At 48.4% G+C, this 270,281-nt stretch overlaps 17 protein-coding genes across 27 annotated transcripts; 8 read left to right on the top strand and 9 right to left on the bottom strand.

Annotated features, from left to right (window-relative positions):
- Positions 1 to 7,176: 7,176 nt before the first annotated feature.
- On the bottom strand, positions 7,177 to 22,073 carry parn (poly(A)-specific ribonuclease (deadenylation nuclease)). Its single transcript, XM_066689136.1, has 26 exons — positions 21,972 to 22,073; positions 21,793 to 21,870; positions 21,554 to 21,633; positions 21,263 to 21,330; positions 21,095 to 21,176; positions 20,946 to 21,006; positions 20,463 to 20,628; positions 20,253 to 20,318; positions 20,090 to 20,128; positions 19,778 to 19,820; positions 19,612 to 19,692; positions 19,294 to 19,350; positions 18,982 to 19,059; positions 18,654 to 18,697; positions 18,270 to 18,312; positions 17,831 to 17,906; positions 17,570 to 17,680; positions 17,241 to 17,310; positions 16,042 to 16,097; positions 15,678 to 15,764; positions 15,519 to 15,593; positions 9,685 to 9,859; positions 9,402 to 9,559; positions 9,038 to 9,146; positions 8,567 to 8,721; positions 7,177 to 8,060 (listed from the first exon to the last, which is right to left on the bottom strand). Exons 1-26 carry the CDS (start codon positions 21,988 to 21,990, stop codon positions 8,008 to 8,010), a joined length of 2,130 nt encoding a protein of 709 aa, XP_066545233.1. The 5' UTR covers positions 21,991 to 22,073; the 3' UTR covers positions 7,177 to 8,007.
- Positions 22,074 to 22,837: 764 nt separating this feature from the next.
- LOC136712755 (bifunctional apoptosis regulator) lies at positions 22,838 to 28,897 on the top strand. Of its 2 annotated transcripts, none has more exons than XM_066689504.1 (8): positions 22,838 to 22,988; positions 24,089 to 24,428; positions 24,822 to 25,023; positions 25,230 to 25,399; positions 25,526 to 25,670; positions 26,431 to 26,607; positions 27,345 to 27,544; positions 27,701 to 28,897. In XM_066689504.1, exons 2-8 carry the CDS (start codon positions 24,157 to 24,159, stop codon positions 27,891 to 27,893), a joined length of 1,359 nt encoding a protein of 452 aa, XP_066545601.1. In that variant the 5' UTR covers positions 22,838 to 22,988; positions 24,089 to 24,156; the 3' UTR covers positions 27,894 to 28,897. The 2 variants fall into 2 exon arrangements, with proteins under 2 accessions (XP_066545601.1, XP_066545600.1); XM_066689503.1 differs by having other exon boundaries at positions 27,230 to 27,544.
- A 278-nt stretch (positions 28,898 to 29,175) lies between these two features.
- pla2g10 (phospholipase A2 group X) lies at positions 29,176 to 32,678 on the bottom strand. The gene is made up of 4 exons (XM_066689854.1): positions 32,478 to 32,678; positions 31,060 to 31,231; positions 30,078 to 30,184; positions 29,176 to 29,456 (listed from the first exon to the last, which is right to left on the bottom strand). Exons 1-4 carry the CDS (start codon positions 32,524 to 32,526, stop codon positions 29,308 to 29,310), a joined length of 477 nt encoding a protein of 158 aa, XP_066545951.1. The 5' UTR covers positions 32,527 to 32,678; the 3' UTR covers positions 29,176 to 29,307.
- A 6,529-nt stretch (positions 32,679 to 39,207) lies between these two features.
- LOC136713288 (alpha-N-acetylgalactosaminidase) lies at positions 39,208 to 45,396 on the bottom strand. 3 transcript variants are annotated; one of them, XM_066690377.1, is made up of 8 exons: positions 45,283 to 45,396; positions 44,351 to 44,515; positions 43,663 to 43,837; positions 43,109 to 43,286; positions 42,705 to 42,799; positions 42,205 to 42,366; positions 39,977 to 40,174; positions 39,208 to 39,663 (listed from the first exon to the last, which is right to left on the bottom strand). In XM_066690377.1, the coding sequence occupies exons 2-8, from the start codon at positions 44,503 to 44,505 to the stop codon at positions 39,379 to 39,381; spliced, it is 1,248 nt and encodes a 415-aa protein (XP_066546474.1). In that variant the 5' UTR covers positions 44,506 to 44,515; positions 45,283 to 45,396; the 3' UTR covers positions 39,208 to 39,378. The 3 variants fall into 3 exon arrangements, with proteins under 3 accessions (XP_066546474.1, XP_066546475.1, XP_066546473.1); XM_066690378.1 differs by lacking the exon at positions 45,283 to 45,396 and adding an exon at positions 45,168 to 45,243; XM_066690376.1 differs by lacking the exon at positions 45,283 to 45,396 and adding an exon at positions 44,824 to 45,084.
- Positions 45,397 to 45,404: 8 nt separating this feature from the next.
- On the top strand, positions 45,405 to 56,948 carry zc3h7a (zinc finger CCCH-type containing 7A). 4 transcript variants are annotated; one of them, XM_066690372.1, is made up of 23 exons: positions 45,405 to 45,552; positions 47,217 to 47,322; positions 48,457 to 48,496; positions 48,702 to 48,899; positions 48,997 to 49,155; positions 49,300 to 49,380; positions 49,475 to 49,528; positions 49,688 to 49,727; positions 49,917 to 50,212; positions 50,306 to 50,537; positions 50,794 to 50,831; positions 50,926 to 51,079; positions 52,544 to 52,705; positions 52,928 to 53,133; positions 53,298 to 53,398; positions 53,529 to 53,710; positions 53,865 to 53,941; positions 54,130 to 54,266; positions 54,445 to 54,550; positions 54,872 to 54,980; positions 55,220 to 55,353; positions 55,744 to 55,907; positions 56,073 to 56,948. In XM_066690372.1, the coding sequence occupies exons 1-23, from the start codon at positions 45,525 to 45,527 to the stop codon at positions 56,260 to 56,262; spliced, it is 2,994 nt and encodes a 997-aa protein (XP_066546469.1). In that variant the 5' UTR covers positions 45,405 to 45,524; the 3' UTR covers positions 56,263 to 56,948. The 4 variants fall into 4 exon arrangements, with proteins under 4 accessions (XP_066546469.1, XP_066546470.1, XP_066546472.1 ...); XM_066690373.1 differs by lacking the exon at positions 45,405 to 45,552 and adding an exon at positions 45,983 to 46,088; XM_066690375.1 differs by lacking the exon at positions 45,405 to 45,552 and adding an exon at positions 46,118 to 46,343.
- Positions 56,949 to 57,878: 930 nt separating this feature from the next.
- Positions 57,879 to 68,582, top strand: txndc11 (thioredoxin domain containing 11). The gene is made up of 12 exons (XM_066690397.1): positions 57,879 to 58,449; positions 59,674 to 59,890; positions 60,431 to 60,528; positions 60,827 to 60,956; positions 61,898 to 61,991; positions 62,579 to 62,691; positions 62,785 to 62,985; positions 63,180 to 63,855; positions 64,121 to 64,263; positions 65,405 to 65,517; positions 65,747 to 65,827; positions 67,863 to 68,582. The coding sequence occupies exons 1-12, from the start codon at positions 58,325 to 58,327 to the stop codon at positions 68,320 to 68,322; spliced, it is 2,451 nt and encodes an 816-aa protein (XP_066546494.1). The 5' UTR covers positions 57,879 to 58,324; the 3' UTR covers positions 68,323 to 68,582.
- A 533-nt stretch (positions 68,583 to 69,115) lies between these two features.
- On the bottom strand, positions 69,116 to 73,546 carry snn (stannin). The gene is made up of 2 exons (XM_066690398.1): positions 73,266 to 73,546; positions 69,116 to 70,860 (listed from the first exon to the last, which is right to left on the bottom strand). The coding sequence occupies exon 2, from the start codon at positions 70,725 to 70,727 to the stop codon at positions 70,464 to 70,466; it is 264 nt and encodes an 87-aa protein (XP_066546495.1). The 5' UTR covers positions 70,728 to 70,860; positions 73,266 to 73,546; the 3' UTR covers positions 69,116 to 70,463.
- A 9,295-nt stretch (positions 73,547 to 82,841) lies between these two features.
- On the top strand, positions 82,842 to 89,893 carry litaf (lipopolysaccharide-induced TNF factor). Of its 2 annotated transcripts, XM_066689410.1 has the most exons (5): positions 82,842 to 83,018; positions 84,230 to 84,370; positions 85,699 to 85,900; positions 87,526 to 87,682; positions 88,057 to 89,893. In XM_066689410.1, the coding sequence occupies exons 3-5, from the start codon at positions 85,708 to 85,710 to the stop codon at positions 88,163 to 88,165; spliced, it is 459 nt and encodes a 152-aa protein (XP_066545507.1). In that variant the 5' UTR covers positions 82,842 to 83,018; positions 84,230 to 84,370; positions 85,699 to 85,707; the 3' UTR covers positions 88,166 to 89,893. The 2 variants fall into 2 exon arrangements, with proteins under 2 accessions (XP_066545507.1, XP_066545508.1); XM_066689411.1 differs by lacking the exon at positions 84,230 to 84,370.
- Positions 89,894 to 96,251: 6,358 nt separating this feature from the next.
- grifin (galectin-related inter-fiber protein) lies at positions 96,252 to 101,884 on the top strand. The gene is made up of 4 exons (XM_066689748.1): positions 96,252 to 96,302; positions 99,552 to 99,631; positions 101,044 to 101,206; positions 101,469 to 101,884. Exons 1-4 carry the CDS (start codon positions 96,291 to 96,293, stop codon positions 101,631 to 101,633), a joined length of 420 nt encoding a protein of 139 aa, XP_066545845.1. The 5' UTR covers positions 96,252 to 96,290; the 3' UTR covers positions 101,634 to 101,884.
- A 9,447-nt stretch (positions 101,885 to 111,331) lies between these two features.
- LOC136712698 (QRFP-like peptide receptor) lies at positions 111,332 to 113,688 on the top strand. Its single transcript, XM_066689421.1, has one exon. The coding sequence runs from the start codon at positions 111,463 to 111,465 to the stop codon at positions 112,777 to 112,779; it is 1,317 nt and encodes a 438-aa protein (XP_066545518.1). The 5' UTR covers positions 111,332 to 111,462; the 3' UTR covers positions 112,780 to 113,688.
- A 14,780-nt stretch (positions 113,689 to 128,468) lies between these two features.
- LOC136712634 (carbohydrate sulfotransferase 12) lies at positions 128,469 to 133,622 on the bottom strand. 2 transcript variants are annotated; one of them, XM_066689312.1, is made up of 3 exons: positions 133,524 to 133,622; positions 132,490 to 132,682; positions 128,469 to 131,872 (listed from the first exon to the last, which is right to left on the bottom strand). In XM_066689312.1, the coding sequence occupies exon 3, from the start codon at positions 131,762 to 131,764 to the stop codon at positions 130,478 to 130,480; it is 1,287 nt and encodes a 428-aa protein (XP_066545409.1). In that variant the 5' UTR covers positions 131,765 to 131,872; positions 132,490 to 132,682; positions 133,524 to 133,622; the 3' UTR covers positions 128,469 to 130,477. The 2 variants fall into 2 exon arrangements, with proteins under 2 accessions (XP_066545409.1, XP_066545410.1); XM_066689313.1 differs by lacking the exon at positions 132,490 to 132,682 and having other exon boundaries at positions 133,524 to 133,607.
- A 1,088-nt stretch (positions 133,623 to 134,710) lies between these two features.
- LOC136712998 (kinesin-like protein KIF19) lies at positions 134,711 to 147,604 on the bottom strand. The gene is made up of 20 exons (XM_066689885.1): positions 146,879 to 147,604; positions 145,412 to 145,492; positions 143,899 to 144,009; positions 143,722 to 143,809; positions 143,505 to 143,641; positions 143,118 to 143,243; positions 142,713 to 142,907; positions 141,789 to 141,941; positions 139,902 to 140,024; positions 139,608 to 139,767; positions 139,257 to 139,431; positions 138,876 to 139,071; positions 138,504 to 138,774; positions 138,212 to 138,333; positions 137,836 to 137,996; positions 137,450 to 137,531; positions 136,796 to 137,161; positions 136,441 to 136,606; positions 136,009 to 136,116; positions 134,711 to 135,835 (listed from the first exon to the last, which is right to left on the bottom strand). Exons 1-20 carry the CDS (start codon positions 146,918 to 146,920, stop codon positions 135,693 to 135,695), a joined length of 3,006 nt encoding a protein of 1,001 aa, XP_066545982.1. The 5' UTR covers positions 146,921 to 147,604; the 3' UTR covers positions 134,711 to 135,692.
- A 2,157-nt stretch (positions 147,605 to 149,761) lies between these two features.
- Positions 149,762 to 158,807, bottom strand: eif3ba (eukaryotic translation initiation factor 3, subunit Ba). The gene is made up of 19 exons (XM_066690342.1): positions 158,589 to 158,807; positions 157,430 to 157,622; positions 156,817 to 156,936; positions 156,378 to 156,435; positions 155,749 to 155,877; positions 155,478 to 155,635; positions 155,222 to 155,353; positions 154,908 to 154,974; positions 154,695 to 154,741; positions 154,359 to 154,569; positions 153,737 to 153,809; positions 151,637 to 151,759; positions 151,471 to 151,549; positions 151,158 to 151,296; positions 150,715 to 150,840; positions 150,488 to 150,565; positions 150,255 to 150,363; positions 150,013 to 150,127; positions 149,762 to 149,796 (listed from the first exon to the last, which is right to left on the bottom strand). The coding sequence occupies exons 1-18, from the start codon at positions 158,689 to 158,691 to the stop codon at positions 150,024 to 150,026; spliced, it is 2,049 nt and encodes a 682-aa protein (XP_066546439.1). The 5' UTR covers positions 158,692 to 158,807; the 3' UTR covers positions 149,762 to 149,796; positions 150,013 to 150,023.
- Positions 158,808 to 159,076: 269 nt separating this feature from the next.
- brat1 (BRCA1-associated ATM activator 1) lies at positions 159,077 to 164,835 on the top strand. 3 transcript variants are annotated; one of them, XM_066690341.1, is made up of 14 exons: positions 159,077 to 159,227; positions 159,753 to 159,890; positions 160,102 to 160,256; positions 160,383 to 160,530; positions 161,364 to 161,736; positions 161,822 to 161,941; positions 162,094 to 162,179; positions 162,279 to 162,400; positions 162,713 to 162,899; positions 163,019 to 163,092; positions 163,204 to 163,288; positions 163,621 to 163,719; positions 163,805 to 163,956; positions 164,105 to 164,835. In XM_066690341.1, exons 2-14 carry the CDS (start codon positions 159,764 to 159,766, stop codon positions 164,771 to 164,773), a joined length of 2,397 nt encoding a protein of 798 aa, XP_066546438.1. In that variant the 5' UTR covers positions 159,077 to 159,227; positions 159,753 to 159,763; the 3' UTR covers positions 164,774 to 164,835. The 3 variants fall into 3 exon arrangements, with proteins under 3 accessions (XP_066546438.1, XP_066546437.1, XP_066546436.1); XM_066690340.1 differs by lacking the exon at positions 159,077 to 159,227 and adding an exon at positions 159,265 to 159,352 and having other exon boundaries at positions 162,716 to 162,899; XM_066690339.1 differs by lacking the exon at positions 159,077 to 159,227 and adding an exon at positions 159,265 to 159,352.
- A 2,633-nt stretch (positions 164,836 to 167,468) lies between these two features.
- On the top strand, positions 167,469 to 176,292 carry LOC136712515 (archaemetzincin-1). The gene is made up of 6 exons (XM_066689148.1): positions 167,469 to 167,793; positions 169,119 to 169,295; positions 170,120 to 170,248; positions 170,476 to 170,621; positions 171,641 to 171,817; positions 174,731 to 176,292. Exons 1-6 carry the CDS (start codon positions 167,490 to 167,492, stop codon positions 175,325 to 175,327), a joined length of 1,530 nt encoding a protein of 509 aa, XP_066545245.1. The 5' UTR covers positions 167,469 to 167,489; the 3' UTR covers positions 175,328 to 176,292.
- Positions 176,293 to 180,143: 3,851 nt separating this feature from the next.
- On the bottom strand, positions 180,144 to 220,332 carry LOC136713119 (guanine nucleotide-binding protein subunit alpha-12). Its single transcript, XM_066690086.1, has 4 exons — positions 219,496 to 220,332; positions 207,566 to 207,781; positions 183,206 to 183,256; positions 180,144 to 181,452 (listed from the first exon to the last, which is right to left on the bottom strand). The coding sequence occupies exons 1-4, from the start codon at positions 219,811 to 219,813 to the stop codon at positions 180,883 to 180,885; spliced, it is 1,155 nt and encodes a 384-aa protein (XP_066546183.1). The 5' UTR covers positions 219,814 to 220,332; the 3' UTR covers positions 180,144 to 180,882.
- An 8,628-nt stretch (positions 220,333 to 228,960) lies between these two features.
- Positions 228,961 to 264,981, bottom strand: card11 (caspase recruitment domain family, member 11). The gene is made up of 24 exons (XM_066689493.1): positions 264,783 to 264,981; positions 246,638 to 246,857; positions 244,561 to 244,698; positions 244,133 to 244,458; positions 243,452 to 243,631; positions 241,848 to 241,997; positions 241,615 to 241,740; positions 240,818 to 241,015; positions 240,351 to 240,524; positions 239,079 to 239,130; positions 238,787 to 238,911; positions 238,418 to 238,527; positions 238,045 to 238,091; positions 237,764 to 237,896; positions 236,668 to 236,869; positions 236,324 to 236,450; positions 235,995 to 236,235; positions 235,812 to 235,896; positions 235,074 to 235,169; positions 234,698 to 234,815; positions 233,904 to 234,089; positions 233,511 to 233,635; positions 233,152 to 233,267; positions 228,961 to 231,166 (listed from the first exon to the last, which is right to left on the bottom strand). The coding sequence occupies exons 2-24, from the start codon at positions 246,837 to 246,839 to the stop codon at positions 230,962 to 230,964; spliced, it is 3,462 nt and encodes a 1,153-aa protein (XP_066545590.1). The 5' UTR covers positions 246,840 to 246,857; positions 264,783 to 264,981; the 3' UTR covers positions 228,961 to 230,961.
- Positions 264,982 to 270,281: the final 5,300 nt, after the last annotated feature.

Here is a 270,281-nt window from a genome sequence, read left to right as displayed (position 1 = left end):
TAATGTGAGGCACATGACAGGCCCAGAGTCTGCGCTGGCCGCCTGCCTGCTAGTTTGCTTCCCTACTTTCTAAACAACTGTTTAATTTGAGTGTGAAAACGAGATAAAGCATTTCTTGTTCACCCTGAAACACACAGGCTGCCACACTGCTACCAGACGCCACAGACACTGCCTCCTGCCTTCAGCTCTTCTCCAGATCATTAAAAATATATTGTTTTCATTTCCCAGACGTACTTAATACTTGTGTTGTTTTGCTCCTTCATGAGAACTGCTTTGTTCTGTAACGCCTCTTGAAATTGTGACATTGTTGTGAAGATGTACCGCCCACTGCTAGATCACACCGCTGATCTGATCTCAAAGGAAATAAACTGTGTCTTTTCACTCTGCTGCTCTGGCTGTGATGGTGTTTCTCTGCGTGTTTTTTTGCTAAAGGGCGATTCCATTAAGAGGTGAACGTCCCGGCTACAGTGACAAAGCGCCGCCTCGCTGCTCTGATGAATCACATGTCAGGATCCACTGCTTAATTAGTCACGGGGTCTGTGTCCACTCCCCCGGTCACAGAGGGCTGGACTGTCAGCCTGTCATGTGTCCCAGGCGTGAGGGATCAGTACAGACACTGTCATTTCAGCTCTGCTCTGTCAGGAACACGCCAGGAGCATGTCAGTGTCAGCAGAGTCCTCTCACTCAGACTGTCGGCTGCATCTTCACACTTTCCTCCGACAGTCGCAGGTGTCCAGGGAAACTCTGCCTGCAGCTTAATGAGCCGCCCCCCCAGCCTGCTGTCTCTCTCGCAGCGAATTCTCTGCCACCCTTCTCCCTTCGGTGCTTAATTGAGCCGCTGTGCCCCGAGCCCAGTGTTTGCCAGCTGCAGAGAGAGCAGGGACTGATCACAGCTCACCGCCTCGCTCCTTCAGAGCAGCGTTGAGCACTGACATGACCCCCCCATACAGTGGCTCTCCAAAGTATTCAGCCTCTTGGACTTGTCCACATGCCATTGTGTTACAACATGAAATCAGAATGGATTTGATCAGGAGTTTTTGCCACTGATCAACACAGAAAATGTTGAATGTTGAAAGTGAAAAATATAATCTGCAAATTGTTCTAAATTATGTTCAAATACAAGACAGGAAATAATTGAATGCATAATCATCCCTTTGCTCTGACACACCTGATGGAGCTGCGGTGAAACCAGTTGTCTTTAGAGTCACGTAATTAGTTCAGTGGAGTCCACCTCTGTGCAATTAAGGTGTGTCACATGATTTCAGGTTCAGTATACCCGTCTCTGGGAGGTCCCACAGCTGGTTACTACAGTTTCTAACAGAAACTACATTGTTGTGTATTTTACAGATACAAATCAAAGAAAAGAGACAAAAATTACCAAAGACCGAACTGCTTTATTCGGACTTCGACAAGGCATCAGCAGGGCGTAGTGTATGCGTTTTGCCAACATATCTTTTAAAATAAAATGTATTTTATTTGAACACTTTATACACTCCAGCTCCTCCCCTGTACCTCTCAAATACATTTGAGACCCTTTTTTGTTTCTCAACTGTTTACAAATTCGGACAGGATGATTTCTTGCTACAGTGCTCACAGGAGCACAGCATCACTGCAGCGTTGTGCCTGCCCTGTTTCAACCACAGCACATTGAAATCAGGGGTCTCCAAATCACCAAACACATCAATGTTTAACTCCTCCAAAACATTTTCCCCATTTCCATTTCCTTTACCTGTCTCAGTCTCATATTTTGCATCAAGCTTTTTCCATTCATTTCTACCATGTAAGTGACAAGACCCAGAACTTTCTTCAATTTTAACATTTATCCATTTTACACCTTCTCCTCCCCTGTAATTTCTTACACGCACGGGCTGGTCTAATGAAAAGGTGCGCTGGGATTGTTTCTCACCCTGTTTGGAATCCATCACTTGAGCAAAAGTAGGTTTCAGCAGCGACAGTCGAGTACGAATCGGTCTCTTCAGAAACAGCTCTGCTGGTGTTTGCTGTGTAGTGCTATGTGTGGAGTGTTCCTTTAACTGAACAAGAAACTAGCAATACAATGCTGTACATGTTTACAACCCAATTGTTTCTTTTGTCCAGAGCTCGTTTGAAATTCTGAACTACCCTCTCTGCTAACCTATTTGAAGCGGGGTGGTATGCAGCTGACCTGATATGTTTAACTGCATTTGATTTCAGGAACTCGTGGAGCTCTGTTGAGGTAAACTGAGGTCCATTGTCGGTTGCAATCTCCTCAGGCAGACCATATGCAGCAGATAAATCACTGAACACTTCAGTAGTCTTAGCTGTACTAGTAGTTGGCATGTCCACCACTTCTGGCCATCTAGAATAAGCATCAATCAGCAAGAGAAACATTTGCTTGTCTTTTTCGGCAAAATCTAAATGTACACTCTGCCAGGGAACTGATGCCCATTTCCATGTATGCACGGGTGCCTGTGCAGGCGTGCTGTGTTGACTTTGGCAGACCTCACACTGACTGACCTCGGTTTCAATGTTTTCATCAAGTTTGGGCCACCAATAGTGACTTCTGTTCAGGGATTTCATTTTCACTATCCCCCAGTGACTTTCATGTAGCGCTACTAATAATCTAGCGGTACCATAGACGAGTTGTCATCGGTTTCTGCGTCTTCTTTTCTACCACATCGGCCTTGCACATTTTTCTCGGTAACTTCAAACGACTGCCCCATTTCAAAAGCTAGAGGCAGTGTCAAGTCTTTGGTGTGAGGTTCAACAGGCGGTCTCTCAACTCTGCACTTTTTAGCCCACAGACGAAACAGTCTCTTAAGGCTTCATCCAGAAACTGACCAAACTGGCAATTCCCTGACAACTTCTTAAGCTTTCCATGTATTCACTTATGGTTGCACCTTCTAGTTGGCACCTTGCATGGAACTTGCATCTCTTGGTGATGAAGTTTATTTTCGGCTCATAATATCCCCTCAGCGGCTCCAGTATTTCTTTGAAAGTCTTTTCACTTATTTTGGCCGGTGAAAAACAAATCCATTAGAACTCCCTGAGTTTTCTGCCCCAACTATTGTGAGAAACACTGACATTTTTTATTGTCTTCTTTCAGGTCATTTGCTTAAAAAAACTGCTGTAACCCATCCTCATAAGCTTCAAATGTTTCTTCACTTTCCTCGAAGTGAAAATCATCGGATTTACTGAGTTTTTTTTATAAACTTTCGATTCTTTTGTTAAGTCTCTTTATCTTTTAAAGTGATCCCATCTTCGTTGCCAAATTGAATACCCAATAGCAGACTGCATTTCACTAACGCATCTTTTAAAATAAAATGTATTTTTTAATAAAATGTATTTTATTTTAACCCTTTATACACTACATACATCCTGAAGACGAAGGAACATTCAAATCAAATCTGGAATAAGGTTCTTCAAAAGCACCAATCAGGGGCAGGATATAACAACATTTCTAAGGCATTGAATATCCCCCCGAGCACATAAACTAAGAAATTGAGAGAATATGGCACAACTGTGAATCTGCCTAGATCAGGCCGTCCTCAGAAACTGAGTATCCATGCGGGAAGGGCACCAGTCAGGGAGGCCACCAAGAGGTCTCTGGCAACTCTAAAGGAGTTACAGTCTTCCACGGCTGAGCTGGGAGACACTGTGCTACTGCAATAATAGCCCGAGTGCTTCACAAAAGTGGCCTTTATGGGAGAGTGGCAAAACTCACATCAAATCTAGGCTAGAGTTTGCCAGAAGGCATAGGGGAGACTCTGAGAGCAAGTGGAGGAAGATTCTCTGGTCTGATGAGACCAAAACAAAGCTTTTTGGCCTCAATGCTAAGCGCTATGTTTGGTGCAAGCCTAATACCGCACATGATCCTGAGAACACCATCCCTACCCTGAAGCATCGTGGTGGCAACATCATGCTATGGGGATGCTTCTCTGTGTCAGGGCCTGGAAACCTTGTAAAGATAGAGGGCAAAATGGATGCAAAGTACAGAGAAATCCTGGAAGAAAACCTGCTGAAGTCTGCAAGAGACCTGGGACTTGGGAGAAGATCCATCTCCCAGCAGGGCAATGACCCCAAACATACAGACAAAGCCACACTGGAGTGCCTTAAAAACAAGAAGGTCAACGTCCTGGCGTGGCATAGCCAAAGCCCGGAACTCAAGCCAATTGAGAATATGTAGAAATAGTTGAAAATTGCTGTTCACCAAAGTTCCCCATCCAACTTGATGGAGCTTGAGTAAATTTGCAAAGAAGAATGGGCAAAAATTGTGTCCAGATGTGCAAAGCTGGTAGAGACTTTTCCCCACAGAGACTCATGGCTATAATTGCTGCCAAAGGTGCCTCTACTAAATATTGACTTAAGGGGTGATCACTTATGCATTACATTATTTTCTGTTTTGTATTTGTAATTGATTTAGAACAATTTGCAAGGTATATTTTTCACTTTAACATTATGGACATTTTCTGTGTTGATCAGTAGCAAAAACTCCTGATAAAATCCATTCTGATTTTATGTTGAGACACAATGACATGTAGACAAGTCCAAGAGGGTGAATACTTTAGAGAGCCACTGTACGTGTGCTCAACACAGCTGCATGTCCCAGCTGTTCCCCTGGCCCACCGTCGAGTTCCTTCATTGTCTTCTGTGCTCGGATGTGAATGGATTCAAAATAATCACAATGAACGACCATTTAAACACATTAGGGAGGAATAATAAGAGTTTAAATCACAGTCCTATAGAAGGGCATCGTTATTTATTCCGGTTTCTTTCAGAAATCTGATCGCACTGTGAATTGTGAACTGTGTCATTGGGAAACCTCTGGTGTCGAAGCAGCCGGTCAGCAATGAGAGAGTGGGCTCTGTGTCGTTATGGGGAAAGTTTACAAACTTGACTGATTTGTGCTGAAAAATGAATAATGCAGAAGATATTTGTGCATCTAATCTTCCTCTGGAATTTTCAGATTAACTCAATAACTAAATACATTTTACTTCATTGTTAATAAGTAAAATAAAAAACTCTCTTTCTAATCCAGGCAATGTGAACAGACTGAGAAAAAGCATCCAAAGAGACAACACTCTTCAGCTGCTCCACAACACACAATTAAGTGTATTATCGCCTATTTTAAATCCTTTTTCTGTTTTGGTCTGGAGCTGCGGAGCTCTGTTGAGAACATTGGCTCTGAACCTGTTTTCTATAAACACAATGAGCAGTTCACTGCCGCCGCTCATGTGGGGGTCGCTTCGCACAACGCACAACCTGGGGCTGCCGGTGTCGCCTGCAGCACGAGCGCAGGCAGGAATCTCACACACACACACTTCCAGCTGCATCTCGGGCCATTGTTCCCGGCCTTGTGTGAACACCATGGTCCAAATGGCCGCGAATAGAAAGAATAAACACACACATAAATCCCCGATCATTTATACAACCAGTCAAAGAAAACAGGAGGAAGAAAACGCAAGAGCAGAGCCTGAGTTACACTGTGGGGGAGAACAGAAATGAATTAGAATGGAAAACATTGAAATAAACATAATAAATTCTACAAGATGTCTGTCCTGCTGTTGGCACCCAGTCTATTCCAGCAGCAGTGCGTTTGTATGTTGGGGTGTCTTTGTGGCAGGGGATGAAATGGATGTAGCGCAGCTGGATAAGTTGTTTGCATGTTCCCCATCTCCCTCTGGGCACTGGGAGCTCTGGGAGCACAGGGCAGGGATGCGCTCAAATGGAGACGCTGCCGTGTGTGCGAGTCTGAGAAGACACCGCCGTTATTTGATTAATCGGTGACAGCCCTCTGGGGAAGAGATCAGCAGGACGGCGTGGCCACGAGGCCCCTCTTTATCTCACCCCCAGAAAATAGAGACGGAAAGACGGGCCACGGTCCACTAGCCAGGGAGAGAGGGGTGGGATTGTGAGATTGGCAACAGTTGGGGGTCATGTGTTAAAGGCAGTGCGAGAGAGATTTGACATTAATCCGAAACCGTAAAGACAGGAGCAGAACATTGTAAACAATGTAGGGTTTGATGAAGGGCGAGTAACTCGATTAAGAGGATCGGGGTTCTCACAGGAAACAAGTCAGCCAGACCCTGTATTAAAGCCCCCCCCCTCCAAGCCCCTTTCGATAAGGACCTGTATGAATAAATACCCAGGCGAAGGCCGGCTGCTCCATGTCTCTGTGCCGGGCAACCCAGGTGGCACAGGGCTGCCCTTTTACCCGGGGAGCTGCAGCCCAGCAGGGAGACTCATTCTCTGGCGGTTTCACACCAATTATAGGGAGAAATCACCCTCCCATATTAGAGCTCGGTTCCTTCCTCCACCAGGATAGCTGCCAGTACCCCTCTGCAGCAGCCCAGCTCCCACCAGACAGTGTCTGAAGCACCGGCCAAAACACGTGCAACATATTAGTTGATCAGCACTGGGCCACAGCTCCCCCACTCTACAGAAGCCAGACCCAGCGAAGGAAGTGGCACTCGTATGGATCTCTGCAGCACACGACCCCCTCCGTTCAGGAGAGGGAGACAGTTGGCCAAACAGGTTTGAATTAAAAATATGATTTTAATGTTTATACCGAGTATTGGCCTGTCCGGGGGAAAGCAAACGCTCCGTCTAATGGCTTTGCAATGTAACCACCAAACTAATCCCGGTTATCGAGAGCCCTCCTAATGGCAGCAGCAGTGCCGATCATGTGTGACCTATGACTAAGCACATGCTTCGCTCTCACTGGCACTGCAGCCATGTGCAGGCGACCCGCATCTTCCCTCCATTGCCTGGACACAGCCGCCAGAGGTGGACACGGTCACTGCAGAGGACCCATTCAGGGGTCAGTTAAGAAAGTTTAACTGAAGTGTTGCCCCTCTGCACTGCAGCCAGGACAGAGACTGTGGTCAGCATCCCCGCCTCATCTCACCAGACAGAGGGATGACTGGAGGTCTCTGCAGGCACTGGCCCAGTTTACACCATCACAATGGCAGATTTCCAAAATGGGAAGGTATGAGATTCCAGGGTTGGAGCATCATGATCAGAAAGGTTAAAGTCCACCCAACAAAAGTCAGTCAAAGGCTTTATAAACTGTCCCATTAACAAAAGCCACACTGATGGAGAGATCTCTATACGGGTTCGAATCACAAACCCCTCCAGAAGCATAAACTAAAGAAATGAAGACCTTGAAGCCCGCGGACAGACGACGCTCTCACTGTGTACTAAGAAACATTATTTTATTCTTCCTCATGTAAGGATTGTTTTTTCTCATTTTCATCAGGATACAAAATGTTTAGTTGATAAGTTTAAACAATCTGCAAAACATCAAGTTGACAGTTGCTGTGATCTGCAGAGTAACAAGCACAAACTGGACCGATGTTAAATAAGACTAGTGCACACGAACCACAAAAATATTCCAACATTCACACAATTCAACGATCATTAACTCCAGGGACGCTCACCACACCTCGTTTTCAGAAATCGGATTTTTCCTCCTCTATTAAAAAAAAAAACAGGAAAGACTGCCTTGGAATCTACATGTACATTTAAAACAAAATCTAAAATCTTGCACTGTTTAATGGTAAATCAAGGAAAAATAATAATAAAAAAAAAAAAAAAAAAAAACAGCAGACGCTTGTGTTCAGCTCCTAGAAATGGACACCTTCTTACTCGGGTTAAAGCAAGTTCTCTGGAGAAACAATCAGAACGAGACCAAACTGTGGGCGGAAGACAATTAAAACTATTTTGCTAATAAACCAAAGTTACACCATATAAAACAGACATGTATAAAACAGTACTGAACATTGGTGAGAAGATCAGCCCTCATGCAGGAGGCAGGAACCCACACAGGTCCGACTGCACAGAACCACAGGAGTCCAGAGGATCAGACCGACAGGAACAGACACTTTGAATTCAGTCTCTGTCAACAGAGGGAGCGAGAGAGTGATGTCATTCACCCCCCCGCACCGGGACGTCCCCGTATGGCTTTAAAACTATGAGGTCGGCCAGCTGGCGCGGTGAGACCCGTGACCGCAGGTGACCTCCGGCCCGTCACCACACCTGTGGCACTTCGAACAGCTCGGAGGAGCCGGCGGGGTCGGCACCTGGAAGAGGCGGAGACAGGACTGCGTTAGGATTCGTAAACGGAATTGCAAATACTTCAAGATGCATTGCTGCCCCCCGAAGGGTTTCCACCGCAGGGGCAGGGGGCGGCTCAACTCATTCAAGGCCGTCACATGAACCCCACACTGTCCCCCCAGCGGCTCCCTGCTGCACAACAAAACCAGACTCAGCCCCAGCCCTGAAGCTCTCGCCCGAGGGATCTGGGGCTTAACGTAGAAAGCTTTAATGATTGACAGTTCCTGGCCACAGACCCATTCTGGAGAAGTGATGTCAGCGTTACTCTTCACCTATTGGGAGCTGCTCTTATTGATCTGAGGGGGGCGTCAGTAAATACTGGCTGTGATCCTTCCTGAACGCCAGGCACAGGCTGCAGTGGGATAACACCAGCACTGCAGCTGCCTCCTCACAGCGGTGACAAAGCTCACCTACTCTGGGGGACCCAGAGGCGCTGTGGGACCTGAAGGGCTGCTCGAGCAGCCGGACTCACCCTCCGTCTTCCTCTTCTTGTTCTTCCTGCCCTTCTTGCCTGGGGTGGCGCTGTGCCTCCAGGCGTCCGTGCCGGCGGGGATCTCCCCCTCCTCGGGCTCGTCGGGCAGCTGCTCCTCCTGGATGGGGCTCATGCTCCTCTTGTCCGAGGCCAGCCTGCAGAGGCAGCACACGCACGGTTTGAATTTATCTGTGCACCAGCACCAGGTCTGTGACGGGCAGCGGGGGGGCATTCAGCGGTCAAGGCTCCTGGCAACCAATTCACATATTTCCTCTTGGAGAAATGCAAGCTGCTGCTCTTGCTCCCCCGGCCCAGACCCGACTTGCCTTTCAGCTCCACAACAACTTGCTGCGGTGTTCAGGTCCCCCTTCTCGGGGTCTGGCTCGTACGGAGACCGTACCCGTGTCTAAACAGGGGAGGAGCCTCGGCCCGCAGATCTAACGGCCCTGCCACCCGGAGCTCCATACTTACTTGCTGTTGAACCCGAGGCCGGGCAGGTTGGTCGAGGTGGAGTACTGCGCCTTCAGCCACCCGTCGCCCGGTCGGCTCTCCACCACGTCGGCGTACGTCTGCACAGGAGCTGCAGCCAGGGGTCACAGAAACCACAGTGAACCAAAGGACGCCAGACCAGCCCTCGGCAGCATGTCTGCCCGAGACTCAGTACTGGTGTTGGGAGGGAACATTTGCTTTAAACAGGCAAACCGTTACAGTTAAAATCTACCATTTAAAAAAAAAGATGTATTAGCTATTTGTGTATTTAAACCGGGTGCAAAGGGTTACAAATCTCCCCTCTGAAGCCCAGTGAGAGCCACACCCTCCCCCAACCAGCTCTGACCATCAGTCTTAGCCTTCTTGCTCTTCTTGCTCTTGCCCGGCACGGCACGGCTCCAGGAGGCGCTGTAGGTGTCGTCGGCGTGGATCTCGCCCTCCTCCATCTCCTCCGAGCCCTGCTCCTCCTGGATGGGGCTGATGCTCCGCTTCCCCGGCAGCATTCTGACAGACAGACAGACGGGCCTCAGCACCGCAGCGAGGAACCCCGGGTTGGCCCGAGTCTTACGGCACACAAAGCTAAGCAATGGTACAAACTCCCATTTTTGAGGCGGACCGGGGGGGCTTACACATTGTTGTTGTTCTGGTTGTAGCCGTAGGCGGGCACGGCGCTGTACTGCGTGCCCTTCACCCAGCCGTCCTCCGCCCAGCGCCTCCTCTGCGGCCGCTCATCCCGCCGGCTCTCCACATACTCTGCATACGTCTGGATCCGGTAGCTCTCAGCATAGCGGCTTGTGTTCACCGCTGGGGGTGGGGGGGGAGGAGAGGGAGGTCAGGACCCGATACCTGGCCAGAGGGGCTCGCCAGTTCACTAAATCAGTACCCAGTTCAGACTTCAACAGGACTAAACTAGTTTCACCAAGAGAGGGGGCAGGGAGTTTTAAATGCACTGAAGTGCCAACACAGGACGGACTCTTCCTCAGGGCAAGTGGGCTCCTCACAGAACAAATCAATCAATTACAGATCACCTTTCATACAGCTGCAAACCCCCCACCCACCCCAAGGACGGCCGGCTCCACTGACTAGTCAGCACAACACAGCGGCTGTCAGCATGGTCCCCCACACCCAATACAGCCCACACCGGGGTGGGTGCACTGAGGGAACGAGAGAGAGAGAGAGAGAGAGAAAGGGAAGAGTAAGAGGGAGAAAGCACTGCAGCTGCAGCGCAACACGGTAGAGATTTAGTGCAAATTAAAACAAATAAAAGGCCAGTCAGTCAATGCCAGATATCACGGTAGCCGCTTTAAAACTGTTCAAGTCCTGCAAAATCAGCACGTTTCCCCCCCATAAAGCCTCCCGCCTCGACCCAGAACTAGGAGCGCCATGTGGATTAACATCTGCTTCCCATTAGGGCGGGGTCTCCAACTCCCCATTTTGACCAAGTGACTTTTCTTTCAGATAATTCAACGTTTCTGAATCCAGGGGGCTGGGAGAAACTCGCAGAGCCTCAGTCTCCCCGCAGCGAGACAAGACCCGGCCCACCTGGTCACTGCAGCCCTGAGCCACCCCTGGGCTTGTGACACTACAACTGTGGAGGAGCCATGTGTTACTGTGCTGCACTGTACTGGCAGAGGGGTGGGGGTGTGTAATAACAGCCCCAGGCTTGAGCACATAAAAGCAGCTCCAGACATCCATCACAGAGGATCTGACTGAAGAAACTGCTGAGGAAGTGAAGGCAGGGAAGACAGACGGGATTTATAGTAGTGAAAATAAAGTTAAACGGCCCCAACTTGCCGGATTGAACTCCGAACAAAGAGATTGAAAGCTGCCCCGCATTGTTGACGGGCAGGTAGTGGCACGTGGGCGCCACTGACTCAGAGCCGACTTTCACCCATCATCCATTTGGCTACTGTGCAAAACACGCAGCAGACCTCCGAGCGGGTGGAGACGGCAGCGTCAGGGCGTGCCGCCGCACATTCCCTACACCCACCAACAGAAACGCACACTGCAGAAACAGCCTGATGTCAGAACTATTCAACAGTTCAGTCGGATGGTCATGGTGTCCTGCCAGGCAGAGACAAGGGCTTAATATTGAGTTTTAGACCACGGTAGGGCCAGCAAATATAAGGGTCGCCAACAAATGCTACAAAACTATTTCTAATTCGCCAGTAAAGCACAAGGTTCAGTTTGCATATCAAAAGGTTTTAAAGCTTCATAAAATCTGAAGGGGGCAATAGAACAAATGTCTGGAAGCCCTCCTATTGTCCTATAAATTATCTACATCTGTAAGGTCTTCCTGCATTTAAACGCCAGCAAGAGTCCCAGCAACCTAACCAGCACCAGAGCCGCCCAGGTGCGAGGGGCTCCGAGCCACAGTAACACAAAACAGGCCTGCACTGCCAGGGCCCTTTGATTTCAAACATGAATCACATTAAACGGCACCCCACCCCTCTCCCGCCGGGAAGAGGGGGAGAGGAGGGCAAGTCGGGACACGGCGCTCGGCAGCATCACTCCCAGGGTTTGACTACACGCCTCGTTCTGCAAGTCATGGCATTTCCACAGCACTTTATTTTACTCAGTCGGCTCCGAATCTCAACGTGGAAGATTAATAAGCCACAACCGGTCGGAACAGCTGCACTGTTGCCTGAAAACACTTAAGATTGGACGCTGTGGGCAACAGAAGAGTTCATTACAACACAAAAGGGAAGGGGGGGGTATTTGCAGGCTTTTGTGCGGCAGCTGCAAGGTGAACGGGTCGCCACATCCTCCAGGCAGAGGGGGAGGGACAGCGCGGAGCTGCCATCATGTCAGAGCACAGTAATTGCCTCCCTGCCTCTGATGTGGTCTGGCCCAGGCTGTGGCACGTCAGCGCTGCCGAGCACCGCTCTGTGACTCAGCGATTCAGAGCCAGGGAGACTGCAGGGGGGCAGATACCCCATATCACACCTGCCCAGCCACACATACAGTCACACACACACCTCATGCCTGAAGGACAACTAAATTTCCTCTGTAAAACTTGGTGTAAAATCAATACAAAAACAAAGTTTAGCGAGGGTAGATTATAATTAAGGAGTGTGGGCTGTTTTTAGAACATTGTTTGGAGTAATTAAGTTAAAATTTGCATTTAAATTAAAAAGTGACCAAGTCAGGTGTTCATCAGTACAGTGATTTTAGATCAGGTGAGTTTCACTTCACAGAGTGTCGCTGGTGGGGATGGGCTTCAGCCTGGAGGCACTTAGCTACGCAGGTAAATGCGCTTTATGTGATCCGGCGATTACGTATGCTGCTCCCACAGCCAAACCTAAAGCTCGGGAGCGTTCACTGGCTGCGAGAAGAAAGTGCATCTCAAACCTTGCGGGGGGGGTATAATTACAGAGTGATGAAGAGGTTCAAGACTTGAGCGCACGACCACATTGAAGGCAGCAGAGAAAAGCCCAGCAGACTCCCCCGCTCTCATCGGGACCATGGGCAGGCTGGCGCTGCACGGCACTGTGGAGCGGGTGGGATGAGACCCACACCAGCCTTTAGGATTCCAGAACATCGACTCCCGACTGAGCTGCGCCACCGGCCCCCCACCCAGCCCCGGTGGCCTGCTGAAAATACAAACGCATCTTGGCAACAGGAAGGACTAAGCGCCTGCTGGCACACGGCCAGGGCGAAAGCACAGCGGCCCAGCTGGGGTGCCGAGATAAGCTTCATTGGTAGCATCTTGCTTTTGGTTTCAGTTTAGAGTAAGTTTTTATTTTTAAACTTAACTATATTCATGCAATCCTCAAAACCTTGAATACATTCAGGGGCCGATGCAGCTCAGTTATGGGAAAGACAGGGAGGTCTGCAGGGACACCGGGCAGGGGTCCGCTGCCTCCCAGAAGCATAGGGTTAAATCGGGCTTGCTGGAGAAGAGTTTTAGGGACGTAAAGCTTTTATAGAACACATTTCATCTATAGTTTTTTTTAGACCACAGGATGACGGGACTAAAACTATATAAAAATCAAATTACATGCACACCAACTACTTTTCAAGCTTGAAACAACCAAATCCTAAATCAGGGATTAAAGTTAAATGACACCATATCACATTTGAAATGTGCTGGGAATGTAGGCCGATCTGCGCCAAACTCACGATGAAAGAGCAGCCACTACAGCCTCCCTGGGGACCCACTGAATGGGTCAAACGGTAAACCTCATTGCTTCAGATCTCATGATCAGTCACATCTGAAGGCCTCCACAGAAGGGAGGGGAATCTCATGCGGCCATCGCCAGCATTACTGCTGATCTTGCAGAAAATGTCCATACAAATGGACAATAAAGACTGGTTTAAAACATCTCAGAGGTGTTCCATTTAAGCATGTCACGCTAAATGCGGGTCCTGCTTGAACTACATCAGGTCTGTAGGCAGATGTAGGAGGCATTTATATTGAAACAGTACAAGTCTCCCACTAGGAGAGCTGTTCAGTGACAATTACAGGGACTCAGACAAAAATCAAGATTATCCATTTTCTAAATGTATATAGCACCTTTTATGTGTAACAGCCCCCTATTTTCCTACTTGCCCTCCAGCTGCAACAGAGTTAAAAGCCCTTGTAAAAACGAATTGAGAGAAAGCCGAGTCATGGTCACACAAGCGAGGGGTTTTCAGGAAGTAAACAAGCGCACATTAATGTGTCCACCCCCACCCCCCGCCTTGTGACAGATACAGCATGACTTCCATAACTGCGTCGCTCATTACCCAGCGATTGCCGGACAACAATTGGGCATGTGTTCCAGCAGCATGCTCCAGACCTACCACCCACTCCCCAGGGGTTAGGACAGACCTCAATGCACTTCAGGTCAGTTCTCCAGAGCGTCTTTAACCCCCACACTGCCATGTACCCAGCCTCATAGGACACAGCAGTTCACTACTCACTGGTGCACACACAATTAACCCGCCTAGACACTGACTTATTTGTATTAATTTTGGATTGAATGGAGACTGAGTTGGGGAAAGGGAGGGACCATAAAAGTAAAAACCCTCATCCAAGAGTATCCAGACCAAGCAAAACCCTGCAGAGACCCAGCCAGTGCCAGCTGGCTGAGGGGATGGCTGCACCCAGGAATGGCTCTGCATGTAACGGGTCTCCAAGGCCTGAGAGTCTGGCACCACCTGCTGGCCACACCGGCACCCAAAACAGAGCACAACACAGACAGTGCAGCTCTGCCACTCACAGGGGCAGAGTTCATCCAGGCAGCAACACTTCTAGAAACAACTTTTACAGGCCTCGAACCTCAGTGCCGCACTGTCAAGATGCCCCAGGGTCACATTCCTACCACCGAACCCCCCTGGAGCGCCTGCCAGGTCGCAGCAGATGACCAGAGCGCTATTCCCTCCCAGCGACCTCACTGCTGAGGCATGCAAGACACTGGAGGGAGAGTCAGCTCCCAGGCCCCACCCCCAGCCCACGAGCACCGAGACCCCAGAAAGGCCAGTAAAACATCCAGGCAGCGGGGAGGGGAGAGTGACTCACTTTATAAGCATTCCCTTAGAAGAACACAAGTTTAAGTAAATTCAAAAATCGGTACACAGCCAAACAGAGAAACAAAAGGCTCTTCATTCCAGACATGCCTGGAGACACTAATGCAGAAATGAGCAGCGATGAAGCTGCGATACCAAGCGATTCTCAGACACTGACTCATGAAGCGGGTTGAGCACAGAAATGCGAAGGAGATCCCCCACTGATTTATAGCACCCCAATGTGCCCACCTGCCCCTCGCCACACCGGGAGCTGATCATTCCAGATTCCACTTTACCACCGGGGGGGCAGAAACCACAATATTAATAGAGGGGGAAAAAAAAATTAATACAACGTTAATAAACTTCACACCACAAACCCTGACCGCTAGACGAACCGTTTGAAACATTTAAACCACCAAGATACTGGCATCTTTTCATCGAGTTTCTTCCAGATGTGATTGGCTGAATGATGGTCACATGTCACGAGGGCAACATCGCAGGATCCCAGTCTGAACAGTGAGCGTCACGTGGCAGACCAGGGCTCGGCCTCAAAGCAGTGCAGCACCTCCTCCCCCGACGGGCCCTGCCCCACCTCTACCCAGAGACTTGCCTGCCCCCATCAGCACCTTCACCACAGGGACCCGATTCTCATCACTTACTCGGGGTTTACCGAGCTCATCAAATGTGATCAGCATTAGCCATTAGTCAACACTGGCTTTGACACGCACACACTGAGCAGGTGCTTTACTTTTGTTTTCGAACTTGAACTTGAAATAAGTTTCAATAAGAAATTTTCAGACTCTGGATTGTTTGTGTTGGAAGTTTTTAAGCAGCGCTGATCCGAGAGGGTCGACAGTAGTGAACAAACTATTCTGAAACCATCTCCAAAAGGTGGCGGTCTTAAAGATGTCAGGGTGCGTTTGACTAGAGCACCCATGAGGGAGAACGAAAATGCGGTAAGTGGCCAACTCACCGATCTGAACCTGGTCCGTCTGGCTCAGCGACACAAATGCCGACGTGTCATCTATCCAGGACACCTGAATGTTACCTGCAAGAGCAGAGCGGTGCGGTCAGGCACAGGAAGAGCCGTTTCCATGTCTCACAGGTCACCACAGCCAGGACAATCACTCACCAAAGGCACTGAAGAGCTGGTACAGGTCACTGGTCTTCCACTCTTTGGGAAAGGTGACGTAGAGGACGTGATCCCTCTTGGGCTGCACTACAGCGGGAAAAACAAAACCCTCAGGTGGGGCAGCAGGGGGGCAATAAAGCAACAGCAGGGCAAAGTGCCACCTGCTAGGATTGTTTAGCAGAACACAACCTGGATACACAACAGCAGGACACTAGTCCAGACTCTCCTACGACCCAGTTAACTGCAGCTAGTCCGAGCTGCGCTGTAGTGTTGAGGCCTGTAGCCTGGCTCCTATAGAGGGCCAATCTGTGTTGCCCCCGTCCACAGACCCTCACACTGTGGAGCAGGGAAGAGGGATACTCACAGTCCGGACCGCTGATGTTCAGGTATGGGATGTCTATGACCCTCATCAGGAAGAGTCTGGAAATAGAAATGACCTGTAAGCCAATTTCTTCCCTCCCCCTCTCTCTGTTCCCTGGAGTAAGCGCTCCACTCAATAGTCAGAAAGTCACTTAACCTGATCAAATACCAGCTCCCTATTGGCTCACTGAAGCTGTAGACCTGTGGTCTCCAACCTTGGTCCTGGAGAGCCCACATCCAGCAGGGTTTGGAGGTCACCCTTCTATTGCCAATTTATAAACACCTGGAAGTATTTCATTCTGATCAGTGAAGCTTTGGTTTGGTAAATTCAGTAATTTAGAAACCATTGGAGCAATTATCTGAATACCTTCAGCCTCTCGGAGCAAGAGCTCCGTTGGTTGATTTGCTTAATTGATTAATAACTTCCATGTGTTCCCAGTATTTAGAAATTGGTGATTTAGGGTGACCTACATTATTAACTGGATTGGGGCTCTCCAGGACTAGGGTTGGAGACCCCTGAGGTAGACTATGTGGATGTTAAAATGATTGATCAGAGGCCATTTCTGAATGTGACGACACTGACACTTCAATGGAGACTAAGGTCAGGGTTTACAGAGGTATACTGGTCTGACCCTGGACCGTTTGCCCATTTCACCCACCATAAACCAAACCAGGCTGAACGTACATTTAAGCGTGCGAAGATCTCTAGCTCTAAGGCGGCCCTCGGGAGTTGTAGGTTCCCAGTAGAAAGCACTCTTTTCTGACCTACTTCCTATTATTGGATCTCCGGCCCACGAGCAGCAGACAGGAGTAACCAGACTCTCGCACACATGTTTAAAACATTTTACGACAGATCTGCACTGGAATTCGTTTAGACTGTACAGAGAGCTCTTCGGTTACGGCGGGTTCACCGGGTGGTGAAACCCCAGAGCAGCAGAGCACACTTCCAGGAACAGGAGTTTTGTTTTTACTTCTCCAAGCGCTCTTGTACACCTCTATTTTCAGGGTCTGGTGCCGCTTAACATGGAAACATACCTAGCCTTATGTGGCTACACAGGACAGATTTGCATATAAACAATACAACAGCATTTTACTTTTGAAACATTAGTGCGAATATCAGCTTTTTCCAAACCGAAAAAAGGTAAAAGACTTGCAAATACAACAACTCAACTGTCACCGACTCGATGGTGGCAGACTACCTACTTGTTGAAGAAGGGCTCGATGAGCTTCGATCTGGGAGAGATGTGCGGTTTTGGCGGGGTGAGGAATGTGCCTAAAACCACCAGGAGTCAAAGGCAAGTGTCAGTACAGCAGACATCTCATCAGGGGGACATGTTTTAGGCAAATACGCGAGCCTAGAAGGGCTATAGTATCAATCAGTCCATTGAAACTAGGATTTGAAGTCACATGACCAAACATCTCATTCATGAAGACAAAATCAGTTCTATTGATGTGAGCACAAGTCATGGATTAAAATGGGGCTGGACAGGGCTTAAAGGGGTGCTCGGGTTGGACAAGGCAGGGGGACGTACCCAGGAAGTTGGCCATAGAGATGAAGCAGAGGCCGGTGATGTAGGCGTCGTAGCCGGCCTCGTGGAGCTGCTCTGAGGCCGTGTCGTAGCTGGGGAATCCCTCTGCACTCTCTGGAACGAGAAGCACCACCGACGGGTCGGTTTAAACTAGCGGTGCAACACAAACCCGGGTAGCGGATTGACGGAGGAAAAGGAGTCGCACAGCACCAAATCAGCATGCAGCTCAAGGTGCGGTTCAAGTGTCAGACGGGTTGTGCTTACCGACTTTGGGGGTTTTGAACGGAGTTTCTTTCAGCTGCTTCTCCAGTTCTGCCAGAGACGTGTTGTGGATAAGTTCCTGAAATTCACAAATAAAAGTTTGACAAAAACCACATTAGTTTCCAAGTTGACATTTCCAATGAGAAATTTACTGACAAAAGCCCACATTTCTTACAAGGTCACAGCAACTCCATTCAGCAGGTTTCAAATTATGATTACAGGTAAATAATTCAATTACACTTGTTTTTCTAATTTAAAAGAGTCCACTATAATAGAACTCCACGATCGGCTGCAAAAGGGAAATTAATGTAAAGCAGGAACTCCTCTTTGAATGTAGATGCTGCCACCTAGCGGCAAAGAAACTCCATACAGACAAGCCAGTGTGAAGAGCTTTTCTTCACACATTTAGGAAATTATCTGATGGTTAGACAGTTAAAATTACCTTAAACGGGTGAGTGGATGCCATGAGCTTAGTGTCCAGAAGCCTAAGAGACAAAACGGTATGAATCCGAGGTGGATTAAACCACATGCAGAACAGCAGGGGAGAGAGGATGGACAGAATTTGGCTACAGAGCAGTGGTCACTGAAGGCCACAGGATTTATACTGGACTTTAACCCCAGACTGACTGCTAAGGAACTGGGAGAAGGGCTTCTACTACAGAAACCATACAAGCCAGCAGCCAAGTTAAAGATGTGCATTTTATAAGCACTCACTTTTACTTCCCCCCCCAAAAAAAAAAAAAAAAAAAAAAAACTTACATTGAGAAAAACAGAACAAAACCTTAAAACCAGTCAGCGTCTGTGGGGACGGGGGTGCAGGACTTACCTGGGGAAGACGCACAGTGCGACCTCTTTGAAGTCATTCAGCTCCTGCAATGGACAGGAAGGCCATTAATACAGAGCAACACAACAGCACAGACACTGCTGCAATGGGTCAAACCGACAGTTCACTTCAATAACAGGGCCTTCCTCAGACCTCTGCACTCGGGACTGAAGAACAGGTGTGCATGTAGCAGTAAGCAATTTAGCAGTTAAGTAAACCTTTCTGCCACCAGTAATACCCCCCCAAAAAATCCTGAACTCTTGCACCCAAATGGTCAGGCCACTAATCCACTTTACCACACACACACACACACACACACACACACACACACCTCGGGCAGCGGGCAGTAGAACTGGTGGATGGTGTGCATGACGTCCAGCAGCATGTTGTGGCCGACCACGAGCTTCCCCTGGGGAGAGAGCAGGGCAACAGTTAGATGCATGTACAGAGAATCCACAAAGGGAGACTGAGGATGTGTGGCTCGGGGACATTTCATTTTGAAGCTCCCTTTAGACAGACGTTTCTCACTGGGCTGGGTTTAGCAGAAGCCTTCCTTTGCCCACCATGTGCATTGGCCTAATACACACCTGTGCCCCCCCCCTCCACCCCACCCCGAGTAAGTCATCCAATGATAAATACTTGCCGACTTTGAGATGGCGTGAATGACCCGGGAGAACCCAACTGCATCATTCAGCTCTTCCTGAAAAAGGAGGAATAAGATCAGAGCAAGACCCAGAGTGGAAGATCACGGACCAGCCATGATGGATCTCGACAGCAGGAGCGGCCTGCACCCCCCCTCCCTCTCTGCAGCCCAGAGCACCACACTGCTCCAGCAGAGGGCAGACCTGGGCCCTTCATACTGGGTTTGTAAAAAAAAAACAAGCCTTAGGACAATTAAAACATGTTTTGAACAGCCAAGGGTCATTCAATAGAAGACCTGGATTTGGGGGGGGGGGGGTACCTGCTCCTTTTCTTGCTTTTGTTGTTCCTTCTTTTTTCTTTCATCATCATCCAGCTTGCTGATTAGAATGTATCTTTCCTTCTGGAACAGAAATGACAGGCAGTGGGTTCTCAGTGAGGGTGATGTCACAGTAACATACCGAGGGGTAACAGGGCCACAAACCCACCTTCTCCGTTTCCAAGGTCTCCACATGAATTCCCTTCCGATACCTGGGGAGGAAACAAAGGCCATCATGACTATCCGTTCAGAATGATGTCAGCTTCCCAAAAATAAGATACTCGGGAGGAAGACGCCAACCGCCCACCACAGAGACGGGCTTTAAAACCCACAGGGTGCCACCAGAAGAACAGAGCATGCCCTAGAACACTACGCTTAAAGCATGCGGCCACTAGCCCGTGCATCTGTACCCACGATCGAGGGTAGACTGGGGAACCAACCAGAAGATCGCAGTACAACTAAAAATGCTGCAAGTCCTTACTTCCAATTCAGGGTTTGATAGATGAGCTTCCTCTGAAACCTGTGAACACAGAAGATCTATGAGGACATTTGAATCACAGATCCAGAGAAAGGCTGCGATGAAGGGACACGGTGGCCACGTGTCCAGGGCCACGGTGGCCACGTGTCCAGGGCCACCCACTCACCCCAGACACGGCTCCAGCTCCACGCTGCTCTTCTCCGCGCTGTTCAGCAGCCCCTCCACTCTCTCCCTGAAACACAGACCGACCAGTCAGCGCAGGGTGGGAGGGCGGCAGACCACACCTCATCCACCATGAGGAACACACGCATGTACAGTGTCTCTACAGCAGAGAGACAGGTCAGACCACCCCGGCCCGGGGGGCTCCCTGACTCACACGACTCGGTTGATGAAGTCCTTGTGCTCGTCTGGCACATTGACCGGGTCCTTGCCGGCGCTGGGGGAGACGAAAGAGGGTGTGCCGGAGCCGGGGGCCTGCGAGCGTCGCTCCTCGTACTGCTCCCTCAGCTGGGCCTCCTCCGCCTGGTTGAGGTATGGGATCCCTGCAGCGCGACATGGCACAGGGGCGGTCAGTAGAGCCCACGCAGTCCCTCGGCACAACACCGCCCTGCCCACAACTCGCCAGTCACAAGCACCGTGCCCAGTCACGGCCACGTTTACGGTCAAAAGCCACTTCCTATGGCTCAGAAACAACCTGGGTACGAGTGTGCGACTGCGGAGTCAGGCCGCGTGAGTTTGGTCTTGGACTGCTCTCCAACCCCACCCCGAACTTAATGTTAAAAAAGCTAAAATACCGCTGCAGACATCAATTGGATTAAATACAATGCTTTAATCAAATGTTAAGCAGAGATTAACTTACCATTACGAAACACTTTGTTGAAATCAAATCCCTGATTTGCCAGAAAATCAATACTGGAACTCTGAAATGCATTTAAACAGGATTGAGATTCAAGTTCACAGTAAACTCGAGTGCAAAGAGAAAAAAAGGTGCCAACGAAAATATCTTACTTGACACACAAACTTAATATCCGGAGAGTTTCTGTTGAATGGCTTTGGAAAGACATAAAAGTTAAAAGACTTCATGATGTACCTGTGAAAACAAGAGCACAGGCACTCGTGAATGAGGCAGAGTCTGTGTAGCTACACCACTGGCTGGGTTAGAGGAATTAAACTCACCTGGACTCCGAGGGGTCATATTTAAACGTACAGAGACCGAACTGGAAGAGCAGGAAGTCCATGGAGTGCTGAGGGGAGAGAGGGAGCAGCGGAGGTGTAACCGGGCACAGAGCAATGCACAGGCTGGGGTCTTTGGATAATTTAGTCTTAAGTACTACAGGAAATTCTACAATATCATGGAAAAGCCAGAACTACACGTTGCCCTAGATTGGTGGGATTAATTACATTTAAATTAAGATGCAAATTCCAGTCTTATTAATCTGTTGATGAGGGGACGACATGGTTGCTCACCTTCTTCAATTTGAAGTATCTTTCCTCGGGGGTGTCCAGGCCATTGGTCAGCGCACTGACGGAGGGGCCGTCGCTGATTCCTTACACACACAGAGAGACAATTGCATTTGCACACAAGGCAACACGGGTACAGATGCCTATGCATGCCGCCAGCAATAATAAAACCAAGCGTACACAAATACAGCCCATATTCATACGTGCCGTTATTTTAAACGACTGGAGTTAAACAGAGACGTTACCCGAGAACTCCCCGTCGATGGCGAGGAAATCCGCCTCTTCTATGGCGCTGTATATGGTGTTCAAACTCTCTTTAAAATCTGCAAACGGGGAGACGAGAGAAGCCCGGTGAGGCAGGTGCAATGCTGTGAAACCTCCCCTGCCCGGGACCCGGCTCAGAGAGGGGCGGCGAGACACTTACTTTTCCTGGTGACTTCCATCTCTGCACAAACACAAACAGCCTGCGTGCAGCGGCGTCTCCTGCAGCCTTTAACCTCCGCCGCCGAGCACTTCCGGGCTGCAGCCTGACGCACGTGGGGTGCGGGGTCGCTCGAGGGGGGCGTGCGTGACCGCATCTCCCCCAGCCCGGTTACACCAAGCGACAGCAATATAGCAATGCAACAGCAATGCAAAAGCAATATAGCAATGCAACAGCAATGCGACAGCAATATAGCAATGCAACAGCAATGCAAAAGCAATATAGCAATGCAACAGCTGCTGCAATGTGAAGTATCTGAACATCCTCCGCACGTCACCACATTCGCGCAATTATTAATGATCGACTGTCATATTTCTATGGCGGTTTGCAGGTTCATATCAGTAATAACTCGTAGGTTATACTAAGCGGTGGCCGTGTTTATGTTGGGAGTAGTGAGAGTGTGTGATGGTGTAGCCCAGACTCTGTGTTGCGGTTATTGTGGTAGTATGTCTCTCTGTGGCAGCCAGTGCACCACACCACTGGTCGTTGTGTGTGTGTGTGTGTTTGCTTTGCCATTACTACAGCACTACTACTCCCGCAGAAGAAGCCTACTCCGACTGTGCTGCACTAAGTGGTACAGTAAGGGTTAATATTGCGCTCTGGAAGAATGCAGCCGTAGCTCCGCCTTCGTGCCAGTACAGACCAACCAACCATCGAAGCCGGCGATGATGGATGTTTTAAATAGCCAATAGCTGTAAGAGGTGGTAGCGATGCTGGCCAATGGTTGCGATGTATATGTTATCAACAACCAATGGGTGGCGAAGGGGGCGGGGCGTTCTAAAGCTCGCATGTTATGCGGAAGTGGAGCGGAAGTGACAGGTCTTCCTGCGAACAAAGTTGACGTTGAGTTCCGGCTGTACGCGCTTGGCGATGTAAATAATATATTTCTACACAGGACCGCTTTCATACCGTCTAGCAATGATGTAACCCGCAACTCAGTGACGAACCACTTTTGAAAAGGTAGGCGGATTAAAGCGTTTGTTTTGTTCCACTGAGAGCCCGGCCCCGCGGGACAGCTGGACGGGCTGTGCCGTTTCGAAGGCAGGGATTCAGAAGGACGCGATTATTTGAATAATACAGATCATTAACGTATGCTTATTATGAATAATAAAATAATATCAGAAATATCAATCTCGGATAGGTGTTTGCATTGATACTTCTTCTACAGGAAGTTGCTGCAGTGACATCCTTCAACAGCAGCCCTGATGTGTGTGCGTTGTGTGACCATTGCTGAGTGTCGCGTTAATAAAGTGTGTGTCTGTGTCTGTGTCTGTCTGTCTGTCTGTCTGTGTCTGTGTCTGTGATATATTGGAAACAGTGAGGCTTTGCTGTGTTGCGCGCCTCGTCTCACGGACAGAAGTACAGAATAGAAGCGAAAGGGCTTTGACCCGCGGCACTGATTATTACGCAAAGCTCCGGCTGTACGGTTTGCTGACACTTGACAGTCCCTGTTCGTGCAGAAAGTGAGCACAGATGCACACACAGCTGGGTCAGGGTGCAGGCTGTGTCGGGGTCTCTGGAGGAGGGTCTCTCTGCCACCGCTGTGGATCGATACACGGCCGTTCACAGTGACCTGGGGGGGGGGGTGCCTTTATCATGATCTGAGCATTGCGACATTTATCCTTGATGCCTGTGCTCATGTTACTATATCTACTCCTCCTCATCATCAGCCAATATCCCACTGCTGGATGAAGGCCTTCCCAAGATGTTTCAACTTTGTGTTACTGATGTTCTGACATCATCTTTATTAAACTTAGATGAAGAAGTAATTGAATAGTTGACCTGCATTCCTAGTACCCTGTGAGTGTTTCCCTGGGTTATAATTGTTAATGGCAGTAGGAGTAGGAGTGGTCCTGTGGTGTGTTCGGTAGAAGTGTGTTGAATAAGGGCAAGAAGAATGAAAACCAGAACCGGGCCTGGTGTAGAAATGCTGCTGTGATATGTGTGGACATGGGCCTGGCCACAGCAAGTGCTTACATCACTCACTCTCCACGCAGCGCTGCTCCTTCCACATCAGAGCCCTGCTTTGCTCATTTGTTGAATTATTGTATTTTTTACAGCCTGCTTAAATGTCCAAAACATGCCGCCCATCTGTGAGTGAAGAACCTGGCCTCCAGGAGGAGCCCTAATGACCCACATGCCCCTGACAGGAGATGGCGATCCTGGAGCCTTTTCCATTGATCCAGACCCCCCCGCCAGGGCGGCCGGCAGCCTGGTCTCCGAGAATGAGTTCTCCTGCCACTGCTGCTACGACGTCCTGGTGGACCCCACCACTCTGAACTGCGGGCACAGCTTCTGCCGGCACTGTCTGGCGCAGTGGTGGGAATCCTCACGCAAGAACGAGTGCCCGGAGTGCCGAGACAAGTGGGAGGGCTTTCCCAAAGTCAACATCCTGCTGAGGTGGGGAACAAGCCCATTGTGTTCACGACATACAAACGATTTAAAGATCAATATGCGAGTGTAATTCCCTGGCTGCTGGGCATCATCCCTAGCTGTGTGTGCTTTTTAAACCGGACAGCTGCCTGTCTTCCTCACTATACCTTTCTTGGGTCACTCTGGGTTGTTTTTTTTTTGTTTTTTTTTTATGCTGGTGCTGCTAAGGAGGGCCAGTGTAGCTCCTCCCTGTGCCTGGGCATGTTGCGTTTGCAGGAATCAGGTGGTAGGGAGATAAAACGGGGATCAAAGTAATTTACAGGCTTCTGGGCTTCAGACTCAAGATATTAAGAGATGTTTTTGCAGACATTTGGCTGAACAGCCATGGGTGTAAACGCTCTCTTTGATCCCTTTGTGTAGGGACGCTGTGCTGAAGTTCTTCCCTGGGGACGTGCGTCGGAGGCGGGAGGAGATCCAGCTGAATCCCAAGATCACTCGCAGCCTCCAGGCCTTCAGGAAGTATGGGGAGGAGCAGGCCTCCAGGGGGGCCCGGCTGAGCGGCCCGCGGGTGCAAGGGGGCGGCTTCTTCTCTGGGGTCCTGACCGCTTTGACCTGCGTGGCGGTGAGCGCCTCCGTCACGACCATGAGAGCCTGGGCGCCAGCTGGGCCACAGAGCTCCTCTTGAGCATGAGTGAGAGCGACCTCGGGCAGCCCTAGGGTTGGCCTGGAGAGCTGCAGTGTCTTCGGCTTTTTGCTTCATCCAGACACTGACAAACGAGCATAAAGGACTCTCTCTCTCTCTCTCTCTCCCTCTCCATTCGTACTCAGGTGATGCTGCTGGTGTACCACTGGAGTAGCCGGGAAGCAGAGCAGGACCTCCTGGTGCACAAGCCTGTGACTAAGTGGACCGCGGAGGAGGTCACCCTGTGGCTGGAGCAGCTCGGCCCCTGGGCTTCTCTCTATAAGGACCGGTTTCTGCAGGAGCACGTCAATGGAAGGTAACGCAAGGCGGTGTGGATCGGAGATGTCCTGTGTTCTGCATGTTGGCCGTGTACGTGACTGTGCTGTTGTGGGTTCGTCAGTGTGTGTCTGTGTATACTTATCTGTTTATTTTAACTCTGCAGACTGCTGATGATGCTGGGAGATGAGGAGTTTTCTCACCAGCCTTACAGCATGGAGAACCACTCCCACCGGAAGGCTGTTCTAGCAGAGCTGGAGCGCGTCAAAGCGCTGGGGGTCAAACCCCCCCAGAACCTCTGGGAGTACAAGGTGAGTAGCTGCCATCCCACGCTCCTGTGTCGGCGCATGTGTCCGTTTCTCACCTGTGTGTGCAGCACGAGCCGCTGGCTGGGTGTCAGTCCACATTCTTTCAGTCTTGACTCTGTGCCAGGTGCTGACCGCGTTTGTAGAATATTGTCTTGCGTTCTTTAAGTCGTGTTGTTGTTTATTTTCTTGGCCGTTTGTCCTGATGAAGAGGCTGCGCTGGTGCCCTCAAACAGACTGGATCTATACAGTATCTTGCTGTATCAGTATCAGTATCAGTATCAGTAACACTGATCTTTTAACGAGACGTGAGGCGTGTCCCACACAACCGAAGGAGTAGGGGACTAACACTAATAGGCAATTGTATGATTGTGTAGCTCGTAGTTGCAGAGGTTTTTCTGTTTGTAGTGACTTGAGTTGGGGGGGACATAACATTTCCGTCTGCAGTGGTGACAGCAGAGAGGACTGTGTGCGCATTTGTGTCCAATATCCAAATGTTTCCTGCTGTCTCTATTACGGGCTGTGTTTTGAATTCAGATCAGCTCCCTGATGCCCCATGTCACGTGACGCTGAGGTTCTCTGCCTTTCTTGGGTAACAGCCCACAGCATGACTGGTACCCGAAGAGCCTAGAACTGAAAGTCGCCCTCGAATGTGACTTTCCTCACACTGTCGCTCGGAGAGCACGATGGATGTCATTTAATCTCTGTGCAAAGCCCCGCCCCTTCACAGTGTCTCTCTCTCTCTCTCTCTCTCTCTCTCTCTCAGGCAGTGAATGCCGGCAAGTCTCTGTTCCTGCTGTATGCTATGAAGAGCTCCCCCCGCCTCACCCTGCTCTACCTGTACCTGTTCGACTACGCCAACACATTCCTGCCCTTCATGCACACCTGCTGCCTCGGGGGGAAGGCCGACCCGGAGGAGGAGGACGTGCTGACCAAATCCCTGGTAAGGCTGCTGCCGCTCTCCCCTGCGGACGGGGGCTGCAGTAGATCCCCCCCACCCCCCATCCGCGATACCTGGGGACTGGAGTGTTATGTCCAGACCACTGTTTGTCACTCACTGGGGGAGGCCACAGGAAGTGGGCGGGTGAATCTTTTGGGCTGAGCCTTGCTGTTGTGCAGTTGTGTATCGTGGGAATGCAGTGAAACCCCCTTATTGAATTTTATTGACCATGAAAGTGCAGTCCCCGGGGGCTCGGTCTGGCTGGCGTGCCGACCAGATGGCTGGCAGACGAACCACAGACTCCATGAGCCCAGAAACCTCCGCTCCGCCCGGCGAGCCTGGAATACCACTCGAGTGTAAACAACTGGTTTAAATAAGTGCGTTTTTCCTCACTGTGGGGCACAGCTGACAGCCCCACTCGACACGGGAACAGCCCGCCCCTCGCCTGTGTGTGAAGAGATGACGGGGCGTTAATAAGGGTGTAAATCTATACGTAGGGAGGTCATTACAGGCGAGAGTCAGGCTTTGAGCCGGGTTGTCCGTCCTGGTCCAGCCGCTCAAACCCCGATGCTCTGGGGACAAGGGGAGCAGCTTAATCGGTTCAGACGATAATTAATTGAATTAGGTTTGTAAATGCTCAGGTGGAATCCAGGAGGGTGGGGGGACGGGACCCCAGGCCCAGGCAAAGCCCCCCAGTAGAGGCCTGGCTCTCACGCTGTCCACCCCCCCCCTCTCGGCAGCTGGAGGAGCCCAGCTGGAGGCAGTGGACCGAGTTCCTGGTGAAGTTCTGCCTGTTGCCCTACCAGCTGATCGCCGAGTTCGCCTGGGACTGGCTGGCGGTGCACTACTGGACATCCCGCTTCGTCATCGTCAACGCCATGCTGCTGTCGCTGCTGGAGGGCTTCGCGCTGTGGCGGCTGTGGGTCCGCTCCGAGCTCAGGTGGGCCAATTGCATGTGTGCGTGTGCGTGTGTTAGTGAGTGTGCGTGTGGGAGTGAGGTTGTGAGTGTATCTGTGTGAGAGTGTGAGTGTCCTGCCCCACAGTGCCGTGTGCGCCCCCAGGTGCCCTGCTTGCTCACGCGGTGCTCTCCCTGCAGGACTCTTCCTCAGCGCATGTGGAGCCACTTCTGGAAGGTGTCGATGCAGGGCGTGGCCGTGGCGATCGTCTGGCCCGTGATCCCCCAGTTCGTCTGCAACTGCCTGTTCTACTGGGCCCTGTACTTCAACCCCATCATCAACATCGACCTGGTGGTGCAGCAGGTGCTGCGGCTGGACACCCGCATGCCCTAGCGCCGGCCGCTCCGCTGGGGGTCTCTCTGCGCCCCTCTCCTCTGCCGTTGCGGGTTGTGTGAGAGAGGCGACGCCGAGCAGGGGGCCGGAGGTCACGGGGCGAGGGAGCTTGTTTGAGATTTCGGTCTGTGCCACATTAGCGAACCAATATGCGTTAAAACACTGAGGAAGGACTCTGGGATGACCTGCCGGCTGTAGAATACGCCGGGCTTCGGCTGTAGGCCGGGCTTCGGACCCTTTCTGGTCCCGATGGGGGGCCAATCGGAAGCCCGACTGTGGAAATCCGCTGAAATTGGAAACTTCCCAACGTAGGATTCGTGTAGATCATTTGTTTTGAGTGCTGAGCCATGCGATTCAGTCTGAGGAACGGGCTCTGGGTGGGGTTTGTCTGTTTTGTAAAGCTCAGTGTTGGCTTCGCTCCGGTCGCTCCCCCCCTGCGAGCCTGATCTGCTCTCGCACGCTGTCGGACGAATATTCAGACACGCTGCTCAGTGCCAGCGTTATGGTTCCCCGTACAGTAACAACAAGCCTTCCTGCGTCTGTCTGTCTGTCTGTAGCAATAACAATAATAAAGCAACTGCAGCTGAACACACAAGTTACTCACTAAAACTTCCTGAGGCCCTGTTCGTTCGTTTGTCTGTCTTTAAAAGGTATAGCATTTAAGATCCAATCTGCTTTCAGATGCTTAACTTTGAAGTCTTGCTACAGTGTTTCCTGATCAGACGTTCAGTATCAAGGGCTATCATTTCTAATTATAAGAATAAATGTTTTTTTTTTTTTTTTTTTTTATGGCCTGCGATTTGTTTCAATTAAATCTCTAAGGGAAAGTGCTATTGTTATCTAATAATCTCTGAGAAGAATAACAACAGGTCTTTTTTCTGTTTAAGTTTGATTCTATTTGCACTTCAGTACTGATGGGACTGTGATGTATTCATGCACATGTGTACTTTTGATTTTCCAGATGGATGTTGAGGAGAAGAGAATAAATACTTGATTTTTTTAAATGTGTGTGATTGAAACTGGTGATTTGAGTGTCTGTATTAATCTCATCCTCCAGGTTTATACAGAGATCGGTGCAAATAGACAAACAATGTCAACAAAGTGTGTGACTCCTTGCCGTCACTATACGTGCTGTCTGTTTCGCACAAAGAAACCCTACATTTTTAATCTCTTGAACTGTATAACACATCAGACGAACTTTCTTTATTTTAAATTAAAATCTTAATTTATTATGTGAATACTACAAGTCAGAAAGGCTGCAACATTAAAGAGAAAAACTGTGAACTTTAGAATGCATACCTTTTATTATATAAAATAAAGTCCAAAGCTCTATCCATATTCCTAACCAGCTGAATGAACTGGATTCATCCAGATCTATAACGACTCCCCGACCCAATCAGTTGGGTTATGGCCGTCAGTAATAGTTACAGGTGGGGTGATCGTATCCACACAGGAAGTCGGGCCAGACTGCGTACTTCGGGATGTAGGGAGATCTACGCAGACACTTGGCGGCCTCTCGGTCACACTTGCAGAGCATCTTCTCACACTTGTCCTTCACGGACTCTGAAACAAAGCACAGCACAGAGTAAATCACACAGCGAGGGCTGGAGCGGAGCGGGGTGTGCACCACACACCGGGAGCCAACGCCCACGCGGCCTAATGAGGGGTTAGGTTCAGGAGCGATGGAAACATTTGGGCTGGAAGTGGCCGGGCAGTGCAACCCTGCCATCCGGTGGAGCCTCTTCCGCTCCCCAAGATAGTCCTGCCGTCTCACCGCAGCGCTCAGCCCAAAATAGGCCTCTTGTGTATCACGACTGTACCGGGGGTGTAACCGTGCACTACAGAGCCACAGGGCGCGATTATCTCTGCGCGATGAGATGATTTGTAGGCCGAGCGGGAGTGTGGTTCAGGAAACATTTAGTCTGGGTCTGTTTTGAAAGGGTGCGCGAGTTCAGACCACCTCACTGGCTCGAAGGCGAGGAATGTGCCGAGATGAATCGGTTTTAACAACTGCACTCTCATTCTGACACAGAACAGTGTGTATGTGTGTGTGCTGACTTATTTACTTCCATCACTTTTGAGGCGTGTGTCGTTTGCCTCGCGGTGTGGTACGGCGCTCTGCTCCAGGACGGCAGTGTCTCAGGGGTGCAGTGTGAGGGGGTGTCTGTCAGTGACAGTACGTACCGCAGTCGGCCTCCTTGTCCTCGCAGGTCCACTGGTACTTGTCCGTCTTGCTCTTGCAGCCCGAGAGCTCGGCTTTCTCGTAGCAGCAGTCGTGTTTGTGGCAGCACCTACACGGAGACAGGAGAGAGAGATGTCTGGCCTGCTGTGGAAAGAAAACAACACTTCTTCCTATGTTTTTGCACATGGTCGGTACGCCAAGCCATCTAGAGGTCTGGTTTTTAAAAACTGAGCATTTGACACTATTTTTAGGACAAATATATAGAATAGAAACTGCTTTAAGTCAAGTACAGAAATAAGAGCTTTGGAAAGTATTTTTAATACTAAGATTTAAGACTGATAGAACAAACTTTTACACTTAAACCAATACTAGCTAATTAGTTTGCCCAAACAAACCACAAATTGTTATTCTGCATTATAGCTGGAGCTGCAGATGTTCAGTGAAAGCTGGGCGGAGATCGGTTTTGGAGAGAGAATACACTTCCCCGTCGATAAAGGAGACTTGGTTCATATCGAGCTAATTGTGTTTACCGAGTACTAACAAGACGTGCATTCAATTACAGCTCAGTAACACACATTTACACTAAAGGGGTTATTACAGGGGGGCACGGGGTGGGGGAGGGGGCAGATAAACACCTAGGTGTACATTTCAGAAAAGCAGAGAACTATCATCTGAGCTCTAACAGCAGCAACAGGGTCTTTCACAATTGCAGCAAGAGTGCTCATTAAATCGGTCAAGCCGGGATAATCGCAGCGTTAGATTACACATAAAACCAGGCCGAGGCAGAAAAACCTCGCAATCAGCGTCTCCGCACTGCAATCACTCGGGCACCGAGGATTAACGCCCCCAAGGAACAACAGTCATTACTGCCACGGCTGTGAGGGGTCTGAGCCGGGCATGTGGCCACAGAGTGGACAGCTTTCCAGCATCACCGGGGCCCCTCGGACACAGACAACACTCAGTAGGGTCTCCCCTCAGGCCTACCAGTCCGCCTTGTCCCTCGGCCAGCCCTGCCCGCCCAGGCCGCAGTAGCAGCCGTACATGATGTAGGCCATGGCGGAGCGGCCGGTGCTGCATTTGATGACGCCGGCCAGTTCCAGCAGGCCCCTCCGCTGGATCCGGTGCGAGCTCTGCGGGGACAGCACCGCCCTGCGGACTAAACAAGCAGCCACTGCATTTAAACCCGAAGGATGCTATACCTGCTGCAAATGCAGGACAGAAAGGCACGAAAACAAACCTCATGTACTTTCAACATACATTCACTCATCCTATTCACACTTAGAGATGAGGGTCAGAACCATTCAGTGAACTGGGCTCGAGCGCAGCCCGGCTCTGGAGAAAGGCTAATAATAGGTTTTCATAAATATCAAAAATATCAAAACGCTTAGTCAGCTAACTCAGCTGTATGGGTTAGTTCAGGGGTCCTGGAGGAGCCCCTACCCTGCTGGTTTTTGTTCCAACCCAGCTCTCAATTACTTAATTGATCCTTAATTGAACTAATCATTTCCTAAATCAGAGCCTTTTAATTATTTTAAACAGTAGGGGGTTGACGTTAAGTATAGAATTGTGTAAATAACTTATTAAAGAGCCAACTTTTATTACACAAATCTAAGTAGATTTCAATTATAGCTTCAATTAAGTAATCGAGAGCTCGGTTGGAAGAAAACCAGCAGGGTGGGGGCACTAACTAACGCACACAGCTGGCCAATCTCCTCCAAAGCACAGCCTTACAGCTGCAAGTGCAGTTATTAAATACATCATAAAGCCACATTGCTGTGTCTTTCCTGTACTTTTCACATGTCGACCCATATGATGACCAAGAGCATCCGCACTGCAAACACTTCAATTGCACTGGCCGTCGGACGCGCTACTGTACAGTTAGAGATGTATGGCTATAACTGCATTTCGCACAATTTTGATAAAATAACGATAAAGTTGCCTTTAAAAGTTCGTTCAATAAATCAAAGCGTTTTGTATCAGAAACCAAATATATTTGAAATTGATGTTGATATTTGACTCTTGTCTTGCATTTGCATTTGAAATAAACGTTATGATTTTAAATGTGCGTATTTGGTCTCATGGCAGCTATTCTGGTTCAGCTGTTATTGGGTCACAGACGCTTAATAAAAGCAGTGATGACGGTCGCCTGTGTAATGTGTCGTGTAGCCACAACATGTCATAATTGTCTTGTTAATTAACAAACACCAGCTCCCCGCTTGCCTATGAGTAAAGTCAGGCGTTTGACTCTCCTAAGTGGAAATGCTTGGTTTGCGGGTGGATTTCAGGAGCTCCGCTGTGTAACTTCACATCCCTGCCAACAGCATTGCAAACCCCACCGAGCTCACAATCTGGAAAGGAAAAGAAATCAAGTTTCCTGCGGACACCGGACACCGGGCACCTACCGGAGAGCAGCAGCGGCGGCAGCAGCAGCAGGAGGCGCAGAGGGAGCATCCCGGGGCCAGGCTGTGCGCTGCGGCTGACGGACGCCTCTGCTAAGAGGGTTTAAACTCCGGCTGTTAAAGCCTCCGGCATCACTTCCTCCAGTGACATCAGCGGGGCGAGGGCAGCTCCTCCTGCCCCTCCTGCAAACAGCAGCCCTCATCGCGCCCACCTGGGCAGCACCACACACTGTACTGAAGTGTCTGTACCTCAGTGCCAGGAGTGTAAGGAACAAGATGTCAGACCTAGAAGACACAGTGCTGGCGGGTGACTATGATGTTGTAGGAGTGACAGAAACATGGCTTACACAAAATGATTGCGATGAATACAAGTTGAAAGGATACACACCGTTTAGGAGGGACAGGCAAAATAGAAGAGGGGGTGGGGTAGTATTATATGAGGATTAGTGGTAGGAGTGTGTTACAGACCACCCAATTCAGACAGATGCTGCATTGTACAGTGTAATCAGGACTGCATGTACAGTGAGGGAAAAAAGTATTTGATCCCCTGCTGATTTTGTACGTTTGCCCACTGACAAAGAAATGATCAGTCTATAATTTTAATGGTAGGTGTATTTTAACAGTGAGAGACAGAATAACAACAACAAAATCCAGAAAAACGCATTTCAAAAAAGTTATACATTGATTTGCATGTTAATGAGGGAAATAAGTACTTGCCTTGGCTGTGTGTTTTGGGTCATTGTCATGCTGGAATACCCATCCACGACCCATTTTCAATGCCCTGGCTGAGGGAAGGAGGTTCTCACCCAAGATTTGACGGTACATGGCCCCGTCCATCGTCCCTTTGATGCGGTGCAGTTGTCCTGTCCCCTTAGCAGAAAAACACCCCCAAAGCATAATGTTTCCACCTCCATGTTTGACGGTGGGGATGGTGTTCTTGGGGTCATTCCTCCTCCTCCAAACACGGCGAGTTGAGTTGATGCCAAAGAGCTCGATTTTGGTCTCATCTGACCACAACACTTTCACCCAGTTCTCCTCTGAATCATTCAGATGTTCATTGGCAAACTTCAGACGGGCCTGTACATGTGCTTTCTTGAGCAGGGGGACCTTGCGGGCACTGCAGGATTTCAGTCCTTCACGGCATAGTGTGTTACCAATTGTTTTCTTGGTGACTATGGTCCCAGCTGCCTTGAGATCATTAACAAGATCCTCCCGTGTAGTTCTGGGCTGATTCCTCACCGTTCTCATGATCATTGAAACTCCACGAGGTGAGATCTTGCATGGAGCCCCAGACCGAGGGAGACTGACAGTTATTTTGTGTTTCTTCCATTTGCGAATAATCGCACCAACTGTTGTCACCTTCTCACCAAGCTGCTTGGCGATGGTCTTGTAGCCCATTCCAGCCCTGTGTAGGTCTACAATCTTGTCCCTGACATCCTTGGACAGCTCTTTGGTCTTGGCCATGGTGGAGAGTTTGGAATCTGATTGATTGATTGCTTCTGTGGACAGGTGTCTTTTATACAGGTAACGAGCTGAGATTAGGAGCACTCCCTTTAAGAGAGTCTCAGCTCGTTACCTGTATAAAAGACACCTGGGAGCCAGAAATGCATTTTTTCTGGATTTTTTTGTTGTTATTCTGTCTCTCACTGTTAAAATACACCTACCATTAAAATTATAGACTGATCATTTCTTTGTCAGTGGGCAAACGTACAAAATCAGCAGGGAATCAAATACTTTTTCCCCTCACTGTAGCAAGGATGTGGCTGTTATAATGGGGGATTTCAATTTCCCAAACATACACTGGGAAAGCCCGGTTGGGACTACAGAGGCAGAAATAGAAATGGTTGAGATGGTAAATGACTGCTTTCTAACTCAATTTGTCAGGGAACCAACCAGGGAGAGCGCATGCATTGACTTGATATTTTCAAATGACCAAGATAGATAGATAGATAGTCAGAGGGACACTAGTTAGAGAACCAATGGCAAATTGTGATCACAATATGGTTAGCTTTGAGGCATTCTTTCAAAAAACAAGGTCCAAGTCTAAAACAATGGTCTACAATTTCAGAAAAGCAAACCTTATAGGTATGAGGCGGCACTTAGAAGAGGTAGACTGGAGCACATTGGATACAGTCAGTTGAAAATGGATGGGTATATTTTAAGAATATACTACTTGAGACTCAGGAGAAATTTGTACCAAAACTTAGCAAATTGAGGACCAACAAACATTGGCCAAACTGGTTTAATAGAGGTATGCAAAAAAATATCAAGAGAAAAAAAATGTTGTATAGCACATACAAAATGGATGGAGACGAAACAAAATACAAAGAATATGTTGAGCTGCAAAGAGATCTTAAGAAAGGGATCAGGAAAGCAAAGAGGGAAATAGAAAGAAACAGCTCTTGGAGCTAAAACCAATGCAAAGAGCTTTTTTCAATATTACAACAGCAAGAGGTCAATAAAGGAGGAGGTGAAACAGATAAAGGGCAACAATGGAAGTATCTTGGAAAACAAACAAGATGTGGCAAATGTTCTAAATGAGTATTTCACAGAGGTTTTTACAAAAGAAAAGACAGATGACATGCCACAGGTTAACAATCAGTCCAGTCAAACCCTAAGAGAGATCAGGATAAATGAGGAGGAGATACTAAAGAGACTAGCAGAGTTAAAAACAAACAAATCACCTGGGCCAGATGGGATATTTCCAACAGTACTTAAAGAAATGAGGGAAATTATTTATAGGCCGCTAACTTGATTATTCCAAATGATAGTTAGAACAGGGGATGTGCCAACTGACTGGAAGACAGCAAATGTCATACCAATCCACAAGAAAGGGGACAAAACTGAGCCAGGAAATTACAGACCAATCAGTCTCACCTGCATCACCTGTAAAATGTGGGAAAAAATGATTAGATAGAAAATAGAGGAGCATCTCAATGAAAACCATATTCTTGGAGATAGTCAACATGGGTTTAGACGAGGCAGATTATGTTTTACTAATTTATTAGAGTTCTTTGAACACACAACTGCAGCTGTAGATCATGTGAAAGCATATGATATGATATACTTAGATTTTCAAAAAGCTTTTGATAAGATTCCACACCAAAGACTGATCCTCTTATTGGAAGCTGTAGGCATTCAGGGTAATGTAAGTAGATGGATTATGAACTGGTTGATGTATAGGAAGCAGAGGGTGTCGATTAGAGGAGTCACTTCTAACTGGAGTGAGGTTGTTAGTGGAGTTCCACAGGGATCAGTACTAGGGCCTTTGCTTTTTCTAATCTATATTAATGATCTGGACTCTGGGATAGTTAGCAAGCTTGTCAAATTTGCAGATGATACTAAAATAGGTGGCTCAGCAGATACAATCTCGGCAGCACAGGCTATTCAGAGGGACTTAGATAATATTCAGGTGTGGGCCGACACCTGGCAGATTAAATTCAATGTGGACAAGTGCAAGGTATTACATGCAGGTAACAAAAATGTCCACTATAATGACACTATGGGAGGTACAGATCTAGATGAAGTAACGCATGACAAAGACCTAGGAGGCTATGTGGACTCTCTGGGCTCCACACTTCAAGAAGGATGTGGCTGCTCTAGATGCAGGAGACTACGTGTGGACTTGATTCAAAATCATGAAAGGCATCAACCCGAGCACAATGGGTCGAATGGCCTCCTCTCCTTTGCAAACTTTCTTATTTTCTTATGTTCTTATGCACTACTACTGTTAACACTGGCTGGGTCAATACAAAAATCTCCAATTAGCTAATTTCGACAGTTTTCTCTAATTGATGAACCTACATCCACCACGTCTTGGATTTATTAAAGCCAGATCAACACCACACCACCATATGTCCCGCTGTGGTTGGTCCGAGTTCACAGACCGGCTGCCATTCTGTCTTGAGATTAAATCCAAACCTTCGTAACTTCCCCACAGCTGCTGCTGGACCTCAGTGACTGGCAGGTGCCACGCTGGTGTTTACTGGCAGGTGCCATATGCTGGTGTGTTCACACACTTGTGCGTGAATTTGGACCCGACTGTGGGAACGCAGTGCTGGTGAGGGCAGAGGGAATCATTGCCAGTCTGTACTGTAATTATGCAACACGGGGTTTAAAGCCACATGCACTAATTGGCTTTCTCTGTGAGCATAAAGGTTTGAAATCCCTTCTGACACTAAACCGTGAACTGGCAGCAGCGTGCCGATGCGCCAAGGGACAGTTTATCTTGCTTACTGCACGGGTTTGCCCTGCAAGGCGCTCCAAAAAAACAGGATAGTGTTGTAGAGCAAGGGTGTGTCTCAGTACATAGAGTTTAATATATACAACCAAACACACACACACACGTCTGCCTTATCCACTTTACAATCTGCTACAGCCCCGGGATACTGCCTACTCCCGCTATCAACACACGGTCAACTGTACCTAATAGTACTAATATAGGAGCTTTGTGGTGCAGACGACCCGGAGCAGCTAGGAGTAAATCACAGGGACATTTTATGTATTTACAGTGAGGGGAAAAAGTATTTGATCCCCTGCTGATTTTGTAGCAGGGGATCAAGCAGCTTGGTGAGAAGGTGACAACAGTTGGTGCGATTATTCGCAAATGGAAGAAACACAAAATAACTGTCAGTCTCCCTCGCTCTGGGGCTCCATGCAAGATCTCATGAGGAATCAGCCCAGGCAGCTGGGACCATAGTCACCAAGAAAACAATTGGTAACACACTACGCCGTGAAGGACTGAAATCCTGCAGCACCCGCAAGGTCCCCCTGCTCAAGAAAGCACATGTACAGGCCCGTCTGAAGTTTGCCAGTGAACATCTGACTGATTCAGAGGAGAACTGGGTGAAAGTGTTGTGGTCAGATGAAACCAAAATCGAGCTCTTTGGCATCAACTCAACTCGCCGTGTTTGGAGGAGGAGGAATGACCCCAAGAACACCATCCCCACCGTCAAACATGGAGGTGGAAACATTATGCTTTGGGGGTGTTTTTCTGCTAAGGGGACAGGACAACTGCACCGCATCAAAGGGACGATGGACGGGGCCATGTACCGTCAAATCTTGGGTGAGAACCTCCTTCCCTCAACCAGGGCATTGAAAATGGGTCGTGGATGGGTATTCCAGCATGACAATGACCCAAAACACACAGCCAAGGCAACAAAGGAGTGGCTCAAGAAGAAGCACATTAAGGTCCTGGAGTGGCCTAGCCAGTCTCCAGACCTTAATCCCATAGAAAATCTGTGGAGGGAGCTGAAGATTCGAGTTGCCAAACGTCAGCCTCGAAACCTTAATGACTTGGAGAGGATCTGCAAAGAGGAGAGGGACAAAATCCCTCCCGAGATGTGTGCAAACCTGGTGGCCAACTACAAGAAACGTCTGACCTCTGTGATTGCCAACAAGGGTTTTGCCACTAAGTCGAAGGGGTCAAATACTTATTTCCCTCATTAACATGCAAATCAATTTATAACTTTTTTGAAATGCGTTTTCCTGGATTTTGTTGTTGTTATTCTGTCTCTCACTGTTAAAATACACCTACCATTAAAATTATAGACTGATCATTTCTTTGTCAGTGGGCAAACGTTCAAAACCAGCAGGGGATCAAATACTTTTTTCCCTCACTGTAGCTGCAAGGGATCAGTTATATTTTTCAATGATGATGCTACCATGAAAACTGTGCTACAAACGATTGTGAATGTTTCAGGAGTGCAGCATAGGCTACAGGCTTACACCACCGCGACTCCCTTACCTTACCTCTTCTCTTCTTTGTCTGCCTTTCTCTCATTCATGTCTCTCTTCATTGGCTACTGCCTCTCCATGCTCCTTTCTCTGCCTCCAATCTTGTTCTGACTAGCAAAAGAGGGAGAACGACTTTGAGTAGTGCATTTTCAAGTATAGTGCCCACACACTTGTTCAATAGCAGACTTATTGGGAACAATTCTCACGAAACACAAAACAGCCCCCATTCCACACTTAGACTTGACGAGATGATGTGAGCTACAACAAACACGAGTGGTGGATGGGTTGACAACCAGCTCTTTAATGGCGTTGCAGCACAACGTTGTTAATGACAATAAGACACACGTTGCGTGCATTTAACAAGTTACACCATATCGTGGCATTATAATGTAATGTTGTACAAGACTGAAACACTTTTCTATTTTTCTTTTTCTTGCACAGCCGACAAAAAACTTAACATAGGCTGAAAGTAGCAAACTAACGTTAACTGTGAGGGCTGCTACTCGGGTCAAATAGTTAGCCAGAACATTACGTCAATTGGTAAACAATTTAGCCTAGGCTGCTAAAACAAACACCAAAAGTTAACATGAACTGTTAACAATTGTAGCAATTTATGCTCAAAATTGATGGAAAGGTGGCAACCCTGGCAAACTGGACCCGTTTGAAATCCCTTCTGACATTAAACCGTGAACTGGCAGCAGCGTGCCGATGCGCCAAGGGACAGTTTATCTTGCTTACTGCACGGGTTTGCCCTGCAAGGCGCTCCAAAAAAACAGGATAGTGTTGTAGAGCAAGGGTGTGTCTCAGTACATAGAGTTTAATATATACAACCAAACACACACACACACGTCTGCCTTATCCACTTTACAATATGCTACAGCCCTGGGATACTGCCTACTCCCGCTATCAACACACGGTCAACTGTACCTAATAGTACTAATATAGGAGTTTTTTGGTGCAGACGACCCGGAGCAGCTAGGAGTAAATCACAGGGACATTTTATGTATTTATGAAGTCATTTATTTATTTAAACATTATATAAAACTTGTGTAAGGCCACCTGAAATATAATCTTTACAAATGTCAGCCAATGGCACTGAATGCAATAACAAATGAGTTTCTGTGGTTTCTTGCGGTGTTGTTGTGGTGCCATCCTGCGGTGCTGCCGGTCACAGCCAGGCGGGGTTGCCAGGCGGGCACAGCGGCTCCAGATGCAGCAGCACCGCCCCACTGGGGTTCACGCGCAGGTAGATGACCCCACTGAGCGTGAAGACGCCGATGGGGCGGGACTCGAAGACGTCAAACACCTTGTATCCCAGGTGACACTCCACGATGTACAGCTTGGCCAGGTTGATGGCGATGGGCAGAGGCATGGGGTCCTGGGCACCGTGCACCACCGCCACCGCGTACCTCCCGGCGGAGAGAGGCCTCTTCCACACCTCGAAGTGATCGTCCTGGAACAAGAAACACAGCAGGAAGAATAAGAAGGTTTGCCACGTTCCGCTCTTTCACCGAGACGGGTTCGGGGATCTGTGGTGCCGCGGCTGCGTGACGGAGCATCGATGTGTGAGGGGAGTGTGGTGCCGGCTCGGCCGAGTCAGACAGTCTTTTTAAGAGCTCTTGTCTCGGATGTACCTTGGTGGTGTGACAGGAATGAATCGCAGGGCATCATGGGAAATGCAGGAGAAGCGAGACTCCAGCAGCAGCTCACACCCCGTTGCGTTCAGCACCGATAAGTACAGGATAGCCTGTCCTACTGGCCCATACCTTATAGACCCGGGCACCCTGTACGCCCAGGGGGTCCTGGTTAATCGCGATGGCCAGCTGGTTCTGCAGGATCTCCTTGGCCCGGTCCGAGATGCTCCTCAGGTCGTTGGACATGAAGAGGGGCGCTGCCATTACGACCCACACGGCCATCTGGGTCTTGGACTGCTCGTAGCTCAGCCCAAAGTCACCGACCACGAGCTGCGGCCCGGCGTGCGGGGGAGAGAGGGGATTGCAGCGTTACTGAAGCCCGGGTGAGTTCAAAAACAGCATGTCAAGAACTAGGCAGCGAGCTTTATAGAGAGGAAAACAAAACAGTCAGGTGAGAAGAGAGGCTCTTGGTTGCGAACCGTTGGAAACAGAAGTGCTGGACTTTTGCCCATTATTTAAATAGCTCCGTGATCTGTGCCAGTACCAGGCTGGGTTATTTGGCGTTTTCTCTTTAACTGCACTAGGTGGAGAGCTGTGTTTCCCACTCCTCTGTGCTGTGCACCAGCTGCCTCTTAACTTCCCAGCCCCGCCAAACCCCTTACGTCCCTCCACAATGGGGCCTTTGAGAAGTATCCGTTTCCTTCCGCAGCCCTGGAGAGACTCGCATCGGCTACCTGAGAAAGCTGCTCTCTACACAACCACACGCCCTAACTGGAAAACCATGGCTAGCTTTCTAAAAAGGACATGTAAATCATACGACCTTATTTTGGCAAATATATACTGAAATGCATATACCTTCCTAACTGAGAAATGTATGCTTGTGGTAAAGGACTGAAGGAGACAGCTTTGAAGTTCTGACAGGCCTGTGCTCACCAAAGTACGACAGATAACACGTCCATGCTGGAGCCCCCCCACAGACACACGGGCTGCCATGCCCGTCCCCACAGACACCAGCACCACATTGCATCTGAAAATTTATTTTGTGAAACTCAGACATTCAAGACACTTTATATATTCCATAGACCAGGGCAACACACCCAAATACAAACTACATGCTGCTAACAGAAGTGTTCAAATCCTAATTGATCCTGCACTGACATGGGCATCAGACCAGCCCCCTGGCATTCCAAGAAGACTCAAAGGTAACATCACAGAGAAAGAGCACCTGGCTGGTTTGGCACCAATTGATAGAACTACAACTTGACAATATAGAGACTTAGAAACTCTAGGTAACATTTGAACCATTTTCACATTCCTCAAAGCCATCACACCCCCAACACACATTCTGTAGGAATCAAGGGAGAGGAATGGCAAAGACTGCTTCGATTAGAATTTCATTTTTATTACCCCAAACCTGACCAATCAGAAGTGTGGAACGAAAGAGATTAGAATCTCTTTGTCTAAATGTATAAAAACAGAAAGCTAAAACTAGCAATTCAGAGTGGCACGACTGGGAGTGGAGTGGAGTGGAGTGGAGTGGTTCGGTTCAATTTGGAGTGGAACAACCTGGGAGAAGAAAACAAGGAGATGAAATCCAGGAAGACTGAACGGAACCGGAACCAGAACCAGAACTTCTCCACCAAAAACCTGAAAGCGTTGCATCCGTCCTCAAGTGGACGCAGTCTGCCAGCCCTCCCCGCTATCGAGCGTCTGCATAACTGAACCTCAGTAAACACACAGGTAGTATATTAGTGTACTAGTCAATAATTAGGTAAATCACAATTACATAAAACCTAGTTGTGTGTGGGATCTGAACTGTAGGAACGGGCAGCGTAATCATAATACTGGTTTGTTATTTTATCTGTTTTGTGCCTCGAGTCAAAACTCAAGTATTGGATAGATCTCCTCTCACTCTTACTTTTAATATTATCCACCCTGCTTGTCTGTGTCCTATCTTTGCTAATACATGTTGTCCATTTACATTTTTAATAAACCTATATCCGTATAGAACGAAACAGCCTCAAGGTCAATTCATGCAGATCAACCTCAACGCTAATCTGAGCTCGTATTAGTGAAGTATTGCGGTAACTTGCGCATCAACCCGGTCTTGTTTTCAGAGAACTTAACCGCTGTGGGTTGTATGTGTGGGGGTCACTAGATAACAGGACTTTATTCTGCAATTATTATTTCTTCTGATATCGATACCAGATAAACAAGCCACAAGACAGTTTAAAGTCCTAAGCCAATTGAAAGTACTTACTAATAAAACAATAACTAATGATAAATTAAAACTATTTGTCCATCGCAACATTTTGGCTGTATCTTATCAGATCAGCATCCTTTCATTTCATGAAAGGTACCATGTCGGGGTCGTTCCAGCGGCCCGGCCCGGCGGCTGGCTGCAGGACGTCCTGGTGATTCCCGAACCACTCGATAATGCTGTACACGGAGCCCCACGAGTCCTGGATATCGCCGTAGTTCCTCCACAGGTTGCAGATCTGTCCCAGCAGGGCGTAGTCCACCTGGGCAGCACGGACAGAGCAAAGAGTCATCGACAGAGTCCGCTCCAGCCTCGGACAACATGGATGTTGACAAGGCCCGACAGCACGACAACACACAAGGCGTGTTTTACACCACAGCTACAGCCTCTCGGTCTCAAATGCACCGGATCTGTAAAGCGCTCACACTTCCCTTTCTGCCAACACCCATTCTGGGAACTCCCCGTCTCCCTTCTTATCAAGATATCGCACTCCAATATGAAAGGAGTCGTTCCCGGGTGCCCCTGTACCGCATGTCCGCCTCTCTCTATTACAGCCCAGCTCTTTGGGTTTCACTCGCCAAAGGAGGACAGGTGTCTCACCTTTGGGGGGAGTCCTCCCTCGTAGGCCGGCCAGCTGCAGGAGAACATGATGGGCCGGCCGGTGGCATTTAAGGCCGCGCTCATCTTGGGGTAGCCTGCCATCCCCCCCATCCCCCCCGAGGCACCAGAGACATACAGGAGACAACATCAGTCAGGCAGGACAAAGACAGCTCCCATGTCAACGTAGCTCACACACAGAGGATTCATTAACACACAGACTGATGAAAACTGCAACCTAGGAGCTCGGGATACAGACACTCGAGCGGAAAGACTTTGCTGTGCGTAAAGACAAGCCTTTTGCAGTCGTTGGAGTTTGCACTGTGGGGTTTGTGGGGGGGATCTTACTCCACAAACTAAATACAGCTCCAGTCAACGCCTCGCAGTCCTGACGGCAGCTGCTATACCTTGTGCTTTAACAGAGGAGTTCGAGTAGCAGCCGTCCAGCTTCAGCATGTCCACCCCCCACTCTGCGAAGGTCTGTGCGTCCAGAGCGACTGTGTCCAGAGTGGTGCCCGGATACCCCCCGCAGGTCAGGGTCCCCATGTCTCCGTAGATCCCCAGCTTCAGGCCCTTCGCATGGACCTAAAGGGACCAAAGGAGACGACGAGGTGTGCGAGAGAGAGTTCAATCACCAGAACTAAGTAACTATGTAAGCTGTTACAGGTGCTGCCAGGCATGTCCCGCAATTCAGACACTTTCTGGTTTCCCGGTCCTGGTTCTGTTTTTTTATAGAAGCCTGCCCGTGTGCAGCCGTGCCTCTGCTTAACCTGCTGGCACCAGAAAGACACAGGCGGTGTGGTGCAGATGCACTCATGAATACACAAGGCAGGATTCCTAATGTCTCCTGGATCGGAGAGCCCCGGCTACAGGAAACTCCTCAGCTCTGTGCCACGCAAGACCTCCTCCTCTGCCCCGAGGACACCGGTCTGTGCCAGAGGACCCGTGCCATCTTACTCACGTAATCCGCCAGGGCCTTGATCCCGCTGGGGAAGCGCTGGGGGTCGGCCGCCAGCCGGCCCTGGGCGTCCCTCTTCTTGGCGGACCAGCAGTCGTCGATGTTGACGTACTGGTAGCCCAGCTCCCTCCAGCCGTCCGCTGCCAGCCGGTCGGCCATGGTCTTGAACAGCCGCTCGCTGGGGACAAGAGGCGTGAAGCAGGCACTTCATCTGCCAGCGCTCACAAGACACAGAGGTGGGAGCCACAGTGGGGCCTCTACTGGAAGAGCAGGCCTTCAAGACTTTATATTTATTTATTTTTAATTGTAGCATAACTAAATAATTGGAGCAGAGCAGTTTGGGTCAGGGGAAACCTAAAGAAATCCCAATCCTCATGAAAGCGCTCTCAAGCAGGTGAGAGCTGTGCAACAACTGTCCGAGTTAACTACTGCGAGTGAACAAGTAGGAAGTGAAATTAAAAAGCTGTACACACAATACCGAATTCAATGGCAGGCTCTTCTGCGTTTGCTTCCTTGCAATCACGGGACTGCCTGTTTCCATCCCTTCTGGCTTTAACTGTATTTGCTTAATTGCTTAACAGTTATTTCCCCCCCCACCCATGTTTTTAGCACTTCCGATTAAAACCAACGACCCTTTTAGAGCAGGGGGGTCTCTACCAGGCTGCAGCAGGCTGGTGCTCACACCTCCTACCTGATGCAGTTGTCCGGGTCGGTGTCGCAGTCGATGTCGCACCGGTACCGCTCCCAGGCCAGCCAGCCCATGGGCGGTGTGCGGGCCAGCCCGTTGTCCAGACAGAGACAGGGGCCAAGTAGGGCCAGTAGGGCCAGCAGACAAGCGCTCCTCATGATGAACTGCCTGCCAGATTACAAACCTCACCCAGTCAATAACTAACTAAATAAATAATCGATCAATCAGTAAAGCATAGACTTAGACCAGTCTGCCCGTTGTTCTGGAGTTTTAATATATTAATTTAACACATTCAATGGAGGTAGCTATGCAAGCCCTGAGAATAGCTGAGATCACCGACTGCAGCTGGCATGCACTCTGTTTCTACAAAACCCGAAACACGGGTTGTCCTTCACTTCCGCAATGTAGTAATTAACCGCAGCATTGCTGAGCAGCTGACAAATGTTTCATGTGAACCGACTGCGTTTCAGTCTGACCTGTTATCACAGCTCGAGTTCCTGTACCGCAGATGTCCGCAGTTCTGCGCAATCCCAGCGACCCCATTGGTGGAGCTGCGCAGAGCTGCGCTACACCAACGTGTACACTTTGAGCACCACGATGCACAATAACAGCTGATCCAAGCGGGCAATCGCTTAATGCGCCACCAACACCAGGGTCGTGGGTTCAGTCCCAGGTGGGGGCACTGCTGTTGTACCCTTGAGCAAGGTACTTTACCTACATTGCTCCGGTAAATACACAGCTGAATAAATGGGTAAATGTACAAAAACAATGTGATAACTTTAACTTTACAATTGTCAGTCACCCTGGCGTAATACCACACCTGTGCTGTAATGAATGCAGCAGTTACAGATGTTGCTTCTTTTCTTCTACAACAGTAAATAATACAATTAGTGACCTCGAGAGTTTCTTATAAATCAGATTAATCTGTCTCTTACCCTCTGCTAATTGCTAATATTAGATATCGACAACAGACAATTGTTCGGCTCAGGGCAGTGCGCAGACGCACCGAAGCAGCCCCGGTCCCAGCCCGGTCCCAGCCCGGTCCCACCCCCTGCGCTCGGGGAGGGAGCAACCAGGAAGCGCTAGGACGTGCAGCCCTGCGGGGACACTGTGGACTGTGGACACTGGACAGCCAACAGGACAAACTAAGCGGCAACAACAACGGAAACTCTCAGCAATGGCCAGTGAGTCTGACCTCGCACAAGGTAGGGGCTGCGTGTGTTTATTGTAGTGTCGCTACTGCGCAGTCGGCCGGTGTCTGTATACCCGGATCACTGCGGGCTGTTCAAACCCGGACCCTCGAACCGTGAAAAACAGGGAAGCCCATTCTGACGGGTCCTATATGTCCGACAGGATGATCTGCTTAATACTTCCAGTCGGGGCAGCTCATTTCAACCGGTAGCCCATTGTTTTCAGATACCCATAGATAGCCCATCCTGATAGGGAAGCGCAGTGTCAGAACACCGGTCCAGTCCTCTCCCCACGGCCTGTGCGTCTGGACAGAGGGACAGGACACACCTGGGTGATCGATTAATTAACACCCAGCCCGGCGCTGACTGATGGGGGTCCAACGCCGTGGTGGTGGTGCTCGGCAGGGGGCGCTGCTCGCTTTGGTGCCGAGCCGGAGTCGCTGTGGCAGCATTTCATCCCACCAAAAAAGCCTGGGGATCATATTGGCCGTCTATACTAAGCAGGAAAACGCGTCTCTAACAAAGAGGTTTTATCTCCGTCCCGGCACACGGTAAGTGTCCGCGCTCATCACTGCGGCCCTTGATCAGCTGATCGGGGCCCCGGGGAGCCGCTGCGTTCTGGAACGCAGTCTAATCGTCCCGAGACGAAACCGCGGCTTCGAGCGGCTGCGCATCTCGTCCGACTGCCACCCCTGCGCTGCAAAACGCAGTCCGCCGTGAGGGCCGTCCGGCTCGGGTTCCTGCCGCGCTGGAGGAAGCGGGTTTGGTTTCATCGCCCTAGATTCACCACAAGGACGGCCTGCAGTGTATGGCAATACATAGTTGTATTTACTGCATTTCATTATACATAATTGATGGGCTACACTGTGCTACTATGATGGATCTGGGTGTATTTATCTGTTGGCTGCAGTGCGCTGTGTGAGTTTGTGTTGATCTGCTCGGATCCTTCGCCAAAGCATGCGAAAACCAGGGTCGCCTTCTTGTTGCGCAGATCTGCACAATCCCAGTGATCCCATTGGCGGACCCTCGCAGATCTGCGAGCATCTGCGCTACGATGTCAGTGTGCGCTTGCGTTGTGACTCGCATGGTGACCATGCTGATTGATTCCGGGTCAAAGGGCATGTTTAGGAAAGCAGCGTCCCTCGCGCTGTGATGACGAGCAAGAAAACAGTCGGCGCGAGCTCCGTGTGCCATGACGTCAGAGGGACGGTTTGTTTAAAACGTGTCTGAAGCTCCTCTGTGAAGAATGAGTGTCTGCAAACTGCGCATCGTTTCACCACTGTAAGGGTCCTGGTTATACTATTGCACGCCATTGTTCTGAATCAGAATATGCTTATTAATATTGGACTGATCAGTAAACGCATTACTGTGACCGCCATCACCGTAAATCAGAAGCTGAAACCAGCTGTCTGTTCCAGGTCAACCTGCTGCTTCTTTCACGTCTGGCGCGTCTCTGCTCTGGGTCCCGGGTTTCACTCCACATGTCAACTCTGTCTTTCCTAACAAGCAAAGTGACTCATCAATAAAAATGTAACGTACAGAAATAGGAAAGCTGACAAATGTGGCTCCTGTAAAACCACTCTGTTCACGGTCTGAGTGTGGACCCCCCACAGTTTCCGTGTTGCGTGCGGCAGCTTGACGAGGCTCGGTGAAATTGTGCGATGTCTTCTGCTCTGCAGGTGTTGACAACATCGAGGACCTAGATTCTCCTGGCAAGATGTCCAGCGATTCTGTAGACCGGAGTGCCCGGTGGCAGGACATCCTGAGAGGCCTGCAGTTCATACAGTGAGTGTGCGTGTGCGGTGGTGTTTTCTTGTCAGGGGTTGTCATCCATAGATGCCCTTATCTGAAATAAGCAACTTGAACTCCCTTGAGAGGAGACTCAACCCAGTGGCCTTCACCGGCTGGGGCTGCTGCTTTTGGAGTCATGGGGGGGGGGGTCCCAGAGGGGAACATGAGACCCCCAGTCCCGTCCCACTCTGTCCACCGCTCTGCCCCTCCAGCTGACATTCCTGGGCAGGACGCCGGCATGTCAGAGTCTCCGTGGGAAACGCTGCTGGTGTCACTAATGAAGTGAATGGCGGCCCCGGGGGGCGGGGGAGGGTATCCGTGTGGATTCCTAATTGCCTGCGCGGCTCACGTGTGACTGGAGAACACGTCTGCAGGCACTCGACTGTGCGCGTCAGCTGGGAATTAGCTTTTTTTTTTTTTTTTTTCCTTCATTGTAAAGGTTTGTGTGGGGGAGAGGGAGAAAAACTACAGCTCGTGATGATTTCCCCATCAAGAATGTTCAGAGACACAGGATACATTTAGAAAACCCAAGTACACATTTATTCCAACAGGCTCAGTATGGGTTCTCCATGGAATTGCATTTCAAAAACCAAACACACAAACCAAACAAAAAGAAAGTCCAGCACGGCACGGCTGAGGGTTGTGACCTGAGCTCAGAGTTAAGTTCCCTTACTTGCTCTGATCCCCTCCTTCACTGTCTCTGCCCTCAGACAAACACCCCCATTGTTCTCCTCACTCTGGGTATATACCTTAGGCCCCTCCCTCAACAGGTGCACTAACTCCCCTCCATTCTGTAACCTCCCCCACTTAGTGCGCACCCTCTCACCCTCACACACTCACTCCTAACAGCAGGAAACAACCATCAAACTGCAGTAACCACCACAATAACAATAATATAGTCAATAATGCACAAAAGTCCAGTGACCAGGCCTAGGGAAGGCCTAGTGACGATTTCTGTCCCAGTGTGTCACCGGTACCCCTGCGTCGCCCCCAGTGAGTGTGTAGCCCTGCGGTGCTGAATTAGTTCTATTGAATCGGCACTGGTGGTTTGGCAACACAAGTTCTGACTGCGGTGCAACGCCTTTCCGCTCCAGCTCTGAATGTAACCTCTGTGCTCTCGTTTCGCAGGTCTACATTGCCCTACCCTGGATCTCAGGAGGAGTATGAGGTAAACAGACTCGTATTTGACTTCTGTACCAGATGAGTGCGTGAGTGCTACACTGTGACACTGGCACGCCCTTGTGTTTTCACTGACGTCTGGCTCCGTGTGCTCACATCTAGACACAGGAGAACTGTTCTCATTTTAACACCCAGTGCTTTGTACTCGCTCATATTTATCCGAACTGAAACGGTGCTGTGGTTTGAATCGGAAGGTGTTCATCCAAGCCCTGGTGAAGAACCTGTTCGGCGAGGGCAACGACGTGTACAAGGAGGGCGACTGGGCCCGGGCGCTGGAGATGTACACCGAGGCGCTGAGCATCGCCGAGTACGCCGACTCGGAGGAGATCAGCGTGTCCAGCGAGACCATCGAGAAGCTGTACGCCAACCGCGCCGCCGCCTACTTGAACATGGTGAGCACCGGCTTGTGAGACGGTCCCGGTCTGGGGTGTAAAGTGTGGTAACGTATGATTAGTCTGTCATCCAAACTCATAATAATCCCAATTCCAGGGCCTGCACGACCAGGTGCTCCGGGACTGTGAGAAAGCGCTGCAGTGCAATGAGAATAACTACCGGGCTCTGTACCGCAAGTCCAGGTCCCTGAAGGAGCTGGGGAGACACCGGGAGGCCTACGACGCCGTGGCCAAGTGCTCCTTCGCGGTGCCGCAGGTAGGCCTTCATTTGGGGGGTTACCCTAGACCCTCATGTGTGATCTACGGCTGGAATAACTTCACAGTTCGCATGTAAACTGTATTCATGTGAAAAAATAAATAATAATTCATTGCAATGGCGACTTTTCTGTCGGTTCCTCAGGACGAGAGCGTCATAAAGCTGACCCAGGAGCTGGCAAAGATGCTGGGATTAAAAATTCGGAAAGCCTACGTCCGAGCCAAGGTGAACGCTGTGGACCACGTTGTCCCATGTTTGGGTTCTTGTGGAGCGTTAGCTCGGCGTATCTGTGCACTTATGGCATCTCTTGTTTCGGCAGCCTGCTTTGAACCCGTTGCCTGGGGCCACAACTCCAGGGGCCTCGAATGAGAAGGTAAGGTTTCTATACAAGCCTGCCTATTCTGCCTGCTCTGGGGGGAGTTTCTGTGGGACTCCTCCATCTTGTTTATGTCCGGACTCCGCTGTCGTGTCTGTGGACGGTTTTGTGTGAATTTGAAACGTCAGTCAGATCTCTCCTCTGTTTTGTTCTCAGTTTTCTAAGGGCCCTGTTTCAGTGGAGGACATTGAATCAGGTAAGGCCTTCTGAGCATCTTCATCTTTCAGTTTATTAGAGAATAGATGAATAAGTGCATAAAAACAAATTGTGGGCCTGTGTTTTGAGAAGCGTTTTGAGCCCTGCTCTGTGAGAACGATGATGCCCTTGTCCAGAGTCCGGGTTTGATGGGAGACGTGTTAAACCCGTCCCCCTCTCCCCTGTGCAGAGCTGTCCGTGGGCGCTCAGGAGAGGGGCTCCTCCTCGGTCCCGGTGTCCGCCGTGGCGCCCTGCTCCTCGGTGAGCGAGACGGCGGAGAGCAAGGCCGCCCCCGTGCTGGCGGTGTCCTCGGTGTCGCCCATTGAGTGTCGGGACACGGGCGGCCTGGCCCCCGCCGCGCTGGTGAACGGGACCAGCGAGTCGTACCCGGTGCCCGAGTCCCAGCTGGACTATGACGGTGACATCATCGGCGATGATCTGGACGAGCTGCTGGACAGAGCCGCCCCTCCGGTGGAGCCCCCGATGGTGAGTGCCGTGGAGAAGAGACTGAACCTCCCCGGCAGTGTCTGGGTCTCTGTGCGCCGACGTTAAGCTTGGTTCTGTGTGCCTTCGTTTCAGGCCATTCCCACCATGAAGGGGCCCATTCCTTTGACGACCGGCGTGGCCGCCAGCCTCTCCCGGCCCAGCCCCCTGCTCGTGCCGGCCATGCCTGTGTCCGGTCAGTTCGTGCCCTCTGTGACCCTGTCCTCGGTGTATCACATCGCCATGAACACGGGGATGTCCACGCTGGAGAAGTTCCCCAACCGAATGGACTCGCTGGACACCCTGTCGATCTCCGAGACCCAGACAGGTAAGATGACCCGGTCGGTCTCCGTGTCTCTGAAGCCTCCGGAGCCGTGTGTCGGGCCGGTGCTGTTTTGTGGGAGTGTTCCGGCGGCGGACGAGAGCTTGGCCGATTCAGGGGGTCTTGTGGAGCTGCAACGAATGTGTGCCGCGTGTAGACCATCTCCTGAGCCGTGAGCCGAGCAGCTGCGACTCGGGAGGGTTAATGAAGTGCTTTTTTCTCTGCTCAGACTTCTAATCCAGATGTTCATCTCTTCTCACAGCTGGAAATCCCCCATATGCTCAGCATTCGTATATACCTGTAAGTTCTGATTCTTTTTTTAATAGACCGTTAATTTACATTTTAATTTGAGGGCCTGAGTTTTGTTTTTAATTCTGCGTTATGTTTTTTCCAGCTCAGTGGCAAAGACAATCTGTTGGCTTCTCAGAGTGGAATGGGTGTCATAGATCATGATGGGGGGTTTCCTAGTGGACCGGACCCGGGTAAAAACCCTCTGGCCGACACCCATGAGTTCAGACAGGCCTGTAACCTGTGCTACGTGAAATCAGGTATGACCTGTGTGTGTGTGTGTGTGTGTGTGTGCGTGCAAAACCATAGATCAGGAGTCAGTCCCGAAGTGAGAATCTGTTTGAGACCAAACGTGTGAATATTGAATAACCAGTAAACCATCACACCTGCATAAACTGATGCTGTACAAGTCATTGTGTGTGTGTGTGTACAAACCAGATGGTCTACATCTAAACAGAAGGGGCGCTAATGCATTGGGAGAGCGTATGCTAGGGACCAGGGGGGTAGGGAGCTCTGACAATGGGAGATGTTCCATTAAGGAAAGAAAATTAAGGTAAACTGCTAGTAGGAAAGTCCTGAAATGTCTGTACCTCAATGCCAGGAGTATAAGGAACAAGATGTTAGACCTAGAAGCCACAGCGCTGGTGTGTGACTATGATGTTGTAGGAGTGATGGAAACATGGCTTTCAGAAAATGATGTGCATGAATACAAGTTGAAAGGATACACACAGTTTAATAGGGACAGGCACAATCAAAGAGGGGGTGGGGTAGCATTATATGTCAGAAATGTAGTTACATAGTTAGCAAACTTGTCAAATTTGCAGATGATACTAAAATAGGTGGCTCAGCAGATACAATCTTGGCAGCACAGGCTATTCAGAGGGACTTTAGATAATATTCAGTTGTGGGCCGACACCTGGCAGATGAAATTCAATGTAGACAAGTGCAAGGTAAAACATGCAGGTAACAAAAATGTCCACTATAATGACACTATGGGAGGAACAGAACTAGATGAAGTAACGCATGAGAAAGACCTAGGAGTCTATGTGGACTCCTCACTTTCTCCATCCAAACAATGTGGGGAAGCAATAAAAACGGCAAACACAATGCTAGGGTATATTGTCAAAAGTGTAGAGTTGAGAACAAGGGCAGTGATGTTCAGACTGTACAATGCACTAGTTAGAGCTCATCTGGATACTGTGGACAGTTCTGGGCTCCACACTTCAAGAAAGATATCGCTGCTCTAGAGGCAGTTCAGAGGAGAGCAACCAGACTTATTCCAGGTCTGAAGGGAAAGTCCTACGGAGAGACTGAGGGATCTGAACCTCTTCACCCTGGAACAGAGGAGACTACGTGGGGACTTGATCCAAGTCTTCAAAATCATGAAAGGCATCGACCACATCAAACCAGAGGAGCTTTTCCAGATCAGCAGGGACACACGCACCCGGGGACACAATTGGAAATTGGGCTTTAAGGCATTCAAGACAGAAAACAGGAGACACTTCTTCACACAGAGAGGCGTCACAATCTGAACAAATTACCCAGCAATGTGGCTGAAGAGTCAATTTGGGAACATTCAAAAACAGACTGGATAGGATCCTTGATCACTTAGTTATTAATGGACACCAAACGAGCACGATGGGGCGAATGGGCTCCTCTCGACTGGACACTGTCTTATGTTCTTATGTAGCTGGTAGTTTTAGCTGTTGATCTTGCCTCTGTAGGTTTCCAGGTGCTGGATTATGTCTTCCATGCTGATCTGGATCATAAGTGTAAGAAGGATGTTCTGCTGGCGAGAATAAAGCACACTGTTGACCAGACATGGAAGAGGGTCCGGCCGCGGCCCACCAAGAACCAGTACGTGGGACCCTACTACGTCTGTAAAGGTGAGGGAGAGACCGGGCAGGAGATTTTTACATACATCCAGACATGTTCCCATCCTTTCCCTGGGCAAGGCCTCGTTTAAACACCTCAGACCTCGAAACACCCAAGATCAGCGTGTTTTTCATCATAATTTATTCATCACTATTGCATTGCTGTGCACAGTAGGACTGCTCTCCCTCCCTGGCGGTGACCCTGGTCTTGTTTCCTTGTGTTTGGCGTGTTAGATGTTGCCGTGGGAGAAGAGTGCCGCTACCCAGGCCACTGCACGTTCGCCTACTGCCAGGAGGAGATCGACGTCTGGACGCTGGAGCGCAAAGGCGCTATAAGCCGGGAGATGCTGTTCGACCCGCTGTGGGGAAACGGGAAGATGAACCTGACCGTCCCCAAACTGCTGCAGGAGCACGACGGCATATTCATGTTCCTCTGCGAGGTGAGAAGCAGGAATGTCAGTTGCCTGGTCTGATGGCGGTTTTCTTTGTTTAGAAGTGTTCTTGGCAGTCACAAGACCTTTGTGGGCCACGCGGTGACCCTGTGTGATACGGTGTGCGGGCTTCAGCGGTCCTGACTCTGACACCGTGCGCTTCTCTTTTTCAGGTGTGTTTTGACCATAAACCAAGAATTATCAGCAAAAGAAATAAGGACAACCCAGCGCTGTGCTCCCACCCCGTTACGAAGCACGACTTCGAGAAGGACAAGTAAGCATAAGGCGTCATTAGATTCTTAACCAGCGATTAGTTAGTTCTAACTAATCCAGACTATAAAGGCCTGCTACGTCCAGCTCTGATCTCTAACCCGATCCCCCCCCCCGCGGCGCTGTGCTTGCAGGTGCCTGGTGCACATCCTGAGGGGCACCTCTGTCAAGTACACCAAGGTGCGCCCGGTGCACCCGCAGTGCCAGCTGGACCTGTGCCGCCACGAGGTGCGCTACGGCTGCGTGCGCGAGGACGAGTGCTTCTTTGCCCACAGCCTGATCGAGCTCAAGGTGTGGATGATGCAGAACGAAACCGGTGAGCGTCCCCATCGGTCCCCGTCCCCGTCTGCCTCCCCATCGCAGGGTTTGGTCTTCCGCTCTGGAGGGGGCTGTCCACTCGTCTGTGTGTCTGTCTAGCGTGTGAAGGGAGACTCGCAGTAAAAGCAGCTCCTGTGTCTGGTCTTTCGAAGGTATTTCCCATGAGGCCATAACTCAAGAGTCCAAGAAGTACTGGTCCAAGTTTGAAACCAACGTGCCGGGAGTCCAGGTAAGCATTAATGCATCGATTTTTGAATTTGAATTTGAATCTGTTAAAAGGAAAAGAGAAAAAGGAGAAAGTGTTCTATTTTTCACCTAATATGTGGAAATCGGTGTGAAGTGAGCGGATGACGCTGTCCCAGCCGGCGGGATGGAGGAATGAGTTCAGCACTAACCCGTCCTGTTTACCGCGCACAGCAGACCGCCAGCGTCGCCCGGAGGTTTGGACCCCCAAACCTGAAGATGCAGTTTGTGTGCGGACAGTGCTGGAGGAACGGGCAGGTCAGCGAGCCGGACAAGAACCGGAAGTACTGCACCGCCAAGGCCATGCATCCGTACGTACACCCCCCCGCACTCGACGCCGCCGAAAACACGCCGTCAGCGCTGGCTCTTCTCTCTTAATGAGTTACCGTCTTGTGATTGGTCTTGTGAATTGTCAACAGCGGTTTAAGGAGAGGCCGTGTGGTTGAGTTTTATGCTCTACTGATGCTCTTCGGCCTCTTCTGTCCCCAGGTGGTCGAAGGAGAAGCGCGTTGTCCTGGTGTCGTCCAGCGAGCGCAAGAAGTGGATCACCATCCGCCCCCTCCCCACCAAGAAGCCCATCCCCTCTCAGTTTGATGTAGGTTCACTGCCAATGGCTCTAACCAGGCTCTCGTTGCCGGCCACGATCGTTGCCGGTCCGTTTCTGTGAGAAGCGGGTTGAACCACCGACTGCAGGCGGGGGTGCAGTCTGTGAGACTGGGTCTGGTTTAAAAACTGACTCAGTCGAGGGTGTGCTGTCTGATAAAAGCTGGATTTGCATAACGGTCTGTGTCTTTCAGCAACTCTGCATTTTAAACTCTGCATGTTGGGTTATTTAAGTTTTTAAAGACCCTGAACCTGATTTGGAACATCTGCTGTAGTTACAGGACTGCCTTTCTGAAATGTTTTCTGTCTCCAGCTTTGCATCCATATTTCTTCGGGCAAGAAGTGCCAGTACATCGGGATCTGCTCCTTCGCTCACAGCCCAGAGGAGAGAGACATGTGGACGTTCATGAAGGACAACAACAGTGAGTGGACTGGCTGAGGCAGAGAGGCGCACCTGCTTCTTTTTTATTACCCTTTCTGCTCCTGATTTCTCTCTTATACTTTTAAACGAGCAGAGTCTCCATGTTATTATTGTGACGCTTCCTGTATAACTGCAGCTGAGCGCCGAGCTGCACTTCAGTTAATCAGTGTCAGGGATTGAGCTGTTCAGCAATGCGGTCCGGCACCGTGCAGAGTCCGACTCTTGTGTTTGGGTCCGCAGTCCATGACATGGAGCAGCTGTATGAGCGCTGGCTGAAGGCCCAGAAGCCGGACTGGAGCGAGGAGGCGGCCAGCAGCACCACCAGGGAGAACGGCAAGCAGATCCACATGCCCACCGACTACGCCGAGGAGGTGGTGAGTACTGCCATTCAGATCCGAGTGCCCTCGGGCGGGACCGGCCTCCATCCACTACACGAGTATCTGACCTTAACGTGCAGCTCAGACTTGCACTGGACAGAAGTGCACTGAAGTCTTTTTAAAAGTTATTTTTAATACTTTGCTCAAAAAAAGATTGAGAACCGAACCAAAAGAGAATTTAAAACAGGATCGTTAAAATGTGGTCTTGGTTTGCATGTCACCCTTTTGTGAAGTGCCAAGAAGAGTGACGGGGCCGGCATGGGTGGGAGGCGCGGGAGGCACTGATGGCAGTGGAGGGCGAGTGTCCGTGAAGACCAGAGCCCGGGGGGTGTCGGATGTTGCTCGGTGTGTGTTTGTATAAATTGTCCCTCGCTGTGCCGCACGCAGGCAGGGAACCACTGCTGGCTCTGTGGGAAGAACTGTAACAGCGACAAGCAGTGGCAGCAGCACATCACCTCCGAGAAGCACAAGGACAAGGTGTTCAACTCGGAGGATGACCAGAACTGCTGGCAGTACCGCTTCCCCACGGGCTGCTTCCGCGTGTGTGAGAGGTGCGTGTAGTGGGTCTGTGTTTGTTTGCATGTAGGCTGTGGCAGGGAACATGTGAAGAAAACATGGCTCTAAAGCGACCGCTGAAGAAACCTGTGTCCTGTGTCCTGTGTTCTGTGTCCTGTGTCCTGTGTCCTCCTTTAACGGGTGCCTTCTCTCTCCCACAGGTTTGTGAAGGGCACCTGCACTGAGGGGGAGAGCTGTAAACTGGCCCACGGGGAAGTGGAGCTGAAGGAGTGGCGGGACCGCAGAGAGTTCCTACTGATGAAGCTGGCCAAGGCCAAGAAGGACAGTCTGATCGCACCAAATGATAACGACTTTGGAAAATATAGTTTTTTGCTTAAAGACATTAACTAATTGTTCACGATGGGCTGATGCTGAGTGTGTAACACGGAGTGAAAAGGCAAACTAACCGCGGGAGCAGGGGGGGCGGCGGACGCGCAGGATTGTGAGACAAGGACCGCAGGGGAGGTTGTATTGAGCGGGTTGTTTTGTTTTGCTTTGTCTTTTTCTGCATCTTTACTGATCGTAATCGGAGCACAATCCTGGCGTCCCACTGGTGCCGACTCTGACTGAAGCTGACGTGCATTGAGTGATCAGGGCTTTGTTGACGTTGTCTCTGATTAAAACCGACAGACGACGCCTTTACGTAGAATAACGGCTCTCTGGGGCATCAATGGCTGACTCCACAGAAAAGGAAGTCAGGAAGGGGTTACATAAAGCAAACTGAAGAAGATGGGGCCTCAGTGAGGGGCTCCATAACGGCCAACTTAATATGAGCTTTTACTTAAGTTTTTTTTTTTTTTTTTCATTTAAATGGTTTCTAAAGGAAATCCAACCTTGATCGGTTCTCGTGTTGATTTGATTCGTGATGTTTGCTCCTGTACGGACTGGAGAAAAATGGAATTTGAAAAATCTGTTTGAGTTTATTTAGCCTGCGATATTTAAGTGTCTGATTATTTCTTCCATAATAAGTATGTAATGTGTGTTGGTACCAGGAGAATGGACCAACAATGCCAAAATAAAATCTACATATATATGAACGCATGAGATGTGTGTGTCATTTCCATTAACATCAGTTAAATTCATACAAGCTCATCGCCCCGATAAAAGTATAATTTCAAGATAAAACTGGTTTAATTGTCACATCTGAACATATTGAGCATTGTTACATTTATTATAAACAGCCCTGGATCTAAACTAAAATGCTGGGAAAGCATTAATAATAAAAGCATAATGCAAGTATCTGTGAATTTATTTACATATCATTCCATACAAAAGAAATAGCCCCAATAATACGTAATCTGTTTTACACCATAACCCTTTAATAATGTGCAATTATATCTAGACCCTGTGCAATTGAAACAGACAGACGGGCATCTCCTTATTTCAGTAAGTACATCACCAGACTCTGGTGGGTTGTGGGGTCTTTGGATAATGAATATATTCGGTGTATTACAGTATACAGGATCAATTTGATACGCTTTCCTGGGGCAACATTGTAATAGTTGGTAAATAATTACTTCCAACTGAAGATAACCTAATTTCAGCTAAAAAGTACATTAATGTCCATTCAATGGATTTTCAGATACTTTAAATTCCAGTCACATCAATGTTCCACCTAAAGAAGGTAATAAATTACATTGGCTGGTGTTTGTTTTGGGATTAGAAGTATTTTTCTAAATTTATAAGTTTTCTAAAAACTTATAAAATGGTGTTTGTTTATTTAGCATAATTTATAGTGTTATTTTTCTAATTTTTTTCTGTATTACGTTGTATATGTGTCATTTGATGTTTCATATTTGAAGTGCAGTGATATTATCACTCAATATGGCCGCGCTGTGTGTTTTGCTGGTTTAATGTCTATGGCTGTTCATCGGATTAGTTCATTGTCGCTCCCAGGATGCTTTGCAAAAAGAGCCCAGCCAATGAGCGGCTGCGGAGTCCCGTCCAATGACACAAGGTCAAGTACACTGAGGGACTGTCGCAAAAGAGCGCGCTGCGCGGCCCGCGTCTGTCCTGCAAGCTGCCCGTTCAACGCGCTCCTCTCCGGGCTCTGTTTGCTTGTGACGCTGCCGCCGTCCCGGCCCGCCGAGTGAAGCGGAAAGAGCCTTTAAACCGCAAGAGACGCGCTTCCGGCCCGCTTCCCCCGGCTCGGAGCTGGATGAACTGCCGCCGCGCTGGCTGTGTCGGGCGGGAACCGCGTCCGGCTGCGCTGCGTTGAGCGGGTGGGAGAAACTTCGAGACGGTGCCTGGCGGGCGGCCGGGCGGAAGCGCAGGGGTACGTGGCGGAGCGGGGTTGCTGATCCGCGCCGAGTGAAGTCGCCGGCCGCACCGAGGCCCATCCCGCCCCCTGGGGCCGGTACCTGAGAGCTGTGCACACCGAGTCTATAAATGGGAGGCACGGGGTAGACTCGGCATGGTGCGGCGGCTGCGAGTCTCTCTCCGGCTGGTGGTGAAACAGATGGCCCGGAGACCCGACCTGCTGTGCGGAGCCATCGTGCTGGGCTGCAGCCTCCTGCTCGCACTGCGGTTCACCTGCAGGTAACGAGACCGAGAGGTGTGTGTGTGTGTGTGTGTCTCTGTCTCTGTGTGTGTGTGTGTGTGTGTGTGTGTCTGTGTGTGTCTCTGTCTCTGTGTGTGTGTGTGTGTGTGTGTGTGTCTGTGTGTGTCTCTGTCTCTGTGTGTGTGTGTGTGTGTGTGTGTGTGTCTGTTTGTGTCTCTGTCTGTGTGTGTGTGTGTGTCTCTGTGTGTGTCTCTGTCTCTGTGTGTGTGTGTGTGTGTCTGTTTATGTCTCTGTCTCTGTCTCTGTGTGTTAGTCGTGTTGTCACTAGCTTGTTTTGGGGTTATTGGTGTCTGCTGTGTGTGTGTGCTAGCGATATGTGCTACAGGTCTGTGTTTTGAACCAGAATTGGCATGACTGAAGTTGTCTTCACAGTTTTCTGGATGTAAAACGAGCGTAACAGTGTTGTGCAGTTTCGTTCAGTGTGTTGAATGGCTTGCATCATGTTTGAAACCGTGCAGTGTGAGACTTTGACAGGTGTCTGACGTGTCCTTAACAGTCGTGTTGACTTCTCCACCCCCCCCCCCCCCCCCCCGATTCTTATAACGTGCATCTTCTGCGAGTTTTTGACCATCTATCCAAAGTGCAGGCAAAGCGATTTGGATCAATTTTAATTCTGAAGTGCGCAAATGCGACACTTGACATGCTTATTAGAGGTTCTTATTAAACTGCTTGGATCTAACTGAAGGTCTTGTTTTACTGAAGATGGCAGTAGCTGCAGCACATGGCTTTATTCAGCCTCTGGTGAATGTGTGGCACCTCTTCTTGCCACCCATCCTGATGGCATCGCTAGAGTAGTGACTGAGGACCTGGGCTGTGATGCAGTAGCTTAGTCCCATAAGATGCCACCCTTGGTAAATAAAGCGTGTGAACATGCCAGCACTGCGCTGTTGAAGCCAAGGGAACCTTTTCTATTTAACAGTCACAGCTATAGCCTAGTTTGTGTGTGTGTTATTTGCACCTAGTTTTTTTTAATTTCATCCCAGCAGACGCCACTTTGAAAACACCCTGCTAGTGCATCCCTAAAGCTCCCAGTCCCGGCACTGGGATCAAGCTGACCAGCCCAGAACATCAGCCTAGCCAGTCTAATGCACGTCCCTCAGCCCCATGTAGCTTAAACCCCTTCTGGGTGCCGTTACACTGGGTGACAGTCAGTTAGTCAGCCTAGCAGTGTTATAAAAGCATCTTTCCCATCTTCTCTGCAGTCGAGCGAAGAATGTGGTGGCCCCTGCCCGGCCCCCAGTGCGCTTCTTCTCAGCAAACTCCCCGGTGGTAGACCTGTTCCTGGGGCAGCTGGACCAGGTGGAGCGCCTGCGCGGCGCGGCAGACGTCTCTCTGGTCTTCTACTACGCCCCGTGGTGTGGCCGGTCCATCGCTGTGAGGCCGGAGATCGAGCAGGTGGCCGGGAGGCTGTCCGGGGAGGTACGGTCACCGGCCCGGCGGTTGTTCGTTACATTGTGGTTTCTGGTGTTTACACTGCGATACCCCAGGCAGGAGGCCTGTGGATGTTGCCAAGACAAACTCTGTACCCTTACAGTTTGACATTGTGTGAAACAAGCACTGCTAAATGATATTACAGTCGTGCTGTGATGGGGGGTTAAATGTTCTTGTAGGTTTACGAGTTGATTTCATTATAAAGATGAAGATAACAGCTCAGATAAAATACATTTCAAAACCGTCTGCAATCTTATTTCTTTGCAGATGCCCTTATCCAGGGTGGAGTGTCAGACCATGTACTACTTTTCCACATGTTGCATTTATCTAGATTTGCAGTTTTAACTCGGTGATCTATAGCATTATATATATATTTTGTAATGAAAAGGCAGTTTGTCTCTTGGCTCTGGATCACTCACAGAAGCACCTGCTTATTTAATCTGCTGATCTCCGTCGTGAAGCAGCTTCCTATGCGCTCGCGCTCTGCGCTCGGATCCTGACGGCCGTCGCTCTGTCTCCGCTGTGCAGGTGCAGTTTGTGGCGATCAACTGCTGGTGGAACCAGGGAAAGTGCAGGAAGCAGAACAACCTCTATCAGTACCCGGTCATACACCTGTACTACAGGAGGTGAGAGCGGCCGCAGCGTCACTGTCCCTCTCCTCTCCGCTGTCTGCATGCCGTGTAACAGACGCTCCGCTGGCTTCTTTAGCTGTGAAATGCGATGAAACCCTGATGTCTAGTCTTGCTGTTCCTGAGATCAAAGAACCTGCTTACAATAAGCTTCACTGCAGTGTGGCTGATATTGCAGCTGATTGTTCTCCTGCCCAGTGAGATGTCCATGTGGCCAGGAGATGGCGCTGTGGCTCCACCGGCAACCCACACTGAAGAACCGGCGCCGTAACTGTCTGTGCTGCTGCCTCCGCAGGTTCGGCCCCATCGAGTACAAGGGCCCCCTGACCGCCGCCTACGTGGAGCACTTCGTCCGCAGAGTCATCGCCCCGCTGGTGTACCTGCCCTCTCAGGCCCGGCTGCAGGAGTTCCTGTCCCACTACGAGGTACTGCCGCTGCGCTGATCTCCCACTCCAGCACTGACCGGGCTGCCTGTGGGTCGTGTGTGTGTGGAGCCAGAGAGATCAGGGCATGTGAAAATGAAGGGTTTTTTTGCATGGGGAAACTAGGGGTAAAACGCATTGCATTGTTCCAGTTTGTGAATCTATGTAGGGGGAATCAGGCAGTTAACGAGCTTGGAGACGAGCTGGAGTTGTGCCCTGTGGCAGGGGAAGTGGCAGAGCTGGTTTCTGCAGCGGGGGAGGGTGATGTGCTTAGTAGCTGCTGTCACCGTCACGCTGGCTGCTCGTGTCACCGCGGTGTGGAATGCGGCGCTGCGATCCGCTTCAGACTGGATGGGCTGGTCCTCGATTGGCGTGGCAGCCCGGCTGCTCCTGCGTGTCCCAGCAGCCTCTCCTCTCCCCCCCGGCCGCCCTGCTCTGAGCTCTAGCCTCCCCCCCAGCATTTAGGATTAGGAAGCCGGGAATTTGAAATAATAGGAAATGGCTTCTCATTAGGTTCTGTTTTAAAATTTGCGCATACGGGGATGTGTAACTCTGACGACTTTTCCGAAGTTGTGCAATGCTGGCACGGTTTTAAAGGAAGTATTTGAAACTGATGCTTTCCGTGGTGACGAATTAACCAGGATGCCTTCACTCTGGGGCGACCGGCCATCGAGGCTGGTTTTGAAACGGCAGGAAACAACACACCCAGGGCTGTGAAGCCCAGCGCTCAGCACCCCCCCACTCCAGCCCCTGTGATGCAGGAGTCCCGCTCTGTCTGCCCCAGGCAGCGGGGTGGGGGCCCATTCACGACACGCTGTAGAAGGCCACGCAGGCCTCGGTTCTGCCAGGACCCGCTCCCTCACAGTCGCAGAAATCTCCACACGGGTTTTCCCTCCAGGCAGTGCTGGTCAGGCTGCTGATCTCCCTCCTTCTCTCTCTCCCAGCCGGCAGTCGTGGGGTTCTTTGAGTTCAACGCCTCCCCGCAGCCGCCCGGATACATGGAGTTCCTCAGCTCGGCTCTGCAGGCGCTGAAGAGGGGTGAGCTGGGCGCGGGGGGGGTAGAAGGAGTGCTGCGAACATGGTTAAAGCAGCACTCGCGCATCGTCGACGAGTACCAGTGCAGCCCATCACTGCCCTGCTATATACACACACACACTCTCCCTCTGAACCAGCGTACAGTAAGGATACGTATCGCTATGTATTTTTGTTTTCCCCTCCCTCTTTATATGTCCTGCTCACTGAATCGGCAGTGGTCCTCAAACCGTCCTTGAACAAACCCCCAATGAATGGACGGGTTTTTTTATTTATTTATCCTGGGGTTGGTTATTCTAGGTCAGTCACAGTCCGCCCTCCGCTGGGGTTGGGCTATGCGCTTCTGAAATGAAATGGTCATGGTACCTGTGGGTTTCACTCTCACTCACTTTTGTGTTTGAGACGGAGGGGAGTTTCTGTAATATAACCTGCTCTCTGGGTGTCCTCAGCCAGATTAAGTTCAGTGTTTCCCACATTATACTGCAGGAGCCCCCCAGGCTCAAGAGCCAGCCCCCTTGCACATGCTCAGTTTGTTTTTATTTAATTTTTCTGTGAAAGTGTGAATAAAACGAACCCTGCCCCTCTGTCTGCAGACATCCAGGGGGCGCTGCGATTCGGGGTGGTCACCAGTAAGTGGGTGGCCGCATCCATTCCCCTGCGGACGCACGGAGCCGTGTACCTGCACCGCCGGCTCAACGCCTCTCTGGTGAGTCACCCGGACCAGTGCCGCTCACACGGCTCAGGGCCATTCGGTCCGAGAGTCCGAGCGCGGCGGTGCTGACCCGTGTCCGTTCCGCAGGTGTTCCCCCGCGAGCGGCTGAACTTCACGGCGGACGGCGTGTGCCGCTGGGCGCTGGAGCACCGCGAGGTCCTGCTGCGCTGGCTGCGGCCGCACGGGGGCAAGAGCCGGCTGCTGGACAGGGAGCTGGGGAAGGGTGCCGCGCTGCTAGTCTTCGTGCCCTTCGACCCCCTGGCCGAGCATCAGCCGCTGGTGGAACAGGCAAGTGAGAGGGCCGGGGAACACGCCTTTATTTGTGTTCCTGATCAAGTTTTTTTTATTTTTTTATTATAATGCACACATCTCTCTATTTTATATATGGGTTGCAGAAATGTAGTTAGTAAATTATCCCACACAGTTTGTGTCCTAAAGCCCTGTGAAGCTCCGGTGTCACTTGTCTGTCCGCTGTCTCTCAGGTAGCGGAGATCGCCATCCAGTACCACAGTTGCCCCGAGGGCCCGGACTGGCAGTCTCCGCAGGGCAGGAGGAGCCCCCCTGCCGAGGACCCCGGCCCCCTGTGCTGCAACACGGTGGTGCTGCCCCGCTGGCACTCCATCTCGCGCAGCCACAACGTGTGTGAGCTGTGCCTGAACCGCTCGGCCGCCCCGCCCTGCAGCTTCCTGGAGATGGAGGCGGCGCTGGACTCCTTCTACCTGCGGGAGCGGCTCGCCGTGCGGCTGCTGTCCCGGAACACGGCCTGCAGCAACATCCTGCGCTCCTACAGCCCCTCCGGCTACTACAGCGCCTGCTGCAAGATCCTGAGCCACGGCCGGGCCCAGACCAGTGGCCCCCCGTCTCGCTCGTACCCTCCAACGCCGTTCCAACCCCCCCCTCGGGACGCTCTGCCTCACTTCGAGGACGGTGGACCCCCTGTGGCTGACCCACTGCAGGCCACCAACGTCACCGGGCTCAGGTGCCGTACGAACAAGACGCTGGGCTTCTACCTGCTGGACTCCCACCTGCACTGGAGCCTCGCCGAGCGGCTGGGGGCGCCCCGCAATGGCACCGCGGCGGCGTTCGCCACCATCGTGGATCTGCGGGACGAGGTCCACTACATCCTGGACCAGAGCCCGCTGATAAAAGCCACACTAGGTATGTTTGTGACAGGTCTGGGTTGTGATCCTTCTCGTAGATTAGTGGTTAACTCTGAGAGGGGTGTCTCTGTGTGCATGCGTGTGTGTGTGTCTCTGTATGTGTGTATGTTTCAGCCCTAAATCTGTGTTTGTGCGCTGTACACACGAGGCAGGGTGCTGCTACTGACGGGTCTAAAAGAGGAGGACCGGACCGGGCCGCTCAACAGCCCACCAGCGTGAGGGGGGGGGGCAGTGTGCTGAAGCCCGTCTGCTCTGTATTTCAGAAGACTTCATAAGAAACTACAGTGTCCCCTACAGCCCGCTGACCCGGCACCTGAGGGGCAGTGCAGTACCGCCCCCCGCCGGCTCGGCCCTCACCGAGGTCACCACGCTCAGCTTCCAGCGCCTCGTCATGGACCAGGACAAGGTGATTCACCCCCCCCCCCATCCCCTCGTGTTTGTGATGCAGGCGAGAGGGGCTCCGCCTGCTCCTCAGGATGTGGTTTCGAGACGAGGAGCAGGAAGCGCTTTCCAGTGACGTGCCCGGTGTGCAATGGCCGATTGATTAAGAGCGGCCTGTTCCCTGGCCAGGGTCACTGCAGGGCGACCTGTAACTTTCATCAGCTGGGGGGTTGTGCAACACGCGTGTGTGTGCGCTCTGTGTCTCGGGGGGGTGATTGTGTGTTGATTCTGCTCGGTTCCTGTGAAGGCTGCAATGCTGCTGTTGGACAAAAAACAAAAAACCCAAAACAACATCAGGAGCTCTTCCTGGTTGTTGACACTGTCCACACAGTTTGATGTCAAATACATCCTATGAATACGTGATAAGTGATCAAAAATTGCGTGAGCTCTGTGCTGTGTGGGTAGCGTGCGGGGGTCTATGTGGGAGCGGGGAGCTGGGGTCAGCGGGTTCGAGGCGCTCCCTGATGGCGGTTTCTCTCTCCTCACCACCTTCACAAGTGCCGACTCACTGTTGCTTCCGTTTCTGGTTGTTTTTTCTGTTTGTGTTGTCCAGAGCTTCAGTGCAACGGGTCCCGTCAGCTGAAGGGTCTGTGGTTTATGGACGTGCTGAATTATTACACTTTATGGGGATACTGAGGGCAGATGCACAAACGCGTCAGTCCTCAAGGAGTGCAGACGGTGTTGACATGTTCACAGTCCTGCACTGATGAGGCACAGGATAGGAAACACAGGCCTGCTTCCCCAGCAGAGCCTCCCACTCGGCCTGAGCTCGTCACTGGGAGGAAGCTGGTGCTGAAGCCAGATAGCAGATCAGCGCCTCTAGCAGGGTGGCAGTGGAGCCCAGCCCCGCCGCAGCACACGGCCCTGCTGGCCCCCCCCACGAGCTGAGAGATGTGCTCTGATCTGTTGTGTGTACATGTCAGCGCTCGTTTGTTTTTCTTTCCCTCGTGATGTGGCTCCTCTGATCCATCGCCACTGAACCCGTTATTTTGTGTAAACATCATAAATGAGTACACGCTGGGCAGCAAAGAGGGGGGCAGCAGTTGTGCCGAGGCCACGGCCCCTCTGCCGGACGGCGGTCTGACACGCTTCTTCTCCCCCTGCAGGACGTCCTGCTGCTCTATTACACGCAGTGGTGTGGCTTCTGCTCCGCGCTCAACCACGTGCTCCTCCAGCTGGCCCGGCTCCTGCAGGGACACCACGGCTTCTCCCTCTGCAGGTAAGAGCCCCCCGCACACGCCACGCTGCTGCTGCTGCCGTCGGCACAGCGCCTGGACTCCCCAGGGACCCAGGGGGGTAGACGGCAACTGGAAAGCGCTGGCCAGATAGTGTCCACTTGTGTTTTGTAGTGCAGGGGCCTCTGATAACAGATCATTTTTGAAATCTGGAACGATCACATAGACTGGGCTGTTCTGTAAACCCACTGGTTCTGTTCTGCTCCGTTTCAGGATCAACGCTGCCAGGAATGACCTTCCATGGGAGTTCATGGTGGACCGTGTTCCTGCCCTGCTGCTCTTCCCCAGGAACAGGTGAGCGACGCATCTGCCCGCCGGCCCCGTTTCTCTCGGTGTCATTTGGGCTTCATTTGGCATCTCGGCCTGAGTGGGTTTGACAGGAACAGCGCAGTAACGAGAAACGACCTTTAGTTTGACCTCATGTTGAGGAACGTGGCTTAGTCTTCAGCAGCAGTGGTTGGTTGGTTGGTGTTGACGAGACGGACGGCGCTGTGGACGTGTGTGTGAGGTGTGTGGAGCGTTTATGAACTATTGGTTATTATGAACAGGGTGGAGCAGCACAGGCCAATGTGACCGAGCTTTCTGTGCTGGAGCTGGTCCAGTGAGCTCGCCAGGTTCACACCCCCACTTCAAGGCGGTGTAGTGGGGTGTGGTGTGGTACAGTATCGTGTGGTGTAGAGTAGTGGCTTTGTTGCTCCCCCACTCGGGCTCCAACAAACGCCAGATACCTTTATACCCGGCACTGCTGAACGCCCCGATCGAGCCGAGCTGCCGAGCTCAGTGAAGCCAGACTGGACTTCCCCTGGAAACTTTCACTTCAGTCTTAAGCAGATCTTCCCTTCAGCTGGGCAACGCGGCTCTTCTGTTTAAATTTAATAAAGATGAAAAGCATCCTGCTACCAAATCAAACCTCTGCTGGGTTTGGTCTGTGTTTTTGTTCTGCTTTTACTCTGCCTTTTGTCTCAAGCTGGGCTGACAAGGCTGTTATCTAACCCCCGTAATGATCTGCTCTTCACACGCTGATGTTCTGGGTCTCCAGTGAGATCGCAGCCGCCCGCTGGAGCGAAAGAGGTCAGTGCAGTGAGGATGCTGTCGTGAAGAGCGCAATCGCTATAATTACCACGGCCACGTGTCAGGACAAGGGAAAAACCTGGGTTGTCTGGGATCGGAGTTTTATTTTATAATCATTAGCTGGTTTGTTTTGTCGATGGCCTCCCTTGGGCTCTGGGACCCGGCTCTCCTTAGAGTCCATGTGTGTGTTTGGAAATCTGAACGGTTTCCCGCTGTGGGTGCAGGTTCATCGCTGCTGTTTGCCCAGTCCCCCTCGTCTCACGGCTGTAAGAGTATTGATTGTGAAAACCGCAACAATGGCGTTCCTGGATACCGGGGGCTCTCGGCCGAGCCCTGGCTGAGGAGGGAGGAGCTCGGACTCTCGGGCTTCTGGTGCGAGTCTCGTTTTTCTCTGCTAGGACTTCTGCCAGCCCTGTAATCAGAGTGCGGTTGGGATAACATACCGAGATGTTGCATGTCCATCATCGTCGATATGCGATAAGAACGTCTCAGCATGTTGCATGTTCTGATATGAATAGCCTGCAACAACGTGTAGTCATCAAGCCCATATTTGATATGCCTATTTGTATCTTTTAATGATATTTTATATTTATTTATTTTGTGGGGTGTGGAAATCTGTTTTTTCATTAATATAAAGCTGTGCCTAGTAATGTGGGATGGACGGCCTGTGAATGGTCCTCATCAGTCGTCTAGTCAGAGCATTGAAAGGATATTTCAGGAACAAGAAGTAGCTGCCATGCGTGACAACGACACCCCCCTTCCATGGAAACTTGCCAGATTTAGCCTGCTTTGACTAAGAACAACAAGGTCGCTTCCCCTTTCGAGTTGTGTAAGCCTTCTCAGGGCGTCTGGATGAGTTTGTGCCGAGATCGTGGTTAACGACAGCTTGGTGCTTCAGTTCGTGTGTTGAGAGCAGCCTGAGGTCCCTTCTGCACCGTGTTTGCCTGCAGACGCTTCACGCAACCTGTGTCCCGTGTCAGAGCGAGGGCCGTGTGATCTCTGCCCCTCAAAGCTCGGGCTGCCTTTCAGATACAAACAGGAAACAGGAAATTGCAGTGTTCTCCTTTCACTTTCAAAAGCCTACAAGAACTCAGGCCAAATTCTCTGCGTTTATATTATTTTTAAACTCCAATGAGTTATGAGTGAGTGTGTGGGAGAGACCCTCTGCACCCTGGTCCCAGTGTATGGCCACCCTGAGGTCACTGCTCCCACAGGGGTTTTTGAGTTCTGTGCTCAGAGTGCGTCGTCTCCCCCGCAGGAAAGCGTGGAGCGTGAAGTTCCCGGAAGACGCCCCCGTCACCCTGCCCAGCCTGCTGCGCTTCCTGCTGCACAACACGGGCCCGGCCGAGGGGGAGAGGGTGACCCGCGCGGCGCTACTGCAGGAGGAGATGGGCCGTCTGCGGGCGGAGCTCCAGATGCTAGAGCACACCCGGGAGCAGCTCTCCCAGCACGCCCTACACAACGAGCCGCAATGGCAGGGCCAGCGCCTGGAGCAGCTCTCCCAGCTCAAGCAGGAGCAGCTCGAGGCCCTTGCCCAGGCTTCCCAGGGGCCCCAGAACACCCTGCAGAGGGATAGGGGCCCGGCCCAGGCCGTGGAGACCGAACCCCCATGGGATGGAGAGTCACCGACATGCAGGGAACAGGCCTCACCCCCGGAGCACGCATCCCCAGAGGACTTGCACAGCAGTCCGGAGCGGGACGGGGGTGCGGGGTCGTGACACAGACTGAGTTACAGAGTGTTGAAGGTGGTTGTATATTAGGGAAGTATTTATGATTGTTTTGTGTTCCCCCCCTGTGATCGTCGCCCTTAATGAGTGTTTTGTCAAAAATACAAGAATCTATTTTTACATGAATCCTCAGCCATCACTTCAGTATCTTATGGACTTGACTATTCAGGTATGAAGAAAAGGAAAAATGCTGCATTTGTTTACACTTTGAATATTGCACAGATTTGTACTAATTAAACAGTTTAATTTAACTGCGGCTGTGTGTCTGATGGAGGGGGGTGTTGTGCGAGATGCAGGACTGCCTTCACACCGACTCATTCTCAGACCCAGCACTGCTCCAGCGCAGGGAGACCGAGAGGGGCCTTGCCCTTGGACTGAAACCAGCCATCGGTGTCTTACTTTCCACCTGACCCTCCTCGTCCTTGTGAAGTTGAGCGTTTACCATGTCAGTCTAAGGATGGAGAGCGGCGGGGGGGCGACCGCAGTGGCTGCTGGGTTTAGTTCCAGCATAATTAAACTTCTTTCCAGACTCAGGAATGTGCTGTGGGTTTTGTGTCTTGAGTCATCTTCACGTTGTAAGGGATCAGCTATAAACATTTAGTTTTAAATGAGCTCACCGGAGTAAATGACTTAATAAAGTAATGTTGATTTAGATCAAAGCAAGACCTCAACAATAATAGCTGGTAAGAATGCTGATTAAGTGTTCGAGGAGTAACTTACTTTAGAATTGAAAAGGAATAGGTTTTTAATTTGAGAGATGTAGGCTAATAAACAACTAGAAGAATCATAATTAGAAAACTTTATTAGCTTATATTGCATACAGAAAAAAACAACCCAGTGCAGAGACTAAACTGCGCTGTTGCAATCCAGTGCTACATTTCACAGACAGAAGTGGGGAACTCTGGTGCTACACAATTATCAACCGTAATAATGAACATGACAACAGCCGGTGCTTTTAGACATGCCGACCTGGGGGTGACTCGTGCCCCTACAACCCACCAACCCAGCGTCTGCGCACTGCCGTCACACCACTGCACCGCGGCGCAAATGCGACCTGCTCATGACACGGCACTGAATGCATGAACAGCGGCGGCAAACGCAACGACAACAGGACTGCTTTAGACTTCTGCATTCTGGTCCCACTTCATTTAATTTCTTCCACCTCTAGCTTAAAAATATATTCCTGTTCGTGACTGGAATCCAGTGGCAAAATGTAATATTTTGATCAAATTGATTTTAAATGCATGCCAATGGGAAAGTGACAGTTTACACACAATGCAAAAGAGGTGAAGAAAGTTAAAGTGAATAAGGGTGTGAACGTGCTCTGCTTCACTCCCCGCTGGTGAGACGACAGTATAAAAACATCACATTGGGTTCTGTTAATACATTTCCACATTCTTACGTTAACGACCGACAAAACCGCTCAGCCGCCTGTAGAGGAAACCCCGCGGCCCTCCGGACACTTCTGTGGAGCGGCTGCAAGACCCGCCCCTGGTGTCCATCATGGGCCGAGGGGTGCTAGCGGCTTCCTGGCAGTCTCGCCTCTCCACGCCACGCAACTCAACAACCAAACACTACAAAATAGCAGCTAGTAATGTCGCATGAAAAAGAAAAACGTGATTTTTTTGTTCGTTTTGTTCAAATACTTGTCACAAATATTTCTTTAAGACCCAAATGAGTCCGGGATGATGTAGTTCAAGGGGGGATGAGGGATTGCTGAGCCAGTGCAAAACGGCACCGACGGGTCTGTTCTGCAGGGCCGGTTGGTGCCCGTGGTCCGGCTGGGGCTCTACCGCCTTCACGCTGCATTGGGATGGGGGGATGGCGTTGACCTTAGTCTCTCACTGGGTCCAGTCTGTGTTCAGTCCAGTGGTGAGAGGACAGACAGGAGGAGTAGCTGTCGCTGTTTAAGGTCAGGCTCAGGTGAATGTGTTGTCTGCACCCCGTGCTCACTCGCAGTGCGTGCGTGTGTTACATGCTCCCACCTGCTTCCACAAACAGTGTCACCCTTTGTCCGGGGGGGAAAGCAAAATCCTGGAGGTAAGCAGCTTATTGATATTGTTCACAGTACAGATGTTCACATTTGTTTGACAGGTATTGAGAGTGTTGCGTTGGGGGGGGGGGCACGGGAGTTAACTGTGGCTCTCGGGGCCGTTGGGCGTCAGCTTGGTCTTGCGCTCGACACGTGGCCCCTTGGCCGAGTACTGCACCAGCAGGAAGGGCTCCTTGGTCTCGCCCTCCCCCACGATGCTCTCCTCATCCTCGGACTGGCCGATGCGCTGCAGACGCAGGTAGCACCAGCAGCCGAGGATAAGGGCGCCCAGCGCGGCGATGGCGATGAGGATCACGATGACCGTCACCACCCCTGTGGTGGGGCTGTGGTCCATGATGGACATGCTGGCGGCGCTGGTGGGCTGCGCTCTCTCAGGACCCAGTGGACTCTCGTCTCGTCGGCGTCGGTCGTTCGCACTTCCTCAGGAAGAACTCCAGGGGGCCATAAACACCAGGTCAGAGCTGCGGCAGTGGACCCTGAGGGACGGAAGAACAAAGGCCGACGGGTCAGGTTGGGTTCTACACAATAGGGGTGGGTTCTGGAGCAGCTTTCTGACTCGCAAGGAGAGCCGAGATCCTGTAACCCATCGGCACTGAGACCCTAATAACTATAACCTGCAGTCAGTCTCTAATGTGCATTTAATATTAAAGTAACACAAATATTCAGTCTTCAGATGATTTCTGCTTTCTAAATATGTATGTATCTATAATCACCCACACAACCGTAACTCTGGGCTTACAACATCACAAATCAGTCCAGTGAATTCCGGGTCAGTATATTGCAGCAGCTCAATGATTGACCTAAATAGAAATCTGAAGCTCACATCAGTCACATCGAAACCACGAACAGAAATGTCTCGTTGCTGTGAGATACAGAGCAGTGTCACACACTAGGTTTGCAGCAGCAGAGCACCTCTCAGGGCTAGGGATACAAACAGTGCCTCTCTCAGGGCTGGGGGCACACAGAGTGCCGCTCGGGGGGTAACAGCTGCAGTCAGCGGGCTGCTGGCCCTCCTGTGCTTGACAACAAAGTATAAAATGAGAGAAAAACCTTTTGCCAGTTTTCATTCTGTGCACAACACACAGTATAAACCGCCAGTTCCTGTTGATCGTGGCGGCGCTGTGCGTGTCCTCGTTGTGTCAGGGTTCATTGTGAAAGCATTGCACGCGAGGGGGTGATTGGCAACCATCCAGAAAGCTAACGTGCAAAACGAAGCCAAAAACCCCAGACGGTACAGCACAGCACATATAAATGTTAGCGGTTACTGTGCCAAGGGGTTATGGTGCTTAAAAGGGATCGCTCGTCGAGCTGCTCCACATCTAAATGAATAAAGATTCGTGTTGTGTTTGAGGCCCCGTGAACTCGCTGACACAAGCAGCCGTGTGTGATGAATGGCTGAAGCCGATGCTGTCCATTGTGCAGGGAGGACAGGTCTCTGGTGGGTTGTTTGCACCCCACGGTGTTCTCCCTGATCCGCAGGTTATGTAACACTGTGATGCAGAGACAGATTCCCTGCTCAAGTCAATACTGATTATTGATCAAATAAAGCATTGAGCACATCTGTACTACACTAAGAGCCAGCTGCTTAACCCGTGTTTGTTTGTTTTGTGGTTGACATTTTACACCTTAAAGACATCATAGGACTGTTATCTGTCTCTCACCACTGAGACTCGTTCTAATCAAATACCTCAGTGTAGAAAGGAAGGGATGCAGAACCATGCAGAACGGCAATATCGTGATTATTATTCACTGCTGTCTCGTTATTAGGCACAATTAGATTCTTCTATGTCGGTGACCTCGGAGTAAATTCATTGCTGGCGTTTCGCAGGCCTAACAAGTTCCTGTAAACTTTACACTGCAGCTGTCGTGCGTCACATGCGTTAGGGTTTCATTGTTTTTCTCCCAATATTAATTTCATTTATGTATGTTTTACAACGCTCTTAGAACGAATGCGTTCAATTTAACACTCTGTTTGTTCAAGGACAACAGTACTTTGTGTTAACAAATTGCAACACAATACTGCGTATTTTTAAAACACAAACTTGTGTTAAAAAAACACATTATTGTGTTGTGGTTTGGTGAATTTTAACACAAAGTACTGTGGTCCTTGAACAAACAGTGTTAAATTGAACGCATTCGTTCTAAGAGTGTACTAACCTCCGGGCTCATATTTACCTGATTGTCGGATATTAAAAGCACTGTTACATTTCCATAACAATACCACCAGGTGAGTTACATTGTTTTTTTGCAATACAATGATTTTCTGGACGATAAGTCCTGACCCGGACATGCCCCCACACACACTGAGCTCCCCGGTGCTTGTGGCTCTGCTGGGCAATAAAGCTGCCCCACGGCCGGCCGAGTCCCTGTGAACCTCGCTGTCCGTGGCCACCAGGTGCTCTGGACACTCGGACCCGGGACAAGATCAGCCAGGAGCCCCAGCTGATCCGGGGGTGTCCCCTTCGCAAAGGCAGCTGGAGTTGCCTGCACACAAGCCTCTCACTGAAACCAGACTCTTATTAATTGACTAGCCATGCGCATGGACCCATATTATACCCCTCAAGTTTCGTGAACATATTTAGCCCTAGAACAAGAGATGGATCTGAGATAGGAGTTGTGTACATTTGCACACGAACACGCTGGAGAAAGAGCACCGCCGCTCTCTTATTTATATCCGGGCTGCATTTGCGTTATCATGGTTTGTCAAACTCAAGCCGCCCAGCACTGCGAGGCTCACAGGGTTGCAGTGGAATCGCACAGCCGAGTCCCTGAGCGCCTCTAAAACCCGCAGCCCACAGCGCCAACTGCGCCAACTGCGCCAACTGCGCCCAGCCGCCGCCCCGTAACAACAGAAAGCAAACCCCGTCACAGAGGCACTTACATAAGCGCGGCTCGCAACAAAGACGCGCCGCATCGGCTACAGGCGCTGCGGCTCCCAGCTCACCGTGCTCCGCTCTAACACGTCCGCGTCTGCGCTCTGCGGAGCCCGAGAGCCATGAAGTCCGTTAGGGTTTCAGTCCGACTCCACGCTCGGCCAGAACATCACGAGTGGCTTCTGTGCTTTTGTGTGATTTTCTCTGCCTGCCTCTCTCTCTTTCTCTCTCTCGCTCTCCCTCCCTCCCTCCGTCCGTCCGTCTGCACAGGGCGGTCCATCGCACAGCGCCGGATGTGACATCAGTGATGGAGAGACAGGCCAGCGCCAATGGCAGCCGCCGAGCCGCCCCGGCATCGAGCCCCGCTGGTGCGCACAGGGAGGTCCGGGAAGGAGCCGAGGCGGGAGGAAGCATCGCCCGTCATCCAGATATGGCTGCTCTGTTCAGAGCTGATAACGGCTGAGGACCACAGACCTGCTGGGCGGCTCCATCTCTCAGCACCAGCAGCTCACAGCTCTGTGTGTGGGGGGGCGGGGGCTGTACCGTCACATTTAAAAGATATAGCAAGGACCAAGTAGCATCTTACTAAAAACTGAAGATGTACTATTCTTTAAGCGGGTGGGTCAGAGTTCTGACGTCCTGTTCTCATCTCCTCTGTTTTCTGGTGAGGTGGAGGTCTGGTGTCTATTGTCTTCAATGAGGAGGATGATGGTGAGGAGGAGGAGGAGGAGGAGGAGCAGTATTCACACAGAGAAACACAAAACGCAGACACACACTCCCTGATAAACGATGGCCTTGGGTTTGTGTGTAGAAACACGATTGGGGTTATAGTTGTGATCTTCCAGTAGTACAGTACAGCCCATTATAATAGACTACAGTACAGACACAACAGAGTGCAATACAGTGCGTTGTGTCACAGTACAGAGTTTGGTTGAAGCTGATAGGCTTCTCTAGGCTTCTAGTACAGTCCTATGATGGCTTCTCACACTTCTGTGTGTAAATGATGATGTATAGCAAGCATTTCACCTGCAAGGACTAACTGCACTCGTATGGTTTGTCCCCTGCAACACTTTTTCAGTCCAGATGACATTTTTTGTTTGCGTGCAACACTTCCATCCCATATGGCATTTCTTTGGTCTCGTATGACATATTGTCCTGTATGACAATTTTCGGTCACATATGACATCTTCTCTCTGTCTTTCCTTAGTGGGCTCGTATTTACTCATTCAAGGGGTCGTCCAGTAGTCGCGTCTGTGGTGTGTGCATGTGTGTGCCACCCTGCGCTGCACTGCCACAGAATGGTGAAGACATTGACATTGAATGCCCCCTACTGGCTAAAGAATAAACTCCTGCTTCAGCCCTTGAGCCCAGAGTAATTTCACTGGAAAATAATATATTGCAGTAATAATGTATTGCATCTCTCCACACTGCAGTCTTAAATCTTCCATTGGTTTGTATTATTGTTGCTTTTGACTGTGGTGTTTCTTCTGTGGTAGTTACTGTCACTATGGCAGATTTACAGAGAAATGGGAAGCACCTGCAGTGGACAGTTCCCCTGTTGGGCTTCTGTTTCCTCCCGCTTCAGCATCGGAGTGCAATGGAAAGTGTTCAGGAATGTAAGTTAAACTTTTTTATTTGTTAGTTCATCTCTGATAGTCTGTGGTGCTGTCCTCTGCTACTGTCCTTGATGGGATTAACTGTCGCTCACAATGCCAGCCCCTCACTGCCTTCACTGCCTGTGACACCGCGGCGCGTCGAACAGATGGCCAGGTGTCTGTCGCCAAGCCACGCTCTGACACACTGGGCCGGGTCACACTGTGCGAGCTCTGAACCAAACACTGTCTTTCTTTCCTTCGCTGAAGACAGGGATGTGTAAAGCAGGCTGGACGTGTGCCCCTGTGTCGTGGGTCTGAGGGGCACTGGATTCACACTGGCTGAGGAGCGGTGGTTTCAGCAAGGAGGCTGCAGGCCGCGTGCAACACTCGTGTCCTGGGGAGGAACAGACTGCCACTGCCAGGGCTCCACGCAGCACTGCCCCCCTCTCTCTCTCTCTCTCTCTCTCTCTCTCTCTCTCTCGACAGATGGCTCTAGTCAGCATGGCTGTGAACAGGGGGGAGGGAGTCTGGACTCGACATTTCTCTTCAGCGTGCCGTCTGTGGAGACCCCCCCTCCCATCCGTGTTTCTGTCTGCTGTGTGATGGTCTGCAGATACAATCCAAGTGAAGCTCTGTCCTGATATTCTTTCCTCCTGTTTGATTCCCCCATTTGCTTCTATATGAGATGCAGACGGAACTAAAGAATATTAGAAGCTCTTGTCAGAGTTTTGCTTTTTTTAAATAAACACAGTTAAGTGTATTTGGCTCCAGTATGAGTGAATGATTCCCCTGTGGCTCAGGCTGCTGGCGTTCCCACGCTGCGCTTGCTCGGTGTTCGTTCTGACAGAGACTCGCAGGCAGAGCTCGAGCACTTCAGAGAAACCCATTTGTCACAGCCAGCTCATGTCCACGGTTTCACAGGGGAAAGAGATCCTTCAGGCTTTTAAAGGAGATTTATTAGAGGCTAAGAGGAGTGTTGCTCTGTCACACCCAAGACACAAAGACAGTTCCCGCTTCAGAGTGAGAGTCGTTTCACTCCTGGAGTTGGAAAAGCTTGGAACGGAGAACGGACAATGTGGAAACCAAAAATAGAACCACAAACCACGCCCATTGTCTCAGTCATGAGATACCAGTGTGATCCTGAAATCCCTCTCTCCTTTCGCTCATGTCCTCGGGTGATGAGGAGTCGTGGGCGTTTATTCAGCTCCAGGAGACACACTAATGGCAGTGAAAGGTACACTTGTTCACCAGAGCTAAGGACAGACAGACAGATGTCCCCCCGGTCCCTGTCCCCCCTCCTCCTCACCTGACTTCACCACAGGAGGGATGCTATTTGTTGTAATTGTAAGGTGATGGGAGAACAGAAAAAGAAGAACACAGCATTTTCTGCAGCTCTGGCTTTACTTAGTCAGCATTTAAAATATGTGTGAGAGAGAGAGAGAGAACCAACTCTCAGAGTAACCACTAATCTTTGTGATGAATCAGACTTAAATATATAAATCTCAGAGAGACGCATCCTGAATTCATAGACATTGGCCCCGGCTCAGTTGCGCTGTGGGCTGTTCCTGCTAGACAATGACAGTACAGGAGCCAATGCTCTGCTCTCTCAGCACCACCGAAGCTCGTGCCAAGGCCTATCGGGAGCAGCAAGCAAAGAAGGGTTCACCGAATTGGAAAAACTGGACTTTAGTTTAGTGCCACCAAAGGCCGAGTCCTGTCCTTTGTCTGTGAGGAGAGAGGGCAATAATAAAGACTGAGTTTGAGTGAGGCTGGTGGGTGGCAGACCTCCGCTGATTACAGTCTCTCCTCCCAGCCACCGTCCCCACAGGAGCAGCTGTTGCCCGGGAACTGAACGGAGTTGAGCTGCAGGGAAACCTCTGCAAACAGTGGAGGGTTGGCTCTGTGTACTCAGGCGCTTCCGTCTCATTATGAAGCGACTCAGTGTGAGACTTGATGCACAGCTGGCCTCGGATCTCTGGGGCTTTTACATACACTGTAATCTGTGACAGGGTGGCGTTTGTTCCTTGCTGATCAGCCCGAGACCCTTGATAACGATAACGAGAGTTCGCATTGATCACGGCACACAAAGTCGCAGGCGTGTTCCTGTCCTCGGTGTGAGAGTGTTTTTCTCTCCTGCTCTGCGTTGCCGGCGTCACAAACCCAGAGGGAGGCAGAGAGTCCCCGGCCGACACAGCGCACAACCAAGGGGAGCCAGCAGCGGTCCACACACAGGTCAGTGGTGCCACCGTCTGAACTTTATTCCAGAGCATCTCTCAATCAGTACATCTGTCGTACACTGAAATGTGCTTTTCAGAGCTTGAACTGACTTTGGTAAAATGAACACCTCTGCCACAGCAGCAGCGATGCTACATAACAACCCCAGACCCCAGAGAGGCACATCAGCATTTATATAAACTGCGGCTAAAAATAAAACAATGCACAATGAATGAACAATGCCAAGCTCAGTCAGGCGGGGTCTTGTTTCCATGAGGACTGTGGGCAGTATCAGGAGGAGAGCCAGACTGTGACTGTAGGGAGAGGAGAGCAGCTACAGTCCGCGCCCGGTCAGCGTGCGAGATACGAGGTGACGAGCGTCCTCACCTTCGGAAAGCCAGGTGTTCGCTGAACCAACTGAGTGAGGCTGTCAGGCAGTCTGGGATCCCAGCAGTGACCCCTGGCGTCCAAACTGCACTGCAAGACTTTGAGATTCTTCAGTGTAAAGCATTAAAAATTTCCAACTTACCAATTATCGTATATTAGTGGATCTATTTCCTGCTTTTCTTTGAAGCAAACTCACTGATTGATAAGGGTGAAGTCCCTCTGATGCACCAGGTCATATTCCATAGACATCAGAGTCAAGTGGTTCAGCCGCAGTTCACCCATTGAGGTCCCGAGTTTATGTTTGATCGGCTCAGTTTGGAAAAAGACTTTTGCCATTTGCGTCTGTGACAGGTAAAGTCAAATATATTCTGAAAGCAACAACCACATTAGGGAAAACAGTATGGCGTTCCTTATCCTTAAGTAAAATAAACATATTCCGTGGTGACTGGGCAGTGCAAAAACTGAAGGAGTTAATCAGGAAAACAGTGTATTAGACTAATATTTCACGGTTTCACAGTAAATAAACTCCGCTTATTTAACGTTGGAACTTCCGTCTTACCAGAAACGGTGCATTATGGGAGTCACAAAGAGTTCCAGTGTTGCTTTTCTCCTTATCTATATAATGGAAAACCTGCCTCATTTCAATATTCAAAGCTTTCTTTTAAAAAAACAAATGCATTTTTTAACACAATTCACCTGGATTGGATTAGAGACACCCCTTCTTAACACATACGAGTTATTATTTCAACCAGTAGTGTGTTCACCTGCCTGGCAAGAGGCTGTCTCTAGTAGCGGCTTCATGAAAATTCATGAGCACATCAAGCCTGAGGCCTGGTTTGATGGCGATAGACGGGTAACAGATCGGCATCAACTCAAAACATAAGTGACAGCGTGTGGGTTATTATTCCATCCATTTTTGAAACCGCTTATCCCGGTGAGGGTTGCAGGGAAGCCGAGCCGATCCCAGCAGGCATAGGGTGCAAGACAGGAATACACCCAGGACGGGACACCAGGCCATCGCTGAGCAACACACAAACCTACAGGGAAATTTAGCGTAGCCAATGAACCTAACCTGCATGTCTTTGGACAGTGGGAGGAAACCGGAGTGCCCAGAGGAAACCCACGCGGACACAGGGAGAAACTCCACACAGACAGGCCCCGTGAGCCAGGACTCGAACCCAGGACCCCTATGAGAGCTATGAGGCAGCAGTGCTAACCAAAGCACCACTGGAACCCATTGTACATTGCGGTTCAAAGAAGGAAGAAAAGGGGGAGTTGACTATCTTGTTTAAATAGAGGATATTTGATTATAATTAACTTTTGTACTTCCCTCGCTGAGGCCCCCTGGTGGCGAGAGGCCCTGGGCTGCAGCCCGTGTAGCCTATGCGGTTCACACGGCCCGGACTCGAAGGGTGATTCATGGGAATTATGGAAAGCTTAACAGTGGTTTTCTAACTTGTGTTCAAATGTCTACATGTAAAAATAATATCCCTCTTTCATATGTAGTTGTAAATGGAAAATTAACTCTTTTCTCTTCTGACCATTGTTTATAATAGTAATGATGATTATAATGATGATAATAAAATGCAATATTAATAAGCATGCGGATTCAAAGCAGGGATGGGTTGTGATCCAGTTGAGCGTTAAGTTTCATCAGGGCCCGTGCTGGGACTATATGGGTATAATATAAGCTGCTCCTATAACCAGCAGAGGGAGACAAAAGCCAAGCCTCCACCCAGGAGAGCCGGGAACACAAGAAAGGCCCATTTAGGGCCAATTTAGTGTTCAATGCGCCAGTTCAGGAATGTGTGACAGAGCAGAGTAAACGTCACAGCAGTGCAGTTCAGCGTCAGTGCGCTTAGAAATATCATCTGACTTCCTTCTGTATGGAAAACAATACATAACGAACTTGGCGAGAAGATTAAGATTGTAGATATTTAGAGCTTTCAGAGAGTATCATGCAGTTTTGACAGGAGCACGGGGCCGGGTCAGGGTTGAGGACAGTCTTGTCTACAGCCCGGGGAACCATGGCCACCTGTCCGTAGCAGAGATCACAGGGTGACGAGCCCCACGGCTGCCCCACAGGCCCGGCTCCTGTCCGCTCTCTCGCCTCCTGCTTGGTGACAGACCAAACCAAACCAGCCCTCTAAGCAGACATGGCCGGTCCTGCATATCGCTCAGGCGTGGCAATGCATCTGATGAACTCATCTCTTAAGCCCCAGATCTGTGCACCATGTGGTCAGAGTAGAACATCCACTGGTCCACATTGGGGACTAATTGGTTTCCTTGTGTCATCACAGTTTACTAGATTAATTACACACAGGTTCTAATCACTGCAATACACGCAATTTAAGAAATACACAGTAAGGGATTTGCATGTTGAACCTTTTTATTATTGTAATTAAACTTCTAGTAAGGTTGTGTTCTAACTGGGTTGACACAGTAGTGTGTAGCTGCCACCACCTTTGCTATACCGGGATGGTCCGGATAAATAACCCTAGAAGCCAGAGATAGTTATGATAGAGAAAAAGAGAAACACCAGGAAAGAACAAAATCTCTTTACTAACAGGGTATAAACGGGGTGAACAATGTGCAATGTGGGGCAATAGAACATTCACAATATGAAAAAGCAATCTCAATAAGCCAATATCCATTAAATAACCATTCCTCGTTTAACCAAATGTTATAATCTCCTTTCAGCATTCAACCTTCCATATATAAACCAAGTAAACCATACAATAAATAAGCACACCAAGTAAATAAAAGCATTTCTAATAAAAAGCAATACACACACTTCAATATAATCCTACACACATCTGTAACAAACCAAATCAGTTAAATGGAATAAAGGTAATGAAGTAATGAAGGTATTCACATGATTAAAGTGTCAAGTAACTCATTACCCCAATATTACACAAATATTAAATAATGTAACAGCAGTAAGTTTCTTTAACCTTATTATTACAGAAGGTCAAAATTTAGTAAAAAAAAAAAATATATATAAAGACTAGGATACTCTTACTCAAGACTCATCTTTTCCGACAGTACTTATAATATTAGTCTTTTTAGCCTCTTGCATTTTGATTGTTTTCCTCCTTGCTCCCTTTCCCGTAGCCCCTGACTGTGACCCGACATCTTGACAGCAATTAGCTTTCACCGTCCAGGATGTAGGATTTCGCTTACTGTACTTGTGTAAATTGTAAATTGTATTTTGTATTACTATGTTTTATGTAATTTGAATTTGTAATGATTGATGCCTTGTACTGAACTGTATTTACACTTTGTTTTGCACTTATGTTGTAAGTCGCCCTGGATAAGGGCGTCTGCCAAGATAATAATAATAATAATAATAATAATAATAATAATAATAATAATAATAATAATAATAATAATATGCACATTTCTCTCACATAACACAGCGCAGAGTTCAGATCAGTACAGGCAGCGCCGCACTCTCTACACACACAACACAATCCCCCCGCAAATCTCCGGTCTCTTCTTAGTGCTGCTTTATCATATCTGCTGACAATAACAGATGTCCTGCTATTGGTCACAAAGCTCAGTCTAACTCAAGTTAACGAGGGCCAATTCATTAGTGACTGAGCAGACTTATCACATTATGATTGTATTTTTCAGTGTAGACAGAGATCTTTGTTTTTCCAGGACTTTCCAGCCTTTTCTTTTCAGAAAGATGCAGGTTCCTCCAGTCACCCCAAACCCAGGAAAGGGTGATGGAACAGTGACCAATGCTCACAAACACATCTCATAAACTGGGAATCCCAAGGCAGTCCCTGTTTCCCTTGTACCTCGTGTGTCTGCAGGTGAGCAGCGTGTGAGTAGTGTGTGAGCTGCGTGGGAGCAGTATGTGAGTAGTGTGTGAGCAGCGTGCTTGTGTTCACTGGGAATGACACGCAATTCCTCGCTCTGGAGAGAAACCAGATCCTCAGAGAGCTGGAAGATCGGTGTCTTACAAAGCCTCTGGTTAAAAACTGAAGGAACACATGAGTGTCCAGCTCCCAGCCCTGCTAATCCCGTTCCCCGTCCTCAGGCCAGGGCTGTCCACTCAGCCGCCACTCATTGCGTCGTTGCTGCCCCTCTGCCCTCCCCTGGTCTGAGCTATGGGAGGAACAGAACTAGATGAAGTAACGCATGAGAAAGACCTAGGAGTCTATGTGGACTCCTCACTTTCTCCATCCAAACAGTGTGGGGAAGCAATAAAAAAGGCAAACACAATGCTAGGGTATATTGTCAAAAGTGTAGAACTGAGAACAAGGGCAGTGATGTTCAGACTGTACAATGCACTAGTTAGAGCTCATCTGGATACTGTGGACAGTTCTGGGCTCCACACTTCAAGAAAGATATCGCTGCTCTAGAGGCAGTTCAGAGGAGAGCAACCAGACTTATTCCAGGTCTGAAGGGAATGTCCTACTGAGAGACTGAGGACCTGAACCTTTTCACCCTGGAACAGAGGAGACCACGTGGGGACTTGATCCAAGTCTTCAACATCATGAAAGGCATTGAGCACATCAAACCAGAGGAGCTTTTCCAGATCAGCAGGGACACACGCACCCGGGACACAAATGGAAATTGGGCTTCAAGGCATTCAAGACAGAAAACAGGAGACACTTCTTCACACAGAGAGTCACAATCTGAACAAACTCCCCAGCGATGTGGCTGAAGAGACAATGTGGGAACATTCAAAAACAGACTGGATAGGATCCTTGATCACTTAGTTATTAATGGACACCAAACAAGCACGATGGGGCGAATGGGCTCCTCTCGATTGGACAGGTTTTAGGGTATTAAGCAGAAATAGCCCTGATGACTGGCAATCCAGGCAGGGATGAAAATGATCTCTTCATGGCTTTTTCTCTGTCAGATTCTCCTCTGAAAGCTCGCAGTGTTTTCTGTACCAACATGGTGTCACCAGTCTCTGTCTTCAGTCCTCCGATGATGTCATGCAAGACGCTGAAGCTCTTCAGAACACTGGGCTCTTTTTTGTATCATTCAAATCTGGCCTATTTTCCCTTTTCGTTTCCTTTCTTTCTTGACTTTTTTCAGTTTTTTTCTAAGCAGTAGAAGTTCCTGCTGTTGACACTCTGACCCGGGCAGCTGGTGCTTTTCAGAGAGAGAGAGAGAAAAGGCTGATGTGAGACATTAGATATACAAGCCTTAGATCACTTTTACTCCACAACCCTGTTTATTAAAACATATAAAACATACATATTCGTATATCTGTCTTCATAGTACCCGCAGTGAGCTGTACTGTGTTTTCATACAATCGATTATATTACAAGCCATGCCGTGATTGCTGTGCAGTATGTGTCAGCTCGGGCGCTCGGGGGAGTGCGCTGCCAACAGCGCCGAGCTCGTTCATGAAGACTGCGCTGCGGAGACAAACCTCCGGGCGCACCGGGCGGGGCGGTTTTGCGGGGCGGACGGGCTGCTCCGGCTCTGATCGGACTTCTCGTCACAGTCAGAGAGGAAGTGAGGAGGGACTGGGCTGGTTCTGCTTTTCGCATTTCCGCGCTTCTCTGCCGCCGAGAGAGTCGTCCCGCTGAGCAGGTAGCGCCGTGTGTAGCTCTGTCTGTCTGTCTGTCTGTCTGTCTCTGTCGTGTCTCTACTCGACACTTTGTTTCGCAGTGCAGGAGCAGCCGGCCGCGTCCTTCTCTCGGGGGAAGGAAGTGTGTCCTGTCGTCCCACTGCCGTCCCGACACACTGCTCACCCGACACACTGCTCACCCGACACACTGCCGTCCCGACACACTGCTCACCCGACACACTGTAGCGTGGATCTGTCGGAATAACACCACTACTACTACTATTACTACTACTACCACTACTACTACTATTACTACTACTACTATTACTACTACTACCACTACTACTACTATTACTACTACTACTATTACTACTACTACCACTACTACTACTATTACTACTACTACTATTACTACTACTACCACTACTAATACTAGTACCACTACTACTAGTTCTTATTCTTATACGGAATTTGCTGTTCTGTGTTTGGACAAGTTTATTTTCGCAGTTTATACTGTTTTTATAAGAACATACTTTTCAACACGCCAAGTGCTGCCGAGCAGGACGCGTGTTTTCGGTCAGGTGATCACATACTCAGGCTGCTGAGTTTGCAAGACGATGCAAGTTTACAGCCATTAAAATGGAGTTAAAGGAAAAGTCAATTAAATCCATATTTGAATTAAGATCTGCGTTGGCGCTGGTCCCCGCGATGGTAACGAACTGACAGATGTGTTGCTAACAGCGCAGAGTCCTGCTGTCCAGCGCATCCCAGGGGTGCTCTACACACAAGAGGCCTCTAAAGCCGCTGGCAGTAGATGCATGTGTGTCTGTTCTTTTGGGCCCAGGCTGACATTTATAAGAGTTTGCCTCTAATGTGGGAAACCACACTGCATGTATGTTGCTTTGCATGGTTTTATCATGCTTTTCCACGGTTGCCCATGGGTTTCTATACCACACACTGCGATGATTTCACTTTCGTTTTACACTCTCGTGGTTTGTGGCCGGTGTGCAACAGTGAGCCTTGATCAACAGCACACAGCAGCCCTTCAGCCTGCTTCTCCCCCCGCCTGCCAGGGACAGGGACACCTGGCTCTCCTTCAGTGTGAGATTGTTGAGAGGCCATACCGCTCACCCCCTGCCCAGCGGTGCTAACGCCCTGGTGTTGACAATAATAATAAAGATGCTGAATGTTACAGGTGAAACAGTTTTGTCAGGAGGCCCTCTTGTGTCTGCAGTCTGTTCCGGTTGCTTTGATGGTGTCAGACCTGGCTGGTTTTAGCAGGTGAATAGACTTGTCAAAACAGCGCTGGGGCCGATGCCTGGCCACTCCCGCTGTGTTTGGCACGGATCTGGATCTGCTGCAGAATTCCACAGAGGTGAGAGCGAAGGAATCTGCCCCAGAGACGGGCATCGTTCCCCGCGGGGCTGGCTGTGTGTGTGACGTCTTTCGAACTCGCCCTCATTCTTGAGCTGACCGAAAAAAGAAAGTTTCCTGTTGGCCCTCGAGCCACATCTGTTATCATTCTCTCTCTTTATAAACAGGAAATTCTTTTTTTTTTTTGTTTAACTTCAGCATTTGTGACCAGAAAGCTATTTCAGAACGCCATCCACGTTCAAAACCAGTCTTGCAGTGAGACACAGTTGTTTGCTGAAGTTTCTTCTGAAGCAGACAGGAGGGTCTGTGACCTCACTTGGAACAACACAGTTTGCCACTGTTTAAAGGGCGCTGTAGGAGGAATGGAAAATGAGCCGCAGGACTGCTGTCTGTACTCGTGATAAGCAAGTCCTTCCTTTAAATGTCATTGGATGACTTCTTGTTTACAAAAGGTGAAGCCACTAAAATAAAATTAAAGCCATAAAAAAGTCTAAAGGTGTTCTCTGATAAATGATCCCTGACACAGTCTTTTTATTATTAACCTGTCTGGCTTCTGTTCCTGAATACTGTCAAACAAGTAGTTGCCACTTCCTTGGCTGAGTATTTAAAGAGGCAAATACCTGCTTTGAATACCAAAGTCTTCCATGCCTTCTCTCTCTCTCTCTCTCTCTCTCTCTCTCTCTCTCTCTCTCTCTCTCTCTCTCTCTCTCTCTCTTTCCCTCCCTCTCAATTCAATTCAATTCAATTCAAGGGTGCTTTATTGGCATGACAAACATTTTCGTAGTGTTGCCAAAGCAGTTGATATTATATACATACATTGAAAAATAAAAAAAGGTAAGAAAAAGGAGAAAAAAAAAATTGAAACCATACAATATAATTTATAAATAAAATCTTAATAGACATGTACATTTACTTTATTTATAGTTTACAAGTTTACAGCTGGTGCTCATGTATGTTTTCACAGTGAGCCCCTCAGGCTGTGGCAGGCGGCTACATATTGGGCGGCCAGGGGGGCTGTATGTCCCTCCCCCAGGAGGATAGCTATTTTTTTTTCATTTATCAATTCAGAAAATGATTTTATAATATTTATGAATTTATTAAAGAATGTGTCCCTTAATTTGGCATATTTATTGCAGTGGAGGAGGAAGTGCATCTCTGTCTCGACCTCTCCTGTCTCGCAGTGACCACAGCGCTGCTCCTCTCTGGGCAGCCAGCTCTGCTCTCTCTCTCTCTCTCTCTCTCTCTCTCTCTCTCTCTCTATGTGACTTTTAGGAGCCTCTTAGCTTTTCAAATGGTGTTTGAACGGCGTTTCTTCCTGTCCTTGTCCAGGTGAAGAACATGGCCGGTGCCAGTGCCCCTCCAATGGACATGCCCCTGAATGCCCCCCTGCCCCCCTCATATGAAGAGGCCGTGAACCACCCGCTCCCGCAGTATGCACCCCTGTACCCCCATCCACAACCCGACTTCAAGGGCAACCCCCCTCCCTACCCAGTGCAACAGATGCCTCCGCCGGTGAGCAGCCCTCCACTCGGTAAGGTCCCGCCCGTCCACTTCCTGTCTCTGACGCAGTTCAAGACACTGTCCGGCCTGTTTACATCACCACAGGTTGCAAAGATGGAATCATTCATCCCTCTCTTTTAGGGCTGCACGATTTGGGGAAAATGTCATATTGCGATTATTGAGGTCAATATTGTGATTGCGATATAATAAACAAATGGTATCATGAGTCAGCTTGCTTGGTTATCAAGGAAAATGCACACACAGATTACTGATAATGCTGAAATGTGTATTTCTCAACTCAAACATACAAACTAGCAACAACAACAACTAGAAATGCAGTGTTTTCAAATTAATATATTATTTTTACAAAATTAAATAACAATAACATATTTGCATTACTGCAAACTTGTTATTTTCTCAATAGTACAGCTAAATAAAATAAATAGAACAATAAATAAGAATATACACATTTTCATGAAAATAAGATTGTCCAAACAAACAAGACATTTAAGCAGGATGTAACATATACTTTGTATTAACTCTTTTGAAAAGGAAACTGGATATAAAAGTGTGGTTCACTCAATCAAACCACTAAAACTGTTGTTGTTGTTTTCTGGGAAATAGGATGTTTACAGGCAGCGGCTTTTCAGTTCAAACTCCTCGTCGACAACGTGCACAGTTAGGCTAATATATGGTTCAGTCGTCCTGCTTGACCACAGGTCCGTAGTGGTTGAAAAGAACGTCACCGTAACCATTTCCAGTTGAACCTCGCCACGGCATTTGCTGTAAAGCTCAGGCATTGCAACTTGAGAGAAATAGTTTCGCGAGGGCAGCTGGTACCTCTTGTCCAGTGTGTGGATCATTTTCTGAAATCCCACTTTGCTAACGGTGTATATGGGCATCATGTCTCTTGCCAAGCAGTGCGTTTTGGAGTTGGTGATTTCTTTATATCTCTGTGAAGACTTGTAATATGGCGTGACACTCGCAAACACGTCTGTAATTGTGCTTTGTTTTGTTCGGCTTACAGGTTGTTCTTTGTTTGTTCAGCTGTCTCTTTACTGATCTGGGCTTTCACCATCATGTTTTCATCACACTTTTCTCTGTGCTGTTTCGGGTGCTGATATAAATTTGTCGTGTTGCCAATTGATGTAGCAACTTTAATTTTGCAAATTTTGCACAGTACCTCTCTCTGCTCAGTGTCTTAAAGCCAAAATATCGCCAGATAACAGAGTTAGCATTTTTTCTGGCCACCAGTTCAGTGTCGGTCTGCTCGGCATCCATCTTCAGCTGGTGTCCGCGCTGCACACCGGAAAGTCACATGACATGACCATACGCGCCACACGCGCCCCGGCCTAAACTGAGACTGACTGGTCATCTTTTTATTAGCGGCATAGAAAATGGGCAAACAACTCTCAGAGAGAATGCATTGTCACGTCCACACATGCACTTATTTATTTAATAAAATCGCAGCATTTTGCCATCATATAATTGCACAGGCTGACATTGCGATTGCGATATGATTAATCGTGCAGCACTACTCTCTTTATGCATTTCTGTATGATGTGAGGAGGTATCAAGTGGCTTTTTGTATTGTCTACCATAAATACATACAAAAAAACATACAAATGGTGACAACGTTGCCCAATTTCCCCGCAGTGGCGGTGCAGACGGTCTACGTGCAGTCGGCGGTGGTCTTCTCAGACCGCCCGGTGCAGGTCAACTGTCCGACGTGCCGGCAGACTGTGGTCACCCAGCTGGACTTCGGCTCCGGGACGTTGGCCTGGCTCACCTGCGCCGGACTCTTCATCTTTGGGTACGTGCCGAGGCGGCTCCCTTCTGACACGCATGTTTACACACACACGGGGGGCGGTGGGGGGAACATGTAACTGGCCAGTTTTACATGGGAGGTGAAGGGCACACGCTGTACTTTGTCATGATGCTCCTCTCTGTTGTAATTCTGGTTATGAAATCTAAAAAAATAAGAAAAACTTTAACCAGTAGGTTAATGGTCCATCGTCTGTGTCTCATAGGTTTTAATACATGATTCTCCTGTCCAAGAACAAAAATTAAAAGCTTACACATCTCAATACCCGTGTCTTAGTGAGTAACATATTAACTTGGCTGTCTTTGCTCTGTTTTCTTGTGTCGTGAGAATAACGGGTGTGTGTTGTTGTGGTGTCTGTGCAGTTGTGTGTACGGCTGTTGCCTGATCCCCTTCTGCGTGGACAGTCTGAAGGACGTGACGCACAGCTGTCCCAACTGCCACAGCGTCCTCGGAGTCCACAAGCGCCTATAACGCCGGCCCGCACCCCTGCACGCACCGGCGACCTGGAGAACAATGTTGTGTAATAGGAAGTTGTGCCTTGCACTGTGTAGCTCTTCTGTTTCCCATTTTGCTTTTCACTCATTGGTTGTTTGTTAATTTCTGTTATTTTCCTCCAGGTTAATTGTGTGTGAGGAGAAGCTAGACTGTCAGTTCATGTCACTGTGCCTTGCAGTGGCATAGGGGACCATTCGCATGGACGGATAATGGAAGGATTCTTTGAAGGATATGTATGATAGAACTTGTTTGTGTTTAGTTTTTTAGATAAATATATATATCTATGAAACATATTAGCCAGACTGGTTTGTAATAAATGCAAAAAAAGCATTGTGAAGTAATGTAAGTAGACTGAAACAGAGGCACTGCTTTGGACTGCAGCATGCAGTCAGTTTTCACCTCTGCGTTGGAGGCAGCCTTCACCGCTGAGCACAGAGCACAGGGCAGGGGCGCCGGTCCGTCCGAATCAAACCTGCAGTCGCGTCTCTGTGAATCTCAGCTCTTTGCACTTGTGTGTGAAAGTCTGACAGCAGCAGCCAGGAGCCCCGGACCTCGCCGGTAGCTGAGGAAGGTTTCTGACAGCAAATCACTGTGAAACTGGATTGTATCAAATCCCATAAACCACTGAAGTGAGTCTCTGTTCTGTGTGCCGTTGTCCCCTATCAAAATTTACTTCTGGTAAATTCTTAATTGTTTTGTTAGATTTGGTTTTGTCGCTTAATGTTTAAGCTCTGGTTTCACCGGCTGGCTCAGCAAACACAAGGGCTGGGGAACGTGCCTTAGAGACCGGGCCTGAGGAGAGGCCCCAGTTCAGTCCTCCTGTTTGTCCTTTCAGGGGCAAATGCACACCTGAAACTGGGCGTGCCTACACTGGGAGATCTGTGTCACCAAACCAGCAGACGGGCAGGTAGTAAAGTGAACCGCTCTGCAAGGTCCAGAGTAGGTATAGTTCTTATTTTATTTTTTATTGGATTTAATCAGTAGCTTCATATTCTTACTTTTCTTTTTCTGTAGAGTTTACTTTTGAAAGTGTAATCCTGTTGTAGTCAGAACCACCTTGTGTCAAAGGGCGGCAGTTCTGAACCTATGACCTCATGCGTGGTGTTGAGTGGGGGGTGCTGTGACGCCAGGCCTGGTTTCCTTTTCTGACGTGGTGATCAGTGATTGTTACTCAGAGCAAATAAGATGTTTGATGACTGTGAACCAGTTAGTTCTGCTCTGTTTACGTGGTTTCTGTCATGTATGCTGTGCTGAACCTCACCTGATTTTACAAGGGCTTCACTTTGAATTCCTACACTGTGGTACTGTGGTTCTACCATTAAATACTACACTTCACTTCTTTAAAGGTAGTTTGGAACACACCTTTACAAATCTATATATCTTGGTATATATTGTTTGTTTAAAATCACTTTTGTATTTCATTCAGTAACTAGCTGATCCTCACCTCTAAGTTCCTGCCAAACCACACTGCTTCCATCCCAGCAGATGGGGCTTGTAGCTCTTCACACATTGCAGCGCTGTAACATTTTTCAGTGATTATACTTTTGTGCATCATTGCATGGTTGGTACCAAGCGCTTTGAGACATCGATGACTCGAGTGTTGCTGATTCACGAAGGTCGTGTTCTGTCCTTTCTCTGTGTGAAGAGGAACACTACTCTTCTGTTTCTGTTATTCGCCTCATTAAATGATTTTTTTTACAATAATGATGTGTTTGTGCTTTTTAAAAGGAGTGCCAGTGTTCGATTCAGACCTCACTGCTCCTTGGGGGGGGCTGGGCACCCTGTGACGGGGGGCTGCAGGATGGAGCCCATTGCTTCGTCTTCAAAGTTCGTCCAGCATGAAGTCTGGACACACAGTTAGTAGCTGAAATATAATGCTATGAATGTATATTTACCTACATGCGCGCACACACACATTACATGTAACTTTCCCACTAAATCACAGCAGTGATAACTCATGTCCCTGTAAGATTGCCTGGCATGGAGCCGTGTGCTGTTTGTTCGGGAGTTACTCTGATAAATAGGCTAAATGGACTTCTGGTACTCTAAAGACACTACACATATTACATATCACACCTGCATTTCCTTTACGAAGACCCCTGTGAGTGTGTAAACCACAGGCAGTTTAACCAGCAGTGAATAACGCACAGTGGTTTACTACGAAAGTAGCTTGGCTGTCCACTAAAAAGAACGCTTTTCAGTTTATTGTGCATCTCCAAACTGAACTCACTTGATGCTGAGGACCGAGCTCTCCAGGACGAGATGAGTGAGATCCTACTCTGTCCGCACAGAAAAAGATTGTTAAGACAAACTGGGTTGTGCGAGGCTGCGTGTCACTCCTCAGCGACTGAGGAACAAGTTGTGTGTGTGTGTGTGTGTGGAGAAATGTATAGCAAATAACACTTCACTGTCTCCTGACAAATTAGGAGGAAGGCATCTTTTCTGGTTTACTGCCATGTGGTATCTGGGCTCAGAGCTCGTGTCTTTGTTGAGTCACGGGCGGCAATGCGATGAGTTTGTCATGTACAGGTTTAAAATAGGTATCCTTTCCCTGCAGCGTTGTCTCCCACAGTATTCAGACGGTGGAAATTGTGTTTGTGCCAGGGCTTCAGGGTTTTCATAAATTGTATATTCCAAACTCTTGTTACATTTCACTGATCTGCGTGTAAGACTAAACAAAATGAAAAAAAAAAAACAATAAAAACACAAGTGTGTGTGAGGGGAGGACGCCTGTTTTTTATTTATTTTGTGTGTGTTTTGTTTATATTGGTTTTCAGTGAAATAATAAAACAGTTTCACAATACAGAATCATGATACAGATTATATTATATCCCGCCCACCAACCCAGAAAACAATGTACTACTACTACAAAAAAGAGGGTTACGATATATAAGTAGAGAAAGAATAAAACAACACATACACAAACAAGAAAGGAAATCAGGGATTCGAGGGGAGGCTGTCAAGCTCGATGGAGCTCAGTGTATAGACTGAATTAGCAAATGTTCAATAAAAGATAGGAAGGGCTGCCATCCATCATAAAACTTGTTAGTGGCTCCATGCTGGGTGAATTAAATTTTTTCCAGTTTCAAAAATTGCATAACAGCTCTAAGCCACTGAATGTGAGAGGGTTGGGCAGCCTGCTTCCAATTCAGCAAAATCAACCATCTAGCCAGAAGTGTAGCGAAGCCATTGCATCAGACTGAGTTCTGGGCGAAGGGACGTCCACAGGCATCACTGCAAACAGAGCGATAGAGGGGAGGGTTCGATATGGAGTTTAAAAACTTGAGAGAAGCAATAAAATATAAAACTGCAAAAAGAAACTCACGTTGGGCACGACCAGAACATGTGAAGCAGAGAGGCAGGAGCTTGCTAACATCACCGATCGGGTCTAGTTCGGTATAGATCTCTGACAACCTCACCTTTGACCAGGGCGAGCGGTGAACCATTTAAAACTGATTCAGAGTGTGCCTAGACCAAACTGCGAACCAAGATCCTGCTCACACAACCCTTTAATCCTGATAGAGAGGGGATATTTTAAAGAAGAGATAATTTAATTCATTTTAGAAATTGATCATTTTAAATCCGTCACTGTAGAATAGAATCCATAAAGGAATCCAGAAGGAAAGTAGCAAACTTGGAGCGAACAAAGTTGCACACTTGTAGATCTCTAAAGAACTGTGATTGTTGTAAACTAAATGTTCGAGAGAGTTGTTGGAAAGATGCAAAAGTGTTATCAATATATACATCATTAAGTCACACAATACCTTTATCACCCAGGGAGGGTGGAAATAAATGGTTGGCATCCAAGGTGAAAACGCAGATGTAGAAAGGAAATTAAAAGAACGACTACATTTTTTCCACATTTTTAGAGAGTTTCTCACCAAGGGGATTGTACTCATTGTATGAAAAAGTAGGGGGACAGAGGAGCACAATAGTGAGGCAAGAGAGACGGGTTCACCAGCGGCGTTCTCAATATTATCCCAAGGTAGGACATACAATATAATGTATGTTGGCTGACCAATAGTAAAACCTAAAAACCATGTCCTAGGCCTCTTATGAATACAGGGAGTTTTTTTTATTCCAAATAAAAGATAAAATACTCTGGTCCAGTAAATCAAAGACAGACTTGGTAATTAAAACCGGCAGAAACTGAAAAAGATACAAGAATTTGGGGAATTTTACTGAATTAATACATCCAATTAGTGAAAGGTAGAGAAGACCAACGTGCAAAATCCGCTTTGGTGCGTTCAACAAGAGGTACAACATTAACTTTAAAAAGACCATGATATTTCCTTGTAACACACACTCCTAGACACAAGAACTTATCAGTGACAGGTTTAAAAGGAAAATGTGCAAAGGAGTGATTCATTGCAGATTGGTTAATGGGAAACAGTTCAATGTAAGTTTAATTTATAACCCAATATCTTACCAAATATTTCCAAAATAGGAAGATAGGAGGAATCAGTGTCAGAAACAAAAAAATGCAGGTTGTTTGCATATAGAGACACTTTGTGTTCCTGACCCATTATTGCCCGCTCTCTCTTCATGTCCTCTTCATGTTATATCCGTTCCTATATTTTCCACTGATGTCAGTCTTCACAGTGTACAGTGTACTATGCAGTCCAAGGCCATGAGCTGAGATAACCACAATGTAGGTGTAACATGATGACAAAGACTACAAAGGAAATGCTTGTTCCAGAGAACCTTCACCTTCAGAGGTGAACATTTGAAGTCAGCCGCCTCACAATAGACACTGCGGTCAGGAGATGAGTATGTTTACCTCAGTGTTCACAGCAGAGGCTTCAAATAAAGTCAAGGGTCTTCTCACTGATCTGGGGTCTGTAATGGGGAAACGCAGCCCAGAGGCCTGGCTCTATAGTTGCTCTGTAGTGCACATGGAGATCATGCAGGAAGTGTCTGGGCTCTTTCCCAGTCACAGCGTATCACAACCCTACAGTGGGGCTCTCAGAGGATGCAGGGAGAGTGAATTGGGTTTTTCCTGACCTGAACATCTCACACATATTATGAGTTACTCTCTGCGTATTCTGAGGCCGATGTCGTGTCAGAGCAGAATAGATCTGGGTTCCTCCACAGTCCTTTCAGTAAATACAATGACGGCTTGTTTTGAGGATCTACAGCACAGTCTCCTCCAGCATCCTTCTGACTGAAGCCATTGTCCACGTCTACAGTGCACTGTTCAGCTCACACATAACGGTTGCTTGAATGTTTCACTGTTTAAAAGTTTTACCCTCATTCTTCTCTCAGATATCGTTTACACACTTAATGTTTAAATCTAAGAAAGAGTAATATTTAAAAACCAAAAATGCATTTGAACAGCAGTGACTCGTGTTTGGTTTACTGACTCACTGGGCCGCACTGGATCAGCCTGTCGAGGAATGGCGCTGATGTGGGAAATCGAGTGATCTTGAAATTAATGCAAATCCACATAGTTTTAGTTTATGCTTTGTCATGCTTTACTAGTCGTTTATTTAATGTTAAGACACTGCCAAGAAGCGCAGACACAAACCCCACAACATGCGCTGTGAGGGTGAAAGTTACAGCTCGGTGATGTCGCTGATCTCACCGCCAGGTGGCGTTATCGGTTTACAGTTGTAGCGACTTCACAGTTTCCGAATGATCTCTGCCTCTCAACAGGGGCTGTTTTTCATATTCTTTTTAATTTCTTTGGGTTCAAATTGGATCTTGTTTTCAAATCTTAGAAAATGAATGAAATATCAGAATAAAATAACAAACAAACAACTCCAACAAACAAACAAACAGACATTTAAACTGGATCCAAACTCAGCTAGTCTCAGTTTAAGTGATTTCTCTGCAGAGCATTTCCGCTGCATTCGCGTTGTGTCGCTATTATGTCACCGACGAAGACTGGAGCTGTGCTTTAGTGTTGGGAACTATGATGTTATTAATATCATGTTGCTTTATGGCCCGGTTGTATGAGCTCTGTGTCTGAGTTGTTTCGGGTCTCTCTCTCTCTCTGTCTCTCTCACTAACCCCATGGAGGTACATCTGCTCCGGTACAGGACCCGCTTTCCACCGCACTGCAGGACCAATTCGGGTTAATGCCTCACTAACAGAAGACACATTAATAAAAATAAAAAAAATCATTTATTCATTTTTAAATAATTTATTCCACTCATATACAGATGTTGTTTGTAAAATAATATTGTTTTGTATTGAAATGAGAGACATTAATCAACATTTATTGTCACTTTTTAAATCTTTCTGTTTCAAGGTTTAAAAATAGATGGAACAGATAGAAGTGAAAAAACAAAACAAAGACAGAGACTCTAATGTTAGTCCTTTAACATTCAAAAATTCAAATGTCTTTAACGGATTTTGCCGCCCAGCCTGTGCTGTCGTTGGGTGACTTTGAAGACCTTTCTCTCCCATCTCCGTTTTCTTCTAAGGCATTCTTGCCGATAGTGATGTTCTTAATTTAAGTAGCAGACAGCAATGATCCACAGCTTGGTGGAGTTACGATAGTTATTAATGGACACCAAACTTTCTTATGTTCTTAACCAAGTGATCAAGGATCCTATCCAGTATGTTTTTGAATGTTCCCAAATTGTCTCTTCAGCCACATCGCTGGGGAGTTTGTTCAGATTGTGACGCCTCTCTGTGTGAAGAAGTGTCTCCTGTTTTCCGTCTTGAATGCCTTGAAGCCCAATTTCCATTTGTGTCCCGGGTGCGTGTGTCTCTGCTGATCTGGAAAAGCTCCTCTGGTTTGATGTGGTCGATGCCTTTCATGATGTTGAAGACTTGGATCAAGTCCCCACGTAGTCTCCTCTGTTCCAGGGTGAAAAGGTTCAGGTCCTCAGTCTCTCAGTAGGACATTCCCTTCAGACCTGGAATAAGTCTGGTTGCTCTCCTCTGAACTGCCTCTAGAGCAGCGATATCTTTCTTGAAGTGTGGAGCCCAGAACTGTCCACAGTATCCAGATGAGCTCTAACTAGTGCATTGTACAGTCTGAACATCACTGCCCTTGTTCTCAATTTGCCTTGTTGTTATTCTTCATTAGAGAGCAGGTAAGCAGGGCTACACAGCCGCCGTTACACACCAGCCCTGCCAGGCCTTTCTGTTACAGAGTTTTAAACGAATGCAGAGAATTTGCATAACCCAGCAGATAAATACGGTGGAGATTAAAGCCACTGGAATAAGTATTACTCCACAAAGGGCTCAGGAGATTCCCCAGCGGAGGTAGACTCTGTCAGCTGGAAAACCCAACCGGACACCAGCACAGCCGGGCTAATCCTGGGATCAGCGCTGGACAAGCTAGGACACGCGGCCCTGCATGCGGGCTTTGTTGCTGCCTTTTGCAATTTAGCACATTTTTTGTTTTGATATGTCTTCTCTGGAGGTCAGAGCCCCACCCTGTCTGTGTGTCTCGGCTTGTTCTCCTGCCAGACCTGAGAGGAGTACCAGTCACATCGCAGGGCTGCAGACATGTAATAAGTTGTAAAGCTCTGACACAGTCACACACACATACACCATAATGACCTGAGTGCTGGTGATGAGAAGGAGCTCAGTGGAGCTCAATAATACATTTTTATTCTGATGGACAAAGTGGGACACTGTGAAGCATCAGGGGCTGTAGCTCTGCTGCCATGGCATCTCTGTTGAGTTGTGTTTGTGCCATGTGTGCTTCTGCCAGCAGGGTCTCTGTGTTCAGTGTGTTCAGCTGTACATTAAAGGCCCTGAATGTGCAGTTCGTTTGCAAAATCTCCTCATTCTCATAAAGTACAACTTCACATCTAAAATGTTAGAATGTATTTGCCTCAGGTCCTCTTGGGGCTCATCTGGGACAAACGTTACAGACTTGAGATTCAGAGAAAATACATTAACCCCCCACCCTTAATAAAACATAAAAAAGTGCACAGTGGTGATGGTCTGAGGTGGGTCTGTCTCTCTGCACACTGCAGTGGCGCCGGGCCATGATTGGCTCCTGGTGTCTCTCCTCATCCCAGCTAATCCAGTTGCCCACGTGCCCTTTGTCCACTCTTTAAGTGACGCCCCAGGGCACAAAACACAGCTGCCTAGAGCTCAAAGCTTCAGCGGTCAGGACTGGGACACTGCCGACACGATGACGCTACGGGTAAGACATTCCCATCCCTGTCGCCGCGTGTTTCAGCACCTACAGCTCCTCTTCTTCTCCCTCTCCCTGTGACTATTTTCTTCTTCTCCTAATGTCAAAATAAAACGGCGTGAAGTCTTTCTGTAGGGAGGGGGCGCATAGCCAGCATTTTTCTGTCTCGTCTTTTCTTGTCTTTTATCTGGACAGAACTCCTGACTCAGAGTGTCCCCTGGTTTGCTGTGTGTTCCTGTCTTCTTTTCCAAAATGTCTGTGAGGCTGAAGTGTGACTGTGAGTGAGCGGCACTATGTAGATCAAGACGGTCCTCTGCTGAAATTTCAGTGCCGTTCAAATGCCCTTGGGGCAAAGACGGGCATGGAAATATGGGGCAGGAATCTTGTACGAAAACACGGCTGCTCTTTCCTGTTCATTTCACTCTCGCAGAGTTATGGATTTAATCGTGTCTAATCTGGCTCTGAGAAGCGGCCTTATGTATTAAACTTGTCGTAGTGTTTACTGATCAGCACACGCTGTGCAGCAGGGTAATCAAGTTACTGCAGACAGATCAGAGCAATATAAGCACAGCCTTCAATCTGATGTCCCTCCAATAATTACTGTTTATATCAGATGCTGTCGGATCTCGTACGGGAAGGACCCTCACTGTAAACCCCGCAAACTGCAGGCTGTCTACATGGTCTGAGATTTACTTCCTACTTGGTTAAAAGTTGCTACAATTGCTGATCATAAATTCAGCTTCAGCCTCCATTGAAACTAGTACAGATGTAAAACATCCGCATCATTTAGGATTCTCATCGGAGAGGCAGCTGGTATTTATATTGCTAGATTGGTATATTGGTACATTTGTATGAACAGTAATCCTGAGATCATGGTAAATATGCCCGACGCCGTTGATCACAATGCTGACATCATCAAACATCATGTCAGGAACCAGCGGACCCAGGAGCGGGGTCCCCCTGAACGCCTGTGTTTCCGTGTCGGTCAACGCAGTGCGATCTGCAGGACGGCAGTTAAAGCACAGACCTGGTAAAGACCAACCATTACATACACAATGAATTTGAAGGGGTAAAAACAGGTGGTGCAAAAGCCTGGTAATCGGTCTGAGGTTAAAAATGTATGACAGCCACTTTGTTCATGCTAACAACACACCTGGCATCTGCGAGGGCAGGTGTGTTGTTAGCATGAACAAAGGACTGTCATACATGTTTTACCTCAGACCGATTACCAGGCCTTTGCACCACCTGTTTTTGCCCTTTCGAATTCATCGTGTATGTATGTGCCCACGCGTGTGCTGAACACTCGGGTCTCTTCTGTATTAAAGAGACCACTCGGGGGGTGGGGGGTCCTCAGCCGCGCAGCGAGACACACAACTCAGCCCTTCGTTGCACGGCTCAATGAGCTCGAGTGCCACTTGTGCATTCAGATTTTGAGTCCGTTTGAAGTCACCCCCCCCACCCCCGCCAGTCTCTGAGTGAGCTGCTGAGGACCTTTGATGATTGCTCTGAGGGCTGTCAGGGTGGACAGGCGTGGGGAGATGTTCTCTCCTCTGACATCTGTGCAGAGTGAGTCCACAGGAGAGAGGAAAGCTCAGGTTTCTCTTGCCTATCGCCGTCTTTCCCTTCTCTAAATTTTTCTCTCAATGTTGTTCTCTCCATTCCTGTGGTTGTTGGTAGTTACACATGAAAGAGCGTCAACACTTCATTCAAAGCGTGCTCAACAGTCAGCATGTCTCCTGCTTCTTTTTAACCAGTCGTCTTCTGTCCGAGTGGAACAAGATAGAGCCTTCATGGAAGCCACAGGGAAATGATATTGTCTGCTTGTCTAGTACACCAGAAAAAACAGAGAACTAGGAAAAGAGGAAAGAAAGACAGAGTGTGTGGTCTGAGATTGGCACCTAATTTAATAAACAAGGCTCAGAGTGATGAGATCATCTCTGTCAGTGTTTGTCAGTCATTTAGGTGGAAAGTCCATCTATAGTCTGCCCCTGTCTTCTCCGCCTCGTGCAGCTTCCCTTTACACTCCATGTCACGGGTTCGAGGGACCAGGCGGGGTAGGGTGGAATTCGACAGAGAAAACTCAGAGGAAGTTGGATGAAAGTGTTTTGTGCGGCCAAAGCAGACACTCAGCTGACACTGCGGGGAGGTTTTTCCACAATTCAGTGAATTCTGATGGATGGTCCCCAGATAAATCCATTTCTCTCACCCTGTCTGGCCTCAAGAAGTTCCTAAAAATTTATGTTTGCAGGATATATAGAACACAAACTGAGGCTAACACGGCACAACTGTATACACCCCTGGAAAAAATTGAGAGACCCCTCCAAGTTCAGAAATCAATGTTAAGTGGTCTCTTTATTTTTTCCAGAGCTGTATACAGTTGTGCTGTATATTCTTGAGCTACAAGCGCTGTCTGTAACTCAGAGCCTAGAGGCCTTGTGTGGCAGGGCGGGATGCTATTGGCAGATCTAAATCGTACTGTGTGGGACTTTCGATTTTACCCAGAAAGAAGAGCTGTAAATCTGCCTCTGAACTGCTGCCTCGTCCCTCCCCTGACAGGGCGAACAGGGTCCACGCTGTGACTGAGTGTTTGGGAGATCAATTCCCGGACAACAGCGCAATGTCAGCGGGGCTCTTAGGGGAGCAGCGTGTCAGTGATGGATGGACACCCACGTCCGGGGGGATCACTCTGCTGCCGCTGAGCTGACGGTTTCACGGGTCTCCAGAGCGGCCCTTCATTCCCCACATTCACAGCCCCAGGGGCTCGCTCTGTGTGCCTCTGTGAGCCGGGGGATCAGTCGATGATGTGTATTTTGCTTTATTGCTCAGTTCAAATAACCTGCAGTAGGATTCTCCGAGTTGTTTTCCCCGATCACATGGCAGCATGCTGGTGCTGCTGTTATAACTGTTATAACTCCCAACTTTGAGTAGTAGCGAAGTATCCCTGTAGGAGGACTGGACCGTTGGCACAGCATGACATCCTGGTGTTGGCTGGCCTGGGGCTCTGACCGTTAGCCATATCGACTGCCTGAAACCTAGCCCAGCCAACACCAAAATATGAGTCACATATGAGTCATATCTCTGATAATAAATAACAAATAAAAATCCACTTGTCTTCCATTGACAAAATAAAATACTGTTGGAGATAAATTAGACCAGAACATGTGTGAAGGGTGTCTGTATAGGCCAGCGTCTGAGCGGACATCCAGCAGAGTGTGTTCTCCATTAACGAGCTCTGGGTTGTGTGTGTTGTGTTCGCAGTTTGAAGCTGCCTGTCCTGAGGGACTGTGTCCAGGATGGAGCTTCATCCTCAAAGGGGAACCGCCTTCTGAGGCGAGCAAGTAAGTGTCACAGACAGACCACCAGACGTGTGTGCAGCACCGCGCTCCTGTCCGTCCTGCACAGCCGTGTTGTGTGAGAGTGACACTGAACACCCCTCTGTGCTGCGTTACATTATTAGCACAGAGAAAAACACTTCCATCGCTAGATTCAAATAATTTAATATCACCTCAGAAAACAGAAAACGCTTTTCACAGTCTCACAGGGATAGAATAGCTCTGTTTAAAAAACAGCAACTCACACTATATATTCAGGATTGATCTATAGCCAGTGAGGAACATCTGTTTGACTGATATTGACTAGTTTCTCCCAACCTGACTTTCCTGAGACTCAAGGAATGACCTGTGGATTAATTAAATGACCAAAGTGCGCACAATCCTCCCATCGATTCTCAGACCCACCTTCCCTCACCAGGTCATCCTCAAACAGTACAAACAGTTGCACTTTTGACACACCCCCTCAGAGGCTAAATGTGTTTATATTAACCAACTTTGGTGTGATGTTAATTAATACATAATTATTTAGTTATCTTTTACCGGTCATCTTAACATATCTATTTATACTCAAGGGTATTTCCCACGAATCCAACTCCAACAAAGAATCAGTTTCCCATCTCTCGTCCCTGAGTGGTGACACTGTCACTGAGAATCCCCTCCTGTTTTATGGGTCGAGGACAGGGGACAACACGAGCAAACTGATTAACTCTTTCATCGCTTGCTTCCCTCAGCGACCACCCTGCATTGCGCTCTCTGAAGGGGTGTCAGTAACAGTGAGTGGTCTCTCTGCAGACATCTCCCCAAAGGCCGTTTTGTTTTCCTCCACCCCAGCTGAGGGAGTAACTCCCACTAAAAGCTCCGCACAATAAAGCACTTCACCGAAAGTCTGAAAACCTCCTGGAATTGATTCTAGCGGATCTAAAATATGCTCCAAACACAAGCAGTTAAGGCATCACCGCAGTGGATCTGAATGCAGGACTGATTAGGTGTGAGACTGAAGCCAGGGAGCTGTGCCTGACCGAGCGTCTCGGAGGTGAACGGGGCAGCACTGCTCCAAGATAAACAATTACTGCAGCTCCGCACATCGGCGGCTCACAAAGGCAGCTTAGACACCCATTAGTGGTGACAATGGGATTTCAATTTCACAAGCTGCTCGTCTGAGTCATGTACTTGACCGCCAATGCCACAGACAACGGCTACAATTAACACACACAGCTCCACACAAAATATTATACTATTATTATTATTATAATTATTATTATTATTGTTGTTCTTGTTAGGTGAGGTTACAATACAGGAATTAAACATCATTAAACATTTATTGTTTTGTCTTCTTGTGTGTCTACCTGTGTGTGTCTGTGTGTGTGTGTGTGTGTGTGTGTGTGTGTGTGTGTGTTTTCCTATCTCCTGTACCTCAGGTTTGAGATTAACTTTCTGTGCGAACGTGACGACAGGATAGCCTTCCACTTCAACCCCCGCTTCACCGAGTCGGACATCATCTGCAACTCGTACGTGTCGAACCGCTGGGGGCAGGAGGAGCGTTGTACCACCTTCCCTTTCGGGGCGGAAGAGCCTTTCCAGGTAAAGACCCAGGCATCCTGCCCCAGAGTGCCCCCCTCAGAAACGTCACAGCATGCCTATTCTTCCTATTTATTGATGCTTTATTAGGGTGAGGTTTACTTTTCTGACAGGCACAAATGAGAAAGAAAGAAAAATAATGAAAACTGATTAGAGAGACATCTTCTCAGCAGCAGGACACACTAGTCAGTGCGAGGTGTGATGACCTCTGGGATTAGACTTGGCGTGGAAACCACTCTAATGTCCGACTTGTTCTCTTCAACAGATTGAGATTTATTCGGACAATGAGAACTTCCATGTGTTTATCGACGAGTCCAAGATCATGCAGTACAAGCACCGGGTCGAGGACCTGAAGACTATCACCAAAGTGCAGGTGGCCAATGACATCAACATCTCCTCCGTGGAGATCACCAAGAAACCCTTCTACTAGAGCTGGGGGGCTGCGGGGGTCTCCGCTCCACGGCCAGGACCTCTCGGGAGACACTGGCTGAGCGAGCTTGGGGCTGTTCACAGTGGTTTAATCCATTTAACTCGTTAATCTCCCATCATTATGACAACCATTTCTATCTGAGAGACGCCCGGAAATGTGCTGCCGTTGATTTCTCTCGCATCTGTACTTTTCTTGTATTTGAACCCATGGCAGTATGTCAGCTGAAGGCCATGTGTAGAGGAACATGGACACTATTTCAATAAACCACAACACACCCCAGCCCTGCAGTGCACTGGCACAGAGTCTCGTTATTTATATCCTCCACACACCGACACGCTCGTACACGTCAGAGTGGCTATTCACAAGGAGTGAATGCTGTGGGTTTCTTTTAGAAAAAGGTTCTTCGGAGCAGTCATGTATTTGCTTTTCCCAATAGTTCAAAACAAAAGAAAGCAAACCAAACAAAACCAAACACAGAAAAGCCTTTCACACTTTCGATCAATACCGGCGTGTGGCGTGCCTTTGTTACCCTGCACTTGAGTGTCAAAAATGTGTTTTCTCCTAAATTGGGTCTGCGGTGCTGAAAGGACAATGCCTCATATAGATGATTTCGAATGCGCATCATCAACACTCCGGTCTCTCAGGAGGAACAGATGCTCAGAACATATTGAAGTGCTGGAAAAAACAGCATTCAAATGAATAGCACAATACCAGAATGAATACATTAATCTGCAAAAACACACAGAGCAATTTACTGTTGCTCAGCCTCCCATTATTTTTCAAAAGCACTTTCTCTTGTAGTCTAATTAAGGTGGTCTGTGACAAATAAGTGCATTTCAAACTGCATTCATAGTTGTACTCAGACACACTCCAGTTCCACGCGGCTTTGGGGGGGAAAATGCCGTTACATTTCTAATGTAATTGTGCCCTTCAGACACAATAGCCCCGAGTGCCTGGAGGCAAATAAAAACAGCCGTACAAAATAATCAATAGTAATACAACTCTGAGACAGTCTTGGTGCAGAATAGGTATGAAAATGTAATGCTGATTGACCCAATTTACGGAGATTATACATTCAGGAATGTCTAAATGAGATAAATATACATACTGTGCATCCACATCAAAAGCTAGTCTATATTAGGCCCGGCAATTATTGCATGGAATCTAATCCATTCACACCCACAGAGTGCTGAACCCTCTTAAAACAGATCAAGTGGGTTTAATTCTGCAGAGCAAGCTTTCTGAAAAGGGAATTCATATCTAAGAACTCAATCAGACGGCACGCTGTCCGGCTCAGCCATCAGCCCCCGCGGCGTGAAACATTTGAATCGTATTTGTTTTAGGTGTTGTCCCCCCCACCCGACACGCCGGAGCAAACAGTGTGTTCCGCTGGCAGGACTTCAGCCTTATCGCTGTCACTTTCTCAGAGATATTGAGTCAGATTTGCTCTTCAGGCATAAATACTGTTTTATTGTTTAAAGTATTTTTCATTTTCAAATAAAAACATTTCAAATTTTTAATACTTGTGATTAAAAACTTTTTAAAAATCAACTTCAAATAAACAAGTGCACAAAACAACAAAACAAACGTGATTAAAGCAAAACTGCTACCAACAAAAAGGTCAAATACATTGATAATAACTGAAAATGCACTGGACAAAATAAAGAAACAATTAAAAAGGTAAAAATAAAAAACAAACAAAAACGGTCCAATGCATTTAAAATTAAATCCAAAACGGACAATGTATTTGACAAATAAATAAAACTAAACTAAACCAAAACAAAAACCCAAACAACTAGCGTTTTTAAAAACAACTAAATCTTTAAAAACAATTAAAATTCATTTTTAAAAGTCATTTTAAAAGCAATCATTCATAAAATAGTTAAAAGATCTTGGACTCGGGCTCCAGCAGGGGGAACTGACCGTCCCTGGAGGTGGGTCCCATCATGGGATCCTGAGCTCCCCCAGATCTTGTATGTGCCAGTTCTTATAGGCTTCCTCCTTGCCCCTCTGATGGACCTCCAGATTGACATACTCACGAATGAGTACCATGCCCCTCCGCGCGATGACAATCGGGTCCAGCTCCTGCTTAATAAAAAGACAGATGTTCCATCCCTCCCACAGGGCCTGTTTCACTGCGCAGACGACACGCCACCAGCACCTCAGGGAGGGAGATGTTATTCCCCTGGCAGGGCCATAAAGAATCCGCTGGGCGGTCGTCCGCACAGGAACGGCAAAACTGCGGAGGAACGGGAAAAACAGGAGCCAGACCCTGCAGGCGGAGGGGCAATCCCTAAAGATATGAGCCTCCATCTCCTTCCCCAGGCAACCCTTATAGGGGCAGGTGTCATAAGGAGCTATGCCCCTTCTGTGCATGAACACTCGGGTGGGGAGACACCGACTCACAGCCATCCAGGAGACATCTTTCTGCGTATTTGTGAGGCAAACGTGCGTAGCGTTAGCCCAGATAAACCGGCAGGTTTCGGGAGGGAAATCTTCAATCCGGCTGGTCTCCTGGGTAGATCTCATCTGGCTACAGATGGTCTTATAATCCCAGGAAGCCAGCACGACTTTATGGAGGCCTACTTCGAGCGCAAAGGCTCGGAGCGCCCTGTAGAACGGCTGGGGATCCCACGAGTGCGGCCTGGTGTTATCCATGGCGCAGAGGCCGAATGGTCTCAGGCTGCTGGCAAAATAAAAGCGGTTCATAAAACTCACTTTCTTGCCAGCAGCCTGGATGTTCTTGACCACATAGGCCAGCCCCTGCGCCTTTATCAGCCGCACAACGTCCGGGACCCCCCTGCCTCCATCCAGGGTACCCTTCACCATCTGCACTCTTTTCAGCCTCTCCATTTTGCTCCCCCAGACAAACCGAAATATAATTCGGGTCACTAGTTTTGCGATGACCTTGTCTGGGGGGAAGATCATTCCTACGTAGAGGAGTATCGGGAAGAGGATGGCCTTTACGACCAGCACCTTACCAGCCATCGTCAAGGTCCTTGTGCTCCAGCCGTGGATCTTCTTTTGGACCTTATATATGGCCTCCTCCCAGCTCCGGGTGCCCGTGTTGGTCCCGTCGATCGTGATCCCCATAACCTTGATAAACGGCTTCACTGGGAACACGGTCGGCGGGCCCCGGCCGACAGGCCATGCCCTGGAGAGGTAGACCTCGCTCTTGGCCTTGTTGACAGCGGCCCCCGTCGCCCTGCAGAAGCCGTCCAGCAGTTCCTCGACCCTGGCCACGGACGGAGCATCCGTGCAAACCACGGCCATGTCGTCCATGTAGGCCAGGGCCTTCAGTTGCTCTCCGCCGGAACCCGGGAGATGGAAACCTGTCACCCGGACGTCCCGGCGGATCGCCTGCATGAACGGCTCCAGACAGAGGACGTACAGCAGGGCCGACAGGGGACAGCCCTGCCGGACCCCCGACCTGACCGGAAATGGTTCGGTCAGGTGGCGGTTCACAAGGACCCTGCTGCTTAGACCGCTGTAAATGATCTTAACCCATTTCCTCAGGCCAAGAGCGAGACCCATCCTCTCCATGACGAGCTGCAGGTATTCGTGGCCCACTCTGTCGAAGGCTTTCTCCTGGTCCAAGCTGATTAGGACCAGGGGAAGCCCTCTCTCGTTCGAGTAGGCCACGACATCCCTGAGCAGCATGGCGTTGTCGGCCGCCGATCTCCCCCGGGCACCACAGACCTGGTCGGGACCCACGACTTGAGGGAGTGGCCGCTGCAGCTGGAGCGTCAGTGCTTTGGCCAGTATCTTGTAGTCGGTGCACAGGAGGCTGACCGGCCGCCAGTTCCTCAGATCTTTTTGGTCTCCCTTCTTGTGAAGAAGAAGATCTTATAGAACTCAGCAGGGATCCCATCGGGACCCGGTGTCCTTCCAGAGTTAAGACTCTTTATCACCTGGGAGAGTTCAGTAGTGGTGATCTCTGGATCCTCCTCCTCTTCCTCGTCCCCCTCATTGCGGGACTCCAACAGGGACAGAAAGTGATGGATCAGATTTTGATCCACCACCTTCTGATCATACAACTCCCTGTAGAAATCCCGCACCACTGTCTCAACAGCCTCTCTGCCCTCCACCTCTTGCCCCGAGGAGTCGATCATGGAGGACATTGCAGGCCGCCTCTCCTTCGTTTTCTTGAAGAAGAAGCGGCTGCATTTCTCATCGTCCTCCATGATGCGGACCCTGGAAAGGACCTTGATCTTCTCTTGCTCCTCCCGATAGAGGGCATAAATAAATAGGATCGTGTTTGCAGCCTGCTGACAAATGGTAAGAAAAGCCCACATGAATGCAGTGGACGTCCTGTGCTCTGGTCCTGGGTTTCAGCTCCAGGCAGGGCTGCACACACTAACCCAGGAGCACTGATGCTTTGTGGGGAATTTATTCACAACAGATGGGGATTCGTATCTCGCTCAAGATCAAGGGAGGGACCTAGACGATCACAAATCCACACATTTTGTCAGCAGGTGCCCCACTCAGATTCTAATGGAGTGTGTGTTAATTACCTGGGTCTGCAGGAACCAGGGGCCACAGATACGACATTTTAATGCATACAAAATGAAGCAGAAATGGAACTGGAAATGTCCACGGAGTCGTCTCATTTTCCCTGTGAATCTGCGTCTTTTCCAGTTTCATCAGCACCAGCTCCCTCGCATCCCTGCGTCCCCGTCCCCCACACAGAGAAACACAATCATCTCCACTGCTTCGCTGCGCCGTAGTGTTTTCTGTGTCTTTCATGTTGTTCCTTTGATAAAGTTTAGTGTGAAACAGCAGAACTTACAAAGGTAGGACTGAGGGTGATATAAAATGGGGAGGAAAAAACACAAAAACAATAAAAACAAAACAGTGGTAGATACAGGCCTCTTTTGAAACTGAACAAGAATATACATCTGTTTTATTGACATAATCTTCCCTGCTCTCTATGAAATGTATTTTCAACTTTCATAAATTACAGCTGTGTAAAGAAACCTGAAAATAAGAACATATTTGGAGCCAGAGCTCAGTAGCTCTTATGATTCAACACTTTCTCCTGTGTGGGTCTTTTTCTTGGCTTTATTGGAGTGTGGGGGGGGTAGGAACATGAATAGGCAGCTTCACAGCACGACAAAGAGACCAATCAATAAACTATAGAGTTCCAGGAGGTGAGTGCTTGTCCTTTAGGAAATTAAACATTCAGATGTTCTGTGTCTCTCATCCACAACCATCTGCTACAATTTTTAGATATCAATCTTAAATTGAGGTGCAGATACAGGTTTTTTCTAGTTATTATGTGGTCGGTAATTACTGAGCAACTTCATGAGAGGAACCTTAACTTCCTGGTATCTTTAATGTCTCTGCAAACGTGGAGATTGTCTGAGTGAAGCAATGCAGAGCTCGGAGTGAAAAGGCGACACTGCTCCTGTGAATTAAAGGCGCTAACCTTTACACAATTGTATGGTTTGTGACTCAGACTAAAATGACAGCGTGAAAAATTAAATACAGAGCCTGTGTGAATCACAGGTCTACGGGGCCTGAGGACAGCATTTTCAGCTCCAGTGTTGCTTTTTCTCTTCTCTCTGTCCCCCTGAGTATCATCCAGTCCAGCACTTCTCATTTGGATCTGCTATCTCCCTGCCTGGCTCGCCGAGGTGAGGTCTCTGCACCGTTTCCCAGATCTGATGCTTCTGTCCTCTCAGAGTGACACAGCAAATCAAGATAATTTAGTATCAAAGCCTCGAATGATGCATGTTGAAGCCCAGCTAGAATTGAAACAGCTCTTCTTTTCCCTCACGGGGGGACAAATAAAAGGCTCTTAGGAGTCACAGAAGACCCGGCTGCGTCCATTGCCGTGCTTATTTATTGCAGCTGTCACATTCAGTAAGGTGAACAAATAACCGCACTGTATTTTCTGCTCAAGAGAATCACAATTGTTTTGATCTATGGGTTAAAGTCTTTAGCAATAAATGTATGGGGACCGAGGCTAATGGCCTTTCCATCACTTTCCCTTGGCAGAAGGTCCCAGAGGAGGGATGCCCTTTACTCAGTCATCTCTCTGGCATGCACATCCTTCATCCCAGCGCTCCGGCACACGTTTGGACACACTTTTCATTCTGAGCGCGATCCGGCTCTGCAATTTGTTCCCTTCAGAGAGTGAATGTGAGCAAAATGGATTCCTGCACATTACAAACTGACTGTGTGGTTGTGCTGAGAAATTCAATCAGATTCAGTTTACAGATTTGTTCTCTGGTCTTTCTTTTTTCCTTTTTCTCATAGATATAAATTGACCTAGTCCTTAACAAGTCTGTGGGCTTTTTCCTCATTCCAGTCTCACTGCGTGTGTTTCTTAAAGGAGTCAGGACCTGTTACTGATTTGTTCTTTGAAACCTGGAGCAGCAGAAGGATTTCAATCCAACTGAGAGGAGAGTAAGCCCCGTCTGACACCACAGGCCGGGCTGTACCCCGACAGGAGTGTGTGGTCTGTCTGTGGGCACAGATGGCAATTCGTCAGTCAGCGGCTAATTATTGAGACAAGTGTAGAAACCCTCTCTGAATCCAGACTGGCTCTTATGTATTTATTTATGATCTCACCAGATCAAAGAGGTTGAGTCCATGTTGCTCCAGCCCTGTATGAAAATACTGTGTGATTTTCCTTCTTTGAAATGGACACTGGTAAGCTGCATTTGGACAAGGATGAGAAATTAATCCTGCTGGGGAATAACGAGACCTCCCACCCAAGATATATACATGGCCTATAGAAAGTCTTCAGCCCTTTAACTTTTTCACAGTGCCTTAGAGTTTCTTGCATTTAAATTAGGATTACTTTCTGTCTTGAATGCCTTGAAGCCCAATTTCCATTTGTGTCCTCGGGTGCATGTGTCCCTGCTGATCTGGAAAAGCTGCTCTGGTTTGATGTGGTCGAGGCCTTTCATGATTTTGAAGACTTGAATCAATTCTAGCGCATTGTACAGTCTGAACATCACTGCCCTTGTTCTCAATTCTACACTTTTGACAATATACCCTAGCATTGTGTTTGCCTTTTTTATTGCTTCCCCACATTGCTTGGATAGAGAAAGTGAGGAGTCCACGTAGACTCCTAGGTCTTTCTCATGCGTTACTTCATCTAGATCTGTACCTCCCACAGTGTAATTATAGGGACATTTTTGTTACCTGCATGTAATACCTAGCACATTGAATTTAATCTGCCAGGTGTCGGCCCACAACTGAATATTATCTAAGTCCCTCTGAATAGCCTGAGCTGCTGAGATTGTATCTGCTGAGCCACCTATTTTAGTATCATCTGCAAATTTGACAAGTTTGCTAACTATCCCAGAGTCCAGATCATTAAAATAGATTAATTATTTGTGAATTTCCATCACAGTTTCAGCTTTCTTGCAGAGGGCAACACATTTTCCTCAAGGTCTACACTATACTTTGTTCCATTAATTTTAACATGATGCCGCCCCACCAGGCTTCACAGTAGGAATAGGGTTCTGTGTTATGCACTGTGTTGGGTTTAACATAACGCTTTGCCAGTAGGCCAGAAAGTTCAATTTTAGTTTCATCACACCACAAAAAGTTTTGCATACTTCAAATGTGATTCAAGTAGGAATTTCTTGGGTACCATACAGGCCAGATTTGTGACATGCTTGCGATATTATAGCCACCACAGGTGATGGATTAAAATTTCTTAATGTACTTTTTACACATTGCAATATTATTGGGGCATATCGCTATTAAACACCAGTTAATTAACCCATTCTGGGTAGCACATCGACTGATGCCCTACTTTGATTTCCTGTTGATATAAATTAGGTGTGTTTGAATCATTTATACTTTCCATTCATGCCTATATGTGATGTGTTGTTGAGCTCAGTGTTGTCAAAAGATGAGGCTATTAAAATCAGAAGGTTAAATATGCCCTGCGGGGAAAACGCATGTTCTCTGATTTTGACAGCTTCTAAAGCAATCTTTACTTGACATTTAACTGTACAGAGAAAGTTGAATTCGTTTCTTATTGCAGTTTTGGAAATGGGATTCTGGAAATAATTAAACAAACAAAAACAAGTAGCAAGTATACATTCTCGAGGTACTCAAGGAAAAGATCAAATGGTGTATTTAAAAACCTACACATAAGAACATAAGAACATAAGAAAGTGTCCAATCGAGAGGAGGCCATTCTACCCATCGTGCTCGTTTGGTGTCCATTAATAACTAAGTGATCAAGGATCCTATCCAGTCTGTTTTTGAATGTTCCCAAATTGTCTCTTCAGCCACATCGCTGGGGAGTTTGTTCAGACTGTAAACAAAAAGAAAGGAAAGAAATGGTAAAAAAAATATATATTTATAGAAAACCAACAACAGCTTCTCAGGAGGAGAGTCTAACGGGTTAAGTAATTTGTATTCCAACACTATCAGTCTGCGGGGCTCCGAGGACCGACTGGTCTCATTCAAGCCGGATTCATGCAGCGCCCCGTGTACCTGCGGTGACCCGAGTACCTGTCCAGCGGATCTGCGGGAGCTGCGCCTCTCCGGTGCCGGTGCGTAAAGACGCGCCTCTCCGGTGCGCACAGACCGGCTCCTCCGCCCTCACAGGTACAGTCTGATTCTGAGAGTCTGCTGCAGCTGCAGCGCACTAACCCGCAGAGCCGCCTCTGCCAAGCAATTAAATACACCTGCCAGCCGAGCTGACTGAGAAGCGCTTCCTCAGCTGGATCTATTCCTTTCCATTAGCATCTGCGAGGGAACTGAGACAGGCAAGTCACCCTCTTTCTCTCTTCTCATTTTTGTGTTAAATAATTCACTCATGTTTTTAATGGAATGCGAATGGGAGTCTTTCTCTTACAGAAACATGTAACTTTTTTTAAAATTTATGAGTACACATCCAGAAATGTACTTTGTTTAAATAATTGAATGTTAAAAGCTGGGCTGCTTTAAAAATATGTGTTATATGTGTATCTAGATCTAATTACATATGACAAACAATATCCCAATGTGTTGTTCAGATTATTTGATATTTATAGTGTGCGCAGCCTACAGCCGTCATCTGGATTTATTAATCTCCGTAATGGTTCCTACTTGCAGCATCTAATCTATTCACTTCAAACAGCTTTATTTTTACATCACTGGTATTATTGAATTAATACGATACATTATTGACTAAGCAACGAAAGAGCAATTGTGCCATTTGTGTGTAGTGCTTATTTTCGGTCCCAATGCTTTTAGAAAATACAGTGTTATTCATATAATCGTAGCTTTTTGTCATATTTAACATTAAATAACGCAATCAGACCTACACATTCAGCAACTCAGCAACCTGAATGTATCCTTAAATTAACTATAATTAAGACGAATGTGTGCAATGTAGCTGCTCTGTGTGGATTGAATGTTTTACACCTGTCCAGGAGCTCTTGGTACCGACGAGTCCAATGACAGAAACCTAATCTTTTAATCTTTTTTTATTCACTTGCTTTAGTTTTCTCCTATAATACATGTTTTTGATTTAGACCATTCATTTCAAACAACAAAATCTGCGTCTGTGGTGCGGGGACAGGCAGAGCGTCAGTGAGGACTGAAAAGCAAAATCTTAATCTTTCTCTTTCAGACACTGAAAATGTCAGGGTTGAGAGAGGAAGCGGGCGGCTGACAACTGAAGAGTCTTGTTTGTCTCTCTTTTCTAGCCGTGCTCATGGACATGCTGGCCCTCAGTCCCCAGATCAGTGAGTGTGGAGTCTTCCAGTAGACTCGGAGGACCCTGAGGACCCAGGCTCAGCCAGCTGGCCCTCTGAGACACCTGCTCACCATGAGGAAATCCTGACGCCCCTCCTGAGCAGGGAGAATAAAAATGAACTCCTCTCTGTCTGCCCCCGGTGCGTGGCTGCAGTATTTTCAGCTAGCAGCGTTGGAAAACCGCTCGTCTGGAAGGGCGGGCAACACGAGCGCCGAGTTCGAGCTGGACAGCTTCCTTCTCACCATCAGGGAGCCCACCACCATCACCCTGACTGTCATGTACGTGCTGTCCTTCATCGTGGGCTTCGTGGGCAATGTCATGTCCATCAAGGTGCTGACCAACAAGCGCAGCAAGAGGCTGCCAGGCGTGAGCGCCACCCACAGCCTGCTGGTCAACCTGGCCGTGTGTGACCTCATGGTGGTCTGTGTCTGCATGCCCATCACTCTGGGCAACAAGATCTACAAGGCCTGGGTGTACGGAGACTTCCTGTGCCGCGCCGTGCCCTTTACCCAGGCTGTGTCCATCTCTGCCAGTGTCCTCAGCCTCACCGTCATCAGCGTGAACCGCTACTACAGTGTCCACAGCCCGCTGAGCGCCCGCTCCTTCTTCACCTGCAGGAAGATATTCTGGACCATCGTGATCGTGTGGCTGCTGTCCTCCGGGATCTGCCTGCCCCTGATCTTCATGAACAAGCGTGACGAGATCCGGCTGATAGAGGACCTGCCCTTCGTGTTCCCCGTGTGCAGAGAGACCTGGCCGCAGGCTAAGCTGAAGCAAGTGTACAATGTCCTGCTCTTCTGCACCCTCTACTGCCTCCCCGTGACTTTCAACCTGGTCATCAGCTTTCTGACCGGCCGCAAGCTCTGGAGCACCTCCCGCAACTTCAGGGAATTCGATTCCCGCAGCCAGATCCTGCATTCCTCCAGGCTGAAGATGCGGAAGAAGATCGCCAAGATGGTGGTGGCCCTGGTGCTTCTGTTTGCGGTTTCCTGGCTCCCTCTCTACCTGGCCGACATCTGGTTGGACCAGGAGGAGCCCGCGCCACCCTGGGTCCTGCAGCTCCGGCCCTTTGCCCAGTGGCTGGGACTCACCAACTCCAGCCTGAACCCCATCTGCTACTGCTTTGTGGGAGACCTGTACAGATCTGCCAAGGAGATTAAGAGCCGCTACCACAGGAGGCTTATCTCCTTCTTCAGCTTCTCCATTTCTGAGGAGTCCTCGTCCTCCTCTGTTCCCAAACTGTTCACATTCAGGAAGCCCAAGCAAAGGTTGCCCAGGGAGGCGATCAGCAATGCGTCGGTGGTGGACGACAGTCTCTCTGACGGCTGCTTCCACCCCGGCAGGAGCGAGACTCTGCTGGCCCACGTGCCCCTGCGCTCTTTCTCAGCCGGTGAGGAATCCAGGGGCAGATCTGATCAGACGCTGCTGTGAGGCAGCAGCCCGTCTCTCCGGCCAATCTGGACAGCATTCATGACCTCGGCACCGGTCCTGAAGTACAGCTCTGACCCAGAGAGGGCGGGACTCTGCGGAGAGGGACCAATGAATGTTGGCAGAGTCGCTTTTCCCATCATTACTAGAGCTGGAACACCGAACTGAGAAGCGTTAAGTATTTTTAATGTTGAGCCAAGGCACAGACACATGGTGCTGTGGCACTGTGTCCTTCTCTGACAGGTGTCCACCCAGAGAGTTGAGAGGCGATGAAACCGCGCCTCTGGTCAGTGACATTATAGTTCATTCAAAGACGAGACGGTTGTTTGTTCTCTCTGTGTTGGTCTGAAGTGGCTTCATAGGAGAAGAAAAAAAGCTCCACAGTGTGAAAAAGCTGGAGTTGCTTCTGTTTTCCTGTTCCTGTAGATAAACAAGTCTGTAGAAAAATGGTCATTGATTGAAAAAGAAATAGAAATGTACGCCAGGTGGACTGAGGTCTGGTGGGAGGGTGTGAGGCGACTTCAAAAGGGTCTGAAATCAATTACGAGGGAATGTTATTTTTTTATCAATAATTTATTTGTGTATTTGTGTTTTGTTCTTGTTCATGTATATATTTTTTAAATGTCATGTTCAAACCCCTGGGATCCCCAACCCCAGCCTGCCAGGAATCTGATGAATTCATCTCCACTGTTTCTCTCTTGACATGATTGTGTTTCTATCTCAGAAAGCTCATATCCCTTCAAAGTATCTTTATTTAGCAGGATTTTCAGGAAATGCTGTTTCACAAGCCCATTGCAATGAGTGCAGCTGTTTAATTGATCGTAACTTCCCTGTGGCTCCTGCAGGCAGGGACGGCTCTGTGAGCGACGGGGGGAGCAGGGGGCCCTGGGGCCACGTCTTGTAGCGCAGTAACTGATGTGCTTTACAGTGTCTGTCTGTGAGCTATTTGTACAGGTGATGTCAAGCTTCGCTAAATTAAAAGCAATCGCTCAGAGACTTGACCGGCAATGCTTTTTTTTTTCTTCTTCTCTCTCTTTCTCTCTCTCTCCCTATATATATATATATATATATATATATATATATATATATATATATATATATATATATAGCCTATATGAACTATCAGAATTCCACGGGACTGAAGTGACCGGACAGTGTAAGGCTGTCTCCTCCGCTGTTTAAAGTCTAAGTGAGACAGAGAAGATGTTTCTCTTGCTCATTCTCTCGCAAATCCTCTCTATCTTGTCTGTCTTTATCACTGCCTGGAGACTGCGTCGGGACAGGATGATGGAAGAATGAGATCTGAGAGGACGGGGAATATGCAGGGCGGGGGATGATGTGTTACCGTGATAACTGGGGGCAAGGAAGAGTGCACATCTGTGAAGCAGGGTGTCTGCAGCCTATTTATCTAAGCAAACGTAGCACTCAAGATAATAATATGAAGTGATGAAAGGGTATACATACAAATGAACAAGGAACAGATTTATGATTTGATGTTTTTTTTAATTATTTGCGAAACCTATAAACATTAAGTTGACTTCCTTTTTAAAATAAATTTTCAAAGCATAGGATTGCCATTCGTCTCTTGTTCTTTGTTTTGTTTGGCTGCCTGGTCATTGTAAATGTTTCCACGACTTTGCTACGGATCACATATAAATACATACAGTTGGGAAAGGAAAGGAAACATGAAGAAAGAAATCTGCGGCCGGATTGGACTGTCCTGTCAGCTCCTGCACGATTGTGAAATAAACAGCCTGCAGTGAAGTGCGCTTGAGCCACAGCATGGTGCGGGTCTCAAACCCTGTCGCTCACAGCACCGATGGGCACCTTGTAGCAAGAGCACTAACTCAATATGAAATATGAATGCCTACTTTTAAGCCCCCCTCCTGCTAAGGCAACATATATATAAAAGATCAACAGGGGGGTCCTTGTCAAAGACACATTCCTCTCAGTGAACGAGCTGCTCTGATTGCGAGCCGGGCTGAGTACCATTGAACAGCACTGGCGGTCCTGGAGGACTGGCTTTGATTAGGAAATGATAACTGCTAATGCTAGTGTAGACCTTAATAATAATAAGATCTATCTGTTGATCTTCATCCTTTAGCACGTGGATGAAGTTGGTCTCTGCTGTCTGTGGGCTGATGTGGAGCTGCCTGGTTTGGACTGCCAGGCTGTGACCCAGGAGGGTGTGTTTGTGAGAGACTAGGGGCTTCGCTGCCAGAGAGGGAGAGGGAGACTGAAGGGAAATGGGAGGCTGAACCCCAGAGTGATGCCCCCGCCTGTCAGTCACTCCTGGCGTCTCCTGTCCCGCAGAGGGAACAGACGCAACTGTTTTCGTCTCTCAGTGCATCAGTGTTGGACTCCTCTGCCTCTCGGTTTCTTCTCCGTGACAATGGCACAGATTGAAATGCATTCTTACTTTAATCCAGTGAAATTGAACATGTTGGGGTTCATTTCGGTTGAAATCCTACACTTTCTGTTCTATTATATGTCTCATTTTTTTCATTTTGAACAAAACAATAACGTGAGCAGAATATTTAACGATTCAGAGTCCATGTTTCCATCTCGAATACCCCTTTCACCTAAACCCAGCATTGGAATTATTATTCTTTATTTATTTCCAATACAAAAGCCATTCTGTCCTTTTGATGAAAACATACTCTCTGCCCCCCCACTGCATCCTACACTATCTGTACCATTTTTGGTAGCTCTGAAAGTGTCTGAAACACTTGCAGTGTAACTGATATGCTTTGATGTCGCCTTTGATTTGTGCAGCACCAGGCTTTGGGACGAGGCTCTGAAGTCATCGTTCGCGGCTCCGGAGATAATAAAGTGTTGCTCCTATATTTCTAGATGGTTTAGTGAATCCGTAATCAGCAGCACAGCCGAGAGGTCTGTGGTCGTTGCCAGTAACACCGAGGATCACTCTCTGGAATAATTTTGGTCTCAGTTTGAGCTGGGGGGGGGGGTTGTGTTATGTTCCTCTGTCATGTTTTGCTTTTCTCTTGAAGTGCATATTAACACAGTGATCGCACTTCCAATGGAAATAGTTTTTCTTTCCTGCAGAACTTCATCAAAGCAATCCCTGTGCCTCCAGGAAGAACACACTGTCTTAAGTATTCTATATGTTCTTTATACATAATAGATACTTAATAATTCCTCAGGATATGCGACCAGTTCTTCAATGGTTGAAAATCAACTTAAGGAAAGATAAAAGTGATCCTGGCCCCCCGGTGCTTTTATGTTTTATAGAACAATCCTGCTGACAGCTCTGCTCCCCAGGTGTTGTTTTATTATTATTATTTGTATTTGTCAGGGTAGCTAATTGCAGGAACAGAATGCAGATGGAGTCACTCTCCCCTGTTTACATCACTGCTGACAATAAAGGCAATAATCACCCCAAAGCTTCTGCAATGAAACTGCAGATAAAGCAGGTGTCCAATGCAAACAGCATTGCGTGTATTTACTTATAAAAGCCGCTGATTACTTCCAAGCTGTGGCGACGGGGTAAAAACAAGCAATCAGTCCTCCCCCCGCCTTTCTCTCTCACACACAATCTCTCTTTCCCTCAATCTCCCCGTCTCTCTCATCCTCTCTCTCTTTAGGTGGAAAATCCTACAGTGCGCTCTGAGGCCGAGTCAAATAAATCCATTCCAATTATGGCAAACAGCCCGTCACATCCCATGACAAAGACTGAGAGAATAATGGCAAATCACTTTTAATTAAACCAAAGCGTGTGGTTATTTCTGTGCAAGATTTTCAACAGGATATATTATTAACACACCAGAGGATCTGATAGAGTCTTGGAAGGAGGCTCTCATTTGACAAGGATGAATTGATGCTGATTACAATCCTTCACCAGCAGGGACGGGGTCTCAGCGCTGCTCAGAAAGCAACCCAGCACTCCGTGAGCAGAGATTCACACCGTTCAGATAGGAATCAAATAAAGGCCAACCTGCTGCTTTACCAATCTGTATTGCGACCTGCGGTACCCAGCGCAGACGGCCTGGCCTCTCTGCTCACCGCGCTCAGCTGAGGGAGGACTGCAGGGTAGATAATGCACCCACGGAGGGAATGAGGTGGACAATTAAACACCCGGTATATATTTAGCACAGGTCGCTGCCTCAGATTGGACCTGAACGACCGGACAGGCCGTTGCATGTGAGCAGCTGCTCGTAAAGCTCGCTGCTTGTTGCCTGAGCCGAGCTAACAGCGCAGCGGTGAGATCTCCTCGCCCCATTAGCTCTGAAGTGGAGCAATAAAAAACACTCAGCTTTGTTATTGATCTCTTCAGGATGGACTGCTTTGCCCAAACTCAATGTGTTTGATGTGGAATGACTTTGCTTAACGTTTCAAGAGACATACCTGGTGTACGGGATCTATTGTGCAGCAGCTGCAGAGTTACAAAGCCTCCACCGAGAGGGTCTAAAGAAGCCTAACAATACGAGCGAAAGAAAGGTCAGCGAGGAAAGATCGACGCAGCTCCAGCGCAGACGCACAAGACACAGTGGTCTTTTAAAATGTCCAGGTGCACTAAAGCGCTTTAATGGAGGTGGAATGACTAGCCTTCCTCTCCATGTCTGAAAATGAGACTCCCTGCAAAACCATCACGTTCCACTGAGAGACTCGACGGCAGCGAGGGCATCTCCCATAAAACCACCCGTGGGTCTATCTCCCTGATGGGGTGAATATGATGAGGTCACAGAGAGACGGCCTTATTGTTACCATTTTGCACAACAGTGCTGCGTATTTACAGCACCAGCTCCTGGATACCCCACTGTCTCCATCTTGTCTATAGTGTGTGACGTGCCGGCTCAGCTCATAAACCCTCGGCTACAGACGTTTCTTTTACAAACAGTGACTAAGTACGCCATTCAGAAGTTTATGCTTCAACCTTCATTATTTATAAAACACCACCCATGCACTTTTATTAACTATTAACCTGATAGATACGTTTTCTCAAGCTGTAAGTTGTGCTTCCCTCACATCATCTGCAGCTTTTAAATGAAAAATCATCCAGGAACCTTTTTAAGTGACATTTATAGTAATAAAGATTTGTGTTGTCAATCACTTTTCCCCCACTTTCAGGGAACAATCTGACACACCAAATCTTGTAAAATAAAACCAGGAAACATACAGTAAAGCTTATTTTAGCCCTGGAGCTGTACACCTCTGCCTGCTGTTATTTATTTATTTCGCTGTTTTCCTCTTCTTAATTATCATTTAATTATCAAATGCCGTGAACTGAAAAAACTAATTTGCAGACGGGCGCAGGGTACTCACAGCTCATTAACCTGATCAGACAAGTCTGGTGTTGTTTTATCATATTTCTAATGTAACAAGATATTATTGCTAATGTGCACCAGACACTGGATAAGTACTGCCTTTGATAGTTTAGAAGATATGCAAATCTGAAGCATAAACTGATTTTGCCGTGTGGCTGTTATTCCCAAAGCCACAATACAGAGACGGCCAAGGTTATTTATTATTATTATAATTTTGTATTTCTTGGCAGATGCCCTTATCCCTTAACCTGGGATAAAGGTTAGGATTTAGACTAGGGGCCAGATTAAATCAAAACTTTGACCCACCCACTCATAGGAAACTACAAATCCCTACTTCATAGTGGTTACATTCATGATAGAAGCAACAAGCATCTTATTAGAAATGAATTTGCAACCGAGTCAAATGTTTTTATTTTTTTCAGCAGCGGGTGGGTGAAATTTTAACCTCAGCCTGGGAACAACAGCTTACAGGAAAAGCAGGCTGTGCACATTTGAAGTGGATCTGATTTGACTGAAATCCCCTTTATATGAGACTGACATTCGAATAATGGTTGGGATATATATACAGGTCTTTAGTTGTATGTTTTGGTGGGAAATCAATAAATGTTGCCAATTGAAACACAAAAATAAAACTGTAATTTGAAGTTTAATGTTGCATGGATGCCCTAAGGTAAGCACACACCCTATGTGTATAAAATGAACTTTGTTGTGAATTTGGATGCAGCGGCGTCAAATTATTCTGTGCTTTCCTCCTGAATGGAATACATTTATGGTCAATCAATAAAAAGCCGGCACATAAGCTTGGGATAAACAAAAATAAAAACCCAGCTTCACCACAAGGTAGATATGAGGTTCACAGCAGGACTGTAAGAAACTATATTTGCATCAGTGGCAAACACGCTGAGACAGCGCTGCCCGTGTGTGTCAGATGAAGAGGGATCAGGACGCTGCTGTGTTCACGGCCGGGCCTGTTACTCCGGCCTCCACGGCTCAGCTATTTTGAGAGCCGGCGCTCTGCGGGGCTCTGATGCGCAGCTGCCCGTCACTCGGCCTGCGCTGCTCTGGGCTTTAGAGCTCCTGCTTTCTGCACTTTCAGGTACAGTGTTGGAAGGGAGGTGGGGGCTGGATGGATTTTTACAGAGGCTGTTACTGCAGTGAACCTGAGAGACTTTCTTAATGGACAGTGACGGCTCCTCAGAGCCAGTGTGACCGCGTCCGTAGTGCGGGGTTTTCTTTTTAAATAGCCAAGTTGACAAGCTCGGTCACAAGGCTCTTCATTCTTTAACCTGATGTTTAGATCCAAATCAATTGCTTTAAGCCCCTACTTCTTTAAGTGCTGATAGCAGACGTGTGCAAGTGGCGGCTAACATCAGTTTGATTCTGTTGTTTTGCAGGCAAACCGCTGCAGTCACGTTTAAACAAACATGAATGCAGGATGTGGGGCTAGTTCACAACATACATGCGGTGATTAATATACTTTACAGTCGGTGACTGAAACAGTAAATTATACACAAATCAATATGTCAATCAATGCATTAATTAAGGGATTTCATGAGCTGCAAATGGTGTTTAAAACCAGTCTGCTTGTTGTTGATATTTCTTCCCTGTCAGATGTCCTTTGCAGTAAGTGGGACACAAACCAGATCACACGTTTACTTAAAGATGGAAAATCGTTTTTTTAAATGGTCTGCCATAATTCTAGGGACCTGATTGACTCTGTTTGGGGGCTGATCCCTGGGGCTTTGGCACAGCGAAGTCACTCACAGCTGACTTGACAGTGACGACCCAGATTCATTCATTTATCACATCAGCCCAGCACACACGTCAGTGCAGAGTCCAGCTGGGGGCTGCACGTTTCACATCAAACCAGATCCAAAAGTGTTTATTATGATCATTTGTTTAAAGGCTGTTTCAAGGCATTGATATAATGAACACAAAAAGTGTACAGATATTTTGAAAGATTTATGGTTTGAATGTGTAGGTATTATAGACAGCATTTGAATTGCTTTCTAAAATGATGTATATATTTATTTTATGGTGATTAAATGTTGTGCTCTGCTGCAGTTCTTTTTAGTTGATGAAAAAGAACTTCATCTGTCGACTTCATCAACAGCCGATGAAGTCTAAAACTGTGCATTTCCTTGCCAATGAATTGCCCTGTTTTTCCATTGCCCTCTGCATGTGAAACAAGTACATTTTCAACCTTCTTTGGATTGAAAATGGCAGATGTCAGGTGTGTAGCAGTGTTCTGCTTAAATGTACTTATTTAATCAAGAATAATTTAATTATCTCCCAAAATGTCTCCAGAAACATTCTAGTAATTTGAAATGGTTACTGCTGCAGCTGCTGTTACTACTAGTACTATTACCACCAATAATAATAGAGGCTGGTATATATATACCATCTGAGACGCAGTGGGCGAATCTGAAGAGCCGCAGCGCTGTGTTCATTCCTGACAATTTGATGTTGGACCCAGCCTCCCTCCAGTCTGCAGCATTTGGTGCTTTATCAGCGTCCCTCACACCCGCGAGACAGGAGGCTGACTGAAACTGACCCTGCAGTCTGTTAGCAGAGATAGAGGCAAGGCAGACTATAACCCTGCTAATCTCTGTCCTACAAAATCATTTACTACAAAAGAGAAAGTAAAAACTTAACACTTTGAAAAAATTGAAAAAACCTCCAGGGAATCTGACCGACTGTGAGACACAAAAAGGTCACACGAGGACATTTTGTAGCCGCACTTTCAAAAACTGCACTCAAACTGCTATAGATTTAATTTCCCAGCGTTTTATAAAACGGCTCCAGGTGCCAATGGGCTGAATCTAGAATTAATTAATTCCTATCAAAGTAATGACTGCACTGTGTTCAGATCAGAGGTGCTTCTGAGAGGCATTATTATTATTTTATTTTTTATTTATTGGCAGACGCCATTATCCAGGTTCCTACATCTGAGGAGGCAGCTGTGAAACCCCCGCAGCTGCCCAGGAGCTCACACACTGTCTGAGCCGCCCCGGGCCCCTGGGAGCCCCTGGGACTGCGCAGAAATCTCGTACTGGTCTGTCATATCTGACTTTCACCTCCAGTATGAGCAGGACTCACCTAGCAGCCCTGCTGAATATATATACACCGATCAGCCATAACATTATGACCACCTGCCTAATATTGTGTAGGTCCCCCTTCTGCCGCCAAAACAGCCCTGACCCGTCGAGGCATGGACTCCACTAGACCTCTGAAGGTTTGCTGTGGTATCTGGCACCAAGACGTTAGCAGCAGATCCTTTAAGTCCTGTAAGTTGTGAGGTGGGGCCTCCATGGATCGGACTTGTTCGTTCAGCACATCCCACAGATGCTCGATTGGACTGAGATCTGGGGAATTTGGAGGCCAAGTCAACACCTTGAACTCGTGATTCATCAGACCAGGCCACCTTCTTCCATTGCTCCGTGGTCCAGTTCTGATGCCTCAGTCCTATAAGGAAGATGGACTGTTGGATTGGACCACACGGGCCAGCCTTCGCTCCCCAAGTGCATCAGTGAGCCTTGGCCGCACATGACCCTGTCACCGGTTCAGCGCTTTTCCTTCCTTGGACACTTTTGATAGGTACTGACCACTGCAGACCGGGAACACCCCACAAGAGCTGCAGTTCTGGAGATGCTCTGACCCAGTCGTCTAGCCATCACAATCTGGACCTTGTCAAAGTCGCTCAGATCCTTACGCTTGCCCATTTTTCCTGCTTCTAACACATCAACTTTGAGGACAAAATGTTCACTTGCTGCTTAATATATCCCACCCACTGACAGGTTTTAATAACATTTTAAAAAGTTAAACGCTTCACATTACTATGCATTGCAATGCAACATTTATGATAAAAATCAGTGTTTAAACGGGGTCTCACCAAGTTAAGGGCTGGGAAGCAAAGAAAGTGTACAAAGAGGATCACCCCTAAATACCTACACTGTAGCGACGCAATTAATTAGAAATGAGACACCAGGAATGTGCAGAAGATGCTGGCCGGTCTCTGGAGAGTCTTTGTCTTTGTCTTGACCAGCGAATGAAGGGTGAGCGAGGATTGACAGGAGCTTTCAGGATCCATCTGTCATTTTGTTTTTGCCTTTCCAGGCCGATGAAGAGACACATTTTGCTGTTGTTTTGCGTTGCCTCAGTCCTATAAGGAAGATGGACTGTGAGGCACATTGGAGCGGAGCCTAATGGGGATTAATTAGCAATATTAGATTCCACCCGCAGTCACACCTGTCACATGTGTGAGAAACTTACTGAGCCGTTCCAGCAGGCGGACTAACCAGGCCAGTGTCCTTCATCACGTCTTCCTCTTGTGAAAGGAGTGACACAAACAGGAGAAGTGGGTTTAGTCACCTTCCGCTCAGGCGTAGATAGAGACAACGGTGGAAACCCAGGTGAGATAAACAAGTTGCATAAACAATGAAGGCACCCATGCAGACTAAACCATGAGGACTAATGGCTCCATTGATGTGCTTCTGCACTTTACAGGATAAGGGAATCATCTCTGTTTTTAATACAGCAAAGAAAAGCACAGCGACAAAGATTACAATCAATATTGTTAACCAGAGATTGAATGTGGCAAATAGTGTCTCAGCTGCCATTTGCTGTGGGGTTTAAGGCAAGCTGCTAAAACACATTGCAAATGTCAAATATATCAATCAATCAATTTGTATTTGTATAGCGCCCTTTGCAGGGTAGCTACAGAGCGCTTTACAGAGTGGTAAACATACAACAAACGTACAGCAAAATAAAATAATACATAAATAATGAAGTAAAAATTAAAATAGACTCCAACAGGGACAGGAAACTAACAGTGAGGGGGTCGTCTTTAATGTCAATATGTATGTTAAAGTCCCCCAACATGAGTTTATCATGGTGTGTGGCTAAGCTAGATGAGAGATCGCTAAATTCGGTCATAAAATGTAGTAGTGTCGTCTGGTCTGAACCAGGTCTCAGTCCAGGTGAGCACATCTGTGTGTGTCAGTTATGGTGTCAGTTATTAAGGCTGCTTTGCTAGATAGGGAGCGGATGTTTGAGATGGCAAGCTTATACTCGGGAGAACAGTGTGAGCAGGGAATTTCTGTTGTGTAGTTTTAACTCGTATTAGATTGTAAAAGCGACGGCCTGAGAGGAAGGAATACATCCAAGCCTAGGAAACAATATTGTTTTAATAGGAAAACTATTAATTGTGTTGGTATAATATTTAATGTCAGGACTATGTAGTTTATTGGATGCCCCGGGCAGGGGTCTGGATTGGGGTCAGGCTGTGCTGGGGGTTACAGGCAGACTGCAGTGTAGGACTGTGAGGCTGCAGCCTGACCGGCGCTCTGAAGAGTCACGCTTTTTAAACAACTGGCTATATTATCAGATAACATTAGGGCTCCTCTCCAGCGGGGATGGAGCCCATCTCTTCTGTATAAGCCAGGCCATATACACTGGAACAACTAGCCTGGCTGGGGTCTGTGGGAGACCTGGCCGAGTGATGGACACACAGATTAATCATTTCCCAGGGAAGGAAGCTTCCGTAGTCTGCAAGTTTATGAAATCAGCAGCCTCACTGTCCACAGCAATCACTCGGAAGTCAAGGTCTACATAATGGGGTTTTGCTTTTCCCTTCAGTTTAAAAACAAGATTAAAAAAGTTCCTCTTCACTCACCCAGTCTGCAGGTGATTCAATTCACGTGTAAAACAAGTGTCCCAACAGATCAGCACACAACCAGCCAGGGACAAACACTGGAAATCATTGGACTGAAGTCCACAGTCTATATTTTAATTTATTTTATTGTTAGACAGAAATAAAAATCTCCCCTTCAGTGGTGGAGCAGGGGGAATGCAAATTCTCTTTTCTCCGCCCCGATACTTTACACTGGGCAACCGATAGCGTTAGTGCCATCACTTCAATAAAGGAGATGCCTTGTGACAATTTAAAGCCAGAACACATCTGCCACTGACTGAGCACCGTGCCTCGTTAATAATAATCTCGTTATCTGCACTGTCCTATGGCGGTTACATAACACTGTGTGCACCGAGATTCATCTTAAAAAGCAGGCTAAACAGAAAAAAGTGTAAAATACTGAGAAGTCACTTGAATCCAATTTATTATTAATTAATTATTATTTATTCCTCTATGCAGTGGTGCAAATAGATGGGAAATCAGCTGATACACCCAGGTGTGCTTCTTGTGTCAGATGATGTTCTGTTCATCCAAACAGCTTTCTGCAGATGACAAGTCACAGTGGCCGAGTTCGCTAGCGTGGATGGGGGTGATGTGTTATTACTGCTCTGTCACAGCAGCTGATGTTATTAACCCTCGGTCAGCCGCCTGCTGGACCCCCCTGCGAGAGTGAAGGTCCTCCAGGTCTCAGTTCTCAGGGGAGATGCGTTAGCGATTGAATTAACTCAGAAGAAAGGACCTGCTACCATTATCGTTGTGGGTATTTAACGGGCTTAGAAGGGACAATGACGATTGTGTGCATTCAGCCCAAGGCTGCTGAAAAGAGCGATGGCAATCTGTGCCTACCTACCACGAGCGTCTGGTAAGAAGAGCCTGTCGAGAGGGCCGGCTCCGTGTGTGTGGTGCCTACAGGTCGAGTGCGGTAGGATCAGGACTGGGACGGCTTCATCCGCCATGAAGAACCAGTCCTTTTTCTTTGTGTCCACAGGTCTTCTGGAGGGAGTCAGGGCAACTGTGTTTTTTAGATTTGAGGGGACCAGACCGGCACAACAGCAGCAGAATGGCACCCACAGAGGACATACGGTCGCCTGCAAAGGGATCAGAGCCTGGTCACAATAAAGGACACCAAACAGACAAATCCTGAACCAGTACAGACTGAGCTGCCAGAGCCTGGGGGCAGAGACGGGCCAACACTGGCAGACAGGGAAGCCCAGAGTGGAGAGCGTGTGTGGGCAGGGTGGGCAGGGGGAAGTGGAGGACAAGGCCACTTTCTACCACACTGCTCCACTTCCTGCTGCACTGCCCCAGACACACTGCCATCTGGGACACCCATCCCACAGACTGGCAGGCCCGACCCCTGACCTCGGCTCACACAGCAGCGATCAACAGACTGGCCACCCTGCTCAGACCTGCCGAGGAGCTCAGACTGCAGAGACAGCGGCACAATGTCTCACCATTGCCACGCACTGCGAGAGGCGAACGGCACCCTGGGCCCAGGACACAGTGGACATTGTGTATACAACAGTGAATCTTAAAACGTTTTGTAAAAATGTCTGTAAATATGTCAAAGTCTCCAATATATACTGTAGATACTTCACCTCTCTCTCTCACACACTCGCACACACTCACCTCTCTCTCTCTCTCACACAGACACACACGGGGACAGCTGTGGAAGACACAGATCTCATCGATGTTCATATTGCAGTAATCCGAGATGATGCGAGATATTATCTAGAGCTAATCGGTTTAGCGCGAAGTATTGATGAAACGCGCGGCTAAGCTTACACTTCCATCGGCCCTGTGGGCAGCTAATCGCTGAATTAGTGCGAGGAAAGGTAAGAAGCCCTTATCTCAGGCTGGCACTGGCTGCTTAAACTTTATTATGTTGTTAAATCAGCAAGGTCATCACACAATAAGTACACAGGAGGAATAACAGCTCCAGATGACATCTCTCTGCCACACAGTCATCAGTATCACACAGGGAATCGGGGGGACAAATAACATTTCATTTTGTCTCGGTGACCCACGCCCAAAAATCTGCAAATCTAAAACTCTGTGACATTTCTTGAAAACGTGTAATTATGCGACCCATCCAAGTAAGGCTAACGGAGAGTAAGTGGATCACATTTCTCTATTTAGTTTCAATTAATAAATAGTTATTAATAATAACTCTACAGCGTTGGACTTGTCATAATTCACCACTAATGTGCCGTTCTCAATCGGCTGCTATCCAGCTGAAGTCTGTGTATTTAAACAGAGAGAATAAAACGGTTTATAATTAGTTAACTGGGTGAAGGACTTGACTTTCGGAGAAGCTAATTAGAAATCTTTTTTTAATGGATGGATAACAATTTGTCGCTCAGCAGAACAATCCAGTGCAGTCGAGCAGATAGATCCATATGGTAGACATGCAGCTGAATCATTTCGATAAAAAAACATCCATCGAGTCGCAAGCACTGGATTGGAGGATTCGGTTTTCTCGCCGACTTCTCGGTCTGTTTCATATGTCCTCGGCTGCTGTGCAGAGCAAGACCTGCAGTAAAGGCCAGACAGACAGCAATGCGCACAAGCACACACTCCCACACGCCATAATCACAAGCCGTGTCGGTCAGATGGAAAAAATAAATGTAAAAAAAAACATGAAGGCACTAAAACATGTTAAATAATCACTCGTGTGAGTCCGGAGAAGGGCCACTGATCACAAATCTGACGGACTGTGTTGAGGCTGTCAGTCACAGCCGGACCCTGGATTTGTGTTGTGTGAGCGGGGGGGGGCAGGAGCCTAAAGGGATGGGGAGAGAGACGAACTGCCCTCCATATCACAACATCTCTACCAGCAGTAGTGTAGTATTATAATTCCCAGCATGCTCTCTGGGGTCCTTCATAAACACAAACAGTCCTTTAATGGCCAAATTTTCCTTCCGAGGTTTTGATCGTCCTGACAGAGTGCACAGAGGGGAATAGCATCGGGCTTTATGGACACAAATGGAAATTGGGCTTCAAGGCATTCAAGACAGAAAACAGGAGGATTCTCATAAACCCTTATCTGTCATCGCAGGCTGTGGACTGAGAGACATGATGGACCTGTGATAGGAATCATTTCTCACTCGTGGGGTTTTATTTTTACCTTTCCGATTAAATAGACCAACGGAGGAAATCAAATAAACCCAAACACCAACAACATCCGGTTTAGTGCAAATGACAAACACGGCGGGTATGTTAACGCATTCCTGTACTCTATACTGCCCACAGGTACAGCGTGTCTGACAGACGATTCATCACCAAATCCACCAATTCCCAACAGCAGAGGACCCGTGTTGATCAGCCCAGTAAGAAGCTGCTGTCAGAATACACAACAAGCAGGACTAATGCAAAATCCTCCAGTTTCTTATTGAACGCAAACATGTTTACGGACTAGAAAATCCTAGTAGCTGCGAGTGGACAGCCTGCATGTGTACGTCTCCCAGGGGCCACAGAGAACACGATGATACGCAAAACCAACAACACTGCTCTGACCGTGGAGTGTGGTCTTCTGTTGTGTGGCTTCAGCTGTCTGTTGTGTAGGAATCTGCTGCCACCTAGTGGGGAATTTCACTTACCAAGCTGGTGTTTCTATAGATACACCCACTGTAAACAGTATGTACATTATATCAGATGGTGGACGAATCCCACAGCCTGCATCAGTAACAGGATTTCTGCTCAGGCCTCGATAGAGACGACTTCCTCCCACCAGAGTGCATGGAAATCACGAGTAAACAGTGCCAGCACTAATCATAATTAATGGACACCAAACGAGCATGATGGGCCAAATGGCCTCCTCTCGTTTGGACACTGTCTTATGTTCTTATGATAAACATGGACTGACACTGTCTGTCTGTGAGTTCGGAGCCGATTTGGTGCGGCCGTGACGGAGCCGGTTTAAAGGCTGGTCTCTCCGCCGGGCTGAAAGGCCAACCTGTGAGGGTGTGAATGTATCGCCTCATTGTGCAGCGCGGGACATGGCCGCCACTGTGGTCTGAGGCTTTTCAAATTGAGGGGGAAAAAAAAACCACACACTTGAAAGGCTGCACTCTTTGCGTTCAGCGAAGGAAAATCCCCGTCTGCTCCGAGCCGCTGTGTCGCCGTGTGAAGCGTCTGCACAGCGCCACCGCTCAGGTCGCCTCACTGCACTCCCCTCGCTTCCCAGTGGCTCAGTCACAACACACTGAGCTTCTGTGAGGGACTCGGACTGACAAAACTAGATCAGAACTATTCTGAGATGAAGGCCTAGAGCCAAATCAAAATCTACACAAAAATCACTAATTATAAACCTGTATCCTTTCAAGTTGTGATTTATAAGCAGCAGAAAGTGCAGAGTTTTGATTCGGTCTAGGCCTAAGAAAAAATAAACCAGACCACCAAAGCACAGGGGGCGTGGTTACATGCATGATACACACACAGGCTTTCGCTACATGCATGACAGACTCCAGGTCAGGACACACACACTCACATGTGTGGGCAGGCTTTGAAAATGCAAAACTAACACAAATACACAGATATAAATCGTAATTCACTCACAATCATCACGTAGCAGGATCTCCTCTGGTATTTTCCAGTCCCTGCTCTTTTTTAACATGACTCTTCTGACACCAAGAGTGTGTTAAACACAGCTGGCTTTAAACACACAACATCAAATAACGCCTTAAGGCCGTAAAAAAACACAACCACAAGTATCATAAATCATACGGTTCACTTTTTTTAATTAGTAAATTCACAAAAACAAAACTGTAATGGCCAACTCCATGCAGTGAGCTTTATTTGTATTCTTGCATGACTTTTCCACATTTGTAACGTATTAAATAATACTGACATAAATAATAACTTATTGTCTCCGAACATAATTCTGGGGGTGAAACAGTTGAATTGGCAAACCTGTTCTCCGCTGGGGACAGGAAGTCTGTCTTTGGTCAAACATCTCAGCTCCACCACACTCAGCCCAGGCAACCCGGTTCAGCTCAGATCCAGACTGGGCATCGGAGCCGTGAGGGAAGACCCAGCTGGGTCGGATTTTCAAAAGGGGATGAACAAGACGGTGGCCTTTTCTCAAACCTCAGGGGGGTCACAGGGATGGAGTCATTTCAAATGGTTTTATAAAAATATTCAAGAATCCACTTTCAACACATGGAGTGAGTGGATCATAAGAGTCAGGCTTTACTAGTCACTTCTTGCTTCCTTACGCACTATATCAGCACTTATAGTTTTGTCAACACTTGTTAGCTCATTGTAAGAGATTGTGCGCTTATTGTATTGTGTGCTGATTGTAATACTGCACTTTTCTAATGCTTTAAAATGTTTCTTGTGTAAACTGTAAGTCACCTTGGATTAGGGTGGCGGCTAATAAATACATCATAACAACACTAGTAACAATCGCACCCCTTTTGAAAATCATGCCAATAGTGTGTGACTGAGAGGAGCGAGCCTCACTGTTTGTATGCCGAGTGTGAGCCTCTTATCACAGAGCGATACAGAGGGGAATGTCTGCAACAACGGGGCCGCAGCCCTGCAGACGCTGGGAAGAAACCACATTAAAACAGATCTAGGCAAAAGAGGTGGAAAACAGAGCCAAGACAACCAACACAAATACAAGACAAAACATACAATTCTACACAACAAAACCCAAAGCTCAGTCTAATAACACTTGACACATGACAGCATACATTCTCCTCCTATGTTTTAATACTAATTAAAATACTTTTCCTTGCTTAAGAAAGATTTCCCTTTTTCTTAATCTTAAATGAACTTATAAAAATACGTCTTGGCATTAAAACGTTCCTTTTCTCGGAGACCTCCGGCCCTGTAGCCCAGAGACTGATTCCACACTGTCGTCCCACAACTCAGGCTGTTTATTCCTCCCCTGAGTTTTAGGCAATTTAAGGACTGTCTTACAAAAGCACAGGCCCTGAAAACAGGCCTCTCCTGGGAGTGTCAATGGCAAGCAAACATAACACTGACGAGGAATAAGGAAAATAAAATAAACGCCTATCTTTTGATTTCCTACACAGCTTCACATTTGTAATGAAACAAATTGTGGTGTCTTTTTTTTTAAACTGAAAGATTTTAAACATACATTCTGTGCAAAAGGCATTCTGTTTAAAACCGGACGGGGTTTTGCTACAATCTGTTCAACCCAGCAAATACAGTTTCAAACTCCCGTGTTTGCGTGTTCAAAACAAGGACTCTCTTATGTCGGCTGGCTGGATTACGCACACTGATTAGCATCCTTATCCAAGACAGATTGTAACACATCGCACAAAGCCTATATGCAATTACTGTTATACATAAATATATTAAAATGTTCCTTTTCCTGGACAAATTTGTAACTTTTTTTCTTTTTATCCCCCCCAGACAGTAAGAAGTTGTCGTTCTGACTTCAATTGCACAATCGCTCGCTCCTGCCGAAGCGCAGATATAAACACTGTGTCCCTTTTGCGTTGTTCTAAATAAAATACATGAGAAGAGGGAAAATAAAAACAAGTATCTTGCAAGATTCATTAAAAACTATCACATGCAGAGTCAGACTGAGACCCACACAGAGCAGATATAAAGCGAGTCCTGCCATTTCCTATTCCTATTTCTTCGAGACCCTCAAGGACAGGGCAGCACAGGACAGAAAGACATGAATACAGGAAGATCTGGTTACAAAAGAATGTCCTTTTTAAAAACACCTTTTTCCTTTTAAAGGCCATTATTCGTGTAAGAGTTTTTCGGGTCTCGAGTACCCAAACATTGTGAAGTCCGCTTCGTACAGATTGTACAGCTCCCTCCTCCACTGCGGGGGGATGCTCCCAAACCAGTCTTCCTCCCAGCTGCTGTCAGTCCGGTTGCGATAGCCTGGGGGAAACTGGACGATGTTGTCAACACGGAGAAGCCGGAGCAGATACTCGGCATCCTCGTCCAGCGTCTCCAGCTTGCCTACGAAGTCGTAGTTGATCTGGCAGGGGTGGCAGAGACGGTGCATCTGCTTCCAGTGCTCATTGAAGGGCATCTCCTTCTCCGTCTGAGGGTCCAGCAGATACTGGATGAAGTTGGAGAAGGACGGGCGGATGCCGGCTGCGAAGGCCTCCACCACGGAGGCGGGCGGGTCGCTGTGGTTGGTGTAGCGCTTCAGCATCACCACGGAGAAGTCCTTGTAGAAGTCCTCGTTGGCCTGCTCAAACTTGTTCCTGTAGGCGGAGATGAGCCGGACGAAGGGGTCCCTCACGAACAGGAACTTGGTGTATTTCTTGAGCTTAATCTTCATCAGGTGCTTGGAGAACTTGCCGTAGCGCTTCCAGAACTTGTTAAAGGTGAAGTGGTGGCTGCTGTTGTGCACGTCCTCGGGGGAGATGTCCAGGGGGTCCTGGTAGGGGACGCCCTTGTTCAGGAGGCTCTCGCTCAGCACGATCATGATGCGCTTCCAGTTGCTGCAGGCCACCTTGGGCACGTAGCAGTAGATGATGCCGTGCCGGTCATCCACAATCAGGTGGTCCAGCTCCTTGTTGGGAATGTCGTCGAAGGTCCTGTTCTTCCCGGGGAAGTCCAGGGAGGAGTTGTGACAGATCTGCTGCAGCAGCTGCTTCCTCCTCTCCTGCGCCTGCGTCCGCTCCAGTGTTATCGGCGTCAAGTGGACCTTCCAGGTGCGCGGTGGCACGTAGCGCTCCTCCTCTGGCCGCTTGGACTCCCCCGACGCCTCCTGCGACGCCCTCTGGCTGCTGTCCGCCCTGGGCAGCGCGCTGGGCTCGGAGGTGGCCTCGAGGAACTGGTTGATGAATGCGTCGATGTCCGACAGGAAGGTCGGCTCCTTGTCCCTGTCGGGCTTGAGTTTGGGGACGGAGTGGCTCTCTGAGGGCCGGTGCGAAGACTGAGGCCCCGACATGGTGGAGTGAAGGTAGAAATGGGTGGCTCCCACATCGTCCCAATAGATTATGATCAGCAGGATCATGAACAGGGAGCCCAGGATCAGGGAGATGCGAAAAAGTCTTGACTTCCCCATCGTATCCAGTCCTTTAAGGGGTTTCTTCTTCCATTCTGTATCTCGACTCTCCGGTTCTATCTTTGCCCCCCGGGAGGAACCATCGTGCCAGTCTGAGAGCCCAGGAAACTGTGCGGAGTAAATATACAGATAAACTCTTATCAACTGCTCAGACACCGATCCCTCAACAAAGGAGAGATTATATGGTTGTCATTATCATCACATCTATGCATTAGTTATTTTGGCATGTAAAAATAGTCAAATCAGAACATAAGACACTTGTCTTCTGAAGCTTTGGCTCTGAGCTGCTATTCTTACATCCATAGGGAGACGTTCGAATGATACGGTTACTTGGCATCTTCCGAAAATCAATCAAGTATCCTAATATTCTAACCCACTAATGACACAAAAACAAACAAAAACCTGTACAAAATATATAATATACTAGCCTAGATTTTGCAGGCACGTTTTTTCTCCCCTTTTTTCGTCATGGGAATGTTTTGACGTTTAAGTCTCTGAATTAATGTTTGGCAGCTGAATGCTTAAGAATTCAAGTTAAACATCCAAACTCTCACCCAGACGCAAGCAAATCTGAACTCCAGCACAGAGTACAAAACTGTCACCCTGGACAGGACTACGTTATTATTATTACATCATTAATCTAGAATCAAGTCATTTAAGTGGCATTTTAACAAATGAAGATAAATAAAACAGTGAAAATGCGATAAGTAAGTCTACAAACTTACATTTTTTCAGACACACACGTTTGGTGGTGGAATGATTTATTAAACGCAGTGGGAGGGGGACACTTGGCTTGCACAGTGTGTTGCTCTTGAGCTCCCAGGCTGTGAAATCGCATGTTCGTATTGAATTTCAACGCCTCTCGCGAAGGGCACTGACCCCAGCCATCCGCTTCTGGAGCTCAACTGACAGGATGACCTGGAAGCAGAAGAGAATCTATAGACACACAATCTCTCCACCGAAATCCCCCAAAACATCTCCGCTTCAGCATGAAAGATAAAAGGGACCTGGATTTCAACTTCTGTCTTTCTGGCTTTGGTTCAGCATCCTACGCAGTTATTACATTTGGGAAGAAGCTGTTATGCTCAGATTCCTCACAACTTGGATGTGAGGAAGCCTGGGAGATGACATTATTTAAAATTGCAGCAACTCTGGCTCAGTAGAGCCTAGCCTGTGCACCTTGAGTCTCAGTCCATCACAATGTCTGCAGCATTAGAGAGACAAACTGGCATCACAAACTGCAAGTTTTGCCCCCTTTGCTTCACTAAACAATCGTCATCAATGAGAGGTTACGCAGACTTGTGTTCAGGATTATTTATCCAGTTAGCGCAGGACAATGTATTGGACATGCATTAGTACTAACTAATACACTACAGTATTTTACAGTACTGTTAGGCGAATGTAATTAGAGCCGGCTCTGCACGATCAGCGCCGTTATTTAGGACGGAAGAGCCGGCACCCGTTACAGCCGTTTCAGGGCGTCATTCTACAGCGCTGGCCGGTCTGACAGAAACCGTTATTTTCCGGCGTCTGGAAGCAGCAGTTAAGCAACATCATCAGTTCCCCTTTCCAGCCAAACTTCCTGACCCGCCTTCTGCGCTCTTACTTCACCAGTTTACCACCCAGATCCCCCGGAAAAACATGTCCCTCCGTGCGGGCACAGCGGCTCCTGTCAGCGGCGCTCCGAGCCTCGCCTGCCGCCTCGCCGTGCCGAGCGGGACGGTCTCCGCCGCCTGCTGGCCGCCCCCCCGGCTCTCACCTCTTTCCGCGCCGCCGTGTCGCTCCCGGTCCCGGTGCCGGTGCCCGGCTCTGCCCGCCGCTGCCGCCTGCGATGCTGCGCCCCCTCCCGCGCCCCCCCCGGCGTGACGCGCTCTCGCGAGACCACGACGGCCGCTCGCGCTGGGCAGGAAGTGACGCGGCGGCGGACCGGAAGCGGGTCGCGGGGGGTCTCCACGTCACAGAGAGGGGGATACCGATACACACCGATACATCGATCAATAGACAGAGTGGACCGATAACAAGGCCAACAGATCCACACATTAGTGCTCTGCATGTGTCCATGATTATAGACGTCACACCTCTCACGATTTCACTTTATTTTTGATATGTGCTAATAGTGTAATACTCATGAAGACGTCAACATTTGTGAAACAAAGTGTTTAATGTAAGTGACGGTGGTGGTGGGGGGTCCTGTAATTGATTAATTAGGGGGCGAGAGGCCACCGTGTCGTCACACTTCTGCATGTAGCGGGACCAGTGACGTCGGGGAGTGGGCGTGGTTTAACGCCACGGATTCTTGAATGGTCACATTTCTGCGTCAGGCTGAAGCGGAAATTAAATGATGCTGCTGTTTGAATATTTACTTCGAGCGGGGGTTTAATAACACAAAAACATTATTTATAGTGCACACGCTTCCAAAGATTTATTTTTAAAGTTATCTCACTATCCAATGTTGTCTGTCTTGTTCCTGTTCTGTTGTTTAGGTACTAGATGTCTTTTTGGGGATGAGGTCATTAGAAACTGTGCCACGATGCTACACCGTAAATAACAATCTCTCGGTGCTCTGGCTCCTGCACTAATTTAATCATGAACAGTCCTACAGAGTGACGGATTCATTAGACACTGTTTGTGTCCAGGAAGTAGTCGGGAATAATTAGTCAAATTAATTATGTATGAAATTGTTATCCATAATTTTGAAGCACAGAGTTGGCGTGACATGCTTTTCTATAGTGGAGATTAAACAGCACTTCCTCTCAAGAGCGCAGATCCATGTTCAGCACAGATCTGAGACGTCCTGCTGTCCTCCGAGCGGCCCTCCGCACACAGTGTCTAATGTGATATCTTATGGCAATCGTAAGTCACCCTGGATAAGGGTGTGTGCTAAGAAATCAAGTCATAATAAAGTAATATCTATATAGTAATGTGATCACAAAATCCGCACAATCGCACTGGTGTTTATTCTTCATATTAAAAATTCTCTAAGTACATTTGATCTCATATGAAGATAAAACCCCTCCCTCTTTCCTGGTTAAATAATAATCCATCAATTGTTAGCAGCAGTTTTATTAAATGCATGAAAAGCTGCACGCTTTAGGCCTTAAGTTCAATACCATCGAACTCTCACAGCTGCTTACAGTTCCCACCATTGCACGCTAAACCAGGGTTTAACTGAAGTGCTTTTTGTTTCCACATTAACAAGACATTTTGTATCAAATTGTAGTCCTTAAAATATTTTCAGTCACTATAAAATATATAGATCAATCTATATCATAAAGCAACTCGTGTAACATTGTGCTCTATAGCAGTCTGCCTTTCATTAAAGTGATTTTAAGAAGAAAATACATTTTTTGTGAGAATTTAAATATGGAGACGGTCAATATTTAAATTGATTGTTAACAAAATGACACGGAGAGTAAAGCGTGAGAGTCCAGGCCATCAGGCAGCAATGGCACACAGTGAACTGTCTTCACTGCTGGACACACAAGGCTAACATGTCTTTAAACATAAAAAATCCCAGTTCAGGTCATTCAGATCAGGCAGCTGAGGGTTCTTCAACACAACGACAAATATCTGTTCATGTTAGACTAAATATCACAGAGCAGAGGCTGAAAGAATAACGAGGATCAGAAGGAAACCAGTGGATCATCTCTGTCTGCCTGGACTTCTCCGCAGTGTCACCTCATTTAGCTCTGAAATAATTCATTATTGTTTATCAGAGACTCGGTACAAATTGCGGTCGAACGGACCTGTCCCTCCAGCGCCGGTGCGCAGACGGGCTCGGTCTTATTCACCAGAGCTGTGTCAGTCTGGTGAGAGCGACATTAAACCAATGCCGTCCCTCTGACAGAGGCCCTTCGTACCAGAGGCGTCATCGCCAGACCGATCTGATTTAGATGTTATTTGGGATGGAGGTTCCGGACCATCCCTCTCAGTCCAATCCCTTCTTGGCCCGGAGCTCCTGTCCGGCGCCGTTGTCTGTGGCTGCCCTGCGCCTGGTGCTGGCGTAGGCGGCTCTCTTGGAGGTGCCGGGCTGCCGGAGGAGCTGGCTTGTGCCCGCTGCCGCTGCCGGCCCTGAACGGTGGAAACGTTGGGTCACCTGTCAGCCACACTTTCATCCGTTTCGAAAGGAAACACAGAAGATACAGAGAAGTGGAGAAAAAGGGGGAAATTCACGCATGCAGTGGGAGTACTTTCTCTGACACACGCGTTCTCTGAGACGGGGGTCTCGCCCCGGAGATACGCACCCCTGACGCGCTTGTGCAGGACCTGCCCCCTGCGGCCCTCGGCGTGCCTCTGGTGCACCGTGCTGGGCGGTGTGCCGCGCATCTCCAGCTCCTGCAGCCGACTCTCGCCTGAACAAGGAAGCAGACATCATTACTCATTCGTTCACCTGTTTAACTCATTAACTAGATTGTTTTACTACATAACGATGCTGCTAGATGCAGGGTTGTTATTGAGGCCTCTGTGCCGGGCTTCTCTCACTGGACAAGGAGGTCTCAAAGGTGTGTAGCAAACAGACAACACACAGCAGAGTGCAGCACAAATGAGCACATGAAAGGAAACTCAAATCCTGAGGACAGTTCTTCAGAACTGATCGATCGGTTTCAGGATGTATTATGTACATTCTATATCTGCGCTGCGGTGTCAGCGTGGCCCTGCAGACTGCGGCCCCTTGCCTGTGTGGTGGGAGACAGGGTACTTGATCCTGGCCGCGGGGGGGGTGGGGGGGGTCCCAAAGTTCTTCAGCAGGAAGAGATGGTTAGAGTTTTGGGTCGGGCGGAGCAGCCTGCTGTCGGACACGCTGCCCACATCCTCGTTCCTGAAGGAGCTGCTCTTGGGTTTCTGTGATCGAGAGAAGACCCCGTGTGTGTTAGTGTGTGTCGAGAGCACAGCCCTGCTGCCACTCACAGTCAATCAGGGTCATTCTGCGTGCGCAGGGGGTTTGGGTCAGTGGGGGGGGGGTCTACAGTGGATCGCTTCCTCATGACAGACCCCTTAGCCGCGCACACTGGCGCCGGAGTGCTGCCCTACCCGCTGGCCGCTCGCCTCGAAGGAGCGGGAGCGCCTCTTGTGATCGCGCAGCTTGTCATCCCGCCTGTCCACTCTCCGGGGGTCTCTCTTGGCACGGGGGTAGGAGCCGGCTGGGGCGTGAAGCGAGACCCTCTTGTCCGGCGCGGCCGCAGCCAGGCTCTCCGAGCTGGAGCCCGGGGCCCGGCGGGGCTCTGAAGCCGCCCTCTCGCCCTCCTCCAGGCTCCTCTCCGGGGCGTGAGCCGGGCCGGGCGGGTGGGGCTGCACGGCCTGCAGGCGGGAGCGGCGCTCGGCAGCGATGACCGCGATGCTCTTGGTGCCCGTGGCGATCTCCCGCAGGCTTTCGGTGCCGGGCGCGCCGGGCCTCGCCTGGCAAAGACATACACACAAGATTCAAATCAATCTGATGTTATTACGGTCAATTCTCTGTAAACACATTTGAAAAGGACTGTAAATATCGTGGTTTTGGCTCTAACTCCTCCTCCTCAGTATCGTGTCTCTGCCCAGGTGAGCCTACTCTCTGACCTGTCTCGCACCGTGCCTCTACCTTCACGCTCAGCTGACCTCTGTACACAAAGCTGAGCTTAAGAGCAGACACACTGCAGTTGTGTATTCAGCTTCACCGCTTCACAATAAAGCAAGCGAGAGAGCAGTCACCTGGATCAGCGGAGGGAGGGGGATGGCCATTCTTCTCCTCGGCTGAGGTTTGGAGCCAGATCTGAGCCCCTGGTAGGCGTCACTGAGAGCAGCCAAACAGAAAGCACCGTTATTATAGCCGAGTGCACAGGCGGCACAGAAACGACAAACTTCTCTGCCTGTAAATGATGTCATAATCCAGAGAGGAACACGCATTTCTTTATGGATTCAAAGTGGATTTTTGTTAATTTCACACTAGTTACCAAAAGTCAATTAACTACTGTTTATAATAATAATAATAATAATAGTATTACAGTATAATAATAAGATAGTTTTAAGCTGTAAGGCATTAATCCTGGTGGCCACTCAGTGAATTGACTGAAACAAACCCTCCCCCTCCAGCGCACCCCTCGGGTCCCCCGACGAGGGCAGGAAGGAGCGGCGGCTCCTGTGGGTAGGGCTTCCTGTCCTGCCGCAGTTCTGTCCTCGGGCTCAGCTCTTCCTGGTCCAGATCAGTGAGCAAATCCCCCAGATTCAGCTGTTTGGCCACCGAGAGGATCAGCCAGTCCTGCACACAGAAGACGAGGAGAGCTGCGTTACTGCCCCAGATGAGCCCAGTGGGTCCGGGGGGTCTGGGGTTAAAGGGCTGGTCAGTAGGGGGTCCCCAGTCCCAGCTCTGTCCCCTGGCTCTCTGTGTCCCCCCTGCACCACACACACACACACACACACACAGACACAGACACAGACACACGCACACACACACGTATATAAACAGCGCAGTACCTGCAGCCCCACAGTGCTGATGTTGTGTAGTGCCAGCAGCTGCTCCAGGCTGCCCTCCTCCAGCTCGTGCAGGTACAGTGCGTACAACTCCTGCAGGCGCTCTGGGATGGGGATGTTGTGCTCTGACAACACAAACACATACACTGCAGTTATTTAATAACAACAACAACAGCAAAACAGCTGTGTTTCTGTGTTCACGTTTAGTTTTAATTGGCTTCCCACACAGGACCAGTGATGAAGACAGAGACGCTCCCCACCAGGAAACAGGACTGTGTGAGGGACGTGGCCGTACCGGCGATCAGCGCCCTCTGCTGCTCGATGATCTCGGGGCACAGCGCCCTCTGCTGCTCGTAGTGCTGAAGCACTGAGTCCTGGTGCCGCCGGCGCGTGTCCCGGCCTAGCAGCGAGGCCTGCAGCTCGCTGTTCTCCACCTCCAGCTCGTGGACGCGGCACAGCAGGGTGAGGACCTCGCGCTGTTCCTCGCTGGCCATGCGCCGCGGCAGCAGCTCCTCAACCTTCGACGATTTCAGCCGCATGCCGGCCAGCCGGTCCTCCAGCTCCGCCTGAGAGAAAGAGTAAGAGAGAGAGACAGAGAGAGAGAGAGGCAGTGAGGCTCGGACCGAGATGACACAACGGTCACCTTCCACTCATCATCAGTCCCCACCTTCAGCGCTGTTGTCCTCCTCTGCTCTGCCAGCAGTGTGCCAATCTCCTCCCGCGCCGCCGTCACCTCGGGGGGCTCCGGCGCCGCCGTCTCCTCGCTCCCGCTCTCCCTCTCCTCCTCCTTGCCTCTGTCCCTCTTCTCGGTGTTCCTCTCCTCCTGCCATTTCCGGGCACACCGTGCCTTTTCCCGTTCCCAGCTGGATGAGAGGAAAACACATGTCAGGGTCTTCTCGTGGCTGAGTGGGACCCTCACAGAGAGGTGATCCGTCCCACAGCAGCACGACGGCACCAGAGTTAAACCAAGACTTGGCCTTGGCGCTGCTGTTGAGGGGGTGTGGGGCGGGCACAGACTCGGGGGTGGGGGTGCGGGGCGGTCACTCACTCCGCGATGGTGAGCAGGCGGCGCGACGTGTCAATGTGCAGCTCCATGCTCGAGTTCTCCAGCTCCACCAGGCTGCGGCGGATCTCCATCTGCTCCCGGAAGGCGCTGACCAGTTGTTCCCGCAGCCGGCTCACCTCCCCCCGGCTGTACTGTGCCGAGAGCTGCTGCACCTCGGCTGGGGGGGGACAGAGACGAGAGATCGAAACCGGGGTGTTTGAGGAGCTCGGGACGCTAGTGGAATGAAGTGCTGGTTTGACTGCACTTCCTTCCTGATCTCTATCTGTCTGTCTGCTGTTTCTATCTCTCCAGTGCTATCTCTGTCCATCTGTCTGTGCAGCGGGGCACACTGACCTCTGACCTCGCGGATGTCGGCCTTCTCTCCCGCCCTCCGGTGCTCCGAGCCCCGGTCCTGCACCTTGGCCTGCAGCCGCTCGATCTCCCTGCGTAGCTCGGCCACGATGCTCGAGTACTGCGTCATGTGGAAGGTCACTCTGAGCAGGTTGCGCTTCACCTGGATGGACAGGGGACAGAGGCGTGAACACACACACACGACTTTCTTTTTTCCTGCGATACAGATCTCTTTTAGCCGGCCGGTGTGGCTTTACTGGCTCCACGCTTGTGTTCACAGCGGCGCTAGCTCCTCACCTTGGTCCTGATGTTCTTGGCCCGGTCTGCGTAGATCAGAGTGGTCCTGGATTCCTCGAAGTTCATGCTGGCGGGGCTTATGTGAGCAATCATGACCGTCCTGCTGTTCCCTCCCAGAGAGTCCTGGAGAGAAATCAGTGCTGGGATGAAATACAGAGAAGAATCGTCTCCTAGTCCACATTCAAGGACACTGGGGATTAACGGTTTAAATGCCTTTCTTTAAGAAGTGATGATGAGCTCACACCCCCGACAGGACTGCAGGGGACAGAGCCGCCCTCACCACCCACGCCCACACTCACATTGACGCACACACCCACCCACACCGAGACACACCCATACTGACGCACACACCCACGCCCACACACACACACATAGACACACCCACCCACACTCATACACACACAGACAAACTCACACCCACACCGACACACAGAGAGACACATACCCACACTTTGACCTGTTCACATTTGAGATTTAGGCCGGCCCAGGGCCGCCTTAACTCAAATGTGGAACGGGGTCAAAGATTTAAGGCGGCCCTGGGCCGGGTCAAAACTAGTCCCTCTTTTTGACCTGGCCTAAATCTTTTGAGGCGGCCTAAAGGAGACCTAAATGTGAATATGAACGTGCTGGGCCCTGGGCTGGTGGAAAGCGTCAGCGTGTGATTTAACTCAAGCCCTGCCCCCAGAGACGCCGCTTCATCCCGTAGAATAAACACAGTAAACACAGAGTAAACCCAGATTAAGCACGGGCACCGACACAGCTGCACCGCTGCAGGACACAGAGTATTGTCTCTGAATTGTTTGAATGTCATATCGATCCATAGCCTTAAATGTACTGTTACATTTCGCTAGCTCATATATATCTTTATATATATTTAAAAAGTCTAGGCTAAGTAATGAGTTATAATGTAAACAGTTCAAACTACTCGGTCGATTAAAATAAAAGTGTGTAGCTGGTAAACTTGCTATTGTTTTTTTCTTGTACTAAGTATGATTGAAGTCAGAAATTTAACTATGCATTTTACATGTGAAAATTGCATTGTGAAATCATGAAAGGACCAAGTAACTTTATTCACTTATCCGAATTTTGCATTAAAACTGTATACATTTCACCAAAGCAGGTTTCCATTCAAATCAATGCATTTTAAAATGAGACCAGCTGTTTACTATGCAATCCGAAATGCGATTATATTGAGCTGAGCAGTACGATCACAAATGCCGGCGTTGGAGGAAACAGCTGGGACGATGCAGAAATTAAAGCGCTGTTAACAACATGGATGGAAGATAAACCGAAGGAAGTGCACAGCGCTGCTGTCTGATAAAACTATAGACGCATCACAGAGGCTTCTTTCGATGCAGACGATTGCATACTAATGCATACGATTTATTGTGAGTTAATGTAGATGTCCTACTAAATGTGCTTTGCTTTCGGGTGGATTGTATAACAGCACTTTTAGACTTGCAGAACTGAAGATGAAAAGGGAAATATATTCATTTGATTCCCCATTGAACAGCACATTTGTAATTATATTAGAAAGCTTCAGCTGCAAAGGGTTAAGATTACTTCCAAAGAAAATATAGAACTGATCAATAGCCTATATACATCAATATTAATAAGTTGTGATTATAAATACATGGCATTCACCTGTAAGCAGAGCTAATGTCCTGCGTCACTGGTTTGTTTGAGCAGATTTGTTTAATTCCCGGCATGCATTTCATTTAGGCCGCCTTTTCGGCCGCATATGTGACACACTTAGGCCTCCTAAAAGTGCAAGTGTGAACGGGATCTCAAAAAAAAAGCTGGACTAAATTTGAGGCGGCCCAGGACCGGCCTAATAAGTGTGAACGGGGTCATAGAGACACACACACACACACACACTGCTCTCACCTTCAGCAGGCGGGTCAGCTTGCTGTCCCGGTAGTTGACGAAGTGCGGCCTGTTCCCGGCCCGGTCGCTCAGGGCGTTGATGCAGTTGCCCAGGGCCAGGAGGGAGCGGTTGATATGGGCCCCTTCTTTCATCCTCTTCCCTCGGTTCAGGGTCTGCAGAGGGAGAGCGACACGTGGGGTGAACTATGTTTCTTCAGGGCTTTCTAAGCCAGAAGGCTCTCCTGGACCACCGCTGTGCCTCACGGGGATGGGGGGGGCGAAGAGTCTATGTGGACTCCCCACTTTCCCCATTCAAACAATGAGGGAAAGCAATAAAAAAGGCAAACAGGATGTTAGGGTATATTGTCAAAAGTGTAGAATTGAGAACAAGGGCAGTGATGTTCAGACTGTACAATGCACTAGTTAGAGCTCATCTGGATACTGTGGACAGTTCTGGGCTCCACACTTCAAGAAAGATATCGCTGCTCTAGAGGCAGTTCAGAGGAGAGCAACCAGACTTATTCCAGGTCTGAAGGGAATGTCCTACTGAGAGACTGAGGAACTGAACCTTTTCACCCTGGAACACGCAGGGACACACGCACCCGGGGACACAAATGGAAATTGGGCTTCAAGGCATTCAAGATGGAAAACAGGAGACACTTCTTCACACAGAGAGGCGTCACAATCTGAACAAACTCCCCAGCGATGTGGCTGAAGAGACAATTTGGGAACATTCAAAAACAGACTGGACAGGATCCTTGATCACTGAGTTATTAATGGACACCAAACGAGCACCATGGGGCGAATGGGCTCCTCTCGATTGGACACTTTCTTATGTTCTTCTGATGTTCTGTGTTCTTAATATGACGGCAGGGTTCACTCTGTTCCACACCGAACAGCAGGGTCATCTATTTGAGCTGTGCGCTCTCTCTCTGCCCGGCTCACCTGTGAGGCCCTCTCGGTGCCGGCCAGGTCGATCATGAACAGCTTGCCCACACGCACCTCCTCGCTCAGCCCCCGCAGGCGGCGCTGCTGCCTCACCCGGACCTGCAGCACGGCGTGGGAGCGCGAGGACGTCCTGTTGGCAGCCGTGGGCTCCTGGGTTCGCTGCCTATTGCCTCTGGTCAGGAGCTGCATGATCTACCAACCACGACACACAGTGAGGCGCCCAAGTCAGTATAGCCTGAGAGCTCAGACTCTCTCACACACACACAAATACAAACACACACACACACACACACACACACAAACAAATACAAACACACACACACTTGCCCTTGTTTAATGTTCCCACAGACTCCTCCCCTGGTACAGACTCCGCCCCCTGTACCAGCCTGGTGAGACCATTACCTCCTGTGCGTTGTTGGTGGAGAACTCGGTGATGCCCGTGATCTGAATTTCACCCTTGGCATCTTCCCGTAGCTCCAGGAAGCCGGAGTCTGGGTTCAGCAGGTCGCGAATCATTTCATTGTAAATCTGCGGGGAAATATCACACAGGCAGGCTGTCAGCATGGGACCGGGCCCCCCCATCTGGCTAAATTAGGGTCACCTGGCAGAGGAGAATCACTGCACTGTGTCTGAAATGATTACTCACTTCTGTCACAGAGCACTGCACAGAGAGTGTAATCAACGCTACACAACAAGTCAACTATAAAACACAGTGCAGCAGTTACGATACTGTGCGCCAGGACTCCAGGACAGGCACGGTGCAGGAGCAGGCCCGGCTGCGGGCTTCACCTCCAGGTAGGACAGGTAGACACTGTAGTCCATCTCCTCACTGCCCTCCGCGATGGCCCGGAACAGATCGTTTAAGGTGCGGATGTAGATCCCTGGCTGGGCGTCTGTCCCCAGCATTGTAAAGGTTTTTCCGGCTCCTGAGGAGGGAGAGGATGGCGTCTGAGGACCCCAACTCGAACTCCAGACCCCCACCCCAACCCCGGTCTCTTATCCATACCTGTCGGCCCATAGGCGAACACCGTGGCGTTGTACCCCGAGATCACTCCTTCTATCAGGCTCCGGGTGGTGCCGACATACACATCCTCCTGGAGAGTGACATATAAACCGATATAGTTAGTGACACATGAAAGACGGACCCCTACTGAAGCCGGGGGGGCGGAGCTGGGCATGTTACCTGCGACGCCGTGTAGTTGAACGCAAAATCGAACATGAAGGTCTTCTCTCTGGATCGGTTCGCTCTCAGGATGTCAACAGGATCCTCGCAGGGGTCCATCAGAACCACCATCTACACGCAGGAAACACAAGGGCACAGGAGTCACGGCACCGGGCTGCCCTGACCGCCTCAATGTGCGGATGACCGTGTTCAGACTGACGTTACCCTGTGCGATGTCATGATCATCGTATGTTGGCATTAGAAAAAACACATGAGTTACATTGGCTAGATGCATCTGCTAAATGGCTTACAAATACTAATTCCTCTGTGTCTCTAATTTTCAATCTATGTAATACCTTCATTTGCAATTGAATCGGTCTTCTTGCCAGGCTCTGCTGCAGCGCTGGGCACAGACAGGTAGCTAACAACACAAAGCCCCCATTCATTAATTGGGATTGAGACAGATTGAGACAAAGCTTAAGATAAAGCACATAAACCACAAAGGCAGCCTCCCACTGAGAGCTCTTACACACAAGAGCCACACCGAACCGGAGAATGCAGGCCAGCAGCACAGAGCGGGTCCGAGCGGTGCCGAAGGGCTTCAAATAGAAGAACTATCAAATAAACCCCTTTCATGAGCTCAGATTGGTTCATGTGCAATTTCTGATTCTCAGGCTGCTAAATTAGCTTGTTTTTTTTACCATTGAAAGTACATGGAGGACCTGAAAACGATACACTGGCAGCCTTGCAGGGATGCACGAGGGATGCAGCTGTGTGTTGCGATTAACAGTGCGTCAGCGACTGAGACTCCCTCCTTGCGTCTCCTGTACGATGGCTGTGGAGATCACAATTGTAAAGACAGTGAAGGATGAGAAGATAAAGATTCGGTCCATCTCAACACTCCTTCAATGACGTTGTGTTCTGGAGATTATTGATCAATGCTGCAATCTATCGCTCTACTGCACCTCGGAATATGACGCAGACCAGCTGTCAACACGACCCGTCTACACACTGTTAGAGACGCAACAGTAAGGCTGACCCTGTTTGACTCAACACTGTTTGGCCGAGAGTCAACTCGCATCTGAGGTGCAACTAATTAAAAACAGCAAGACCTCATGATCTCAATCCCCGGATCCAATCAGCTTCCTTAGCCAGTCTTAAGCACTTTCCTTTCCCCCCACTTGATCTGCATTTCCTCCATTAAGAGAAAGTTCAGCTGCCACTGGTCACCCATGCGGCCGGGAATGTGCCGGCGGTCAGAGGAACGCAGGACGTTAGTGGCGCTGATATTAAATTGTCCTCCTCAATAACAAGGGGAGCTCTTCCTGCTGTAAAAGCACTCGGGAGGTTTGGCGCCAGCCCTTCCTGCGGCTGCGGAGTTTAGGGAATGCTAGACTGGGGAACACAAATCCCCGGCACCAATATCACTCCCCCCAGACACAAACAACACGCCCCACAAACACAAACTACACGCCCCACAGCACAAGTCGTTAGAACTCCCTCTCATTCCCCGTACTCCCGCACATCGGCCTACCTGATCATCCACCTTGTGGGCCACGACCGTAGCACCCTCTTCCACCTCGGCATCACTGATGGGTCGGATACGGATCGCCACCTGTGCCGGGGACACGAGGCAACGGGGGTCAGGCTAGGAGCGGGACCACAGGAGGGACAGCCAGTAACTCTGAATACATATTACGGGGCTTCAAAGCCTTAAGAAAAGTATGTGTGTGTGTAGTAACGCGTGACCTTTTGTTTGCCAGACTGGTTCTTTTACCTCCATTGTTAAACAAATTGGTATCCAGGACTCGCTCTGTAAGTAAGTCACTCACATGGGAGCTACACAATGACAGACCTGCGCTGCGCTGCTGCAAGGCCTGTGACGGAGCAGACGACTGCATACAGAACAACACGTCCACATGATGGAAGTCTCGAGACAGACTTCATAAAGGATGCTTCTCTGATTAGCTAGATTCAATGTTTTTTCACTTGGGAAACTGAAACTTAAGTAAACATTATTTATCCCTTGGGGAACATGAAGCAGAGACTATATTGTGCCCAAACATTAACACTCCTCTCTGAAACAACAAAACGTGAAAATGCCAAAAACACACATAACACCAATCACTTGCCTCACCAGAACTTTATATCTGTGCACATGAGAGACAGATACAGATGCATGCATTAGAAATGTAATCGGTGTGCCAATTATTTTTATGCCTCAGTTGTTTGATGGTAATAAAAACACGAAGGAAAAAAATAATATTTCCTCCATTCTTCGCTTTGTGACAGAATTCCCTGAAGACTTTATATCAGCAGTTCCCAGCCCTGCTCCCGGAGGAGCCTCCCCTGTCCCATCTGAGCTCACAGTTACTTCAATTTAACTCATGATTTCATAAATCAGAGCCTTTTACTAATTATAAACACTAGGGGAGGTTAGTTAAGTATACAACTGTATGAGGAACTTATCTTACTACTGAAACATCTTCTTAACAGTTTGATCAAGCACAATTCTTCAATTAAGGGTTCAAATAACTAATTGAGAGCTCAAGTGTAACAGAAACCAGCAGGGTAGGGGCTGCTGCAGGACCAGGGTGGGAACCCCTGCGTCACGTGGCTGGAGAGGTGGCAGCAGCAACACTGGAACAAACCTTATTACACTGTTGTGTAATAACTGTTGCTTAAAAACTATTGGGGGTAAAAAAAAGTGATCAGGCAGGGTTCGTATCACCCGTTGAAAATATTACTTTACTATTATGTAGATTACTTTATGTATTTCAAAACATGTAATACAGTAAATACACTTTTTTTTAATTGAGTAAGTCACACAGCTGGTTGAAGAGTATAAGGTCATGTTCACCTTATGTAACTGTAAAGCGTCACTGATGACGCAAGATGTGTTTTCAATCATCATCATCATCATAATAATAATAATAATAAGATAATAATGTTAGGACAGGTAGCTTCTGTAGGTCACCGCTGTCCAGCATTAACATCTTACCATGAGCTGCTGGTCCTTGGACTCTCCGGCCAGCGTTTTCATGTTTTCTTCTCACGTTCACACTTTTGTCTCAATCCATACGACTACGTGAGCATCTGAACAGGCTTTATTGTGTCCGGCGCAGCCAGTCTTCCTGCTTCATAATAAGACCGGGGTCTCTGTGCAGCCGTGTGGGAGTGGGGGTCCGCGGGTGTGTGTCAGCTCGTCTGTCTGGGGTGTGGGTGTGTGTGGGTGTGTGTGTGTCTGTCTGGGGTGTGGGTGTGTGTGTGTCTGTCTGGGGTGTGTGTGTGTGTCTGTGTGAGTGTCTGTCTGGGGTGTGTGTGTGTGTCTGTGTGAGTGTCTGTCTGGGGTGTGTGTGCGTGTGTGTGTGTATCTGTCTGTCTGGGGTGTGTGTGTGTGTGTGTCTGTCTGTCTGGGGTGTGTGTGTGTCTGTCTGGGGTGTGTGCGTGTGTGTGTGTGTGTGTGTGTCTGTCTGGGGTGTGTGTGTGTGTGTGTGTGTGTCTGTCTGGGGTGTGTGTGTGTGTGTCTGTCTGTCTGGGGTGTGTGTGTGTGTGTGTGTGTGTCTGTCTGTCTGGGGTGTGTGTGTCTGTCTGGGGTGTGTGTGTGTGTGTGTGTGTCTGTCTGGGGTGTGTGTGTGTGTGTGTGTGTGTGTGTCTGTCTGGGGTGTGTGTGTGTGTGTGTCTGTCTGTCTGGGGTGTGTGTGTGTGTGTGTGTGTGTGTGTCTGTCTGTCTGTCTGGGGTGTGTGGGTGGGTGTGTGTGTGTGTGTGTCTGTCTGTCTGGGGTGTGTGTGTGTCTGTCTGTCTGGGGTGTGTGTGTGTGTGTGTGTGTCTGTCTGTCTGGGGTGTGTGTGTGTGTGTGTGTCTGTCTGTCTGGGGTGTGTGTCTGTCTGTCTGGGGTGTGTGTGTGTGTGTGTGTGTGTGTGTGTCTGTCTGTCTGTCTGGGGTGTGTGTGTGGGTGTGTGTGTGTGTGTGTGTGTCTGTCTGTCTGGGGTGTGTGTGTGTGTGTGTGTGTCTGTCTGTCTGGGGTGTGTGTGTGTGTGTGTGTGTGTGTCTGTCTGTCTGTCTGGGGTGTGTGTGTGTGTGTGTGTGTGTCTGTCTGTCTGTCTGGGGTGTGTGTGTGTGTGTGTGTCTGTCTGTCTGGGGTGTGTGTGTGTGTGTGTCTGTCTGTCTGTCTGTCTGGGGTGTGTGTGTGTGTCTGTCTGTCTGTCTGGGGTGTGTGTGTGTGTGTGTCTGTCTGTCTGTCTGGGGTGTGTGTGTGTGTGTGTGTGTCTGTCTGTCTGTCTGGGGTGTGTGTGTGTGTGTGTGTGTGTGTCTGTCTGTCTGGGGTGTGTGTGTGTGTGTGTGTGTGTGTGTGTGTCTGTCTGTCTGTCTGTCTGGGGTGTGTGTGTGTGTGTGTCTGTCTGTCTGTCTGGGGTGTGTGTGTGTGTGTGTGTGTGTGTGTCTGTGGCTGTCAGCTCTTCACTCCTCGCCTCCCTGCTGTGGCCCCACTAAGTTTTCAATGTTAGTCAACAAAGCTGCAGTCATGGTGGTTACAGTGACGACATTACAGCTGATTTCACACCTTCAAGAGTAAACACGTAGACTAGACCCAATTAAACCACTAATTAAACCTCATTAAACCTCCACCACACATGGGGAGGCGGCCTCTTTGGACCCGTCCGCACCGGGGACGCGCCACTGCTCGGCCGGCTGCTGCACAAACAGACACGGACACTCTTACCGGCTCGGTGCGGGACCCACGGAACTGCGCTTTCAACTGTTAAAGCGCTGCTGACGGAGGTCTTTGCGGATCCAGTTTTTAAGGTCAGTAGAATCAGGAAGCGAATGATCTTTTAGTCAAGACACCGCCGACAGAGGCGCCGCACGCAGGTCTGCGGGGTTTAAACGCACCGAGGCGCCGCACGCAGGTCTGCGGGGTTTAAACGCACCGAGGCGCCGCACGCAGGTCTGCGGGGTTTAAACGCACCGAGGCGCCGCACGCAGGTCTGCGGGGTTTTCGGGAGCAGAGCCGCGCTGCCCTGGAAACAAGGACGCCTCAGCGCAGCGGAAGCGGCTCGCAGGGGATTGTGGGAAAACGAGTTTTTGGGGTGTTGCCGGTTCAGAAAACACCGCCACGTCACGAATATGGATCCACCTATGCAGGGGACACAAGGCACTAGGGGGGTCAGGATCTAGAAACAAGACCCCAGCAGCGAAAGCCAGTAATTCTGCAGGGATATTACAGGGGACTCCATAGTCTGATGTAAAGTATGTATAGTAAAGTATGTGTAGTAAAAATAAAAATGTTAAAAAGACTGATCGCAAGAGATCCATCACTTTCTCCAGCTTCCTTCACCCAAGTGATGATGTTTTTATCTCATCAACATGTCCCTCCGTGGTTACACCTGCACACAACTTAAATCAAACACACATAAGCCCAGAGTTTTTTTCGTGATACTTTATTATTCCCTGTAGCACATTTAATATCAGGTAATCTGAATGGAGGAGGATACAGCCCACTGTAGTGCTGCTTCAGCACACTAACATTCACACGAACCCTTCGTCGTCTCCTGGGAGTCTCCGGTACAAAACACCTTTCCTTCCTTTCGCAGATGTAAAAACAGTTCTTGGTAAATAAGGGCATTGTGCCTCCCAATCGGAGCACAAAATCTTTAAAACTCTGCCGTGAGCAGAAACGGGGGACAAGCGAATCAACAGGAGCACCGGTGGGATGTTATAACTGGAGAAGAGTTACTAGAACTGGAATAGGTGCCAAAAAAGCAAAGTACAGGAGCGCTGTCTCCCACTGCAGTGACCAATATTAAAGGCACTCTAATGATGTCACAGAGAGCTGGGGCATTTAATTTCCTCAGAGCAATTGAATCAAAATCCAGATGTTTTTCCTTGAACAACTGAGCTCCTCTTCAACGATGGAAAAGCTGCAAAAATAAAACACCAAATCAACAAGAGAGTAACCAATTCTGAAAGACATGCACGAATAAATCAAACTAAAGAAAACTGGGAACACGGTGTCCAATCTGGGAATGAAACTCGTGTCCATCCAGCACTTTCTTTCACAGAGTCCTTTATCGCATCGCCTGGAAGGTCTCATTCACCACTAATCCCAACACGGACAACAATCCCGTCGGACTCACCTGCTACGGGATTACGCCAGATCTCCGAGGGGGATAATTTCTTCAGTGACGAAAAACTCAATGGTCTCCTCCTCCCAGTCCTCGACGTTACTGTCCAGCTCGTCTGTGTCCACACCTGAAACACACAGACATGTCAGCGTGGGGGACACACCACGTCGAGGTTACACGTGTTCGTGTCTCTGCATGTCCAATCTCCAGAACAGAACAAGGCACAGGAGTTCCCACTGAAGCCGCGGTTTTACCTCCTCTGAGTTCCAGGCGCAGGGGTCTCTGCTCCTGGTACACCTGCATGGCCGTCTCCCGGTATTTACGATAGTCGTCCATCATGGTGCGTCTCTTGTCCACCAGTTCCTGAAGGAGGAAGTGAGCGATGGGTTAGAAAGCAGGTCACACGCCTCAAGGGCTTCTCCCAAGAAGACCACCGATGGAGGATGAACCAACGAAGCAGGTTTGATTGGATTAAAGGTTCTCTCACCTTGGAGGCCTTGGACTGACTCAGACGGTCCTTCTGCTCAAAGATCTTGGAGTACTTCTTCAGGTCCTTTTTGATGAGCTGCAATTAAATCAAGATGTCAGGAGTTATATTGGGATGTTCAGACTCCAGATTGCTGCCACACAGCTACTGGTTGAGAGAAGCCACTTCTCCATGGTGTGCTAACGAAGGCACAGACGGGCCTGAAACACTCTGGGGTCCGGACTCACTTTGATCTGGTCCTGGCTGAGCAGGGTGGGGGGACGCGGCCTCCACAGCAGCTGACAGAAGCGGTCCTTGTTGTTCTTCTGGAGGAGGCGTCCCTGGAAGGTCCACAGCCAGAATGCATTGTCCACCTGGAGACAGAGACAGGTCTGGTCACACACTGACACGGGATGCACAGTCCAGCAGAACACACATCGACTGAAGCTCTTCGCCCCATTAGTTCAGCGCGTGCGGCCGTGATGGACAGACTGAAGGAATGATTCCTGAATCAAACCATTACGGGAATTAATAAACATCTACACTGAGATGTATACAGACCACAGCAGCTCCTCAGTAACTGTTTGAGCGTCACAGAGCGTGCGTGCGTGCGTGCGTGCGTGCGTGCGTGCGTTTACAGCTCCCCGGCCCATCCATGCGGCGCTCTGAGGGAAGGAGGACTGTCCCTTGCCTTGTGGCTCCACCAGGACACCGAAGTGACGACGTATCGCCCGGTGGGATCCCACTCCACGTCTGAGGCCATGTAGTGCTCCGCGATATTCATCATGGTGCAGTCGGACGTGTCCACGAAGGCCAGCGCGCCGTTCATGCTGAGAGAATGAACCGTCAGCACAGCAAAGAGAGAAACACTCACACACAGACCACAACAGCCACGTGTCCAAGACCGAAGTCCTGCTCGTAATTCTGTTACGATCGGCCTCAAACCACACAACACAGGAGACTGTTTCAGGTCAGCCAATACGGACGTTAGGATTAATACTCACCTCCTCAGTCCTGCCAACACCAGGAATTGGCCCTGCGGACTCCAGAAGATGCTGTTTGCCTGCTGCTTGTCAAACATCTCTACAGAGATACACAACAAATCACTAGCGTTAGCACAGAAACGGACAGAATTATTAAAACCTTATGTATCGATGGGGGGGCACTTACTGATCAGCTCGATCTTGCCGTTGTTCTTCACGTGGTAGAAGGAGGCGTTGATCCGCGGAGACTCGCCGTGCAGCACGGCGAACTTGCTGCCGTTGGGCTCCCAGGCGAAGGCAATGATGCCCTCTGCAAGACAGACACAGCGGTCACACAAACTTGCCCCACACGCACACGAACCTGTACAAACACCTGCGAGTCAGGCACACAGACCTGCACGCACATCAGAACAAAGTGTCCAATTGAGAGGAGCCCATTCACCCCATCGTGCTCGTTTGGTGTCCATTAACACTAGAAGCGCCGAGCCGGTCAATTTGACCAATCTGGTTATTAAAATTTGAATTACTGTGTGTTCCAAAATACACTGCGCATACCCGTTCATGACTTTTCCTAAATATTTGTATTAAACATGTCTACAGCGTTTTAACTGCATAAACACGAAAATAAGTTATAAACACATTTACCTAGAATAGCCAAAATTGCGTAATTTTGACTGGTCATTTAAATACAAAATAACAAATATAACACATAACCTGCCCGCCCTTTACAATAGTCAGTCTGGCGCTCCAGTGGCGATCTCTACCTGTCTTTCATGTGCTTGAAACACACACGCATTGTACAGCATTACAGGCGTTTTCTTACAACTGTAGTCAGATTGAGTGGATACAGGGATTACCGCAAATAAACATGGATTGGAAACAGAGATGAAGAGAGCTTGTTTTGGACATGCCGTGTATATGAACATGACTGATTCAGGGGCATCAGTGATACTGGCAATGACAGATCATTTGTGGGTTTGTGCCAGTGCTGTGAAAACACTGCGAATGAAACGCAGGTCCAAATGGCACCGAGTGCTTTTACTCCACTGATCAATACGCGATGCTACTGCAGTACAGAGAGCAATAGCGCAGCACATCCACCAACATAATGATACACAGACATTATCAGCGGAGGAGCATTTATTGCGATGCTATATTTTCGTTGAGTAAAAGTGTCACCTGGAGAGGCTGTCAAAATGCAGTGTGAGGTACGAGCTCATGCAGGGAAAGTGTAGAAACGTGTCCCGTGTGACTGTCCTGAGCTCTCAGGTATGCAGGCTAAATATATAGTAAATAGTTTCTTGAAATACAAAGCGACAGTGAATACAAGCACTGTATGTTGAAAACAAAGTTGACATGTTTACTTTAGCGTACAATTATGTTTTGATAAATGCAAGTTATTTTTGAACTATAAAATATTGCTTTTGAGCATTATTCCAATATTTACCTTTATACTTTTCATTCCCTTATTGTATGCAGTTTTTGAGCTTTTTGCTTATTGTAGGCGATATAGTTATTCATGTTTTGACATCAGTGTGTGCATTTAGAAAAAAGTGCTTTGTTATTTATAGCAATAATATGAAATGTTTGATGATCATATTTAAATTTAAATACATTTGTGCTATGTTGAATTTGATATTCATGAATAAAACGTCTGAGTTTTATACAATGGAATCATATGCAATCATATTGCAGCTGTTAAAGAGCCATCGGTTACAATGACTGGCTTTGGCGCTTGTAGGTAGTTTGAAACGTCGGCGCTTCTACTGTTAATAACTAACATCAATGGATAGGAGGCGTCCACACTCTTGTCCTGTGCCACTCAGTGTGGGGGAGCAGTAGAGGAGTGCAGCTGGTTGGTGATGTACAGGAACACTGTTCATCTCGGTTAACATGAGACAGTGTCCAATCGAGAGGAGCCCATTCGCCCCATCGTGCTCGTTTGGTGTCCATTAATAACTAAGTGATCAAGGATCCTATCCAGTCTGTTTTTGAATGTCCCCACATTGTCTCTTCAGCCACATCGCTGGGGAGTTTGTTCAGATTGTGACGCCTCTCTGTGTGAAGAAGTGTCTCCTGTTTTCTGTCTTTAATGCCTTGAAGCCCAATTTCCATTTGTGTCCCGGGTGCGTGTGTCCCTGCTGATCTGGAAAAGCTCCTCTGGTTTGATGTGGTCGATGCCTTTCATGATTTTGAAGACTTGGATCAGGTTCAAGTCATGCTCGTACCCACACACACCTGTACCCACACACCTGCGAGTCACGCATGCACAGACACACAAACTCACCTTTCATTTCTACCACGTCCACCGGTACCTGCTTTTCCCTCATTCGGAAAATTTCAAAGTTGGTCACGACACCCTGCAACATCCGAAAAACCAAAACGCATGTGAGAGGCTGCACTGAGCCCAGAGGACCGTTTCACCAAAAAGGCAAAACTTACATTAATTTCATACTGCACAACAATAACACATTGTGTTTACAAGCAGCAAACGACAAACACACACTGTTGTCCCAGCAGGTAAAAACACTAACAACCGTTTGTATAAGTCACTCCAACTCTCCTCAGGATGCGCCCAGCATTCAGTGCCTCCCTCCAGGTCACTTCTCCACACAGTCCCACCCAAACAGGAAGGTTTCATCCCACTTTCATTCAACATCTGAGTTTCTATCATTACATTACATTATTTGTCATTTAGCAGACGCTCTTATCCAGGGCGACTTACATTTGTACCCATTTATACAGCTGGGCATTTTACTGGAGCAATCTAAGTGAAGTACCTTGCTCAAGGGTACAACAGCACTGCCCCACCTGGGATTTGAACATTCCAGTTATGAGTCCAGAGCCCTAACCACTACTCCACAATGCTGCCTATCACCCGTTGGCACCACCTGGGCCGATCACCTCACCTGCGTCCCTTTGGGAGTCCTGTCCACCTTGACGCACAGGTAGTCTCCATTCTTCTGCCAGTGCAGCTTACAGTCCACAACGTTGAACAGGTTTCGAACCCTGATCTCCTGCCTGGATGGCAGCTGCATCAGCGTGACACGGGCGGGAATGTCCTTGTCCTCGGGGACCCAGAAGGCGATGATGTTGTCCCCCGGAGACCAGGAGAAGTCCCTGAAACAGACAGAGCGGGTCAAGTTTAAACTCGGGGCCACGCCGACCACTTCCCACACAAAGACGACGGAGGCAAAGTCACAAGACAGACTAAACACACAGACTGGAATTAAACGCACACTTACTTTATTCCACCGATTTTCAAACTCTTCTTGTCCAACAACCCCATTGACTAAGAAAGAGAAAAAGCAATTACTTCACACTGTACATATAAATAAACAAGAAAAATGCTTTGTCCAGTCAGTTTGAATACACAAATTGTGTCGCTGGGGCTGTTAATACTCCCAGGTATTTAAAACAGTCACTCGGTGCTTAAATGTTCCATTAGAGGGTCTTACTGGTGTCTCGTAGATGCTGAGGGTGTCTTGAGTCATCCTGGCGAAGAACTTCCCGTCGTGGCTCCACCTGGAGGAGATCAGTTCATTTACACAACAGGGCGAGGTTCAGAGGGCTTACCCATGTGACGGAGGGCAGTAGAGCCCACTGGTCTAGAATGTCTGCTCTATATTTCGTACAGAGTGGATCTCTGCACTGTGTCATGTTTTGAAATGTCTAATGTAAACTCTACACCGCCCTGGATAAGAGGTCTGCTAGGAGATCCATAATAAGAGTCATAGGGACGCAGCCCCTCTGCCTGTAGCCCCCCACTCACTTGAAGATGGGCCAGTGGGCAGAGCTCTCGCAGTGGAAGCCTCTCTTCTTCTGCCCGGTCAGGACGTCCCAGATGATGATGGCCTGGGGGTCATCCTTCGTGTCCATCAGGGGACTGAAGGTCACCAGGTACCTGATGACGAGAGAGCGATGTCACCGCTGCACACGTAATCCCCCCACAGTGCCCCACACATTTATCGTTTGTCTACTTCACATGGTCTCAGCCCCTCTCTGTGCTCGGAGACCGGGCTGCATACCTTTCACACGGAGAGAAGTCGATGAGCTGGACTCCCTGGTGGCTGAACCTCTGGATCTGCTTGAACTTCTCCCCTCCCCACAGGGCAATGCCCCGCTGGTGGAAGGTGGCCAGGTAGGTTCCTCTGGGGGACCAGCGCACGTAGGTTTCTGTCCAGCGCTGCGGACAAGACAAGACGGAACGATTTTCATTTCAGAGGGCCGGGCAAGCAAGCGATTTATTTCTCCTGGACGAAACCACCAAGGAGGTCCCAGGAGGACCGAGGCGCTTACCGCTCTCTCCTCGACTGTGATGGCTTCCTTGGCATCATTAGCGAAGATGCCCGTCCTCTCCCCCGACTCGAAGATCACGCTGTACTGGTCGCGGCAGTCTGAGTCCTCTAGCCAGTGCCGCAGATTCCCCTGCAAGAGGAGAAACGCTCATCAGAAAACAGCAGCAACTGTTTCACAGCCCAGGAGATCTTTTTTTTATTTATTTAATTGGCTGATTGAAATTTCCTTACAGATCTGAAGGGAAAGTCTCCTCTGCCACATCACCCTTATAGTCCGTTACGTCTATAGCAGTATCTCTAATGTTGAGCAAGAAACCGCATGAAACTCTCAGCAGCTACCGTTACCCTGCAGTGCCATCTACTGCGCCGCCAGGGAATTACCAGAGTCCCCGGCATTCACAGGACAACGGCGCCAGGCCCCGCCGACATCATTACCGCCACAGCACAGCATCCTCAGTGCGTGCATCAAGGACGACACCCAGAGCGTGCTCTAGTTCAGTCTGCGCTGATTAATGGGCACCCAAGGGCCCGATGCCGTCTCAGTGATAATGTATCATTTTTATTAGAAGGGAGGGAGTTTACATGCAGTCAGCCTTTCCATTAAACACAAATCAGGGACAAAACACTTACGAAGTCTTTGAACGGCTGTTTCTCAGGAGTTTCCCATTCATCACTGATAGTCATGTACCTACATTAGAGAAAGATAAACCTTTATTAGTTTTTTTTTTTTTAAGGGTACAATTCCTTTCAAGGCACATACTGTCAATTACTTAATTGAAACCTTAATTTAAGTAATTTCCTAAATCAGAGCCTTTTAATTATTTTTAAACAGTAGGGGTTTGATGTTAAGCATAAAATTGTGTAAGGAAATTATGATCTTATTAAGGAACCAACTTTTTATCAGTTACACGATTTAAAGATTCAAATGTAATCAAATTACTTAAATTAAGTCATTGTTTTTGTTCCAGCTGAGCTCTCAGAGAGACAATTGAGCACCACTGGCTTAGAGCCACACACACACACACAGTTCACAGCCCAGACGAGAAGATGTACAGGTCAAGGTGCTCACTTGTCAAAGTCGGTGAAGATGTTGACCCGGAAGGTGTGCTGCTTGTCCAGTTTGTACCCGTCCGCGTTTTTCACAGCTTCCAGCGCGTGGGTGGGCGAGCCATACTCCAGGAAGATGTACCTGGAGGGGGCAGGAACACAGCGACACAGTCACGCACAGGAGGGGGCACTTTGGTGTGCTTCTCACCCTTCGGGGGTTCAACATGGTGAGGAAGCCAAGCTAAGGGCACTTCCCCCCTGTATCTGAAGTCGAATGCATTGATACGACTGTCGGATTACAGAGAATAGATCATTGAAAGCATCTTTATTCATTTCAATACCTACAGGAGTGTAGGAAACACCGGTCAGTATTACACCATTAGCTGCTTTCATTGTGTGCCGCATTGTGCACCTTGTTATAATATTATTATTATTAAAAAAATAATAATACCACTGCTTAACTTCCCTTAACACTAACAATAAACCATGCAGACACATAAAGGAAGGCCAACAATGCCAGTCCTTCAGATGAAAACAACTCTATTCAAACACATCTGCTAAGAGTAGCCCAAGTACACTGCATGTTCCCAGGTATTCGTTTATTTTAAGAGGAGATACAAGAGGAACATACTGACCCCTTCGTCTTCCCGTCGGCTTCTGGGTAAAACTCATTGGTGATCTTGCCAAACTTGGAGAAGATCTTGTGGATGACATTCTTCAGCTTCTCCAGGCGCTCAGGTCCCACCTGGGGAACATTATCGACCACGATGACCGAGTCGATGCCGTCGGCCTCCAGTGGCTGCTCCCTCAGGATGTCGCCCAGCAGCTCTGGTGGGGGGGCAGAGACAGGGCAAAAAAAACAATCACACGGCGGCACAGACGCGGCATCGGACCATCAGCCAGCCGTGACTGGGGGCCTCAACCAACACACCAGACCAGACCAGCTCCTCTCACTGAGTCACACAGCTGTTACAACACAGCACTACCAGGTGGACACACTGCAGGGTCTGAGAACTGAAGCAGCAGTCGGGTCGCCACTGCCCGGATTAATAGAAAGTAAAATGTTGAGAGACGGGTGTGCAGGGCTCACTGAGTTCAGTACAGGTGTGCTCATGACAGCATCAGCTCTGAGCACAAACCTCCAGGAGGCACAACGTCAATGTACTGTGCCTCTAACACAGGGCATGAATGACATGGGCGACAGCTTGTCATGTTTTAGAACCATCACACCTGAATGGATTGACCATCTTCTAATGAATGAGAAGGTGCTTCAGTTCTCAGGTGGAGAGACACTGAACCATCACAGCAGATCTGCAACACACGGATCACAAAGCCCGCAGAGGCGGAAGACGCTTCAGCAGACAGATGAACAGGCATCGTGCGCCCTGCGGAGACTCGAGTCCATCAGGAAAGACGGGACTCGGGCGCCATTGCGGGCCCTGTGCGGCGGGCCTTTGTCACGGCCACACTGTATCCACTGGACATGAACTCGCAGCACCGCACGCCACACACAGAGTGCAACAATGTAACGAGCTGCGTCCGCGTCACGCACTCACTCCCATCATGCCTGCGGAGCCTCTGGGGGTCTGCGGCCGGGGAAAGCAGGGCCGATACCAGCCGCAATGGACGCACTAAAGCGCTTGTTCAAATATGAACCGGCTGATGTATAAACACTGGCGGTTTGTTCCCCCCAGACGGCAGGCCCGGGCTGGGCTCTGCATGGACACCGTGTCCACGGGCGAGTGACTCGCACAGGCCGCGACCCAAGCCGGCGCCTTTCCTACTCCCGCTTACCCGAGTCGCTGATGTCATCCACGAAGTCCTCCGGGTCGCTGAACGAGGGCTCTTCGCCGTCTTCGAACTCGGCTTCGGCCGCCATGTTTTCCGTCTCCCGCATTTAAAAGAGTGTGAGTGCGTTTTCCGCTGGAAAGTGGTCCGGGCAGCTGAACGTGAGCTCCGTGCGCGGCTCGGGCTAGCAGGCCATGTGCGCGGCTCCCGGCGTCGGACTCTCCGCTGCCAAAGGACCCGACCTCTGCGTGACGCGGGGGTGACGGGCTTCAGTGGGCGTTTTTGTGCAACTTTATTAACCTGCATTATTTGTCAGATAACGGATTCTGGTTATTACAAATGAATATATAATACACCTGACAATATATATGTCATATACACGACGAACAAAAATGCCTCTTGGATGTGTGTTGTAAATAAGTCTCCCCCTGTGTACGACTTGGTTCGGTCTGAATATGGCCGCTCTGCATTTTCTTTCCTGTCGAGGGAGGAAGAGGGAGGAAGAGGGGCGGGTGATGGAGCGCCGTTTAGATTAGACGCGCTTTGGGTGGATGAGGGTGATCGTGTGTATTTAAATGTTGTTTAAATAGTCACTTCATGTGGTTCTTGATCTTTTTCTATTTTACTGTCTGACGACGACATAGTGTAAGTCATTTTAACTTGGTGTATAGAGAAAATCTATTGTTAGAAACACACAGCATGCATGGGACTCCCGCTTCTGAACGGCTGGATTCCGGTTCTGTGTTTCCGAAACAGGTTAACTGTGACACGTGGGTGTCAGCCCAGGCCCGGTTCCGCCCTCCCGCTGCAGACGAGTAGACACGTCATAACGTCACAACGTTCAATGCATACAGACTACTAACAGTTTATTTTCAGGAAACTGTAAAACTGTGTCTGGACAACTGCGCATTTTTAATAGTATTATCAAAGCAACTCATTATTCTACATTTTGGACTATTTTATGATGTTTTAATCTTAAATAAAAAGTTGTATTTTTAAATTTTAATTAATTGCAGTTTGATTAATACATTAATAAACAGGATGTGATTAGGATGCTCAACATGCAATGCGCCTGTCTGCTCCGATCCCTCATGTCTTTCCCCTCTGATGCAGAATAACAGGAGAGCACGGTTGTGAACGAGGATGTTGTCTTTTCTTGTCTGATTCCAGATTGGCGAACCATGGACAGCCAGTGTGCCGAGCTGCTGCCGCTGGTCTGTGCGGTCCTGTCTGATCCCAGGCAGTCACTCCCAGATGACACCTGTCTGGAAAAACTGTTGGACTGGTTTACGGAGCTCACGGGGCGCGGTGAGTGCATTTCAGTCGCTGCTACAACTCTTGAGTAAGATACTCTAACATCATAGATACAGTGTGCTCCAGAAGAACCCACGAGTGCAGGGCATACACTGTGTCCCGACCACCCACCCAGTACTGTCGCCTTCATGACAGGTCTGTGGCAAAGGGCCCGCGCCCACTTTTGTTTGACAGGGCACTTGTTGCTCTCCTGCTTGTGTTTCAGTATCTGGGCTGTCTCTGCTGCAGCTCCACCCCTGCCTGACTGACTTCATGTCCGCCGTGTTCAAGCAGAAGAGCTCTGAGCCTGTCATCCTGTCCTTCTCTCTCAGGCTGGCCGGGCAGCTTGCCGCGTCGGAGGAGGGCTTCTCCTTCTTGGAGGTAAGCCAGGCTTGAACCCAGAACCCTCAGGGGATGGGAAGCACAAGCCGGACTGTAGCAAGTCATCATAAAAAAATGTAAAAGACAGAATAAATAGAAATAAAACGGTGCCTATTCTCACTCCAGCACAGGGGTGTCCTGGACAGGGCATTCGGCGCACAGGGCGTGCGGGGGGCGGCGCCATGGAGCGAGGCGACGGTGCGCAGCGGCTGGGTGCGCGGCCTGGGGGGCATGCTGCAGCACACGCCGGCCCGGCACTTCTTCCACAACCACGGTGGGCACCGGACCGCTACGTCTCAGCCCTGCACACACACAGCGCAGGAATCTGCTGTCATGAGATGCACTTTCCTGTTTTATTATAAATCATGGCTTGGGGCCCAATTGGCCCAGCCTCCGGTTCGGCATCCAGCCACCCATCGTCTGTGAAGCAGTGACAACGAGAGGCTTAAACTCCAAGAGTGTGAACAGTGTTGAGCTTCTCACTGCACACGCCTGCAGGCCTGCTCAACGTCGGTTTCCAGTGGCCAGTGTCTAGTGTAGCCGTGTCTCTGAGTGGTGCCAGGGGAAGTCACACGAGGACAGACTGGAGAAAACAGCCCATCCTGTGGATTCTCACACTGTTTCTCATGCAGTTTAACACTGTGTTACGCACTGCAGGCCGAACCGTTCAGAGGGAGCTGTGCTTCCTGAGGCCCTGTTTTGCTTAATATTGTACAGAGGTTTCAGAACTGTAGTTGGACACGTGATATTTTCCCGTCCGAACATGTGGCCCAGCAGCTCTTATCTCACCGTGTCTGAGTGGAGCCTCGCTCTGGGTGGAATAAAGTATTAAGAGAAACAAACACATCATGGGATGGCCTTTATGTAATGTTGTGTATGTCTTATGACAAATAAGATGTCAGAATGAAAGATCAGTACTTAATCCTCAACAAGGTGATAAGGAGCATGAATTCACCGCATCTTGCTATTGGGTCTGATGTGCCAAACCACCGAAGCAAAATTTCCTGGCACCGAACCAGGTGGCGCAGCGCAACAATGAAGTGTTGTGTGTCTAAAATAGCTCAGTGCTTCTTTCACAGTGTGCGTGTCGTGTGTCTGTTTCCACAGGGTACACCGCAGTGGTGCTGGACTTGCAGACGGACATGAGCCTCTTTGTTGCCGCCGCAGCAAACCAGCTCTTAGCCCAGATTTTAATCTCCACGCCGAGTCTACCTGGACACGCATCGCCTGAGAACGGCATCGGTGGTGTGGAGGACGGCACCGTGGAGATCGTCCGTCATGTGGGCGAGGCACTGTGCTCGGAGGACCCCCTCCGCTCCGGTCAGGTGCTGAGGCTGGTGGGTCTGACCGTGGGCCGCTGCCCCCAGCAGGTCACCGAGATGCTCTGGCAGAGGATGCAGGCGGCGACAGAGCGCATGATGGGAAACAGCCAGCACAGTGTGCAGCAGCCCCTGCTGGACGCCCTCTTGGCTGTAGCCAGGTACCTGAACCTTGTCTTTGTTGTCGGCCAGCGCCTTGCCTTCCACTGTCGGACAGAGACCCACATCTCTCATGTTTGTGTTCAGGACCGCTCTGTTCTCCTCTGCTGACTCCAGCCTGGTGGCTCTGATGGACGGCCTGCTGGGAACCCTGAGCCCCAAACAAGCGATCCCCTTCGCCTCGGGAATCGCCAGACTGCAGGACGGGTAAGCATGCACTCAAGTCATGGCTAATCACAGAGCTTACTGGCCTGGCAGCAGCTATAGGTCCTGATTTTTCATATTATTTTCCGTTTGCTGTTTTCCTTGGTTTTGTGGTGAACGATTCGGAACATCTCTGACCTCTCCCTGTCCTGCAGCCCCGCGGCGTTGAGGAGGAAGGCCACTGCGGTGATCCTGCAGCCCTTGGACTGCATTCTGGCTGCCACCGATCAGCAGCATCCAGGTATCTTCGGTACCTCAGACAGGACAATTTGAACACCTCGCATTGCCAGGGCTCGGCCCGGCATGTGCTGCGTGACTCACGGGTGTGTTTGTTCTGCAGCCGGACTGGTGCAGGAGTTTGTCGGCGAGAGGTCAGTCCTGGAGGAGCAGATGTCCAGAAAGGCGTCCTGCGTGTCTCTGCTGTGTCTGGCCCTGTCCCACACGCAGCAGCTGTCCAGCCTGGTAAGAGTCCGGTGTCCACCTCGGCCAAGCTCTGCATGACTGAAGTCCACACACACATGTGCTTCAGTCTCTGACAGGTCCAATCTGCAGTGCTGCATACTCCTGGCCTCCCTCATAAAAAGATAAGTAAATAACCGCACAAAGTCAGGGCAGGAGCTGCTGTCCGATTCCCTTCCTAACTGTCCTGTTCTCCGGAGGCGTATCTGTCCACAGGTCTCCCAGGACAAGAATCCCCCTAATTTGAAGAAAAGTAGAAAGCCCTGTTGTATCATCTGTCACGCACACAAACCCCTCTCTCTCCCCGGTGTCCAGCAGGGTCTGTTCCCGGACCCCCCGGCCACTGCCCTGCTCCGCTGTGTGCTGACGGTGCTGAAGCTGAGTTCTGGCGTGGCGATGCCCTGCGGCCCGGCCGGCGCCTCGGTCCTGACCAGTCTGATTGGCAGCTCTCGGGTGCAGAGGTCTGCACTGGACGCGCTGGGCGGTCCGGGGCCGTGCCCAGGTAACATGTCTTCCGCGTCCTGGAGCCGAGCCCGACACGTTGGCAGCAGTGTGGCCGGGCTCTGGGCGGTGCCGGTGCTGCCTGGTTTACTGTTCGCCTTTGTGGCCCTTGCTTTGCAGGAGGCGCCGAGGTCCCCGCGGAGGTGTTGGCCGTGCTGCTGGAATATCTCCGAAACCCCGGCGTGGATTCCTCCGTGAGTCTCACTCCTCCTCTGTGTTCGCCAGCGTTGTGTGTTTAGTGGAAATACCGGAGACATTTAGATATACAAGTCTTATTAATGTTATCATCATTGTTGTCGTCTCAGGTTCTGAAGAAGGCCATGCAGGCCGTCTCACGGTGGTTATGTTTCTGTTCTGACTCGGCAGCAATTTGGTTGTTTCTTAACGAAGGTAATAAAAATAATCTTTCTTCTCGCATCTCTTGATTTCTGTGCAGTAACTGAGCGATTCCTCGTTTTTTACTTCCATGATGTTTGCAAAGTCCCTTCCGCTCTCAAACGTCACAAAGCAAAAACAACCGAGGCAGGGGGTGTTTCTGAGGTTCTGTTTCTGTGTGACCTGCCCGTGAATGTGTTGGGTCAGAAGACACAGAATGCCAATAGTCACGTGAAAGTGAGAGCAGGCCATGTTGGTTTGGCTGTTGGTCTGTTGTGGCCCAGGAGTGTGACTGTCCCTCCGAGTCCCTGTGGCAGACCCCTGACCCCGGCTCTCAATTCACTCAGATCTCATCCCTGTGCTGAAGAAGCGTCTCTGTGACGTCCGATGGGAGGTCCGGGACTCGGCCCTGGAGCTGCTCACACAGTTGGCTGAACAGCTTCGAGGTGAGCTGACCGGACCTGGGCCGGGCGCTGTGCTGTCATGACTTCTGACCACAGCGAGTCTGATATTTGTATTTTGGACCTACAGAGAAGCCGGGCTTCCGCACGGTGCTGTCGGGCTCAGGTCTGCCCGTCCTGCTGCTATCCTCCCTGTCGGACCCGGAGAGCTACGTCCGAGCGAGCGCCATCACCGCCCTGGGACAGGTGGCCCTCGTCTCGGCCTTGGCGCAGGAGCTGCAGGTGACCCCCCAGGAGCTCGCTCTGCTCTGAGACACTTCCTGTTCTTGCCACCCTGAGGCTCACAGCAGTCTGGGCACAGAGCCGTCCTGTGTCTGATGTTGATGCCGAGCTTCATGTTTGTGCGTGTGTTTGTTTGTTGGCCCAACAGGACCTGGCCTTGCGCTTTGTGGAGATCTTGGCCCAGGACAGCGAGGGTTTCCCCAGGAGGGCCGTCATCAGGGTCTTCTCCATGTGGCTGACACAGTGTCCTCCCCTCCCGGCCCAGGACCTGGAGGCGCCCACGCTGGCCGTGCTGGCTCTGGGCGCCAAGGATCTGGACTGGGAGGTGAAGGTCCACACGCTGGAGCTGGCCGAGACCTGGATGGAGCAGACGCTGGGGGACTGGGGAACGTCTGGCCCGGTGGAGCCGCTGCAGAAGCTGCTGCGCTGGAAGCTGCTGGACGGCGTGTGCGAGGCGCTGGACGACTGTGACCGGCCCGTGGCCCGGAAGGCCTGCTCCGTGCTGCTGGCGCTGAAGGGGCTGCTCTCCCGGGCCGCGGGCCTGCAGGGCGGTATGGACTCGGTCACCTGGGACCCGGCGGGACAGCGGTGGGCAGAGGAGCTGCGGCAGAGACGCGGCGCCGGGGAGAGTGGAGGAGCCGGGCCGGGGTGGCTCAGGCGGGGGGGTGTGCTGGAGGTCCTGTCTGTGCTGGAGCTGGAGGCCCTGCAGGAGACGCTGGGGCAGAGCAGTGACCACGTGCAGAACAGCCCCCGCTCCCTCCTGGAGGACATCGCCGCCGCCCGGGCCTCCGAGGACAATGCAGTGGACTGCTACTGAGAGGGACATGTGTGTGGGGGGGGGATTGTTTTATTTTTCTAATTAAAGGCTTTCAAATTTAATGACCGTCAGTGTTTCTTTCAGGATGCGCTGCTGAAGCTGCTCCTCTCCGACTCGGTCACTGTGGCTGTGGGTTCAGTGAGCGATTCATTTGTCAGGAGTCCGTATACATTTGAGCCGAATTGAATCTTTGATCACAGTGCCGCCTGCAGGTGGGAGGCTGTAACTGCCTAGCTGTGCGAATGAAGAGCCTGGCCACCCCAGCTCTGAGAAGAGGATCAGTGTCAGTGAATCACAGGTGCACCACCCGGGCGGGAGGAGGGGAACTGACAGATACACACACTGTGTGCCTCAAGGATAACGGACCCTAATTCCTAGGAACTGAGAACAAACCACGACCTGTCAGAGTAGAGAGGAGAAGAAAATGGATCAGGTGTTGTGTAGTGTACTGCAGTAGCCTATTGACACAGTGCTGTGTTGTGTAGTGTACTGTAGTAGCCTATTGATTGGTATAAATGATACAGAGAAAGGGAGACAGATTTGGAGACACAGCTGTGCAATGCAACAGTTGAAATAATCTACCACCCTTTCATTTTAATTTGTTGGCTGGAATTTGCATATTATACAGGGGTTATGATTTAAAAAATTTGACTACTCTGAGACTGTTTTCATTGTATGAGTAATAATAGTGCTTCCATATACTTATAATAACTTAGCCTACATACGAACGAACACGAACACACCTGCTATTACTACAGCTACTCACCCATTACATTTACATGCTACTATTCTACACTCTAACCCTAATTATGTTACTTCTTCAATTACAAACTCACTATCTTCACCTGCGCACTACCATTCAAATAAAACATGTCCAGAAATATATCATGCAAAAGTACTGATACAAAAATATCATACAAAATATCTTTAGTCAAAATACTTTAAATTCTTGTCAATGCTATCTTAAGTCATAATAATGATACAATAATAAAAATAATAACGTGTAAGCGTCTTTATTCTGATTGCGGTGACGTCACGTATAAACCTCCCCGTGTGTTCCCACTGAGGTTTCCAATGGACAGATTTCGCGGCGCAGAGATCGGGCTCCTCTGTGTGCGGGAATCGCCCTCCTCTCAGGGACGCAGGTGAGACCCCGCAGTGGGCGGAGCGGAACTTAACGATCCGGGTCTTAATTGATAGATGAATTGATAGATTAAAACCGGAGAGATGCTGCTGCGGCCGGACTGCGCTTGCTATGGTACTGCACCGAGCTGTGATTGTAAGCGATGCGCTGCGTGACTGTGCGTGAGTGTCAGCGGGGCTTCGGGCTCAGGTGCGCACGTCGGCTCGGCGGATGACATCCATCGTGTGAGGACGCCGTGTTGGGAACATACATATTACACAAGGTGTGCGTGCGTGTGCGTGTGCGTGCAAGGTCTTCAAAATGCATATCGAAGACGCTACTCTCCCTAATCCCTGCTGGATTTGAACAGTGATCTGTTAAAAGAGAGAGAAAGAAATAGTTACGTCACTGTTGGTGCAGAGGCTCGGTCCTGGGGCAAAGCCCGGATCAGCACCGGCTGTGAGACCCAATGAAGAGGCGCGTATAGTGCACAGACAGGGGCTGGACACTGGCTGCGGGGCATCCTGTCCTCTGAGGCTCATGGGGAGATACCCCGGCTGTAGAAACAGCAGAGCAGCTGGCACTGCAGCTACTGGCAAGACACACATTTCCAGAGAGGGGTTATACATCGAGCCCCCCAGATTAGAGGCGCTGTGGGCGTTCTGTGTCCTGCCTGTTTGGAGTCACTGATATTTCTCTCAGGCCACAGTGAGTGTCAAATGCATTGGCCACGTTTCCTGCTCCTCTGTAGTGCTGGGCTGACAGCCTTGCTGGGGGGGGGGTGGTCAGGGGCCGAGGCTGTACAGAGGACAGCTCCTCTGCAGAGTCCAGCTAGGCCCGGGTCAGGAGCTGGCCGGCCGGCTGGGTGCGGGGGACTGTAGGGGCTTATTGTTTCCCCGCTAACAATGCTGGGCCTTGAGAGAGTCACGAGAGTCTGAGCAGGGGAAGCCTCTGTGAGTGAGTCAGACCGGGTGAGTAATGGGCATTGTCGTGTCCCCGATGCTCCACATCCCCGCTGACTGACTGACTCAGGTTCACCGGTGGGGCCACAGAGCCCCTCTTTGAGCGCCAGCAGCAGTGCCGAGACTGGGACATGTGTGTGCAGAGCAGGTTTCTCCTGTGTGACACGACACACGTGAGTGAGACTCCCGTGGCAACAGCAGGTCTCTCGGGGCCCTGTGGATGGTGTGAACACCTTCTCTCCTCCTTTCTGTTCCTGGTTGTAAGGTATGCTGTTGAGGGATTATGGGGATGGGGAGGGGATGACATTATTTGAATCAGTTTTGATTAATTAGTGACTTTTGTGAAGTCTGTGCACGTGTCCATCGCCTGCTGAGTCTGAATGGCAGACTGGATTAAAGGGCTCTGACAGAGTCTGTGAGGTTCATTCCTGGTCACGCTATCATGGCATCCAATTGCTGACAGTTTTGTGTGGTCAGTAAACCTGGGAATCCTAAAACACAGGATACAGACACTCTGAAAATCAAGCCTGCAAAACATGTTCAGGAAGGGAAGGAAATCTCTCCCTCTCCCTCACGGCTCACGTCTCACTCTCTTCCCCCCAGGTGACAGTCGGGAGCCCGTACCCGCAGGATGCTGCAGCTCCGCCGGGGCCAGGAGTACTGCGTGGGCCCCCGGGCGCTGAGGGAGGCTCTGGTCTCCCGTGATGAGGCGCTGAGGGCCCTGTACGGCCGCTCCTTCTCCAGTACCGAGAGGCTCTTCCTGTCCGAGGCCTACAACCCCGCTAGGGCGCTCTTCAGGACCCTGTTGATCCGGACAGCCTTTGATTGGCTCGTCAGCCGCCCCGAGGCCCCGGAGGACTTCGAGAGCTTCTACAGCGCAGCTCGCTGGCAGCACTGTGCCTCCTACAGGAAGACCATCTACCTGCAGCCCATAGGTAGGCAAACTGTAGAGATATACCGATCAGCCATAACATTATGACCACTGACAGGTGAGGGGAATAACACTGATAATCTCCTTATCAGTGGGTGGGATATATTAGGCAGCAAGTGAACATTTTGTCCTCAAATTTGATGTGTTAGAAGCAGGAAAAATGGGCAGCATAAGGATCTGAGCGACTTTGACAAGGGCCAAATTGTGATGGCTAGACGACTGGGTCAGAGCATCTCCAGAACTGCAGCTCTTGTGGGGTGTTCCCGGTCTGCAGTGGTCAATACCTATCAAAAGTGTCCAAGGAAGGAAAAGCGCTGAACCGGTGACAGGGTCATGGGCGGCCAAGGCTCATTGATGCACGTGGGGAGCGAAGGCTGGCCCGTGTGGTCCAATCCAACAGACGAGCTACTATAGCTCAAATTGCTGAAAAAGTGAATGCTGGTTCTGATAGAAAGCTGTCAGAACACACAGTGCATCGCAGTTTGTTGTGTATGGGGCTGCGTAGCCGCAGGCCAGTCAGGGTGCCCATGCTGACCCCTGTCCACTGCCGAAAGCGCCTACAATGGGCACGTGAGCATCAGAACTGGACCACGGAGCAATGGAAGAAGGTGGCCTGGTCTGATGAATCACCAGTTCAAGGTGTTGACTTGGCCTCCAAATTCCCCAGATCTCAATCCAATCGAGCATCTGTGGGATGTGCTGGACGAACAAGTCCGATCCATGGAGGCCCCACCACACAACTCACAGGACTTAAAGGATCTGCTGCTAACGTCTTGGTGCCAGATACCACAGCAAACCTTCAGAGGTCTAGAGGAGTCCATGCCTCGACGGGTCAGGGCTGTTTTGGCGGCAAAAGGGGGACCTACACAATATTAGGCAGGTGGTCATAATGTTATGGCTGATCGGTGTATATAGATATATATAAACATGTACATAATAGAACATAAGAAAGTGTCCAATCGAGAGGAGGCCATTCGCCCCATTGTGCTCGTTTGGTGTCCATTAATAACAAAGTGATCCAAGGATCCTATCCAGTCTGTTTTTGAATGTTCCCAAATTGTCTCTTCAGCCACATTGCTGGGTAGTTTGTTCAGATTGTGACGCCTCTCTGTGTGAAGAAGTGTCTCCTTTTCTGTCTTGAATGCCTTGAAGCCCAATTTCCATTTGTATCCCGGGTGCATGTGTCCCTACAGAACGATAAGTATTTTAGAGTGACTCTGAAAGTCTGTAAATCGATCTCTGAGCCCTCGTTGCGTCTGGGGCAGCGCTGCTCCACAACACACACACAACAGGGAGGTGGAGCGAAGGCAGTGTTGGTTGTGTTGTCAGATGTGGCCGCGGAGGGGCTGGGGCAGGAGGTGGTCTTCTTCCTGGACGAGCTGAAGTCGTACCTGGAGGCCTTCTTCCCGGGGCTCAGCGTCCGGTTCCTGCCGTCCATCTCCTCGACTGACATCAGGTGTCACGTTCGCCAGCACCCTGACCCTGGCAATCGGCAGCTGCACACGGGTAAGGACACGCACACGCACACGCACAGACACACATCACAGCTAATCATGTGCACATCCAATCCAAGTTTGTAAATCATCTTTTTCCATCTATGAAATGTCCTCCACGTCCACCCTTATCTGGATGCGTCTGCAGCAGAGACTCTGATCCACGCTTTTGTTACGTCTAGGTTAGACTCTTGTGATGCCCTCTCAGCAGGGCTTCCTAAATGTCTAATTGTGAGGCTCCAAGTAGTTCAAAACTCGGCGACCAGAGTGTGAGTGCACCATGTCACATGACCTCCGTTTTATCTGGTCTTCATTGGCTGCCTGTTGCACAAATAATGCAATATAAAATGTATTTACTAACAGTTAAAGCTTTACATGGTGTTGCACCCCCCCTCTCAGATCTTGTACATTCGTATGTCCCTAGTTGGGCGTTGTGCCTTTTAGGACACGATTTATGGATCTCTCTGTTTTGTTCACTTGGCGCCTCTCTATGGAACTCCTTGCCGAGTCATATCAGAGCAATATGTACTCTCTCTTTTCAAATCTCACTTAAGAACGTTCTTTTTTTACCAGGCTTTCAGTTAAAAATAATTTTAAGTAGATTTTGTTTTATAGCTATACACATTTTTAGTTTTTGTGTGTGTTCTGCTGTTTTTAAATCTGTGCAGTGCCCTGAAACACTTTGGTGTACATGGGTCGCTATAATACATTTAAATTGATTGATTGATTTATGGTGCCAGACAGGACTTCCTGAATGGCTCTATGAGACACCAGGGCCTTGCTGACCCACAGAGAGTCTGTACGTTTTTAAACTGAAGTCCTTGTCCTTCTGGCCAGATGGTATCCTGAGGCACCTGAAGAGGCTGAAGCCACAGGACGCGCTGTGTGTGGTGGGCCTGACGTTCCACGACCTTTACCCCTGCGACAGCTGGAACTACACCTTTGGGAAATCGGCCAGCGAGATGGGTCAGTGTCACGTGGCCGGGCCGGGCTCTGCTGGGTCAGTGTCACCTGGCTGGGCTCTGCTAAAGCGCCGCACCCTGCTGGGTCAGTGTCACCTGGCTGGGCTCTGCTGGGGGGCGCCGCGCCGTGCCGTGCTGTAGGACATTCATAGTGGGATGTTTGAATATTTGAATGGTCTAAGAGTGACGTTGCACAGAGTGACGGTATCTCCCTCCTGTTGGTTTGCGCAGCGGTGGGGGTCTGCAGCTTCTCAAGGTTTTCCGGGGGCTCAGTGGAGGAGCCGAGCGTGGGGGAGGCGGACCGCAGCGCCGGGGGCAAGGAGGAGCGTGGGCGGCTGCTGGACTTCTCCCTGAGCGACCTGCTTCAGTGCTGCAAGGTGAGCAGACGCCTGGCCTCGTGGCTTGAGTAAAGTAGCAGATTGTACACAGCCGTGTATAACAGACACAGACTGTCCCCAGCCTTATCAGCAAACTGCCTTACTGTGGTGTATTGCATTCACTTTGACCTTTGAAGTAGCTTAGGGCCTGGTTTAGGATGCATATATGCACTGTGTCAAGGGTGGATGGTGAATTGTTTGGGTCTTCGATGCCCAGAGCAGCATCCTTTTGAAGAGGTTTAACATCCGACTTCATAACTGAAACTCTAGGTGAAATGAAACGCATCATAGCAGTTTTAGAGCGAGTGAGGGCGCGGCTGTGAGACCTTCCAGCTGAGATACAGGCCTGCTTATCTCCCCACGCCGCGTCTCACTGCCGTGTCTGCGCCACACAGTGGCCCCTGCAGCCAGAGATTAGCTGAGAGGGCTCGGGATCGCCCGTCTCTGTGGCCTGTCCGTCTCTGCAACCCGCTCTCTGATAATCGAATTATTTCACGCATTGTGAACAGAGATCTTGATCAGTTGAGCCCCGCTGTCTCCCGCTGAGGGACCAGCACTGGAGAGGATGGTGCGAGGCACCGCTGCTGTAACTGCCTGTGAAACACACACACCAGCACACACAGTGATCACTGTAGACAGCACATCGCCACAGCAGGGTTTCTTGTGTGTTTGGGTAGATTTAGTTTTTCCTTTACATGTTGCTTTAAGCACATATCCTTTACCCCTCCTGCAATGAGCAAAACTGTGTCTCTCAACCGTTATTGTGAAGTCAGATATAAATGCCCCAAAGTGGGATTTGTCATATCGTTTAGGGAAGGTACAGAGCAGCACATTCATTAAGAGCGACAGTGTCTGACAGAGGAACTGTGGTTGTTTCATGTAGTGTTGCAGGTGCTCAGGCATGAATGTTGTGCTGGGATCTAGTGTGCTGGGCTGCAGTGTGTTGGAGATGCTCAGTTACAGCTGCGCTGCTGTGCTGTGTTGTGTTACACTGTTACACTGTGCTGTGTGTCCTGCAGGTGCTCAGTCACGAGGTGTGCCACCTGGTGGGATTGCAGCACTGCCGCTGGCTGCGCTGTGCCATGCAGGGGGTGACCAGCCGGGACGAGCTGTACCTGAGACCTGCGGACCTGTGTCCTGTCTGCCTGCGCAAACTGCACCTTGCCCTGCCCTTCTGCCTCGTAGAGCGCTACCGGGTGAGCGCCTGCCACTGTGTGTGTGTCTGTGTGTGCGTCTCCTGTGTGTCTGTGTGGGTCTCCTACAGTGAGGGAAAAAAGTATTTGATCCCCTGCTGATTTTGTACGTTTGCCCACTGACAAAGAAATGGTCAGTCTATAATTTTAATGGTAGGTGTATTTTAACAGTGAGAGACAGAATAACAACAAAAAAATCCAGAAAAACGCATTTCAAAAAAGTTATGAATTGATTTGCATGTTAATGAGGGAAATAAGTATTTGATCCCCTATCAATCAGCAAGATTTCTGGCTCCCAGGTGTCTTTTATACAGGTAACGAGCTGAGATTAGGAGCACTCTCTTAAAGGGACTGCTCCTAATCTCAGCACGTTACCTGTATAAAAGACATCTGTCCACAGAAGCAATCAATCAATCAGATTCCAAACTCTCCACCATGGCCAAGACCAAAGAGCTGTCCAAGGATGTCAGGGACAAGATTGTAGACCTACACAAGGCTGGAATGGGCTACAAGACCATCGCCAAGCAGCTTGACAACAGTTGGTGCGATTATTCACAAATGGATGAAACACAAAATAACTGTCAGTCTCCCTCGCTCTGGGGCTCCATGCAAGATCTCACCTCATGGAGTTTCAATGATCATGAGAACGGTGAGGAATCAGCCCAGAACTACACGGGAGGATCTTGTTAATGATCTCAAGGCAGCTGGGACCATAGTCACCAAGAAAACAATTGGTAACACACTACGCCGTGAAGGACTGAAATCCTGCAGCGCCCGCAAGGTCCCCCTGCTCAAGAAAGCACATGTACAGGCCCGTATGAAGTTTGCCAATGAACATCTGAATGATTCAGAGGAGAACTGGGTGAAAGTGTTGTGGTCAGATGAGGCCAAAATCAAGCTCTTTGGCATCAACTCAACTCGCCGTGTTTGGAGGAGGAGGAATGACCCCAAGAACACCATCCCCACCGTCAAACATGGAGGTGGAAACATTATGCTTTGGGGGTGTTTTTCTGCTAAGGGGACAGGACAACTGCACCGCATCAAAGGGACGATGGACGGGGCCATGTACCGTCAAATCTTGGGTGAGAACCTCCTTCCCTCAGCCAGGGCATTGAAAATGGGTCGTGGATGTGTATTCCAGCATGACAATGACCCAAAACACACAGCCAAGGCAACAAAGGAGTGGCTCAAGGAGAAGCACATTAAGGTCCTGGAGTGGCCTAGCCAGTTAATCCCATAGAAAATCTGTGGAGGGAGCTGAAGGTTCGAGTTGCCAAACGTCAGCCTCGAAACCTTAATGACTTGGAGAGGATCTGCAAAGAGGAGAGGGACAAAATCCCTCCTGAGATGTGTGCAAACCTGGTGGCTACAAGAAACTACAAGAAACGTCTGACCTCTGTGATTGCCAACAAGGGTTTTGCCACCAAGTACTAAGTCGAAGGGGTCAAGTACTTATTTCCCTCATTAACATGCAAATCAATGTATAACTTTTTTGAAATGCGTTTTTCTGGATTTTGTTGTTGTTATTCTGTCTCTCACTGTTAAAATACACCTACCATTAAAATTATAGACTGATCATTTCTTTGTCAGTGGGCAAACGCACAAAATCAGCAGGGGATCAAATACTTTTTTCCCCACTGTATGTGTGTGTCTGTGTGTCTGTGTGTGTGTGTGTGCATCTCTTATGTGTGTGTCTATGTGTGCCTGTGTGTGTGTGTATGTGTCTTCAGGATCGTGCACTTTTATTAACTGCTTTGTTGTGTTACTGATCCTCGGTCATTGCGTTTGTGTAGATATCCATTCTCAAATCAGCTTCCTTCATTAAACCTGCCTGAAGTCACCTGGGCTGGGGGCTGTGGGAGCAAATGCACACACAGCGATGTCCAGCTTAATGATTTACTTCCTAATGAGCGCGGGGCTCTCGTTAGCCAATATAGTGCGTTGTGTTAATGTGTAATGTGTGGAACTGGCCCACAGCCAGTGACAGCGCTGTCTGTCCGACACTGAAACAGAGAGCTCTTCAAATCAGCCACGGCCCAAAGCCTTTGTTCCTCGGTGAGGAGAAGGAAAGACACAAAGGCAGGACAACACCCTGTTTCTGTTCTTACTGTGGACGCTGTTTGGGGTCTTGCCAGTAGAGGGAGCTCTGCATCAGTCTTAACATTGAGTCGCTCCTTTTCTCACACGGCCCCAGCGGGAGATTCCCCACCGAGACTGGGGGTCCGCCCTCACAGAGACGGTACTTCTGAGGGCGAGGTGGGAAGCGCTGGTTCTGATGGAAGGAGACGTTGTTGAAGTTGGACTTTTTGGATGAGGGGCTGGCAGTAACTCGGCCCACTGCTCACTTGGGCCCGGTTTATACTTTTAATTACAATGCTGCGTCAAACGCTAATGGGTCTTTTGCTTAGTTGGGGAGAAGTGCCGTCTCTGAACAGCCAGAACTCCTGGGGTCAAAATAATATTATAAACTATAATACAACTATTTCATCACGCCTGAACAATATACCCCGTCATTAGATTATTTAGATCAGGGGTTAGACTCCAGTCCTTGGGGACTGCAGTGTCTGCTGGTTTTCATTCCAGCCCAGCTATTGGCTCCTTAATTGGTCTAATTAATTGAACACTTCTCTCCAGACTCTGACATGTTCTGTAGGTTCAGTGTTTTGAGTCATTATCACATTGTAAGAGATTGGCTATAAATATAAAATATGAAAGTTTTAGATCAGCCTACCTGAGTGTGTAATGACATTAATGAAGTAATTGTGAACCAGCCGACACTGCGGCCCCCCAGGACTGGAGTCTGACAGCCCTGATCTAGATGAAAACACTTCACCCCGCCCAAACCTCTAACAGAAATAAACTAATAACACGATAAACCTGTCTTGTCGGCGCACTGACCGCTCTCTCTCCCTCCAGCGGCTGCAGGCCTGGTGTCGCAGCGTCTGCCTCTCTTGGGGCCCTCAGGGGGGCAGCGGCCGTGTGACCTCAGAGGACCCCCTGCTGTTCAGCTCGGACTCGGGTGTGTCCTGTGAGAACCTGTCCTTGTCGGCCGCCCTGGAGCCCAGCAGCCTGGAGACGGACAGCCGGGAGGCGTCCCTCGCTCTGGACGGGGAGGAAGAGGGGCGCCCCCCGACCGCCGCCTCCGCCTCCACCTCCGCCTCCGCCTCCGCCTCCGCCTGGCCCTGTCCCCCCCAGGAGGAGGTGAGGGTCCCGTCCCAGTCACTTGCCACCCCCCTGCAGGACTACGCCTCGTGGCTGGACTCCTGCATCGCCACCCTGCAGAGGGGAGGGGACCCGGAGGACGAGCTGTCCCGGCTGGACGGGCTGGTGGACGCTCTGCCCCCCCCCAGGGCCCCCCTGGACCGGGCGCCCGCCCTCAGGGTCTCACTTGAGCCCCCCCGGCAGGACCGGCGGCTGAGGACTGTCATTGGACACAAGATCTCCTTCCTCAGGAGGAAGCTGAGCTCCATGAAGATGAAGAGCGATCACTTGTGTGATGACAGCGAAGACTGACTGACACACTAACTGACTGACTGACACACTGATACACTGACTGACTGACACACTGGCGGAGTGACTGAGACACAGGCGGACTGAGACGCTGACTTATGGCCGTCGCCCGCCATCGAGCTCCACCGCACGGCTCCCCATGACAGACACAACGTGAGGCTTGCGGAGGTCAGCTTGACTGAGAATAATGTGAATGAAAACCCAAGCGATTTAATTGATATGAATACATATTCGATCTAATTAAGAAAACAAACCCGTCTTTGTGTCCGAATCGAAATGAAAGGGACGTTATTGGGCCCCTCCTCTGTACTGTGTGTCATAGTATAGCCCCACACAGCGCCGCTCGGATGGGTCAGCCGGCTCCTCCTCAGCGCGGTCGGCGGGTGCGTGTGCCGGCCCTGCCTGCCTCGATCGCTGATTATTAAATATCAGAGTTCAGCTTCGGGTCCAATTAGATGGAGCCTGAAGGAAACATGTGGATAAGTAGAGTCATGAGGTTTTACTCACCGGAGACAGGGGTCCTGTTTGTCTGCATGCTGCATGCGGAGCGGAGGACGGGTTGTCCACTGGCGGGGGGGATCTGTGGGGAAGGCGTGTCTGAATCCTTTTGACCGCTCATGCAACAAGGTCGGCCAGTAACGAACTGGACCCGGGCTCAGATTAGTGTCCGACTGGTACTAAACATTGTAGCATGTGGCACCAGCTCCAAGAACTCGCCTCTTTTTTTGGTAAAAACAGCCAATCTTAGCTGTGAAACAACAAACCCAATGTGTTACACACTGACTGACACACCGTGTGATAGACACACTGATGGACTGACACACTGACTGATGGACTGACTGACACACTGGGCAGCCTTGCTGTGTTTCATGTTTAAGAGCACATTCTTGCTTTGCAAAGTGGATCTGGATCCTGTTGTGTTTTGCAGGGACAGTTTTATACAGCGGCTTTGAGGTGTGTGTGTTGGTGTGTGGCGGGGGTTGGCAGAGGTTGGGGGTATATGAAATAAAATTATTATAATAAATAAACATCCAAAGAAAAACCTTCAGCTTTGCTTTATCTTCCAGTGCTCTTTGTGCAGAGTCTGTTTGGATCTGAGAGCGGCTGTGTCATTAAAGCGTCTCACAGGAGGGTGTGGGGTGTTGCTGCCCTGTATCGAGTTTCTGCCAGTTTATTTTCTGCGTGCTTCGCGGTGTCTCTGGACAGCTGCCCCCCTCAGCCTTGGGCCCCCTTAGTAACGCCGTTCTCCGCAGCCCGGCCGTGTGGAGCAGCCGTGTGGCTCCCAGCCCTGGCCCTACACGTTGTGTCTCTATTCAGAGTGGAGGAGGCAGGATGTTGCCTGCTGCCAACAGTGACCATTTAGGAAAAAAAAAGAAGAACTAAAGAATCATCCAGTCAACATAAAGTACATTTAATGTATTTATACAGCTCATATATACAAAACAACTGCAAGACAGTTCATCAGTTTCAGATTTAAACACTTTTTACAGTCAAGGAATACCTTTCTTACAATCACAGCGGGGCAGAGGGTGGGGGTGCTGTCAGTTCCTGGATGCGGTACAGTGTGTGTGTGTGTGTGGGGGGGTGATAACACGAGAGGGACCGGCAGCTCAATCTGAGGCATCGCTGCGTCGTCTCCAGGCAGTTTATGACCCCTAAAGAAACAAACGGCAACAATAACAACGAAATCCCAACGCACTCAGTGCCAGGCTGGCCGAGCTCGGGGGGGCGCAGCAACAGTGAACGTCAGACATTCGTAGTGAGCAGCAGCTTTCTGTCTCTCTCTCTATACCCACCCAACATCTCACCCAGATGACAAACTAAACAAATACAATGACAACTTCCCCCCCAGCCATTCACAGACCTTCTCAGCATGATTTGTGTCTTTATTTTTAGTCTTTTTGTTTGCTTGTTTGTTTGGCTGCTGATTGAAACCTCGGTGAGGATATTTCAGTGCAGTTGGAGCCGTGCGAGTGTGTGTGTGTGGGAGCAGAGCTGAAATTTACAAGTTCACACACACACACTGCAGGAGAAACCGACCCCCCCGCCGAGCCGTGGCAGGGAGTGTCAGCGCGTGTTCGGTGCTGGTTTGGCTCAGCCGGCCCCCCTGGCTTTCCCTGTGCTGTCGGTTATTACACATTGTGACTGAATCTCAACAACAACACAACCCCTCTCGGCCAACATTCCTGTTATTTTTCCCTAATTGCCATAAACCTCAGGCCTGACTCCTCCTCCTCCTCCTCCTCCTCGCACTCCGCACAGCTGCTGCCCCTCTCTCTCTCTCTCCCTCTCGCTCTCTCTCGCTCTCTCTCGCTCTCTCTCGCTCTCTCTCGCTCTCTCTCGCTCTCTCTCGCTCTCTCCCTCCCTCCACAGCCCCGGCACGATGGGAAAAGCCCGCTCTGGGTCCGCGAGTCTCACGCCCCGCTCCCCACATGACGAGGCTCTCTCTCCCCGCAGTCAGGCTGAGATTGAAGCTGCAGATAAACACCAGAAAGTAAATTCACAGGCACCGGCCTCTGTGTGCGGCCCGTCCGCTAGTCCAGATGGAATCCATTTCAGACGGGATCTTTCAGAGGGAAATGTATTAACTTTGAAAGACTGCACTGAGGGACAGAGGGCCTTGAGATGACAGAACCAGACCGGGGGGGCAGAAAAAATAAAAGCCAAGGGAAACCGGCACGAACTAAACTCATCCACAATTGTGCACTCAGGCACATGCAGAGAGGGGGACCATTACGGTTTTCTGTCCCCCCGGTGTGGTTAGAGCAGTGTCCACAGAGGAAGTGGGGCCCCTGTCGACCCCTCGGCCCTCAGCATTGTCCTGCCGTCCTCTGGGAAGATGGTGTCTCCCTTGCCCTGTCCCTTCCTCCCTCCACTAGAGCGATACCCCATCACCACAACATACAATAACCAGAAAAACTGGGCTGAACTCCAACACCACTGGAATTACCTGTCCAGAGAAACCTGCCCCCCCACCCCAATCCCCACACTTCCAGACTCTTCTAACGCCCCCACCCCAACAAGGACGATCATAAAAATAGTGCAGAACAGTCACACTCGGAGAGAGGGCCCCACAGGCAGGAGATAGTGGACTCGGCCAGAGCTATTTTGAGAGCCGGTATCTTTTCTCCTTCGCCAGACTGACGGGGACATTCAGACACAGATTAGAGCAAGGGGGGCGGTAGGGCCGAACGCAGGGCAGGCTGGTCACGTTCGCTCTCATCACACTGACGAACAGACGGAGGCAAAACTACTGTTCGGCAGCTGCCATCAGTGGAGCTCAATCGAGCCGCTCTGACACACCGTCCGTCACCAGGATCTGTCTCAACTCTCGACCAATAAATATAACCGTAGTGACATTATTATTAACAATACTGGTCATATAGTAAGAGCAGACTTGGTCAATATAATGCAATATGGGCAAACAACCAAACAAATCAAATAAAAATCCCAACAGAATATCTAAACATCTGGGCCACCTCTGCATCCCTCACACAGACAGGTTTTCTTTTTCAGTTTTGTTTGGTAATAATACTAAAGTAGCAGTACAAATATGCTGGGTCGGGGTTACAACAATATCCAGTAAGGAAGACAATCAGAAAAGATACGGCATACATTTATTTACAATATACATATACTTTTCTCCATTTAGTTAGAAAATAGTTTACCGTTTGTTGATTTTATTTTATTTACTAATTTGAAGAAATAAGTTTTTTTTGCTAAATAAGTGTTTTTCAGATAAGTTTTCTTCATAACAAAAGGACTCACACACACAGTCCAGAGCTCGGCACACACACACACACTATATACACAGGCACACACAATCAGGATCTCTTGTTCTCTCCAGATTACGTTTTAGGATTTTCAAGATTGATACAGTGGAAGAAGGTCACTGGTCATGGAAACTCATGGAGAGGGGAACATGTGGAAACACGATGCCTCTCATTATCTCCTCTTACAGGAGTCGGCCCATGGCCCCATCCCACTGCAGGAGGAGCTACAGGTCTGTGTGAATTATTGGGGACGGGCGGCACAAGACCTGGTTACTTCACAGCTGCCGATTAAACAGATGATCACCTTTACGATCTCCTCTCAGGGACAGAGGGAGACACTGGAGCCACAAAGCAAAACAAAACAAATTCTCATCTACACTGCCCCTGTGCCCCTAGTTTTTTATTCCTTTTTAGTTTTTTTCTTCTTTCGTTCCCTCTATCTGAATCAAAATGCTATGAGAAAACCATATGAATTAAAGAATAACAGTGTTTAGCCACATAGTTTTCCACTGAGGGGGCCAGTGGAGGGTAGTTCGTCAAATCCATTTAATCTCTCCTCTTGCTAAACATACCCGTGACTAAGACTGATCATTACAACATCCGTCCTGGGCTCTGGTCGGACCCTCAGTGCTGGGGCGGCCCACCGCGCATTCGCTTTAAGGCACTGGGTTGCGAAAGATTTAAAAAAAAAAAAACAACAACAAACGGCAGCGTATCGCTCTATGTGTTCAGCAGAGTCCGTGACCCTCACAGGCATCTGTGAAACACACTATAAATTAAACTCCTTCAGCTCAGAAGGTTTCTTTTTCTAGTTTTTGGCCGACAGTGCACATGACTAGGCTACCAAGAGCGAGTGCTGGAGGGACACCCTGAAGGAAGAATGATATCTGGTCTCAGTCCCACCACAAAGGCCTCCGCGTTGACCTTGGGCAGCTCCAGTGGCTCGAATGACTCACTGAAGACCATCACCCAAGTAGCTCTTTTCTTCCCCCTAAGCTCTAGACAATAATACAGAATGGACCCCCTCCCACCCAACCAACCAACACCCCCCACCCACCCACTCTCGTGCAGAACATCAGTGTTGGGTTGCTTTGCTTCACACGCTCCGTTCACAATAAAGAAACGTTACAGATTCTAGTGACACCTGTCCCGTCCTACTCCAATCACCCATTGCTGGCAGTGCAAACAGAACCACTCCATCACCTGGGACCCCCGGCCTTCAGCACCTGCGGAGGTCTCGATCTCCAGCACCGAGGGTGGAGGACCGCGGCTCACGGGCTCAGTTAGCTGGGTCCGAGTCCCGAACACACGCGTGACAAAGAACAGTCCTTAACTAGTGCAATGCTGTCATGTCATCAGCCACCTGGCCTTCAGCTGCAGGCCGAGTTGCCTCACAGGAGTACAGTGGAGGGTCCGCACACGGCTGGGGGTCCGATTAGTCCCGTATTCATGAATCACACAAGCAAGAGAAACTCAAATCAGACCAGACCAGGCTCAGTCAACTGCAGTTTTCAATAGGATGCAGCGCCCCCTGGTGGAGGTCCGAGTATCCGCTGGTCAGCAGGTTTAGAGTCACAGGATTTAGGGAAACTCAGAGGGACACCCGCTATTTAAAAACATACCAATAAAACAGTGAACTTAAGAGCTGTTGTGCTGAACCAGAGGGAGGGGACAGCTGTGAGGATGTGCTTTTGTCCTGGTTCATTCTCATGTCTCGTGTTGTTAAGGCATACAGGAGGAGCCTCGGCCGCCCCAGGGCCTGAGACGGCAGCCTGGCCACCCCCCTCACTGCAGCATGATGTCCTTCAGGTTCTCCTGCAGGATGGTGTCCTTGACGGCGTGGAAGACAAAGCGGATGTTCTCGGTGTCGATGGCTGTGGTGAAGTGGTGGAAGAGCGGCTTGCTGCGGTTCCTCCTCTTGCGGTTGAAGCACTGCACCAGGTAGGCCTGCACGTCCTCCAACCGGTGGGGGTCGCCGCGGAAGTCGGGGAAGTGCTTAGTGATGCTCACCTTCCTCACCTTCTCCACCAGCAGGTCCATCTTGTTGAGGAAGAGGATGATGGATACGTTGGAGAAGAGCTTGTTGTTGACGATGGTCTCGAAGATGTTCATGGACTCCAGCAGGCGGTTGGTGCGCCGATCCTCCATCAAGACCTGGTCAAACTCGCTTGACGACACCATGAACAGGATCGAGGTGATGCCGTCGAAGCACTGAAACCACTTCTGCCGCTGGGAGCGCTGCCCGCCCACGTCCACCATCTTGAACGGGATCTTCTTGATGATGAAGTCGTGCTCCACGATGCCCTTCGTGGCTTTCCGGGCCAGCAGGATGTCCTGTCGGCTCGGGAGGTAACTCTAGCAGAGGGGGAGAAGGACATGGACAGCATTAACAACAGTGACAACACTGACATACCCTGATCTTCCTCAGGGCTGGTGTTGAGAGTCTGCTTCGTTTGGCTTCAGTCGTCTAGTTTTAATTATGAGGCAAGACACCATTTAACAACTAGATGCTACAAATGAAACCGTTTCCATGCACGGCACGGTCTGCTAATTATCAAATTACACAACCGTATTGAGCCGTTACATCGAGGCTATTCAGATTGAAAGGGTACAATTATTAGCTAAATAAGTCGTTGAGGCAGCTTCGTCCTTCAACAGTGATTACTGCGCTTAGAACAGATGAACGGGGCTTTTTAGACGGATCTGCAGATCTCCACTGGAGCGGGACAGCGTGGGGCCCCATGTGCTCTCGCCAACACAAACCCACAGCCGCTTAACTTTCCGTGGGACGAACTAGGCTGAGCAAATGAACACCCATTTCTGTTGCATCACAGCCTGGGTTTCCTCACACAGTCTTGGACAGAAACTTCGGGGAATATTGCCAGTTTTGGGACCTCATTGCTAGATGTCAAAGTTTATGATTTGCTCTTATCAGCAGTAGATGATGTAATGCTACATGACAAACATTTATAGTGATATGTTAAAGGTTAACAGTCATGGGAGTAATTGTAATAAAAGTTTATTTAATTTTTAACAATGTACATCCTGGTCCTCAGACATACTTCTGTGTGTTTATAAAAGTATGAGACCTTTTAAAGATTAAAAAACTGACTGGAAAAAAACAATTAAGAATTTTTTTTTTTGACAAATTGAGTGAACATGAAAATAGTCAAACAAGCTTTAATCTGCAGCTAAAATGGTGGAATAAATCTTGTCATCCTGTCAGGAGAGTGTATTTCAGGATTAGTTTGAAATGGCAGCAAATATAAAACAGCTGCTGCCTGAAGGAGCTGAAAGAATGGGGAAGAGGGGGTTGAGGCACCAGTATTCGGCCCGTCACAGGCTCCTGCTGCGGACCCCCAGTTCTGGTCTTGGCTTGCGTGTCTGCTGTCCAATCGCCAGTGAAGTCTCTGCCTCAAGTCCATATTCCATTGAGGATTCACTGCAGGGTTGTGATAGACAGACAGACAGACAGTGTGGAAGCCCTTGGAGGTGTGGGGGGCCGGTGTGGGGGGCTCTGTCTTTCTCTGCTCGGCGGTGGGGGCTCCTGCTCGGGACAGTCCTGTGCCACCCTACAGCCGGGCCTTAAAAGGAGCCCGGGGGAGACTGGAAACTGTCCAGATCGCACAGCACAGGACGGGAACACCGAGCAGAATGAGCCGTTTCTTCTCATTTCCCATCGCTCTCTTGGCAGTAAACAGACACGGACAAATTCACAAAAGCGTGCAAAACATAAATAATAGCCATACGTCTTATTCGCTGGCATTTATTTCCTGAAGCTTTGCCTCTCTCGTTCCCTTTTAACTTAATTTGTTTTTTAATTGCCTCAGAGAACGTCTTTATACCCAGAATAAACCACATCATATAAGAGCAGATTTTCCTCTTTGGGTTTTCTGTTGCTTCTCTGTAACTGTGTGTTCAAAGGGCCGGACGGACCAGGGCCACACTCTCACCAGCTGAGGTGCATTTTTAAGACCAATCAAACGGTGTGTAAATCTCCACACCCACCCGCCAGCTTGTTTTACTCAGATAAGGGTTTATTTGTGTGGGGTGGGAGGCTGCGGCTCCAGACAGACCCTTGTGAAACAACGACAGGTACGTGACTCACCAGCTGCCCAATCCGGTCCAAGTTGTCAAGGAAATACTTCACAGATTCACCCTGAACAGAGAGGGAGAGGGAGAGGGAGATAGTTAGTTACAGTTTGAGTTAAACCATTCAAGTTGATTCACGTGGTCCGGGGGCTGGGAATTTCCCGTAAGACATGAATTCTCCATTTGATTGATTGATTGATTGTAAGTACAGTTCAAGCTTAAGAAGTTGAGCAACCAGAGCTGCGGTGCATCGATGGATACACATGTTTACCCGGAGAGGGCCGCCCCCAACATTGCGCAATAACACAAAAAACACAGAAACATTTGACGAGGAAAATAAACTTCACGCAATTTTACGAGCGGATGTGTAAACCTGGGCTGTTAAGCAATTAAACAGCATTAAACCATATAAACGTATTGCTCTCCTACTTTATTTTTCCCCAGATACTTTTTTAAGGAAATTACCGGAAAAGGAAAAATAGATCCTGCTTCGGGAGTTGAAAGAAAGGTAGAATTACAGTCTCTGGAAGGAACGTTAATAGCTGGACTCAGACTGGAGAAGCTTATAAAGTTCGGCACATATGCAAAACAATAAAATAAAATCCCGAAAATGGCCATGTATACATGTCTCAGCAATCTCCCCAAACACCCGTTATCTACACCACCTCACCAGCAAACACACGCCCTCCCAGTGCTATCTGTGGGACCTGCTGGGAGGAAGCTGATTCTCGGGAACCAAGGAAGGCTGCGGATTGTTGAACGTGTGCCGACCCGGCGACCTTGTCCTGGCTTTGCTCACAAGCATGACGTGTGTCGAGGACAGAGAGCAGGGAGACGGATCTCTCCAGTCTGCATCAGAGACGGCCGTGTTTCCGAGTTCAGTGAAATGCTAATCAAACATGGACAGAGAATGATAACAGGGACACATACTGACGTACTGATGCAGAAAGTGTTGTCTCTACACCCACACCCACAGACACACATTCATGCTGAATATATCCCGGTACTACATACATTTTCTTTTTAGTAAGTAATGAAGGTTCACTGCAATATTAATAACCGTCTTCAAAATCATGAAAGGCATCGACCACATCAAACCAGAGGAGCTTTTCCAGATCAGCAGGGACACACGCACCCGGGGACACAAATGGAAATTGGGCTTCAAGGCATTCAAAACGGAAAACAGGAGACACTTCTTCATACAGAGAGGCATCAGAATCTGGAATAAACTACCCAGCGATGTGGTAGAAGCTAAAAGTTTGGGAACATTTAAAAATAGTCTGGATAGGATCCTTGGATCACTTAGATATTAATGAACACCAAACGAGCACGATGGGTCGAATGGCCCCCTCTCGTTTGTAAACTTTCTTATGTATGTATTTTATACAGCCTCAAAGTTACATCCATAAAGTTTAGTGTTTTGCTTTGCTGGAGAAAGTCGATCACTCTGCAGCATTGTTTGTTGTTGTTGTTGTTGTTGTTGTGCTTTTCTCAGCAAACCAGAACCCCCCCTGCATCCCCGCCATGCTAAAGAGGGCGAGCTCTTTAATTATGAAGTGCCTCTCCGAGAACAGAGAGAGAGAAAAACACAAACATACGGTAATGACACATTCTGGACCGCTGGGCCGGGTCAAAACGGTCAAGTCTGAAGACGGCGGATTGCAGGTCTGAGAAATCTGATCTTCAGTGCGATTCTAAACAGCTGTCCCAGAGCAGCAGAAATGTGCTACACTTCAGGAAGCGTCCCATGTCAAGGCATGCTCTGTACAGCGGGCACATCCTCCGCCAGGGCACGGCCTGGCGCCAACGCTTTACCGTTGGCTAGCAGGAGGAACATAAGAACATAAGACCATTCGCCCCATCGTGGTCGTTTGGTGTCCATTAATAACTGAGTGATCAAGGATCCTATCCAGTCTGTTTTTGAATGTCCCCACATTGTCTCTTCAGCCACATGGCTGGGGAGTTTGTTTAGATTGTGACGCCTCTCTGTGTGAAGAAGTGTCTCCTGTTTTCTGTCTCGAATGCCTTGAAGCCCAATTTCCATTTGTGTCCCAGGTGCGCGTGTCCCTGCTGATCTGGAAAAGCTCCTCTGGTTTGATGTGGTCGATGCCTTTCATGATTTTGAAGACTTGGATCAAGTCCCCACATAGTCTCCTCTGTTCCAGGGTGAAAAGGTTCAGTTCCTCAGTCTCTTAGTAGGACATTCCCTTCAGACCTGGAATAAGTCTGGTTGCTCTCCTCTGAACTGCCTCTAGAGCAGCGATATCTTTCTTGAAGTGTGGAGCCCAGAACTGTCCACAGTATCCAGATGAGGTCTAACTAGTGCATTGTACAGTCTGAACATTACTATTACTGAACACAGGAGTCAAGAGTCACAGTGACAGAGGCGCAAGGTGTTTAAATAGATTATAGTGCCAAGAAATGTACTGCAGAGCTGTGACTGAATAACGTATAACATGAGAAGGTCCTTCTTTGGACTCGGGTGACAATCGGCGGTGGGCGGCTGGGGAACGTGTCAAGGGTCTCACCCACGGCTCTCAATCAGGGTACGATCAGCACTCTGGTGTTCACTGTCCGTCACTAAGCCGACTTCAAACAACACTGTGAGGAAGGGGGGGCAATGATTGTCTGCTTCCTGAGAGGGTTTCCCCAGGTTTTCTATTCTTCGTCCTGACGCCCCCAGGCCAGGGCTCGGCAGTTCAATAGCACGCCATGGCGCAGCGTCTGAGCCGCTCGGCCCCTTTGAAGCATTGTGTGACCGCAGAGCGTTCCTGTCTGCAGAGAGGTGTCCCCACATCCCGAGCAGATCCCAACAGGAAACAGCTGTGAGTGAAAACAGGGGGATTAACAAGACAGCGCCACCCCTGATTTATTAACCCACGGCCTCTGACCCCGGCCTCGGCTAAGTTTACAGCTCCCTTCCACCCCCACCGGGAAGGGTGGAGAATAAATAAATATGAAAATAAATAAACAAACACAGAGCTCAGATCTGAGGCAATCTGACACTTTTAAGAGGCAAGTGTGTTTTTTAGGGAGAGGGTGCATTTCTGTGAACCGCTGATACAACAAGACTGAAGTCAAAAGATAAAAGGAGTCTCGTCCTCCCAAATGTACAAAAACAGATACGCTGGCAAACAGCGCACGTCTCCAACCCCAAAACATAATAATCACAGCGCCGCTTTTGAAGACGCCTCGGTTTTCTCTCAAAACAGGTTCTCGGATTCAGGGTCGTCCGCAAAGTAGAAACACGTTCGAACCCTCGGCGCATAGCTGGAATCCGTGCCCTCCGACCTCGGGATTAGTCTATCAGATCGTTGCCAAGGAAACTCTAGGAGGTGGGGGGGTTGCTGCCAAGTCCCGGAAGCCCAGGGGGGACGGGTCAGCCGGGCTGTCAATCCACCGAGCAGAGCAGACAACTGTGAAGCCGCTCGCAACGACGCCAGGACTGTGTGCGTAGATTACAGCACAATCCACTGCCGGCAGCACACACACTGTCACTACACACCCAGGCGCTCTCTGCTCTTGATCGTGATCGGCACTGAAGCGATCGTCTCCAGGCAGCGAGTCCAGGGCTCAAGTCACGGTCTGCACGTGTGCGTTTCTCTTCGCTTTCTTCACACTTAAACACGGTTAAGGCCTTTTCCTTTGTTTGAGGATTATTTTACACTGTCCAGTGACTCGAAGGCCTCCTGTCTCAACCCCCACTCCATCCCCGCCTCCTCATATTTATGTTCAGCTGTGACCGGTTTCCCTCCGTTGTGGGAAGTGACTGCAGGAGCTCTCTCCACTTCACGAAGCTCCCAGTTGCACAGAGGCGGAGGTGTGAAGTCAGTGTGCTCTGCGTACAGGCGTGACCAGAGGGCTTCCTCCTGTGAGAGATGACAACAGTGGAGTCGAGCAGGCGCTTCAGAGATCCCCAGCACAGGAACAAGAGAGACTGCGCTTCTCTCTACGCACAAAAGACAATTAGCAAGTTCGTAACGGATCTGTTTCATGAAGCCAGAACAAACAGAACCGAACACAAACAGGCAGGTCTAACCTCAGACCAGAGAGAAACGTATATACTTTCCAGAAAACATAGCCACTGAAAACACTTGGTTCTCATGCGGCGCTCACTTCCCTAGCGCGGGAATCGGATGCCACATGGGCGTGAAGCCAGGTGAGCGAGGCTGTGGAGCCGGGGGGGCACGTCTGTATGGCGCAGTCCCACAATGCACCAGGAGGTGTTCCTGCTCGCTCTATTTTAGTGCCGGACAGCGGTTCCTTCCTGGAAGAGCCTGGCTGTTCTGTTAGCCCACTGGAGAGTGGCGAGGGGGCGAGGGGGCATCCTGGAGCTGGGTGAGGGGGGCGAGGGGGCATCGTAGAACTGGGCGAGAGGGCATCCTGATTCTGCAGCGCACCATCCACAGCTTCCACCCGGGAATCTCAATCTCTTCAGTCACTCACTGAGAGTGGACGCTCAGCTCCCCCCCAACTGGCGTTGTGTAACTGTTTACATAAAAGGATGGACAAACCCAAACTGGTTGGTTTTCATCAGCTATTTATAAATAATGCAGGCTGGACACTGAAGCTTTTTACTTATTTAATAACTCATTGGAGGGGGGGGGGGGGGGGGGTGTAAAACACAGGATGCAGCTGCAATCAGAAATAAACCAGACAATTGTTGCTGCTCTGGAGCTCTCACTCTTCATGGCTCTGCATGTGAGAATCACAAGCTCCTTCAGAGGGGCTGCTTGTTTTGAGGCTGATCACTCTCTCACACTCTCTCACAATCAGACTCACCCACACACACACACACTGACTGGCTGACTGACACACATTGCGCACACACTGACACACTCACAGACACACACATGACGCCCTGCCCCGCCTGCTCAGCGCTCGCTGTAACCCACTGTGCGTCTCATGGTCAGCCTTCACTCTGATGCAGCTCTGATGACCCAGGTGTCGAGCTGCAGGAGACGGTTATTTGTGTGAGGCTGCGACTGCAATCGACCCCGAGGCCGTGCCAGAGCGCTGCGGAGAGGCAGCCGGTGAGGCAGTGATGCTCTAAAATAGCACCTAGCTTCACATCCATGGGTTGTTTGCTGTGAGGGGATGCCCAGAACCGTCCTACATTAGTTATACGTTGAAGGCTTCACACCACGGGGAAACTTAGATGCCTTTTAAAATGTCTACCAGCATTTACAGTTGGTGCCCATCCAGAGAGCTGCTGGGCAAGAGGGGGCCGGAGAGACAGCTCACTACTTTACAGCCTCCTTGAAAACATGGTGCTTCAACACCTACAACTCAGAATGAAAACAAAACACCACAAACCAGACTGTACATTAAAACTAAATCTTTCAGGTATGAAAACCAGAATCTTTTAAGAATCGTTTCTCCTTCTTGGACATAACGGTTTTCTTTCAGACTGACTGAATATTCTTGGCGCTGGACCAAAAAGCTTTGTTTCCAAAGAGGTCTCTGCGGTGAAAGAAATGTTTGAGTTGGACACAGGCGAAGAGCCACAATTAATCCCCCACAATGAGATCTAACACACCCAGTAAAGCACTCTTGAAGGCTTAAGCATTATCCAAACATTAGCTTGCCTCAATGTAACAAAACACCACTCCAAAATGGCCAATTCATTTGGGTCAACCGACTTCTTAACAATTGAGAACTCTAGTATTTACAACCAACAAGAATAAATTAAAGACATTCTGCACACTGTAAATTAATGAATAAGAACATAAAGTGTCCAATCGAGAGGTCATTCGCCCCATCGTGCTCGTTTGGTGTCCATTAATAAGTAAGTGATCCAAGGATCCTATCTAGTCTGTTTTTTAATGTTCCTGAATGGATTGAGGGCCTGTTTCTGTGGCAGTAAAACCTAAGATACCTCTCAAATAAACAAGCATTACCGTTGGACTTCTAAATGTACTGACGGTTAAAAACAGTGTCTATAACACATCGAAAAGGGCACACCATCTAAACCTGGAGTCCTGCACCTCGTTTAGTTTTGAATTCCCTGCCATGTTTTGTTCTCCAGTCGCAGGACACAGCAGATGGTCCTTCTACAAGGTTGTCTACGCTCAGTGTGCCAACATGGAAACCGACATCGGTGGAATGGGAACTCAAACAGCGACGGGAGACAGACTCAAACACTCGGAGAGACGCGGTCAAAGAGCATCGTTCATTCTGCTGGCGAACAAAACTACTCTGTCCGGGGCCGGCCACAAACAAAACAAAGAGGGAAAAATAGAAACCAAAAAAAAAAAGTTGTTTTCTGCTTTTAGAAAGAGCCCGAAGGCCAATGGAATTTGTGGTTAACTTCAAAAAATGTGAAAATATGCTTGGCTTTCACAGGGATTTCTATGAGTTTTTCGAATTGATACCCAAACTCCATTCTGGTTTCCTCAGCAGTGAGGAATGTTCTGTCTGCTGGGACCCGAACATGACCCATCGAAGAAACAAGAAATCCCTGGTTACGCAGTTGTGGAAGCTGCCTCTTCCCAAAAGCTGAGCCATACGAGACACACCACCCCCCCACACACACAAGCGGCATGAGAGGAGGGCAGCCCGGGGCCAGGGCGTGGGGGCCAGGGCGTGGGGACTCCCGCAGACTCCAGAGTCGTGGCGAGGCAATGGAGAGAAACACAGAGACGCATCAGCAGCCCCCGGAGAGTGTCGCTGAGCCGCAGGTCTCATGGCCCGGCTCTCTCAGCAAAGGAATGTGAACGCGGTCGCCGTGTGGAAGTGTGATGAGCAGTTGGGGGAGGGGGAGAGAGAGAGAGAGAGAGAGAGAGCGAGCATCAGCAAATGAGAGAGTGAAAGAGAGCAAATGTGAGACTCACTGCATCATACTGATTACCAGGCCTGCAGACACACCGTCCACTTGTGTCTCCAGTGTCCGATCGCCAGCAGGATGAAGGCCAGGTGTGTGATCCAAACTGTCAAACAACCCCGACACGAGCAGGCCCTCCACCAGACCGACTGGATCACTCGTTTCACCGGCTTAAACCTAATTAACACATCCTCAAGCTGTAGGTCATCTCGATAAGGCAATTTCCGACACTGTTGCCACAAGAATAGCAGAAGTCGCTTTAATCACACACAAAAAAAAGCAAATAAGTACAGAAGGTACAGCAGGGCGTCTTCAAGAACAATTGAAGTCCACAAGATGCCCTGCCTGTCTGACAGCTTTGCGTGGGCCACAACGCCTCCCAGAACAACCTTCCAGCCCCGTTTCACACCGGACAACACTCCCTCCAGTTGCACGTGGCCCTTCCTGGCCTCCACCGCAGTGCGGCGGGCGTCTGTTCTCCCTGCTGGTTGTGCGAGGAGCGGACCCAGATCCGGGACACAGCAAAACATCTGCGCTCTGTCCCCAGAAGGACCCCAGCCCCCCACCTCACAGACAGAGCGGTTCCTTGGCCATTGTCCACAGTCCACAGGCTTGTTCCTGCCTCCAGGCCCGGCCACGCTAGAGCCGGATACAGAGAACAACCTGATCTGCTTACATCTCCGAGCATCGCAGACCGAACTGCGACCTCCTCCCCACCCGGCTCTCCTGGCTCGGCCTCTGCGCTTTGAACAGGCCGGGACTGGAGTGGCAGGTTCTTCCCTTTTATCTCCCCTTATCTCCTCCCGAAAGCAATGGAGGCTCCGCGGGGCAGGGTTGTAAACAAAAAATTTGAGAGTGGAAAGAAAGAAAAAAGGAAAGAAAAAGAATGCATGCATGCATGTGTGTGTGTGTGTGTGTGTGTGTGTGTGTGTGTGTGTGTGTGTGTGTGAGAGAGAGAGAGAGACATTCTTCTCATACAGGAAAACATCTGAAGACTTGCCTGCTCGTAAATTACTCTTTTTCCAATTCACTCCCTTGGGTTTGAAAGTTAGCAGAGAAAACAACAATTGCCATCTGTTTCACGAGCCATTTTAGAAGCGCTAAATATCAGTCATCAATCCGCCAGATCTCTTAAAAAAGACAAACGCAAAAGAAGCCGAAACACAACAACTCTCCACCATGTTGGAGCAGGACAGAGAATGTGAAAAAATGTGCCGTTGCACAAAATCCTCATTGTGCAGCGTCCCGGTGGGAAAACACTGACAAATCCATGGATGCTCAGGGATACAGAAGCATTTCCCCATTTCGTCAGCCTCAGACAAAAGATATGAACGCCTGGATAGTGATACACAACCACGGTGAGTGTGAGAGGCGGCACTGTATTTGTGTGTGCCACTCTGGAGCAAAAACCAGTATAAACCAGTATAAACCAGTGCAAGCATGGCAGCAAAGGGTCACGGTCACGTGCCTCTCAGGACAATTCGGTCCGGACCACAGGGAGGCCCCGAATAAATACAGACTGACCGCACAGAGCCAGGGCTGCGCAGGGAGGCCGTTTGCACTCGGATGAGCCGGCACTTCATAGCATCCATTATTCAACTCCGCGCCGGCCGACACGCAGTGAATAATGAATGACAGGGCCAGCAGAGAGAAGTTGACCCGGGGCAGTTTTTAAGTGTCAGCCAGCCGGTGAGGTAATGGCTGAATGCACTGGCCCGGCTGAACGCTGAGTAAGCGTTGAGTAAGACTGGGCCACACCAGGCACTGAAGCTCACTGTTCGGTCGTTTTCTTTTAGCTTCTCACTTTCCGATGGGAACAGCCAGTAAGTGCCCTCGTTAGGAATGTCAGATTATACGAGGCGCTGTCGAGCTTCAAGAGGAACACAATACCCTCTGTTTAACAGCCACCTGGACAGAAGTCAACCACGACTTAAGTTTTTAAGAGCATCTTAAAATGCAGATCCAAATACAAGCAGCACACTGGCAGAGGGAGGGAGCTTCAGTACCACCAGCAGGACCGCAAATAAAACAACAAAACACACAAACAATACAGGACTGTGATGCCGAGCTGTGGATGTCGACAGATATAACCCCTAAAGCATCGCCAGAGGAGCCCACACTTCCCAGCCCAGTCCCAGAACGGGGCTGAACTCTCCGCCCAAACTGAGCACATTCTCGAGCTGTGCGTGACTCTGAAGAGGCTAGCATTACATAACCGCCTCCATCAGGGATATCCAGTCTAACACGATGACAGCAATAACACGCCTGTGAAGCCGCCTCAAGGAGCTTCTCCCCAGCACCTATTGGCATCGCCCGTCCTCGCTGCCACTGCGGCTGCGGTCCTGACAGCAGCATCACTGCCGCTCTCTGGGCTCCCGGCCCGCCACTGCGCCAACCGGTTAACGAAGTGAAGACGGTAATTCGCATCGCATGACTAACACGGGAAACATTCACGGTCACATTCACACTTGCCTGCCCGTGGAGAAGAGCAGGACTGGAAATGCACAGGGCCGGGGCCAGGAGAGTTGAGCAAACTTTTTTTTTTTCTCTCACTTGATTTACGGGAAGAACCAGAAAAAAAGAAAAGATGGGAAGAGGGAACGGGGGGAGGAGGGGAGGGAACAGGGGGTTGTGTTCTGGCTGCACCGCACACGGGGTGAGAACAATGTGTTGTGTACCGAGGGCTTCACCACAGCTGGGGCGACACTCCAGTCACAGAGAAAAGCTGCATTAAGCAGCACAAACAAAAAGGGAAACTTTAACAACTTTCCACCGGGAGCTTCGCTGCAGCTGTTCTGCTCCAAAGCGCTGCAGACAGATTATAATCAGGGTCTGCCCTATTGTTTATAGTGCATATGTTTTGAGAGAGGAAAAAAAAAAAGGTCAAATTATATAACTTCCCAAAAATAAAACCGAAATCCGAGGTGAAATTTCCCCCGTGCAGGAAACCGCACATTGCAGTCATCGTGATTAATGAAATCAATACATAATAAATAAGTACAATTTATGGATCAGACAGATTCAATTCAATTCAAATTTGGACTCTGCGATGGCTGCTGGAAAAACATGACAGACAAAAAGAAAAACAAATCAAAGTGCAGAAATAAAAAGTCTACCTGATTCTTTGAAATGGCAGCAAGAAACACTGCATTTAAATATTTTATGTTTCAGACAAACAAAGCCGGCATGCCCTTACTGGATCCTGAAAGTGAGTTTAAATTGCCGGACTGTGACCCCTTCTTGTTTCTCTCTCCAGTAGTACAGTGCCAAGTGTCAACCAGCTCGTTAGTGTCGAACTCATCTGTAGGCCTCCCTTACCAAGCTCGAATAACCGTTACATCTCGCCCAGACAAGCCGAAGCCTCCCACAGCCCACAGCACAGGAACGGGCGGAGCTGCAGACACTGAAGGTATGCAGCGTTACTCTCTCTCTGGCCTCACAATATGGGCCGAGCTGCAGGCATGACGGTGCGCTAGGATCGGGTTTCTAGCAAGTGTTTAAACAAACAATAATACATATTTTAGTAAGGCAATTTGAAACCACTTCACACCGCCTGGGAGAGTGTGGTGCTGTCCTTTCAATTGGATGACTTATTCAAAATACACTTACAGAACGGCATCTTATTTGCTGTTTCTGTTTTGTGAAAAAGTGGAAAGGCATGAAAACCCTTGACTGGTTGCATCCATGCAGTGCCCTCCACAATCCGGAGGGACCCGTGTCAAAGCCAGCGCAGGTCGAGTCAAAACAGTGGCGGCACACGGCACGCAGTCACTGCGAGGTAAAGCACAGATAGAGCCTCAGACGGAGGAATGCATCTGTAATCATTCCTGGAGATTTTCTCTGAAACCTCACGATTACTTTCCAAACAAGAATTATCAGCACTTCCATAAAAAATAAATGAAAGGAAAACGCCTCTGTGAAACACGCCACAGATTCCTGCAAATCACCAAACCGGGATAAAGACACCGTCATAAAACTTTAGTGTAAGAGAATCATATTTCCACTTTAATTGCCCGAGCCCGGTCCGGGTCCCAGCTCCCTGGCAGCTGCCGCAGCTCTGAGTCACCGGTGGCCTTGACACCGGCGATAACAGCCCTGTCCCCCCGACCCGGCCCGGCTCAGCGAGTCTAATCCCTTTCCGGACTGACACACAATCACAGCTCTCTCCAGTTGTGCGGCTCGGCACCGAAGTACACAGTTCCTATAACGAGCTGCTGTCTGCGTAGGGGTCCACTGTCCCACCAGACCACCCTGTGAACAAGAGAGACTCTATCCTGATGCACATCTGAGACGTCGCCCAGTTTGGGGACTATTATGGGCTGTCGTACCAAGACAGGTACACGTCTGCAGAAGAGACGCCTGCATGCAATTCTTACATTGTTATTCCAGCTTTTCAGTTTATGACTGTATTTGTGATCTAAAAATACTAATTTACTGCCACGTTTGCATCAGTTATTAATGCCAGTCATTTGCAGAAGTTGTTCAATATGAGCTCCGACTGTGTCCGAACTGTGTCCTGCAGTAAATACAAATAAACTATAATGAAGAAATTAGCAAAAGTAATAAATACACAAATAAAGGACCAAACAGCTTTCTGACACAATATTGAAATCCGTTCAGAAGCTCAGTTTGAACAGACGGGGGTACATCACAGTGCCCCAGAGGTCAAAGGTGAACCACTGTGAGCCGAACAAAGAAACAGAGGGATCTATTCAAATTGTCCTCGTCTCGCCTTCACATGAAATACCAGCCTCTCTGTGCTGCGGGAAATCATACAGAAGACTTTTTTAAATTGTTGTTGTTGTTTTTATAAAAAAGTCTCGAATCTATAGGGCATTGTAAAGCAGGCTGAGGAGATGCAGATGGAGAGATGATCCCTGGAGAAACATGCTCCACTTCCCCAGGAATGTCTCCCCGGCTCTCATCAAGAGCGCCTCAAATCAAAATCAAAGACACACATCGCTGCTCCGGCCGCGGCTGCCCTCTCTCCTCTGTGAGGACTCCCTGATCTACTCCACACAAACTCGGCCAGTAACAGTGAAGCTAAAGTACAGCCCATAAATATCCTGCCATCCTGCAGCCGCTGTTATTATTATTTGTTGTCAGCCAGAAATGACCAAACACAACACAGGAATCGACTGATGAGCTGCTGACGGGGGATCATGCTGCTATATTTTCCGCAGCCTCGTCTCCAGTGGTTCGTGCTGCTTTCCTTCCCTCTTGGATCGCAGCGGTGAGCTCCACTCAGCCCGTCACAATCTGGGGTTTCCAGTTTCTCACCGGTTGAGCGTGCCGATCGGTAACGCCAATTCCGTTCAATTGTAGATTGCATTGAATTTCTGTACTTCAGATCACGGATTATCCGCCCTGAGACCCCCGCCGCCGTCAGGACACAGCCCCACTGTCTGACCCACTGAGGGAGCGCCCAGGGACGGTAGAGGAAAACCAGGGTACCGCGGATCACCCCGGGGCCAGTGAGGATCAAACCTGCCTGTGCCCAGCGTCACGGCGCAGTAGGTGAGCTTGCTGGTCACACTTAATCTCTAGGTGGGTTCTCAGCCCAGGGCATAGTCCCATCATCTGCCACTTGGGAGTATAAAAAATAAATAAATACAGCTCAAGGTGATTAAATGAACTGTGGTTTGCTGGGAAATAATGACAAATGTTACATCATTAATGGTTGATAGTCAATCATCAATTAACCAAACCTCAATAGCCCATCGGCAGGGAGATTTCACAGCTGTAAATCTCTTCAGTCTTTTAAAATCTCTGGTCTCTGGACAGGCAAAGAAGCCACCCAAACTTTCACGACAGATGAAAACAAAATGGATGTTCAGAGAAAAAAGAACAGTTGGCAGTAGTGCAATGAACAGAAGGCAAAGGGCCACCGAATGCCGTCTTCAGCACATTGTTGTCTCTCTATTAATGCAGTCACGTCTGGTTGTGCACAACAAGCACTTCTCACAGATTCACTTCACACCCTGTGTCATTACTGGCCTCCATTAACACCCTGCTCCTGTTCTCGTCGTCCTTCACTTTTATTAAAAGAAAGAGCAACAGTTTTCACATCTCATTTCGCCGCTGCAGTTACATAACTGTAAACTCATGACAGGACAGCAGGCAACTGTTCCCCGGAGGAAACAGAGAGAGAAAAACCTATAACTGCACTGCGCTTAGCCTTGTAAGGAGAAATAACGAATTTCAATCGTCTTAACATAGGAACAAAATGCACACAGAGTCTGGAGAAAGCACCGTGTCGGTGTGGTGGGCGGCTTGTGTGACAACGGTTCTGGAGAGACGGGGGGGGGGGACTCAGTTTGGTGGCTCTCAGCCCTCGTCTCCCGCTGACAGTGTCTCCATTTCCTCTCTGCTCTCTGTACAGTTCAGGGGCGGAAGAGGGGGGGTAAATAGTATTCAGTCCTAACGAGCCCCCGGGAGCCGAAATAAACAGGCCTGGAGCAGAGCCAGCGGCTGAGTCACTCTGAGCTGCCCAATCAGTGCGCTCTCAAGGCCACTGCTGTCCCAGTGCACAGAGCCCCAAACAGAGGCCTGGGAGAGAGAGCAGGGGAGAGAGAGGAGAGAGGAGAGGGTGGAGGAGAGAGGAGAGAGCACAATGTGCTTGTTTGTGTCTTGCTTGTTCCTGTGATTGAGGTATTTATATGTTTATGTTTTTTTCAGATTTGTTTTTAAATTATTAAAAACAAAAAAGCTTGAGTTACAAAATCAGTTTTGTGTGCTTCAGCATCAGTCCTCATTAAACACCTGAACCCAGTTCTGCCCACTGACTGATCGTCCAATGTGTGGCCCGCTCCACTGCAACTGTAAATATTTATTGGTAAAAAAAAAAAAATCAAACCAAACAAAACCCCCAGCAAAGATGGCATTTGTGCTACGACTTCGCAGTTATGTAAAAACAAAGAGAGTCTGGCTGAAATTATCCTTGGATAAATACCAAGCAAGTCAGACATGAAAAGGTATTGTCCGCAGGAACTCGATGCACAGGATCAGCTACAGTTCAGGTCCGTGTTCAATATTCATCAAAGCTTTAAAAACATGTCAGGTAACTATTCACACAACCCCAGCTGCCACACACGACCTCGCCAATCCACATGAACGGTGAATTCTGTGCCCAGCGCCTCCATCTTGTGTGTATGTATGGATTTAGTTTTAAAGATTATTCCTGTGCGTTCTCACACGGTAATTGTGTCCATTTTAAACAAAGACAGCTGTGCGACGGCTTAACTTCTAACAGACCTTCAAATAAGTAAATAAATACATAATTTAAAACACAGGAATCTCCACATAACCCCTGTGTTTGCTGCACAGAACAGTACAGCTGGAATCGGTTGAAGATGCCGCTCCAACACACAACACATTCTCCTGCTACTGATGAACAGCGATTAATGGCACGGCATGGTTTGAAAGAGTTTGAACATCTCTGCCTGTGCAGCAGTTTTTGCTGCCTCATTTCCTCTTTAAACCAGGGATTTCAAAACCATTCCCCCCTGAACAGCTGAAAAGCCAAATCACACCAGACCCGCACCATGAATCCGACCCAGCGCACAAAAGGAAGCCTTCAGCAGTGAACGAGAGGAAGGTCTGGCTCCACTATTGCAGGAGGAAAGCCAGAGGGACACACAAGCCAACGACAGTGATGCTCTGCCATTTGTTTCCCTCATGCATTAACCTTCCTCAGCGTTGCACAGTGGCACGCATCCAAACGATCAATACATGCCTGGCAACACGTGTAAGCATGCATATCGAACACGAACTGAATTGAATGTGTGCGTCAGGAAAACGTAAGTGCCAGCTACACAATGCTGGCCTGTGTGCGACACACGCTGAGAAAGCAGAAACTCCAGCCCAGACTCAACACGTTCTCTCAAGGTTGCTCTGGTATGATTACTGCTATTATTATTGACTCTTGGGCTTTATTCAAGGTGACTTATACGGTTCTACAACACTCACGCATAGTCTTCTACTGATCCACAACAGGACAAGTTCAACTGCAGAGCCCAAGCTGTCTGACTGCGAAGAGATCAGATGTCACCCGTATGAAGGAACGCCCCTCGGCCCCTGCCCCATAATTACTACACAGAAAAACTAGATCCTGAGGAATACCACCGATGTCCTGCGCACACAGAGCACGGACTCGGAGAACCCCGTGACCTTGAGCAGATTCTTGCAGGCTGGAAGTTCAGGCCTTGAAGAAAAGAGAAACGGCCCTCTCCATTGAAGGAGGAGGACGGCAGCATCAGGCCATGCCCTCCATGTGCCGGCCCCGGCTGAGGACTCGTCTGTTTCCAATAAGACGCACGGTCTGCTGTTACAAGGATCAGTTTGGGCTTTACAGTCCAGAAATCTCTGGTGAAAATACTGGATACCGTCATACATTGATAGTGAACAAGGTTTGCTAAAGCCCAGATTGCCGGGGATCAGGAGGGTCTGAAGTCACCCAGGGATCTGAACATCATCCATGTGCCGTTGGAGCTGGGGGTCCACAGTGTTTACAGAAGTGCATGTGCTGACTGTGCAGGTTTTGGAAAGACCAGTGTTGGTGTCGTGAAGCTGTCAAGGATGTAAACGACCTGCCGAATCCATCAACAATGAAAAAATAACCCCCTCCCCCCCCCCCCGAAAAAATTAAAACAAACCACAGGCGCTTGAGAACAAACAAACACACAGTACCTGCCAAGCTCTTTAAGGCTGCCATCTGACTGGTATTATTTGTTTCTGAGCATAAACACTACAGCAACTGCATAATAAGAATCTGTCCAAGACTCATGTGAACACAAACTGGCTCTCTGTGGATTCCCAGCTCTTAAACACAGTGGATCGATAATAGAAGATATAAATACATACTTAGATAGGAACACAATTTTGTTTCTTTGCAAATGACACCAGAGATAAGCCTCCTCTATAATCACAGCCTTATTCAGAAATCTGGCAAGGGTTTGAAAGTATTATTTAAAAACCCATAAAGCTCAGAGTGAATTACAATAATGTCACACTCAATTTCTGTCCTGCAGTATTTATGGAAAAATTAGTTTGTAATAAGAAGGAAGCACACGCATTGCCGGGTTTATGGCTGCAATTTATTTTGTGCGTTTCTTTTCATGGTGCAATCAGCACAGCTGCTTCGAATTTAACTGGTTAACTTCTAAACTGGGAGTTCAGCGTAAAAGTTTTGATCTTACATTTGAAATTTAATATGGATCAAACTGCTTAAATCTTCTGCAATTTGTATATGCCTTTAACCTGATCAAAGCGGTTTAATACAAGCCAACTGGTGTTAATTTTGGTCGAGTCCGTTTTATTCACTTACTCACAGATGTGTTCGTATATTAATCAGCGTCAGGATAATTCGACAGGGCAAGCAGCGCCGTTTCTGTCGGTTTCAACTGAGACTTAATTCAGATTAAATATATATACACATCATATTGTAAACCAGCGCGATCTGAACATCTGGGGATTTTACAGTTAATCCATCATGTAAAATTTTCTTATTAAAACTTTAATTTGAAAACAAAAAAATAAACTGAAAACATACTGTATACAATTAGAATTGGCCGATGTGATACTGTGCTTTAAAAATAATGATAAAATAAACATGGATAGAATTTACTTGGCATGTAAAATTGTTCTTAATTAGTTTGATCTCTGAAACCCCAGCGCCTCTGTCTAAGAACTATTCACTCATCTCTGATAATTATAAATGTGCGAGACGTCTTCGCCGATATTTTTACAGAGGCCTTAAAATTCAGCTCTTCAGCTTGAAGGCCAGGGGTGAACTTTTACTGCAGCTTTTTAACAGACAACCAAAAACCCCATCTGCTCCTGTTTTCATGAGCCATTTCTTACGTTTCGGCATTAAGAATGATGTCAACACTAGCAATCAGCCGAGACAGGAGCACAAACCCAGGATGTGAACAAGACCAAACTCTGACACGTCTGCTCTACAGGAAAACCATCGCCGGCCCGACAAGACTGGGGGATCACCCGGCACGTACAGCGATGGAGAACGCAGAAAGAAGAGAAAAATAGTCCTTGCAGCTGTTGATTGCAGAGGTCTTGATTGCAGTTCACCTTTCCCCATTTCACTGCAGACATCGAGACAATCAGGCTGGAGATCCGAGTTGTTTCCCGTAAATTTTAATCTCTTGGCTCGCTGTTGGGAAACATTCAGTATCTGTCCTTAAACTTATCAAACTTCGAATGTCAGGCAGTTCTGCTAGAATTAAAACAATCACCCAGGAGCCGATTAGACCGATTCAAGGGTCTAGACGAGGGCGTATGGGAGTCGCTGCCCCAGGTGTTCCTCGTGTCCGGTAATGAGATCAACAGACCAAGGATCCGCAGCACGGGAACGTTAGGAGAGCCGAACCTGCACTGTGATTGACGCCATCTTGTTATAAGCCTGAGTTAAAGAAGGAGACAGCTTCTCTCTGTCCCCCTCTGATTCATTCATGTGAGCAAGACGAGGCAACATAAGAAAATAAGACATAAGCAATCGAGAGGAGGCCATTCGCCCCATCGTGCTCAGCTACACTCGTTTGGTGTCCATTAATAACCGAGTGATCCAAGGATCCTATCCAGTCTGTTTTTGAATGTTCCCAAATTGTCTCTTCAGCCACATCGCTGGGGAGTTTGTTCAGATTGTGACGCCTCTCTGTGTGAAGAAGTGTCTCCTGTTTTCTGTCTCGAATTCCTTGAAGCCCATTTGTGTCTGTGTGTCCCTGCAGATCTGGACACTAAACACTAAACAGTGTGTCCATACCACCATCAGTATATCAGATTATATGTTTGTCTCATCAAATATGGGGTTATTTTTAGTGGCATCCATTAGTATATATATATATATATTATTTTAGTGATGTATTTTTTTTGGGGGGGGTGGGGGAGTAAGGTCTTTGTCAAACGTTCATTAGTTCTTCAAATAAATGAAGGAAGGGACACGCATCATTTTGTCTGCAAGGAGAAACATATTTTACATAATATCTGTTTATTTAAACACAGTGAAGCGCCGGTTGCGACTTTGCCCGGCTGGGTGGAAGCTGGCGTTGTCCGGCGCGGCGCTCCGGTCTTTCCCATGGCCTGTGCCAGTGCTTCCTGATGGGAATGTGCAGATGAGTTACAGCTGTGCGCGGCCCCCGCCTGCGCTCGCATTCACAGCAATCCTTGGAGGCTACAGTGGCAGAAGAGCCACGACTGGAAGGCCTCTGGTGTTGTTGTTTTAAATGCTGTGCTATTTCTCTTGAACTTCTTTCTCCCTCTCCACAGTCGTACAGTTGTGTGAATTCCAGTGCCCTACACAAATCAGGAAACCGAAGAATCCCACACAACGCAGATACATAAATATAAAAATATTTCCTGATCTTCATGAATTAGAAAAAGCCCTTTCTCCGGCGTGGTGCAGTTAGCGGGTTTTAAATTCTCAGTCTTAAGCTGCAAACATGTGATGGAATCGCGACCGAGAGCCGACAGCAGTCTTGGCTGCGAGTTGGGAAGGAACAGGCAGGAAGGAAGTGTGTCTTTCCGCCCCCTCTCCCCTCCCAGGCTAATCCACCTCAAATCCCGCACCTGATACAAACACATCTCCACTGTCTTGGCAAGTCTTGGCATCTTTACAAATAGTTTCAGTTTAGTTTACAAGGCCAGAGCAATGTGTGCCAGATGCTTTTATGCAATAAAGGCTTTTGCTGACACAAGTGATAAGAACCAACTCAGATCCTCTATAATAACTATTGATATCTGCATGACAGACTTCAGTGAAATGACTGAAAACTGCGTGTCGTGTCCCATCAGCAACTGACCAACTGCAGTTTGGGAAGATGACTAGATGAAACTTGTGATTAAAAAAAAACTAAATAAAACTAAACTGCTAAACTGAGACACTTTCATTTGAGCATGTCATCACATGCACATGTTTATATTTCAAATCTGGATTAATTATTGCCTCGTGGCACCAGAGTCTGTCATTATCAAATGGCTCAGGCCGATATGAATAAAACGGCAGGAGCCCAAGTTCAGCTCGGTGTAATTATGGTTTTCAGCTGGGAAACGCTGCCGTGAAGACAAGCCAGCTGCCATGAACTCGAGGACTCATCTGTGTTAGTACACTACTGCAGGACGCCAGGGCAGTATTCTGCAGGACACCGGGCCTCCAGGATTGTCCCAGCATCTGCAAGAGTTTTAATGTCATTCAAAACCTGTCTGCAGTAGACAGTTAACGAGACTCCTGTTGTTATGAGTGCTGCCATGTCTCTGTGTCTGAACTGAACTCGTCCCCTCTGCCAACCTCTCATCTGGGAGTTCGGAGGAACACAAGTCGGACATGTTACACGCGGATGAGCTCAGTCCTTAATGCAAGCGCATGTCTCGGCCAGCTCTTTGAACCCTCTAGGTTCCTGAAGCTTTGGAGTGGACTAAAACCAGGTTCACACTCACAGGAGCTGTCTGAAGACAGACACAGATGGGTGCCAAGAGCTAAAAACCCTGAGAGGCCCCTGTTCTCCACAGGCAACACAAATCTGGTCGCAGTGCATTTACAGAAAACAGACGTCTGCCGGCAGGGCTTCTCCGGGGACTCGTACACGGTGCCTTGCTCCCGCTGTCCTGCTCCAAGTGTGGGGAGGGACAGGGTCACCACTTACCCCCTCACTCCTGGCCCCTAGTATATATATTTAATCAAACACTAAATAAGAGAACCACTCAAGCCTTTTAAAGCAGCCTAGGAAAGCACCGTGATCCTGGCCTGTGTTAATGGGATGCGTCTGAAGGTCCACACCAGACACTTCCACTCACAGAGAGGGCAGGGTCAGAAACTGGTACATCGCCTGTGCATGGCTTACATGTCTTTACTGAAGTCACAGTAAGCAGACACTGTGTTCCTGTGCGTCCCTGCAGGCTCAGCTCCCACCTGCTGCCCTGCTGTATTAAATCTCCTCACTTCCAGGGGTTCGTTCAGCAGCGTTTGAATGGGGGGAGTAAAAGCAACTCGCTCTGTCACTTATTGCTAATGGCCGTTTCACACTGTGCTTTGGGAACGTCATTACAGAGCATTCAGATGCCAAAGCAGGGAGCCGATGCACATCAGCTTACAAACACACAAACAAAACAAGCCCGGCTTCTCCTTTGTGCAGCCATGGCAAGAATAAGGAACCAGAGGCGGCCCGTTTCAGGCGCTACACAGCAGGAGCAGAAAGCACATTGTGACTGAAACACAAGCCTATTGATGACACTGTGAATAAAGGAATAATGACCTAAATTAAAAACAGGACATCCTCAGAACATGAACATGCCAGGGAATTGCATATGGAGAACATGGTGAGTCTGGAAGCGATTAGCTCGTTAGTGGTAATGGGCCGAGAGCACGTGTTCACCTCTGAACATCCAAACACTGGCGACATGGAGGCAACGGGGCAGGTCAGGGCTCTGCTACTCAGCCTATCGAACCTGGGCAGATGGGGGCAGAGGAGGCGACCCGGCACATGTACTTCCCCTTGCTTGGCCAGGCCTGACATCAGCACGGAGATCGACAGTCACACGGCACAGAGCCAAGGCCCAGGCGCCACGACACGCACTGACCCGACCCAATAGTTACGAGAGCCGAGCCCCGGCACCGCGGAACAGCAGGGAAGAAAAGAAAACGAAATTACTCTTAATTAAAACTGGTCAAACCTGACAAAGAGGTGCACTAGTATTATATAAATATTCTAGCACAATTCTTCACACAAACTGCACTCGCTGTGCTTTGAATAATTGTAATAATAATAATAATCATCATCATCATCAGGGACAGAGGCTCTACAATGGGAACGTCCCACACAATGGAGCTGCTGTTCCGAGGGGCTCGGACAGGCTGGGCACCCTGGCCCTGGGCTCCTGCGAGTTAAACAGAGACACAGAGACCCAGACACAGATAATACACGCATTGTGGAGTCGTCCCTCTCGCCGGGCGCTGAATGGGCTCCCATACAGGCAGGCCTTTACAGCAATAAAAAGCCCTGAATGGGGAATGCAGAGCCCAGCCGTGTGCCCTTTGTGGCAGATAACCATTGCATCGCCGTTACACACACTGAACAACACGGCACAGAGAGCTGTAGCAGTCAGGAACAGGACCGAGCCTCACTTATTGTATGGACAGGCTTGGGCTGCTGCTGTGATGTGTGTATATCTGCTATCAGCACCAGGCCCACATTTCACAGAGACTTCGACGGGACCCAGCAGAACCATTACTGCACTGAAATGCCAAACGGACCACGTGGCCAGACTGCAACGGTGTGAATTCAAGTGATAAACTAGTTCATCTGGAACCAGGTGGCAACCAGAGCGACGCAGCATCAAAACAAACGAGCCCCCGGGGGAATAACCCTGGGGGAATCTGCGCGCCTCCCTCAGTACCTCTTGGCACCTCCTATGCAATAGTCTGATGAGCCCATTCCCTTGCGGAGGCAAATCGCCATCCTGATCGTACACTGTGATTAAGATATAAGTGTTGATGTATCAGTCTTTGAAAATCCTCTGCAGTCAGTCTTTCTGCTCTGATGACACAACCATCCCTGCATTTAGTTCCCCATATAACAATGACTATACAGGGATTCTTACCTTCAGAAAGCTCTGTGCTGAACCATTCATAAATCACAAGTCTGTTTATTTCCCGAATCTAAGGCCCTAAATGAGAGAGAGAGAGAGAGAATGTGTGTGCTGGAGAAAACGATCACTCTCCAAGACTGGTGTTTTTCTTTGTATGGTAATTTATTTTTCTTGCGTCTCTCTTCGCTCAACAGATGGATTACAAAGTCAATATCCTTGGCATGGCGGCTGCCCAGCGCCAGGCTGTCCTCATTACAACAGGATGTGCATTAGCCATCTCACAAACACCTCGCAGGCAGCGAGACACAGCAGCTCGGCACAGCCGCTCGGCACAGCCGCTCTCCAAGCGCAGGGTGCTCAGAAGCGTTGCAGCTGATCATCTCTGAATTTCATGTTCTGGCATGACCCGACTCTCCGGGCTGGGCCACAATCGCCTCTTTGTGAAACCGCTGCAGTAGCGAGAGACATACAATTGCCTGGTACGTTTCAGGAGCCAGCTGACAAGAGCCTCACATTATGAGAAACCACAATTAATCGTTTCTCCGCGGCTCCCCAGAGGATGAAGGCGGTCCAGCCAGCTGTGTCAGGGGGCAGGGCGAGGGTGTGGCGTCTATTTTCTCGTCTGACAGCGTCCCCAAATCCTGTGCAGCCTGTTTGTGAAACGAACTGATCTTCCTGCAGCGAGAGCATCGACTGCAGCAAAGCCACTCAACTGCCCCAGGGGCAGGAGGAGCGGGAACTACAGTGAACACCAAAGACAAAGATCTTGGGGTGAGAATTTGGCACATCATTAACAACAGCCCTCAGGAGTGCCGTGCAGCGTGGTGGCGAGACTTGTAAGAAGCCTGTCCTTTAAACGAACGGGACATCATCAGAGCCGCTGCCGTGTGTTACATGTGTGAGGACAATGTGCATCTCTCTTTGGTTGTTGTCCTATAACCCCCTGTGGCCCATTGCAGTCCTCAGTGCTGCATCTTCTCAATTCCCCAGAGCTGCAGAAGGTCCCTGAATCACAGGGCCGCGCCACAGGGCCGGGCAGCCGAGTAACAGCGGTGCTGCTGCGCTACTGCATCTATATATATATATGTGCATACATATTTATTTTTCTGAAGACTCTTAATTATGACTTGCTAAATGTTGCTGTGGTTTTGTGCAATGCTCCATCATCACTAGTTATGTTCTAATGACAGAGTCCTCAATGCCAGGCCGGTGGAGTGCAGCGCATAGTAATAAGACACTTTAATAGCGCTTTTATTATTCTGTTTGAACCAGAAACGCAGGCCGGAGGACCAGCGTCTGCTCACTGAAGTTTAATAGATTATGACTTCAGCATTTAACTACCAGCAGAATTAAATTAAATGGTAAACAGTCCGTCTGTTTCTCACACACGCATACACAGCTCGGTCTGAGCTCAGAGAGGGATGCCATGGTTCAAATCAACACGCCTGCGACACACACATGTTTTGAGAGCAGTGAATAATGAGCAGCGAGTAACATCCTGTACGCGATTGGGGAATTAGGCTGTCCCGTGAAAGGGAGGCTCCTCAGAAGGCTCTCCAAACACGTCAGCACCACGGGCCTCCTATTATTACTGGTGCGGCAGCCTGCAGAGCAATCAGATTACTTCAGGAATTACACACTGTCATCGGACGCTCTTTGATATGCATATAAACTAAATTCAGGTCAGGAACCGGCGATTAGGGACCAGCAGTCACACAAGAGGACAGTGTATCAGTCCCTCAATGAACCCTCCCCGGGTCGTCAGACAGGCCGTTTCCAAGCAGAGCAATCAGGGCCCACAGTGTCTGCTCAGCCAGGAGCCAACGATTGGTTCAGACGACTGAAAACCCCCTTTTCTTTCCCTTCTAATGCTTCGGTTTTCACAATTATATCCCCAATTAATTCCTCCTAAACAGAACCACAAGCCTCTCATACACAGCGTTCCCTTCTGCTCTCAGTACAGCCAGACAGGATTGCGTCACATTGCAGCCCATTGTCTCGGTGAACGGACTGAAGTCACAAACACACAGACACACACACCGACAGAGAGAGAGAGACACACACATACACACACACCATTGCTTGCTTATACACAGCAGAAAACATACAAACACAAATATGAGCACTATGCCCTATACCCACAGTGGCAATGAGGCGAGTGCATTTGCCCCAGTTGATGTTTTCGGTTACAATTCTTCTGTGCCACTAACCTAGAAATGTTGGCGATGCCGCTGCTTCATATTTTATGAGTGTGATCTTGGTGCTATTCTTTGGAGATTTGCACGCGAAAGACAGCCCAGACAGGCTGATTAAACATTGATGAGGTGGCCCAACTCCAGACACTCCACATCTCATCACACTGCTGTAGCCCCCCACCCCAGACACATCCCGTCCCGACATCACGAGGATCTCTTTAAAGAGACTCCATTCCCCCGACTCCATTCTTGTCTTTAATGCTTTTATTTCTCCTCGACTCATCATCATTTTGTTTACTGCTCTGGTGGCCTTAGCACACTGATCCCGTGCCTCAGCAAATATCCTTCACTCACACACTCCGTGATCAATATTCATGTAAACGATTACTCTTTTGAACTTTTAGCCTTTCTGCAGATCCAGTTTATCTGTGCTGCATCTTTCCAAGTGCTCAAACCCCCCCAAACACAAGAGACACCTTCAATTTCAACACTAGAAAAAAAAAAGAGATCGACAGCAGTGGCTCAAAACAGAAACACGGAGGACACACACGCAACAGACACAAAGAGCAGCAGAGTTCAAACGGTGCATACAAAGACTGGATGCTCAGCTCCAAATACTAATAATAATTCAGAAAGGTCTGTGCTCTGCGTCTGATTGTAGGACATGAATGAAGGCTGCACGCTACAGAGACACACATCCTCCCGAGCGGCGGTGGAGGCGCTCAGCTCTCTGCGGCACACGGGGCCCGCTCACCCGACTCACCAGCTGGAACTCGCTGCGCCGCCCGTATGCCTCCTGGATCCCGGAGTCGGCCCACAGCCCCCGCAGCGCCGGCACGTACAGCTGGAAGGTGCAGGGCTCCACGGGCACGCCAGCCTTGTTCTCGAACGCCATGACGAACATGCCGTGCTTCTCGTTCTCCGTGTTCTGCCAGGCGATGCCCAGCTTGTCACGGGCGTCCACCAGCACCCGCATGCCCTGCGGACACAAAGCACAGCAGCGTGTGAGTGACACGCAAGGCTTTACAATCGGGAGACATGAATGTCAGTTGAAGCCGATGCCCCAAAGCACACAAGCACGGATAAAAGTGATTTCCCTGCTTTAACCACAAGCAATGGCTAATTCCGTTTAATGTTGAATGTTGAATGTTCCTCGGTTGTTTGGGTGCAGTGCGTCTCTATTGCCCCACAAGGAACAAGTTGAAAACGGGTACCTGGTCAGATATAAACAGAGAACCAGATATAACTAATGCTGATCTACTACAATACAAGTCACAGCCTGTGTCCCACCATTTCAAAATACACATCAATAAAAGGCATTTCCAGTGAAGTCCGAGTCATTTTGGCAATCCTGTTGATAGTCACGTCCAATAACACACAGTCTAATCTCAGAGCACCTTAATTAGGCACATGACTCGCACTGCTGTCACATGCAGTCTGGGCTCACAGAGAGGGCCGGGAGTCACAGAAAACCACAACAGACGTTCACACACAGCCATTAAAGAGAGACGTCTTGCATTTTTTATAAGCTGGTAAATGAAAGTCAATGTTTATAGTTACGCTGCAAAAGCTTGTAGCTACTGATTATAAAAATAATAAAACCAAAAAAAAAATTAATGAAAAAGCAGCAAGTTAATAAACTATATTTAAATAAACTTTTTTGTGTTGATTCAGGATCGTTAGAAAGAGCAGGGAGACGCCGCCGTCTTGCGTTTTGCTTCTTACAAAGGCAGGAGCCCACGGCGGGGACGGGGGGGCTCTGTATGGCCTGTGGTGCCATCAGCCCCCGCCAGCAGAGACCCGCCAGGGAGAGCTGCCGTGCGCAGGCCAGCCGTCACAAACGCTCCTGGCACCAGGCGCTCTGGTCCGATCTGCATGTGAAGAGAGGGAGCTCTTTCAAACTAAACCCGAAAAGCCAGACCGAGGAGCCCCGATAACACAGCTGGTTCAACCGCTTCCTGGACAGCTGTAAAACTACACTTTCCCCTCCACCCCCAGAAATCTTCCGCGGTTGAGTCTCTGTGGTGGCCTGGGCCTCCTCAAGACCCCTGGAGTCCCTCCTGACAACACCTCGCTGAACCAACAGCATGGAAGATCACTGGCGCTGGTCAACCCCCCCAAACTTTAATACGTCAACTATTACACTGAAAACCCGCAGCGCGAGTGAGCCGGGTCAGTCATGTGTCGCCCAGTGGGAACACTGCCTTCAAACACTACCTGAAGGGACCAGCAGAACACAAACCCCGGGGACTGACAGCCTTCAATCAAAGTCTGTTTGACACCAGCCTGATCATGCACATCTGTCTCAGCTGTGTTTTTGTTCCCAGCTGTGGCTCTGAAACCCTGGACCGGGGCGCAAGATAAAATTCCAGTTTCAAAGACATTCACATTGTCACAGTTAAGTAGTTCCCGTGGGACTGACCGGCGAGTTCGAAGTCTCAGAGCCATAAAACATCGACAATTTTGCATTTTGTCCTAACATAGAAAACTGACTGGCAGGGTTTAAGTGTCTCGGCCTATTTTTAAACCAGTACAAATCTTTATTTCGTCAGGGGCTCGGAAGAACAGCGATGCTTAACGTGATCCATGACCAATGACTCCACACAGCACCGATCCGACACTGCGGCTCTGAAGGACCACAAGGAAGAAAACGAAACAAAGACCGCCAGCACGTCAGTCCGGGAACATGTTCTCATGCTGAGACCCAGGTTTAATAAACAGCCTATAGAACAGAGTCGCTGTGAACACAGCAGCCATCACAGCCTCTCGTCAACTACCACCAGCGCACAGAGCCCAGCAGATAGTGGGAGATTATGTAAGTGCTTTTGGCTGCAAATATATCTTCTAAGGTTCAAGGGTTCTGTTCCACACTCCCCCTCTCTCTCCATCCCTCCCCCTATCTCCCCCTCTCTCTCTAACCCCCATCACCACTAAAAGCCCCAAAAACTCTCCAGAATGATTTCCCTGCTGAGACAATGTTTTACATCAGCAAATCTTAAGATTTATGGTCAGTTTTTGCTTAAGAGTTATTATGATAATTGTACAGAAAGCAAACAGACTCCAAGAAGTATTTATGTACATATAAAATCCCCCCCCCCCCCCCATATTTAATTAGGCTGTGAAGCGCCTCCCAACCCAGCGCCTTTACAAACTTGTCAAACTGCTCAGAAACCCGAGGGACCTTCCTATGGTTTGCTGTCACCTCCTCTTCCTCCTCCTCTTCTTCCTCCAGGGTTGCGTCTGGTCTCAGGCCAGCCGCAACCCTGACCACCACCCCTACCCCCACCCTCCCTCCGCAGAGCTGTGGCCCATGCAGACCAGGCCTGACCTCTCACCCACTTCCGTATGGCGCTTTCTGGGAACAGACAGCACTTCCTGTGCAGAGAAGGCATGCGTCTCCCCGGGGGTCCATGGCTGGGTCATCTCAGACCCCCCCCCCAGCCCTGCCTGCCAGAGCGACCCGAGCCCTGGCTGGCACCCACTCCCCTTCGGTCCTGAACCCCGTCTGTGTTCACGGGCAGCCGAGGGAACCCTCTCCCTGCCTGCTCCCTTATTGGATCAACTCAGAGGACGATGCAGACGTGTAAGTAAATGGATAAAGTATGTAGAGGACTGTGGATGAATCTCCCTTCAGCAGTTAAAAGTCGCTCAAATGACCTGACCGTTACCGATCGCCACTTAAGGGTTACAGGATTAATCTGCATATTTTTGAACAGTTGGTTTTGGGCTTCATGCAAACAGTGTTAATGAATACTTCAAGCCAGCACTCAAGGTTTCAGTCTAAACCTTTAAGGAGATCTGCATTACTGGCAGGGAAGCTGCTCTTAGGACAGACATGACGGACAGGGCCGTCCCCCAACCACATGGGACAGGGTCTGCGTTTCCAGTGAAATCTAGATCTTTAGATCTCTATGAAAACTAAATCGACCTGGGTAAGGGCATCTGCTAAGAAAAAATAGTAATAATAACAACAACAACAACAATAACAACAACATCTGTTACACATCCGTAAGCGAAGCACAGTTGCCCGTGAAACCTGCAGACCCTGTACAGTCTGCCTCAACGGGTCCGGGGCGGCTCCAGGCAGCAGAGCAGGTTGCCCTGCCCAGGATGACAAGTTTCAGTTTTAATTTGTGGGCAAAGAGCCGAAGCTCTCGGTAACAGTGTCAGCGTTTAACCATTTCCTCTCCCCCCTGTGGCAGGAACTGGAGATTAAAACTTGCTGACAAACTCCGAGGCTTGCCAAACTCTGGATAATGTTCTGTTGAGGAGGAATAACAATCACACTTTTCACACAGATCATGTTTTGGTTTGTTTCTTTTTTTTTCCAATCAACACCAAGAAAACGAAGGGCTAAAATAAACATTTTCAAAGGTTCAAGGAGTTAAAACGGGCTTGCAAGCCAATCAAACAGCTGCTGATTCGAGGGCCTGAAGGCAGCTTTTTGTTTGCCAGATGTTGCTCGTTCTTAGTCAATAGTAAAACCATATCAAGTGCTGTTGTTGTAAAAATTAAAAACAAATACATGGATGTATTAGATGACTAATTTTATTTCCCCTGATGAGGTAGTTTTTGCTAAGTGAATGGATTCCCAATGTCTGGATTATTCGCTCTGACTCACGTTGGCTTCTTCAGTGGCGTCTATCTCCAAATCCGCCCACTGCGCTTGCAACACAGTTTACTCCCGATCTGCTGACCCGACCGGAGGTCCAGCGCTGCTCATAAACACTCCTCACTGTGGGGCGCAGTGTGCAGTTTGAACGCCATTTGAAGGCATGTGGGGGGATGGAGAGATAAGGGAGTGGAAAACAGAAACCCATCCCGACACACTGTACGCAGTCTTGCCACCGAGAAAGTGATTGATTCCATCAGTGGGATTGATTACTCCGTGTTCAGCTGTCCAGCAGGACTTCATCCACTGAGCTGGGGTCAGTTCTCTGGGCCACCTGTGCCGCCAGCTGGTCCGTACTTGTGTGCAACATACTCCACAAAAGACAGACTATACTGCACGTTCACAAGATGATGAACTCCTTTTGGCTCAGGAGCACTTCACTAAATAACATAAACAGCATGAGATAAATAGGGTTCAGGAATTCCAAAAAACACAACCTTCCTATATGAGGAGTCACAAACCTGACTTTTACTTATCACATTTTATGAACTGTAATGAACTAACTGCACATTTTTAACTTCATTCCAGTAATTAAATTGTCCAGTTTTGGATTACACAACTTAAGAAACAAAACAAACACAAACATTTTGCAGTGTTCTCTGGAGACGCAGATTTCACAAACCCTGGAGCGCCCTGTGTGTTTCTGTGGATCGGATCATGCCCCGCGATTACCAGCACGTGCTACCTGTCCGTCGCCCTGGCACCGATGTGCAGGAGCCCGACAGCTCCTGCAGGGTTTACAGCCTCCGCACGCAGAGCGAGGCTGCGTTAACACAACTGTCTTTTGCTTACGTTCGTCTCCGAAGATAACACACTCGGCACGATCTCTCACGAAAGCCTGGAGGCAGAAAAATTCTCTCGTTGCACGCATTTGTTTTCTGTGACATTTCCCTGAGCTCGTCTGATGTGGACCCGAGTCTCACAGGCAGCAGCTCTGTCTGCACAGCCATGTCATCAGCAGTTATGACACACAAAACAAATATTTAATGAAGGATAAATGTGAAACTAAAGGACAAACGCATACAGAGGGTTGTGTGCCTTAAAACCAATACCAAGCTAAGCTACCGAGTTTTTGTTGTTTTGAGTCAGAGAGCGAGATCTAACCCCCCCATCTACGATATTTTAATTGACAAGTTCCTCACATTCGGTGTGCATTTGCATAGGAGTTCCTTCTCCTCTCTCAAACGACCGCACGAGCATCCTACACGGCCTGAACAGGGGCGGACGGTGAGCACAAGCTGAGACGCCCGGCTCTGGGCTGGCAGTGAGGAATCCTGGTCAATAATTCAGAGGATTGCCTGAGATCACTTCTGTTTTAAAGATACCGTCTCCACTAAAATCCTTTGTTATCCAGAAAGGCTTTAAAAATACTGTTAATGTACAAGTATTGTTCTTATCGCTATTTTTTTACCCAAACAATGCTATCTCAACCAGATCAATTTAACAAGTGGTCTATCTGCTGAACTCTGACCCCCTGACCTCTGATCATGCTGTTCAACAGCCTCAGTAGCAGTTTAGAAACTTTGGTGTTTCCTTGGACAGTAAAGACAGGCGCCCTGGGTTTGGAGGAGTTTGGTGACTAAATAAGACTGTTCTACCGTCTGATTGCCATTAATGTTTTATGTTTTTTAAGCACAACGCAATACTAGGGATGTAAAAACCCTTCCGCTTTACTTTCCAAGATGTAGAGTCTGATACTACTCAGTGAGTTAAAACCTGCAAACTCGTCAAAATAATGCTCTTTGATAAACTATGAACAGCTGCCCGAGAGAGTCACGGCACACAACTCATCCTGACAACACGGCGGGCGGATCGTGAAGCTCCCGAGTGACCAGCATGGCTCTCCGGGTCTCACAGCTGCGGTGTCCGGAGCCTTAAAGTCACCAGCAGTGACAGACACTCACAAATACAATTACACACTAGACACATCTCTGCACTTTACAAAACAATGCTGGCTTTATTTAACACAATCACGCTCCTCCACCGATTAATACTCACTGAGGCACAAAGGATTCATTTAGCTATAAAAAAACAACAATGCAAACCTCGGACAAGTTACATTTCCCACAGGATATAATCCCGGTTAAGCTTTTCACAAATTTGGTTTAAAACTTAAAAATATAGGCAGAACAGGCAGATTTGAGGCCTCTCATCACAACATGTTTTCCTAAACTTGATCTTGATTTGTTGACAGTTTTCTTTTATTCTGCACTATATCAAATAAAGCAGTCTTCCGGCTGCTACAATGTTTACACTGGACTCATCGTGGAGGAACACAAACGACTGTTTAAACACAACCCGTTCACTCGGCCCTCTATTGACTCCGGACCGGCACCGTGCCAGTGACCTGTGTTACCTGGCAAACAAATAGACGTTCACTCTCTGCTGCACCTGCGGCTTGAGCTAACAGCCAGTTTCACGGAGTTATCAGACAGTTACACTTAATGCCACGCAGTGCCATATAACAGCACTACTGCGGAGAGTTTTGGGAAATTTATTTATGGAAAAACACAAACAGAACAGTTCCTTCCAGTGATCGAGACCCAAGCTTGATTATAAATGAGTCCGAATCTGTGAATGCCAAAGAAATTAGGCATGGGGACTGGCCTGAGAAGAAGGACACCACTGCACAACATACTACAGCATATACGCACTCAATTACATATTGTTCATCCAAACTGTGACACACAAACCAGACTGTGACACACAGCCATCGCCCTGACCGCACTGTAACCCCACTCGAACAGCCTGGGAACGTGATCTGTGAGGAAGCCATGCTTGGTTTGCCCATGCAGCGTCCGCGGTGCAATCTGCACATGCCCCAGTGTCCATGTCAGTGCCGTGTCTGCACGCCCGTACATCACAGGGACAGGGGAGGACACATGCGTACGGAGTCTGCCGGGACTGGACCTGAGAGAGCGAGGGGAGGCCCGACCAACAGAGCGGCACATCTGACTGAAAAGGAGTGAGAGCAGAGTGACTCAGAGCGAGACTTCATGCCTGACCTCTGCAAAATGGAGGATGGGGCTTTGAAGCGCAGCCGAGGGGGAGCAGTGCCGGCGCTGCTGGAGTCTGAGCTCAACTACGTTGCCTTCCCTCTCCTCTGACTCACACTGCGATACGGATGACTCGGCAGCGACGCACTATGTGGGATACTGCAACAAACCCAGGTGCTGTCACAGGTCACTTCCTGTCTGCGAGAGTCTCTCACAGGCCTGGTTCTGAGCGTCGATCTGGGTTCTGCAGTGCAACAGGCAACACATCCTCTCTCACAAATCGGTAATATTTGCGCAAGATGTTGTCAGAGGTGGGAGATTGTCAGGCTTGGAATTAACATCCTGTCAGTGTCTCCGTTTGTGTGTTTGCATGTTACTGCAGAAACCCGCGATTTCCCTTAAACAGGGCGATCGACACGAGGAGCAGATCTTCATTTCCAAGTCTATAGCAGCTCTGCAGGTCCCAGATTTATGAAGGGGTCGAGCCACAGGAGGCCTCCTCTAAAACAATACACCCAACATCTGGGAAGGAAACCCAAGAAGCCTCTAATCCTGCCTCTGTGTGACTGGAGGCTCGAGCCCAGGGTCCCAAATCAGAACCCAACTCATTAGCAAGTGCAGAGCAGACACGGGAGGAACTGGGCTGCACCAAAATGCCACAACTTCACTCAACTCACTGGGTAACAGACTCTTCCCTTGTGGGACATTCTGGAGAATCAACCTAACTGTGTTGTGTTTTTACCTGGCAACAGCAAAAGCTCTGACACTTCTCAAAAGCCACGAGCCGGTGTCACAGATATCCACCCCATTCCCACTGCTTCCATCTCTCGGAGATACTGGTCAGGACCGCCGCTGCCGGCACTCGGCCAGAAGAGCACTAAACACGCAGCAGAGATGTTTAACCAAGTGATCTTATAAAAACGAGCTACTTAAACCAAAGAGTGAATGTGTGAATCCAAAGTCTGTCGTTATCTGTACTTGTTACAGTGAAGTAATGTGCTTTATCTTCTCTATGCAATATATGGGCTTCTTTCTGTGAGGACAAAGGGTACGAAAAAATAAAGAAACGTAACGTTTATCTGCAGAGACGGGACAGGCAGGCAAGGCAGGCGAAAGTGACCTGCCAGGAGAAAGCGGAGGAGGAAGAACAGAGACGGGGCGGTCTGCTCTGGACGGCCTCTCTCTTCCGCTCCCCATTCAGCTGAAAAGGCTTTTAATACCTTTGGAATTAGAGACCACCTGCTCAGAGGGGCTGTCACTTTCCTGCAGCATTGTCCCAACACAATAGGGACGGTCCGCGGGGGGAAGTGGCAACACTGGGACTTGACTGCGGAGATTCAGATATTTCTGTCCCTGTAAAGTTTGTGAAGGAGTGGCGGGGGTGGGAGAAGCACTGCAACACAGCTGAAAGACAGAGCCGGGGGTCTGGAGCAGGCAGAGGACATAAACGTGCCCCCCCTGCCACGGCAGACCAAACACTTCTGACTGCAGATGAGCCACAGAGAGGCCTCGGCAGGGACATCCATCTCTAATCAGGCCGTGTTAACACGCATGAAACAAGGGGCATCGCACTTCCAGGGCCCTTAATTAAACGTGTTTATCTTCTCACACATAATGGGACTGGAAACAGACCCCCGGTTACGAGGCAAAATCATTCTTCTAAATTTAACTCGGACATTAGATCAAGTTCAGATGAAATCACGTAATGCAGGAAGTCCTCCTCCCGCAGTGTAGGACGGCTCTTCGGGTCGTGTTGTGAAGATCACTTCCTCAGGCAGCAGCCAAGGAGTCCAGAGTTCATTTTGTTTGTTTAAGGGACGTTATCAGTCGTGGCCGCGTTAAATGTCTTCATTGTGATAGCAATGTCATTTCTGCTTTCCTGCCAGGGGGGGTTGTGTCATTAGTGGACAAGCGAGAGGACAACAATGCTGGGAAAGGAAATGTAAACAGTAAAATTCAGACATATGGGAAGTGAAATGCGATTTATCTTCAACAGATCGCTTTTTTCATACAGAGACAATCATGGAAAATCACATATTCAAATGAGTTACGGTGAGGAGTCGCCTGTACTTCTCCTGACACAGGACACCAGAGCATGAAACGGGTCAACGCCGGTGCTGTTGCGTACGTGGCTGGGATCTCTCTAACACAACCAGCCCTCAACGCCAGCCGCACTGCACATGCATGAGCCAATCAGAACACGCTGACAAATCTGTGGGGATGTTTTTCAAAACCACCTGAAAGACGTTGCTGCCCCCAACCAATGCCCTCGTGAGTCCAAGGCCAATGTCAGCACACGGGCACTGATCACAGTCTCCGTCAGTCCTGCCTGCACTGCAGGGTCAGAGACCATGAGTCCTGCCAGAAACTGCCCTGCCTCCCTCACACCTGGACGCACAGAGAGAAACTCGAGTGTGTGCACGACCAGCGCGACTCAGAAGCCTTCTTCATATAGTATGAGATTGTTATGTCACCTCCCGGAGACGGCCTGGCGCTGGATTCACTCCTCTCACACCGAATCAGAAGAACAGGCTTGATTACTGGATGAAAACGAAAGGTGCCAAAAGCAATCCAGCACCGTTCAATCCACAGTCTCTCGAGAACCAGAGTCACAGTCACTGAGGGCTAACTTCTGTGGATTAAGCCTCGCTTTCATTTTGACTGTAGATTTTGCTTTATAAGAAAAAAGGATTTCTCTCTGCATAGGCTGTGGAGAGCGATCCGTAAACAGGACATAAAACACCTCTGTGTGACCTCGCTCTGGCATTATTACAATGTGCGCTGGCCACAAATAATCGCTTGATGATACGTCCAGATACGCCACGGAGGTTAGCAGAGTGAGCCGCTCAGAGCTTCAACTTTCGCCCTTTAATGCCACTTCAAATTATAACTCTGGGACGAAAATATGACTGACTTTAAAATGGTTACTCCAGCTGTGTGCAGGACACATTGAAGCTACACAAACTGCTTATTAAGACGGGGCAGATATAGTACTGCGCTGCTGACATGAAAAAAATAAAAGCCTTAAGAAAAACAAGGTCTATATACAGTCTCTTTATATTTGATCTTTTTCATGTGTCCCCTTTCTGTCTACAGACTCACAAATACAATGTTTTGGCTTCTTTACGTGGCTTTGTGAGTGTGGATTATCTTTCACAGTTATCGCCAATTTAATGGATTGCATAACTGTACCGACTCGTGTACATCAGACCTCGGTGCCCGGCTCTCTGTCCTCGGCCTGCGGTAACCAGTGCACCCCCTCCCCACACAGGCAGACAGCAGCTCGGCCCTGATCTTATCCTCCTTCATATCTTAAACAGACCGAAAGACAGGGATTGTACCACTGACCGTTCTGAAGAGCGGCTTTGTGTGTGTTTATGTTCTAAATAAAAGGGGTATTTCCTGTCACTAAATAACCCGGTTTCTGCCCCAGGAAAAGCCCTGCGCGTAGGTCTCTCAGCATGTGTTTGTGGGTCCTCACTGTGGAGGTGAAATACTGAGATTTGGGTCCTTGTGGAGATCACAGTGAGATGAGAGGAAAGACCCCCTGACCGGGAGCCTTTAATCCTACAGCCCCCTAACAGATGCCAAGATGGTTTATAGCCTTTTTGAACAAAACCACAGCCGTACCGCAGAGCTTCTCCGCTCTGCACCGGCGTCTGAAGTCCTAGTCCTGGGAAACCACGATCCCTAGTCTTGTACAGGGGTCTCCTAACAGCGGCTGAACGAGTTAAAAGTATTCGTAAAGTCACTGGGAGTTTGGTTGGAATGATAAATGCATATATATCGTTAATGAACAACCTTCATAAATATCTGAAGTTAATGGAAAACCAAAATAGAGCTCCAGGCGCTGGTATAGAGGTACAGAGCAGCAATTGCTTTAAAGTGCTGCTAATGTTTTTGTTTGGGGAGGACAGTGGATATCTATAACCCATTTCAATCTGTCAGGAATTAAATAAATGTAACTCTAAAGAAAGGTTTTGCTACTTTTAAAGACACTAATAAGTGCAGAGCTACACATTTCTTATCATAGGTCTGTGGCAATGTGTACACAGTGTCATTTAAAGATGTTTTCAAATGTGTTGATCATACAGGTCCAATCTGCATCGCTCAGTGAAACCCAAACCAGATTGCGCTCCTGGTAAACAGTGTGAGTGTTGAGTCAATTTCCGTGTCATGAGAAGATTTTTTTAAACACGGTGGGGGGAAAAAAGTTGTGTAAAGATTTGTACTGAACAAACTCCTGGGCCTTTAACCACATCTTACAGGGCTTTGGTTGTTCCGTCAACGTTGATTAAAACGCTTCCTGCCACAATCCCCGGAGACAATCGCTGGCTGCTGGCTGAGTCTGTCAATCAAAACCAGTCTTCTACACACAACCTGGACACACACACACTCAACACAATGCTCAACACTGACCTGAGCCTGGACACACACACACTCAACACAATGCTCAACACTGACCTGAGCCTGGACACACACACACTCAACACAATGCTCAACACTGACCTGAGCCTGGACACACACACACTCAACACAATGCTCAACACTGACCTGAGCCTGGACACACACACACTCAACACAATGCTCAACACTGACCTGAGCCTGGACACACACACACTCAACACAATGCTCAACACTGACCTGAGCCTGGACACACACACACTCAACACAATGCTCAACACTGACCTGAGCCTGGACACACACACACTCAACACAATGCTCAACACTGACCTGAGCCTGGACACACACACACTCAACACAATGCTCAACACTGACCCGAGCCCTGACATATGAAACACACAATCAGCTGAATTACAACATTTCAAACATGTACAGCTCTGGGCGTTAATAAGGCCGTGTATGAAGCTAGCACCTACAATGGGAAACAGCCAGGTCCGGCACCCAAAGGACATATTTCATTAGTGGAAGGTCTGTGAAACACGGGTCAGACTTCCTGACCTCTAAGAGTTGATTTACTTACCACACAGTCAAATGGCTAAACTGTGCTTTGCCATGAATTACCTTGATGATGTTCTCGAAGATGGTATCTCGGAAGTCCAGCAGCGCTTTCTGGTCGAACTCCTTGCCGTGGATAATCCGCATCTGCTTCAGGAAAGTGGACTTCCCACTCTCCCCGGCCCCCAGGAGCAGGATCTTGACCAGGCGGCGGATGGAGCGCCTCTCACGGGCCAGCATAGAGTCGATCTCCCGGCTGCGGCGCCTCGCCTCCCGCTCCTGGTTGGCGTCCCGGTCCCGGCTGCGCTCCTTGCTGCCGCTCCGCTCCCGGCTGGCTTCCGCGGGCAGCAGGCAGCGGCTCAGGGTGCGCACCACGCCGGACATGGTCGCCTCAAGTCTAGAGGACACACGGGTCTAGAGGACTTTCCTTAGTGGTCCCTTCGCAGCGGATCGCATCTACATCGGCGCGGTGAGGGCTTTGAGACGGAGGAAATCAGCTCGCTTCCCCCAGAACAGAGCGACCCGAGCGGCGACTCTCACACTGAACTCGCCCGCAGACAGTCAGCAACATCGGCGTCGGCGCTCCGGAGCGGCAGGGAGCTCAGAAGCAGCGGGCAGCATCGCTACTGTCGCCGGGACTGGCATGGGTTCAGCGGCTCAGTGAACAGATCAAGAGGCGCCAGCTCTTGGAGGAATAGAAACCTCAGATCCAGCCGATGCTACAGATATAAATCAGTCCAAAGTGGGAAAAATATGAAAGCAAACACACACAGTGCTTTTCAAAAGTTTACCAAACAACTGAAACAAATCAAACAAGCCGTGCAGTGGATGCGCGCTGCTCCCACAGCCGGACAGCAGCAGTCCCGGTGAAATGTGACACACAGGGCGCAGTCTCGGGTGGATCCGTCCCGCTCCTCCTCCTCCTCCAGCCCGGCCACTGTCGGCGCTGCAGACGCACCTCTGGGAAGCGCCGCTAGGGGGCGCCGCTGCCGGCCAGGCCTCGGGGGGCGGGTTGAGTTCGGGACATTGGGGTTCGTTGGGTGGACCTATCATCGCCGTCAGCCCATGTGGGGTGAAGCCCCCGCAGCATGTGTCCACAGCTTCTCTTCTCCACGTCACGCATGTAAAGAGTGTCAATTCATCTTCATGTGCTCGACTTCTAGGTCTTATTCATCCCCGGGGATCAATTAAATAATTTACTTTGTCCATCTGTTCGTCTTGCAATGTGTCCGGCCCATCGCCATCTTAACAGTTTCTCACACACACACACACACACACACACACACACACACACACACACACACACACACACACACACACACACACACACACACACACACACACACACACACACACACACACACCTGAGGAGCCGATGGGCAGTGAAGGCAGGGACTCCAGACACAGACCTGCGGCTGCGGCTGTGGACAGTGCACTCGAGTATGAGGAATGGACTCAGGAGTGCATATTAAACTGTATTAACTGATGCGGCGAATTAACTTTCTTCTATTCTGAGTCAGGACCCTGAACCTCATTAAGAGTATCATGACACGATTGACAGCTCTGTGCAGTTTGGGTACAAGGCTTCTCCTTCCTCTTCCTCCTCTTCCTCTGATGTACAGCCTTTCCGTTTACAGTTTGTTTCCCAACCATTTCTACATTATTAGCTTCGTTGTACAGTGCATCCTGAAAGTATTCACAGCGCTCCACTTTTTCCACATTTTGTTATGTTACAGCCTTATTCCAAAATGGATTAAATTCATTATTTTCTTCAAACTTCTACAAACAATACCCCAAAATGACAACGTGAAAGAAGTTTGTTTGAAATCTTTGCAAATTTATTAAAAATAGAAAACAAAAAAGCACACGTACATAAGTATTCACAGCCTTTGCCATGACACTCAAAGTTGAGCTCAGGTGCATCCTGTTTCCACTGATCATCCTTGAGATGTTTCTACAATTTGATTGGAGTCCACCTGTGGTAAATTCAGTTGATTGGACATGATTTGGAAAGGCACACACCTGTCTATATAAGGTCCCACCGTTAACAGTGCATGTCAGAGCACAAACCAAGCCATGAAGTCCAAGGAATTGTCTGTAGAGCTCCGAGACAGGATTGTATCGAGGCACAGATCTGGGGAAGGGTACAGAAAAATGTCTGCAGCATTGAAGGTCCCAATGAGCACAGTGGCCTCCATCATCCGTAAATGGAAGAAGTTTGGAACCACCAGGACTCTTCCTAGAGCTGGCCGCCCGGCCAAACTGAACGATTGGGGGAGAAGGGCCTTAGTCAGGGAGATGACCAAGAACCCGATGGTCACTCTGACCGAGCTCCAGCATGTCTCTGTGGAGAGAGGAGAACCTTCCAGAAAAACAACCATCTCTGCAGCACTCCACCAATCAGGCCTGTATGATAGAGTTGACAGACGGAAGTCACTCCTCAGTAAAAAGCACATGACAGCCTGCCTGGAGTTTGCCAAAAGGCACCTGAAGGACTCTCCGACCATGAGAAACAAAATTCTCTTTTCTGATTAAACAAAGATTGAACTCGTGTCTGGAGGAAACCAGGCACTGCTCATCACCTGGCCAATACCATCCCTACAGTGAAGCATGGTGGTGGCAGCATCATGCTGTGGAGATGTTTTTCAGCGTCAGGAACTGGGAGACTAGTCAGGATTGAGGGAAAGATGAATGCAGCAATGTACAGAGACATCCTTGATGAAAACCTGCTCCAGAGCGCTCTGGACCTCAGACTGGGGTGAAGGTTCATCTTCCAACAGGACAACGACCCTAAGCACACGGCCAAGATAACAAAGGAGTGGCTACAGGACAACTCTGTGAATGTCCTTGAGTGGCCCAGCCAGAGCCCAGACTTGAACCCAATTTGAACATCTCTGGAGAGATTTGAAAATGGCTGTGCACCGACGCTCCCCATCCAACCTGATGGAGCTTGAGAGGTCCTGCAAAGAAGAAGGGGAGAAACTGCCCAAAAATAGGTGTGCCAAGCTTGTAGCATCATTCTCAAAAAGACTTGAAGCTGTAATTGGTGCCAAAGGTGCTTCAACAAAGTATTGAGCAAAGGCTGTGAATACTTATGTACATGTGCTTTTTTGGTTTTTTATTTATGCTTATTATATCTTGTTTGGATACAATCTGACTGCACTGTAATGTTCTGGAAATTTTCTTGTGAAAACTGTAAAGGCTGCTGCTAACGAATTAACAAAAAACAATCCAGAGTGAGGAAGGGCTCGATTTGGCCATCAGGGGGCGCCCAGAGACTACATGTCGAGGTTGCGTTTTCTGTGCTTTTAAATCGCAGCTCTGCGGTCAGACACGAACCACTTGAATGTACATATTTGCAGTTGAGGCAGCTCTGCGAGTCACAGAGGCGCAGAATAATCTCACACAGGTAACAGATAACACAGCACAATACGCTGCTGGGACCGACTCTAATGAAGATCAGTTCATGACATGATGGCTTTACAACAGCAGAGACTCTGACAGCATCAGGAGTAACTGGGGTTCAACCATTAGACAAGCAGGACGTGATCTCATCAGAGCCGGAGAGACACGGACAAATAATCCTCTGAGGACTGATGGCTTTGGGTTTGTGTCCAGTGATGTGACTGAGAGTTTACAGTACAGTGTGTCAGGATAGGCAGTGAATAATCGCTTCTGTATGTGCATAACAATGAGGCATAAAAAGCGTTAATGCAGAATCTTCTGAAGTGTTCTGTCTGTCCCCACACACTGTTTTTTGTTTCCTATACGACACTTATTGCTCCACTATGACATGTTTTTGGTGGCTTTTTTGGTTGCTTATTCATTGTTTTGGCACCTATGACACGTTTCAGAGCCAAGGTGGCAGTTTTTGCTCCAGTAAGATGTTAGTTGGTCGCCTATGACACCTTTTTTTCAGGCTGAATGTGTCGCCTCACTAGGAGTTTTATTTTAGTCTGCTTGTGAAAACAGGTACAAATGTACAAGGGTAATAGGGTAAGTGTGGTGTAGCATAGTAAAATATGGCAATGAGTTTTGCTTTAAAAACAGATTTTGAAAAAGATTTAAAAAACAAAACAACATTGTCAGGCGTTCTGCTGCGCTGACCCTTTTTGCCATCTGAGCACAATCTTCCAGCCTCTCCACACTCATTATCATATAAATAGCGTGATGTTCCAGCCTTACGGTCAATTAGAGCACGCCGGAGCCAGGTAGGAGACCCCAGGCATCTGCATGCACTGCACAGGAGCGCTGGGCCTGTGTGAGAGGTACATGCGGCAAGGTGTTGTGTTGTGCCCACGTTTGTAAAGGCAAGCTAGTGTTGTTATGCAGAGGCTTCCAGATTGGTTTGATGCCCAAACACCCACAAATAGTAGAAAAAACATGCCATGTGCCAAGGAGGGCATGGACACTGTTCCTTGTGATGTATTGAGAAGACAGGTTTGTCCTTTTCACCCTGGAACCGAATCACCTAACGTCTAATGTCTGGGCCGCACTGTCCTCATGTTGACACACAAAACCTGCAGAGCTGAGCTAGTTTACCATCACCTGACCTGACCTGACACGAGCTACAGGCCCGCAGAGGATCCCAGGCAGACGCTGTGAATTTCTTCCTGTATTTCTTCCCAATTCACAGCCGACAGGGATCTGGGAGTGACACAGAGAGGAGGTCTGACTGGCCCCACTAGTTGAACAGGGTCTCTCCGGGGACAATGGAGAAAAGAGCAATTAGGAAACACAGCAGGTATTGACAGGTATTGTTTTTGATCGGTGACATGCATACTAAACGTTGCCAGTGCAGAATTTTAAAACCTTAGAACAATTGCATTTTAATGTGTGTCACTCTTTGACACACAGTTTTACAGCCATCTGTTGTGAACAGGAATCAAGACAAATAAATTAAACTCTAATTTGACTGACCTAAGTTAAGACATGTTAGTTTAGAAATACTGGTAGATGAAACTGTTTTTTGCGAAGTGAATGAGAACTATTCTGTATGTCCAATGCTGTACCCAGAAGCCTAGCCAGAACCACAACACTGTACTCCAGTGACGTTTCTGGAGGTGAAGCGGGTTGTTGGTCAGGCCACGTGATCGTGTTTGTCTTCTGCACTGACACACACTCACACAATATTGTTGTTTCTGTCCTGAACTGCTGTTGCTGTAACTTGTGTGTGTATTTTGTACATTGATGCAGCACAGGAGTTGTAAGACGTTATCAAGATCAACTCCTGACATCTCCTCTCAGATGTGTGATTCCATCTGTGTGCGTTGCGTGCCTGTCTTGTGGAGACAGCACTCTCAGGTTTACTCCAGATCGGGACATATTCTGACCTTTTTACAGTCCACTAGTGAGGCGTTGTTCCCAGAAGGCTTTGCTCTCGCCTGTTTGAAAGTTTCTGTGTAAATAAAGGTTCGATCACAAACCACGGCTGACCCCAAAGTTCCCGAGCAGGACGTGACTCCGACACCTCCCGAGCTCACAGCTCAGCGCACTCCCCGGCCGCGGCCCCTTTTAGCTGCCAGGCGCCCTGGTGGCAAACTTCAATTTTGAACTCCGATTAAGCAAGCATTTATTTGCCATTGATTAACTGTCTCTCCTTATTAGCAAGCTGCATTCACCTAATGGTGTAGAGAAACCGACTGCAGCTCCACTACAGTTATGACTGCACTTCAAATCAATGAAAACTGACAAAAAGAAAAAGTATATTTGAAATATATTTATTTGCTCCTGTCCTTGTTTTTCTCTTCCTTTGTGTTTCCAACAGTTCACATCTGTTGTAGCTCATGTATACATCGCTTCTGTAAAGCAATCTGCGGCGATTTGATTGTGAAGGGCGCTATATTAAATAAAGATGGACTGATTGACCAAGGGTTGGTTTCTCAGACCCAGATCAGTGATACACGGCATTATTTGAAGTGGTCTAGTCCAAATCAAGGCCTGTGAAACAAAGTCTTTTTAATTGACTAAAATATTTCAATAGTTTTCTTTCTCTTTTTTCATTTTCAAGTTTGAAAAAACATGACAAATTGCTCTCACAGCTGTGTGTCTGGGGTGCACGTCTTGGTTAAAACATTAACAACTGAGAAAAGATGCTTCGAGACGTGTCTGGGGGGGAGGGAGGTGTAACAGCAGGTTGGGCTGGATGAGTGTTGTATCCTCTTCACAGTTAACACCTCTGAATCGTTGTGAAGGAGAAAATACAAAAATACTAAATTTAAATATCTCTCTCAAAAGTCTCAAAAGCTTAAACTTCCTTTGTGAACTTCCCGAATGTCCAGTCACCCTAAAATGAGTTGGGGGGGAATCATATATCGGTCCTCAAAATCAAAAATGAATCAAAAACCCATCATTACATTCTGCACATCGTCTCTTATAGGAGAAAGTAGAACTTTGTTAACAGTTTTAACTATGAACGGCTGCCTTATTGTAGCACATATAATATTGCCCAGACCTTTGGGAGGATCTGTCACACGGAATATCATCAGCACCATCCCCGTGCCGTACACGTCACAGCCAAGCAGAACCGAGCGAAAGGCCAAGCGCCTAACTGGAGCTCATCCCTCGGATTCGGTGTTTCAAAGGGCTGGACGTCATTCAGAGATGCAGCTTCTGAGGAAGAGCGCCGGTGTGGTTCAGCTGTTCTTGTGATTCCCCAGGATTAACAGACAGAGTGCGGCGAGCCCATCTGCTCGGTTTGGGGCGGCTGGGACACTGGGCCGCGATTCACAATCTCCCGCCTGGTCTTAGAGCGAGTGAAACGCACCAGCCTGTTGCTGCCGTCTGGCACCGACCCGTCGTCACGAGTCACACACAGACACCGGGAGAAGAGCGGGTTTCTCTGCTGTTGTCATTATTACTTCCGATGCACAGTTCTACTGCACTTCTACTGTAGATTACTTAAGATGCACAGATGAGTAGTCAAAAAAGAAATCCCTGGAGTCCTTGGGGCAAAATGTCTGTCTGTACCCCAGCATTATCCATCCCTCTGTGTCTCTGAACACTGACCCACTGCTGTACCACTGATTGATTTCTCATGGTCAGGAAATGGCCCAGTCTACTGCTCTTACAGCCAGAATATCAATGTTTTCTTATATTATTATTCTTAGGTTGCCTCTGCAGTGTATAATTCAGTCAATTTGTAATGTTGTGTCTTGCTGGAATCCATGGCTTTTCTGTGTGTGTGTGTGTGTGTGTGTTTGTGTGTGTGTGTGCGAGACTGACCTACCCTCCTGTCTGAGCCGAACTTATTTATTTTGTTAAACCTGAACGCCGAAGGCCTCCTCCGCTGCTTTAATCCCGCAGCTTGCCAGGGCAAAGCGAGCCTCATGAATATGTAATGAAGAAAGTATCCTCAGTGCTTCCATAATTTGATCAGAACTCCACAGGCTTTGAAAACTGTCTGAGAAGGTCTTCACACTCACACACTCGCTTCAGGTGTTTCTGTGGATTAAACGTGGCTTTATTCCCGCACAGTTACAGAGCTGTGATCCCACCCGGCCCCATGCTTCTCCTCCTATTGGACACACCCCCCGTACCATCTCTGGCAGCTGACGTTGCTCTCGTTCCCTTCCTTGTTGACCCCGGGTTTTGACGAGCTCTTTCTCGTGGTTTCTGTGCCGGTCTCGTGGCAATCGCTATAAAGAGCCAGTAGGAAGTCATTAAAACTATGACTTTGCCGGACTTTTCAAGTTTTAATGAGCGTATACACTTGGAATTGAAAAAGTCAGTGTGCAAGATCTTAAATATCAGCATAAAGCAGCGTGCTAAATGAACTGTAACAGCGAACCGCAGGGCAGGACTTTTAGCTATAAAGAATATCAAGCCCTACTGGAGATCAGAGATGTGCTGTGGCCTAGAAAAGACTCAACTGTCCCTTTTACTCTGACTGTTGGAAGGTTAGCATGACTTTAATCGCTCCTGCAGGTTGGCAGTAAAGTCAAGGTTTCCAACACTGAAGTAGCTGAGAAGTTCCTGGCCTGCGATGTAACTTAACGAAGCCGCTGAAAGTCACACACCCTTCCAATCTCATCGTCTAATTTTAATGCATCTCAGTTTTCTTGATTCGTCTTGTTTTGTTTTGGTTGTAATTATTTTAATTGTGGAGCACGGCTTTCGCTGCACATGATTACTTTGCTTTCTGACCTCATCCTGTCGGCTGTTGGATACTGTCAAGTTAAAGTGTCAATTAAAAACATTTCAGTGGAAACTTAATTTACTGTCAGTGTTGTTGTTGACAGCAGAGATGAAGGGTTAACCAGACTCTGAATACCACTCTTCTGCGACACATTCACAGGTATCCGTTTGTGATTAACTGATTTTTCCACTGTTTTGCTGATGACACATTTGATCCAGGTTTTAATTTGTTTTGTTTTTTTGCACAATGACAGTAATCCAGCTAGCTCAGATGACACAGTACTGACAGCAGACAGAGAGAGAGAGAGAGAGAGAGAGAGAGTGCGTGGGAGGATGTGCAAAGTGAAGAGTGGGTCGGCTGTGGGTGGAAAGTTTTATGTTCTCCAAGCACTTCCTGGTTACCATTCATTCATATGAAATCAAACCAAAATAAAAAAAAGTGGAGAATGCAGCAATGCTGGCGGTTTGGGTCAGAGATAAGAAGGTACGCTTTCACAGTCTCACGTCTACCCGAGACGTCAGTCACCTCGGAGGCTGCTGTTCCTCCCTCGCCTCGCCCTCCCTCCCTGGGCGCAGTGTGTCAGAGAGACATTGACACGCTGCCACACAGACAGGACAGCATTTCTTGCAAGTGATGACATGCTACACGGTTGCACATTTGCATGTGCTTCCTCAGTCCGTATTTCGGTTTCTCTGTGTGAATGACACGCATTGATGAGCGGGTCGCAGTGGCTTAGGCACACAGTGAAAACAAACTTGTCACTAAACACCCCGATGACATCTTTTGCCATTTGTGTGTAATTTAGTAGGATTAATGGCCTCTATTTACAGAGGTGTGTGAAGGGCCTTGGGCAAACTCTCTGTCATGGTGCATGATAGTAAAAGAAACTCTGCAGATTAGACACTGGCTGATGTTTTGCTCTAATAAATAAGTATAATTCAATTCTGAGTCAGTCTGAAACCTATTGCTTAATGGCCTTTAAATTGAGACTTTTTCCCTAGGCAGGCAGCATGACCCCCAGATCTTGATGCTGATTCTTTACCTTGGAAAAAGAAAAAACACCCCGCCAGTTCAGCAGATACCGAGTTAGATTGTAGTCAGTGGAGCGTCAGACTGATAACATCTTTGCAAATTCGTACTTGACAAAATTCATACCGAAGCACACCATATATGGCTTGAAATGCAAGAACCTGCAGGTTGGTTGGCGTGTGTTTTTCTGTGTTATTCAGATCTGTAAAATAATTATATGTTAGGTGGGAAAATGTAATCAAATCAATAACATTCTAACAAATATTCTAAAATTAGAATACATGAATATTCATGAGAAATAATCTTAGTATTCTACACAGGTTACGATGTAATCGTTTCAGGGAAGAATGCAATGCAACCAGGTCTACAGAAAGGAAAAGAGTTTAATAGGAAACAGTAGTATAATACACTGAAACGAAGGAAGGAAATAATACAATTACACACTTAAAATGAACGGCTGATGGCAGCCGTTAGAGACGGAGGATCGGGAGGAATGTGGTGTGAGAAATGGGGGGATGTGATCATCTGTGTGGATTGACGATCCTGAACACAGAAGAAATTGTAATACACATTAAACCAAAAGTTACACCAACGAAGCACCGCTGCCGGTTTGCATTTGCAGGGTTCTGTGTTGCTCAGATGGATGCTGTTCATTTGACCACAGAAGAGCCCAGCTGTCCACTGGACAAATGGAATCTACACAATCACGATTGGGAAAGAGGATGGAAACCAACAAAAAGACAAGAAGTTGCTGTTTAAACAGTTAAAAGTAACATACCTTACCTGTAACTCCGAGCACAGGCTTAGCCCAGTTACACTCATTGATTTTACTCTATGTGCCACCTGTACCCAAGAGATGAATAACTGGTCCCAGTGTGCCTTTAGTATTTAGTGGTTCTCATAGGGGGTAGTTTTTCAGATGGAAGTTATACATCACAGCCGTACTTGGTATTAGTGACAGTCGTGGTCCTGTGCGTTGATTAATCCCTTCGTTTCTTAGTGAAAGTTTGGCCCCGACTGCACAGGAAAGTAAAAAGATCAGTAATATGAATGACACAAGATCATCTAAGGAAGGCGCAATACTGGAGTGAAAGTCCTAGTTCAACACAATGACATCACACGGAGGGTTTAAAAAAGAGGAACGCTGTGTCTCCCGCATCTCGCCTGTGGACCCCAGCAGCTGGCAGGACAGATGTTTTGCTCTTATAATTTCCAGATAATCCATCTAACGAGGGAACGGAAGCTCATGCCATCGTCTCTACAGGATTACTTTCTGAGGGAAAACCTGGCAACAAGTCACAACTATGCAATAATCATGTGTTTGGGACAGATTTAATGTGAAACTAATATTTGATTATATTAGTAAAACAGCCCGGTGTGTCTCCAGCAGTCCTCTGCCCCACGTCTCCTCCCTGCATCATCTCCTGGGGGTCTCTGTTTGGTTCACATCTGAACACATCTATACCGTGAGATCAGAGTGTGATCAGGTCACGTGTTGCCATGGACCCCCCAGACCAGTGGTTTTGCCAAGTTGGCAACGAACCTTTCTGTGCAGGTCTAAGATCGGAGGTGAACACAATTAACCCTATCTGTTTACATGGGTGCATACCATAAGGGGTTTGAAATGGTTAACACTGCAGGCTGTGAGGACACACAGGCCTGGAGGGAGAAAGCATCTCTCTTGAAATAAGCTGCACCCCAGCATCTCTTACAAGCTTAAACCCAAACCATCATATTACAGTCCAATGTGCGCACTAGCCTTGGTGTCAGTGATCGGTGCCTCTACTCGGGAACCATGAGTTGCAGGCACCCCCCACCTCCTCATCAGATCACCTATCTAGGCCAGGCCGGCAGTGTGTCACTGTCTCACACACAAGACGTTACAGAGGGTTGATGACTTCAGTATGGATATGGACACGCAGAAGACACGCCTCTCTTAGGTACGGGGTGAAGTTTAATTGCAAAATATTTTGGTACAAATATGTCTCAGATTTTCAGTGAACGTCCCTCTCCTCTCAGCAGCATCCACTCCCCTCGCCGCCCGGCATCCTCGGCTGATTGCGGTGTTGGGCGGTGGAGAGCTCTCCCCTTGGCACACAGCTCAGACCTGGTCCTTGGTTGTGTGGAAGTCAGCGGAGCTCCGGCGCTCTGGCTGCGCTCAGGCGCTCTGGCTGCGCTCAGCTGTGGCACACTCACTTCCTGTGCATCTCAGTGCAGAGTTCACCAACTTCCCCCTCAGTCAGAAAGCCAGGCCCAGCAGAAGCAACAGGTAACAACCCCCCCACCCTTCCCTGTTGAAACCCCCTGCTGCCTTTCCCCAGTTCAGCCGCACCCCTGACGTCCTCTCGCCTGCACGGCCGCCGCGGCTACAGGAGGTCCTGTTCGATCCACACCGTCTTCTTCTGCTCCTCCAGGATTTTGTCCTTGATGACTTTGAGCAGGTCCTCCACTCCACTCCAGCAGTCGGCCTCCACCGAGGCGTAGAGGCAGGGCAGCGCCTCCAGCTCCTTCTCCTTCGCCCGGCACATCTTCAGGAACTCGTCTTCGGAGTCCAGCTTAAACGGCAGCCTCCTGAGAAGAGAGGGGAACAACACGATGTAGATTTTAAAGCTCCTTTGTCCTGGTTTAAACCGTCAATGCTCAGCAACACCACCTAGCTGGGTTTTCCTGTGTCTGAGAGGGAGTCTGTGTGTGTGCGTGCGTGTGTGTGCGTGAATGTGAGTGTCTGTGTGTGTGTGTGCGTGCATGAGTGTGTGTGTGTGTGCATGAATGTGTGTGTGTGCGTGTGTGTGTGTGCGTGAATGTGAGTGTCTGTGTGAGTGTCTGAGAGGGAGTCTGTGTGTGTGTGTGTGTGCGTGCGTGTGTGTGCGTGAATGTGAGTGTCTGTGTGAGTGTGTGTGTGTGTGTGTGTGTGCGTGAATGTGAGTGTCTGTGTGAGTGTGTGTGCATGAGTGTGCGTGTGTGTGTGTGTGCGTGAATGTGAGTGTCTGAGAGGGAGTCTGTGTGTGTGTGTGTGTGCATGAGTGTGTGTATGTGTGCGTGTGTGTGCATGAATGTGTGTGTGTGCGTGCGTGTGTGTGCGTGAATGTGAGTGTCTGTGTGAGTGTGTGTGTGTGTGTGCGTGAATGTGAGTGTCTGTGTGAGTGTGTGTGCATGAGTGTGCGTGTGTGTGTGTGTGTGTGTGCGTGAATGTGAGTGTCTGTGTGAGTGTGTGTGTGTGCATGAGTGTGTGTGTGCGTGAATGTGAGTGTCTGTGTGAGTGTGTGTGCGTGTGTGTGTGTGTGCATGAATGTGTTTGTGTGAGTGTGTGTGTGTGTGCGTGAATGTGAGTGTCTGTATGAGTGTGTGTGCGTGTGCGTGTGTGTGAATGTGAGTGTCTGTATGAGTGTGTGTGAGTGTGTGTGTGTGTGTGCGTGAATGTGAGTGTCTGTATGAGTGTGTGTGTGTGTGTGTGAGTGTGTGTGTGTGCGTGAATGTGAGTGTCTGTGTGAGTGTGTGTGTGTGCGTGAATGTGAGTGTCTGTATGAGTGTGTGTGTGTGTGTGTGTGTGAGTGTGTGTGTGTGCGTGAATGTGAGTGTCTGTGTGAGTGTGTGTGTGTGCGTGAATATGAGTGTGTGAATGTGAGTGTCTGTATGAGTGTGTGTGTTTGTGTGCGTGAATGTGAGTGTCTGTGTGAGTGTGTGTGCGTGTGTGTGTGTGCGTGAATGTGAGTGTCTGTGTGAGTGTGTGTGTGTGCGTGAATGTGAGTGTCTGTGTGAGTGTGTGTGTGTGTGTGTGTGTGTGAATGTGAGTGTCTGTGTGAGTGTGTGTGCGTGTGTGTGTGCATGAATGTGTCTGTGTGAGTGTGTGTGCGTGAATGTGAGTGTCTGTGTGGGGGGTGCAGTATGTGTGTGCATGTGAGAGTGTGTGTTCTTCAAAATCAAACCCCACAGAAGCCCTGTTTTTCTGCGTAGTTTCTAGCAGACAGTGTGGGACGAGTCTTATTGATGCCTACAAAATATCTTCTACAGACTTTTCCATCTCAACTACTTTCCAAAGCTTTGACCTTTAATATCAGGAGTTTTATTCAACATTTCTGCAATTATTTCACGAGCTCCTTTCAGATTCTGTTCGTGATCAAGGGGTAATTTGACTCATGTTTCTAGGAGGAGCCCAAACTGGTCAGAAATATATTTAACCATGAAAAGACTATACAAAGTTATGCTTGACAAACTGTGCGAAACCTAAAAAAAAACATGAATAAAAGAAAGAAAAGAGAAGACTTAGTCCTCACCCACTCAGCTAGATTGGAAGAGGCAGGAAAATATCTCTCAGTTATTCAGGAGCACAAACTCTTCAGAAGCACTATTCTCTTATTCTCTTAGTCATTGAAAATATCATTGCTTATGTTACATGTAAAAAAATAAATCAAAGCAAGTATGCAGCAGAAGTAGATATTGAAAAACGGTTCCACTTCTTGAGAAGAAAAAAACAAAAGCCAACCAAGCTGGAGTGAAAATGTTTTTATAGATTTGCATTTCCTTTCTGCTCCCATATTTGCGTATCTCAGCCGTACCTGAACTTCTTAATGTTCTTTTCACACACTTTGATGAAGATGACGATGGGATAGATCTCTCTTCTGATCAGGTCCTTTGTGCAGCTGAGCCCAGCTTCCAGGAGGCAGTGTTTGTTCTGGGGAACAAGAAAGGCTTCAGCACAGCGATCTCACCGGAGCAGGCAGCTCTCAGCGCTGCACAGACAGAAGCCACTGATCTCACGGATCAGCAGGGCTAATTTTAACCACAAACATCACAAACCTGCGGCTGAGACACACTTCTCCTTTTAGACAGAGAATATTGTTAATGAACCCTCAGAATGACAATGGCTGCTATATTTAGACCCTGCCCACTTAGATCCCGGCGCGTCTGGCTGTACCTTGGCAGCGACAGCCTCGATGTTTTCCGTGGTGATGCACTCATAGGTGTTGGCGTGCTTCTCCTTGGAATATATGATCGGCTCGATCTTCTGCTTCTGCAGGAACTCTTCCTTGGTCAGGATGTCTACAGGAGCGAGAGAAGACAGAATGTCATCACAGGAACGACTGCATTCAAAATACCTGCTCCCTACACACAGTCCCACTGTCCTCCCTCGCCTCTGCCTCTCTGCCCCCCACACGATTCCAAAACCTCGAACCTCCAGATCGAATCACAACAGCAAAAGCCCTGATGGTCCTGACCTACTTTCTCCAAGGGGGTGGGCAGTATGCCAGACCCCCAGGTGCGTGTGTGAGTGTGCGGTCACCGGGCCCCCCGCCCTGCCGGCCCTCACCTGGTTTGCAGATGTTGAACTCCATGGCCCCGCCCAGGTTGAGGAACTTCTGCACGATGGTCTTGGCGAGCGCGTTGGGGGCGAAGAGGACGGGCCTCTTGCGCTGGCAGTGGTGTTTGGTGACCAGGCTGTAGGGGATCAGGTTCAGGCTCTTGTTCAGGTCGTTCTCAGAGTCCGAGTCTGCCGCTGTTACAGAGGGGGGTTATAGAAAAATAACACACTTGTGCTGCAGCAGAAAATAAAAAAACTAACAAAAGCGGTTTAATCTTGAAAAGCAAGTGAAAAGCAATTGCAGCCAATGGGGAGATAACCTTCTCTGACTCAATGTTCTGCAGAAAAACGCTCTACATTGAAAACACTGCGTTCCTCGGCTGAGTAATGTTTAGGGATTGTGTGGAGCCGTTGTGCTCAACAGAGATTCTCACTTGTGCTTTCTTGTACAAAATGTACTGGTGACACAGGATGGCCCGACATGAATTCAGGACCTCCAGTTATTAAACAGAATTCAATGCAGAATACAGAAATTGTATTTGACAAGAGGTTACTGTATCACTGTCTGCAGCGTCTTTGCATTCGATTATAATTAAGTGACGTGGGATTTTAGAGGGGTTTGAAAATTAAATCTCTGAATTTCAGCCCCCAACTTATTAAACCATTTAAACTTGCAAAAGGACGCTGAGGTAAAGCGGTCGTGCTGATGGATTCGGGTCAGGGTGACTGGAGCAGCGACTGCCCCGTCTGGAGAGCTCAGAGTCGGGGTGCGCAGGGCAGATCAAGAGAAAACGGCGGCTCACCATCCAGCTTCACGGTTTCGAAGCTGGGCCTCGGGATCGTGCAGGTCCCTCCGCTGACGATCCGCACCCTCTCTGAGCTGTTCATCCTCTTGTACTTGTTCTCAGTCCTGCTGACAAACTTGGGGGAATTGAGGCAGGTTACTCACAGTGAACTTACTCCACATGTTCAATGAATAGTAATGTGCGAGAAAAGGGGCAAGAGAGCAAGACAGGATGTTGAGAGACTATTCCTCCTTCAGCCTTCAACGCCATTTGAACACAGACCCACCCTCTCTCAAGCTCTTTAAAAGCCTGCCTAGGTGCAACAGGCAAGGAAGTGAGGTCACAGTGAGGGACAGGGCCGCTCTGCCCCCGTGCAGGAATGCGCAGTACTCACCTGTAAGATCTGCCCAATGAAAAAGCCCGCCCTGGAGAGACGGGGGCTGGACTTGGGGTCCGGGGCAGGGGGAGACTCCTCAGGTTGTAACGTAGTCTGGAGAGAAAACAACGCCAACAATTAAGTGTCTCTGTTCCTGTTATTTGTCACAAGGGTGAATGAGAACATTTAGTTCTTTAAAAAGATTAATTATTGGCGCCTCCAGGGAGAGGAATTAGCCAGAGCCACCCCATCGCATTCCTGAAAACCACACCGGCCGTTCCAGGCATGTAAGCAATGTGTTCGGCTTTTCATTTCTACTGATATGTGATCTGACCGCGGATTGAAATCCTGTGAAATATGCCAAAGCACAAAAGCAGCATTCAGACCAACACTAACGATGCCACAGAGCAGGGTCTGATCTTTCAGACAGTTATTCCCTTTTCTGTTTAAAACTCTATCCACCCTTTAAAAACAATGAGAACATTTTATAGACAATGACCACAGTCTCCTCCGAACAGAAATGACTCAACATCCATCTCCTTCACGGCCAAGGCATCCAACCGGTCCAGGACTGCTGGTGAGTGATGGGTTTCCAGGTCAATGCTTGACAAAATTAAATATTAATCTTCACGTGTCGAATGGGTCTGTAAATAAAGTCACTGACGTCAAGGTATCAGACTGCAGCGGGACACTGCTCTACCCAGCGCGGCGCCAGTGCGGCTTACAGACAGCTACTGACAGAGACACCCATCTTACCCGCAAGCTGCGCAGGTTGTCCGTCTCGTCTCGGCTCCCTCTGCACATCAGCTTCTGAATCTTCACGAGGAGCAGCTGCTGAGCCCTAAGGCATCAAGACGGAGCGAGTCAGCACAGTATCCAGTCCCACCAGCAGAGTCCCCTCCCACCAGCGCAGAGCATATTGCGGCACACAGCAGGTACCTGGAGAAGCTGGGCACGGTGCCTTTCTCCAGATCCTTGTCGGTGAACGGGTCGACCCGCGCGCACAGCCACTCGCAGCGGTCCTGGTGCCGGGTGTCCAGCACGTGCACGATGTCGTCACACTTCACACTCAGGGAACAGTTGTCCGACTGACCCGAGACGTTCAGGTTGACCCGGATGTAGAAGGAATCCCCCGACACCATGGAGCCATCCTCCAGCTCCTTCAGCAGCCTCCGGTAGCCTGGTGGGGGAAGGGAGGACAGACACGTGGCTCAGCTGGCCCAGACTGGTCTCCCAGGCAGAGAGTGGGGTGATGGGGGGCTGCTTACCATCATGGTTGGACCTGAAGTGCAGTTTGATGGTCCCGTGGCACCTCTGCAGTGTCCAGTGGGCCTCCTCCTTAGTGCAGGCATCCAGAGGGACCTTCTGGTTTTCTCCTTTAATGGAGCCTTCCAGCTAAATTGACGAGGACAGTTCCCAAGTTCAGGGCCCAAGCAGAGACTCAGACACGTTTTACAAGTATGATACAAACTGTATATTTAAAACCAGCTCATTATAACTAGAATCAAGAGTCAAGCTACACAGAAAACCGTCAGAGACAGGGGAAGATGTGTCCAAGGGTCTAGTGCATCCCCACCCTGGGTCCACATGCCCTGGTCCCACCCATACTCACCAGCAGGAGGTGCTGTCCCTCGCGCAGGCCGGCCCGGTCAGCACTGGAGCCCGGCTGCACGGACGAGACGAAGATGCCGCTGTCGTTGCCACCCAGCAGCGTGACCTCGGACAGCAGCGAGTCTCCCGGGACGGACAGCTCCTGCACGGGCCGCAGCGTGCCACTGATCCGGCTGAAGGATGTCACGGATGGGCGGAAGGGCCTGAAAGAGACGAGCACGTCAGTCAGAGAGACGCAGAGACACAGAGCAATATCGTCTCTCAAAGAAAATAATACGATAATTGTGCGGTTGATTGAGGGAGATTTTGACATTTTTTACATCAGATTAACAGTCTTAGATTCAGCTTGTCTCCCTTGATAGAGACAAATCGATCTGGACCTCAAAAACAGGTTAGCCTGTTAATCTATAGGATCACACCCCCACACTACAATGCTGACTCTCACAGACATTTCAATACTGAAGTGACCTGAGGGGGTGAGAACAGAAAAGGACAGGGCTGGGGACGCAACATATTATAGTTCGCCACAAGCGTTGGACTGCCCTACTGAAGGACAGATGGCACGATCTGCACACTGAGGAAGTGAAAGTAGTTTTATTTTTTATGCTTTTTCGGGGAAGGGGTGGGACAATTTTAATGGTAACATCATTATTCTGTAGTAAGATTGTCTAACTAGTTTAATCGATATTAAACACGGAGCTGAATGTAGTCTCGATCTGGCTGGTCCACACATCTCCGATTTTGAGACAAACAACCACTGTGTTATGCGTATAGATTCACGGAAACTCAGGAAGTGGTCTTGACTTTTGACGTGTGGCACATTCTTTTGACTGTAATTAGCAGGAAAAATAGAAAGAAATAGCTCGGATATGGCTCTCATATATAGCTCAGTGAGCTCAGTTTATTCATCCGCAGAAATTATTAGATCATTGTTCACCAAGATAAGGTCAGAGACCTCACTTAGGTCCTGGATATTGATGTGTCATTTTTATGGTCTTATTTAAAAGGTGTAAACTAGCCAAATGCCGTGTGCATCATGTGCTAAATACATTAATAAAGGCCTAATCGAACTGTAGATGTTGACGATGCACAGGTACCTCTCAAGGGAGAACTTCCTGAAGATGTTGTTGACTTGCTCCAGTTCGTAGGAGTCCAGCACCTCGGACTGGTGCGAGGAGGAGGAGGAGTGGGTCGAGGCCGGACCATAGGAGAACCTGTCCAGGTCTTCATCTATGGCACAGAGACAGAGAACAGTCTTTATCTTCACGCTTCCTCTGGGAGGCCTGGGGGGTCCGGCACAGCGTGCACCGCTAGCCAAGCTGCACTGTGCTCAGAGACCCCTAAACAGCAAGAAACTTGAAACAAATGGATACTTTACCACAGATGCCCTGGTTATCAAAGCTGTCACAATCAAAGTCCTTCAGGCTGGCGGGAAAAAACAAAATCAGACAAACAAGGAATTAGAAGCAGCACTGAAACAGATTTCAAAAGTCCAACCCCTCACTCCATGCAGAGGGCTCTTCCATCCACCCAATAAAAAGCCACGATGGAGATCTAAGCAATGTGTGATTCAGGGGGATATGTTTTGATTAGGCCTGGATTTTCCAACTTCAAGACCTTAAAACCTGCAAAAGGTCAATTCCAGAGACAAAGTGCCTGTTTCTTTTAATAGCAGACTGGTGCTCCTGCATGCCTGGGGGCACAGAGGGACAGACGCAGTGGCCGAGAGTGGGGCGCAAACGCCGCAGTACCTCCTGGGCAGGGTGTCGTGCTCCCCTTCCTTATTGCGTCGGACGATGGAGTCGTTCCCCGGCGGCTCCGGGATCGTGGACATGATGCTGTCGGTCCGGCAACGCAGGAGCTGTGGGGAGTGCAGAGGCACGAGGCGGGTCTGTGAACCTGGCGTGTTTGTCATTCCCGAGCCAAGCACGAATGACCCAATGCTTACTGACAACTGCATAGCGTTTACAGTTACAGAAACATTACAATCATCTTGAGAGAGAGAAGATATTTTGCTTATTTTGGAAAAGCCACACTATTGAATCAGCGCATCCAAGACATTCTGCATTGCTATACTTCCTAGAATTAAAAAAACATCCAATACATTTTTAAAAACTCACAAGTTTATTAGTCGGGTCACAGGGACTGATAGGAGTGTTATTAAAGGAGGTTGTGGTGATGGTGTCTGTCCCCAAGCTGGTCATATCAGACAAATCCCCATTGGTAGATATCGAAGCTGCTGGAGCTGAGAAGAAGAAATAATATTGGTTAATTATTTCTGTAAAAAAGATTGACAATAACAGAACAAAAGAGGTTCTCCTGTTTCTGTAAAACAAGAAACACTGAATAGAGACAAAATACCACTATCTGTGGATTACTGAATAAATGTCTGCAGTCGGCTTTAAAAATTACCTTGGAAATCTGAAGCTTTAGTCGCTGTGATGGGACTCTTCGCTCTGACGCACTGAAAACAGAAACAGATACAGAAGCAGAGAAAAATCAAACAAAATGTACACCGATCAGTCATAACATCATGACCACCTGCCTAGTATTGCATAGGTCCCAAAACAGCCCTGACCCATCGAGGCATGGACTCCACTAGACCTCTGAAGGTGTGCTGTGGTATCTGGCACCAAGACGTTGGCAGCAGATCCTTTAAGTCCTGTAAGTAGAGAGGTGGGGCCTTCATGGATCGGACTTGTTTGTCCAGCACATCCCACAGATGCTCGATTGGATTGAGATCTGGGGAATTTGGAGGCCAAGTCAACACCTTGAACACCTTGATTCATCAGACCAGGCCACCTTCTTCCATTGCTCCGTGGTCCAGTTCTGATGCTCACGTGCCCATTGTAGGTGCTTTCGGCAGTGGACAGGGGTCAGCATGGGCACCCTGACTGGTCTGCGGCTACCCAGCCCCAAACGCAACAAACTGCGATGCACTGTGTGTTCTGACACCTTTCTATCAGAACCAGCTTTCACTTTTTCAGCTATTTGAATTACAGTAGCTCGTCTGTTGGATCGGACCACACGGGCCCGTCTTCGCTCCCCACGTGTATCAGTGAGCCTTGGCCGCCCACGACCCTGTCGCCGGTTCACTGCTTTTCCTTCCTTGGACACTTTTGATAGGTACTGACCACTGCAGACCGGGAACACCCCACAAGAGCTGCATTTCTGGAGATGCTCTGACCCAGTCGTCTAGCCATCACAATTTGGCCCTTGTCAAAGTCGCTCAGATCCTTACGCTTGCCCATTTTTCCTGCTTCTGACACATCAATTTTGAGGACAAAATGTTCACTTGCTGCTTAATATATCCCACCCACTGACAGGTGCCATGATAATGAGATTATGAGTGTTATTCACTTCACCTGTCAGTGCTCATAATGTTATAGCTGATCAGTGTATATTCACAGTACTTTTAAGCTTTTGAAGCTAAACTATTATGAATTTCCCTTTCGGTTATAAAATAAAAAATCAGAAGAAAGCAAACTAAAGCTCAGAAATTAATCAAAGGATCACATTCAACTCCTAAAATAATAACTTTCTTTTTAGTGAAAGTTAAGCTTCTTTGGGACGTCCAGCCCACAGGGATCGCCCCCTCTTCTCTTGTGGCTTGACCGCGTGTATCATACACAACACACACACAGCTTCAACAGACACACACTGTACACGACCCTGAGCACTCACTGTAAGGGCCTTGAGGTTGGGCCTGCGTTTCAGGCGGGGTTCAGCAATGGGAACAAAGAAGCGACTGTCCTCTGGGGACTCCTCGTCCGACTCGTCCTCCTGCCCGTTGCTCTTCGGGTCCTGTGCGCCGAAAGCTGCAGAGATGATGGTCATGGGGATGTCTCGAGGCAAGCTCTGCGGAGAGGATGTTGCACACAGTCAGAGCACACAACTGCACACAACACCACGACACACCACCGCTGCTCCGTTTCCCACATGCCAGCTCAGCAGGGAGACGGGTCCCGCTCTATGGGATCTCTGGAAACACTTTGAACAGAAAATCTTTCTAGAGCAATGAGCTGTAATGATTTATCTTCATATTGCAGAAGATTTCAGCCAGCGTGTGTGGGCACATATCAGGGTTTGTATGTGCGAGTGTTGGTATGTGTGCGTGTCGAGTGGGCTTCCCAGAGATCACTCCGGCTCACCTGGTCCAAGCAGTTGACGTCCTTGGACAGCCGGCGCAGTTTGGACTCCAGGTTGACGATCTTGGCCTCCTTGCGCACGATCTCGATGTGCAGCTCGTCGCTGCGCTCCTCCAGCTCGCGGATCTGCTTGCGGTACTTGTCCTTGTCGATCAGGCACTGGGAGAACTGGTTCTGGGCATCGTCTCGAGAGCGGAAAGCCTGCAGCCCCCGAAGGACAGCAAAACAATCACCCAAAACATTAGAATAAAAATATATATATCAATCAAAACACTGACTACAAAAACTAATAAAAAATGAATCAGAAGACTATGTTCAATATGAATCTATATTGAAAGCGCACTTTTGGTTTGTATTGGGTCGCTGATGCTGCAGTTTCGTGTTGCAGCAGAGTTCAGCGATTCAGGATGTGCTGCTCAGGATGATGGAAACTCTGAAGAGCCAGAGCGCCGCAATGGAAAAAGCAGATGACATAGATCAAAGGAAGGTTACCTATCGCCGGCTTTGATGTGTTCCCCTAAGGTTCACTCTTTACTGCCACTGTTTACCAAGACACACTTGCAATGTTCGCTTGTGGTTTTCACAAATCCCACTTTCCTCATCGATCGCTTCCTCACACTCGTTTCTGTGCACACTTTTCCACAGAAAAAATTAGAAGAAGGAAGGATGTCCGTCTGTTGGCTAAATACACAGACAACACGGTCCTCCTCCCAACGATCGGTGCGGCCGCACCAGAGTGTCAGCTTTGATCGGTGACGCAGTGAGGGTGTGCAGTGCGTCGGGGTCTGGTGGTGTGTTACCTGGTCCCTCTCCCTCTCCACCTCCTCCAGCTGGATCATGATGGTGTTCATGCGGTTCTTGTACATCTCGCAGTCCTTCACCAGCGTGGAGCACTTCAGCTCCAGGTCCTCCTTCTCCTCCAGGTACTGCAGAGACATGGGGAGACACGGACACCCCAGCCCCCAGTCAGTGCTTGTGTAAGTGTGTTTGTGGGGTCTACCCAAGCCCCTCTCTTTGCCCCGCAGCCCCTCACCTTGTCGCGCAGCTCCTCGGCCTGCCGCACCTCCTCGTGTAGGTTGTACAGCCGGTTCACCAGGTCCTGCCGGTCCTCCAGCGCCTCCTGCCGGTCATGCTCCAAGATGTCCAGGATGGCCTTCTCTGAGTCTGGCAGCGGTTTCCCCGACTACTGACCCCAAAGGTAGAGAGAGCAGGAGAAAGAGAGGGAGAGAGAGAGAGGGAGGGAGGGAGAAGGCAGACAGACAGAGAGCTGAGTACAAAGCACACACCACTCTGCTCGGGAGGAAATTCTGGGGTGGATCAGCTACAAGATAGATGGATCGAATGCCAAACTTTTCCCAGCATTGTGTTGTGGAGATGCGCTGGAGGAGACATTAGTGCTGTCCGTGTCGTATCATAGAAATAAATAAACAGACAAGATCCGAGGACCCAGGGAGGTTTTACAGCACCAGCTCGGTGCCAAAAGGGTCTCTCTGAAGCACTTCCCCGTCTGCTGTGCCAACAGTGAAAGGTCATAGATAAAACACATTCTCTCTGGACCAGGGTCTTTATCAGGATGGGTTTTCATATCCACGCTTCTCAGAGCAGTTTAATTTCCCCTCACACTCGAGTGAAGTGCCGATTTCACATTCAGGTTATGTTCGTATTGTGATGCTGTGCCAGGCGAGACACGCAGGGAACAGGCTGCGCCCCTCACAAGTGGACCCTGAACCACTAAAACAGGAAGCAAACTGATCTGCACCCTGGTGTGCCAGCGAGTGAGTGAGAGCAAGAGAGTGCAAGGAAAGAGTATCGTTTACGGTAACGGACTGGATTCTGGCGAAGGACTGGCGACCTGGACTGGTTGCAGATTTTTTGTCTTGTCGTTTATGATTGCGTGTCAAGAGGGGATCTTCACCCAGCTCGTGCCCAGTGGTGCCACATAAGATGGCCTCAGCGTGTGAGTCTGGGGACGATGCTCTTCACAGCAGCTGGTGTCTGTCCTTGCTCTTCAGTCCTCACTCACTGCCTTCTCAGTTTGAGGTTTAAAATCTTAGCACCATTTCAATCTTTCCGTTTCTCACCCATCTGAGACCAGTGGCTACTCTCTGGGTAATCTCTAACCTCTCGAGGCCACGATCACACTCCTGCCCCCCACCCCCACAGCCGCCCCCGTCTCACTATGCGGATAAAATTACATTATTATTAATCAGACAGCAGCCGCACATCAAAGGATGGTAACTTTGCTGCAAACCTCAGGTTTCAAGAATCCTCCCCACGAGGACAGAGGCCGGTTCTCGGCAGTGAGCACAGCGCTAATGCGATTTCCTGTTGGACTGAAAACACACAGAAACTTGGCTGTCTGCTGAGCTTTTTCCTCGGCTCTGGAAGTGCGCCCAGAAAAAAAAAAACTAGCAAAAACAAACAAACAACAAAAAACAGCAGCCTGCACTCCACTTCGCATCAGGAGATATCCAATTCCTGTATTCAAGGCACACAATGCAGCCTCAGACATAATTTCTGGGAAGTCACAATGACCTTTCTGACGTCTGATCCCCGTGGGCCACCGGGCAGAGACGGGTGGGTCTTGGAAATTTAATCTTGATGACTGACGACGGTCTGTCCCTGTCAACGGCTCACCTGTATGATGGACTGCAGCTCCTGGATCTTCAGCTTTAGGTTGTCATTCTCGCGCTCCAGCTCCAGGATCTGCTCCCGGCGTGGACGGTTCTCGATGTCGTTCTTCAGCTTTAGGGACTGCTTCCTCTCCAGCTTGCACTCCTCTTCCACCTTGTTCAGCTTGTGCTTCAACTGGTCAATCTGCGAAGGGGAAGAAGAGTTGAGCCAATCACAATCGCAGGTACGACCGCTACGGTTCGAAATGTCAGTGGCGTGGGAACCGGTGTGGAAAAGTGTCGTGCGCTCAATCCTCAATGGCCTCCGACAGCACAGCTGGTAATTAGATGTTGTTATTTACTGTGCAAGAATGATTAAACACTTTATGTAGATAATGTACTGGTGCTGTGAAGGGAGAGAAGCTGACAAAAAAAAGAAAAGAAAGAAAATGATTAGTCACGCTCACAAAGCCTCGAGCGCAGCACCCTTCACTGAACAGCTAATTCAGAAACAAACTAAATTAATGTTGTTCACATACTCAACACATAAACATTTACTGTAACTTATTTATGCACAAGAAATGGCTCCTAAAGTTCCCAACAGCCCCTGAGTTCCTCTGTTCAGCACAGTGGGGCGTTACCCCTTGGCCCGGTGCTGCCCCCTGCCTCAAGAGGTCAAGAGAGTACGCGGGACATCAATCCTGACCTCGAGCTGCAGGTCCCGGCTCCTCATCACGGCCATGTTCTTCTCCTCGCTCAGCCCGGCGTAACGCATAGCCAGGTTGTAGTTGTCATCCTTGACCTTCATGAGCTCGTCGTTGCAGTTGTTCCGCTCCTCCTTCATCTTGTTGTATCGCTCCTGGAAGGTCAGCAGCTCCTGGTTGACCAGCCGCAGCTTCTTGTGCTCGTCTTCCAGCGTCTGGTTCTTGCTCAGTATCTCCACGCGCTGCACGTCCTTGGCCTTAGTCTGTTGCTGTAGCTTGATCACCTCGTTCATCAGGAACTGCGTCAGGCCCTCGTGGCCCTCCTCCACTGCAACAAGGGCCACACAGTCAACTGTGCTGCTCTACGATATCTTAACTATTATGATGATATGATTATTATGATTACTCCTCCAGTTTTAAAGCTGCTTACCAACGATGGTGGAGAACCTGCGCGTGGGCTCCTTCCCAGTCACCAGCTTGTAGAGATCAGGGTAGTAGAACTCCAGGCTCTCCAGGAAGACCACGTACCCGCGCTGGCCCTTAGTGTGCAGGATGTCCAGCAGCCGCCCTTGGGGAGAACAGAGCTGTCAGTGCCAGGGGACCCTGTTTCATTTCAACAGTTGTTGGCTGCTTTACCTTGAGCTTGACTTTGAGTTCACAGAAGACCCTGCAGGTCAAACACCAGATCTAGGGTTTGAATTTCACTCCCACACAGACTCTAAATCTCTGGCAATCCCCTCAAGCACAAGACTGACGCAGAACGTTCTGGATTTTCATTCAGATTTGGTGTATAATAATGAAAATGAAAATAAAAGACCAGGTGTGCAATTCCACAATACCCTTGCAGTGTTACATTGTTTAAATGTATTCGCAGGGGTCTGCTAATCCTTTATACTCCCGTCTGCGTAAATACAGGCTACACAACAGCCAGAGAAGAGTAGATTCGACATTTTATTTCATGTGCCAGCGCAACACCCTGCAGGCTACAAGAAAAAAAAGAAAAAGTGTATTTAATGCACATCTAAAAAGTTTCAGTTTTATTCTTTGTTATCAAAAAGTTTGACATGTATTTATGACTTCCAGTGCTTTTTTAACTTTAGTTGGAAGGAAATCTAAAATACGGCAGAACTTTAAATGAAACGTGTGAGGCAGCGAACACATTTGCATGCTTCTGGGGACGTGATATCGTCTTATCTGCACATCCAGAAAACAGAGTTACCGGAGGGCAGCCTGGGAGAAAGTTTGCTTCTTTGGGAATATCTAACCTTAGCCCACCAAAATAATTTAATGTGATGGTGGATAGAATCCAAACGAAGTTTTCTGACAGCTTTCAATTCAACACATCTGAACATGTGAGAGAGTAGGAGAATGTGCCCCAAAATCATGACTGAGACGCTGAAAACGCTGTCAGTCTGAAATGAAGTCCATTGAAAAACAAAATGACTGAAGCGTACCGAACGAAGAGAACTGATAAAAGAGTGGCAGGAACGAAATATGGTAGATTTCGAATTTGGGAAAAGGTTTCAGCCCCGGGACATTAGGGGTCTGTGCGGGGGCGAGTGTGACAGGGGAGAGAAAGGGGGCAGAGACAGAAATTGCCCACTGAAGACTCGGCAGCATCTGAATTAAAGGGGCAACCTGCACACACTTAGAGCGCTGGGAGGCTCATCTCATCAGCTCGGTCCAACAGCTGCCCAGTCCGGTGCTGAGCCCAGCCTGAGGCCTGAAAACCATGTCAGCAGAGTGGAGCTCTTTATAGAGGGGCCAAGGGTGATGTGTAAACACAGCATCTACAAATATCTCACTTCAGCTATTGATCCGTATCGCCCCGGCAGCACAGCTGAGATGTAATTACCTCTGTTCTGCGGGAACGAGGCCGTATCCCACCAGTGCACCTGTCTGCCCTGATTCTGTCTGCAGCCACAGTGGAGGAAATGCACGTTCAGCCGCCACCAGCGTGCCCCGAGTGAGGACACAGGGTGTGGGGAAGTGCTGTCCCAACGCAGAGAACATTTCTCCCAAAGTGCATGTAAAGGTTCTTGGTAGAAATTGCATCTTCCTTATGAAGGGTTGTGTGTATTTTGCCATCATGGGCTGAACTTGGAATAAATTACTCTCTCTGTCTGTCTATGGAGGCGGTACGTCTTTGGCACTGCCTGGCCTGACTGTGGCCAGTCAATGGACGAAACCTCGGCCCTCAGCCCCCTGAGGCTGGACTGCACCTGCAGTTGCAAGATCTGGGCCACCTTCAGGACGCTGACCCTCAACAGACCCTTTTCTGGTGAGCTGTAAGAGCAGATGAAAGGAAGAAGCCATACGAACAAGCCAGACGTATTCAATGGGCTCCATGGAAACCTGAATTTCTTAACCTGGTGCTTGCAGATGGTCAGCAAATTTGGGCTTCCATGGAGTACAAGAGGCAGCAACGACCAGGGCTCCTAGAAAGCATATTTGCCACACCTAGAATGACCGTCTAGTCCAGATCCTCACTTTAGCCTCACACCTACCTGCCCTGTTGACCTTGGACACCAGCATGTACGAGTTGAGCACTTCATCCTCGTCCTGCTCGTCAATGACCTTGCACTGCCGCAGGTACGGGGTCAGCTTGTTGGGGTTGATGTAGCGGCTGAGGATGTAGCGGTTGCTCTCCACGTTCTCCCACAGCGCCTCCTCCTCCTCCTTCACCATCTCCGAGGAGCAGCTCTCCATCGCCTGCTGTGCCACCTACTGGAGGGACACAGAGAAGGACCTTATACACGGGGCCACGGCTATACAGCAGCAAAGTGTATATTGATATTAACGGTCTGTTAGTCACCCGCTTCACGGAAAACACAGGAATAAGATCCTGGAACACCAACTCTCCCAAAGTGCCGTTATTTTTCTTGATTTTCAATTCAGTTATAGCAGAGATGCTTCTATTCAAATGTTCTCTGGCTCCTCTGCCTCTCTTCCACGTTCCTCCGAGAACGCCCTGTCACAAAGCGTTATGAGAAAACGTGTGAGAAAACGACTCTTCTTTCAAATGCAGAAGAGATGGAGCCTCAATATCTCTCACAGTAACACAACACTTAGCTATGAAGTCTCTCTAAATTTTCCTCACTGAACCAATAAAGATATTTCTCTCTCGGATGAACAGCCACGGATTTCCTACGATGAATCAATGCTTTGCGGCTCCATCCAGTTTCTCTACCGAAGACACAGATGCCACGTACAACTGCTACAGCCTTTTCACATATATGATTATGCTAATGATGGTCCCACCTGGACACAAACAACTCACCAACGGCTTACCGCTCCAATCAAATTATATTCCAGCAAATTGTGTGCATCTTCGCATTGACCCTCATCTCGATCCCTCTTCTTCTGATGTCGTGAGTGCAGGCGACAGGTATTTTGTTTGTCAGTAACGGTGTGAAATCTGCATTCGCCAGCTCGTTTCGGCTATAAATCACAGACTAGGAGTCCAGAATGCATAATGCATATTCCCTGCATCAATTGTGTGTGCACTTGAAAATTGCAATAAACAATTTACTGTGACTTGAATTATAGACCTACATATATGCAGTGTTTGTCAATGTTATCAGTTTTTATTATCCAAGATATTCCTCGATAAATATATAATTCCAGTGCATTCCATTAAACACGGATCACGCCGATGATAGATGGGTCGAAACCCAAACTAAATACGATTTCAAGCGTTCAGAAAGTCAAACACGCAGGTAATAATTTCCTCGACTCAATGAATTGTGAAGATCACACTGTGCCCCCGGTGGACAGACAGCCGCGGTGCCCCCCACGCTGGGAGAATCGGGTGAAACGATGTGTTGTCCTTGTGCAAACATCCGTTTCTCCAGACAATATGAGGTTTCAGGGTCCTCTGGATGGTTAATTACACCGAGAAGCCCGTCAGACCCGAGTGGAGTCACGCCTGACGAGCCGCCGACAGCAGCACCTGCATGCTACAAATCAGTGGTGTGCGACAAGATGAATTTAATAATCGATTAGATCGCTTTTTCAATTTGCCAATGAATCGATTACTTCATTTTTTGGTCACTTAATAACAACTTTACTAGATGATATTCTGTAATAACTCTACAGTATTCATTTGGTTGTTCTCTATCCAAACAGCAATGAACTCATCACAAAAACATGACATCAGTTTACTTTATTTCTCTTTGTTCTCACTTGTTCAGGAATGTAATAATACTCCCAGTTCAAAGCTAGCAGTCCGATGCACTTCTTATTGTACGAGATGCCGGCTCTGACTCAATACAGGTAACACACTAAATATTAAAGCCTTAAAAAATTTAAACCTGACAAAAGACAATGCAGTTGTGTAAAATAATATAACAAATCATGTTGCAAACTTTCTACAGGAATGTATGTTAAAAAAATACAAGCAGACGTTGGCATATTGAGTTTTACAAAACAACATTAACCCATTCCAGACAGAAACAAAAACAAGTATTGTTGTGGAAAGTGTTTGTTGAAAACGACTCATATCAACAACGTGTAACTCAGGCAAACATGTTATGAAACAGACATATAGGTGGCTGAACAGGAAACTCTCTTGAATATAGAAAGAGTTGTCGATGGTGCTCTTATATAGGCCGGGGTCTGAGAGCCACTGAGGCCCCCATTGGGATGCAGAAGCAAGACAACCGAGGGGCCTTTTGCTGTTTCATGAGTGTATCTTTCACTACAATGATACAAAATAAACCATGAACTGTCAAATATCATCACCTACAACTACCAACAGCACCAGCATCAAACACATCCACTTCACGAGACTGTAACTCCAGGAGCCGGTTTAAAATGGATTACAATTACAGAGGAAATGACAAAGTGCAAAAAGAGGATAGTGGGCATCGGACAGTAATGGTAGTACATTAATAGCAGTGTAGTTTTTATACACCGAGCAAACCACACATCGACACGAACCTAAATATAAAGAAAGAGGCATTCAGCACTCAACACAACTAAACCATTTAGGTTTCAATGAATATGTACATTTGACAGGTATAATTAATCAATTTTCACATGAATAAAGTAAATTACATAAACTGGGGTTGAGCCAATGTTCTGTTAGATCTAAATTACAATTTAAGACCTGCATTTCACTGAAAACATTTAACAGTGAAATAATAACAAAATATAATATAAATATAAGAGTAACCATGGCTATATACACAAGTGTAACCGATCAGCAGTGTGATCGAGAACTGCCTCGCTCTCCGTACTCTAGCCAGTGGGCACTCCGCTCCAAATTGCTTTATCGGGACTATTGATTTTGTTTTATGCAGTCACCAATTTTAATGTGTTTTTTAAGTGAACTTCCAGTAGCGGCGTAATTTATTTTTAACAGCTGAATCGATTGATTTTATTTGTGAAGATTCACAAGCATCACTGACTGACACCATTTACTTTAACTTTTACACCAGGAGAGATCTATATCTAGGGCCCCGAATGGTCCATATTACTACAGTCTGTGACAGATCAGCGCTCAGGACACAAAGTACTTCCAACACTCTGGCTCGTTTATTTGACTCGTCTACAAGATGCCTTCATGTGCACCTCCACATCAGTGGGACGGACCCCTTTTATATTGGCTTTCATCGGATCTGCGCGTATTAAACAGCCCGTGGGATTGCCTAGAGGTCGGGATTCAGGTCTGAAAAACAGCAGGCTGATCGAAACAAATCCACACAGCATTCGAGTGCCGTCCTGAACATGCTGGCACCCTGACTCTCTCCTCCTGGGTCTGGCTCCAGTCTGCCATTCCCACTACGCTGCCACAGCAACACATAAACACTTATTTCTCATAAATGCTGCTCGGGGCTGACTGTGTACAGATAAGGGCGTCTGCCAAGAAATAAAAATAATAATAATAATAATAATAATAATAATAATGAATACAAGAACTCGAATACCCAAACCCAAATCACTGAATATTAAAATGATAATTTCGATTCGATTGATTATCCTAGCTGAGCTCCGAGACCAAACCTTTCCTTTACCGTGAATCGAATAACATTTTGTGACTGGATGCAGCCCCAGCTCTTTGACCAGGATGCCAAACAGAATGTTGGAGCCTCTGTTAACGAGCATTTCAATGTGATTAAGTGAAAAAAATGACAGGGAAAAACAAATATAGGGGAAAACCACTGCAGATCGAGAAAACATGGCGGACATAATTTGTCACGTTTCCTTTTTTTTTATTAAAGCAGCTGGAAGGGGGGGGATATTGTAACAGAAGAAACAAATAACGCTCAGCAGCACAGTCACAGGGCTGATGAGGCACAGAGTATACCTCGACAAAACACAGATCTTTTCTTTTTTTCTCAAATCTGGGTGAAATTAAAAACATGAGCAGGAAGCCAGATCAGGCCCTCCTCCACATGACGTTCAAAGGTAAACCGCAGGCAACTGCACCAGCACAACACAGTACAGTAAATCCCTTTAAAACTAAAATGGTGACGGGAACCTTCCCTACCTTCCCTTATGTTCTTACACAGCTGTTTAAATCTCTCAGGCAGTGGAGTTCGCTGGGAAACATGAATCCAGGGGCGTTTTTATCTATTCCTGTCATTTTGTTTGAATGTGCCGATCACTTAGAGAACATCCTGAAATACACACAATCTAAGAGCGCGAGAAATAAAAACAGGCAGAAACAACTGTATAAATAAACACTGGGTGCTGTCTCTGGCAAGTGGGTAATCCAAGCAGACAAGGGCACCTGCTGCTGAGTGTAATTACACCAAACATGAAGGCGTGTGGAGAACAACGCTGCTCTCGAGATTTATAACATCACTCCAGGTAGACAACCTCCTTCACAAAATCACCAAAACTGTTTCATCTCAGTGACAGCATGGGGCCCTGATGATCAAACACTTCAGATCACATGTACTGGAGATATTACCTGAAGTTTTTTTATTTGAAATTTACACCAAAATAATTGTGATTCTCAAATGAATGTAATTTGTATACAACTAATGAGTTGTGAGTCTCCTATAGGTGCTCTCGCTCTCTCTCTCTCTCGCCTCATCTCTCATCAACCCTCCATCAATTAATAATCAAATATGCTGTAGCATATATGAGATGTATGCAATTCAATGTGATAAAAGTTGAAAGTATTCACAAATCCAGCTACATTTTATAGTATTTTATCTTTGTTTTGTGGTACACAGTGAATCACAGCAGAGAACAATAAGTCCATAAAAGGCATCCATTACTAGAAAACACTGAAACACTGTTTTATGTACCTTTATTTAGAAAACCTGGTGACATGCATAGAGCTTACAAACCATGGCCTGTCCCATCCTCTCTGGGGTGCAGTGTTTACATCCTGCCATCTCACATCACTGTGCTGTCAATACACACGACAGCAGGCTTTTCCAGTGCCCAACATGCAAGAGGTACTTGTTTTAAAAATGTACAAAAACTAATCACTCCAAACCACAATCATTCTTACAGATTCACTAAGTTGCACACACCCCTTCTTTATGACAATGAACCGCTCCAAACTGAGACTGTTCTGCTCTCGCCCAACTAACCGGGGGAAAGTAATACATGTGTATACTGTATATCCGAGCAAAATAAATAACGGCTGGAAAAAAAACCTCTGCTTTGCATAGTATAACCTCCTCCACACAGACGCACAAAGCCAGTCTGTGGCTGCTCACCTTTGCAAGCACAGTCCTGCCATTGTTGAAACTCTACTCCCGGACGCTTTGCAAATAAAAGCAGATCAGATAGCGCACGGCTCCAGCAGTGGCCTTTGCATGAGACTTTTATCTCCCTGCCCACTGGCCCTCCAAATCAGATACAGGCTGAAGCCGAACAGCAATGATTTCTTTAGAGAAACTGGCTGATCTGGTTCCTGGGAGCTCTGGACCCTTTGAGGCTAAGGGCACTGATTCCCCCCCCCCCCACTTTACCTTTTGCCAAGATATGCGGCGCTTTTTGTTTGTTTTGTTTTGTGAAGCCATTGCATCGGAGATGACCACTTTGACTCAGCAGTAGGCCAATACCGGAGACTGTGGAGAGCCCCCAGGCGTGATCTGACCAGCCTCACACTGCCGCCCTGCTGGACACCAGGGGGTTTGTGCTACACTCGACACTTAGCGCTTTTCCACCGACACGGTGCCGGTGCTGGAGCCGGAGCGGTGCTCGGCCTGGGAATAATCAGCACCAAGGCGACTGCGTCTTTAAACCATATTTAACCATCAAAATCAAACTCATTCAGCGTCTACACACAGCACAGACACACTGTAAAAAACAAAACAGAAAACACAAAATCACATGTAGACAAGCAGAAACAAACAAACAGAAACAATAATACAACTATACGAATATGCAAAGATAACAGCCTTATTTTTATATATTTTTATTGATGCATTAAGGGATTTACACCGATTAGCTATTTCAGACACTTTTACTGTATTGAATAAAATACAAGACAGAGTTAACATGCATTCGTCACCGCGCACATCGTTCATTATGAATATACTTTGTATGAGTGGATACATTTTCATTCATTTTGTGTAGTATTTTTACTTTTATTCATGTTTAAACACAATGACTATAGGCTAGCCTATTGATTATGGATGCGGATGTTTTGGGGGTGTTTGCGGCTCAGTCGTGGACAGATCAATAACAATGAAGTCTGGGATGATGGTCCCAAATCAGTGTTACATTGTCCCTGTTGCCAGACACGCAGCAATGCTCTTATGTTATGAAAGTCGCCCTGGAGCGTCTGCTAACAAATACATAATAATACAATAATAATAATAATAATAATAATAATAATAATAATAATAATAATAATAATAACAATAATAATAATAATAATAATAATAATAATAATCCATTGTCAGCACTGCTGGCGTGTGAGCACAAAGCGCATCACTAACAGATCTTACTGTGTATTTGATCTTCTCTTACTGTACAATATGTATGTTTTGTGTAATTCGGCCTGTGCTAAGAAAATTAATTTATTCATAAAGTATTAATCATGCGCAAACCAACCCGGGACACATGGCTCGTCACACCGGACCAGTTAATGACCAGTTCATTAACGAACAACATTTCTGTCCAATCTATATCGTCGCATTAACTCTCATCATCATAATATCGCTGTAACACGTATTTCCTGACACGGAAGCTGCGCTAGGGCTGGGCAACATGGCCAAAATACAATATCGCGGTATTTTCACATTTTTGACGGTATGACGGTATTTTAATGGCCATTTTATACTGTTCATAAAGCAAAAATAATAGGACACAACTGACATTGAATTACGTTTCCTGTTCTGTGTCAGTTGTTGTGAAACCAAATCATGTCCACACTATACACGACGCACCTTTCTTCTGGACAGATTCACTGGGTCACTTTGCTGTGAAGTTTCACCCACACTACTCTCCTCCATCTCGTCTTCATTCATTGTGCATTGATGACGTTTGTTTGTTCATGTCAACACACAATACATATGGAGTTTATTTTCGAGGCGCATTCATTCCAGGTCGCGTTCGAGAAGCGCAGATCTGCGCAGAGACTCAGACACGCGTGTTCCTGCAGTGTTTCTGCGTGACGCCACTAAGATTCCAGCCACAGAAATCTGCGCAGAATCGCGCAGCCCAGCTCAGCTCTGAGAAGCTGCTGCGGGAGGCGAGCTGTGGCTGAGAGACAAAGGATTATGCAGAAATCAAGGACATGTTAAGCGAATGAAATCTACTACAGCCCCCTTGTTATTGGATGCGAATGTCAACTTTCATTAAACAATGAAGCTGTGAACAGCCCTGTCAAAATCATAGATATAGAATTCTAGATCCACACTTGTCAATGCTTTATTAAATAAGTACATCTATTATTTTTAAAAATTGAATGTAAATCTATGATGCACAATAATTAAGTTGCCGGCGCAGCGAGTTGTGGGATACGCGAACATGATCCAGTTTACCGGTAGCTGAATGCTATGACTCATTGACACAGTAAATAATTCAAAACTTAAAAAAAACGATATGAAGGTATAGTAAAAGTCCAAACTGGTCCGTAAATGAATACCGGTATATCGTTGTTTACGGTATACCGCTCAGCCCTAATTGCTGCCATTTGCCAACTCCTAACTAGTGAGCGGACCTGGCGAGACCATAATGTCACTGTAGTGTCTCTCTCCTCTACAGACCGCTGTTCGCTGCTGATTTTTAATCAAAACTCGCGTCTCTGCTAGCAGTTTAAACATGGCAGCTGAACTCCAGCAAATAACTTTCTGTGGAGACGTCTTTACCCCGCCCCCGGCCCCTGACGTGACTTTTTTTCCAGACCAGCAAGTTTTTGGTGCCAGAAAAAGCGTCTCCGTGCCAGAAAGCAAGGAATGGTTCCAAATTAGGCACCGGCTCCTTGTTGGTGGAAAAGCGCTAACTGTGACAAGACATTAGTCAACACCATGACACTTTTGTATTTCTGCATTTTTAATGACATCAAATACCATTTCAAAATTACAAATTGTATCCTGTTTGACACTCACTAATTAACTGAACTTGTATTTGCAAATACTTCAGTAGTGTATTTTCACTAGTATTTGATATTCTCAATTTTCAGTCATTTGTATTTCAATCAATGTGTTGTATTTGAAAATATAACCTTATTTGTGCATCACAACAACATGAACATGGCACAACACTAACACGGCATAAGAAGATTAAATAAACAATGTGAGATTCCTAACATAGACCTAACAAGGACAACGGGAGAAAAATATCCTGTCTGTCCCCGAAGTATAAATTGGTCACTTTCACTGACTCCTCGTCTCTGTTTTATTATCAAATTGGGGGAGGAGACGAGACAAAGAAAGAAAAATGGGCTTGTTAATCAAAATCGAGCGGCTGCGTGTCATGCTGGAAAAATATCTAAACAACACATAGTCAGTGCTCATCATACTGTTAACAGTTTAACTACAACACAAATGTGGCCAAAACACAACAGAGAAGGTAGGGACTCTGCAACTCAACATTTACTTTCAATTTACTTGATGTGTTGGTGATTGTAGACCATGCTTATTATTGTGCTGAGTTTGTTGTGATGTATAAATGGGATTCATACATTGAAATTCAAATAATTGAAAACACAGAATATAAAATACATATTTGAGGTATTTGAAAAATACAGGACAATACTTTTAAAAAGCATCTTCAAATACATTCAACTTGTAATTGTGAAACAGGATACAATTTATAACTGTAGTATTTTCAGTCATTGGAAAGACAGAAGACCGTTTGACCCAGGTCTGACTACCCACGGCACTGGCTGCACTGAGAGCTGAAGTGTTAAACGTTTTCTGAGGCGAGTGAAGTCACATTGGGGGGAGTGTGTTTCTGCACCAGAGCTGCAGAAGTAATCTGGCGATCAAAGCCTGAAACAATTAAAACAGGATATTCCAAACTCATGTCAAAACCCATCTGCTGGCGGCTCCGCTCCCGTCTGATCTGCTCAGCTCTGCCGGGGATTCATGGGCTCAAACCTTTGGGGTTTTAAAGGAAATTTACTTCTTTTTAAATCAATACATTTCCATTAGTGTTCTGTGCAGTGTGATCTGCCCAATTAATGTGGCTATGGCTGTATATCACACTTGTGTAAAAGAAATAGACCTTAACATTATTTTCACTGAGCACATACTGGCATGAGAAGCATGAGAATGATAAAGAGGGATAGAATTAAATTAATTATCCAGAGAACAACGCAATGCAAATATAAGAAAAGCAACTCCTATCATTGGATGCAACCACACGCCTCGTTCTCATGGTGTTCTTCGAGGTCAACAGTTAGGCTAAATCAGGCACTAACAACAGACACTTTCATTCAGATCAATACGCACAAAAAAGCCGTGCTGATTCAGTTCTGGATAAAGACCTCTTATAGAAGGTTACATTTTATGTTAATGTGCATGTTGGCTAAATACTATTAATGAATTATCCTTTAGTTTGTAATATAAGAAACAGAGAGAAAGAGAGAGAGAAAGCGATAGCGAGAGAGAGGGAAAATAAAGAGTCATATTCTCCTGGATAGTTTTAAAACAGTTTCAGTGAGTGGAGGAGGAAAGAAAAAACAGGGGGGGTGGATTTCTCCTTGAATGAAAGCAACACCTCCTCATCTGATAGTGAAATGTCTGTGGCTTCACACCATGATAGCCCCCCCACGGGCTGACCCTCCCCACCGGCCTGCCCCGGTGCTGACAAGCCTGCAACGCTCTCACTCAGCCAGCCGTGCAGCACAGCACCTTCTCTGCTCTTATTTTGGAATAAATGACTAATGAAGCTTCCTCTACTTCCTCATTTCGTTTGCAGATGTCTCTGTATTTCGTTCCCCTCCAAACCGCGTACCGTAACTGGCCAGGGGAGAGGGCACCCCGAGTCACCGAGCCGCCAGAGAAAAGCGTGCCGTGAGACTCGGGTTCGGCAGAGAAGAGTGAAGCACAGACATTAGCGAACTCCCTTGTTAAAAGCACACATGAACAGGTCTGACTCGGGAAGAACACGGGTACCTGTGACCTGAACACACACGTCAGCGCTGTAGAGTATTCCCTGTATGCATATTACAGCAGGATGTGTGAGCAATATCATGTTCAGTGTGGTGCCCAGCAAGGGTTCATTAAGACAGAACAAAAGCAGGACAGCTCAAACCGAGAGCTGAGGTCAGATGACGATGGTCAGAGACACGCAGGCCTCACTGAATTCAAACCATAAATCTGAGCGCAGACTTTTGTAAGTCAGGAGACGTGATCTGTGCAATTTGCTGATTGGCAATCAGTGTAGAACACAAGTTTATGCTGGAATATCAGCCAATCAGACACCTCCAGGGAGACCAGACACCAGCCTATTGACCAATTAACATCAGTAATTAAAAGAGAGGTGAAACTGCCTGAAATCAAATGCAAAACAATTATAAAAATGTGACAAATCCAAAAATGTTGACCATTTAAAAGGTAACGATATTCGATTTCACAGCACTTTTTTTTATGACTTTGATGCACATGAATCTAGCCTCTACTAACAATGGCACTGTGTGGGAAGATGGGTGAGACAGGGCAGCCATCTGGGGAGCAATGCTGGACTCCTGCGCTGGTGGGGGGCACAGACGGATTGGGGACTGCTGCGTGTCTCACCCCTCCCCCCCGCTCCAGCAGCCCCACGGCGCAGCACAGCGAGTCTGGCGGAAGCTGCCACCACATGCTCTGAGCCTGATCTGAGAATAGAACGACCACAAACCAGCCGCCCGACGCCAGCCAATCAAGGCAGAGCACCACACACTATTTGTGACTGGTAAGGAACAGCCCAGAGAGGCCCTGTGAAAATACAATATCCGTCTGATCGCATGCAGGCCCCTTCCCTCTGCAGGAGATGAGCTACGCAGCCGAGACGGGAACACCCGACACAGTGTGATAAACAGCATGCCATGTCTGTGTTCTTGCAAAATCAGTAAATAAAGCGAGGAAGCATCTGAAGACAAGAGGCTGTTGAATATGGAAGTCTGCAGGAGTTTCAGATTTAGACTATAATCTTCAGTTATTGCACAGGCTTTAATTGTCACACTGAACAATGCATCTGAGAGGAAAATATCCAGTTGCCACGAGTTCAAAACATAACTGCATCAGCACGGAAAAGCTCAATGAACTCCAGCTGCACCATCTTCACAACTCGTCAGTAAAAGCTTATTCATTTGAACTTTCTCCACTGGATATACTTAACCCCCCCATAAACGATACCTAATGCAGCTCCCCTGTAAGTGTGCTCTGTCCCTGAGGTGTCATGGGCACTGCTGCATGGGCTATGGGAGTCTGGAGGTGGGTATATTTTGGAAGTGGGTCACCACACCTATATCTACCATTCTTGACAGAGAGATCCCATGCAGTCCCAGAGTTGTGTTATTAAGTGATGATACATCTCTCAACATGTCTTTACAGAACAAGCAGATATGGCTGGCCGGTGAAAATGTAAAAGGGGTAGATTTTGTTCTTGTTTAATCGTGGTGATATTGTATTTTTTGGTGTTATTGCCTTCCCCAACAACAATAGTGCTGTGCAGTGCAGAGAAAGTGCGAGAGTTTGACTGGTCACAACGATTTACACTGATAAAGGTTTTGTAAAATGACACTTTTATAGTTGCAGGTTTTGTTATTCAGACCTGCACTGAACAGCTCTATGATTCGTGGACACAGACAGATTTCAAGAGGATCACAAGTGGATATCAGCAACTTCTACACGACAGTCTTATCAGCTGAAGGACAGCGAGACATTTACATCCTTCGAAGCAGAAGTGAAAATAAGCTTTTCTTGAGGCTGCACACCAGGAACCGACTTTAAGTGTCTGGTGTTGAAATGGCAGAAGCTCCGAGCCACTGACCACAAATTAGAAACACAGAACAGTGACTGCACTAGGTAGACGTGGTGGGGGCGTGTTGCATGTCGGACAAAGACCCGCACATCGTGCGCTGGATGTTTTGATTTGATCAAGGCTCTCGTCTTCATATTGAACGGATAAGACCCAAATGCATGTCTACAGTGCGGTCACATGTCTGTCCATCATCCAGCGTCCAGCCAAGGGAGGTGTCCACTGCCGGTCACACAACTCTCACAGTCACAGGTACTCCACAGAGTTCAGGCTACCCTCAGTGTAAACTACAAGTAAAGTACAGCCAATTAAACTGTATCACTTGCATAATTTCACAGATAAATATGCAAATATCGAACACATTTAGGATCAAAATTACACAGGGCACCGGACTTTCATTTGGTTGCACTTGTACTGCAGTTGGGTGGGTTTAAACTCTGGAAGAAAGGAGTCCAGAGGTGAAAGAGAAGAAGGGTGAGGTGGTGGAAGGGAGGGGGGTTCTTAAACAGGAAAAGGAGGTTCTCACAGTTTGTGTTTGTGTTGCTGAAAGATAAGTTTTTTCCAGCAGGCCCATGGTCTGGTGTGAAAACAGTATCACAGACAGACCTCCAGCAGACAGCGGGGGTGTCTCACCACACTGACGTGGCCAGAGCGCTCCTTCTGCACGACCGCTTGCTTCTCTCTCTTCTGCATTTCCCGAACACTAGATTCACTTCATGTTTATCTCCCTCCATAACCGCAAAATTGACTTTCAGAGAATAAAAAACAACAATCAAGGCAGCAATCGCAGCGAGAAGGGGAACAGAATCCAGATGATACTACAGCGCTCTCTGAACAGCCTGCGGGAACTTTACAGCCCGGCTTCAAGTGTTTTATTGGTCAGTCACACAACTGCAAAACTATATCGAATTAACAATTAAAGTAAAAGTATCTCCACAAGTGAGTGTCTTCTTCAAACGCACAGATCCACAGCTCCGGCTGTCATTAAAAACCCACCGTGGGGGTGTAGTGGTTCACCAACACAGTGTCCTTTGTGTGCGACACACAGCCTCCTGTTCGAGAGCAGGAGGAGAGCTGCCACTGGCCACGCGTCCTTACATCGCTGGAGGAGGGAGAACTCGAGCCACACAGTGAATGAAATGGCACCCAACTGTTCATTAGGCCAGGAATTTGCCAGTATGTCCCATATAATAATGAAGGTCTGATCAGCAGCTGCTTATAGTAAAACAAATTTGGGGGCTCACGTGTTTCGGTTCAATTTATGCTCGTAAACAATCAAATAAAATGCAGCAGCAGAAATTACTTCGATTACAGCATTTTTGCGACTGTTAAAAGCCCTGTAACTTACAACTCAAAATGAAAACGAAGAAACAGCTGTTATTTGAACATAAACTGCACTGTTCAGAGAAACCCATCACAGTCACTCTCACACCTTGAAAGCTAGATTTGTATTTTAGTCTTCTTTTTCAGTCAGTCATTTTAGACACCATGCTACATACAGCTGTGCATGCTGTGAAAAACAAACAAACACAAAAACAAACAGATGGGCGACTCATTTAGTAAGTTTATAGGGTTTTTTCGTGATTCTGGGGGTTGAACAGCTTGCACCCACACTTGTGTACACGGAAAGCCAGATATGAAGACAGAGATACTGACAGGACCAATCATTCCATAAGCACTGGTGGAAAATGTCAGCTCTCTGGCCAGCAGATATAATCCACAGCTCGACACACTGCGTAGATAACTTTACACAATGAAGCGCAGTCCACTTCACAGATCACGAGTCCCTGTGTTTAGAGCACACCCATACACATGCAATTAACTGATAAATGAACAGCACAAGATTAACACATCAATACCTCATGAACTTCATTTGAGTTCTGATGTTGAGCACATGATGCATAACGTGGTTATACATGTGACTGACAGCAGAGCTCAGACAAAGTGCGTGAGATATGTGTTAATCCTGTGGAATTCATATATTCATTCACAAGTAGCCACACCACCTTATGTTAAAGTGTGGCTGATAAATTTTGCTAAAATACGTCATTTCAGCACTATGTAGTGACCAAAGCACCATGGTTGAATGGACAATGCCGGCCACATAAAATAATCCTCCTACTACGAAGGCTGCTGCTGCAACCAATGTCGTTTCCACAGTAATCAATCTTGCATCAGTGGGGCCAACAAGGGCCTCCAAGCAAGAGCATCCCTTGAGTTTCCAGCCATGTAACTTTGTGTCAGTGAACTCCAATGCACAACCAAACTGGCATCTCTCTCTCTTTAAAAGATGCTGCAGATGATGTGGTTTACAGTGTGTTTTCAGTGCTCTAGCAAATTTAACATCGGCCTATTCGGAAAAAAAAAAGTAAACAGTCAATTAGAATGAAGCAATTTCGGTCTGTAGGCATGAAGTGTGAAAAACAACCAGGCGTACCAAACCCCTTGCCTGTCTCAGAGGCGGTGAGGCTGCAAAACTACAAACAATCACAGCCAAACGCACTGAAACATACGTGTGTCAGTTTCTGAATTCAGCTTCTCAGTTCATTTCACCTCAGCAGTCTTAACATCCAGCCAGGAGAAATACACCATGCAGGGCCCCGTGGTGAGGCCCCGTGGTGAAGGCCCGTGGGCGGCGCTGAGCTCCCGGACATCGTCCCCGGCATGCACAGAGACTCTCGCGTTTGTGGGTCTGCCTCAGAGGGTTTTCTGACTGCGTTTTCTCTCTCTCTTTTCTCCTTTTGTGTGATTACCTGGGAAAAACTGAGTGTGCGATGCGAGAGCAGTGGGAGTGAGAGAGTGCACTGTGTGTGTGCACGGACAGCTGCCGCTGCTAATTATAGCTGGAGCGCGAGGAGGAGTACCTTCACTTCCCCTCTGAGGCTGGAGACGTGGGCAGTTTCGGAGAGATACTCGAGTCGTTAAAAACCTGAAGCATAAACCCCGAGCCTTATTTACCAGCAGATGCTTACTAATCATTCTTTCAACAAATTGACAGTGCACTATGGTGCACCGCGGCACAAACACACGACACTGCTCTGTGCTGTACGACACGACAGAAAAGGCCACACATACAAACTCGCCAAAGGCCAGAGGTCTGAGCTTTTTGCTGAAAGAAAACAAACCATCTCAAACTAGCATTGGAGAACTGCTCAGAGCTTTTATTAACGATTCAATAAGAAAACCAAACAAACTAAATCAGTGGCTTCGATGTTTTTATTGCAACTTTGAAATGCAACTCTTTCTTGTGCTGCATGAGACACAAAAATGTCATTTTGAGCTGATAAGACACATGCAAATCACCTCTGAAGAAAAAGACATAGACACAATTTCTGCATTTTCTGAACGAGACTTTACGATCTTCCAACAGAACGGTGCAGTTCAGTTGACGCCACTGTGTAGCTGGAGTTTATTTTCCATGACATCCTCAGTGGCTTAACCTGAATATTATCCGTACAGGGCTTTCTGCCTGGTAATCTGTGAACCCCTACAGATTGTGTTTCTAATTTCCCCAGCACCTCTGTCATGCCTGTGGGTTGATACTGAATTGAAAAGCAAATGTTTTTGTCCCTTGCTGACCGAAACTTCATAAAGATTGATATTAATGATTTATTTTCCTCATCAACAGGAGAACAGAGACAAACACACAAGCGACTTTGACAATTTGTGTTATTGTAGCTACTGGAATCTGAAGTCACAAATATCTACTCCTGTCCATATTTGTGTAACCAACAAGTTTTACTTTGCGTTTTACAATTGGTCCTTTAAGTTCCATCATTTGTGAGAAAGCGACTCGACCCAATGAGAACATTTTATCCAGCAGTGTGAGGTTTGTCAATTATTCTGCAAACTAACCCAGTTCTATTAATACAGTTCTTAAGGTTTAACATCTACTTCCACATTTGATGTCTTAAAATAAATGTTGCTCAAAACCACAGAGGAAACGCTCTCACAAACAGAAAATACTGTAATTTAGTTCAATAATGTTATACATTTTAGTCTGTATAATTTTCAGTTGGAAATCACTATTTTAATAATATCAGCCCTAATGGAGTCTATTGGGTATTTGGTTTTTTGTAACAAAAATGTGCAGCAATTTATTTAATGTCTTCCATTTTAATTTTATTGTTTGATAATATCCTTTCGTATAGCTAGTGCATTATTATTATTATTATTATTATTATTATTATTATTGCAATATTGCCTGTTTGAAATCTCACACAATATGCTTATATAATTTTTCCAAAAAACATATGTTATGCATTTAGTATTTTTATGTAACTCCTATTTGTTGGCATTATATTTTGGGAATAAAAGGCAGTAAACCTAAACACAGTTTCCTCCATGAAAGCAGATGCTCCCCTAGGTGTTCTCTTTTGATGGGCCATCCAGCTCTCATTTCATTTAAAGAGCTAAACATTCCAGCTTACTGTGGAGTCCCATTTATAATGGTTTCAGAGTTCAGCACCTCAGGGCAGATATGGAGTAATGAGTGAGTTAGGGGTTGGGTTTCAATATGCAGCCTTCAGATGTGCTGGTTCTGCCCAATTCATACTGTGACCCCAGGTCCTGGGTGTTGGGTTACTACAGTACTACATCAATACCTCCCTCCATTTCCTGTCCATCACCGACGCCATGATGACTATTTACATTCCACTCTTATCACCCGCATGCCCACCTGTGTTACCCGTGTTGTGCTCCGTAACATAAAGGACTTTGCATACCACAGGCAAGATACAGTGCCCACTTTGTATAAACTAACATCTACAAAACCTTTTGTGGGACATGACACACGCAGTGCACATGCCTCACACGCTCCACCGTGCGATAGTTGGGCTCTTCACTGCGTCCAGGTATTCCGGTTATGCTGCACGACCGGAGTACAAACACCTGCTGAGCCCACTGTACATGGAAGAGACGATCCCAGGAATGAGCTCTGACAACCGTCCAGAGCACTGCAGCAAAAGTGTGAACTCTACACAACATCCTGATTCTGACCTGGGGCCTAAACGTGTTCGTTCCGTGTGCACAGAATTCTTTCGGTGCACATCATCTGCAGATCAACCTGCTGTCTCATCAGCCAGGGTTAAATTCAGTTCTGGTTAAATAACTCACCAGCACACAGGCTCAAGTGCCACAATGACTGAAGCCTCTGCCATTTACTAGCTTTTTAATGGACACATTTTTCATGGGCTGTCCGCTCCGATGCCTCAAGGGCCACAGTCCTACAGGGGCCACACCTGTAAGGACTATGTGATAGAGCGGTAGTCTTAACCAATGATTGTATAGTACTGTGTGGATGAGTGTCCTTTGCCCTCACTGAGGGCAGCGCCTAACAAACTCATGAAGCAGATTAGCAGCAGGTGAGCAGCCCTGCAGCACCGTGAATAACCAGGGCCTTCAGGTCTGACCTCTATTAATTAAGGGCTGAATCAGATCATAGTGAACCCAGCGACAGACTGAGAAAACCACGAGATGCCGAGATCCCAAAGCCCAGGTTTTAGAAATCCCTGCATTTTCCCTTCCCATCTGTGGTCCAGACAAGCAATCATACAGGCTCGACACAACATCTCATCCGTCAGACAACTGTCCCAATCCCTGGCCTATGCCTCTCTGTCTCTCTCTGGGTGTGGTCTAACAGTTCCAGTTCTTCAGACAGACTATTCACTCGTTTTCATTACATGCAGGAAAAGCAGGATACATAACTCAAATGAAAAGCCATCTCAGCATACAACGACCAATACATCTATTGTAGCTTTGTAATAATAATAAGAAGAACAACAACAATACATTGTTAAAATAGTTAAAATTGTTCAGTCTCCATTGTTTGCACCAAAGTTTACCTTTTTTCAAGACTTGCAAACTCTTGAAACACAAACGGTTTGTTTTACTGCACTTTCCCTATTTCTCCGCCATGCTCCAGTGTGCTAGGAAAACATGTTACATTGATAAAAGTTCAAGACAGAAAGTATACAATTGTTAATACGCAACAGTTGCAGCGCCAGTACAGTCTGAAGGCATCAACACCCAAAGGATCACAATTTCACCAAATGAGCAGGAAAAGCAACTTGTTCCCCTCAGACTGCCTGATCAGTGGCAGGAGAAGAGACCATGTCTTTCTAGATATTTGGTCCGAAAATGCTGGTCAGCAAAACATGTTTAAACCCAGAGTGATGATGAAACGTCACCGCAGCGGCTCGGTCCCGGGCAGAGCGCATCAGTGCAAACAGAGCAGAAACATCCAGAAAACCTGAGCCCGACCCCTACCTGTCTGCCCGGTGTCTGTGTCTTCCCTGCCGCCCGAGGAGCCCAGGTCAGCACCGGAGCCGGTCCATCCGCGGGAGGGCTGTGTCGGAGGCGGCGGTTCAGCTCCACAGAGCCTCGGCGCTTCGGTTCAGGACGCACTTCGCGCTCAGCACGGAAGGCAGGTTGCGGCTGCGACACTCCGAGTCAAACTGCGCTGCGCTGCGGCAGGTGGGCGTCGATATAGCGGCAGGACAGGAAAACGGGTCGCCTCCTCGTCGCGCAGATTTCCGCAGTTCTGCGCAGATCTGCACAGTCCCATCGATCCCATTGGTGCAGCAGCGCAGACCTGCGGAAATGTGCGCCCTGTGTCCACTTGCGCTGCGTGGAGGCGGGTGGGGGTCCGTGTATTAGTTAGGACAGAAAAACTTCGCAGGTGCCGGTTATACACCGATACAGCGACTTTTCCTACCCAGTTTAGAAATGCATGTTTATCACTAATGTCACTCACATGGGAGCGAAATAAATATCACAGACAGGGATGAATCAAGTCATCAGCCACACATTGCCCACTGTTGTGCCAGTTCAACTATCAGTGTGGGCAATAGTGACACTCAAACACTTTAGCCAGGCTGGGTGGACTGGGCTGTTTGTTTCCATCATACTGTCCACCTTTTACATCCCCTTTGTTCCTAATAAACATCTGCTGTCATGGTTTATCAACGTAGTCTGTCCGGAGATGCCACCCCCTCCGTCTCCAGGACATTCACTGGGCCACACGGGCTGTTCACTAGCTTTACACTTAACCAGGCCACACCTGTCTTATCTACCTACCTATCTGTCCATATGAGACTGTATAATCAGTATCACTTTTCTGAATAAAGAATTTAAATATTACATAGAGGTTGGGGTCATTCATTCTCATCCTCTTACTGAAGAGTTTAAGAAATACAAAAATCAATATAAAAGTTTTAATTGGAGACACAGATGAAGCGAGAAATGGTCTTATGGTTCCATTAAGTTTGTTTTGAGAGTATTGTTCCCAGTAATGTAGTCAAATGCTTCTCTAATATAAAGTGTGGTGATGTTGGCTGTGCTTGGCATGGGTCAGGCTTTCTGAAATAAATGTTTATTTCACTGGAATTCTGTAGAAGACCTAACTGCTTATTCTTACAGATTAAATCTCTCCAACATCGGACACTTTGTAAGTCATACTCTCCCCCACCAAGAATAGGGGGCGTATCTCATTACAATTCCCCCATTGAGCTGTAATATTTGGCATGGTCTCTTCATCTTCACCATCTCTAGATCTGAGCAAAAGCAAAAGCATCGTATTGATCTATTTGGATTTAGTGTAAAAATTCAGAAATATGTGTGTTAATGCCTTCATTGCACTGCAGTGCGTGAGGGGCGCCCCCCACTGGCGAGTAAGATACAGAATCGGTCTTTTTGAGGATCTTTGGCATTTCAAAGACAATTCTGATATATTCAGAGCTTGAGTGAGGCCCAGGCATGGTCTGTAAACCTGAAATGTTAAAGTTTCTCCTGGAATCATTCATTATTTAAATCAGGTTTTATTATCAGCTGTTGCTTATGCAAAGCCACGTTGTTATGATTCAAATTCAAGATTTAATTGACCTAGCGGTGTGGTATTTTCCAGTTAGTTCTTCAGGGCCTGACTGTCAAAAGCACAGATTGTAATGTTTTTAAGATGTTCAGACTGTACAATGCACTAGTTAGAGCTCATCTGGATACTGTGGACAGTTCTGGGCTCCACACTTCAAGAAAGATATCGCTGCTCTAGAGGCAGTTCAGAGAAGAGCAACCAGACTTATTCCAGGTCTGAAGGGAATGTCCTACTGAGAGACTGAGGACCTGAACCTTTTCACCCTGGAACAGAGGAGACTATGTGGGGACTTGATCCAAGTCTTCAAAATCATGAAAGGCATCGACCACATCAAACCAGAGGAGCTTTTCCAGATCAGCAGGGACACACGCACCCGGGGACACAAATGGAAATTGGGCTTCAAGACATTCAAGACAGAAAACAGGAGACACTTCTTCACACAGAGAGGCGTCACAATCTGAACAAACTCCCCAGCGATGTGGCTGAAGAGACAATTTGGGAACATTTAAAATCAGACTGGATAGGATCCTTGGATCACTTAGTTATTAATGGACACCAAATGAGCACAATGGGGCGAACGGCCTCCTCTCGATTGGACACTGTCTTATGTTCTTATGTGCAGTGATTGTACAAGAATGATAAGAACAGTAACAGAGTCCTCTTTAGTTTGGTAATGACTGACTGTGACGTCATCTCTCTTCACTGCTCTGTCCAGAATCTCATGCCATTTCTCATATCATTAGATTTGCATCGTTTGCCTTCTCATGTGAACAGGAAAATTGTAATAAAACCTTTTGCAACTGGCAGGTGGCAGAGGTATGCAAATGAAGTTTTCTTCTTGACAGCTTGGTTTGTTTTTCCACACCATATTTGGGGACACAGGGGGTGCAAACACACAAAGGCAAATTGTTATTTAAATGATATAAGTTATAATTATATATAATTGGTATTTAACAGGGGTTAAAAGACTGCATTGCTCCCTCTTTGCTCCATATCTCTTCCCAGGGAGATAACAGATTTCTTTGTATTTGAGATTGTTTTCAGCTTGTGATGATTGATTGTAGGTGTCAAAGTGGAAAGCACCAACAGATCCTTCTTTCCTAAACAGTAAAATAAATAACATGAGAAAAGTTTATATGAATCCTTGATATATTTGGTGCAAATATTTATTTTCTGTTGTTCTTTTTCTGCAGCTTTATTGCACTTTCCATCTCTCTGTCTCCCTCTCCCTGTCTCTCTCCTCTCTCTCTCCCCCTCTCTGTTTGCATGCAAATACACTCTGAACGAACTGTCGGAGAAACGCATGGCAGCAATTTCACTGTTGTGGGTGCCTTTTCCCCTAGAAAAGAGTCTTGTATTCAAACCACATCCCTGTGATAAATAACATACAAGGAAGCGCATGTCAGTCATTATCATTATCATTATAGATGGGAGCAATTGTCTTTATTATAGTTGTTTCATTCACTTTTTTAATTTTAGTTTTACTTTTTAGCCCTAGTTCAGTGGAAATGTTTAGTAAGCTAGGAAAGGTACCCCCTCTTTACATTGTGTTTCAGTGCAATTAAGTTCATAGTCAATGCTTTTATTACCTTACAGTAATTATTATGTTTTAGCTGCCTAATTAATCATCCAATTTATAAAAAGAGCTTAGTTTGCTGAATTAGTTATAAGCAAACTCGGTAAAGAACAACATATTACCACCTGAGTCTAACATCCTGTCTGTAACTGCTCAGATACGGGCTGACAGTAGGAGAAGGCAGCCGCGCATTTTCAGTGCTGCTGTTTTGAAAGATGAATTGGCTTGTCACTTTATTAAACGGTGATTGTAAGTCTAAATGAACCACCTACATAAATAAATACACTTCGTATAAAAGGGGAACATGCTCCAGTGCTTGTCATACAGACCGTACAGACATTTCACTTTTTCTAGGTCACTTTATAAAAACACAAATCCGCAATTGCCAGGCAGAATGATCTTGTGTATCGAGTCGTTTTGTGTTTGAATTCGGAGTAGTGATTAGTATTGTGTTGTGTTGTGTGTTGAGAGACGGGACAATAACTGTTACTTGATCTATCATCTGTTGTGTTTCTAAGCCACGATTTTAATTCAAAAGCCTACACCCCACTTATTTGTATTATTATTATTATTATTTGTATTATTTGTATGCCATTGTTTGCTATAAACAGCCAGGTTAACTGTGCAGTAATTGAGCGGAACATTTGACACAATCCTATTAATATTTAATAACAGTTGCGCTTCAATTTATTTGTTTATTTCTTTTCTTTGCTACACTGTTTGTTCTGTTGCCTGCACACGTTGTTTTAATGCTTTCTTTAGCTGATTTGCTCTTCGGGGACTCTACTTATTATGATAATTTCTAAGTGGCAGCTGCTCCCAAATCTGGCTGTCTTGGATCCTTATTTAAACAGGCCTGTCATGTTTCAGACCTCTTCCCTGTGTACCTTCAGTGCTGCATTTCCTTTGACAAACACTCTGTTCACAGTTGATGCTCCTGCGTGTCACCCGCCCTCGAACCCGCAGCGAAGCCGGGTCAGAACATTGCCATTGGAGGGGAGAGTCCAGGCTGAACGGGGGAAGCTGGGTTATTGTTTTGTCACCAGAAACAACACCTTCCACCTGAGCAGCTCCTTACATGTGTTTTTTTCAGCAGCATCGTGTGGGAAACAGAGGAGAAAAAACAGCTAATTTGAGCCCAGAATGGCAGCAGATGTGCTCAAAGAGAAGTGATAGACTGAAAACTCTGGCAAGAGTGTGAAAAATGTGGTAATAAAAAGCACCTTATTATATCTCCCTCAGCCACATTGTGTCGCATGCCAGAGACTCCGAGAGGCTCGGGGAGATTTAATAAAGTGGGTCTGAGGAGCGATATATGTTCATCGAGATTAGCAGAGCTACGCGGACCGCTTGGCCGACTGCCACTCTGGCTCGCTACAGTAATACGTCTGCATAGTGCGACTCGTGGGCTCTGTGCCTCCAGCTGTTGTAAGAGGAGCCTCTTCACATCCAGTCTTTATGCTTGTGAGGGTCGCCCTAACCGAACACAAAGGGTTCACACTAACCAGAACACCTAGACCTCCATACGTGCTGCGGCTGTGATTCTACTGACTACAGCTACATGGTACAAGATTGGAGACAGCCTTGGTTAAGTTAGGTTTAAGTTTAGTGCAGCCAGAAACCATGCCCTGAGTTTGACTGGTGTGGGACAGGTTTGGAGGTCTGGCTTTTTGTTAGGGCTAACACTGAGCTCCTAGCTGAGTCAACAAAAGAAAAAGTACAGCAATATCTGCTGCCTCACTGTTCTGTTAACCTGCGGGATTGAGGAGGGCAGAAACATGCTGGGAATCTGGACACGTCTCCTACTGGACTGTGACCATGAGTCCTGGCTGCTCCCCGCTCTGAGGGCCTGTTAGTTCTTGGACAGCTGGTTAATTCTCAGTCTGTGAAATCAGCACTTACGATGCCAGGCCTCAGTTCTTCAATCCCATGCACTGGTAATTCAACAGTTAGAGAGGCTGGGGGGGTGGTAGGAGGCAGGCCAGTCAGCAGTGGTTTGAGGCTGACAGACGATGGTCGGCTCGGTCTGGCTGCTGCACTCCTGTGCTCTGCCTGCCATCCTCAGATTCAGACACATGGGGGCAACATGGAGTTATAACAGCTAACAGCACGACAACATCCTCGGCCTGGTCCTCTGCACTGGGGGAGCAGTCTGGTCCCGGGAGGCAGGGTAGCTTTCTAACCGTCCACTTTATTGTCTGAGAGCTGTTGTCTGAAAGTTGTTTTCTATTACTATTATTGAGAACGTTTTTACTCCTATGACTGAGAAGACAAACAAACAAACAAACAAACATAAAAACATGATTAAAAAATATAGATA

The sequence above is a fragment of the Amia ocellicauda genome, chromosome 17 (genome assembly GCF_036373705.1).
Source record: "Amia ocellicauda isolate fAmiCal2 chromosome 17, fAmiCal2.hap1, whole genome shotgun sequence".
NCBI classification, from domain to species: domain Eukaryota; kingdom Metazoa; phylum Chordata; class Actinopteri; order Amiiformes; family Amiidae; genus Amia; species Amia ocellicauda.
Note: the sequence above shows the minus strand (reverse complement) of the source record. Positions and strands in the feature narration are given on the sequence as shown.

Coding starts and splice junctions, on each gene's coding strand:
- LOC136713288 (XM_066690377.1), bottom strand. CDS start 44,505: ATGAGGAGCGCTTGTCTGCTGGCCCTACTGGCCCTACTTGGCCCCTGT. Junction 43,838..44,350: donor GACCCGGACAACTGCATCAG/GTAGGAGGTGTG, acceptor TCTTGTCCCCAG/CGAGCGGCTGTTCAAGACCA. Junction 40,175..42,204: donor GCTGGAACGACCCCGACATG/GTACCTTTCATG, acceptor GCCGGGCCGCAG/CTCGTGGTCGGTGACTTTGG.
- txndc11 (XM_066690397.1), top strand. CDS start 58,325: ATGGTGCGGCGGCTGCGAGTCTCTCTCCGGCTGGTGGTGAAACAGATG. Junction 62,986..63,179: donor ATCAGCCGCTGGTGGAACAG/GCAAGTGAGAGG, acceptor GCTGTCTCTCAG/GTAGCGGAGATCGCCATCCA. Junction 63,856..64,120: donor GCTGATAAAAGCCACACTAG/GTATGTTTGTGA, acceptor TCTGTATTTCAG/AAGACTTCATAAGAAACTAC.
- card11 (XM_066689493.1), bottom strand. CDS start 246,839: ATGGAGAGCTGCTCCTCGGAGATGGTGAAGGAGGAGGAGGAGGCGCTG. Junction 238,912..239,078: donor TAAAGCTTCAGATTTCCAAG/GTAATTTTTAAA, acceptor TCTTCTTCTCAG/CTCCAGCAGCTTCGATATCT. Junction 234,090..234,697: donor CGAAACCGTGAAGCTGGATG/GTGAGCCGCCGT, acceptor CCTCTGTAACAG/CGGCAGACTCGGACTCTGAG.
- litaf (XM_066689411.1), top strand. CDS start 85,708: ATGGCCGGTGCCAGTGCCCCTCCAATGGACATGCCCCTGAATGCCCCC. Junction 85,901..87,525: donor GGTGAGCAGCCCTCCACTCG/GTAAGGTCCCGC, acceptor ATTTCCCCGCAG/TGGCGGTGCAGACGGTCTAC. Junction 87,683..88,056: donor GCCGGACTCTTCATCTTTGG/GTACGTGCCGAG, acceptor GTGTCTGTGCAG/TTGTGTGTACGGCTGTTGCC.
- pla2g10 (XM_066689854.1), bottom strand. CDS start 32,526: ATGCTCCCTCTGCGCCTCCTGCTGCTGCTGCCGCCGCTGCTGCTCTCC. Junction 31,232..32,477: donor GCCGCCGCTGCTGCTCTCCG/GTAGGTGCCCGG, acceptor CTGCTTGTTTAG/TCCGCAGGGCGGTGCTGTCC. Junction 30,185..31,059: donor CCGAGGGACAAGGCGGACTG/GTAGGCCTGAGG, acceptor GTCTCCGTGTAG/GTGCTGCCACAAACACGACT.
- LOC136712698 (XM_066689421.1), top strand. CDS start 111,463: ATGAACTCCTCTCTGTCTGCCCCCGGTGCGTGGCTGCAGTATTTTCAG.
- LOC136712755 (XM_066689503.1), top strand. CDS start 24,157: ATGACCCACATGCCCCTGACAGGAGATGGCGATCCTGGAGCCTTTTCC. Junction 25,024..25,229: donor CCGCTTTGACCTGCGTGGCG/GTGAGCGCCTCC, acceptor ATTCGTACTCAG/GTGATGCTGCTGGTGTACCA. Junction 25,400..25,525: donor CAGGAGCACGTCAATGGAAG/GTAACGCAAGGC, acceptor TTAACTCTGCAG/ACTGCTGATGATGCTGGGAG.
- parn (XM_066689136.1), bottom strand. Junction 19,821..20,089: donor TATCAAACCCTGAATTGGAA/GTAAGGACTTGC, acceptor TTTCCTCCCCAG/GTATCGGAAGGGAATTCATG. Junction 17,907..18,269: donor CATCCACTCACCCGTTTAAG/GTAATTTTAACT, acceptor TGTGAATTTCAG/GAACTTATCCACAACACGTC.
- eif3ba (XM_066690342.1), bottom strand. CDS start 158,691: ATGCGGGAGACGGAAAACATGGCGGCCGAAGCCGAGTTCGAAGACGGC. Junction 156,436..156,816: donor ATCTTCACCGACTTTGACAA/GTGAGCACCTTG, acceptor TCTCTAATGTAG/GTACATGACTATCAGTGATG. Junction 154,975..155,221: donor GCCCACTGGCCCATCTTCAA/GTGAGTGGGGGG, acceptor GATCTCCTCCAG/GTGGAGCCACGACGGGAAGT.
- LOC136712515 (XM_066689148.1), top strand. CDS start 167,490: ATGCTGCAGCTCCGCCGGGGCCAGGAGTACTGCGTGGGCCCCCGGGCG. Junction 170,249..170,475: donor GAAATCGGCCAGCGAGATGG/GTCAGTGTCACG, acceptor TGGTTTGCGCAG/CGGTGGGGGTCTGCAGCTTC. Junction 171,818..174,730: donor GCCTCGTAGAGCGCTACCGG/GTGAGCGCCTGC, acceptor CTCTCCCTCCAG/CGGCTGCAGGCCTGGTGTCG.
- brat1 (XM_066690339.1), top strand. CDS start 159,286: ATGGGACTCCCGCTTCTGAACGGCTGGATTCCGGTTCTGTGTTTCCGA. Junction 159,353..159,752: donor AAACAGGTTAACTGTGACAC/GTGGGTGTCAGC, acceptor GTCTGATTCCAG/ATTGGCGAACCATGGACAGC. Junction 163,289..163,620: donor TTGGTTGTTTCTTAACGAAG/GTAATAAAAATA, acceptor CAATTCACTCAG/ATCTCATCCCTGTGCTGAAG.
- LOC136713119 (XM_066690086.1), bottom strand. CDS start 219,813: ATGTCCGGCGTGGTGCGCACCCTGAGCCGCTGCCTGCTGCCCGCGGAA. Junction 207,782..219,495: donor TCTTCGAGAACATCATCAAG/GTAATTCATGGC, acceptor TTGTGTCCGCAG/GGCATGCGGGTGCTGGTGGA. Junction 181,453..183,205: donor TGGACCGGATTGGGCAGCTG/GTGAGTCACGTA, acceptor CCCCTCTGCTAG/AGTTACCTCCCGAGCCGACA.
- snn (XM_066690398.1), bottom strand. CDS start 70,727: ATGTCCATCATGGACCACAGCCCCACCACAGGGGTGGTGACGGTCATC.
- zc3h7a (XM_066690372.1), top strand. CDS start 45,525: ATGGCCAGTGAGTCTGACCTCGCACAAG. Junction 47,323..48,456: donor AGAGGCCTGCAGTTCATACA/GTGAGTGTGCGT, acceptor CTCGTTTCGCAG/GTCTACATTGCCCTACCCTG. Junction 49,529..49,687: donor CAGGGGCCTCGAATGAGAAG/GTAAGGTTTCTA, acceptor TTTTGTTCTCAG/TTTTCTAAGGGCCCTGTTTC.
- LOC136712998 (XM_066689885.1), bottom strand. CDS start 146,920: ATGAAAACGCTGGCCGGAGAGTCCAAGGACCAGCAGCTCATG. Junction 140,025..141,788: donor AGCTGACCCGCCTGCTGAAG/GTGAGAGCAGTG, acceptor ATTTCTCTCCAG/GACTCTCTGGGAGGGAACAG. Junction 138,775..138,875: donor GGAGGACAACAGCGCTGAAG/GTGGGGACTGAT, acceptor TCTTTCTCTCAG/GCGGAGCTGGAGGACCGGCT.
- grifin (XM_066689748.1), top strand. Junction 99,632..101,043: donor CCGCCTTCTGAGGCGAGCAA/GTAAGTGTCACA, acceptor CCTGTACCTCAG/GTTTGAGATTAACTTTCTGT. Junction 101,207..101,468: donor GGGCGGAAGAGCCTTTCCAG/GTAAAGACCCAG, acceptor TCTCTTCAACAG/ATTGAGATTTATTCGGACAA.
- LOC136712634 (XM_066689312.1), bottom strand. CDS start 131,764: ATGGGGAAGTCAAGACTTTTTCGCATCTCCCTGATCCTGGGCTCCCTG.